Below are 288,358 nucleotides of genomic sequence, written 5' to 3' on the forward strand. Positions count from 1 at the left end.
GATTTACCCCTATGTAACGCTTCCCTATTTCTTTTGGTAGAGAAAAATGTTAGATACAAAATCTGGGCATTAGAGGCATTCCACATGGGCACTGGTGGTGGGCATCAATATGCTGTCACTCATATAGCATTCAGTCAGTGACAGAGGAGAGAAATGGTTAACTTGAAGAGTTCATAGTAGTAGCTATACTTTAACCTCAGAGTTCCTCAACTACCCTTCTCAACTTTAAATATTTCCAATCTGCGTTACCAACTGTCTGCTCAGATCGCATCTCACACCCTCATTCAAAACTGCCCATTGTGTCTCACATTTCTTGTAGTTCATACTTATGAAATAAATATGCTTAAAATGCTTAATACTTCTCATTAATCCTCTGGTCTTTGGAGTGTGTAAGAGTCATGTCACATCTGTCTTGGCAAAGGCGATGTCCATCTAATGTTATTTAATAACCCTCCCATCCTCTAAGTTGGTAGATAATTATTTTCTGTGATGACAGAGAGACTTAATCCATCATGGACGCTTTCCTGAATGAGCTAGATGGGCACATCGGGATTGAAATGGCCGCTCTTGTCTCTGAGCTCTTATAGGTAAGTTTATTCTTCACTTCTGTATAGAACGAATTCCTCAAATCTGCGTCCCTTATTAACTGGTAATTCATTTTGTTTTTCTCTGATATGATTACCAGAATGTTGCTGCAGTGATAGGATGTTATACAATCTCTCTTTTATGCTAAATTTGCTGTGTTAGCAATCCCTATAGCATGGCGTATCAGACCAGTTGAGAATCTAGGAGATAGAAACCCCTGGAAAAAGAGCTATTTGGAAAACAACAACAACAACAATAACAACAACAACAGCATCATTTCAAACTGACTGGGGAACTCTCCCAGATAGCTGGCTTTCATAGTAAATGGGAGGTGTTATGCAGGCTGCTGGGAGAAAAAAGGATATCAATGGTGTTATCCTGTGACAGACCCTTCATGCTATGATACCTGCAAGATGTGCTCACTGGTGTGACACTGCCAACACCATTCAGGGAGCTGGAGTAACTGATATTTCTCTTGATTAATTTTAAGATAATTTCTCATTACTTCATAGCAGTTAAGTGGCAAAACCACTAACTAGGTATATCTGGTGGTGGTGGTTTTAGAGAACCGTTATCCCAAAGCCACAGCCTTCACGTGTTCCTATGTAATTTTTCTTTGGTGGAACTCGGACATTGACTTTTGAAAGAGAAAATAGTCCTTTGAGAGTCGGTATAATATGTTTTGATGATCTTCAACCCCCTCCCCTAATTCTTCTCAGATCCACCCACTTCTCTACACACCCAACTTTGAGTCTTTTTAAAAGTCCTTCAAAACTGGTGCTTGCTGCTCAAATGCTCTTAGACCTGTGTTCTTCCCCTGGAGAATGGTAGCTTATCTGGTGCTGCAGTCTTAGAAAAGTTCTCTCTCCCTCTCTCAGCAGCTAAGATTTCCCCAGCAACTCCAGAGTTAAGTGGGACACTGTGTGCTAAATCCCCTTCTCCATGGTTGGATTTGGTCTGGCTTTGGCTTGCCCAGGGTTTGTACATCTGTTGTGACCACTGTGAATTCATGTGCGCATTGCCTGCTGTGCCCAGATGTTTCCTTATAGCCACCCACTACCTCTGGCTCTTACACCCTTTCCTATTCTGCAATGATTCTTGGGCCTTGGGAGTTTGGGCCATGGCATATGAAGATCGATAGTTTAAGTCTCCAGCATCCATATATCATCTAGTAAACTGTGATAGTCAAACAAAGTACAAGGTCGAATGTTTTTTTTACATGTTATGATAGCACCTGAAGTCTTTTTACAAAAGATTTTATTTCTATTTTTTAAATCGTGTGTCTCTGTGTATGAGTATGGGTTTGTGCACATGAGTGCAGATGCCAATGGAGTCCAGAAGAGGGCGTCAGATCCCCCCACTGTGGCTGGAGTTGCAGAGCATTGTGAGCTGTCTGATGTGGGTGCTGGGAAGGGAACTGCAGTCCTCATCAAGAGCAGCACATGCTGAGCCATCTCTCCATTCCCTTCTTCCAAAGTCTTTTTCTGCCAATTCCATCCTGCATGGACTAGCTCTGATGACATCTGTAGCCATGGGCTTGCAACTCAGCACTTGGTGCTTTCCCTCTGAGGGCTCTTCCTGAAGGCTTGGGATTTTTTCTTAATATTATTAAGAAAAAAATCCAAGGGGATCCAGTGTGCTCAGTGTGTAAACATAACCTAAATTCTAAATTTTAAGCATAGGTGAAGAAAAAATCACCCTTTCCCCTTTAGGTTATTAGCCTTGCTTCCAAAAAACAAATGAGAGTAGTTTGGCTACCAAGTCCTTATAGGAAGGGTGCTGAGCTGGGAGTTTGTGACTGTCACTCGCAGAGAGACCTGGAGTACTTGGAGAAGTCTAAGCTGCAGTGGGAGCAACTGTCCATCGTCCAAGTCTAGGCATCTTTGGATTAAAGATGAAAAGACAAAATGCCAGCCCCAAACCTACAGGAGACAATGCAGTTCTGATGATCATCCCTAGGCTTCTGCAGGGACCTGCACGCAATAGCCTGCCATGTCTTTCAGATGGACAAATCTAGCCTCCCAAGTTCCGAGTACCTCTCCTGTCTTCTATAGCCTCTGTGTATATGTGTGTGTGTGTGTGTGTGTGTGTGTGTGCATTGCATTGCATATATATGTGTGGTGAGTGTATATGTGTGTGAGTACATGTGTGCAGTGTGTGTGTGTATGTGTGTGTGTATTGTATTGTATTACATGCATGTGTTTAGTGAGTGTATATGTGTGTAAGCACATGTGTGCAATGTGTGTATGTGTGGGTATAATTGTGTGATTTGTGTGTGGTGTGTGCATATGTGATTTGTGTGTGTTTTCATGTACGCATGTGTATGTGATTTGTTTATGTGGTGTGTTTTTAAGTGTATGTATGTGGTGTTTGTGTATATGTATGGTTTGTGTGTGTGTATATGCATGGTGTATGTATGTGTATGTGTTTGTGTGTATAGTGTGTGTATGTGTGTATATGAGAATATGTGTGTGTATGTGTGTGTGGCTTGTGTATGTTTACATGCATGTGCATGTGTATGTGATTTGTGTGTTTTTGGCATGTTTTTAAGTGTATGTGTGTGGTTTTTGTGTATGTGTATGGTTTTTATGTGTGTGTGTATATGTATGGTATATGTATGTGTATGTGGTTTATGTGTGTGTATGTGTGTATGTGGTGTGTATGGAATGTGTGTGTGAGTGTATATGTGTATGTTGTATATCTGTGTATCTGTGGTGTGTGTGTGCCTGTGTGTGTGTGTGTGTGTGTGTGTGTGTGTAGGCAGAGAATAACCTCAGATATAATTCATCAATTACTTTTTTATTTTATTTTTTCTGAGACTAGTCCTTCACTGGTCTAGAACTAACCAAGTAAACTAGGCTGGCTGGCTAGAAATCCCCATGAGACTGCCTGCCTCTGCCTCCCAGTGTTCATAAGAACATTCCACCCTGCCCTGGTATTCTTCTCAAATAGATAGGCTCTGTGGATCAGACCCAATCTTCATGTTTGCAAAGCAGTCACTTCATGGACTGAGCTACTTTCCTAAGGCCTTGCTTCTCTCTCTCTCTCTCTCTCTCTCTCTCTCTCTCTCTCTCTCTCTCTCTACTCTAGCTTATTTTATTAAGTCAGCTTGTGAAAGAAAAGTACAATCTTCATGACCTTATAACAAATTTATAACTTAAGCGAATGCTGTCAATGAAGTATGTAGGCATCCAGATTCCTTGATGTCGCCTCTCCGTGTCCCTCAGACCTGTTACCGAGTGTCTCCCAGCTTCACTTGCCTTAGATGCTACTTTTCTCTTTCTTTGCAAGAAGCAACTGAAGAGAGAAAGGATTTGTTTTGTCTCACAGGTGAAAGGGGGACAGTCCAGCGTGGAGAAGAGAGATTACTACTGGCCCTCAGTTCACTTTCTTATTCTCCCCTTTGGTCTGAGCCCCAATCCCATGAGATGGGGCCAGTTGGCTTGGTAATCAAAAACATCCATCCATTACAAAAGGATATGAGAAAGTCCTTCATGGGATAAACACTCAGTGTCACCAGATTACAAACAGACATATTTGTTTATATGTTGGGGTGTGTGTGTGTGTGTATGTTGTAGTAGTGTACTAATATGAACACATTATTGTGAACAATATAAATATGTTCAGGCAGACAATTGGCATTAGGATATCTCTCTCAATCACATCTCCATCTTCATCTTTGAAATGGAGTATCTTCACTCCATCCAATACCCCATGATATAAAGAGAGAAGGTGGACCCTGGGATTCATCTGTCTCTGTCTCTCAAGTGTGTGCCACTGAGCCTGGCTTTCCTGTGAGTACTGGGGCATCTGGTCTTACACTTTTGTGCAAAGTACATTATCTACTGGGCCATCCTCCCAGTCCCCATCCTATAGTGTTCTTGAGAGGTGTGGTAGTTGACTGTGCCAACTTGATTAGTTTGAAAGATGCCAGGCACAAGTATAGATATGTCTGTTAGCTAAGATATTAGTTAAGGTGTGAGGAGCTGTGAATAAGCAGCCACATCCCAAAGACTGGGGTCCAGATGGAAAGACGAGGAAAATGGAAGCTGTCTGGCATGTCTAAGACAATGCTGCTGCTGTTCCCATGGCTGTCGGCCTGTTTCTTTAGCCCTTCAATGTGAGTCATGGCAGCTTCCTCCAACGATGGGCAGGATCTATATCAACTGTGTTCCTCATTCTGAGGCTACCAACCTCTTGGGCTAAGTAATTCCCGGAGTTTTCTTCTCCAGTGCCTGTTCTCTAATCATACAAGCTAAATTAATAAACCTTCTTTTGAAATTCTATGCACTTGTTTGTTTCCATTGCTCTACACCTTACTCATATACAGGGCGCCAGGATGCTGAGCATAAAATGGTCAGCCAGGCCAATAACCATTTTTAACAAATGGAGCTTTGGGTCTCCTGGCACAAAAGATGCTAATGATAATGAGAACACGTCACAGCGCCTGGGAATACAACATACAGGAAGGAAGTGCAATGACAGCGTGGAATGAGCGCGGAATGAACCATTTTCCAGCTCATCCATTTGCTTCCAAATTAAACAGGAAGTTGTTATGGCCTCTGGTCATTCCAGTGGAATTTGCTTCAAGAAATCAAAAGAGAAAAGCACCATGCATTTCAAGGCAAAGTGGCATATTGCAACATCTTGCCATCACTTCATTGTGCCTCTGGCCGTTTGTAACAGCAACAATCCCAACGTGATTGACAAGCTCACCCACCCAGTGTGCTTTGCCCATGCCCTCCACCCCTCTTGGCCCGCCCCTGCTGCCTTGTGGTCTTTTGAAGGTGAACCCATGAGAAACAATCTGCCTCAGATCTCCAGGGGTTACAGCAGCCAAGATGAGTCACTTCACAAATATAGTGTACTTCCCCCCAGGGAGTGGTGGTGGGTGGAGGCATTTGTAGAATTCACTTGGCTTTAATAGATCATTTAGAACGTGTCACACACATCAAAGAGTCAAAAGACACTAACTAGGCACTGGCTTCCTACTTGAGTCTGTCTCACACGTTGGTGGTGGCTGGCAGGGGCCTGCTCACTGGCCCTCCTGCTCTACTCCATGGTCCCTGCACGCCTATCCAACCAACCTCCTTCCTTGCTCTAGTTTGCCTCACTCCCTCTCCTTGCTCCAAGTCCTTTCTCTCTACATCCCCCCCTCCTCCTTCTTTCTTCTTTTCCTCCCTTTCTCTCCTTCTTCTAAATCTCCCTCCACCAGGATTCTTCTTCCTGTGATCCTTACACCCTCTGTCCTTCCACTCGCCTGCCCCTCCTCTCTCCTCTCTGCCTCATCTGTGCGCCATCACTCTGACTTGACTCTACTTCCTGGTCCACATCTCGCATTGCCATTTCCCTCCTCCTCCGAAGTCACACCAGTGTGGGGGAGAGGCACACTAAAGCAGGTTCTTCACACCCCTGTATGTCTATACGTATGTACGTAGCCTGCAGAAATCCTTTGGCCAGGACCTTGAAGAATCCTGTCACCCTCCCCTCCTTCACCATAGTGGCCTTGCTCTTTCTTTCAGCCTCCAACTTCTGCGTGCCAAACTGCAGCCTACGGAATCCAGCTTGGGGCCCAATGTATGGACAATCCTGGCAGCCCATGTTTGGGAGTTGAGGCCTGCCATTTAGTAAACACACACACACACACACACACACACACACACACTCACAGACACGCAGAGAGCACCCACTTTCAGGGTGGTATGGGTTTGTGAGGACTATTCTGGAAACCACCCCCAGGGAAACCACAAAAGAGCTAGGGAAAGTCTGTCTCTCCACAGGACCCGCCCTCCGCCTCTCAGGGGTTGAGCTTCTGTTCCCTTCTCATGGGCCTGGGAGGGGGCAGCTAAGAGCACAATTCTCAGGGGATGGAGAACAGCTTGGGCCCTGCTCTGGTTGCCTGCGATGTGCAGGAAGAGGAGAAAGTATGGAACCCAAAGAAGGAGTAACTCAGCTCAATCCAAGGACCCACACTCCGGGCCCCAGGTCCAGTCTCAGCTCTCAGGTCGCAGGCGTGTATTGCTTAGTGCTAGGGTGGCTCCCGAGGACTGTGTCACTAGGCAAGCCCATCACTGAGTGAGCATAGTAGCATGCATTTACACAAACCTGGATGGTCTGACATGGCCTCTCGATGCCATCAAGGGATGTGATAAAAGAAATGGATTAGGCCACTGCCACCATAACTCAGAACACTGATTTCCATAAACTGTTTTATAAGTAGAGGGAGGACCTGGTAAAACCGTGATTCAAGTGATGCACAGTAAATATGAAGGCAGACACGGCCATTTATTATAATTATCAAGTGTTGTACACTGTAGATCACTCTGGGAACTAAGCCTATACTTGACAGGCAGTATTACACTGTTCACACTGTTGTCACCACACGCGTGTGAGGGATACAGGCTTCACTGTGATCCCGGCTCCAGATCTCTGTTGGTCTCACTTTGTGCCTGGTCCACACTTAGTGGGGCTCATCCCCACGCAACTCATGACTATGAGAACAGGCAGGAAAAGGTTCTCACACCCTTCTTCCAGATGCAGCATTATTGTCAAGACTAGAGACCTTCCCTAGAAGAAAGGAGCAGAATTTGTGGTTGGAATGCATAAGACCCTGAGCTGGGCACCTTCCCGGTGTCATCCCATTTCGTTCTTCCAGAAATATGTAGGCGTCAAGTTAGATGCTCTGCTCTGATGCAGGTGAGGGTGCTGAAGTTAAGAGAAGCTACGGGGTTAACCAAGAGCACACAGCACAAAGTCTGAGGGGTCTGCCCGTCTGGCTTGCTTTAGTCCTCCAGGGCTTTGTGTGCGAGCAGCAGGTAGCCTGTGGCCCTGACACATTAGAGGCAGAGCCAACTTCCTTACTTCAATACAAATACACTCATCCAACCCTTGGCCCCCCAGACCTGCGTGTACTCAGTGACTGAGTGAACTTCCAATGTTGCTCTGCCGTGTGAGTTTCTATAGCTCCCCCTGCCAACTTCCACCACCATTTGTTCGGCCAAGCCCCTGAGTGTGCTTCTGGGACACCACTTCTTGTAAGAAGGTTGGAGGGTGGGTTTCCACCTTTCATTCCTGCTCAAAAGTTGAGCAGTGCACAGACTGACTCTCTTTGTGGCGAGTGTGTGCTTTGAGTGGAGTGACAGAGAGCTAGAGGTGATATCAGGTGGCCGATCTGCCCCGCGGAAGTGCAGCTGGCAAGCTCCTGCTGCCAAGACATCTTAACTGTCCTGGCAGCGTCTGGATTTGATTGCTATGCATTTTCTGATCGTGAGTAACACCCCCCCCACACACACACATACACTCAAATCCTTCTATCATTTCTAGACTCAATTTCTGTTGCTTGCAATTAAAAAAAATTAAATAAGCCCAAATCAGCTACTACTTGCTGCAGCTGCACCGGATTTTCTTGCAGAGTTCTGAGTGGGCCACACTGGGCCACCCAGCACCCTTGGATTAGAAGGTTTACTAACATATCTAAGCCCCCACTGATGAGCATTTGAAAATGGTCAGATGAGCTCTAGTTTAGAAGTAAAGTATCAGTCACTGTGACCGTCATGCATCTCTGGCTGGGGAGGATGGTGTTATTGAACTCAGGAAAGGCTTCCAGGAGGAGGTGTACCAGAATGTGCAGAATCCAGGACCACCAAAGGGTTTGGTTCAGGGTGTGTAAAGGTTTGCTAAGTGTGGGTTGGGGGTAAGAGTGCATCCGTGTGGGCAGGCAAAGCCTTTAAAAACAGACATCGTCGGACCCTGCAGTCCACTAAAGACTTCCCATGCCCCTCTGTGGACAGTGCATGGAGGAGCAGAGCCAGCATGGCTGTGGGAAGACCCACACTCACGGTGGCTTAGCAGGAGAATCTCACTAGCAACGAGAAGAGCCCTGAGTCTGCTCCCATGGACCTGTAGGGCACTGGTGTGGCCAGATGGAAGATTGATCTCAAAGCTCCAGCGCAGTGATTGAGCAGACCGGGAGCTGAGGAACATAAGAAGTGGGTGAAGCAGGGGCATCCATCACCTCAGCAGTGCCCTCGACAACAGATGAGAATGTCTGCCGGAAACGGCAGGGATCCCCTGTGAGACAGAGGAGGGCAGGACCATGTGTCTATGATCAGAAAAAGAATGAGGCTGTCTGGTGGCTGCTGGGATCTAGTCAGAGCGTGGTAGGGGTGGCCATCCTGGGCTAATGGCTGCCCTAAGGACAAAGGCCCCAAGATGCTAGATCCTCTTCTCCTCTCCATCTTGTCCTGCCCAGCTTTTCAGTCCTAATATTCCCCCCAAGGGTAATTCTGAGCAGACCTCTAAACAAAACAATCCGTTATGTGGGGCAGGAATCTTAGATCCAGAGTTGTGCTTGCTTCTGAAGCACGACTCTCTTGGGAATTATTTGGGAAGTAGACAGGCTCAACCATGGAGGAAGGTGCTGGAAGCTGGAGCCCAGAACCAGACCTAGCCTCTAGCCTCAGGGAGTCAGCTTGTCTACTGGGGTTCATCAGAACCATGGGAGGTTCGGGGTCTCCATTCCGCCTGTGTCACAACTGTGCCCCTGAGATGTATGCAGCATTCCAGGAGCGTGGGCCGGGCAGTCACACAGCAGACTAGTTTCATGCTTTGAGAGCCTTTGGCCGGTTGCAGAGGAGTTCACCTGCCCCTCCCCTCTCTGGTAGAGAGAGTGAAGAAGGAAAAGTTTTCTTCAACCACCTTTGGGCCAACGCTAACAAGTTCAGGTTTTTTCTTCACACTTGGCATTTCCCAAGCATCTGCTGATCAATTCCTTGCTGTGACTGTTTGAGGCAGGTGACAGGCCATTCTTCTACTCTGGGGACAGAACATTTGGCAGTTGTTAAAAACCTCTAAATTGATACCTCTGGGAAGCCTTAAGTAGGTAGTACTCCAAGACTGTGGTTGGGCTTCTCTGTTTTCAATCTTCAACTGCAAAGTGAAGACTTCTAAGCAAAGTCCCACCCATGTAGAAGGTATTTGTCCAAAGGCTTTGTAGGGCATCCAAAGCCAGGCCATGGTCTTGACCCGGCGGATGCACTCAGTCACTTCTTTTCTGAGCATTCTCCTTTTATGGAGGTAAAGGGAGCGAGGAATCAGGCAGCAACAGGGGTCCTTTTGTGTACATAAAGACATACATGCATCTTAACTGATGTTGGTTGCACAAGTCCACAGGACGACAGTTCAGAACTATATGAACAGCCAAGTGGGAACCAGCAACATTGAGGAAAGCTGAGCCAGGCATGTGGTTGGTACCAATGGCAGGTCCTGATGTGAGTATTTAACCATAGTATCTAAGAAGCCACCAGTCACCAGCATTGCCTTTCGGTCTTTGGTCCTTTCTAAATAAAAATGCTATTTAGAAAACTCCTTGGGGCTTCCCATTGCTCCCAAGAATGAGATTCCCAACCCTGCCCTGAGGACCTTAGACTCTAAGCCTACTGACCTCTCTGCCTCCTCTGGACATTGTGGTCCTGGTCATTACATTTCTGAGTACTTTATGCCCACTTCTTCACATTGCCAAGTTGGGGGATCTGTGCTCCCCTAATTCACTGCCAAGTTCATGCATCCCAAATACTGTACTTGAAAGAAAGTCTTGTCCTCTTCATAATTCAGACTCCTGGGCTCCAGGAAGCAGAAAAAAATGTCAGGGCTGATCATGGGTATGTGCTGGTGCCAGCAACAGAAACAGACACAAGCAGGTGTGTGGGTGTGTATCTTGTGGATAGCAATCAATAGTGAGTGAATGAATGTGTAAGGAAATGAATGAATGAATGAATGAATGAATACATTGCACAATGAAAGATGACATTCCCACAGAGGTCAAAAAGTTGCCTGGTGCAAATTCTCAGCCAGGATATATGCTTCTGGTTATATGTGGAAACCTCCCTCATCAATAACACCCCTTGGGCTCTGTCATGATCTGTGTCTTTCTCCTTGAAGTACCCTTCCCTCGCTTACCCTAGGAAAACACTCCCCTAGCAAAACATTTTTGCTAATCACTAATCTGGGCATTCTGGCTCAATACTGGGCTATTTATGCTCTAGCCTAAATTCCGTATTAGTGCCAACTTTCTCACTAATAACAAAGTCAATCAGGGAAAGAAGGAACATTTTGGGACAGAAGCCTTTTCTGTTTCTTTCATGGCGCTGTGCCTCACAGAAAGTGAAGAGCAAATTTAGTCCAGCTCTAGAGGGAAAGTCATGGGAGCGAAAATGTCTCTATGCTCTAAATTATGCCAGAGTCTTCCGAGATCCTCAAGTATAGTCTCAGGTCTATTTCTCCTTCTGCTGATTTCAGAGCATTTGTACAACATGACAGACCCAATCCCTTTAGCACTGGGGGCAATAGCTCCATGAGAGACCTTGTTTGCCAAAGAGAAAAAATAAACTCTCTCTCTCTCCGTGTCTCTCTTTGTCTCTCTCTCCATTCCCCCCCCCATTGCTTTGAGCCGGCCATCTCATCATATCAGTTAGAAAAGTAACCAGTACAGAAAACAATATGAGGGAAGTGTTGTGGGACCGACCGTTGCTGTGATAAACCTGACTGTGTAGTTTTTGGGAAATATTTTGTGGCTGAAATGTGTATGTGTTTGGTACTTAGGTTAGCATGTTGGAAGCAGAGCTTAAAGGGCCATTCTCTCGGGGCTTAGCATACAGAAATGATGAAAGAAACGTGGAAAATAGAGGCGTGGATCACGAGGTTTGAGGTGGGAGCAAGGGCGGCATTGGGAAGAGGGTTCAGGACCATTTGCCGGATGCTTTAGGAATTGCATATATTGGCTACATTCTGTCCATGCTCTGAGAGCTTGCATGAGGTTGAAGCTAAAGACCAGTTAATTTGTTTGCTGAAGGAAACTTCAAGGCGGGGAAACGTTCAGACTGGGATACGGCTTCTGTTTACTGCACTTATTCAAGTCTATAGTGAAAAGAGCATAAAGTTTGGCACATTAAAAATGTGCCGTTTGTTGAGGATAAGAGTTTGCACAAGTTAAAAATTACAGCCATGAGAGCTGCAAAGGAAGTTGTAATGGTTAAAGAGCGATATCCTGCCCTGACTTGGGATAGTAGGTGTGAGTGTGGGTGTGTGGGTGTAAGATCCCACCCATGAAGGGCTCTAACTTTTAAAAAAAGTTACTTGAAAGGAGAGGGTTTGAACAGAGAATTCGGCTGAAGGGGTGGGGTCCTCTGCTCCTTGAAAGGAGATGCCTTGGGAAGGGTTTTCCTGTGATCAGAGCACAAAGCTACTACGCAGTGCTTCCATGGGATCAGGCCCCACCCATCACCTTCCCCTCTGCACCAATCCCTGTTCTTCACACTCCTGGGAGCTTGGCAGAACTTGGTAGCATCACCCATATGATGGTTTTACCAGCTGGGTTTTGGTGTTGGTTTGGTCTAACCATCCTTTGCTATATTCTGTTTGAGAATGTGAATGTTTACTCTGTGCCATTGAATAGTTGAAATTATATAACTTGTTTTTTTCTTTTACTGTGCAGGGGCTCAGAGTTAAGGGATTACTTGCATCTCAGAAGAGACTACATTTATACATTGAAACAATGCTAATTGTTAAATACTCTAGGAGGTTTTGAAGTTGGGCTGAAATTCATTTTGCATTATGAGATGGGCATGAACCTATGGGGACAAAGCATGAAGCATTATGATTTTTAAAGTGATATATTTGGGCATCAAGTTGACAAGGGCTAGACTTATGGGATTTTCTACTGATATCAGCTTGACAGGATCTACTAATCAACTGGGAAATAAAATATGGGCATACTTGTGAAAGATTTTCCTGCTTAGGTAAATTGAGATAGAATGACCCAACCTAAATGTAGGAAGCAACATTTCACAGGCTGCGTCCTGGACTGAATAAAAATGGACTCAAAATTGACAGCATTCATCCCTCTGCTTCCTGACAACTGCAATGTGACCAGCTGCCTCTCGCTCCTACTAACATGATTGGGTGGTACTAAGAGACCAAATAAAACTGTTCACCCTTAAGTTGCTTTTGCTGTGATATTGTACAGCAATAGTAAACGGGAAAAGACAGTGTGCTGCCACAGAACCAGAGCACAGTAACCCTTTTGTCTTCATACACTGATTTTCTCAGGGATGGTTGTTACAGAAAGCTGGCTAACACAGGTTGCCTACAGAAGCTAGGAGGGTCCCATCTCCAGGGCTTTAGGAGGATCCAGCTTCTGGCTGACTCAGCCCCCATCTCAATCATGAATCACGGGCTTTGTGAAGCCACTCATGATGTCTGTATCAGTGTTCTCCAGCTGTAGTTTGGGGAAATGTTGCCTGGCCCAGCAGGCTCTTTCTATGAGCTTAAACAGGCAGACTCCTTTGGTTCTGGGGAAAGGGGAGGGGGTCCACAAATAAAATCATCTGTTGACAATGGCCTTTAGTTGGCAAATTCTTACTGCCTCTCAAGGCTCAAGTCAAACATCTTTTTGAAAGAGCCGTGTCTGGTCCATTTGTCCTCTCAGGTCTTCTTTCCTAAATTAAACTTTATGTCTCTTCCCTAAGCTAATGTGGCTCTTACCTATCTCTGTCTTCAAATGATCTTCAAGACTTGTGACAACTTACCTCTTTCTCTGCATCTTTGGTGTCATCCCAGGACACGTGAGGTCAAGCAGGGCCCCAAGTTGACTAGGTTGCTGGGGGAAGAGCAGTCAGTCAGGAGGCCATACATCACAGGTGGCAGATCCTACGGACACTGGGAGCGTGGGGCACTCCTTGTAGGGATCTGACCTTAGGTCTTTTGTCTTCCTTGGGTCCTCTCACTTGATATCACTGGCTCTTCACAAACTCTCTCCCTCTTTTTTAAATTAAATATAATCTTCATTAATATTTCAAATGCTAAAACCTTTCCCAGTTCCCCCCTCCCCCAAAACTCCCAACCCCTGTCTACATTGCACATCGGCCTGAATGTGGGGCTCATCTGCCTAGCATCCCCCATCTGGAGCAGCCCCATGCTGTGAGCGTGAATTCTAATGCACCATGAAGATTCCAGACCAGGAACGAGCTCTGGACTATCAATGAGCAACCTTAGCACCAGAATGAACCCAAGACATTCAGATGTTGTGGGTCAGCTCAGTGCAAGACAGGACAACAGAAACCAGAAATGAGCAACCGTTGCCAAGGCTGTTTGTTCTGTGGGAACAAGGCTGCCCCCTCTCTCCATATCTTTTCAATATAGTTCTTGAAGTCCTAGCTAGAGCAATTAGACAACAGAAGGAAGTCAAAGGGATACAAATTGGAAAGGAAGAAGTCAAATTATCACTATTTGCGGATGATATGATCGTATACTTAAGTGACCCTAAAAACTCTACTAGAGAACTCCTACAGCTGATAAACAACTTCAGCAAAGTGGCTGGCTACAAAATCAACGCAAGCAAATCAGTAGCCTTTATATATTCAAAGGATAAGCATACTGAGGAAGAAATTAGGGAAATGACCCCCTTCACAATAGCTACAAACAACATAATGGAAGGGAAACTTTACGTAAAGTACACAGAGGGGAGAACCAGCTTGAACTCCCATGCCTTTTACCCTCTCTCTCAGCTCCTGGGGGGAAAGGGTGGTCTTCTCAGGAAGGCAGGTAGCAATTGCTGCTGGACTGTCACTGCTGCTGGAGCTGCTGCCTCTCCCCACCCCAACCCAGTTCCTCCTCCCACTCCCCTGCCCTTGGATGCTCTGAGCTATGTGCATGGGTTCTGTGTTGTCATCCAAGACAAAAGCTTTCCCTGGCTGCCCTTCTGTGGTGCAGGGTAACCACTCTGGAGTACGGGAGTGCATATCTTCGGTCACCCCACTTCATGCTGCCACTCTTTCCTCCCTTTTTCTCTCTGTCTCCTTGTTCCTCTCCGGCTTCTCATCCGCGAGGAGAAGCGTTTGGGCCTTGAAGTCAGAAGAGCTGAGGTCAGAGACTGACACTATAGGTCATGTCAGGTTTGTGTCTGGGGAGGGGAGGAGATGCCATCGCCAATCTGTGCCTCAGTTTACCAATCTATGACATGGAGAAGAGAGCATTACCTGCCACAGGGACACTGCTGGAATCTCTGTATCCACAGCTTCCTGAGGTGTGCCAGCAATGTGGCTCTGTCTATTTCACAAGTGGCTGAACTTTAATTTCTGTTCCAAGTTCCCATTTCTCTCAGTGATAAGAGAAATAGTTAGTTTAAAATGTCCAATGCCCAACGTCGTCTCAACATTTGGAGTAGGCTTACAGTACACTGCAGTGGAGGTAGGCTTCACCTCAGGAACACAGCCCCAGACAGCTCCACCTTATGCCCAATCTGATCAGTGTCCCATTGGGTCACAGCTGGGGCCTCTCAGCCTAGACCAGACATTTGCTAGCTCCCTGTGATGTCTGAGCCAGCTGCTCTCTAGCTTGGGGACATGATTGTTCTAGCCAGAAGGAATAGATCAGGACTCTCTTTCTCAGTGTAGGCATGAGGCCTGCAGCCATATAACATTCCTACACAGAAAGGAGCCATTTCCATCACTCTAGCCATATCCAGCCTATGCAGTTCTCTCAGCATCCACACCCTACTGGAGACTGTGCTTCCAATGTGCTAAACAGATACCAACCCCCAAGTTCCTCCTGCAATTGTCAAGGCCGACATCTCCCTCAGCTACCCTCTTACTGACAATAGTAGACTGCTCCAGGCTTTTTATTGTATGCTAAACCTCCATAAGCCAAAACCGAAGAAAATAACCCACTGTTTCTATATCATGTAGCCCAAGCAGGAGAGTCCACAGGTCTCAAATGTGGAGCTGGGTATGTGCTCACAGGAAATAACAAATTCCGTGACGATTCCCCCAGCTTGATACTCCCCTGTCTCAGCAGACCTTGTCCCAGGGTCAGCCCTCAGCACAATGGTGATAGGAGTCCTTCAATCCCTCACTCTGCCCTGGGGCTGCCTCACTCCCAGACAGCTGCATGCACTCGGTACTGGATCATACGGACAGGTTCAGTGCTGCTGTGTGGTGCTGGGTGCATCCATCCACTTATAGCTGACATTATTACTGTTCATCAGGTCCTCTGTCTGCCTTTCCCTCCTCCTTCCCTAATCTCTTCCCCCAACCCCGGGTCTTCCTGTGGAAGGAAAACAGATCCTGCACATGCCCTAGCCAGCTGTGGCTGCAACCCCAGAGCACTGGGGGACCCTGAGACTTAGACTTGTCATCCTGAGGCTCCAGGACCCTGCGGTCCCCCCCTCACTTGGCTTCTGTCCTTCGCTCTGAGAAAATGCAGCATATCTGCTGGTCCTCTGTGTGCTTCTGTCTCCCCAGAGGTGAAGTCAGTTGCCAGGGTGGCAAGAGGGGAAATTGGGAACTCCAGAAGCACAGGGACCAAGCTGCAGGCCAGCTCCGCCACTCACGTTCTATGTGACATCAGACAGGCTAGCACCCTCTCTGCGCGCTGTAGGTGCCTCATATACTAATTGAGAGCTAATGAAAGTGCCGGCCACATGAGGCTATTGAAATGATTAACTGAGGCTCGGCATGTGACCGGAACATGGTAAGAACACCGAGGAGAATGGCTGCCCTCGTTAACGCAATGATTACATAACCAGAGAAGAGTGATGCCGGGGAATGAACGCACTTGCCCAAGGAGGGGAGAGGGAGGCACGTTCCACACACACACTTAACAAACACAAGATTCTGAGTGAATTTCACTTGATCTTAGCCAAAAGGCCGAGAAGCGATCTGAGTGAATTTCACAGTGACTGTCTGCCACGAAGTTCAATGCCACAGGGAGACAAGGGATGGTGACGTACAGTCTCCCTCACCTTTGCCCGTCCCTGCTCAGACCCTCATCCCTGACATTCCACATCCTCTGACTCTCACCCTTTGTGTGTGGCTCCTCTCCTATGACTGTCACCTTCCTAAGCTGACCTAGACCTCTGACTTTGGTGTTCTCAATTTTTACTTATCCTAGGATTTTGGCCGGGGCTGGCCAGTGACTAGAGTCAAGCCTGGTATTCCGGATGGCACACGTGGAGAGGGGATTCTGATGGCTGGCGTGTGACAGTTTCTTTGTCAGATTTTCATCCCCTGAGACTGTGAGCAGCACAGTAAGCACAGACCTGTCATCCCCAAGGCAGGCTCGGCTGTGACAAGCAAAAGGCGCTCACTCAGCACCTTGCCTTGGTGTGACTGCATGAAGGTTAGCATCAATGCGACAATGACCTTGAGCCTCGCCTCGTAGCCCTCCAAACCACCCACGGAAACCCTTACACGCTGCCCTCAGTTAACCCTAGATGCTACCATGCCAATCTTATAGATGTGCATATCTGGCCTTATAAAGCTGAAGTCACAGAGCTCAGAGGCAAACAGGTCATGCCCCTCCCTTTTTCCTTCCTCCACAGGTGGAGTTTCCTAACCAGATGTCCACAAATGCGCTTTGTGGGAGAGCCATAGATTCTTGTATAGTCTAAGCGCATGCATGCGCATGCGCATGCAGTTGCTCTAGGAGGAAAGGTGTCTCCTGATACTCGACTGTTTAAACAGATCTGAATCCACCCATCTTCCCGCACCCACCCCTGGAGAGCCACTCGATCAAGGTGCATGAAGTGTCTGCCCTGTTCCTAGTGTAGTGTGGGCACCAAGCCTGTGGGCTCCAGGAATTCCCCTCCTCCGCAGGATCTAGGCGACTTAGCGCTCCACTGGCAGCATCTCAGCTGTGTGGGAGGATGCCCTCTGCCTGAGCTCACCCGGCCCTGGCAATGCCTGCGCCAGTGCTAGAGTAGGAAGCGCGATCCCTTGGGGCAGTGCAGCCACTCAGGGCACACGTGGCATAGCCTGTGTGTTTGGGTGTCCCCAGACCCCTCCTCCCTTCCCCTGAAGCTCACATTAGTTCTGCTCCCAAGAGAACATGATCGGCTTCGACAGATGAAGCCATGCTTGGGGCACAGGAACACAGCCTGAGAGGATGCTCCTCTTGAGCCCAAGTCCCCTTCAAAGTTCTCGTTCTCTTTCCTGGGGAGACAGAGGAAATGTAAGCAAAAGGGGCCAGCAGGGAAAATCGAGGCACACAGTAAAGTTTTCTAAGTCAGGACTGCCATCCAGCTCTGGGGCCCCTTCTCCCCACTAGGTACTTTGATCATTATAATCACTTTCAGCTTCATCCTGTTCTTGTTATAGATGTCATAGATGGTCTCCGCATGGTTGGGGAAGGCGGGTGGGGAGGGGGAGCTTTCTCAACAGTCAGATATTTTATCCAAGGTCACATAGTCAGTCTGGGACTCACAACCTGATTTGAAAGTTGTCTTCACACCCCTGGCCTGCGAAGCTTCACCGCGTTTGTAGCATCCGTCTGCACAAATGTGTGCTGTGAGGATCCTCTGATTCCCCGACGCCCCGACCTCTCCAGCGTCATTCTTTCCTTCCATGAGCCGAGACTGTGAGGGACCGGCCTGATGTGTGGACAATCTGCAGCCACAACTAGCAGCAACCTGAGCTCGGGAATTCTTGCTTTCTCTCATCCAGTGTGAACTTGCGTGATCCGGATATAGCCTGACTTAGCTATGTGACGTTTAGCGAGCATGTGTAGAATCGCTGCTGGATTGCTCACTGAGTCCCCAGGTAAATGACACCACACAGGCCAGGTGCTTTGGCGAAGGTGCCAATGTCCTTTCTCTTTTTGGTCTTGCCCAGTCCTCGTGCCAATCCATGAAGTAGCGATGCTCATGTGTCAGACGAGGAAGCAGACAGAGACACAGTCACTAGAAGGGATTTAACCTCGGGAGCTAAGTGGTGAAGTTGCCTTTACATCTTGACTGGTGTCAGGTCGACTCTCTGTGGGCCCTGAGGGGGATCTGGAGCTCCTTCCTGGGTGGGGGATGGGGCGAAGTGGAGTGGGTATGTATGCAAAGCAGGAACCCCTGCCTTTGCTTTCTAAAGCTTCCTGTCTATTTGAGGAGGCCGACTTATGCATGCGGAACATTTGGGAAATGGCACGAGGAGCAGTGAGTGAGCATAGCGCTGAACTGCACATGATCAGGTGCCAACCGCATTCTCTGCTTTCGCTAATCTCGATCTTTTAATACCAGATGGGGACCCCGAGAATAGATTTCCTACCCAACAGATGAAAAAGATGGAAGCCACGGGGAAAGACTGAGGCTTACTGGGTTCTGTACCCATTAATGCAACACCAGGCCTGGTCCACAGTAGCGGGTGCGGCAGGTGGCCGCCCTCGATCGCAGGCTTATCAATGTATTGGGTACATAGTGAGGGCTTTGCAAGAAGTGTCTCACCAACCTCCCAGCAGCAGGCTGAGAGAAATGTCCATACAATGGCCCAAAATGAAAGTAGGGATCAGAGAAATCGCTCATCATGCTCAACATCACACAGCAAGCGGGTAGAGTGGATCTGAACTCAGTGCTATCAGTTTCCGAACTCCAGGCACCTTGTTACTTCTGTTTGTGGTGGGAGGAACTGCCATTGCCCTGATGGATGGGAAGATGTGAGATTGAGGGGAGGATAAATAGGAAGGAAAAGAAGAGGGGACTAAGAAACGTGAAAAGTGGACAAGAAAAGAATGAAGTTAGGGGAGAAAGAAAGGAGAGAGAGAGCAGGAGAGTGGCCAGGGGAGTGGGCAAAAACAGCCTTTATGTTAAAACTGCTCAGATTTTCCCCAGGATCCCTATAGACCTCTGACCACCCCACCCCTCTCCCCTGAACAGGCTCAGAGGCATGCTCTAAAAGAGTACTATGTAGAAGCTCATGCCTTGCTTATCGTGCATTCTGAGGGTGGAGACTGAGCACTGTACCCTATAGTCAAGGTGACCCAGGCAATAGGGACCTGTCTCCAGCAGTCCCAGACTGAGAAAGTTGACAGCTAAAAGCTGAAGTCATTGATCAATGGCCACAGAATCCCAGTATACACACCCATCTTTGTGCACATAGGGCCCATGGAGTGGATCTGGTACTTTTTATTTTCTTTAAGAGAGAGACGGAGTCTAGAAAACCAGAGTGCTACCCTTAACCTGGAGACCCAGTCTGTGAATGCAGCCATGCTAGGCCGTTACAGTCTTAATGTAACAAATTTGGGGCACCCAAAGTTTGGTTCACAGTAGGACAGATGAGGTAGGAGTCAGAGCTAGAACAGGACACAAAAGGACACAGAGGGACACGGAGCTCTGAAGCTCAGGCAGGACCAGGTAGGATGAGTCTCTCCTGGTAGCCAGCACTTCCTGAAGCACAAGAAAGTCCTGCAGCCAGGGAGACTGACGGTGTGCTCCTCGAGCAGTCCCCCCCACCCCCCTAACCCCCAACCCCCAGCCCCCACCCCCACCTCCAACTCCCCAACCCCCCACCTCTCAACCCCCCACTCCCCCAACCCCCCAAAGCCCATCCCACCTCATCCCCCCACCCCATCCCCCCATCCCCCCAACACCCCCCACCGCCCCCCCACATACCATGCCTGCCTGCCTGCATTCTCTCTCCCCACACAGTAGGCTGCTTTTGTGCAAGTTCCCAAGAGGCAGGAGAGGGGCTGTGTTTGCCTCCCTTGCCTCTTCTTCTTGGTGTTCTTCTCCAATTATTCCTCAGACTTTGTGAATGTCTCTCACATGAAGTAGGCTCTTGTGTGGTGTGTGTGGTGTGTGTGGTGTGTGTGTGTGGTGTTTATTTGTCAATAATACCTACCCCTTAGAGTAAAATCAAGAATAAATGGACTATTTTGAGTGTAGCTATTTGGTTGAGGGTGGGCAGCTATGTCACAAACAGTTGTTGAATGAATGAGGGAGTGAATGAATCTTTGCTTGAGACAGGGTGCTTCTTACATGGTCAAGAATAATCTAGCAGTCATCAATTTTTAGTAGTGAACTGGTCACCAAGCATGATGGTTTGAAGGAAAATGGCCCCTATAGGCTCATATATTTGGATTTTTGGTCCCTAGTTGGGGGGACTGTAAAAGTTTAGGAGGTGTGGTCTTGTTGGAGGAGGTGTGTTCCTGGGGTTGGGTTTGAGGTTTCAAAAGTCCATGGCATTTCCAGTTAGCTGTCTCTGTCTATGCTTGTGCAGAAGGCTGTAAGCTTTCATCTAGTACTCCAGCCATGCCTGCCTGCCTGCCTGCCTGCCTGCCTGCTGCCATGCTCCCTGACAGAAGGACATGGACTCTCCCTTGGAAACTGTAAGCAAGTCCCCAGGAACCTCTTTCTTCTACTAGTTGCCTTGGACATGGTATCTCATCACAGTTAAAAGAAAGTAACTAAGATCCTAGCCAAAAACAAACCCACCAACAGCAAGCTCTCATTTTCCTTCCTCCCTCCCTCCCACATAGAGTGACTACATCTGTGTCAGCCTAGCAGCTGAACAGATAGCACAGCACTATAGTAGCACGTAGGGAAAGCCAAATAGGCAAAAAGACAATGAAATCGAAGGTTATAAGGTGGGAAAAAGAAGCCTCAAGTGCTTCTCTTTGGAAACTCCAAAGGAGGCACTGGCTGGGCACCCGGAGAGGTTCCTGGTGGGCATGAGATGTGAAAAAGATTTAAGCTGGGCAGAGGGTTACCAGAGAGAAGGGGGATGTGGGATACTCTAGGCAGAGGATACACAGGGGCCCTGAAGGAGGGCCCTAGAGGGCACCTCTGGGCAATAGGGAGGGTTTGTGTGGCTAGATCCCCCAAAGGCTGACCAACAGTCAGGAAGAATTGGTAGACGAAGCAAGGCTACAAAACGTTCAGCAACTAGAACTTCATATTGATAACTTCATGATATTCCCATGGCTCGATCTTCTAGAGGTCTAGAAGAACTTCGTCATGTCTGGTCCATCAAGCAGAGGGTTTCCCCTGTAGGCTGCTTCTTCAGAGGATTGTAGCAAGAAAACAAGAACGGCATTCTGGCCATTGGTAACCTCTCAAATGCTGCCCTGCTTCTGAGGATTCAAATCATGTGGCTAGCAGAGCCAGTGGGGGCAGTTTGGTACTTCTCCATGTGATATACTGGAGGAACTTGTGAAGAGGTCTGGGGCAGCCCTGTGTTCTCCTTATCAAAGCCCGCCTCTGTTCCTTGAATCACACTACACTAGTTTTCTTCTGGGAACCCCAACTTTCCTACCTTTACCAGAGGACACGAAAGAGATAGGAACCGCCTCCTCTGTCCATCACCATCCAGCACTCCAGGGGAAAAGACTCGGGCAAGCCTGAGACACCTGTAGACTTTGAAGCTAAGGTTTTGAACCGGGTGGGATTCCGAGCAGGCCTTTTCCCCTAGTGCTCTCAGTTGCCAACATAAATGACCCTGGGAGATTATGACAGAGCCCTGGATAATAAATTCTAGGCCCAAGTCCTGACTGGACAACTTCAGACAAGTTTCTAATTCTGAACAAGCCTCAGTTTCTCTCCATGCTGATGGCAGGCCTGAAGCAACTAGCCTCTGGGACTTTTGTGGTGTCTCATGGGGAATGTGATCCCACGGCGATGGGCAATGCAGGTGACAGGCACATGTAATACTGAGTGCCCCGTCCCGGCTGCACAAAACAGGACTCACGCTGGGATCTGAGCAAGGGTTAAGTCCCTGAGCCAAGGTGCAGGTCACCTGTGGCCCTGAAGGACAGCTAATACAGGCTGGGTAGCTCCTCACCGGTCCTATACGCCTGGAGTCAGACCGCACTCCTGTATGTGTAAGTTTATGTGTGTGAGAAAGCTGATGGCTCTTTGTGCCATGAGCACATATGAGGGTCTTGACTGGGGTCTTACAGATGCACACACACACACACACCCTTGTGTGTATTATGGGTTTGGAGTCTGTGGGCAGCAGCTCAGTGTCTGTGTGGGCTTGAGGGACCTGTACCCATATGTTCACGGTAGCATATATGTGTGCGTGTTTATGAAGCCATATGTTGAGGGATGCTGTGAGCTCCAAACACTGCATGTGTCTGTGTGCTGCAGAGGAAATGACTGGACAGGGAGTCTGGGAACAGCGTGGGGGTCGGGCATTCTCAGTGAAAGTCCAGGCAGACAGGGCAGACAGGCAGCTAGGCTGGGAAGAGGAAATTCTGTAGCTTTCTAGGGAGACCCCTGTCATCCGCTGCCACCAGGAGGTGAGGCCACAGGTCCCCAATCGTTGCCTTTTCAGTGGAAAGCTGAAGTGAGGCTTGAGGGTCCTTGTCACCTGAAGGGAAGGTCATGGAAGGGAGATTGCTTTCTAAATTCAAGGGTTACTCCCTGGGTCCCTAACTCAAGTACCACCTCCACAGATGACTGATCTGCACGTGAGAGTGCAAACACACACACACACACACACACAGAGGGGGGGGAGCTAAGGGGGCCTGCAGCTACTTCCCTTTCCCCACTTTCCCTACTTCCTGTCACTAGAAATGAGCCCTGGTCCTGGGGGGATTCTTCAGGTCCCCAACACCTCCTACAGAGTTCAAAGGAGCCCTTCGTCCTGATGACAACTCTCTTTGGGTAGGGCAGGATTTCCCCCACCCCAGAATTGCAGGCACTAGTTAAATGATTCTCTCTGAAGTCAAATGAAATCTTAACTCCCACTGTGTCACACACACACATACAGGCACAAGCACGCACACACACACACTCACACACACACACACTCACACACACACACACTCACACTCACACTCACACTCACACTCACATATTCACGTTCATCCTGGGCTTCACCTGCTGCCTCCTTCCCAAGCTGCACCCACCAGCCTGACCGCATCTTGTCTGCCCAGGAGAACATCCCCGGTGTCCTGCACAGCCAAGAGTAGAGCAATATAGACAGCGGAGCCAGGTCCCCACCCCGCCCCTCCGCGGTCCCCGCAGAGACCTCCGCCACTCCTCCCACCCTATCACCCCCACCCACCCCGCACCCGGTTCTCCACTCGGCACCAGTCCCTGGCGCTGTTCATTCATGATTGGTACTCGGCCCCCTGAGATCCAGCCCGAGCGCGGGGCGGAGCGGCCGGGTGGCAGCAGGGGCGGGCGGGCAGGCAGGCGGAGCGCAGCTCCCGCACCGCACGCGGCGCGGGCTCGGCAGCCTCGGCCGGGCGGGCACGCCGGCCCCGTGTCCAACATCAGGCAGGCTTTGGGTCTCCGGGCTCGGCCCTCGGAGAGGCCAGTGGCCCAACTGGGTGTCCGCACCGGGGGACGTCTGTGAAGGTTCCCGCGAGCCGCTGGCCCTGGGAGTCAGTGCATGTGCCTGGCTGAAGAAGGCGGCAGCCACAAGCTCCAGGCTCCCGGCCCCACGCTTTCTGAATACCAAGCTGCAGGCGAGCTGCCCGGGGCTTTTTTGCTTTCTTGCTTTTCTTCTCCTCCAATTCAAAGTGGGCAATCCACACCGATTTCTTTTCAGGGGAGGGAAGAGACAGGGCCTGGGGTCCCAAGTCGCACACAAGTCTTCGCTGCCATGGGGGCCGTCATGGGCACCTTCTCGTCCCTGCAGACCAAACAAAGGCGACCCTCTAAAGGTAAGCACTGTGCCCTCCATATGCTCCCCTGGATAGGTTTGGGGGCACTGGGTGTTGTGTTGGGATGAAACGTCTGTCTCTCTTAGTTCTGAACCCACCGTCCATGAGGGTTTTGGACAGATTCATGTATCCAAGGAATTAAGAACCTCGTGGGAGGGTTGGTGTGAACACCCAGGGGCAGCAGCCAGAGTGGACACTGGCCCCCAGCAGGGGTATGTGTACCCTTCTCTTCTAGGGAATGTATGGGGGCAAGATGAGGCAGATTCACAGGTGGAGAAAACTGCGTTCTCTGGGGTGGGCAAAAATGTTGGGAGGCTCTTCCCGCTCCCATGAGGGCTGACGTTGGTGCAACCTCGAGCATCCAGCGAGGGTGCTTACACTCAATGCATGTCTCCTTGGGAATGGCCATGCCTCCGGGTGCTGACCGGGAGGGCTAACTATGACAGAAACTGTGATTTACTGGTCCATCCTTAAAACCTCTGCAAGCCAAAAGGAATCAGCTACGTCTAGGCGGTAGAACCCCCAGGCTGGTCCTGGGACACAAGATGTCTGTAGGAAAGAACAACTAACACAGGTCTGCTGCTAGGGTGGTCTGAGGACTTCAGAGGAATGTGCAAACTGTAAAAAAGATGGCTGGGGTGCCAAGCTGGCATATCCTGGGATGTCCCTGTCAGGAGCCTACTCCACAGCTGCCTTTCCCCAGCTGTGGCATGTCCAGTTATTAGATGTCCACGTGGAGTCTGGTGACCTTGTTGGACCAAAAGCACACCATGCAGGCCTCGTTTTCAACAGGCAGAAAGTTGCTCATAGGAACAAGGAGACTGGAAAGAAATCGGGGGAAAAATAATGACAGCCTTGGTTTGCTTAATGCTCAAAAGCCCTTTGCAGACAACAGAAGGGTTCCAAACAGTTTCACACTTAAATATCCAAGTTCTGATGTTAAACATGTTCTGGCTACAGGTCGGGGCACAACACGGGCCTTATGCTGCCTGGTGACCTGAGGTGTGTTGGGGTGATAGTGGGACCTGTTTCGTCTCATCTGTGTTGGGATCATACACAGAGATACCCAGGAAGAAAGGGTCAGGCAGTCCAGTCCTCAGAGACAAATTGAGTGAGGACTATAGAAAGATATCTTCAGGGGAAGAAGCCAGGTGATAAGACCTGGCTTGCATGACAGACTGGAAACAGAAAGGGCTTCTGCTCATCTGTTAGGTTCTTTGCCCTGCAGAGAAGGCACTGCAACCTTTCAGTAGCCCAAAGAAAGGTCTGAAAATCTCATCACTGGGTCTTGGTACTCTGAGCTCTGCCTCTCCTGGATCCTGAAGCACTGCTTAACTGAGCTGAACCACAAGTATTCAACACCAAGTCTGAGCCAGCTTCCCAAGCACCCTTCTTAACAACATGAGGTCCCACTGGCCATGGAGGGGACTGTAGGGCACAGTTAACTTGGGTTTCTTTAAAATCACCTACAATGTCTGTATCTCCTTCAGAGGCAGCGAGGCATCCCAGAGAGCTCTATCTGTGGCTCTATAATCCAGTGGAGTGCAGATGGGACTCTCATCCCTATCACTTCAGTCTTGGACCTTGGGCAAATATCTCTCTCCCTATATGTCTCAATTGCCGTATGCATTGAACGGATGAGGATGCTACCTTTTATGAAAGCTGGCAAATATGGAGGGCGGGATACCGCATCTCATTCACTGGGTTTTCTGAGGCCACTAGAAGAGGGTGTTTGAGCAAATGGAGGGATGACTGCTGAGCATGGAGATGCTTCGAGCTGTGGGGCTCAGAGGTCACCATCTGCCATTCCAGTCTCTCATTCCTAAATCCAGATCACCTGGGGACAGTTCCCACAGTATTCCAGAGGCCACAGAACCGTTTTCCCTCCCCTAGGAACTTAAGAAAGAGGAGAGGGTATCGCCACGCACTGTGTGATGCCTGGCATAGTGCTTGATCTGAATATTCTCATTTGATCTTTATAAGAGTGTTCAGGGGTCACTGGCAGTGGCCCCTACCTAACTCCTGTTCAGAGCAGTAGACTTTAGCCTGAACTCTCCACAAGTGCAGCTGAATATTTTCCCTATGCATTTGCCCCCAGAAGAGAGTCCAGCCTCACTGTCTTGCCCATCAGAATGCTAATCAATAAAGGACTCTCCTGAGGGGAGAAGTTTAGGGCTATGAACAGGGCGGCTCACACTCAGGAATGCTAGCCTGTGGCCACTTTCTCCCTTAGTGATTTAATGTCTGTACAGGGGAGGCATCCCACTGGACATTTTTTTTTGAGGTTCCATTTGGTCCTCAGATTCTAAAGGTTTTACTGTTGGCACTGTCACAGGAACCACTGTTCTCAGCTCTGAGATGTCAGGCTGAGACCTAATTAGATGGAGTCAGAAGAAGGTGGTGGGAAATTTCAACAGAAGAATCTGTCTCCCTGCTGAGTTCAAATCCAGGCTCTACCACACTAGCTGTATGACTAAGCCTTATTTTCTTCCACTGCAAATCAGGGACAGTAGTAGTTATCATCTTAAAATAGCTGTTGTGCTGTGTGCATTTCAGAGATGATGGAGGGCAAGCACTTTGCACAGACCCTGTACATGATTAATGATTAGCAACTTTTAGGTCCTACTAAGTGTGTGGCAACACTGCTTAGGCTATCTGAATGGCCTGAATTGGGCTATCCTGCAAGTAGGCAATACTATTGAGAGTCGTTGTACAGTGCCATCCAAGCCCTGTACAGGCAAGTTGGACCAAACACCAGGCACTGGGATGCTGAGACTTTGCTGCAGCCCACTGACCCTCTGCACTGTGACAGAACCTGGAAACATCACAGCTGACTCAGCTCAGACTCCAAGAGCTTAAAAAGTGCAACTTGGAAATACATGCACGTCTTTAAAACAGGGCAGCAATCCCATGTGATTAGTGCTGGGGAAAGAATGCACCTAGCCCTACCTCCAGCTCAGGAAGCACTCCCTGAAGACAGCAGAAATCTAATGTAATTTAAGAGTTTTGCCATAGAACAAAAGCACAGAGATCACTCTCTGTCCTCTGTTTGGAAGCTTGGTGTGTCTTTAATTGAAAATAGGAAAAACCTTGCCTCGGGGTTTTAGGCACTGTCCCCAATCCTAGGTAGAGTTTCTTTTGCAGGCAGTTTCATGTGTGCTTTTTCTTCCATAGACTCTGCTCTCGGGTTTGAATGGGGGAGTAAGGACGGCTTATGGCCAAGCAGAGAAGGAGCATGCAGGTTCATTTGCAGCCTCCATGGGAATCAGGAGACTTCAGGGCAGCACTAGTCCAGCCCCGTCTACCGGAGACTTTGCTTGTAAGCAAAAAGCCCCATGTGGCTCAGGTGGCTGAGTTCCGATTCCTCCATGATCAAGTTCAGCACTCAGAACTTTGAAAGTCTGCTCTCCCCAGTGCCCACTGAGCCACTGAGAAAAGCAACCATGGGCTATCAGAGGGTTTTATCAGGTCACGTGGCAAGACAGAGTCAAATATGAGGCTGGTCTTGTGGATCCTAAATTGGAGAGCCTTTTGGAGCATTGTAGGGGCATTGAATGCCCCATGAGTCTGGCCTTGAAGTTGATCGATGAGGTAGTATGTTAATCCTCAAGAGCGTTGGGAGGCATGTGATGGGCAGGCAGTAATGAAGAAGCACGGTCCCAAATCATACCAGCCTGGGTTTAAAGATAACTCACAAGTCATCCTGATTTGGAAATACCCTGTTCTTCATCTGTGAAGGGGAAGTATCAAGCAATAGACATGTGTGTGCTGTGGGCTTTTCCCACCTCAGTATCTCTGTCCATCATTTAAGCTTTCTAAGTCTCTCCCCGCCCCAAGTCCCCATTTCATCAACTAATTCAAATTCTACCCACATTCCAAGAGCTCACTCAGCTGTTTCCGTATTCGAGAAGCCTTCTCCAAGCCCCAAAGAGAAGTGACTTCTCCCATTGGAATTTATAACATTTTTAAGGCATATGCTCTCCTGACTCACCACTCGTGCTTGGGATCAGACAGTCAATGGAAGTGTTAGCCCTCTCTCTATCACTATAGTCTGTGATTCTCGGAGCCAAGCACGTGTCTGAGTCATTCTTCACAGTCCCTGGCTTGGTTCTTTGCACACAGTAGGTACTTAGTGACTACTTTTCAATGGAAACTATAAACAATGAGATGGTTGGTCTCTCATCATTATTCCTAAGAACTGCAGACCCCACAGGAAAAGTTCGCTCACCACTGACTGAAAGGTCAATTACCAGCCCCTCTGCCTGAATGAGTTCTCTTTTTTGATCTGTTGGCTTTGAATCGGCTTGGTCTGTGAAGTGCACTGAGTCTGTTTGCCATTTTGAAGGAAGGACTGAGAACCATGTTTCCACTCCACAGTTCCTGATCTTCACAGGATCAGGGTAAAGGGGCGTGCTGCCTAAAAGCAGAGGTGCTTTCAGACTGGTTCCAGGAACAGGACCGAGAGACCCCTTTGTCTACCTAGAAGGGCTTTGCTCAGTCAGTTCTGTGTGTGTTGGGGGGGGGGGGGTTATGTGCATTCCTTAGCAGACAGCGAGTGATGGATGACTGCACGAATAAGAGAATCAATAAACAAGAAAAATGAATGAAGGAGCAAGTGGATAATCAAATGAATGGCAGAGGATGATTGAGTGAGTATGCGATTAAAATACTGTATCCATGAATGAATGAATGCATGCATGCATGAATGACTGACTGAATGATGAAGTCCTGGAAAAAAAAGACTATTTTTTATAAAAAATAATAGCAACGATCGTGTTTCCTGGTTCCTGTTCCTAAGCATTTGTCTCAGTTCGTGGCTGCTGCTAACAACACAAGACCACAGATGAGTGAATTAGAGAGTAATGAAACTTGAGTGGTCCCAGGTGAAAGCAGGCCATGTGGGGACTGGTAGCCTTCTTGCTGGCAGAGTCCTGAGACACGCAGGGCATCCCGGGGTAAGGGGTACCCTACAGAGTTCCTCTTTTCTTTAAACCTTCCAACACTCAATGATGACTCCACTCGAAAGACCTTATTGAATTCTAATCACTCACCTTCCAAAGACTCTAATCTCTAATCTCTATAATCTACATTTCCACCCCCTTAGTATCCCACGACAGAAATCAAGCTCTAACATGAGCTTCAGAGGGGACAAACCATAACAACACCACAGGGAAATGTGGAGGAAGCAAAGACACAGGAAACTTTGGTGCAGCAAGTTAATAGCAAAACATAGGAAGTACCTTCTGGAACACAGTTTAGAAGGTCCTGGGAAGTTTGGGCTACCAGTAGACATGTAGTGTCTATAGGGAAAGCAGAGAGAGAGGGTAGCCTATCTCTTGGCTTCACACTTTTGTTGGGCCAAAGGCTAGTTTTGCGATACAACATCACCTCTTGTTTTCCATGTTCACTGTTACCTGGTCTTCATGTCCACCCCTTCATTTGTTCACTTGGCCAGTCCCATAATTATGATCTAACGTGGCTCCCTGGTATCATTTCTGCCCAAATCAACTCCAGCTCCTGTGCCTCCTTCCATCTCTATCCCCTACCGCACCCCAGTCATCTGGTGAACTCCTACATATGCTTCAAAGCCCCACCCAGCATCATCTCACACTCCTACAGACAGAGCACATCTCCCCTTCTCTGGTCCCCCATGACTGTTGATGCCACACCACACCATCACACATTGAGATTTTGTCTACACGAGGCTATCATTATGAGTTTACACAATTATCCCTGTGCCTGGCTCTCGAGGGCTGATTCTTATTCCAGAGCCACTGTCAAGCCTGACACCTGGTCTCGTCTTGATGGATGTTGGCTGTGTGGAGGAAGAAATGGATGGGTTGGGGGAGGAGAAGCATGCTTCATTGCAGAGGAGAAATCCAAGCTCCAAGTCTGCACCTGGGAAGAAACCTGCAACTTCCTGCATAATGGCCCTGGAGCCAGTGCTCCCATTCATCAGCCAGGGAAGGAACATAATTAGAAAGGGAGGAGAGGGAGAAAGAAAGGTCCTGGGGCTTTCAGAGAATCTAGTTTCAGCTCCTCCACTCCCTCCAGGTGCTATTTTAAGTAGGTCACCTTCTAGAAGTAGCCGTAGTCAGGTGGGATATTGCTCTTTCCCCATGTGCTAGCCATGATGGGAATACTCTGGATTAATTCTTATTATCCCAGGCCATATTAATAATAGCCTGATCTGGAGTAAGAATGAGACCTCATTAAAATCAGGGTGCATAATGGTTAGGACCACTGGGTCAAGGTTACCGAGCACAGTTACCAAGACTTACCTCCTGTGTCATGCTATTTGTAAGGATGTTTTATCCCTTTCAGCTATGGCATTTGATTCTGTGCCTTGGAGACCCAGAGCTATTATAGCCTGGTCTCTGAAATTTTGAGCCATTTCATAGCCATTTCCACCTATGGGACATTGTCAGGCTCAGTTGCTAACAGAAATTCCCAACCATGAGATATGCAAGCATAGGTCAGCTTCCAATACTAATACCAATACTACCTAAAATTGACCAAGTCTCTGTGTGAATCCAGGCACCTTGTTCTTCCAATTCCTGGATTGCTTTACCTCAACGCTGCAGGACAAGATGCTGTGCTAATTCTCATTTTATTAGCTAGGGAAACTGAGGCTCTAAGAAGGGAAGTGCTTTGCTGGGGCCTGGAAGCCAGAAGACAGCAGAGTCTGCTTCATCAATGGCAGAGCCCAAGCTTTGAAGACTCATGTGAGCCTCCTCCCTCCTGGCCTCATACCAGTAGCCTGGGGGACTCGGGGGCCAGTCAGAATGGGGCTGTGGATATGAAAAGTCATATTCAAGGAGAGACTGAAGCTCTTCATTAGCCATACCGAGCAGTGAGCTGCCTGCAAACTCCAAGAAAAACACTCTTAGCCTGTCTACAAACCACCCCTGGGTCTGCTTTCATTCCGTCTGACACTGGGAAAGCTGGCATTTGAAATGATTGGGGGCAGAAGGCCAATTAGCAAATTCATTAATAGGATTAAACCTCTCTTCTCTAATCATTTATGTGAACTAGATTTCTCTCCCTTTGTTGCAGCCATCATGGTCTGTCGGGGAAGGATCAAGCAACTATTTAAGCATCTTCAAGTCTGTTAGACTCTCAGAGCTCCAGTGTTAGGCAGCCAGCTCAGGGGTTCATGTGGTCAGGAGGGCATGGGCAGGAGGGCCCAAGCAGTTTCTCTGTGATATCCACTCAAGATAGCCAGATGCAAGAGACGGCTATACATCCGCAAATACACAGCAGACTTCTCTTTCCTTCTATCCTGTCCTTTGTCGGGCATCCTTAGCTCAAGTCATGTGTATGGGGCACAGTCACCATGAGGACATACTCAAGGCTAGACAGGCCTAATTCTCCTCAATGTACTAGCTTCATGACCTTGGCTGGGTCACCCTGCCTATATAAGCTTTAATCTAGAAAACTGGGACAATGATAGGAATGCCTTCAATATTGTTATAAGAATTACGTGCAGCAATATATTCAAGGTGTGGTCAGAACACAGAAAGCAATCAATCGAAGTAAACCATTGCTCTCTCTCATTGTGCTGGTTCAAAGCATGGTCTCAGATGAGCAACTACATCTTAGCTTGGAACTTGGTAGGAATGCAGAGTCTCGGGCCCCAACACAGCCGTAGAAAATCCTAAACTGTGTGTTAACAAGATTCCAAGGTGGTTTGTATGCCCAATGAGCTTTGAGAAGCAGTAGACCAGAACGTGTATTCTAGAAATATATAGGTTACATGACCTAAGGTGATGCGTCAAGTTGGTAGGGGCCTCTGGAATCCTCTGGCTTGAGCCTCTTATTATGGATAATAAAAATGAAGAAGGAAAGTGCATTGCCGGATCTTGATCATCAGCCTGGCTGACCGCCCTGGGTCTGCCTGTCCTCGTGTGAATTATTTCATTCCAGAGTCCCAAGGTTAGCATTTCCACAATTGAGATTTCCTTTCTTTTTAATGAAATGGAAGTGCTGGACTAGTGATACTCATTAATTTTTAGGAATTTATCTTTGCATATATGTGTAAGCCTGCATGAGTTCATGTGCTCTGTGTACAGATAGGCAGCTGGGGAGACCAGAAGAAGAACTGGAGTTACAGTCATAAGCTACCATGTGGGTTCTGGGAACTGAACCTGTTAGTCCAGCCAACTGAGAGACTCAATCTTGATTCTACCAACTATGTTCTCTGCTACCTGAAGATATGAAGAGAAAAGAATGAAGGCCTCTATCCTTCTTTCTAAGACAGAAACTACAACAGAGTCTAGTGGCTTGCAACTAGACACTTTCCAGAACAGGAGGTAGTGTTGAGAATACCCAGATCCTCCAAGCAGGCTGGCAGCCTAGATGTATACAGAAAGCCTTGGAGTTGGGATGTGAAGCCAGAAAACTTAATAGAAGTTAGTAGAATCTGATCAGATAAAGAAATGTCCTGAGGCATGAAAGTCCCCTTTGTGGGCCTTTGAACAGGTACTCTGTGGGGTAGGTGCTATAATCTCATTCCACATTTACGCTGGCTTCTACTCCCATACTGTTATTCTTCATAGAGTAGGAAACAAGGGGTTTGGAGAGGGGGTTGTTCTAATTGGCTAGATATTAGACAGTGAGTCACCATTCACCAGGTCTCATACCAGGGCAACATCTTCTAGCCTCTAATCCCTAAGGAGAGGCTAACATGTGTTGCCAGCTTTGGGTTCCTGGGAACCCAAAAGTGTCAGCCATCAGCCTCTTCTTAGCCCGTCAAGTCCTCACTGTGCTGACCTTGACCTGCTGAGAGGAAGGTTCTAAGAGAAACCATGCAGCTTCATTTACCAAGTGAAAGCCAGTGCAGTTACACTCATGCACAGAAGGCTTGAAGTTAGCCTCGCAGGACTCTCCAATAGGCCATGTTGCATCTCACAAGGCATCTCTCAGAGTGGTTTCAAGGGGGCTCTTCACCCTCCTTCTCTTCTTGATGGGAACTAGACCGGATTAAGCCTCCAAGCCCCACAGACCCCAATGCTAAAATAATCTCATCTCTAAACTTTCCACTGATAGCTATTTAGACAATTCAAGACAGAACAGTTAAGAAAAAAACCTAAGAATACTTGAATTTCTTCCTATGATGACTACACTGGCAACAAATTTTGAATACAATATGTTGTCAAAACACATTTATTCAGTATCTTCTTGCAGATGCTTTCCTGGTGCTGTAGGAACATCTTGAATGAGATTTTTGACGCCTCAGCATTGGAATCAGAGAAGACAATAAGAAGAAAGGTGCTTTGGAGACCCACTGTGTGCCAGAGGCTGGGCAAAGGGTCAACAAAATAACAACAAAATAAAAAATATGAAAGAGTAGAAAGCAGAGGAGTCAGGCAAAATGTTTACCTGGCTCATTGTGCCCAGTACTCTACTAAACACTTCTGATGCAGTGAACTGCTTTAACCCTTATAGCAACCCAAGGAGAGGAGTACTTTGTACAGATGCAATCTCATAAACTGCAGGAAGTAGGTGCTAAGAGATGAGGAAAGGAAGCCTGTGGAAGAAGCGAGTTGCTCAATTTCCCTCCAGGCGCTGGCGGGAAGACTAGGGATTGGCATCAGACCGGAATGGCTCTAAAGCCATTGTCCTTGAGGTTTTTCACTCTGGCAATGACTAAGAGGAAAGAAGGTCTGTAGATTATCCACCTAACAACCCAGCAGTTTGTTTCTCTTTCAGCCTTGAAGTATGCAAGGATGTAAACACTATTTCCAGGCAAGGAAAGGGGAGGATGAAGGGCATGGGTGGATAAGCTATCCCTCCATATCTGTGAGCCCATGTCTTCAGATCCAGCCAATTCATATGGAAAATATTCAAAAACAAAAGTTCCAGAACACTTAAAAGGTAAAACTTGAGGGCTGGAGAGATGGCTCAGTGATAAAGTGCTCTCCTTACAAACACTTAAAGCCCCGGAACCCACACCGAGCAGCAGGCCAAAGTACCAAATACATTTAGTGATGTCTTGGCATTTTCTGAGGTAGTAGTAGTCACTGAGAAACAATTTCAGGTACATGGGAGATGTGTAGAGGCTACATTAAAAAATACTACATATTTTATTAAAGAGATGTAAGCATTCTCAGTTTGTTTGTTTGTTTTTTTAATCAGTGGGTCCTGGAATCATTCCTCCAATATGTGAAGAAACAAGGGTATTCGATTCACGCATTTCTCATGGATGGTTGAGCTGGAATTTGGACAAAATGGTTTCACTCACGTACCTGGATGCTTAATCACAGGGCTGGGCTGTATCTGGCATCTCACTCTGCTGCACTACAGAATGTACAACACTATACAGGTTCAGGGAGGGAGCTTTTTTTTTTTAATGTGAAAGGTAGAACATCAAGAACCAGGAAAGATGCCTGAAGGAGGTGGTAAGAAAGTTGAACACAGGAGCTAGGATTCAGCCCAGAAGGAAGGTTAGGGAAGCTCTGAGAAGGAACAGTGAGAACAAAGCTGTTGAAGGAGGAACAGAGTAAAAAGGGAATTGAATCCGAGCTACATAGCTTGTATTTGGGGGACCTGGAGGATGAGTGACCATCAGAAACAGGTGGGAAGAGGATGGGAGTCAAAACCAGAGTCAAGGTTCTCCTCCTCAAGAAGGCGGATCCTGGGAGGGAGCAGCGAGCAAGTGCTTTGGGAGGAAGGAGTGGGGCTGTGTCCTTTCACCTACATAATTTCCCAAGACGTTCCCCATGATTGTTCCCAATCACATTTTCTGTCATCATTGTTGTCATCATCTTTGTCATTGCAGTCCTCCTTGTCCTTGTTGTTGTCCTCCATTTCACCCTCCACTCCTCCAAGGCCATTTACTTATTGGCTATTTCCTTGACTTAGCCATTGTTTACGCTGAACTGTTGTATAACCATTCCTGTGAAATATGCTTGCCTCTCTAATGGCAGCATCCTTTCTTCAAACATCTAGGCCTTTCTTTCTGTCATTCTGAGCTTTTCTAAGCCTAACATAGTTCTAGGCACAGAGTTGACACTTAATGAACATGAAGTCATATCCCATAGTGATACACAATTCCCAATTGCAACTATATGGTGAAGACATTTGGCATCACTTTGAGTCCCCACAGCATATACATAGATATAGGCATCATAGATCATTGTCTAGGGCAGTAGTTTCTACCATCTAGAGCAAACATCCTTATTCTGTGACCCTTTAATACAGTTCCTCCTGGTATGATAAACCCAACCATAATATTATGTCCATTGCTACTTCCTAACTGTAATTTTGATACTGTTATGAATTATAATGTAAATATCTGTGTTTTCTGTTGATATTATGCAACCCCTGTGAAAGGTTCAATAGACCCCAAGGTTGAAAAACACTGCTTTGGAGCAAAATAGCATATTGGAGGCCACTCTATATAGATGAGAGTTGATGGAGAAAAAAGTTACAGCATGCTGGGCAAGGCAACACTGAAGGCCCGTCCTTGTAAGCTGTGACTTAATTGAGATCTTGGAATCTTCTTTGAACATCAGCCTCTTCATCTGTTAAATGACAGTCATCATGGGACTAACTCACTAGCTTGTTACACAGACTGAGATTACAGAAGTGTTTGTGAAGCTGTAGGACAGTGGTGGCTGTTATCAGATTAACTGTCATAGCGGCAGGATTGATTTTTTTATGATGGTCATGATGTTTGTGATTGATGGTCATTGATTAAAAAAATGGTAGTAATGGAGAGAGTGATGGGGGTGGTGATAGAGGTGGATATTATCAAAGGCAGTGATGAGCACTGCAGAGGTAATGTTATTGCCGATGATGTAAATGTTGGTGACAATAATAGCAGTGGCATTAATGGAACTAATTATGAGATGTGTGCTGCTTACCCTGATGTAGGATAACAATGTTAATAGTAATGGTGGCAACCAGTAGGGCTGATGCTGTTGATAATAGAAGTGGTGGTAGTGATGGTAGTGACTGGTGGTTACAGAGACAGGTGATGAGGGTACTAAGCATTGATAAGTATCCGTGTTGTTCGAAGGGTGATGTTAGCAGTGATCGAGGCCCTGGTAGATTCAGGACAATCATTACCTTTGTATTAACTAACTGCCTTAGGCTTCACGGATTTCTGACTCCCACTACTTAAGTTCCCCCACCTCCAAGACGTATTTGTCAGAGAGAGAAAAGAGTAAGACAAATACCCGATGCCTTCCAGTTTCTTTGCTTATATAGTTGGGACTTTCAGGATAACTGTAATCTAAGCTGTCTTCTTGACACTTGCATTCCAACACATAGAGCAGTGTTGGGCCCAGTATTGTTTGCAATAGATGTCTGTGCACTGACAGAAGACACTTTAGAAGAACACAGCCATCTTGGATGTCCTCATCAGAGTCAAGTGTCCCATCTCCGAGGACCACACAGGGGAAGTTTGATATCAGTTCTCCATCACTTCCAAAGACACTTGCATTAACACTAAGCAGTTGTGAGCTCTGCAGCTACTCTTTTCTGGCAAATTTGGAAAGCTCTGCCCTGGGAACAACTAGGTATTAGCCTCGACTGAACTCCTTGTACCACCACCACCACCACCACCACCACCACCACCACCACCACCACTCTGTCCCCAAGGCTATGTCTACTCAGTTCTAGTTCTGTGCTAGCTTATTACAAGAACCCATAGAGAGATGGCAACCCACACCAGCCACTTCTGAGATATCTTGGGTTCCCTTCTTGTACCCTTGTTGTGAAACAGAAACAAGATGGATACACTGGCCAGAGATGTTCTTATTAGCATTTAGTCCATACCTATCGATGCTGCAGAAGTGACTTCAAGTGCCAGTGGCTCCACAGCCCACCCTCTCAATATGTTAGAGATACCTGTAAACCCTCCACTGTGTGTAGAAAAGGAAACAGGTCCTTCAGCTCATGATAGGGCTATGCCCTGACAACCTGTCTTAAACTGACAATGTTAAATACATCAAAAATGTATTGAATCAACCCAGCCTGCCAAATATCTTTGTAGCTCACAGCAGAGAGCTGGTGGTTTCTTCCCATGATCTGGGGCTGGCTGGGAAGATCTTGCAAGAGTATGATTCTATATCTCACTGGCTCAGGAAAGATCCAAACTCAAAATATGGTTATGATTGAATGTGTATCACATTCATCCCATAAGCAAGCTGACAAATCACTGAGTCAAGCTGCTATGATCTGGGGTCTGTCTACAATCACATGCTCACAGTCCAGCATCTGCATAGCCTTTTGAAACATAGCAAAGGCACAGTAAAGTGTGGCCCTTACAAATACTGAGATTTGTTCTATTCCTGCTGGAGAGATGAGACACCAAATGGCCAATCAAGCTAAACTTCTGTGTCTCTGGTGCAAGAAGCATGGCTGTCATTTGTCTTGGATCCCAGACCCAATAGTTCTGATCCTAAGGGACCCTTTGAATAGATCACATGTTATTGAGAAAGATAAGAATATACCTAGATCTTTGACCAAGGGCCATTTTGCTCAGTAAGGAATAGAATTTGGATACTAACCGGTCTTAGATTTAAACACTGCAGTTTCCTTCTCTGCCTGCTTGACCTCAGCTCACTCCTTCCATCAGGCCTTGGATTCTTCATGAGTCCCACGAGGGATTCACGCTGATCACATGGGCTCCTTGGGAAGAGTATGGAAAATGAAGTGTAAATGGAGCGAGGGTGAGAATCCATCTCTCAGGCATCTCAGAACGGGAGAAAAGGGAAAGACCCAGGTGGTTTTGGGATTTCAGCTGCCTGCAGCCTTTATGTGTCTCTGGAATTGATTTATCGTTCCCCTAAAATCCTGGAACAAAATCAAGAAAGAGAGGAAGAAAAGGTGGGTGCAGGGAGGGTGGGAGTCTGGAAGGAAATGTAAACCAGGGGGAGTACGAGTAGCCAATGGCCACCCAAAGAAGCAGTCCACACAGGGAGAATTACTCCCTTCCTGTTGTTGTATGTTGTGGATGTACATGTTAAAAGAGATAGAAGAAGGGGGCTGGGTAGGAAGAACTCTCTTAAGGGAGAACAGAAGACACATGGGCAGGTCACAAGGTGCATTCTGCACAAAAGGCATTCTGGGAGAGGTAATTGAGGCAAGGTAAACATCCACACTTTCAAAACCACATGGGGGTTCCATGTGTCAAAGAGTAGGTGTTTCTTAAGGGGCGTTTGGTATGTGTACATGGGTGGAAGAAGAATCCGTGTTGCTGCATATGTAATATCGGACAGCGTGCTGGGCACTTCCCCTACTACGTTATTTCGTCTAATTACCTTACTACCTTGGAAGCAGAGTGCCATCTGATCCACATCTCAGAAGAAAATAGAATCTCAGAGTAGAGGTGGGAGGGAACGTGGCTGGGAAGGGAGGAGCTGTGTCTTAGGTCTGAGGTTCTGCGCCTACCACCAAATATCTGAGAGTTGGGGAAGTGGAGGCTCGGGAATGGTGTTTTCCTATACTTGCACAGCCAAGCTGTAGGACCAGGAGACCAAATCAACAGCTCTGACTGCCCAATGTCCTATTCCTTCCCCTTCCCCCGGCCCTCACCCCTCTCTTCCTCTTCTTTGTCCTCTTCTTCATCCTCCTCCTCCTAATTTTTTTTTTTTGGCTGACTTCACAATCTTTTGGAGGAGCACTAAACCAATAAGCCAGTTCAAAAGCTAAAAGCTTCACAATCTCCATCCCTAAGCCTGGCGTCTACATTCTGTCTCCGCCACCGTCCTTCTTTACCATTGCTCTACTACGTGTGCACAGACGCTGCATTCTGGGTTGCCACTATGGTCCCTCTCCTCCTGATTCAGAAGACTGTCCATGTAATGACACACATAGACTTAGAAGCCAGGAAGCCTCTATTGAGTGCACGATCTTGGATAAATGCCTACTGTATTTGAGTCTCAGATTCATCATCTGTAAGATAAGGATATGATCTCCCTCCGTGGAGTGCTGCGATGGAAAGTCAGATTCCTCTACAATCACAAGTCTAACGACTGTAACAGATATGACAATTCCTGGCTTAGGCTGTCACCCCCTCATCCATTACTTCTGAAAGATATTGATCACCCATCACAGAGCCTTTTTCTTCTGCATACAGTGTGACCTCGGGATCTTTCTCGACAGCACTCTAAGCAGAAGCTACCAGGGCAAAGTTATCTGTGTTCCAGTTCTGAGCAAATGCACATTTCCAATTCCTTTTGCTCTGCACAGGCTAGCCTGATGCTCTCTCCAGCCTGTTTGTGTGTGTGTGTGTGTGTGTGTGTGTGTGTGTGTGTGTGTGTGTGTGTGCACGCGCCTGCATATGTGAAACTATTCTTCCATGCTGAAAAATCACTCTAGTCATTTGTGTATTGATTTATTTGTACAAATTCTCCAGCCTTTTAGAATTCCACCAGCCATATCTTATCTGTCAGACTCAGGATCTGCAAGTAACATCAGTTCACATCTGGGAGAGGAATCCAAGCGGGGAAGAAATTCCCCACCCAGTGCACACCCCTTGACCACCTTTGGGAGTCATACAAGAGGTGGTGTGTGAATGGGAATTTGAATTCATTCAAAATATTTAATTCTAAAATTGGCTGACAACTCTACTCTCAAGAGGAAGGCTCAGAATAACTTATACATTAGACTAAGCAGCCCAAGCTGCCTTAACAAATAAACTCCAATGTTTCAGCAGCTTAATTAACAGAATTTCACTGACCATTCCATAGGATGAGACAATGTATGTCTTTCTGATGCGAGCAGCTTTTTTTCTACATGGTACCCAGAAATCTAGCACCCTTCTACTTTGTAACTCCATCAGCCCAGGGCTGGTCTAGGAAAAGGTAGGGAAATGGCACCCCAATTTTTGGCCCCTTTTGCCTAACAGTGGCAAACATTAGGCTTGGGGGTCTGCACTTTGAAGCTTTATCTAGTTACAATGAGGAAGAAGTCTGATCCCTGCCCTGGAAATTCCCATCTTGGAGAAGTACACAATAGAAGACATAGGGAGGATCACACATCCAGGTCTGCCACAGACAATAGTTGAGGGATGGCACTAATTCAGCTGGGTGCCATTTGGGCTCTGGAAATCTGAGTCCAGATACCAATTGGTCACCCTAGGAATCTCAGGAAGCAGAAGTCAACAGAAAAAGGTTCACACCGAACCCTTGATGGGAAAGGCCTATGTGATCTTGCTATTGAATGCCTCCCAACCCCCAGAAGGGGAGGCAGCAGATGGCTAGAGCCCAATGCCATTAAGTACCCCAGTGGTTCACCCAGCATCCCTGTGAGTTTAAGACTGCACACTGCCTCATAGAGAAGTGATGCTGGTCCTGGCAGCTTTGGCATCCTGGTTCTGTACGTTGTGTTTTCTAGCATGGTCTCATGATCTGAGTTAACAGGAGTATTCTCCTAACAGATGGGACCCTGTTGGGTGTGCCAGCAAAATCAAGCTTCCGAATCTCCCGGCTGTCTGCCAGAGGCTGGGGAATTCGCCAAGGTAAATGCCACCTTGCAAGGTCTCTGGGAAGCATCCAGCAGCCTCTACTGTGCAATGCTCCTGTCCCTCCTGGGGCTTTTCTGGCCTGACAAAAGCACTAGGGAGCCACATCCGTGGCTTTACTCTGCTTCCAGCTGCAAGGGGAGCTTTCTGACAGCTTTGGAAGGAAGAAAACAGGAATGAGAGGAAGCGAGAGAAACAGCCCAACCTTGGAGTTTCCCCTCCAAAGCATATCTCGTGAGAGCCTCCCTCTACAAGACCTGGAACAAAGGCATGCTGGCGCTTTGATTATCGTATCCGCAGCAGTTGTTGAAATACCTCTGACACTCGCCAGCGCCTTAGTAAGAATTATAATTACATTGGAAGACCCCAGGCAACCAAGTAAACTGATTAGCTGCTTATGCAGAGTTGATGGATTTTTTTTCCCTCCCTCTGGGTCACAAGTAGGGCCTTGGGAAATGTGGGAGTCCTGTGGGTGGGAGTCATCCAGAATGGGGTTGTCTATATCCAAGAAGTCAAACCTGTACTGACAGGTTCCCTTGGAGCCTCTGTCGGACAGGTGCCCACTTGCCCCCAGCACAGCCTGCCTGGGCTCCTTGTTCGTTGATCCTGAGCAGATCAAGAGCTAGGCAGAACAGGCTGGTGGTGGCTGGAAAGCCCTCCCCCAGGAAAGCCGAAGCGTTCTGCCAGGCATAATTATTGTATGGATAATTACACAATTCGGAGCCTGCTGGAAAACCCTGGGCTGGAGCCAGAGCAGAGAGGCAGTGTTCTGGGACTGTGGCCGCTTGCTGCTTCTCAGAGTTGAGTTTAAAAGAGGATAACCCCTCCCCCTCCTAGAACTCCAATGCCCTTGCTGATGGCCTGCAAAGTAGAGAGACAGAGTTGGTGAGTTCCCTCTTCCTCTGCCCATACGTTTACCAGAGAAGGTCCCAGATCTGCACCCCAACCCTCAATCTCTTTTTAGGCACCCTCTCCCTGGGATGTTTCACCTCCCCTGCCTAGATGCTAACAATGCCAAGTGCTTGAGCACCACTCTTGATTTTTGGGCTTCAGTCACACACCATCTGATGCTGAAGGTCTCAAGCTCATCAGGCTCATGTCTGCCCTCTCTCCATCTTCTCAGCCAGCAGCAGCATCCTCCCAGAATCCCAGTTAGGACTCAAGCGTCTTTGTTACCTTCTCTTGCTCTGCTGCCACTTGCAGGCCACATAAGCAAGGCCACTTTATCTCTGTATCAAGATAGATAGGTAGATAGATAGATAGATAGATAGATAGATAGATAGATAGATAGATAGATAGATCAATTGATGGATAGATGGATGGATGGATGGATGGATGGATGGATGGATGGATGGATGGATGGATTGGTGGGTGGGTGGATGGATGGATAGATAGATTGATAATATATTACTCTATATCACTATATATGACATAGTCATACTATATACAATATTATTTATATTACATTATATATGTTTTCCATTATATATGATATCTACATGACTCTGGTCTATATCTACATATCATACTCTACCTCCTCCTGCTCTATCCACAAGGCTACATTCAGTTTTCTTGGACATCCACGGCTTTCTAGAAGTTGCCTCTTCATTTTGTGCATACCTTCTTAGAAATCAGCCTCCCAATGCCTCCAGATCTATCTTGCTAAATGCAAATCTGCTTGTCTCTTCCTGTGCCTGGCTTTCTTTATCACCTTCAGCACCTGCTTTACCCTTTAGGCTATGCTCAAGGCCCTTCCCAATCTGCCTATGCACCAGCCCAGCTGCTACACTCATTTCAACTCCCTCTATTGGGTGCTACTTACCCCAGATTCTCAGTAATGTTTTTGCAGTGCCTGAAAATTCAAAGATGGAATAAAACCCCTCTAGGCTCTGGAGGCGGTCTAAGGGTGGTTGGATTTCACTGTAGACCATTGCTACCCTTGTGGACCTTGACCACCTGAACTTCTTTCTTGTCTTTTGTCATATGGAAATTGCAGCACTGAGAAACCCTATGGGAAGCTTCAATAACATAACTCATGCCAAGCATTCAGAACATAATGAGTACATGGTAGCTACATCAAGTGCTTTCCTGAGTAGATACTTAAGAAATGTCAAGCCTAGCAGAAAACAGAAATTACTTTCCAGCACATCTGCTTTTCAGGGGAGACAGTGAGATTTGAGATGGGAAGAGACTCCTCTTCATGGCCATCCTGGGGTGTAACACTCCATCCTAGTCTGCTGTTAGCTACCTGAGGCCTGGTTGACCTGGTATAGAGAGAACTGCTTCCTCCAGAGGGCCCCACTCTCTGAACTTGCCAAAACTGGCAGGGATTCCTCTCCTACATAACCTCTGACTCAGAGAAGTGGGTCACAGAAAGGGGAAAGTCTACACCTTAGCTTGGTTTATATTATACTAATAAAGGTTTTTCTGGTGGCAAGAGTGACTGAGCTAGCTTCTGTCCGTGCTTTCTCCTGGACACTGGGGACCTGTGCTGGGTCTGAGGTGCCTAACATGCTAGCTCCCCACTGTGTGTGCAAGATTGGGTTGACAATCCAAGCTCACCTACGAGTCAGGTTGTTGTGCTTTGGAAGTGGCTTCCAGTCTCTGAGGGCCGCAGGCAGAGGTTCTAAGAGTCTACAGTCTGGTAAATTGCCTATTGCTAATCCCAGATCCATCACTAATGGTGACTCTGAGCAAGTGCCTTAATCTTAACCTTGCTGAAGCTGTTTCCTCTTCTGTAAAATGGAGAGATTTGTAAGACCCTGCCCTAATGATCGCTTGCAAAAAGGTACTGTGATAGTGCCTACAGTTTAGCAAAGGTTTTATGAACTTCTGGGATGTGTAGTACTATATGTTGGGGGCCCAGTCTTTGAGCATAATATGTATGTGCTCCCTACCTCAAATGCAGAGAAAGGAAGAAGGACCTCCCTGCAAATTCCAAGTGTATCTTTGCTGATTGGCAGTTTTTCCTCGAGTTAATTTGGGAGCCTGTGACCTTTCCTGTCGTGTGCGTCTCTGACTCAGACTGCAATATTGCAGTGCTAGCCAAACATGTGACAAGCCCCTTCTCCTCAGTTGCCTGAGGAGAAGTAGTGTTCTGAAAGCCGGAGACAGCCATCTGACTCCACGGGGTCTGTTGTGGTAGTAATTCTAAAATGTACTGCGTCTCTCTCAGCCAGGGGAAAGGGGGATAATTCAGGCCATATGGGCCAGGCCTCCCTCCCGTGTCCCTGGCTTAGAAACCACAACCCTGAACCCTGCTTCTGTGTAAGAGAAACAGGGAAACAGGATGGCTGAGAAGTCAGAGCCAATTGGGGGTGATCCTCTGGGGGTAATGCATTCTACAACCATGCTTGGTGGTCTCCCGTGGACCAGGTCTAGGAGGCTCCGTCTGCAGAGCCTCCAAGGAATGGCCCCGTGATGGTGTAGATCTTAGCCACAGCTGGGGAAAATGCTGGCAGTGTAATACAGGAGTTCTGGGACAACTTTCTAGGGACCTGGTGTCCTCATTTGTTAGTCTCAGTGACTGGAAAGTGGGGGAACACCTTCAGGACTGAGAACAGGGCGTAGCCATACTCACTTGGTCACTGGAAACCACTGTCACTAGCCACCCTCCCTAGGAGCACAAACAGGCATGCGCTGGAACCAGGAAGGTATACAGACAGAGCGGGTTCCCACTCCGCCTGAGAGGTTTAGGCCTGGCTTTCTGGTCTTTCTAGGCTCTATGGAGCTGGCTGGCCTGGAAGGTTGAACATTTCCCTCCAGGGCACCTATGAATCCCCCTTAGGGTATATACATCTTGAATTAGAAATCTGGTATGCTGGGCCAGATTTGGAAAATGTATAATAAAACCTGGAGAACGACATCTTGGAATAAAGACTAAGCTATTGTTAGCTGTTTCTTACGCTTCTGACATTCTTCGCCTGCTCCCACTGTTTGGAAGACCTGTGTCCAGCCCAACTGCCTTATGCTTCAGGACACACAGCACAGGCAGATCCCTCCTTCCTCCCAGAGCCAGCTCAGGTGAGCTTTCTCCTTGTCCAAACTCCCTCACAAGCAGTCAGATACAGAGTTCTTAGCCATGAAGCATTGAGATCAGAGGCCAGGCCTCTGCAGCACAGTGTCTGGTGTAGAACAAGAGATGAAGTTACACACATTCATCCCCGCTTGAAAGTCATTTTGCTTTGTTATAAAAAGAGACCCAAGGGCAGCAAGAAAGCTCAGCTGGAAAACACGCTCACCACCAAGCCTGCCGACCTGAGTTCAATGCCCGGGACCCCTGTGGTAGAAGAGAATCAACTCCTGCAGATTGTCCCCCTACCAACACACATGTGCAGCAGCACACAACTGCCTTCCCCAAATCTATAAATGATTTTTTAAAAGTTAAATGGAGAAGACACAAGGCATTGAATGGGTGAGGTAGTATTTACACAGCTGAAGTAAACTGAGTCCACCCAGGCTGCCAGCCCAGAGAAAACATGGACCCAAGCATCAGGAAGACACGGATAAGCATTCTGACACTGAGCCCCGTGCCTTAGTGAAGCTTTGATAGAATATCTGCCGTTGCAAAAACCTCTGTTAGCCCACGGCAGGGTGAGAAAGCATGAAGGCAGCGGTCCTTGTGAGGACCGTGTGTGAAATAGCCACGTGCCATCAGTTGCTCAGAGGCATGGCAGAACCAGGCAGCTGTGTTGACATTCGCATTTTAAACTATTCAGGGATGATCTGTAGCCACAGCAGGCGGCCACTGTTACTGTACCAGGGTACCTGCTCAGAGGGCGTTCCCTGGATATCTGGTGTGTGAGAGTCACTAAGCTGTAAGTTCACATAACCCAGACACACTCACAAGCTTACTTACCCCCAGCACGCACACCTCAGGACATCCGTATTTCCCCTCTCTTTGACCTTGGGTTCCTAGTAACTGTAAAGGTATATTTAAAAACAAAGCAAATGCTTTTTAAGAGTCGTGATGTAATCTAATGTCACGTAGCACTTATTTTGGGGAGACAAAGTTTATATTAATAGATTTTTAAATGTGAATCACCTTGCAATTATTTATGTGAACATTCTAAAAGGGTCACTTTATTCCGTAGTCACCCTTCCTTGCACATCAGGAGGGTCAGGGCATGCTGCAGTGATCTTTGTGAGCTGGGAAATTTGGGATGGTTTGAGAGTCCTCTGGGAGCTGCAGGGCTTGGCTACCAGAACTATTTGATTTTGCCTAAGAACGGCCCTGGGGGACCCCGGCATTCCATTAGCCATCACCCTGAGCTAGCTCTGACAATCAAGGTTCAGGACCTCCATGCTCTCTTCTCCATCTATTCTTCCCAGCCTCCCATTGGTGCTCTTTAAGCAGCGGGCTCAAGGACTAAGCTTCACGTGTCAACAGCTTCTCCAGGAAGTTGGATAGTGTTTTGGAAAGCCTGTAAGAGCCTCGTAGCATCCCCCAGCACCAACTAGATTGGAGCGAGGTGCTGCTGGCCCTACCGCAGCTCAGCTGAAGCCTCCTCTATCTGGAGTAATGAGCTATCCTGCATGTCTTGATTGAGCAGTAAATAAGACGAGTCGTGTTCAGCGCTGGGGCACAATGTAGGCTCAGGAAAACTAACTCCTCCCAGAACGGCTCCAGAAAGGTGACTCCAAAGAAATAGTGAAGTGGCCGACGGAGCTTGTGCCGGGCTGTGGAGAGGCAAGGCCTCCCGCCAGAAGCATAATGGTTGCCATGCCAGCAGAAACTCAACATGCTGCTGCCTTCTTCAAAGACACGGGGTTTCTCCAACCAGAGTAAATTTCCATTCACGTGGTGGCACCTGCTTCTATCACCAGTGCACCGCCTCTGGGAACCCCTGAGACTCATTCAGCAACTATCCTCATCGCGCAGTGACACACACAGTAGATTAACATGCTGTCCAATGACACAGCTTGTAAGTGGTAGTTATGAGATTTAAACATACCGTTAGGACTCTAGAATGGAGACTCTTAGTCACCAAGCCATGTAAGCTTGCACATCACCTCTTTGTTCCTTTGTTCATCTGGACTCTCAGCTTTAAGCATCCTTGACTCCACCCTTGGTCACGGTCATTAAGCAAACTCTTCTTCCAATGGTTCTCCCAGGACTTCTGCTGGGCAAGACCTATCTTTCCATCACCCGTATCTCAGCTCATTTTGCAGTGCTGTAGTTACACTGGAGTTTGGACTGGGACCTAGTACCCTGCATTCCCATCAAAGCCTTCTCTCGACTCACTCTGGTTTTCTGATAACCATGGGATGAAGACCACCTAAGGTGGTGAGGTTCCCGGGATGCTCATGCCTCCGGCAAAGCTTGGCAAGTCTCAGAAATGCCAGCTTCAATTTCATGACATAATGAGACCAAATTGTCCCCTGGCAAGTCTGCCAGTGACAATTATTCCTGTCTTTGGAGAGCCAGTCCTAAGGCAATGAGAGCTTCAGAACTCACAATCAGCACACTTTGTGATGCCGGCATCCTCCAAACGGGACATTTTAATCATTTGCTTTGTGAAGAAGCAGGATCAATTCCATTACCCTGTGGAGCAGGATGACAGGCGTGTAGCTTGCTATCTGTGACCACAGCTCAGCCGGGGAGAACCAACAAGCCATGGTGCCCTTGCTCCCTAACCCCAGTTCTCATGGTGGAAGCAAGCCCTTGAAGTAGATTCATCTTTCAGAACCTCACCAGGTACGAGCAACCCCACACTGGCCCTGGCTCTCTCTAATTCCAACTCATACCACTGGACACAGCCTCCTGGCCCCAGTCCACTCTCCAATGTCTTGCTGCCAAGCCTGCATAGGCAGTGCTCCACCCTGGAACACCTGTGCCACCTCCACCCTTGCCCAGCTCTGCCATGGCTTCAGGACTGAGGTCCTGGGTGCATGCTTTGATCTTCCTTTTTCCGATCCTTAAGTGACCTATATCATGGAGATTAGTGTCTCATTTTTCTTTGCTTATGGCCTGACACACACTCAGACCTGGGTGTATACACAATTCTCTTTTCTTTTTTGTTCTACTGCTGAACTTGATTTCAACATCAAGTGTGCGTTCTTGTCAAAACACAAATGGAATCATCCTAGTTAACTCAGGAACCCTTCCTTCTTCTCTGGGGCTATACTTCCAGATGAGACAATATCTTGCCATCTCAGACACAGACAAAACATGGTGCATGCATGTGTTGGCATCTCTGGAGATAGCCTTGACCCATCTCATCATGGGGAAGTGTCTTATCTCAACTCAAAACCCTGTCAATAAATCTCTTTATATCCCTCATATCAAGACCCTCTTGGACTTCAGGAGACTCTGAGCTTCTGCAAGACAGCCATCTGATACCCCACAGACCCACTGGCATGGGTTCCTCTATAGACACTTCAATGCTGTTGTGTGTGGCCCTTTGTTCTCAGACCCACCATCCTGCGTCGCGTCACCATAGAGGTTGTCTTCACTGCCCTGTCATGAGGACATAGCTGGGGTGGGGGTGAAGTCACAGCCACTTTACCAGTGACTCCCAATATACACATAACCTTCCTTTCTCCCAGTGACACCCCAATAAACACATAACCTTCCTTTCTCTCCTTCTGACCCTATCCTCTTTTTCCATCTCCTATTCCTCCTTCTCTTCCCTTCTCCATTCCTTCCCCTTTCCCTTCCTCCTCTTTTTCTTTTTCCCTTCTCTCTTTCCTTTCCCTTCTTCTTCCTCCCCTTTCCAACCCAAGCACATTTTCATTGCCTATCGGGGAGGGGAAGTTTCTTCCACTGCAATGCTTTCTAGAATCTGTTTGTTTTTTTTTTTTAATACAAGTCCTTTAAAACCTGGGCTTTAGAATGCAGAGAACACAGAAAGTCAAAAGCCTTCTCTCTGCAGCTGTGGTCTAGGCCTGCAGTTGTACACGTCTGTTCAGAAAGTGATGGGCACCTTCTGTGCTCTCTACTTTCTGAAGGTGGTCCATGCGGAACTTCCGTGCCGTAGTCCAGTACCAGGCTGGGTGATGGGTACCCAAGGAGAACAGTCACGTTCAAGCAGGAGGGGCTCCAGTGCTGATGGCAGTCTGGTCCTACCTTATTACATTACACACTCAGAATAGGGCCTAGACAACATAAGATAGCAATGCATCGTCTTGTGTGGCAGTGGGTCAGTCACAAAGTCACAAGACGGCTAAGCCTAGAGTCCCTCATCTCTAAAGTGGGAGTTCTGTAAAGTGTAGCCCTTTATCGAAGTCGACGATCTGGAGACACTGAGTCTAAGCTCGTTGTCTGAAAGAGCTCAGAGTTTGAACCCGAAGCCCGTGACTGTTAGGAAGCAAGTTCACATTCCAGCTGCCAGTCTTGAGACACCATGCTGCCCTCTCTAAAGCCAGGCTCTCCGCCTATAACAGGACACACCCATGAAAGAGTAAGTAACTGTGGCTCCAGCAGAGAGTTGGTGTGGGAGGCCATTGACTAAACTGGATAGACTGAGTTTCATACCCTTGAGTGTTTTCCTGTGTAGCTGCTTCTATGTTGGTGTGGAAGCATCAGGAGGAACCTAGCCCTGTCACACATCAGTGCCTTATAGGGGGTATGGAGATGAGATAGGACAGACTTGAGCCTACAGGGTGAGCTAGGACTTTCTGTGTGTCAGGTCTCAGGTGGCATCCTCCCACTAGCCTGGGCTGCTATCCCAGAGCCCAGCAGCACCTGTGTAAGACAACGGATTGCCTCAAGTCTCTGCAGTCTGATAAATGTGTTTCTCCCCTCAGGCAGAGGCTGCTTCGTTTGTTTGCTCTAGTTTCTCTTCCTCATTAGCTGCCAAATCATCTGGTGGCTCAGCCAGCAGGGGCTGCAAAGACTGCAGTCCCAGAGCAGTCCCAGTGCAGTCCCAGAGCAGTCACAGATACTTGGCAGGGGTCAGGAGCAAAGGGTCAGCTCTGCCTAGGAAGATGTCTCCACACAACACCCCAGACCAGGCTTGCCTACTGCAATAGGCCATTTGGGATTCCTGTAATGGAATATTTGAAGCAGGGATACTTTATATGCAAAAGAGATCTTTTAGCTCAAAGTTCTGGACATGGCCTGCTTGCTGATAGAGTGCTAAAGTGGCACATAGTGAGAGACACAGAGTGTGTGTGTGTGTACATGTGTGTGTATGATTGTGTGTACATGAGTGTGTATGTGTATGAATATGTATGAGTGTGTATGCATGACTGTGTTATATGTATGTGTGTCTGAGAGTGTGCGTGAGTATGTATGAGTGTGTATTCATGAGTTTATATATGTGTGTGAGTATGTGTATAAGTGTATGTGTGTATAAGTGAGTGTGTCCTCTGGTCTCTTTCTCATTTTATTCAACCATGAAGCTCTGTCTTGGTGACTTATCTAGTCTCAATTTCCCACAAAGGCCCCACAGCTGAATACCACCATCAGAGTAATTGTCCACTCTCCTAATGTTTCATAATGGCGATCAAACTCAAGTAGGAGTTTCAGAGGGAACAGACCACATTGCAAACTTTACACCCATCTTCTCCAGGGACCGCTAAAGGGGAGAGTGTGTTAGTAAAGAAAAGCACAAACCTCTATTCTGGGGAACAAAGAGAGCCCTACTATTTCCTGTCCAGGTTATGACGACAGCCTTTCCTCTGTTCCTCGGGCTGGGTGCTTGGAACCTGGCCCTGCCCCCACTCTGTGACCGTCATCCTCTAAGAGCCCACAGGGCACACTAGCACCCCACCCCTCCCTTGCCCCTTGCACTTGCAGAGGTCTTTCTCAAAGCGAACACCTGCTTTCCACATTTATTCAAGAAGTGAGAATTAATACCATGCAAACTCTAACTCAAACATAATTAAGAAGGTAAATCTATTTTTGAGGGGAGAAAAATCTCATCGCTTATCTGCAGACCAAATAAATAAAATTCCAACCCTCCAAGATCTGCTGCTCTTGCAGAAGATTGACCACCAGGCTGAGAGGGGACCCAAGGAATCATCTCATCCCCTTCCCTCCAATATCCCATGTAGGGATGACACTCAATATTGTCCTGTGTGAAATGACATTAGTAACAGAGACCTCATGTGTTGTCTCAGGCTTGCTCACAGCCCAAAATATGAACCGCACAAGGACAGAATCCCACTCGCTACCTGCGGCATCTCCATGCCTCACACGTTAGACAGGATAGAAACTAAGGCTTTAGAGAGGATGCTGTAAGCCAGAGAGTGGCCGGCCGTGGCTTTTTTAGGGTCACACAGCAAGCCATAGCCAAGCCTTGACTCAAAATGAGGATTCCTGGGATCTAATTTGCATGCCCCTTCTCCCAGCCACTGGCAGGGAGTGTGGACTGGCCACCTCATTCTACCAACATCTGTGAACTACTTGGCTTTGGATATGGCCTTAGTTCCCCTGCCTCAGTTTTCCCAGCAGCAGGGTGGATATGTTATTAGAGAAAAGGCCAAAGCTCTACCATTGGGAACAAACAGAGCCCTATTCCATATTCTCACAAGAACAGCCCCAGCTCCTGCTCTACCAAGGAATCAACGAACTTAAGCATGGCCCTGTTGCTCGCCCAGGGCCTCCAACCCCAGCCAAGCTGAACTGAAGAGAGGAACCAGCATAGTGGCCCCTCCTGCCCTGCCTGCTTGCTGAGACCCTGAGCCGTGCTCTGCCCTGTGGTCTGGTCTGTGAATTAACTCTCCTCTCCTTCTCACCTGCAGTGCGCCGAGTTAAAAATGACCTTGGCAAGTAGTCTTGTATATCATCTGTCTAGAGCAGAGAGCAGTCAGAGAAAACCCACTCTGGAGTCTGAACGGCTGCTGGGGTGGGGAGGGCGGCAAAGGAGGGGGAGGGAGCAGGGATGTGTCTCCAGGGCGATCAGCAGGATGGATTAAGGAAAGCCACACCACGAAACCCTGCCGTGGAAAAATCATTGCCCGAGGAGACTGCACCACACACTCTCCCTTGAAGGTGGCTTTGCAAATTGAGATGAGAGTTCATTCTGAGGCCAGTGCTGCCAGGGAAGACGCACCCCCAGGGCCACCTGTGTGCCACATGCCACCTCACTTCCATTTACCCAGAGATGGCACCTCTAGGTGTAATTTGCATGTATTTCTGTCCTAAGAAAGCAGAACAGTGCTGAGAGATAGAGACAGCCTGGTGATGGGGGCACCTGGCCTGGTGCCTAGAGTGCTGGTTCTGGTTCTGTCAGGTGTGTGTGTGTGTGTGTGTGTGTGTGAGAGAGAGAGAGAGAGAGAGAGAGAGAGAGAGAGAGAGAGGCAGACAGACAGACAGACAGACAGAGACCTTGAATGGGTCATGTTACCTTCCTGCGTATGTAATACATGGACAATAAAATGAAGAAAATGACACCTAACTGAGGTGTAGCTTAGGGGGTGAATGCTGGCTAGGGAGTCAAGCCAGGAAGCCCTACCTGGTCACCCAATGTGGCCCCTCTGGGCCCCATTTCTCTCTGTGTCACATAGCCATGCTTTAAGCGGCCGTTTTCCCCTCTCCCCGCAGCCCTCCACCCCCTGGCTTCCCTGTCATGCTGAGCATTCTCTTCTTGTCCTTGGAATCTGTTCTGTGATCACCTTTCTACAAGCTGAGCTTGGGAGGACCCTGGCTAGGAACCCTCTGCCTCCTCTATATGTTTACTAAACAAAAGCACAGGCAGGAGTCAGAAGGCAGGAGTGGGCGCTGTCAGCTCCTCTGAGAGCTCCAGTGGGCTGCGCATGTTGTGGGGCTCTTTTGGTTCACCCTCTCTTGCTGGTTTTTTGTGGATAGCCTCCCACTATTGCTCAGATTGGGGTTCTCAGGCACCCCTCTTTCCATCCCAGGGTGACTGCACTCTTTCTGTGCTTGGTACACATGCCCCATCTCCACAGTCTCTTCCTTAGACTGCCCTCAAATTGTTCACTGTGAGTGGGCCGTTGTGTCTTGCTGAGACCCTAACAGAAGCAGCTGTGGCTCTGGCCATAAACTGAGCACCACTTAAAGCAAGAATATCTAACAGTTTTGAGTCCGGGCCTGTGATCACCTCTGGCCCTTCCCATTTTTCAGATGAAGAAGCCTAGGTTTGAGAATAATTCTCAGTCGAAGGGGGATTGCTAAGCCTACAGGCTGCAATGACTCTCCTCAGAGCCTCTCCAGGGGGAGTGGAGAAGCTACCAAGACTGCATGCTTGACATCCCTCCCCATGGCATGGACTTTCACTTCCAAGTGGTTGACCTTCCCACAACCATTGCGAGGCACTGGACAGTCTAGAGCTTGATCAGATAAATAAACAAGGGTAATTGATAATCACCACATAGCTTGACATAGAAGTGGGTGACATATTGATTCCTTTTCTGTTACTGTGACATAATTCTTGAGGCTGGAAAACTTACATATAAAAAACAAATTAACAGTACAGTACTGACACTGAGGGGTCCTCCGCTGTGTCACCTCATGGTAAGTGGCATCATGGCAGGGAGAGGAAAGGAGAGAGAGAGAGAGGAGAGGAGAGAGAGAGAAGAGGGGGGGGGAGAAAGCTTAGTGGTCAGGACTATGCTAATTCCTTGTAAAGACATGCCCTCAATGACCAGTCTCACCACTTAAAGGTGCCATCACTCTGGGGACAAAGCTTTGAACCCATGATTCCTGGAGGAAACAAGCAGATGGCTTCATTGATTCTGAACTTATGAAGGCCTCTCCAGCTTTTGTTCTTCCTGCTCCAGTTCAGGGATGCTTTAGAGTCTTCCGGGTTGAGAGTCATAGAAGCTCTGCCCCTACGGAGGCTCAGCACTCCTCAGCACAAAGCCTTTCAATAAATATAATCCACACCCCATCTCTTCATGTCCCCTCTACCCTTACCCATACCCAACCCAGAAGACCAGTTTGCACCAAACTATGACCTATGTGCTTACCTGGGATTCTCTGAGTCCATGTAGGAGTCAGGTTTGAAGCAGTTGGCCACAGGATGCTCAGTACTCCCCAAGACAGGTATCCTCCCTTCTTCCTCCTCCCTCCTGCCTCCTCCTTCTTCCTCTTTTCTCTTTCTCCCTCCTCCCTCCTTCATTCTTCCTTCTTCCCTTCTTCCTCCTCCCTCCTCTTTCATTCTTCCTCTTTTCTCCTTCCTCCCTCCTTCTTCTTCCCTCCTCCTTCCTCTTTCCCTTCCCTCCTTTCTCCTTCCACCTTCTAAAAAGAAGACTTATTTACATTCCTCCACAAAGGCCCATGTTCCTTTATTCGCTCATTTATTTCATTGGTGTTAATGAATCAGTATTCAAACACTTTTTCTCACTCTCCTTTCTGAGATTCTCAACCACTGCTTCCCACTGAATGGTACCCAGCTCCTAGGCTCTGGGCTGCCCTCCTGTCCTCTCCCTCTGTGAATTTACCCACTGTCTCTGCCTCAAGTGTTACATGTAGACAATTTACTGATCCTGTGGACCTGACCTCCAACCTGTCCCTTGTCCCCCCTCCCTCTATTTCTCCCACCCCTCAACTCTGTTCTAGATGACAAGCAGTGGTTTCTAAAGCATCTTCTTGCTACCAACTTTGCTTTCTACAAATCACATCAATTATGTGCCAGGGATCACTCCAAAGCCTTTCAATAGGTATAATCTATACCCCAGCCCTCAAGGCCACACCTGCTCAGGACCCCTTGCCCTCCCTTCGCCCACCTCCTGCCTGTAGTAGTAACCTCCTTACCCTACCGCAGACAGCAGGATGTTTCCTACTCTCAGCCTGTTGATCCCCTCCACCCCCATAGCCAACCTTCCTTCTCACTATTTAGAGAAAATGTTCCTTCCTCCAGGAAGTCTTCCCTGACTACTCCCCATGAGTCAGGGAAGCATCCCCAGGGTGTGCCTCTTATCATCACCCCGATTTATTCCCACCACAGCACTTACCCCAAATTAAGCACCAACTGGGTCTGCTGGCTTGCTTATCAACTGCCTGACACCCCATTAGTCTTCAAGCCCTTCAAGAAAATGCTTTATCATCCTTGTTCCCAAAATGTCTCTAGCACAGCTTCAGTTCCTAGCAAATAACTTAATGGAGGATGGGGACATCTTGGTCCATTTTCTATTGCAATAACAATATAACCAAGAGTCAGTATTTTATAAACAATAGTAGTTTGGAAGTTTATGGAGCCCCCAGGTCTGGAGGATAACACAGGATCGAGCAGACTTACTGGAATCAGCCTTTTTGTCTTACAAAGAGGCTGATTGGCAGAGAACCTATCCACATGACCTCACTTACTCTTAATAACTCTTTGAAGACCCACCTTAAAATACCATGAGCCTGTGAATTGGGAGGTTAAGTTTCTAACACATGGATTCTGGGAGGATACAGTCAAGCTATAGCAAGAAGCAGGTCCCCAGCATTAGCAGGATGAATTAGGCTCTCTGTCTTGTGGTCTAGTCTTTGACAGAACTTTCAGGATATCTTCCTAGCCTGGCTTTGTGTGTTCTTGGGGCTCTTGAGTGCTAGCAGGCTGGGCCAACAGAAACATTGCCCTTGATGGGCCCTAGCACCCAAGCTGTAAGGAGAGTTCACAGAAATAAAGGATTGCCCACTAGCCTGGGTACTAGCCTCAAAGGCACCATCTTCTGATGTGTAGGACAGATCTGCTCACTTTCAAATGCTTCACTACTGTCTCAAGGAACCTCACCCCCCAATTCAAATGTAAGACGACCAACATTTCCCAATGGCTCCACTCTCTTTTGCTAAAGAGAGGAGGCTTACTTTGCTTCTGGAAGCTAGGAGGCATGGTACCAACATGTAATCCACTTCTGTTGGGGGTCTTGATCTGCTTCCCAGTATTATGGAGAAGCAGGAAAGATGGGAGGCCACGTGTGTGTTCTTGAAGAGAAAATTGCTAAAGTTCCCATTCCCATAAAAGAGGAATTAATGGGGATCCACCCTCAGGACCCACATGCCTCATAAAGGACCCATGACTTGTCAATACTGTCCCACTGGGGCCAGCCTCAGCATGGGTTCAACCATATTGAAATCAGAGGCCTGAGAAGCTTGATTGTCACGTGGTTCTCACAGCTTACACACTGCAGAGCATGTGCTGAGCTTCCTGGATAGCGTAGAGTCTGTTCTCTGAGGTACAGTTGGAAGCTGAGGGAGCTTGGGCATAGTCCCAGCCCCCACTGCCAAACAGTCCAGGAATCCCTCCTCACACAGCGTCCCGAAGCGACCACCCAGCTCTGCTGCATGCCTCTCAGGACTGTAATTTACCCACAATCCCACTGCAATGGGGATGCTCTTCAGATAATAACAGATGGAGAATTCTAAGAGGTGAACAAAACAGCTCCTTCCATTTATTATGAATGGGGCCTGCCCTTGGGCATCCAGAAGATCAAAAGCCCCTTCCCCACCCCTACCCCCAGCCCCACTGTGTTCCAATCCCACCATACTTCACAGCAGCTTTTTCCTCCAAACCAGCCCCTCCCTCAACCAAAAAAGGCAATGGAGTCTCAGAAAAGCCAAACTGGGCTAGCAGAACAAAAGTATGAACTGTGTGGTCATTAAGATAACAAGAGCCCAGTCCTTTTCACCCCTGGTAAGGGAGGTGTCTTAGTCAACATTTTATTGCAGTGACAAAACAGCATGATCAAAAAGCAAGTTGGCCCTTTCACTTGCATTCCTAGCAGAGGAAGACCCGAGATCCCCTTGCAATCTTGTTCTCATTCTAGGAATGAAACACAGGGCCTTGAACCTGTAGACAAGAGTTCAACTATGAGGTGCAAGGGAAATCTTTTACACTTCGCAGTCTTTTATTGGAGGAAGTCAGGACAGGAACTCAGGTAGGGCAGGAACCTGGAGGCAGGAGCTGATGCAGAGGCCATGGAGGGGTGCTGCTTACTGGCTTGCTCCCCATGACTTGCTCAGCCTGCTTTCTTATAGAACCCAAAACCAAGAGTCCAGGAATGGCACTGCCCACAATGGGCTGGGTCCTCCCCCATTGATCATTCAGTGAAAACATGCCTTACAGTTGGATCTCATGGAGCCATTTTCTTAACTGAAACTCCTTCCTCTCTGGTGACTCTAGCTTGTGTCAAGTTGACACACAAAACCAGCCAGTACAGGAAGGCTTAGTGGTAACAACACAAAAGAGGTGGAAGCTAACAGGTTTAATTCGGCTTGCTGAGCCATTTTTGTGTCTGCTTTGAAACGCTTCCTCTTTGGGCTTTTTTTTTCCTCAGTGACCCCATCTATACAATGGGCTGTGGGCCTAGCTAATGTAACAGGTAACCGTAGGCAAATTTCTTGTTTCTGACCTCCAGCTTCTTCAGCATGATTCTTTGTTTGTGTGACTTTGGATAAGTCCTTGTCCCTCTCAGAGTCTGGGTTTCTCTCTCTGTTCAACCGGCTAGTGGTAAACCCAGGAACAAACTGCTTATGAATTCCTTTTCTATTGCTCTAAGTGATCTAGCTTGCATGTGACCTAATGCTCTATGTGACCCATGTCCTCTTCTGGTGTGCCCAGACTGAAGCTTTCTTCTCAGGCTGGTCACTTCGTGCCCTGTCCTCCTGGATGGACTCTGTCTCAATCATTTCTCCTGCCTTCTGACTCTAAGGCTTCCATCTGAAGTCAAGATAAGCTTTTAGTCAGCCCCAGACAGTCATTACTATCATCTCCTTCAATCCCCTGGGAGGGATTCATCATTCTCAGCCAGATGAGTGAGACTCAGCATTGCCTGGGGGTGGAGGATGGGCTACTCTGTGTCTGTCACCAGAGAGTTCTCCGCCTGGGCTTTCACACCACAGCCAGGCAGGTGATTGACTGACTCTGTCATCTTCTCAGAGCAGTGGCAGTGTTCCCTGGTGAAGCCCCTCCCACGCTGCCGCTGTCTGAGATCTTCTTTGTCACCACAGTGATGAAGTGACAGTGGGGCTCGCAGCTGGATGCTCTGACAGGCCCTGCCATTTCGGGCTCATTGGCCTTGGGTGGCCCTCACGTCTCTGAGGTTCACTTTGTTCATCACCCCACAGTGAGAGGACGTTGCTTCTGCAGAGTTCTAGGAGATGCAGCTGATGGGCCAGGCAGTGGGGGCAATCTAATGTCCCCTGAATCCCTTCCAGTCCCCCCTGCCCCCACCCTGCTTGGGGATATTGACTACAGAGCAGGGTATGAAGAACAATTGGAAGAGGTGTCACCATTGCAGACTGATAGCAGCTGGGCTCCTTGACACACACCCAAAGTCAGGCTAAACAATGATAATATAATCTAGCCATATCACACTGATGGAACCAAGGGCTGATTTCAGGCCACAGTTCATGCCTGCTGGCATTAATTAAGCACCTACTATGTGGTAGGCTCCGGCATGACCTTATAGAGAGAAAAATAAATTATAATGTGTGGCATTGAATTTTCAAGCTCCTTTGGAAATCCAGCCCATGTGGGTTGCAAAAGCTGGACTGAGTCACAAAAACCCCCTGTGAGACACCAGAAAAACTCATCACGTGAACTTTCTAGACCTCTGCTTCTCTAAATGTCTCATAGAGTTGCTGGGAAGGGTGGACTTCCCTAAATGCCTAGCTCACGGCTGTCAAGTGTCAAGGTTTAGTTTTGCAAGAAAATAGATATAAGCAGTCTTAGTTCACTCATATTGCTATAACAAAATACCGTCGAGCAGGTGATTTATAAAGTGTAGGTGTCTGATGCTCGTGGTGCTGAGGCTGGAAAATCCAGAATCAAGGTACTGGCAATGTCTGGTGAGGGTCTGGCCTTTAGAGCAATGGAGTCTCTTGTACCTCCTTTATAAGGGACACTAATCCCATTTGTGAGGGCGCCACCCTGCCACATGACCACCTCTCAGGTGCCCCACCTCACAACACCACCCGAGCATTGATTTCAATGTGTGCACGGGAGGATATAAACCTTCAGACTACAGTGCATTCTTGTATTCCAAGTTAAGAAAAGAAAAAAGAAGCCAGGCGGTATTCATCATTCTCGGGACAACTGATGGCAGGAGATGCCATGGAGGGCTGAGGAGATGTTCAGTGATAAGGCATTTGCCTCACAAGCGTGAGGAACTGAGCTCAACTCCCAGAGCCTACATAATAAGCCAGGTATGGCTGCATGCACGAGTTATCCCAGGGAGGGAGTGATGGGAGATGGAGACAGAAGGATCCGTGGAGTTCACTGCACAGCCAGCCTAGCCTCCTTGGTGAAGATCTGGGCCAATAAGATGCCCTGTGCCAAACAAAAAAATGTAAGGTGCCTGAGGAACGACACCGGAAATTGCCCTCTGACGGCCAACTGCACACATGTGCATGAACACACATATACACCCTGTAAACGAACGAAAGACCTCTTAAAGATTCATCTTAAAACAGGAGTTAAACATTCATTCTGAAGCAGCATGGGGGAAAGGTCTGAATCAAGCCGTCGCTCATCGTGCTTGACTTCCACATCATGATGGATGAGGTCACCAGAACAGGTGTTTCAGAGCTTTGCCAGTGCTCCCTGCACATCCTCTCATCACTAAATGATAACATAATCAAAATAATCTTTTGCAGAGTTAGGGGTCCTTGTTATCCTCTTCTTTTGTTAACTACCTCAGCATGGCCAGCTTCTCACTTGTCTGTGGTTTAATGTGAGTGAAGAAGCCATTCAATGGCACATGGCTGACCCCAAAGGATGGGGCAGGTCTGTAGCACAGTGGTTCTCAACCTGTGGGTCGCGACCTCTGGATCACCAAATGGGTTTTTCGCAGAGGTCGCTTAAAACCACTAGAAAACACAGCTGTCCACATTACAATTCCTAACAGCAGCAAGATTATGATGGTGAAGTAGCAAGGAAAATAATCTTATGGTTGGAGGTCACGACATGAGGAAGATTGAGAGGCCCTGCTCTAGTGGGACACACCTTCTTCCATCAATTGCTTCTGAATCCCCCACTGTTTCCTCAAATGGTTCCAGCAGCCAACAAGGAAAAGAAACATAAAAAAGCTGTAGGGGAGATGAATAGGGATAGAAGCTGGTGTCAGCAGGCGCTACGTGCTTACCTGGCCAGCTTCGTGAATCGTCCTAACTCTAAGGAGCTTTTTCTTGCCCTGTAAACCTTATAGCTTCAGACATGAAAAAATGGTACTGTCAGGTTCAGGGTGAGTGACCAGCCTTGATGCGTGTACTCATGAGCGCTTGACATATAGATCTCATCAGTAGCTTCATCCTTCTCTTGAATGATAATCAATATTTGGACAGTGATTACCTCCTTCTTCATGCACACACTATTTACTGTTTGTTGGTTTGACTTTTATCTTATTATTTTTAGTCCACTTCTATGTTCACTGGTGTTATTGGGTTTAATCCCACTGCTGTGGTATATTTTGCTTTCATTGTGCTGGGAATAAAGCCCAGAGCTTTGCCCCTGTAGACAAGAGCTCGGCTGTGAAGCCACACCCCAGCAACAACTGAGTAACAACGGCAATCATTTGTAGTGCTGGGACTTGAACCCAGAGCCTTGAACATTTAGGCAACCTACTAAGCCACATTGCCACTTGCCATCTGTTTTGTGTTTGTACTGCCTTTCCTCCCACTGTCTCTCCTTTCATATCTTTAAATTTAATTAACCAGACATTTATTACTATTATTATGTTTCTCCCCCATTAGCTTTTTGCTCACATTCTTGAATTACTTTCAGAGGTGAGCCTGGGGACTTGGAATGTATGCCTTTAGCTCATTGTGATCCTCTCTTTTAAATTCTGAGACTCGGTCATGCATGGTTCAGCCTGACATAGAACCCATGATGCCCCTGCCTCAGCTCCTGAATGTTGGATGTAGACCATAGTTAAGCTAGCTTTGTTGCTTCCTCCCGAGCAATGCAAGAACCTCCAGCAGCTGAATGTCAGCACTCCCCTTTTGATTTCTGAGCTATTGTTAAACACTTAGCCTCTGCTGAGAATCTCCTAAGGACCAGCACTGTCGTTTTGAATAATCAATGTTCTGTTATTATTTACCTTCTGCCCTTCTTCCCCTCCCTTCTTGAGGTCTTCTGCTCTGGCTGGAACCCCTCTTTCTCCCTCATCCTGGAGACTCCCCACTAAATTCTCTCCTTCTGCTACCATGATAACATTTGGATTTTTTTTTTTTTGAGTTTTCAGCTTCATTGTCTGACACTGTTATTTTGTAGACTATTTCATTGTATAAGTAACATGGAAAGGAGACACTTTTTCAGTTTAAGCATTTCAGACTGCTTTATAGATCCCATCCTGGTTTGTTGGAAAGCCAGCCGATGATGGCCTTGGACCCTCTTTGAAGTACTTTGTTTTTCTCCATATGATTTTTTAAAAATTATTCTTTGTCTTTGGTTTCGGGCTTCTTGTCTGGGGAGTGTTTGGTGGTGATCTTCTTTGGGCTTACCTTTGGGAAGAGTTCACTAGGCATTCTGAATTGGCAAGTTGGTATCTTTCACTAGTTCAGAAACTCCTAATGGTGATTTTTTTTCCAATGTCACCTGTGCCTGGCTCCTCTGTCTGCTCAGAGGATGTCAGTCCTGAGCACATCAGTCCCTTGCTGTGTCCCCGGTGAGGCTCGCACTGTGCATTTTAGCATTTCCTCCTCTTCCCTCTCTGGTTTAGTTTGCTGTCTGTTGCTCTGACTCTAAATCACTTGTGCTTCATATTTTTGCAGAGTCCAGTTTGCTCTCAAACCCATCCAATACGTTCATACTTTTCTCCAGATTGGGAATAACTGCTGACAGTTGAGCAGAAGGCTCTGTTTTCACTCACTTTGTCTATTTTTTGTGTCTCTCTGACACAGGAATCATAGCCTGAAGTCCTCTTTCAGTGATTATAATTAGGAGATAACCTGTGCGTCCACTTTAATGTTTACTTCCTTTTCTCTTCCCCTTCCTGTCTTTTTGAGGCCTGGGAACTGTGGCAGCAAGCTAGATCTGTGTTCAGATGAACTTCCTGGACTTCTCTGCAATCCTCCAGGGGATCTCTGGGCTTTCCTCTGCTAGGAATGCAAATGAAAAGCCAATCACTGCTGACTAGGCTGCAAAGGAGTTGGGCAGCAGTTCTAGAGAGACAGAGGCTAACCCTGCCGGTTTGTGGCTCTTCGAGATCTTTCATGGAAAGCCTTGCTAATCTATTTCCTTAGTCTAACAAGACAGAAGGTTCCGTTCTCCCTGCTGTCTGCCAGCCTTTCATCTCTATAATGAAAGACCAGAGATAATTAAGTTATAAATAGTGGTGGTTTGCTGTGACTTGGTTTTGGATATATTCTAGTGTATGCTGGATCAACCCTCTCATTTGGGGTTGTGATGCAGTAGCACATATGGCAAAAGCTTGTGGTGGAACGAAACCACATCTCCAGCCAGGGAGTTAAGAAGGGCCGATGGGCTAGGTTGCACCGCCAATGACCTAAAGACCTCCCATCTGGCTCCATTTCCCCAAAGCCCCACTGCTTCTCACTAGTGCCAGGCTGGGAACCAACATAAGCTGCTGGAGACTGTTCAGGACCCATCGACAAAGTGGCCTTGTGACACTTTGAGCTTTGACTGTTTCAAGGTCTGTCAAATGTCTTAAGAGACAAAGTCAAGTCAATACGTCTACTGAGGTTCTTTGTCCCACAGAATCAGAAGAGACCATTGCAGCCCTCCCCTCTCCAGGATCCCAGCAACCTGTGCTACCTCATTGCCCAGCTCTGGACTTCGGTTCCAGCCTCCATTGCCCAGCCCTCTATTTTGCCTCCCTAGTTCCCAGTGCATTTGCCAGCCCTGCCCAGCTACCAAAAGTTCCATTCTCATCTTCCAATAGGCAATCTCTGCCAGGGCCAGCATCAGCCTTCAGAAAATATCTCTAGAGAAATATTTTGCTAGCTATCAGAATTGAGAGGATGTGTCTGATGCTGTGGCCCTTCCACTGTCTCCCCAAACTTCTGTTCTTACAGATTTTCTTCTTATTTTATTTATAGTAGTCGCTATGGGGAAGTTGGCCAGCCAACACCTACTGAATCACACGTGAACTCAATTCCTTATCTTGTTTTTAATTCCAAACTTTTGATTTTAGCATCATTAATTTCTGCAGTGAGGTCAAGTTACATCAACATGTATATTAATCATACATTTGACTTCTGAACACCAAACCTGTCTGGGTTATTTTTCTTCCAGAGTAGGTTACATCTTTAAGAATTTTCTTTGTTGAAAGCCTGTTGGTGGTCAGCCTTCAGTTGCGTTCATTTTTTGTGTAAAAATGTTTTTAGTTTATTCTTACATTTGAGTTCTCACTTCACTAGTATACCTTTACTGGTGGTCAACAATTTTCTCTTGACACATGGACAAACCTTCCCAGCTTCTGGCCTCTGTTGTTATCATCCAGCTGACAGATGTTAGCATAACTGTTGTTTCTTTTAGCTAGTTTGAAGTTCTTCTCTGTCACAGACTCTGGGGCTTCTTGGGCCTTCGGAGCTGTGCCGTGTGCTATCTAAAGAGCTGTGAGCCTGGCTGGGCGATAGTCTTCTCAGCCAGCCTCCATGTCTTATGACCCTCCATGCTTTTCTCTCTGCCTCTCCTGCCTGCTTTCTGAACAATTTACTCCTGGCTCGCTTCTTCTTTGTAAATTTATTCCTTAGTTGTAACAAATTCGCTCTTTTCTTCAATACCCATGGGCTACAACGTAAAATGTTTAATTTTTTTCTAGATACTGACCTTTTTGAAACCTGATCATTTTTCTAATATCTTTACTACTCAATCAGATTTCCATATCTCTTTTACTTCTTTGAACAAATAGATATTACCATTTTCTCATCTGCGTCTCATGAGTTCCTAACATCTGAAGCTTCGCAGATTTAACTCTCTAGCTGTTGGACCTGCCAGCTCACTCTCACAGTGTGCTGTCCCCTTGTATATGAGAACTTTAGACCAAGAATGATGCCTGGAACCCTATCCTTAAGAATTACTTAAAGGCTGAGTTAAATTTCCACTTCTCCATAAAGGATTATGTTTGGATTTTTTTTCCAATAGTTTGACTTGGATTTGAGATACCCACTCAAATATATTTTCAATTATTTTTCATTTTTGATTCCTTTGAAAACAAACCCAAGGGATCACTTGCTTCTAGTTACAAATTCTCAGGGAACTCAAATCCCCTCCCTTCTTCATATATCTTATTTCCAGATAGTTCAGGATCAGAGGCCTGAGCCCTGGCAGTCCTAAAGAGCCAGGCCTGTCTACCCATCCTCAGTTAGCCAACAAAAGAGACAAATGGGTGGTAAAAAGCAGACAAAGTAAATTTACTAATATAGGAAGAGAGACCAAGAGGCCCAGCCAGCTCCTCTCCATGTCCGTCTTCAGGGGTCCTGACATGACATTTTTGTTTAAGTAGGAGGCCAGAGATATGTGTAGCTAAGCAGCCCAGGTCAAGATGTCACCTCAGTACCTCAGATACAGCATCGTTTCTGCTTTAGTCTCTCCCTCCATGGTAGTCTGACAAGTTGTCAGCACTGTGTGAAACTTCTTGAAAAACAAGACTCCTTTCTGTCTGGTACCAGGCTTGAGCTGTCTCCTTCTCCCAGAACAATATTCCTGGGAGGAAATTCCAGTTTCTTGGGGACCATTATTTCAGTGGTCTGATAGCCAAAGGGAGGATCATACACATCTCTTTAGAGAATTCTTGATTCTCCAGGATGTTACAGAGTCAAAGCCAGGGCAGGCAGGTTTTCTGTGATACTTCATGTACCTTTCCTCTTTATACCAAAGGTACAATTGCCCATCCACCTTAAGCATAGCGATCTAGCATGCCGAGATCTTGGTGGAGCAAGGTAGGGGGACTATATACATTCTAGGGCATAGCTATCACTTCCATAGCTATCAATAATCCTTGAGGTTAAACATGTCCAGGTCATGGGTCTACTTCCCACGCTCCAGAGTTACTGATCAGCCTGCAAAGGAGAACCTTCAATGCTGGTGGTTCTAGCACAGCAGCTGGGGCTAGAGAAGCAAGCAGTGCACCGAGGGACTCACTCTCCTGGGAATGGGCCCTTCTGCCTACATTCCAATTCTTTGAGAGCCAGGAATCCTGTCCTTGTCAGTTCTATTCAGCCTAATGAAAAGAAATCTCACATGGGCTTTAAAAGCAGATGCCACATAGCGGCCCGATTCACCTAAACTTTCATGCTCATTTCAAAGACTGGATCCCTTGGTTCTTTTGCAGTGAGGTGGTTTTTAGACCTTGCATTAGACCATTTCCCTTGCTAAAGTTCAGAGAAAACCTCTAATGAACTATATGTGAAGCTGTTTGATAAAAATCATTATCTACCTCCTCTACAGTAAGAATATATTCAAGGGTTAGGCCTGGTAACCCAGGCCTGTAATCCCAGCTAATCAGAAGGCTGATGAAGCAGAATCACTCATTTATAGACTGCTTGGATTATGGAGCAAAATCAAGGGCAGCCTGGCCACTTAATGAGATCCTATAGAAAAGAAAAAAAGAAAAAGTAAAAGAAAAGAGAAAGGTTGCCCAGCATCTAAGAGACCTTGGATTCAAGCCCTGGTACTGGGAAAGAAAAAAACAACCGTCTACTGTAGACAGAATCACTGAACATTCAATTAACTGTAGCACTCCTGGAAGAGTACGTAAAACCACTGAGCTATGAAGAGGGTCTTCATGCTTAAAGATGCTTAGGGAATGTTATTGTCTTGAAGTGTCTCTTGGAAGATAAGAACTTCACAAAGTATATTACATATCAATGGTACAGAGGCACCTTGCAATAGAGAAAGTCTATTTACCTTCTGACATGGTGCTTCTAAACCATCTGTGGTCACAGAGACACGAGCCCTCAGCACACCAATCACCCAATGTTGGTTTTATAATCTGCACATACCTGGAAGCGCTTTATAGCTAAGGCATCATTTATTCAGCAAATATCTATGGAAATCCCAGTGTGTGACCAATTGTGGGTGTCTATTGAGAGGTAAGGTAGATGTGGGTCCTGTCTCATTAAGACTGTAGGATCCCTGGGCTTCCATGGCAGGACCTAAGAAGTAGTTAGAATCCAGCTCCTCACGGTTTTGGGCCATAGTCAAGGAACAGGGCCACAATCTGGGGACTGGCTACTTTGTCTCTCAGGGTGAATGTATTGAGGTGAGTGTGCCCATTCTCAAGAACCATAAGGAAGACTAAGCAGAACCACCCTTGGTTATGGAATTAGAAGAGAGGGTTTCTCTAGGAAAGGCAATCTGAGAAAGATGCTTAGGTAAGCTGTGATTGGAATGAGAGTGCTTCTCATAGGCACATTTATTTGAATGCCTAATGGAAGTATCTAGGAAGGATTAGGAGGCGTGGCCTTGTGGAGGAGGTATGTCTTAGGGTGGGCTTTAAGGTTTCAAAAGCCCATGCTGGACCCAGTCTTACTGTCTTTGCTTCCATCTTGTGGATCAGACGTAAGCTCTCTGCTAGTTCTCCAATTCCATGCATGCCCGCTGCCATGCTCCCTGGCATGCTGATAATGGACTAAACCTCTGAAACTGTAAGCCAGCCCCCAATTAAATGACTTCTTTCATGAGTTCTTTTGGTCATTGTCTTAGTTAGGGTTTCATTGTTGTGAAGAGACACCATGACCAAGGCAACACTTATAAAGGAAATCATTTAATTTGGGCTAGCCTAGAGTTTCAGAGGTTCAGTCCATTATCATCATGGCAGGAAGCATGGCCAGCATAAAGACAGACATGGTGCTGGAGAAGGAGCTCAGAGTTCTACATCTCAGGCAGCAGAAGGATAGATTGTGTGCCATACTGGGGGTAGCTTGAATATATATGACCTCGAAGTCTGCCCCCATAATGACACATTTCCTCCAACAAGACCACACCTCCTAACAGTGCCACTCCCTTTGGGCCAAGCATTCAAACGCATGAGACTATGGGAACTATGCCTATTCAAACCACCACAGCCACGGTATTTCTTCACAGCAATAGAACAGTAACTATGACATAGCAAATAGGTGGTTTTTAAGGCTTACTGAATCTTGTGGATCTGAGGATTCTTCCTCAAACGATCGCTATGTAACCGTTTCTGAGATGGTCCAAGTCTGATAAACATCATCTGGGATGATGTAATGCTGATGTGATCACTGTGGTGGTGATGTTGAAGATGGTGATAGTGATCATGACAGTGATGATGATGATGGTGGCAATGATGCTGAAGATGGTGATCATGATGATGGTGGTGATAATGGTGGTGATGGTGACAATCGTGACGCTGATGGTGATGGTTATGATGACAGTGGTGGTGACGGTTGGGGTCATGATGCTGAGTGCAATGACAGTGATAATAATCTATCATGTTTTTCTTTTCCCTACTTATCCCTACTTGCCTTTTCTCTTTGTTGGCTTTTAGCAGAATGTGTACACCCTTACCCTGTAGGGCTCATTTGTCTGAGCCTCTCTGGGGCTTTGACTAGTTTCTTCCCTGGGATGGATTCTGCAGTGCTTTCCGCATCTGTCTGTATGAACTTCACCGCACTCAAGGTCTTATTACCATCTATGTCTACATTGAGAGGTACTCCTGAAATGGACATACTGTCCTGTTCCTAACCCCCTTCCAGAATAGACACCACAGACACTTGGGTAACTATTGCAAACATACAGGGTAAATCTCCCCCCTCTAAAATGTGATTCTCAGCATCCACCTTGACCTTCATCCTCCAGCAATCTCTGGTCAGGACTCAGTTCACCAGCTCTGCAATCCAGCAGAGCCCGAGGCCAGATTCCACTGTCTTTTCCTTCATCTATCCACATACTCTCTCGTGCTTGGAAAAGGAATTGTATGTGCGCATGTGCATGTGCTCCTGATGGCCATGATGGGCTGGAGAGTGGCCCAGGCCTCTGCTGTATTGAGCAAGGACATTGCCTTTTCTCTGCCTTTAGGAAGTTAGTAAAATTAGAACCATTTGTCAAAAGAAGTCTGTGCAGCATCGGGCCTGGGCGGGACCAGCCTGCAGCTCTTGGCATCTGAAAGAAATGAGTCCATTAATTCACATATTGATTCCTAAAATATTTATTGAGAGTTTGTTGGGTGCCAGGCACTGTGCTGGCAGCTGGGATTTAGATCTGAAGCACAACTGAGGAAAATCAAGCTCTCGTTTCCATGGGATTAATACTCTACTGCGGTAATAGTTGGGGGAGGGCAGGCGACAGCTAAGTAAACAGTCAGATAATTCCAGGCAATGACAACCTATGTGCAGGAAGTAAAACCAGAGGACACAGGAGAGGATTACAAGCAGAGCAAGGAGATGCTTTGAGTGTGGAAATCCTGGAGGACTTCTCAGAGGAAGTGGCGTTTGTATTCAGATTTCAGTAACAGGGAAGACCAGGAATATAGCACGTCTGAGAGAGGCTAGGCAGGAGAAAGAGAAAGGAGGCTCCGGCAGTGCTTGGGCCTCAGAAAATGAGGAGTGGGTGTCAGAAGAAACAAATCTTGTGGGGCCTCCTGGAGTGGGAGGGTGGGGTTCCTGAGTGTAACGGGAACCTGGTAGAAGATGCTGAGCATGGATACAAAGCTCTGGTTGCTGCTTTACACAGCTCAGCTGTGTGGGGAGGGACCGAGATGCTGTAGTAAGGCAATCAGGAGCTGCGCAGGTCAGGGCAATGCTGGCCAAAAAGAGGGCCAGTGCTCAGACGTACTGAGACTGTGGACACTCAGCCCCGTTGGCCTTGGCGGGCTCCCAAGAATGATGTCATCCTCAGATCTGGGATGCTTGATATGCAGGGGATTCCTCTCAAGGATACGCAGAGGCCAAATGCCTCAGCATGACGCTGTCGGCCTAGAGGGTAGGGAAAGAAGTTCAGATGAACTCACCATGGTCCAGATGCTAAACTCTGTCCCATGAGGAACACCTTAGCTGCCTTGTCAAGTCCGGAACAGAGACCCAGAGGCTGCACACCTCTGCCTCACACTGACTTTCTAATAGCATCCTCACAATGCTTACTGTGCTCAGACACCTAAACAAGTATCGATGCTCTTTATCCAGTGGAAATAATCGCTGGGGCCCAGAGCTCCTGAGTCACTTGTCCTAGGTCATAGTGAACCAGGGTTTAAGCCCAGGCCAACCTAGAAGGGCTGTCGTTTCATGTTGCTTCATGGCCTGTCCCTCTACTGTCCGTGAGCCAGCAAGCTAGAATGTTCTCTGGGTCTTCCAGGAGCAGGATGAGGCACATGCATGGACTTTGTTGTAGGATATGCTAAGCACCACACACCTCCTCGGACATGGTGTAATCAGACATTCTCAGTGAGTGACGAAGCCTGTGGGGAAGGGTTGGGCCCAGTGGACATCCTCTTGGTGCTTGTCAAGGGAACTCTGGGCCAGGTAGATGGAGGAATATGAGTTGACTTGCCAAAAGAAAGTCCAGGCAAAGATTTTTTCCATTAGATCCAACATCTACTTCAGTACGAGAAGGCAGCCCCATGGCCCTTGCTCTCACATTCTAGTGTCTGAACTTGTGGGACAATGTCAGATGCTATCAAGAGCATGTGTTGACTAAAAGAAGAGGCTCCATTAATCATACCTATGGGAATGCCACCCGCTGGGACCAGGTCCTCTGATTGTTCATGAACACCCAGATGTGCAGACATCATTCAGAGTTTCTCGCTCTTTGTAAGGCTGTATATCCTCCCCACCTGGAAAAAATTATATCTAAAACATGGGCCAAGTCTACAGGCCAATAGTCTGAGAACATCAGTCTAGCTAGAATGAGAAGGGAAGGGGGCAGGGGCCAGCACTGGCCCTGGGCTGGGAAACACTATATCCTATGAAGACTGTGAAAGTCCCAGGAGCCTCCAAAAGGAAATTGCATTTGTATACCAGCTTATCTGGATTGGAGATGTGCTCGCTGTGTATTTTGTGGTTGTCACCCCAGGATTTTAGTTAAGTCTTGTCTAATGTTGCAGCCAGGCTCACCATTCTGTTAGGGGGATTAAAGGACGTGTCTTGTGTACAAAGCCAAATGATAGTAGTGAAGAGGGAGCCCTGAGAGTGGAGGGGGCCTGGAGTCTCTCAAGCATCCAGGGAACATCAGCTCAAAGGCCATGGCTGCAAGGTTCAGCTTCCTTCCCCTCAAAGAGATTTACCACCCGTGGCCAATTGTAAGGATGTGAGTTTGGTTTTTCTTAATCAAGACAGAAATTTTCTTTGCAGGCAGGCTTCCCAGTTGGGGAATTCTTTTTATGTCTTGCCTAATTCCTTCTGCTGCAGACAGAGCCTCATTTGACTCTGTTTGTTTCTTCCTGGTGTTTATCATCTTTCTCCCTCCCTCACCCCTCTCCCCTCTCTCCTCTCTCCTCTCCTTTCACCCAGCTCTTCCTTTATACCACCCCACAGAGCTTGTGATCAGGGCTGTTTAGGATGGACTTCTAATCCAGGCATGTTGCCCACACCCAGCGCTGAGCCGCATTTGCACCAGGTATTTAATTAAAGCAGGAATTCCCAGGGGATCTGAGAAGCTGGCTGGCGAGAAGAAGGCTCCATCTCCACGTCTTATTTTGACAAGCCCTGTAATTATCCTTCAGCTCTGGCAGGCAGAGACAGAATCCCTTTCCTTCCCGTCACCACCTTCAGTGAACAAGAATCCTGGGTTTCCTTGTGGTTGTACCTGTAAGTGACTTGTGCTCCTAGACTGACTGGCCAGGTGGGACAGAGCCCCGTGCAGGACTTAGCCCAATATACTCGTGCCTTGCCTGGTGACCAGCAGTATCTCTGCCCCTCATTTTATACCTGAGCCAAGCAACTTCCCAGCAGAATCTTCAGTCCAGAATGGAGTCAGGTTTTCCCAACCCGTAAAACTGTCCTTTCTCTTCCAGTATATGTGGCACCTACTGTATGCCTGTTGAGCATTGAACTTAACCTGTTCAATAACTTGGCATTATCAGCCTATGTTATCAATAGGGAAAAGGAGACCCTGGCAGAGGAAGCCTTGGGGTCATTTGGGGTGGCTTTGGCATTCTTAACCAAGGGAAAGCTGGGTTACTCTGCAGATTCTGTTGTCTTTACTCTGTAGAATCATTTCCCAGAAAGTCCACACACCTGTTCTGCCTCTGTCCCAGATGTCCTAAGTGGATTCTAGAAAGTTCTGGCCATATCAGAGCACATCTCATTCTGTTGTGCCGCTCATGTGACTGTGGTGAAGCTGTCCTCATCTGTCACAGGCCACCTGCCTCTCTGGCAGCACCTCATCGAGGGAGAGAGTATGTCCGCAAGTCCTAGACAGCCAAGGCAGCTGCAGCACTGTGAAGTGTTGGGTCAGAGACTGTCCCGTCAGTCTGCAGGAAAATGAGGGCCTCAGGGATATGCGCCAGGAGAGGACAAAGCTGAGGAGAGCAACAGATGGCAGGGACCCGGCTCCAGCCCAGCCTCGTTACAAGGTTCCTTCTCAGCAGCTTCCTGGTCTACCATGAGGGAAAGCTTGTACAGACACCACCCTGTCAGAACAAGCACGGCTTGACTGTGGAATGCATACCAGATACAGCGTGGTGCACACTGTAACTTTCAAGAGCCTGTGAAGAAGGCAGTATTATCCCCATTTGACAGGAAAACAAAGTGGACCTCACCAGACCATGTTCTCTAAGCCAAACAGCAAACACAGGACCCCCAAAACGGGTGGCCGAGACACTGTCTGAACCCGTGGTCCTCAACTTTCCTAATGCTGCAACCCTTTAATACAGTTCCTCATGGTGTGGTGACCCCCAGCCACAGTTATTTTCTTTGCTACTGTAATATTGCTACTATTATGAATTGGAATATAAACATCTGACTGATATGCAGATGGTCTTAGGCGACCTCTGTGAAAACGTCTTTCCACCCCACAAAGGGATTGCAGCCCATGGGTTGAGAACCACTGGTCTCAACCATTCAAAGCTTTCCTCTACACTGCTTCTGTTCACCGACCTCAATTCCATTTTTCACAAAGATTTAAGGTAGTTACGTGGGGTGTGGTTGACCTCTACCTCCCATGCTTTCAGGCCCTGCACCTTCTAGGTGGACTTTCCTGTGCACAAGCAGGAACAGAGGGATGGGACAAGGTTAGCAGAGTGAGAGCATGGCAGAGAGGTGGAGCAGACAGACAGACCTCACCGGCTTCCCAGTCTGGCAGCTTAAACCATCTTCATCTGTCGCCATTTAGTCCCATCTGTGGAAGAAATGGCTTGTGAATGAAGACTTGCGTGGTTTTTGTTCTGAGATTTGTTTGTTTGTTTTGTTTTACATGAAATTCTTCTCCACCGTTAGGAAAGGCAGGCATGGTTATGGTGGCCCCTCCCTCAATGTCTAGACTATTTCTAGGTGCCCTGTCTCACAGCGAACTGTAAAAGATTCTTCCTAGTTTGGGGCCCAGATTCTAGATGCTGGTATTTCCCATTCAAACATTCGCCTGAAGTTTTCAGATGTCATCTGTCTGACCTGGAACAGGTCCTCTCAACTCTCCTGAGAAACAGCAGGTCCTAAAGTTTAGCAGCAAAACCCAGAATCAGCTGCAGGCCAGCTCAGCATCTGCTGGCTGAGTGACCTTGACCAAATAGCTGTGGACCCCGGGGCCTCTCTCCCCTGCTATAAACTCAGGCTGCCACAGTGATCCATCATATAAGGCTGACAGAGCAGAGCAAATTCATTCATTTCATGACTAGGCTCTCACTAAAATGCTCAGACACATTAGCTGTTGTTAGGGCACATGGCCGTTTTCAAGCAGGTAGACTCCTGTCGTCAAACTTTATTCCCCCCCCCCCTGCAAAGATGCATCCCCTGTGAGGTTAGCTTGAGGAGGAAGTGGCCTTTCTCCTTTCCCAGTTCTTTTGATTCTCAATGGCATCCTTCCTGAGCCTCGTGCTGTGAGCATTGTCTAAACTGCCTGCTGAAAGGTTTTAGGTTTGGAATTTAGGAGGGACACTGAGGTGGGTTGTTCTTTGGTACAAAATTGGTGACATAAACAGACAGACAAACAGCAGTGTGGTGTGGAGTCTTAGGAGGGTTCAGGCCCACGTGGTTGATGGAAGGTCCCTTTCATAGGTTTTAGAGGAAGCAGAAAGGTTCTGTGGTTGATGAAGGACCCACAGTTCTCATCCCAAGGGGTGCAACAGTTCTCATCTGTAAATACCCAAGCTGGTCTTTAAGGACCTTGTGAAAGGTCCAAGCAACTTCTCCCACTTCCTGCTTCAAAACCCTCTACTAAACTTACTGTTAAAGATGTAGATCGCATCAGGGAGTGGCAGCTCACACCTATAACCCCAACACATGGGTGTCAGGAAGATCCCTGTGAGTTTGTGGCTAGCCTGGTCTACACAGTGAAACCGTGTCTTTCAAATATAATGACTGACAAACCAACAAACAAGTAGAAAGGCACTCGAGTCCTTCATCACTACCAGGCTGTCTCTGATCCTGGAGGCAGAGAAGAAGAAAGGAGTCTGTAAGTCTGGGGCCCGCGTACAGAATCAGCTACAAGGATTGGAGGTGATATACTTGCAGATTGGTATAACCTGGGCAGTGGCTGGTGTGGGAGCAAATGCCTGCTCTGTGCCAAGCCTTAAGCTATGGGTTAGGTACCCAACAATGAATGAGAGCAGCAAGGGCCCCATCTTCTCAAAGACGGGGCATGGGCCCCAGTTGTTCCTCAGAATCCACTAGGATGGTGACATACTGCCACGTGGGAATCAGAGGTTTCTTTGAGGACATAGTTTGATGGTCAGTGGGAAGTACATTTCTAAGCTGAAGCAAAGCGTGTGCAAAGACCCTGAGGTGAAAGCAGGGTTAGGGATAGGAAATGGTGGAAAGATGGTAGAGAAGTAGCCAGGGATCCAGTTACTGAGGGCTTGGAACCATGGCGAGACCTTTGGGGTAAACTAAGTATTTAGCATAGGGCTCTAATGAAGATTGAAAGAAGAGATCTCTTTGACCAGACAGTGTTTAAAGTAGACCTTGTGTGTGGATGGGCCTCAGAAGATGTCTAGCCTTTACCATAGCCACCTCTATCCTTCCACACTCAGTTCTGGGTCCTTTAGGAAGGTCGCAGACTTTTTGACATAGGAGGGGAGATATCTTCAAGTTAGAAAGACTTGGGTATCAAGCCTCAATTCCACCCCTCATTGACTGTGTGGTCTATTGGTTACCTTCCTTCTCTGCATTTCTACAGAGTAGCTGCAACACACCCCAGGCCACTGTGAGGGTGGAGATGAAGCTCAGTGGTTAGGTTCTTATTATCTAAAGTGTTCTTGCCAGTCAAGGAAGGATGGAGTCTTGGGAATTCTAGTAGAAAATCCCTTCCTGCCTCTTTACTGTACAGGTACATAACCAGACCCACTTGTAAAGAAAGGTTTGGATGCAAAACAACTCCAACTCCATCTAAGGTCTAGAGGACTCAAAGTTTCAGGGCTGTTTAGAAAGCTGCACCCAGAGGCTGGAGAGATGGCTCTGTGGTAAAGAACACTGGCTGCTGTTTCAGAAGGCCTGAATTCATTTCCCAGCAACCACATGGTGGCTCATAACCATCTATAATGTAATCTGATGCCCTCTTCTGGCATGCAGATAGAGCACTCATACAATAAATAAATAAATAAATAAATAAATAAATAAATAAATAAATAAATAAATAATTCTAGAGGAGGAGGAGGTGGGAGATGAAGGAGAAGGAGAAGGAGGAGAAGGAGGAGGAGGAGGAAGAGGAGGAGGATGAAAAAGAAGAGGAAGAAGAAGAAGAAGAGGAAGAGGAAGAAGAAGAGGAAGAAGAGGAAGAAGAAGAAGAAGAGGAAGAAGAGGAAGAAGAGGAAGAAGAGGAAGAAGAGGAAGAAGAGGAGGAGGAGGAAGAAGAGGAAGAAGAGGAAGAAAAGGAAGAAGAGGAAGAAGAAGAGGAGGAGGAAGAAGAAGAAGAGGAAGAAGAAGAAGAGGAAGAAGAAGAGGAAGAAGAGGAAGAGGAAGAAGGAGGAGGAGGAGGAGGCTGTATCTACCACCCCACAGCCTCTGGGGTCAGAAGGGAGTAGCAGAGCTTCCATCCAGCCTACCTGCACATCTTTGAGAACAGGCATCTGAGTGCTCACTCAGGGAGCTGAAACCCAAATGCTCCCAAGCCTGTGGTTATGTTTTAATGAGCTGGAAAAGTACAAACAGAGATCCTTGGGGGCATCACCCATGACATGCAACTCTAATAAAATAAAACAAAATGTTTATAAACCTAGAAGTTGCTTAAAACTCAAGAAATGCAGACTAGCATAATAGGCTGCATCTCATCAGCCCCTAGAAACTGTGATCAAGAAAGACTTTCCATCTTCTCCCAGGCTTTGGGTTTCTCTATCTACAGAATAACTAGGTTTATAGAATTATCTTGGATTGAGGAGATGGCTCAGTGAATAAGAGCACTGAGTTCGAAACCCAGCATCCATGAAAAAAGCCAGCCTGGCTGCACATGCTGTAAGCCCAACATGTAGACAGGGGAGAAGACAGGTGGATCCAAAGAGCTTGCTGGCACCCAGCCTGGTGAAATGCTGGGCTCTCGTTCAATGAGATTCTCTGCCTATACACAGTAAGCACAGAGAGATAGAGGAAGACACCCAGTCTCCTCCCTTGGCCTCTACATACATGTACCTGTCTACTCACAGTCATATGCATGTACCACACTCAGGAAGGAAGGAAAGATGGAAGGAAGGAAAGAAAGGAAAGAAGGAAGGAAGGAAAGGACAGAAGGAAGGAAGGAAAGAAGGAAGGAAGGAAGGACAGAAGGAAGAAAAGATGGAAGGGAGGGAGGAAGGAAGGAAGGAAGGAAGGAAGGAAGGAAGGAAGGAAGGAAGGAAGGAAGGAAGGAAGAAAAGTATTTTCCATTTTCATCTGTCCTGACAGGATTGACTCTCAATTTTTCCTATCTGGGTCTGCCCTGGGTAGCGTTGCATTGCTTGGAATCTTAGAGATCATATCTGCGAACCTTCTTCATGGGTCCAGTTTAAGAACCGCCTCGCATTGTAGCATCTACCTTCCCTCTAGACTGAGTTAATTCCCCTCTTTCTTACCTCAGATCATCCTGTAAATTTGACAGTGGTGTAGGAAAAAAAAAGCCTTCCATTCCGGAACCCCACTTCTCTAGTCCTATACTGCTGTTTCTGTCTAGATGCCACTGAGGTTTGCTTCCTTCCCAAATCCTAGCACTGAAATTATTCTTAAATATGCTTTAATTTCTTAAACCTAATACTTTTGTGAATTCTCTACAAATGACTCCACTCTGCCCTTTGTCATCAGACTACTTTCTTGAAGACTCCAAAATTTCACCTTCCATTATACATTACCTCTTCTAGGCTCAACGAGGTGTACTTTGTTGGCAGAGCTCTTCTCTTGGGTCCTTCAATCAGCTTCTGGGCTTCCAGTAAACACAAGAGAATACTTTGCCCATCTACCACAGGCCAGCCCAGCAAGATGCCCATTGCCCCAGAAGTGCTACATCTGGAATAGAAGCACCTAGGGGCAGGCTGTAGACCAACACAGGAAGATGAACAGGGATGCTGGTTAGGGGTGTGGACAGTGACTGGTAGGCAGTGATCTGTAAAAGCATTTAAGTATGATCATCTTCTGTCTCCTTCTGCCCTCCTCTGTCTGCCATCTTGAGGCCTCTTCCCTGCATTCCTGTCTCTAGCCCCTCTGGCCATCTGTATGTGCTTCTTCTCCTCTACCCCCTCCATCTCTCCTTTCTCTCTTCCTCTCTATTCTTTCTTCTGCCTCTCCCTCCCCTGGGGCCTTCCCTTCTTGTTATCCACCCTTCTCCTTTCTGGGTTCCTTTCTGGAACCCAGTGGCTGAAGCGCTGGGTGAGATGGCCACACGTCCACCCTGTAGGCAGGACCCAGCCTCCTGGCCAGAGTGCAGCCCTGCAGTGGGTGTATTTCCACTTACCAAAGGGCATCTGTAATGAATGTGGGCAGTGATTAAGGAGTGGGAGATGTGTTTATGCTCCTCGAGGGCTGAAATGAAACACCCATAACATTTAATGTGGCGTGTTGACATTTAAATGTCAATTAAAAAGTCCCCGTTCTGCATGGTTGGCCCCTAGATCCTTGGATGAGTATTGTCCGCTGCCTGCCTTGCCAGCGGACACCGGGGACTTTTGGCAAGCGGATGACACAATAGCCCTTGGCGACTGTGACACAGAAATGGGCAAAGTCAGAGCTGGCTGATGTGTTGTGAGAATCTAGGCAAGAACCAAACGGCACAAAGCAGCACCAGGGGAGTGTGGGGAGCTGGCTAGAGTCCGTGGGAGCGTGGAGGCAGCGGTGGTTTGGGGACCTTCCTGCAGCCCTCCAGAGCTGTAGCTAAGGCTCACTTGTGACCTTCTTGTGGTGTTTAATCTCCACTGCCAAATCAACGGGATTTAAAATTACCTTGGTGCAACAAACTTCCAGGTGTGTCTGTGTGTTTCCAGAAAGGTTTAACTGAGAGCATGCACCCAGTGTGTGAGCAGCACGGGTCTGTGGGATGCAGTCCTGCACCGGATAAGAAGACCATGAACAGAGCCATCTCTGGGCCCTGACTACAGAACAGTGACTCGCTGCCTCACACTCCTAGCATCCTGCCCTCTGTGACAGACTGTACCCTCAAACTATGATCTCTCCAACCCCCCTTCTTCTATAAGCTGTTTTTTTTTTCTGGTTCATCATGACAAGGAGAATGGTATATACTTACTGTCAATATCCAGGACCAGTAAGTGTGTGTGTGTGTGTGTGTGTGTGTGTGTGTGTGTGTGTGTGTATGTGTGTGGTGGGAGGGGGCCTGGCTGGAGCCCATGACAGATGAGTTTGAAGGCAGCAATGTCCTTCAAGCCCTCTTCCCACAGCCCAGACTGTCCCAGTCCATTCTCTGTTGCCAGGGACACAATACAGCAGAGCAATTAAGCTACAGAGAGAAACAACTTACTTTGGCTTGTGGTCTGAGTCCAAGGTTGAAGGTCTGTATTTGGCAATAACCTTCTTGCTAATACAGTCCCAGAGTGACTCCAGGTCTTACACGGTATACTGGCTTCTTTCACGTCAACTTGTCACAAGCTAGAGTGATCTGAGAGGAGAGAAACTCGATTGAAAAAAATATGCCTCCATAAGACCAAGCTACAGGCAATCCTGTACATGATTTTCTTAATTAATGATGGATAGGGGAGGGCCCAGCCCATTGTGGGTGGAGCCATCTCTGGTTAGGTGGTCCTGGGCTCTATAAGAAAGCAAGCCAAGCAAGTCATGAGGAGCAAGCCAGTAAGCAGCATCCTCTGCATCAGTGTTTGCCTCAGGCTACTGCCTGTTTGAGTTCCTGTCCCAGATTCCTTCAGTGATGAACAGGAATGTGGAAATGTAAACCAAATAAACCCTTTGCCCCAAGTTGTTTTTGGTCATGGTGTTTCATCACAACAATGATAATCCTAGGACACATAGAGAAGAACAGTATCATGAGAGAGATCTAGCACAACTGGCTTCCACACTAAACTCTCTCTTGGAGTGATCCCGTTAATTGACAATATCTACTCGTCATAGATGAATAAACTCCTAAGGGCAGGAGCCTTAATCGCCTGCAAAAGGCCAAGCTTCTTCCTGCATATCATAACAAAAATTAAATGTCCCTGTGGTATGTGTGGGGGAACAGAATACACTCACCCTTTAAGTGTTGTGTCTGTGCTGATCATTCCCCCCATTAGACTGGAGGTTTTCTGAGGTTCACTCGACCTCTGTAACCATCCATGTATCTGGTATCTAGCACATACCAGAAACCCAGAAATGGTACAATATTCACTTGCATTCAATACGTAGATAGATGTTGATAAAGTGCCTGGGTGTGCCAGGATGATCCCAGAAACAGGCTGGAAAATAGTGAAGATGCTCCGAGACTAACAGAAAAACAGATCTGTTGGCTAAGCTAGATATAAGCAAAGAGGAGAAGCAGTGGCTCCTGCCCAGCTTCTGGGGCAGCATCCTTGGGGGATGGGGGAGGGGTTAAATTGAAACTGAGATGTCCCCAAGATGAATATGCATTTTTGAGGCAGAAAAGAGGCTGAGACATTTCTAGACAGACTCACCAGTGTGGAGGAAGGAGTGAGCCTTGGTGGAAGAAGGGATAGGCGGAGTGAGTCCTGAGCGTAGTGGCTCCATTGTGAAAGCTTTGCCCAAGCACCCCATGGCCACACAAGGTTCTGCAGCCAGTTCAGGAGCTCTGTGCAGGTCACAGCTTCTCTGTCCTATACTGTGTTGTTCTAAGGCTTAGATCTGCTTGAAGTATGTAAGTCACTTGGTAAACATTTGTCCAGTAAGTACATGGATTATCTCTTATCTGGCCTCATTCTCTTTTGCCAAAGTCTAGGATTCCCTGCAAGGGGTCTTTTTTAGCAAGCTTCTTCCCCAGTGCCTGACATCCTATGAGTGCCCTGCATCTCAGTTCCCTGTACACCATCTTCCAGTCCCTGTACCAGTCTCAGGTCTGAACACATGCTTCATTTCCTTATAAAAAAAAATCCCTTTCATCCAGGGGCACATTTGCATTACAACTTTCCTGGAACTGTAGTACAGAGAAATCTGTCTTCCAGAGCCCAGGGCTGTAAGCTGCAGCTGGAGAGATAAACCCCAGCAAGTGGGGCACTGTCTCAGAATGGGGTTCAGGCTTTATAGGAGCACATGGGTCCCAGATCTTTGAGGCTTCCTGCCATCCCAAACCACAACAGCAAAGAGATAGTCACTTCCCCATGAGTGCCTGGGCAGCAAGTCTGATATCCAGAGTCTCTCTCTCTCTCTCTCTCTCTCTCTCTCTCTCTCTCTCTCTCTGTGTGTGTGTGTGTGTGTGTGTGTGTGTCTGTCTGTCTGTCTGTCTGTCTGTCTGTCTGTCTGTCTGTCTGTCTTACACACATACACACACACACACACACACACATTTTCTAGTCTTAAACACGTGGGGGGACCTGCCAGGATGACAGGAAAACCAGAGCCTCCCCATCCCCCATCTACCATTCAATCACATCCTTAACCCTACTCTGATGAGGATCCTCCCTGAGAGTACATCTCACAGATTGATTTAGCAGACACTTCTCTTCTTCACCTGAGTTGGGGCACAGTTTATAACACCCATTCCCACAAGCTCAGAAGGATGTGGAGGAGGCTTGTGATTATTCTGACTTTGAATCAATCCATTGCTCAGTTGGTTGGAATTACAGCCCAGAGACTGCTATTGATAGAACTGCATGCTCTGGTACCCAGGCCCTGCTGGACTCAAGCTCACCACACTTATCCCAGCTTTACAGAAGGAGCATCTTCTTCTATACAGGGCTCTGTCTTGCCCTGCTCCACACCTTGTGCTCAAATTCAAGGCTTCGTGGTGGGGATTCCTACTAGGCATTTCCAATGAAAGATGTGTGGAAATGTATCTTGGTTTCTTGCTTATTTGTTTGTTGTGTTTTTAGTACTGTGGATAAACCCAGGGTCTCATACCTGCTGGATTAGGACTCTCCCTCTGAGTCATGCTTACAGCTTCTCTATTCCCCTTATCTTTCTTCTATAGAAAAAGCAAAGGCAGATGCACACACCTTGGGAAGGGATATGTGTGCTGTTTCTAGCATTTCATGGTTCAGACATACTCATGAGAGTCCTATACCATATATGTGCCTGCCGTGCATACTTGTGCATGCACAGACATCCCTGACTCCTCTGCTGGACTTTGCAGATTCAGGAAGACACCATTTGGCTGCCTAGCAACAATTTTTTATTTTATAATTTTAAATTTGTGTTGTTATGAATGTATCACAAGATACAGTATATCTCATATATAACAAGTATGTAGGAAGTATTTAAAAATTGTAGCCCCACACACCTGGTTATTTAACAAATGCACTTGAAATGTTTCCAGATGGCTGGGAAGGTAAACTTGGCCAAAACCCACTTGTCTGAACAGTACCCTTCCTGTGATACCCTCCAATCAATCTTCCTTTTCTTTTTTACTTTCTTTTTTTTATTCGATGTATTCTTTATTTACATATCAAATTATTTCCCCTTTTCTGGGTCCCCATTCCCCACAAGTCCCATAAGCCCTCTTCCCTCCCCCTGTTTCTCCATCTATTCCTTCCCACTTCCCTGTTCTGGTATTCCCCTATACTAATGCACTGAGTTTTTCCAGAACTAGGGGTCACTCCTCCATTCTTTTTGGACATCATTTAATATGTGGATTATTACTTGGGTATTCCAAGTTTCTAGGTTAATATCCACTTATCAGTGACTGCATACCATGAGTGTTCTTTTGAGACTGGGTTACCTCACTTAGTATGATGTTCTCAATCTTCCTTTTTATCACAGAAAAATGTTGCCTATAAAGAACGGAACCGTGGCGCTGACCATGGTCCTGAACCAGAGCAATTTTGTTTGGAATTATCCCAGACTCAAAGAAAACCTCTGATACCTGGATCCTGCCTGGCCTCCAGACTTTAAGCCACACTCTTTTCAAAAATGTAGCCTGTGGATCTGGATTCTAAAGAGCATCCTGACACCCCAGACCCCACCCAGGCATGGGCATTAGTCTTCTAGTACACCATGCTGCTTCTTAAAAAAAAATAGATATATTCTTTATTTAAATCTCAATGTTGTGCCCTTTCCTAGTTCCCCCCTCAAAAATCCCCTAACCCATCCCCCCTCCCCTGCTCACCAATTCACCCACCCCCACTTCCCTGTCCTTGCATAACCCTATATTAGAGCATCGAGCCTTCTCAGGACCAAGGACCTCACCTCCCTTTGATGTCCAACAAGGCCATCCTCTGCTACATATGCAGCTGCAGCCATGGGTCTCTTCATGCTCCTTGGGTCCTTTCTCTTGTTCCTCCATTGGGGACCCTGTGATCAATTCAGTGGTTGACTAAGAGTGTCCCCTTCTGTATTTGTCACACACTGGCAGAGCCTCTCAGGAGACAGCTATATCAAGCTCCTGTCAGCAAGCACTTCTTGGCATCCAAAATAGTATCTGGGATTGGTTACTGTATATGGGATAGATCCCCAGGTGGGGCAGTCTCTGGATGGTCTTTCCTTCAGCCTCTGCTCCACACTTTGTCTCTGTATCTCCTCCTGGGTGTATTTTGTTCCCCCTTCTAAGAAAGACCAGAGTATCCATACTTTGGTCTTCCTTCTTTTTGAGCTTCATTTGGTCTGTGAATTGTATCTTGGGTATTCCAAGCTTCTGGGCTAATATCCACTTATCAGTGAGTGCATACCATGTGTGTTCTTTTGTGATTGGGATACCTCACTCAGGATGATATTTTCTAGTTCCATCCATTTGCTTAACAGTTTCATGAATTCATTGTTTTTAATAGTGGAGTGGTATTCCAGTGTGTAAATGTACCACATTTTCTGTATCCATTCCTCTTTTGAGGAACATTTGGATTCTTTCCAGCTTCTGGCTATTATAAATAAGGCTGCTGTGAACACAGTGGAGCATGTGTCCTTATTACATGTTGAAGAATCCTCTGGGTCTATGCCCAGGATTGGTATAGCAGGGTCCTCCAGTAGTACTAGGTCCAGTTTTTTGAGGAACCACCAGACTGATTTCCAGAGTGGTTGTACCAGCTTGCAATCCCACCAGCAGTGGAAGAGTTTTCCTCTTTCTCCACATCCTCACCAGCATCTGCTGTCACCTAAGCTTCTGTAAGGCAAAGAACAGTGTCAGTAGGACAAAATGGTAACCAACAATTTGGGAAAAGATCTTTATCAACCCTATATCCAATAGAGGGCTAATATCTAATATATACAAAGAACTCAAGAAGATAGACTCCAGAGAACCCAATAACCCTATTAAAAATGGGGTACAGAGCTAAACAAAGAGTTTTCAACTGAGGAATATAGGATGGCCAAGAAGCACCTAAAGAAATTTTCAGCATTCTTAGTCATCAGGGAAATGCAAATCAAAACAACGCTGAAATTCCACCTTACACCAGTCAGAATGGCTAAGATCAAAAACCATGCTGCTTCTTAAAGGAGGTGGATCCTGTCCAAACCTCTCCAGTAACCTGGGTGTAATTTGTCAGGATCTGCATTTTAGGACAACTTTGATATCTGCTCATGCCCTTACAGAACAGACAATTTTCATAACTATTGCTGTGTCCTTTTGAAAAAAGCTACTAGGCTTCCCCAATTTATTCAACAAATATTTGTACCAGTTGCATTTATCATGCAATTTTAACTTAACAGACATTGAAACTGGGGCCAAGAAGGCTGAGATTTGTTTCTGTTTTAGCTGGTAAGAGAGAGATTTGGGAACTTGCTCCAAGTTACCAGCTTCCAAATACCATGTCCTTCAGTTTTACTTTAGGACATGCTCATGGAATGACCACAAATGTGCATACAAGTGTATGGGGAAAGAACATAGGATGGGGCTTCTAATTATATACAAAGTGTAGACCATCAGAGCTCTGCATGTGGTGTCTATTGTCCCTCAGCCTGTTCCTTCTCTGGTTCTCTCCCTGGCCCCCAAGTTCAGGCTGATGAAGAGATTAACATTCAAGGTACATTCAGCTCCTTTCTGATTCCCATAGAGAGAACACAGCCTCTGCCTGCCAATTAGTGACGTTTGGATCTCTATTAGAGATGGGGACAGCTCGTTCCAGATACACAAATGTCCTTGTCTGAGAGCAACCACGGGCCAAAGCACCAGCCCCTTCTCCCCCCAGAGTCACTGTGGAGGTGTGTTGCTGGAACTAATATCTGAATCAATAGCTATTTATTAAACTGTGTTCCTAGTCCTTCTTGAAGCTCATGGACAGACATTACTTCAGCTTAAAGGAAATTAGATCCCAGTAGAGAGTGGCTGGAAATAGGGAAGGAACTTCCCAAACATAGCTCTTTTCTAAGCACTTTAAATGTGTTTACCCGTCCCCAATAGGAAAGGGACTAATATCTGATAAGCACCTAGTGTGCCAAGTGCTAGTGGGCCAGATCTGCCTTACTACATCCGTTACCATCTAAGTATCATTATATTCAAGTCTGTTAGTTTCATATGAGGATCAATGTGGTATGCAAGACAAGCATTTTTTTTCTTTTTTTTTTATTGTTATTTTTTTTATTCGATATAATTTATTTACATTTCAAATGATTTCCCCTTTTCTAGCCCCCCACTCCCCGAAAGTCCTGTAAGCCCCCTTCTCTTCCCCTGTCCTCCCTCCCACCCCTTCCCACTTCCCCGTTCTGGTTTTGCCGAATACTGTTTCACTGAGTCTTTCCAGAACCAGGGGCCACTCCTCCTTTCTTCTTGTACCTCATTTGATGTGTGGATTATGTTTTGGGTATTCCAGTTTTCTAGGTTAATATTCACTTATTAGTGAGTGCATACCATGATTCACCTTTTGAGTCTGGGTTACCTCACTTAGTATGATGTTCTCTAGCTCCATCCATTTGCCTAAGAATTTCATGAATTCATTGTTTCTAATGGCTGAATAGTACTCCATTGTGTATATATACCACATTTTTTGCATCCACTCTTCTGTTGAGGGATACCTGGGTTCTTTCCAGCATCTGGCAATTATAAATAGGGCTGCTATGAACATAGTAGAGCATGTATCCTTATTACATGGTGGGGAATCCTCTGGGTATATGCCCAGGAGTGGTATAGCAGGATCTTCTGGAAGTGAGGTGCCCAGTTTTCGGAGGAACCGCCAGACTGCTTTCCAGAGTGGTTGTACCAATTTGCAACCCCACCAGCAGTGGAGGAGTGTTCCTCTTTCTCCGCACCCTCTCCAACACCTGCTGCAAGACAAGCATTTTAAATAGAGATAACTAAAATCTAAAATCTAACCTTACGTCTTTCTCCTGGTGGGATTTTGCGACCATCTGGAAAATAGAAAGAAATCATATCTGTGCTTGTGTCAGAAGTCATTAGATAAGGTACTTAAACCCACTGTGTAGGACAGGGTGAAGTGTGACAGTGTTTACTATGAAAGGAAATGAGAAATAATGAGACAAATGCAGAGTGTAGTAAGCACAGGGGAGGGGCACAGAAGATGGCCGTTCAGGGGAAGCCCTCCACCCCCACGAGCACCCCAAAGACATTCAGTGGCTTCTCAAAGGTCCCATCATAAGGAGCAGGCCACTTACAGGGCTGAAGCTCTGTGTTTGCAATGCCCTGGGAGACCTCCCTTGAAACAAACAACAGTATTGGTTTCTCTTGGAGACCGAACCGTGAGAGAGGTTTAAATTGAAGCAGAAACGAGGCATGGGGGTGGGGGGGCAGAGGTTAACAGGTCCCTGATTGTCAAGGCCAAAACTCTTAATGAGAGTGGAGCACCGTGAAATTAATGACACCCCCCCCCCACGAGCACGTAAGAAATTGAACTGGTCATTAAAATGCACAATCATAAACTAGAAGAAGGATGAAAACAAACAGGAAGAATTGGAAAGAAGCGAGACACAGCGTGGAGAACCAAGGACAGAAAGCCAGCAGCTGTGTGTGAGAGAAGAATCTGACCCAGGGCTCGCAGGTCAGGGCTTTGTGGCTTAGGGACTGTGAATAGCTGGTGCCTAGATCTGGAAACAGAAGTGCCTGTGTCCCAGTGGCCCCTGAGAATGGGATCTAGTCACACTTCCTGCACATACAATGAGGTCATATCTGGAGATGCATTCATTGTCATGGCTAGCCTTTCACAGCTACTACTTAGGTCCCTGAGATATTGCTAACAACCCACCAGGAATGGAAATTTTAATTAATTAATAAAATGCAAAGTGTCCCGTGTCGCTTTGTAGCAGCCCTGGTTTAGGGATAAATAGAGACTCGAGTACAGCTTTACTCATAGCACCTGGGCGACTGATACAGGAGGATCTTGAGTTTGAGCCCAATCTGGTTTACATGGTTCCAGGCTTGGCTGACTGCAACAGTGAAAAACCAGAACCCAAACCAACTAACATCAACAAAAAGAACATTCAAGAGGAGAGATACAGGAAGTGAGAAGGTCAGAGGCCAGGGCAAACATCCAATGGGAAGTCAGGAGGAAACAGGGTCACAGGGAAGTGTAGCAGTTAACCACAAAATTAAACAGTCCTAATGAGATGCAGAAGGTAGAAAGAAACAAACACCATGCTTAGCTAAAAGGTCAGAATACTGTCCCTAAGGAGTGAAGCCCCAGATGCAATGGAGAAGGACAGCTGGACCCACAGCCAGGAAGAAAGGCTTCCTATGAGGAGCTTGGGTGGAGAACATCTGTAGCAGATGTGGTTCAAGATGATGCTGTTCTGGGCTGAAGTTTGGATAAATCTGTGGGTGCTTTGCTACAGAGGCTTTCAAACTTTCACCACAGGTTCTAAGGGTCAGGGCAGGGTGCTGAGTAATGGTCCTCCTATAATGGCTGAGAGCTCCCAGAAAGGGAAAAAACAAAAGAGGAAGAGAATTCTCTTAAGATAGCAGGGATATGACCTATCACTGCCATGCAGGAAAGAGTAACCCTTGCAGGCAAACTGACTGTGTAGACCACTGCTCACTGCGCAGTTCCTGAGCTTGCCCTAACCATACCCACACTGTAAACCCAGAGGCCAGTAGAAGACCCCAGCCCTCAACAAAGTGGGGCGCTGGCAGCCATGGTTGGGTTGGTCTTGGTGTGTGGGTCATGAGTCACAGAGTTAATTCATGACATTATAGATCCACAGTTCACAGCAGTTGCACCTTTTATAGGCCACTGACTCCGTGTCCTCACCTATAAACTGAGAGTGTTAGGGGCTGGAGAGATGACACAGAATAAGAGCCCTTGTTGCTTTGCAGACCTGGATTCTATCCCCAGCTCACACATGGTGGCTCATGAATGTCTTTATTACAGTCTCAGAGGAATCAACACCTCTTCTTAGCTCCACAGACTCCTGCGTACACACATACACATACGCATGCACATACACATACTACATATACAAAATACATATACACATACACATACATACTATATACATATACACATACACATACACATACATATACATACTGTATACATATGCATATACATACTATATATACACAAAAAATAAATATTCGAAATGGAAGCAATAGAGCTCACCTTGGTGCATCATTTAAATCCTAGAGGATTTGGCAACTCGCCATTATCCCTGTTAGAACACTACTGTGAGTCTGCGCGGGAGAATCTTGACCCTTTCGTTCATCCAACAGTATTGGGGGCGGGCATCTAGTACATTGCAAACAACATACCGAATAGAGATGATTCTTTGTTTACTGAGCTCCTGGGGGCGGTGAAAGAGATATTGAAACTTAAACACTTATTCTGGCATCTAAGTACATTTCCTGTTGGTACCAGGGCTCCTGCACTTCCAGTGGCCCTAAGCTCAACACATCTGGAGACACAGCTGGCTTAACAGACCACTAGACCAGGAGACAGTAGACACATACCTGTGTTAAACTAACAGCTTCTTGCTCCTCTCTCTCTCTCTCTTTCTCTCTCCCTCCCTCCCTCTCTCTCTCCCTCTCCCTCTCCCTCTCCCTCTCCCTCTCCCTCTCTCTCTCCCTCCCCCTCTCCCTCTCTCTCTCTCCCTCCCCCCTTCTCTCTCTCTCATCATCTAAGCTTGCTCACTTTCTCCCCCACCCCATGGGGATTTGCAATGCCATATCTCCCACCCCCTCCCTTTCTTCTATCAGGATAGAGTTTTAGTCCCAGCATGCCTGGGTGAGTCTTCTCAACTGTGATACATCTCTTCTCTTCCAAGTAGGAAGAGGCAAACTGCTACCCCTATCCCCATCCCTATCCCCATGACATTCGGGTTCTTTAGGGGACCTGATTGACCCCAGGAAGATAGAGACAGCTCTTCAGCAGTGACTTGGGATCAAGCCTTACCTTCCTGAGATCAAGAGAACAAAGCTCTTCAGGCAGACCCAAGTGGATAAGCTGCCTGGACTCTGAGGTCAGCGTACAGCAGGCGACGGCTGTCCTCTGCTCTCTCGAACATGTCTAGATTTCAGGGTACATGATGTGCCCGGCTCGTTGCTTCTGGCATGCAGGAGATATTAAAACAAACTTCCCCAAATGTCTGAGTCCTGGTCTCCTCAGGGGACAAATAGATGATGAAGGTACTGGTCTCAGGGGGTTGTTAGGCAAAGCCAGGACAGTACCGGAGGCAAGGGGTGGGAAAGAGGATGGGCTAACATTGCCGAGTACTTAGTAAGCTCTAGTGTAGCTTTGCCAGGATTCATACTGTCCTTGTGGATTGTAGGCTCCTGAAAGATGCTAGAGATTGGAGATTCGAAATTAGCAGGAAGAGAGAAGAACCATCAAGGGAGTAAAACACCAGGGCATTGCAATGGTGGGAGGTGTTGGCTCCTGGGAAAACCACTGTGGGCGGCATGCCCCACCTCTCCGTTTCCAGTGTACACCTTGACGCTCTGTTCTGCTGTGTGAGGGATGGTGGGGCTGGACTTGAGCTTTCCTTGCGACTGACTGAATGATAGCTACATGCACTTTACCTCTCTGAGCCTCTCCAGAGTCTGAGAAAAAAAAAAATGAACGTGCTTCTATGGCTGCTGTGCAAGAAAAATCAAAGAAGATATATTCCTAACACTCATGCCAAGCAAGTTCTCAGTCCCTGACAATTGACTGCTATTATAGTTTTCTTATTATTATTTCCAAAATAGCAATTTTAATTATTGTTGGAATTTAAATCCACCCACAGCTTGGAAGAATAAGGCTCTCCCTTCCTTTCTGGGATTTTCTCCTGCAGAGAAAAGAATTTCTTCTCTTCCTTCTTCCCTCTCTCCTTCCTTCCTCCCCTGTCCTTTTCCCTCCCCTCTTCCCTCCCTTCCCTCTCTCTCTCTCTTCTATGCCCTCCCCCACCCTCCCTCCTCCATTCCCTCCTCTCTCTCCCTCCCTTCCTCCCTTTCCTTCCCTCTCTCCCTCTCTCCCTCTCCCTCTACCTCTCTCTCCCTGTCTCTCTCCCTCTCTCCCTCTCTGTCTCTCTCTGTCTCTCTTTCTCTCTCTTTCTCTCTCTGTCTCTGTTTCTCTGTCTCTCCCTCTCTCTGTCTCTCTCTGTGTCTCTCTCCCTTTCTCTGCCTCTCTCTCCCTTTCTGTCTCTGTCTCTCTGTCTCTCCCTCTCTCTGTCTCTCTCTGTCTCTCTGTCTCTCCCTCTCTCTGTCTCTCTCTGGCTCTCTGTCTCTCCCTCTCTCTGTCTCTCTGTCTCTCCCTCTCTCTGTCTCTGTCTCTCTATCTCTCCCTCTCTCTGTCTCTCTCTCTCCTCTCTTTCTCTCTCCCTCTCTCCTTCCTCACCCACCCTGTTTCCCCGTTTCGAGTGTCCCCATAGGTTATAGACCCAGCTGCAGCTGAGACTGCAAACCTCCAGACCTCCTGCCTTGCACTCATCCTTCACTCCCTCCCAAATCTTATCAAATATTAAAAGCTGTGAAAGAGGAGGCCGGTTTTAAATCATTTTAATCACAGCATTCCTCAGCCTTCTCAAAAGGGCTCGGAGGAATCGATTCAGAAGTGGTAATTATGACTGCAGCCCTGTGCCAAGCGGCAGGTCGGCACTGGAATGCCAGCGACAGATGGTGGGCAGCGACTAGGGAGGTCTCCTCCCAACGGAAACTCAAGCAGGAGGTGCCTCATGGGAGGAAATGAAGCTAAGTCGTCCCAGGCTGGTGTCAAGTTTGGAACTGCACACCTGAATCTGCTGAAAATTAGCTTACTCTTATTAAGTTCTCCCCTGTGTGGGAGCTTTACTCTGACTCTAACCTTGTAGCTTCTCTGAGAGGCATCTGTCGTTATTCTGATTATAAACGAGGGAACCGAAGCTGGAGAGGGTCCAGTGGTGTCCTGAAGCCAGGCGCCAGCTCTATCCTGCTTGGAAGCCTTTTAATTTGTTTCCTGAGACTTAGCAAGCCTCAGATTCGAAGGTCTCCTGCCACTGCCAAAGGGCCACTGCCCTCAAAGCCATGCATCCCTCGTCACCGCAATCCCTGAGTGTGTACGTGCTTCTGTGAATGCATGTTTGCACGTGTGTACGTGTGTCCACACGCACGTCTGTGCATGCGTGTCTGAAGGCTAGGAGTCCATTTCAGGTGGCTTTCTCTATTTCTCTCAAACTTTGGAGATAGCCCCTGGAAGCTACCTGTCTCCATCCAATCCCCTCTCAGCATGACGGTCACAGGTACGTACGTACGTACGTGCTGCTATGTCCTACTGAGAATTCAGACCCAGGTCCTCCTACAGGGCAGCAGGAACATAAGCTGAACACTCCACACAGCCCTGGCTTCCTCCAGTTCCTCAGCCCCTCATGCTGTTCGCCCCAGCCCCCTGCTTTGACCCAGCTTTCCTCATCTGGAACAGCTGGCACAGCTCCACAGAGACAGCACTTCTCTTTGGAAAGACTGCCAGCTCCCGATTATCTACCCCATTCTCCACGCCCACCCCTCCCTCCGCTCCACCAATTCACACCCTATGGCTGTGGCTTTCAGTCAATAGCCTAGGAAAAGCTGATTTAAACTGTTGGAATTCCTTATGCTGGCCAGGCTGGAGGAGGACTGAGAAGGTACCCGAGCCGCTCACCTGAGTTGGAGCCCCGGTACATAGCACAAAGCAGGACCTCAGCCAATAGTGGCTGTGTGAGCTCTACCATGTCTGTGCCCCCACGTGGAGGTATGTGGAAGCTTGGGGGAACAGGGCAGAGTCTGCAGTTCTTAGTCACATGATGCAAGAGAGCCAAGGCGGCCATTTGCTTATAAAATAACCGAGAGTATTATTCAATATCACACGAAAATGTGTGCTCCATGATTTTTCTTGAAAAATGTACCCCTCTCGATCTATCCTTCATTTCCCCACATTTAATGGAGATGTGATTACAGAGTGTGTGTCTCTACTCCAAGACAAATTGACCCTGAGCACCGTGATAAATGGCAAGCAAACTGGGGCTGGGCCTGCCCGACAGAGGCAAGGGGTAGAGGTGAGGCCGCTGAGGCTCACAGACTCTCCACAGGAGCGCCTGCTGCCCCTCCCCGGCCCGTGTGCCTTGGGGAGTGTGGGGTCATGCGGCCAGATTTCCCATTTTCAAGCGAAGCTAGAAACAAACCATATATATAATGTTCCAAATTTTAGAGGCGTTGCCTTCATTAAGCACACACACACACACGTAAAAATCAAATGCACAATCAAACATCTGTGCAGGGGTTTGGTTTCTTAGATTACGACTTCTACAAGAATCTTCCCAAGGAGAAGAAAAATTTCTCCTTGCAGTTGAATTCAGGAGGGACTCCTGACTCCCAGAATCCACCGGGTTCTGAGTGCTCCTTTGAACCTCAAGACCTCCTTTCTCAGACTCCCAGTGCCTTCCTGAAGCCTCAACAAACCCCCCACACCAAAGGAGAACCATTCCTAAGCCCAACAAACAGCACTTAAAAGATCACAGAGAGCCGAACTCCCTGGCAAGTCGTTCCTTTTTTCCTCTCTGCTGAGGGATCAAATGCTTCCCGTTCCAGTGATTAATCGCCGCCCGGTTTCCACCACAAGTTGTACAACGTTATTGATTGAACAGATATATTCATTGTGCATCTTTGCTGCTGGAACATGCAAGCTCTGGGGTGAAGCGATTCTTGCCGGAGGCTTGCAAGCTGCACATTATTTCTGTGCTGCCCAATTCAGCCCACCCCAGACGGCTTCAGCCTCCGATGGGGCTAATGGGACTCAGCTATCCAACAACTGCCAGTATGGCTTCTTTAGTGGCTATCCTGCTGGAAGCTCTACGTAGCATTATTATACCAAGCACACCACACACACACACACACACACACACACACACACACGCACACACAGCTGTCTCTTGCTACCCAAAAATTACTTTCAGAATCCTCAAGGGTACCAAATTCTGCAGATGCTCAAAATCCCTGTCAAAAAAAAAAAAGTACATTTTCTGCACATCCTCCTGGGTATTTTACATCATCTCTAGATGACTTCTAATTCATACTCTCCATGCAAATGCTATGTAAATAGTAGTTACATTGTATTGTTTAAGGAATAAGGACAAGAAAAAGTCCATCTGTGCTCAGGACATATGCAATTTCTTTCTGGTTTTTTGTTTGTTTGTTTGTTTTGTTTTGTTTTTTCAATCAGCAGTGGTTGGATCCGAGGTCTTGGAACCAGCAGTTACTAAGGCTATTTGCACCTGTTCTGTTAGAGCTCTAGCCCCCATTGGCTTATTTGGACAGTTCCAATCTTGGCTCCCATTGGTGATGGACTGTCATCTCTAAGCCAAATAAACCCTTTCTACCTCAAGATGTGTTTTGTCATGATGTCTATCAGAGCAGCAAAAGCCAAACTAGATAGCAAGCAATGGGGTTTGCTTCTTCATTTTTTTTTTTTTTTAGAAACTTATGTTACTATAATCTTCCATGGACAGTCTGGGATTCTGCTGCTGCTGCTGGTGGTGTGTGTGTGTGTGTGTGTGTGTGTGTGTGTGTGTGTGTTTACAGTACCCTCATCCTTTTGTGCTTATGTAGAAATAGAGGTTGACTTTAGGCATCTTCCTCTACCTCTCTCCACCTTATATTTTGAGACAGAGTCTCTCTCTAAACCTCAAGCTTGGTGTTTTAGCTAGGCTGAATGACAGGAGAGTTCCCGGAGACCTCCCTATCTCCCTTGAATGAGCGCAAGGGTTGTGGGTGTGTGCCACCATGCCTGACTGTGACAGCTAGGAATCTGAATTCGTGTCCTCATGCATGTGCCACTGAGCCCTTTATCTAGTGCCCATTGGTGTTTTCCTAATGTGTGGCTTCTCCTGGAGTTGGGCCAGAAGATTCAGTGCCCCTCTAAAGCCATATGCCCCTTTCTGGAGCCTTCAACTATTCTTCTGGAGTCCAGTTGAACACTCTGCTCCCTGGGCTGTCTCCGTAGTGTGCTGCTGACTCTCAAATCCTTAGAGAGATTCCCTGAGTCTGTAAATCCTCCAGAGTGACTGCCACCTTTAATTTAAACCGTTCAGTGATATAACAGTTTACAGCAACTCTTAATAGTGCTCTCTTCTTAGCTGTCCCTATCTGCGGTCTGCCAACTCCAGGCTGCATGCAGGTTGTTCAACAAGTCCCCCTGTGTTGTTTTACGTTCTACACACAGGGAATTGTTTTACAATTTAAACCATTGAGATTTAAAAAGAATCAAAAGAAGAGTGTTTCAGGACCCTTCAAATGTTCACACAAGTTAATTTCCTGAGTCTGCAAAGTCATAACCCAGCAACCTCCTTCACCCAGGGCAGCTGGCCCTCTACACTGAAGGATCCAAGTGCACAATTCAGCTGACCTTTACTGAACACGAGGATTAAACTTTTCCATCACCACCCCTCTTTACCAAAGAAAATTTTACGGGACCTGGGCATATGAAATAGATGCACAAATTAAACATTTAGTGATAACAAATGATAAATCAATATGTTTTGAAAACAATTAGTTGGTGGATATGTTATCACTTACTCAGTATGGAAGTATACTTACATACTAATGACATGGATATACTTGTTTATTTTTACATGAAAGTTGTATTCTTGGCTGAATATGGCCTGAATGTGGAGCATCTTCCAGTTTTCAAAACTGATCAGCTTTTCGATTTCATAACCATCACACTGAGAATGACACTTCACATAAAAGAGTGGTACAGAATGCAGAAGTACATTTAGAGACATTTCAAAATTGATAAAAATTCTGTCCTAATCGCAACCCGAAATTCCCTGAGTATTTTTTTTTTATGAAACTCAGGCAGCAACTCAAACAGCAATTTTTAAAACCAAACACTCCAGGGCAATCCAATCCAAAGACATATTGACAAGACTTACCTGCCAACGAATGACAGAAGGAATACATTAAAAATATTTGTTTCCCATAATTCACTCATTACATTTCTGTAAGAGAAGACAACTCCATATGTACAGCAGAAAGAAAAAAAAAAAACATGTCCATGTAGTTGGGCAGGGCTCATGACGTTACATGCTGTGGCAACATACACTATGAACAGTGCGGTGTGTGTGTGTGTGTGTGTGTGTGTGTGTGTGTGTGTGTGTTTCAGAACCCTGGTTTTGGTGAAGTTGCACACTAAAGCATAGGCGACTGCTGCCAGACACACACCAAATCCATTAGACATTTGATTAGAGCACACACACACACACACACACACACTACAGTTTCACAGGTATTTACGCAGTGCTTTCAGGGTATAAGTCATCGAGAGATGATCAAAGCAGACTCAAGAATGTGCATAGCTGGAAAGCACACGCTGTGGCATTTGTAAGGAGGATCTGCTTGAGCGGCCACAGATGCTGGTCTCTGCAGCTCCCCCTCAAACCAGTGCTCTGTAGATATCTCCATATCTACATGCGTATGTCACACCTGAAGCTGCTTACACAAATACAACAGTAGAGTTGAGTAGCTGCAGCAGAGACTGCATGGCCCACAAGTTGAAAATGTTTACTCTTTCTTTGGCGTTCCACAAACTTTGCTGAGCACTACCCTATGGGATGTAATTTTTAGCATCCCTCATTTATGCTTCTGGTGGAATGAGACCAGATGTCTTTTTTTATAGTTATGTTTAGTGCCATTGGGGCCAATAAGACAAAAGAGAGAAAGAGGAAGACAGATGGGACAGGATAGGAAGGGAAGGGAAGGGAAGGGAAAGAGAGGGAGAGAGGGAGAGAGGAGGGAGGGAGGAAGATTCCAGTATGAGAGTGTATGTAGGAGAAGGGATGTAACTCTCTGAGACCTCGCAGAGTCCAGCAGAGGGTCTCATGGGCAATCTGAAATAGGATATAAAACCATGAACCCCACACTTCAGACACATTGCAAGTTGTAGTCCAACAACCAGCCTTTTATTAAACTAATGTTGTTAATTTGAAGTTTATTGGTTCTACAGTCTTATTGGTATTTAATTTAGAAATTTGTTTCAGTTTTATAGCTGAATGGTGCTACAAGCATAAGGATTTTATATCTAAGTTTTATGTTTGTACATATTAAGCAACATTAAGATAAAAAAATCACTTAAATCAATGCTTAGTGAAATTGTCCCCTTTCATAAAGCATATGTTGCTTACATTTAAGGAGGAAAAATAGGTATAAGAGGCTTTTGGATGGTGAGGGGAGTGAATCAAACAAAATGTAGGCCAGGGGACTGTTAGATCTGGTGGCAGAATCCACCAGAATCTGCCACCGGAATATTTCTAACATAGAATAGTTGATAAGTTTAAGATGATAGATTCCGTGGCCAATGATTGTGGCATCTGTGGATTCTAAACTAAGATTGTCTGGTGTTTTCCTTCCACAGTGACTCAGGTATGGGCCTTGAATTCCTGATCTCTCCGAGACTTTTAACATGAAGGGGTGATGGATTTTTATCAAAGGCTTTTTCAGCATCTAATGAGATAGATGACCATGTGGAGTTCTTCTTTAAGTTTATTTATGTAGTGGATTTCATTGATTAATTTTCATACAATGAACCATCCCTGCATCCCTGGGATGAAACCTACTTGATCACAGTGAATGATGTTTTTGATGTATTCTTGGGTTCAGTTTGTAACAATTTTTTGAGTATTTTTGAGTTAATGTTCACAACATAAAACCAGATACACTGAATCCAATAGAAGAGAAAGTAGAAAATAGCCTTGAACACATTGGCATAGGAGAAAATTTCCTGAACAGAACACCAATATACATAGAATATACACCAATATACATAGAATAATAGAATGGATACAGAAAATATGGTTCATTTAAACAATGGAATACTAGTCAGCTATTAAAAACAAGTACATCATGAATTTTACAGGCAAATGGATGGAACTAGAAAATATCATCCTGAGTGTGGTAACCCAGACTCAAAAAGACATGCATGGTATGTACTCACTGATAAGTGGATATTAGCCAAAAAGTACAGAAAGCCCAAAATATATTCCACAGACCCAAAGAAGTTAAACAAGAAGGAAGACCCAAGGAAGGATGTTTAAATCCTACTTAGAGGAGGGAACAAAATAGTCACGGGAGGCAGAGGGAGGGGAGCCTAAGTCAGAGGACAGGGAGGGCAATAGGGAGACAAGATTGAGTGTGGGGTGAGACATCCTGATGTGCATGTGGTAAAAAAAAAGGTCCACTTTCAGGATGAATGGTGACATATTTAAGCTGAAGAGCATGTGACTAGAATTCACAAGGCTCTGAACTTCTGATGCTACATGCCCAGCTTTCATCAAAATCTTGGTTTCCAGTCTGCCTGAGCATCCCCATGCTCTCTTTATTTTGAACTCCACAGTTTAAAGCAATCTCACATCAACCGAACTTCTTACACAGTAGCTGTAGTTATAATAACATAGTTAGTAATTCCAGGAAGCAAAGTCAGATCCCTAGTACCTTTGGTGACCCAGCCTCAGAAGCCACACAGTGTGCCTCCTGTCCGAGTGCATTTCTGTTGCTAAAACAAAGTACTGAGGGCTGGATGCTGCACAAGGTTCTAGAGGTCCAAGAGCATGATGCTGAGGCTGCATCCCTCGGCTCTGGCAAGGGCTTCCTAACAGAAAGCACATTTGAAAATGAACAATGCACCAAGGATAATCTCACTCGTAACATCCTGCTCTTGTAATTAATCCAGGTCCAGGAACTCTAATCCTGTCTTGAGAGGCATAACCTAGTCTCTCTGGGAAGTCTTTACCTGGGTACCCAAAGCCAAAGCTCCTCAGTGTCAGCTCTTACTGAGTAACAATACCCCAGACATAATACCTTAGAACAGCAAGAATCATTTCTTTTGCTCACAAGTCTATAATTCATGTAGGGTGGTTTTTCTGATTGGTCTTTCAAAGTCTAGGATCCCTTTTGTAGGGAGTAGCCCAGCTGGGGTCCCTGGGGACCAGGGTCAGGAGGGAAGCAGACCTCCCTCTGCTGAGGTTGATTGAAATGAAAGAGGCACCATATGTCTTACCCAGAAGGGCGAGTGACTTCTTGTGTCCATCCCAGGTTCCCTGAGAGTTTCCTGAAAGCCCTTCCGGCTAGCCCAGTTGGGAGTGTTAACGCATCGGATCCCTTGCTTTAGTGAAAAATGTAAACACAGACCTGATTTTTCATTTTAAATGAAGCCAAGCATATTGCTCCCAGCAGATGCCGAGTGACTCAATCTGTCCTCTCGGCTTTGAAGAGAACTGAAGAACAACATGGTAAAATAAAGCAAACAGCACATTTATTGGTTGATAAAATGCTGTTTTAGTCTACCCTGGCATTATATGGTGATTGCTATGCAGCGAACATCTGTTATTAAATCCAGGCTTCTGTTGCCTAGATACATCAAGTCAAAAGCTGGCGCCTATGAGAAATCCATTTATGTGTCTGTTGCATGTACGTGTCAGAGCTCATATGATGCTTTTGTCTTCATTCGAACAGAATCTTTTAATATGGCATGTCTCACTTGTTAATTCTCCACTCCAGGGCAGTACTGTTTTTGTTTGATTAAAATGGGTTAAAGAAACAAACACACTAAAACCCCAGTGTTATCAAAGGGACTTGAAATAATCTGCTTATAAATTTGGGGATATAGGTTTGTGAATTTGGAAAGAAGAGGACTTTTTTAAAAAAAGAGTTAATATTAAATAACACAGCAATTCAACTCCTAGGGTCCTATACTAAAGACACAGCAGAAATAAATACACATACAAGAAGTAGGGTGTCTGACACAGTGTCATTTGTAGACAACACAAAAAGCAAAATATTGACAGTTACCTGAACACATCCAAATCAACAGCCCCAAAGGCCACCCGATTTCATAGAGCATCTTGGTCCATCTCTTTTCTTAATTGACACTCTATAACCATACATATTTATGAGGTAATTAATGCATATATGCAGTGCATAATGATCTATTAGATTGGGAAAATTATCATTTCCATCCCCCCATACATTCATCATCTTTTGATGTCTAGAACTTTCAAACTCCTTCCTTCTTGTTTGTGTAAGACATACAATAAAGTCGTAGCTGTCTTCCGACCTGGCACGGGACAGTAAGATCTATAGTTCTAAATAACCATGTTGGGATACCTGTTATCTGACCTCCCTCTATTTCCTTTTCTCTGTCTCTTTTCTAGCCTATAATGGCCACTATTCTGTTCTCCGTGTCTCAAAAAAAAAAATCAACTTTTTGAGCTTCCATATTTGAGTAGCAACACCTAGCACCTGTCTTTCTGTGCCTGGCTTATTTCTCTTAACATAATGTCCTCTTGTCCCAAGTACTTCACCATACATACCAGGACTTTACTGTGTTTATGGCCGAAAATCTTCCACTGTATCTCTCTACCACATTGTCTTTATCTAATATCTTTTTGATTGATTTTAAATTATTTACAATGTTATCCTATCCTGGAAATGCTTCAGTGAACAACTTTGCTGGAGTCTGAATTCCTCTTTCCAATAAACTAGGCACGAAATCATTGGGGCTCAGCATGGGGTACACTTATTCACTGCATCACAAATGTGGCCCGGGGGCTCACCACATGCCAGGAGGAAACATCTCTAAATACTGGGAGCCTTGTGGTTGATAAAGGGTTCTCAGCTTTACAGAATGGTCGGGGGGGGGGGGGGGAACTAGAGGAGTTGAGCAGATGTCAGTGGTCGGGAGGAGATTGTAGACACGGGAGTCTCCAGGCACTGTAGTGCTGACAGCACTGATTGAGGTGGAACTCAAGAAACAGATTGACAGGAGGGGACAGATGGCTCTTGAGGGACAGAAGTGGAAGGCAGGAATCATAAGAACTGGCTGGCTGAGTACCTTTTAGAGCAAGCCAAAGCCATCTTTGTATGAAGGCTACCCATGACCTTAGACTGTGAGCTGTCCCTGAACTGTGATCAAGCATGCTATGCCCATTAGGAGCTGTATGAAAGGCAAAGGTTCCTTGAGGGACAGTCATGAAAAATAAGGGTTCATCAGGAAATACAGAAAGACAGAGCCAACTGTCCGGCTCTGTCCAAGCACTGACGGCCTGAACGCGAACAAACTCAATGAAGGATCTTAAAGTAGAAGTGGATGGACCGTGAGCTGATGAACACTAGACAATATGCAAATATTGGGTCACCAGAAACAGTAGCCCAAGAATAAGCAAGAAGGACCTCAAAGGGAAGGAGGCTTAGCTGAGATGTGAATACTGAGGCTAGTGGGCAGTTTTGAAAAGAACCTAGATGTTACTCCACAGAGGAATGGATACAGTGGTATATATACACAATGGAGTACTATTCAGCCATTAAAAACAATGAATTCATGAAATTCTCAGACAAATGGATGGAACTGGAGAATATCATCCTAAGTGAGGTAACCCAATCACAAAAGAACACTCATAGTATGCACTCAGTGACAAGCGGATATTAGCCTAGAAGCTTGGAATACCTAAGACACAATTCACATATCAAATGATGCTCAAGAAGAAGGAGAGGCCTCTAGTCCTGGAAAGGCTCAGTGCAGCAGTGTAGGGGAATACCAGGACAGGGAAGTGGGAAGGGGTGGATTGGGAAACAGGGGAGGGAAGAGGGCTTATGGGACTTTCAGGGAGTGGGGATCCAGGAAAGGGGAAATCATTTGAAATGTAAAAAAAGAATATATCGAATTAAAACAAAACAAACAAACAAACAAAAAAAACCAGCCAGAGTCAGGATAACAACACTTGGTATGCTGAGTAGTAAGTCGTCACCAGCGAGCGTGAGAATAGCTGAGTGGACACTAGAGCCAGGTGTGTTGTCTCTTAGCCCTGCCCTCGTCCTTCTCACATTCTCATCCATGTCACCTCCTCACATGCAGCTTATCTTAAAGTGACAGCCACCTCAGAACAGAACATGTAATGTTCTGGACTCAAAGCTCATGAGCCTTGTCACCTTGAGAAGCTCTTGGGGCTGCCCCTGGACACTAGTGACTCGGGGCACCAGTGGGGAGTGGCCTGCATCCTAAATGCTCACTCAAGTAGCCACATAGAGAGTAGTTTGCAGACGATCCTTGGAGACATGACAATGGAACATTTGCCGCGGACAGCCCCAGGTAGACCAGATAACGGCCACATGTCTTTCCATTCAGCACGTGCCAGTGTTGCCAAAGCCTTGGACACTTTTAGTAGAATGCTCATCGGTTCAAGGTAACACGACTGAAAAAGCCATGAGTTAACCTCATCTCCTGCCTGTGACGTGCTTCCCCTGAGAACCTACTCCCCACCGAGAGCTACTAAAGTCCAAGCAATGTGGAGCAAAGGCAGAGATTCTTCAAAGAGCCCTGCAGGGTCCCTTGGGACCCAAACCTCCTTATCCCCCCAGCTCAGAGCTGATTGACTTTGCTCTGAGGCAGAAAGGCCTGCTGGGCTGGAGCTTAGAGTGGCTCAGAAGGAATCAAAGCTAGCCTTCCCCACCTTTCTCCCATAACCCTGCGTGCATCTTCTCTGATCCCTGCCTGAGAAGGAGGACGCATTCCGAAAGCTCAGTATTGGCTTATAGACCTAGCCCCAAATCAGCACTTAAACACCCTGGGACGAACAGCCCTAAATGGGAAAGAATAAAAAAATAAATAAATAAAAATAACGACCTTTCTTGCAAGTTCATAGATGTGCCTGGTGCATTTTGCCAGGCTAGGATTTAGCCTTTTCTGCTCTAAATTTGATCCTCTGAGTCTTTATGAAGAAGAAGAAGAAAACTTCAGTCTCCCAGCCATTAATCACTTGGAAGTCCTATTTCCTTCCGCCTCTGCCCTCTGCCTCCACCCAGTCTTCCCTGTCCCACTGTAGATAACATATAGCTGCTCCCAGGGTCCATGCCTTCTTAGAAACTCTGCTGCAAAGGTGTTTCTTCAGACCCATTAACAGTATCGCCATCTCCAGCAAGTCTGGGTGATAAGAGCTCGCATTAATTAGACACTGCCTGGATGCACTCTGAAGCTTAAATTAATTGGGCACAGCCTAGATGCACTTTAAACATTATCTCTCATCCTAAGCCTTTTTAACAGCCTCATGAGTCAGGGACTGTTAATGGCTCTGATTTCCAGGTGAAGCCACAGCATGTTTACACAGAGTTGAGATCCAAGCCATTGGATTCTGGGAGCTAAAGTCAACCAGTCCGACGATGAGCTACACTGAGCAGACCAGAATTCAATCTCTCTGTTGAGGTTGGATGTTGACACAGATAGCCCTAGGATTAGCCGAGGTATGGAGACCTAGGGTCATATCATGTAAGGTCTGGTTGAGCTGTCTTAAGAAAAAGGAGAGAAATAGCAGGAGTCAAGCAACAAGAGAGAGGCATAAGACATTGACATCAATTTCCTATACCTGAAGCTCTATTGAGAGGCAAAAAATATTAGCTGCACCTCTTGAGTCCAAGAATTTAAAATCCAATGAGATAAATTCATATCAATCTATGAGAGAAAGCTTTTACTTAGAGATGCCCAAGTAAGGGGAGCCACGCCTTGCGAAGTAGAAATCTCCCTGGAGATATTCAAGTAGAAGTTTGGCGTCTTCTTGTGAAGGTAGAGTGGAGAGGGCCCCAAGTGTGAGATACAGATAAACCCTTTGACCCTGAGAACAGGCAATTCCTTTGTGATTCATTTGAGTTTCTGGCTCAGATAGCTCTGTACATGGGCACAAAAATGTCTGAAGTTGTGTCTCCCTGATAACTCTCAAATTCAGCCCTGTGACTCCAGGATGATGTTTCTTTGGTACCAAGACACAGAACTCAAGGGAACAAGTGGTCGTCAGTTTTCGGTCACTGTAGCACTTGCCAAGATCATCAGCTCGTTCAGTGGTAAGGTTTATTTTGGCCTACAGCTAGAACAGTTTTAGCTTGTCATCAGTTGGCCCTGCTGCTCTGGATGGGGTAGCCTCTCATGGAAGGAGAGGGAGCAGGGAGGCCTGCGATCTCAAACCCTTTTTAAGGGCATTGCCCAGTGATCTAACCAGCCCCCACCCTTTGCCCTTAAGCCTCACATCCCCCAGTTGTGTACAATGGGGCCAAACCTTCAACCCAAGAGCCTGCCCTCAAAGAGTGTCAAACAAAATTATTCCTTCGTGGATGTCTTTCCATCCAGGCAAGGATTCATGTCATATGCTGGCTATTAATTCTTAGTTGTGTTTCTGTCTCTTTCTGTGTGTCTATTCTATTTGTGTGTCTCTCCCTCCCTTCCTCTCTTTCTCCCTCTTTCCCCTCCCCCGTCTCTTGATGTAGGGTCTCACCGTGCTGCCCAGGCCAGCCTCTATCATGCAATTCTTTTGAATCAGCTTTCTTAGTAGCTAGGATTATAGATCTGTGAAACCACGGGCCCTAGGTTTCATTCCTCTCCTCTCCTTTCTCTTGTTGACATTGGGCATTGCTCTGTCATTGCCACCTTGAACTCAAGCTTGCTACTCCTACTCTGTCTTCTGCGTCCAAGACTGTGATTGCAGGTGTGCTCTGCCATGCTCTGCCTGGTTACATTTTCTACGGGATACTTATCAAACAGGCTGTGAGACACATCTGGACCCAGTGGAAATGAGTTCTGTGACTCACTTATGAGTCACCAGTGTGGAAAGACTCATCCTCTGTGAGGTAGTCAGTGACTTTCCGGATGTACATGTCTACTAGAGCACTGTAGGCATGGCATTAATATTACTGAAAAGACCCTGATATGCAATCAGATCTAAGCCATCTCTGTTATTGAAAGAAAAAAACAAACCCTCAAGGATACATGCGTGATAAGTACATACGCCCACCAATGGGATGAGATATGTGGCGTGTAGATGAATTGAATGGCTGGCAATGAGAATAGCAGATGGTTTTCCTGCTCATTTGCATAGTGGTCATGAGTGGCTGCTTCTCTGGGGTCCTTTGCTAGTCTCTAAATTGAGAGAAAAGCCTTCCCTGCAAAGGCGGCCATGAGAAGTAAAACAAAACCCAAGCAAGCTAAAACTCAGCATCCCTCAGTAAGCTGTATCTGCTCCTTTCTCCACATGCTGGAACTGTTTCCAAGATGCCCAAAGGTTATTGGCAATAGCTACATGAAGGGACAGCTCTAGAACACTGCTCTTCAACTCTAGACTACTGGGATGTGGCTGACTGTAGGAATCCTGCCCTCAAAAAGACCAGCTTTGAAGCTGACAAGGGGAGAAGGCCCCAGGAGGAAAGCCAGCAGCTGAGAGCAGCCTCCTTCACCTTCTGAGCCTTGATCGTGTAGTTACAGAGGCGCAGACTGCCTCCCAGGCCTGCTATGCCCCAGTTTATCAAAGAACAAAACAGCCTTTAAAGACCATTTAGTAAACAGCAGCAAATGTATTTGACAACTGAGTTGAAGAGCTGTCAGTTCATATGTCTTCATAACCTGCACGGTGCACATGAAGGTTCTCTGAGTGTGGATGGAGGACTTCATGGCCTGCATGGGGAAGGAAAAGCAGAGAGCAGGCTGGAGGCTGGCCACAGCTGTCTCCATGGGCTTCCCTGCACTTCCCACACGTGCTACACACAGAGAAACACAAGAAACTAGTTACTCATCTTACACACTCATCTCCAAGCTATTTACACACACACACATGACTGACAGCATCCAAATCCTCTCCCTGTCTACCAAATGATTTAAGGAGGATTTATCTGACCTATGAGCTTTGAAATCTATTGTTCGAGTCACAAAATGATCTTCTGAGATTAGGATCTTGAGGCTCAATAACTTGAACATCTTTGATCACCTTTCCTGAGTCTCCCATCATCCTGAGGTGGGGAATGCTGCTGAGCTGCTGGGGGGGGAGGGCAGCAGAAAACCCCACATACTACTCTGCTGTGCTCATTAGCTCTAATCCCTCAGCCCTGTGTGCTAAAGATAAGTGTCTTTATTTTAATCTGGGGCATGAGTACTCAGAATGAATGTGCACATCCTTTAAGATCGCAACGGGCCACAGTGATGATGCTAGAACTCCCATCCCCATCTTCCCAAAGACACAGAAATAACTGAGCCAACCTAATGGGTATAGAGAGGCTGCCTGAGAAATGACTTTGGGGTAATTTGGAGGAATATCTGGAATTGGAGAGAAAAGGAGTTCTGTGATATATTAATGCTGTCTGCCACAGCATTGGAACAAGGGCCCATCTATGGGCCATCGATGTGTGTCACACTCCTGAGACACTGTGCTCTTTAGAAATTGGGTGGTCATTTGCTGAATAGATAAATCAATAAATGAGTGAAATGTTACCGTTGTTATTTTGAGAGATGAGGTATCACTCTGTAAACCAGGCTGGTCTGGAACTTCCTATATAACCCATGATGGCCTCAAACTCACAGGGATCCTCCTGCCTCAACCTCCCAAAAGTGTTGGGATTAAGGGCACAAGCCCCCACTCTCCACTGTGAACTGTTTCTCTAAAGTTGAGCTTAGAGAAAGGTTTGAAGTAGGAAATGAGAGAAGTTGCTTGCCCCTTTAACAGGGATCTTGAAGGCCAGCTTAGACAGTCAGAAATAAGGTCTGTGGGGGACCCTGGGACCAGAAACATTTACAACAGCTAACTCACTTGGAAGACCATGAGTCAGGAGAGTCTAGGAGTCTAGGAACAATGGTAAAGACGTCTACATTTGACATTAATAACCTGCATATGGAGCATTAATACTCTGTATGGAACAGCGGAGCTGAGAACATCAGCTTGAAGAGTCTGTGGGAGGCATGGTGGAGCCACCCAGGTCATAGGGTAAGGACGATGAGCCATAGAGTCGGTTCCCAGGCTGCAGTGGCTGGCAGAGGGTCTCTTCCCATGACTCATGAGCTCCCTCCATTCCAGCTGACTTTCAGGTTTATTTTCAGCTCTAATCAGCGAGACTAGGAAAGCCAGGTGCTGCCTTCTTTTGCTCCGCCAGCCTCTGGAATTGCACAGAGACAGACATTCCTCCCCTCCTGGGAAGAGCTGACACCCACAGCAGAGCAGTCTCCTGTTTGTGGCCATTGTCACCATGGCTGTCTTTGCCCAGTTCTCTCAAGGTCCAGCACCAACCTCATCCTTGACTGGCACGAGCCTCTTAATAGCCCTACAAGGTTGGTGTCAGTGGTTCCCATAGTACAGGGAAGGAAACGGGTTCTGAACCAGTCAGTTGCAAATCCAGGATTCTAAATCAGCTAAAGAACAACCTGAGTTCAATTCTTGCTGTTTTAACTATGTGCCTATTCTAAAGAACCCATATTATTTCAATGCCGTGTGTGTGTGTGTGTGTGTGTGTGTGTGTGTGTGTGTGTGTGTGTGTTGTCATTTGAGATAGGCTCTCTCACTGAACCCAAAGCTCACTCAGTGGCTAGGCTGGCTGTCCAGCAAACCTCAGAGATCTGTCTGTCTCTGCCCTGAATGCTGCACCCATCTTGTATATAGGAGCTGTGGAACTGAACTCTTGTCTGCATCCTTGTTTGGCAAGCACCTTACCAATCAATCATCTCCCCAACCCTGACTCTTTCAGTTTTCAGTGAGCTAGAGAGAGAAGCCCATGGTCCACCCAAGGTGAGCAGTGTTAGCGGATGAGCTGTGTGAGAGATTGACAGTTTCCTGCACATCCCCTGATCTTGTCCCCTGTTCATATCCCCTGGTGCAGGAATTCCTCCGCATTCCTGCTACTAGGCATGCTTAGGCCTGTCCTGATCCTTGCACCTCCTCAGTCAGGTCACACTAAGGACTAAATCTGTGACTGTGACACACCCCTATCATCCCAGCTCATCCCCACCTTGGTTGGAGCTGCGTAGCTTGGTTTGCTGTCTTCCTCTCGCTTGTCCCTTATCAAACCCGCCAGGACACCTGTGAGCCTCCTAGCCCATCCCTTAACCCCGACGCAAAGATGATTCTGTCATTACAGAGGCAATCAGTATCCCCAGTGGCTTCCAGAACTCAGCTCGTGATAGCATAGTGAACAGAGGGAATTTAGAACTTAATTCATTCACCATGCCTATCCTTCCAGGCAGACAAGGCCATTCTCCAGGCATGTGGCGGAAGCTCACACAGGCACATCCCCTAACATATCCAACCCCCGCCCCCAGTATATCGTGGCTATTTCTCAGCTTGGCCGTGCATCAGAGAGCTCTACACTCCAGCCCTCCCAAAGCCAGAAGGAGTTAGTACTTTCAGATAGCTCTTACAGCTTCTCTTAAACACCTGGCTCTTAGAGAAGCTAAGGAGCTGAGGGATGCTTAATTATACAGTCTTTGATATCAGGTATGTCTGCCTCAGATTGGCCTCTCCCCTCACCATTGAGCGAGCTGTGCAACATGTGAGGGCATTTGTACCCTCATCTCTAAAGTGAAGATAATAAACCCTAGAGGATGGCCCTGAGAATATTTCTGTGGATTTAAATGTAGCATGGTGCCAGGTTCACAGCAAGCATTTAGTAAGTGGTGGGCATTCTCATTCATTCCTCTCTGCAACTTGCTACGGCATAGCCCACCTCCTGAAACTCATCTACCAAGACTTCAAGAAGGCATGCTCCTAGTAGCCTGTAGGGGGCCTTGTTAGATGTTGAAGGAGGACGCCATGATGGTGACGGTGGTGCTAACGGTAGTGATGGTGATGGTGGTGGTGATAGAGAGGAAGAGGAAAGGGAGAACAGGTAAACTTCAGCGTCCCTAGTGGGTCTTGGTAGTCACAGAGTGGCAGTTTGTTCACTGAGTTAACCTTAGAGCCCAGAGAGTAGACCCATCCTCTGATGGTGAGCTTCATCCCTCTAGGTCTGGACCACAGCACCTCATTGTGTTCAAGACCATTGTAGAGAGTCCTCCATCATTAGAGCCCAACCCTCTACCTTTGCTCTGCCATCATGTCTCCCCAACTCTGGTCCTCTACCTCTCTCTCCTGAAGGCCTGGAGTTTACATTAGTCCAACTGCATGCAAGCTACAACCAGAGACCTTCTTGGAAGCACATCTGCAGTCCTCTAACTACATATGGTACTTCGTCTGGAGGTCCCAGGGCTTACCCTCTGGTCATCCATGGGAGTAGGGATGGGGGTGGGGGAGGCAAGAAGTCTTGCACTCACCAAACTCATCAGTTAAAGTATCAGAGGTTGGGAGAGACACAGACAGAAAAAACACTAACCTGGCAAAGTGGTCAAGCCTTGATGTGGGCTCCAGTGCACTCCGGGAACCTGTTTCTTTGCGCATCAATGTGATGTCAATTGTCAGGGGTCACACTGGGAAGGAGTTAAACATTCTGGGGTCATATAATACAGGAGTGAGTGCCATTAAGCCAAAAGCCAGGAAGGACCTGAGAAAGCGACCACATAGTGAGCCCTGACTGAGAATATTTTTATCTGATACACAATAGTCCTTTCACAGATGAGGCACAGAGAGGGGCTATATGCACTCACACACCCAATGCAGGACAGATTTGCCATCTGCAGGGCCAGCATACTTATGCTCACTATATGATTCATAAACCCACCCCTGGGGCCGCTCAGCCTATCCTCATGGGAGACTCCCATTCCCACGAGGGATAGAGTCCACAATTTGTAGTCATGCAAGATTTCACAAGAAGCAAGTATCGTCTTGTATGTGTGCCTGTGGGAGGCTGTGCTGTTGCTTACTGTGATGGAGTGAGAGGCCAGGCAGCCAAGTTATTCAGGTATCACTGGGATTCTGATGCGAGTTTCCCTGATGGGGTTAATGATAGTGAGACTCCTCGTATTCACCGGCTATGTTTGTATCTCTCAGGACAATGGCTTTCCAGCGCCTCTCACTTCCTCATTGGTATCATTCTTAACCCTGGAACAGTCCCATTGAGATGAAGCATCAGCTCATTTTATAGTAATGTAAACTGAGGCCTAAAACAAAACAAGTTAAGTCTCTGAAACCATGCACCAAGAAGGCAATAGAGTTTGTTTTAAACATCAGACTTCCTCCTTTTGAACACTAAGGTTCACCTTATCATGCTGTCGTGCTTACCCACACTCTCCCTGCCATTACTCCATGCATAAATTTAAGTGCTCTGAGAGCAGAGACCGTGTCCTGGTGGCTGGCAGACACATGACTCTGTTAAGTCTTGAATATACAGCAGCAGGGCCAAGATTACCCCCAAAAGGCACCCGCATCAGTGACCAGGAACACTTGCTCCATACTAGCCCACCTGGACTGCCTCATCTATGAAATAGGATGAGAAATAGACTCCTCGTTGGGTTGTACGGAAGATTTGAATGGAGATTCTACAGACTGTTATGCATGTGTCTGGCAGGAGACTGTGTTGCAGAATTATTAATGCCATGTTCTATGAGCTATGGGCCAACACGAGAGAAGCTTCCAACATAATTCATGCCTTCTGCTTGCTTCCCTCCGATTTGGGGAGATAAAATACACCAGTGAGAACTAAAGCAGAAAACTGAAGGCAATGTGGACTACAAATAAACTGTGTGTGTGTGGCAATCATCTCCAGGCCGATTCAGGAGAATCTGGACATGCGGGTTGCTTTGGAGAAGGAGACCTGGGGTCAGGAAGGTCAAGAAAACTGTTGCATTCACTACAAGTGATTTAATTTGGCCCCCACACACTTTGGCACACTGGAATGTGTCACGCATTTCTTTTACTTTTTAAACACAGTGTCAAGCCACATCAGTGTGGATGGGAGAGTTGTCCCACATGTAAGCTGGGGACAAGAGGGACCTGCCAGAGACATCTGGAGCCTGCCTTCCAACTCATCATATCCTGGAGATGCCACGCTTCTGAGAGTGAAGCAGACACTCTCTCGGGGTCTCACTTCATCCCGTCTCAGAAATGTTTCCCGTAAAACCTGCCATAGGTTTCCTGTGTTTCCAACACCTAATGGGCTTATCGTGAAGAAGGGACTCTTTTTAATTTACCCTGGGGAGTGTGGAGGCCGGGAAACACCACCCTTCCATCTCAGTGACAACAAACTCATTCTTCACTATAATTAAAATGTCACTTTGATAAATAATTCCATCAGCCCCCTTCCACCTATGAATAGCTTCCTGCTATAATTGTTCACATTCTGCTGAATCAGAAGTATTCAACAGAGAATTTAAGAGGTATTTAGGCAACAGAGATAAATCGGGTGTGTTCTCCACCCTCCCACAGTCCCTCATTAAGTGAGACTTCATTCCTGGTTGGGGTCTCCCTCCTCCCTGAGCAGAGAGTGATGGGGAATGCTGTAGAAGTGTGGACCTCTGGAAAGGGCAAGGATTTGTGAATGCATAAGCAAGGCTTTCCCTTCCCATGCATCTCCACAACAATCATGGACATGGCATGTGGAACATCTCTGGAGTCCCAGATACAGAAGAGCCTGGGGCAGGAAGTTTGCAAGGTCAAAGCCTGCCTGAGCTGTAGAGTGAATCCAAGGCTAGCAGGGACATCGTCATCAAGCCTAGTACTAAAGTAAAAGCCAAAAGAGGGCTGGGGACCTAGATGCTTGCCTAGGTGGTGAACGCCTATTGGTCTTTCTAGACCTCAGATGCATAACAGAAAGCAAGGTGGTCCTTGGAGAGCTTGAGTCAAAGTGTAATTTCTGACCAATAGGAGACATGTAACATTGCTTGAGAGAGACTACCCATCTTGTGGATCGGGGATCCAAGACACCTCAGAATGAAGATAACATAGCTTCGATGGCATAGCCAAGAACCCTTGAATACTCACTAGTGCCCAGCATGATTTGAGGCATACAGTAGGAGCCCATGTATGCCTTGCTTTATTCTTCCTGGTTCTTCGCCTTTCTAAAATCTTTCACCTGTTTGGTTTCCACAAAATGTACAGAGCAGATCACAGTGTGCTTAGTACCCCAGGAAGGGTCACGGTCTAGTCTCTGAGTCAGGGAGAAAAAGCTGGCATTTAACCCTTTCCTCTCTGAGGCAAGGGAAGAGCCAAACAGTTAAAACAGGAACACTTCACAGTCAGAAAGTTGTAGTTCAAAGACAGCTTGCTCCTCGGACATCATGACTGTCACCGTGACTACACGGGCTAACCCTTAGCTACTGTTCACATCGGGCATGTCCTGAAGCGTGTGGAGAGGACCATCAGGTACCACACCACCATGGGTTTTTGACCTACATGTATACCTGGTTTAGTCTAACTTAGCCAGCCCTCTTCTTCAGCTGTTCCTTCAAAATATATATGAGTCAAGGGGATACTTGAAAGACTCCAAAGTCCAACCAAACATATCCCTAGGCCGATCTCTTCCAAAAGGCCCCGAGTTCCAGGTGTTCATGATGGTGACCAATGGCGGGCTGGGATAGGGCTGAGAACTACAGGACTGGGGAACCAGGGGATCCATGAGGATGGAAGGGAGGCAATCCACAGAGGAGGGAGATGTATTAGAAACATCAGAAGTCCAGTGCACGGGAGGCTCCCCCACAGATCGCGTGGCCTGTGACCAACTGGAGTGTATAGGTTTTAGAACTGAGAAGGATGATGTCTGTGGTGCAGTAGGATTAGCCACTCCATTACTGCAACAGTCCCACGGGACCATTTGTATCCCAATTTGCAGAAGGGCAACCTGAGGCTTACAGATAGAAGAGAAGGCTGTCAAGATGACACTGCAAACACATCACTGGGTTGAAACAAGATCTTTCATCCCAAAAGGACCAATCTCTTCACAGCAGTTCCACTGCTTGCTGGTGCTTCCTATACATTTTACAAGTTTGCATCGTGAAATTAGACAATCTATCTGACACGCAGACTTGTCCCCTGACCTTAAAGAAGGCATGGTCCTGAGGTGAGTGGAAGGGGGTTACTGCCGTGGTCGATTGCATCTGGATTCTTTCGACCTGCCTGAGTACCTGGGCTGCATACCGAGCAAATGCCAAACTACTCCAGGCTCCCTTCCAATACCGGAATGAACTGACCCAAAAGGCTGCTCCTGAGGTCCCAGAGCTCTGTGCACAGGATAAGGAAGCAGCGTGCAAAGGTGTTATTCATTCTCTCATGCACAACAAAGAGCCAGTAGTCCACATAATTTGTCAATCCTCTGACCTACTTCAGGTCATCTGTGCATCTGAATGTCTAAACACGCCAGCATGTATCTGAGGCTTACAGATAAGAGAAGGCTGCCAAGACGACACTGCAAACACATCACTGGGTTGGAACAAGTGTATAGTTGGACTTGCCATGTCTTGCCTAAGCACACTAATTGCAAGGAGTTGTCATGGGGAGAGGTCCTGTTGCAGTTTGCAACTGCCTGCTGGACCAAGGACCGGGGGAGAAACCCCTGTGTTAGAAACTCAAGTCAAACTGAGCACTGCTTAAGGGGCACAGGGTCTGTAGTGTTTTGAATGGGCATGGATCCTATAGACTCATGTGTTTCATTGCTTGGCCCATAGGGAGTGGTACCCTTAGGAGGTGTGGCCTTATTGGAGGAAGTATGTCACTGTGGGGGAGGGGACTTTGAGGTCTTGCATCTGCTCAAGCTATGCCCAGGGTCAACACAGTCTCCTCCTTGCTGTCTGAGGATCAGGATGTAGAACTCTCAGCTCCATCTCCAGCATCATGTCTGCCGGCACATTGTCACGCTTCCTCCATGATGACAATGGACTTACACCTCTGAAACTGTAAGCCAGCCCCAACGAAATGTTTTCCTTTGTAAGAGTTGCCTTGGTCATGGTGCCCTTCACAGCAAAGAAACCCTAATTAAGACAGGGTTTGATGCAGTAGTCTACGATCAAAGTATATCCCCAACCAACCTGGACTCCAGCCTGAGCCCCATTCAAGGGTGGGGAGGAGCTGGGGGTATTGTCTTCCTACTATAGGGTAATCCCTTCAAGAGCCTTGACCAATGGCAAAGCCACAGTGGGACAACCGCCCAGGGAGCACTCCTCCTGCCTCAGGACCCTGCAGCACAGAGCCTGACTAGCCAGTGACGTTCTTGGAGATGGGGTAGAGCTGAAGATGAGATCAGGTCTAAAATGAATACAGGAGATACCTTGCTAATAGCAAATGGGGGCCTCCCCAAAGAACTCTTCAGCCAGTGAGAGTGGATGGCGACATCAAAGTCGACGATCTTCAGAGAAGCAAGTGGCCAGGCAGGAGAAAGGGAGAGTAGGTAGTGACCTCACACTGCTGGACGCTCGCTGTGTACCCGTGTTGAATATGCATCCAATTCTTTCAGCTATGCAAGTTTCAAGAGAAAACCAGGGTCTGGAGGATTGAAGAAGCATAACGCTCATACAGTGTCTGAAAGAAAAAGCCAGGCTTTGAGCCCAGCTGAGCCGGCACTAACACTGGTCAGCCCTGCCTCTGTTGAGGATCAGTCCAAGGTTATCATTTGCCCCCCCCCCCAAAGTGGAGTGACTTGTTCAGTCCTATTTAAAGGCTAGGTGCAGAACAGTCCCTTGCAGCAGCAATACTCCAGGCTCAAACCAAGGCAGTGTGACCTATGGGGACAGTGACTCTCTGATGGTGGTCTCCTGGAGAGAGAGGGCAGCAGTCCCTACTGCAGGTTGACCCTTGACCCAGTCAAACCTGCCTAATTGAAATGCTGCTAAGCGGTGTCCCCCAAGTGAGTTCCTTTCATCATCGTCTACAGAAAGCCTTCCCCCTGACACCAGCCCACCCCCCCCCCCACCCCTCTCGCAGGAAAGACAATCACGGATTTTCTGAAATGAGAACAATCTGGAAGATAAATGTATTCATGAGCCCATAAATGGGCCATGAATCACCGGCCCCAATTAACTGCCTTCACTCCTGACAGGATGAAATCCCCCTAGCACATTCTTCCTGTCAGGAAGATGCGGGAGGCAAGGGCTCAGGCCACAGATAACATCATTATTCCACAGCAGGCTGCTTTCCTTGTTCCCAAGCCGCTTCTGCTTCATTTACAGCCCACTCCTAATGCTGGAGACAGGCTGGGGCCGGGAGAGCTAAAGAGAAAAGGAAGTGAGATGGAGGAAAAACCAGAAACTTTTATGCCAAGAAGTAAAGAAACAAGATAAACACACTGAATCCGATTTCAAAAGAAAAAAAAAAAAACTATTTGAAAACTCTGTCCAGAATCACCTGGGATAGCCTGGCATCCACACGAATCTATCATCATCAACACCGGCCCACGCCGCTGCGCGCGCACCCGCTCCTGCCTCCCGGAGACTTGTTTAGAAGTACTTCAAATCGGAACAAATCACGGCCGAACTACAGCCTCCCTCTCTCTAGCCCTTCAATCACTCCTAATCAGACCGTGTATTTTAGCAACAGAATCTTCCCTGGCTGACGAGCTCATTCATCTGCCTTCTGCCAGCTCGACGCCCTCTGCATGGGAGATGAGGGGAAGCCACCTGCTTCTGAGGCAGCCCCAGGAAAGCTGAGAGGAGGGCAGAGCTGCAGCCCTCCCCTGCCCAATATAGTGCCTGGCACTAACAGGAGGGAATCCAGAGGCTGCGGAGAGGATACATGTTGTGGGTCACTGCTGCGTACCGCAATTGATGGACACCTGTCTGGCCTAGGTGCCGACCCACACAGTCTCTGAGTTCAGATTCTCTCCGTCACTTTCTAGACACGTGACCCCAGATGATTGACCCGGCCTTGGGAGTTCAAGCGCATGCCCTCCAAAAATGAGCAGATGGAAGATGTAAGGACCAGGACATGGGGACGCCTGGCTGGGAGCTTTCACTGCAGCCCATATGGACGGATTACATCACCTTTCCCAAGCCTCATTTTTTTTTCTAAGCTTTAAAATGGGAATAAGAGTACCTGCAAATATGACCTCTATCACGGGACTGTATAAGGATCAAAAGAATAAGAAAGGGGGACATACCTAGATTTTACACCCAGGACTTACATGTCATTTCAACATTGGCAATTTTCTGTAACTGTACCCAGCATTCTATAGATCACTCACACAAACCTGGTGCATACTCAGGCTGTGGCCACCACCTGCTACTGTCCCCCAAGTCCCGCCCATGATCAAAGACACCTGTGAAGAGGACAAGCTCAAGAGACTTGAAGTAAAGACTCAAGAGGAACTGCTTGCTGAAGTGGAGATTCTGCTCCAGCGAAGAGAACCTAGAGACGCCCCAGGAGGCCCTCACCTCCCCAGGGCTGTCTCAGAATAGGGAGCCACCAGGCTCTGCCTGGGGTCACTGGACACAGTCGCTCTGCCAGACTTTGCTGGAGGAGGAGCTTCTTGCAGGCTAAAACTGGAGGAGGGAGGGTAACAACCCTAAGGAGCACCATCGGGGTGCTCCCCATTACCCTCCCTCCCTGTGAGCATGTGAGGCAAAAGTCAAGGAGAGACAGGTGGAGATCAGAAAGATGAACCGCCAGCCGTGCATAGGCTGTCTGCAGTTCCCAAGGAGGCCCAGGCTCTGAGGGCCACCAGTGTCTCTTAACTATAGCCAGAGGTGAAGAAGACCCCTGATCAGGAGTCAGGCAGGGCTGGGTCCCTTCCTTTCCCTATCACATTTCTGTTCTGGATACTTGCTAAACATTCAGAGATAGCTAGAAAGACTATTGAAAACAAACATGGGCAAGAACCAGTCATACAGCAAGTATTCAATTATTGCTAGCAGGCATGTTCCCTAGAACTTCTTAAATCCGTTTTTTACACTAGCTTTTTACCCAGATGCTAAACAGACCCTTTCTCCCCAGCAATGCCTTGCACTGCCAGGGGTACACTGATTTGCTTTTTCTACATCTAAAAGGAAATCAAGGCAACTGGTTTACCACTGCCCACGCTTTTGCCTTAAGCCTCATTGGAAGCAACGAAGTAGAGCCTTCCTGATCATGGGTAAGAGAGAAGGGCAAGGGCAGCTCAGGGCGCCCCTCCAGCAGATTCTGTGCTGCTTTCCCAGCTGTGGAGTGGACACGTGGTGGTTTGGGAAGATGAGGGCACTGGGAAGTCCCTCTGAGAGGGCACAGGAGAAGCTGGAGGACCAAGGAAGCCGGGCAGCTGAACCCATCATCCTCTCCATCCCAGCCTGAATGAGAGCACAGGGGATTTGATCAAACACGGACTTACCATATGGACACACGTCAGCTCATGCCTGTCTTAGGAGCCAGCTACCCTTCCCACTGCCCACTCTGTGCAGGAGAAAAATGAAAGCTCTTTAGCTCAGTTCTCTGGTCCTCAGGAACCCTGGGCTAACCTTCACTAAGAGTATATTATGTGTCATGGATGTTACAGGCTCCAGATCTTGCCACCCTTACAAAACCACCCTACAAAGTACATTGTCACCACTGTGGACGAAGAGACTGAGGCCCAGAGAGGTCAGTTAGCATGCTTGGGGCCACACAATTAGCTAGTGTTAGAAGGAGGACTTGAGCCAGGCGGTGGTGGCGCATGCCTTTAATCCCAGGACTTGAGAGGCACAGGCAGGTGGGTTTCCTGAGCTCGAGGCCAACTTGTTCTACTGAGTGAGTTCCAGGATAGCCAGGGCTATACAGAGAAACCTTGCCTCGAAAAAACAAACAAACAACAACAACAACAAAATGAACTAGGACTTGAAGTCGGGATCACAGACTTCATTTTTCTTGGTCCCGAATGAGGCCTCTCCACCCACACCTTACGCTGCTCACCTTCTGAAATTTGAGGGCAAATCCTGTAAAGAATGACTTGTGTTTCCTCGAATGCATTGAATGCTGGGTTTTGTCCAGGGCCTTGCCACATACTGTTCCTTCTTCTTTCTCCTTTTTTTTTAGATCTTGGGACTTATTTGGTTAGTTGATTTGTTAATTTTTCCAGCCCAAATCCTTTTTAAAAAATCAAGCTGAATTTCCCCTACCTTTGGAAAACCTTTAGCACCCCCAACTCAATAGACCAAGTTAGCAACTCACCCATGATGCACCCGGCTCCCAGCACCTGGACAGACGTCTAGGTGAGGCCCAGCACACTGCACTGGAACCCCACCACACCATACTTCTCTCTTATGTCACAATCACTGCAGTCTGCCAAGGGCCCAGCTTGGTGTTTTGCATTCAATAGACACTTATTCTTCCCAGGAGAGGGTCAGAAAATAGGTAGAGCCTACACTTGGAATCTCAAAGGGCCCAGATTCAGGTCTCATCCCAGCCATTTGGTAGCTATGAGAGCCTGAGACGTTGGTCTGCAGTTCCAAGCTCTCCTTCCTTTCACACATTGCAAAATTCTTATTAAACAGTACATGCTCAGGGCCACTGTTGGCTGACGGAGACAGAAACTGCATTGATGAGTGGCCCAGGATGCGGCAGGCAGCCAGTCAATGCTGGAAACAGGTTCCCTCAGAATCTGGCTCTTGATGAGACGATTTCAATCCCAGCTCACCATTTGCTGTCGCCCCATCTCTCAGCTCAATCTGTACAAAACAGGTTTGCCATGTTCTTACCTTCAGTTAGAAAGCAAAACAATGGGTTTTGTTATATTAAGAAATTTTCATACATGTGTGCACATCGCTTGTATTTATCCAGTCCTTAGCCTCTCTCTCTCTCTCATGCCTCTCCCTCTCCTGCTGGGCCTCTTCCTCTCCACAGATAGTTCTCCTTCTCTTATGCAAGATTGATTTATTGATAGATAGATAGATAGATAGATAGATAGATAGATAGATAGATAGATATGGATGAATAGATGATAGATAGATAGATAGATAGATAGATAGATAGATAGATAGATAGATAGATAGATAGATAGATAGATAGATGGATAGATATATAGATGGATGGATGGATGGATGGATGGATGGATGGATGGATGGATGGATAGGTGGATGGATAGATGGACAGATGGACAGACAGACGGGTGGGTGGACGGATAGATAGATAGATAGATAGATAGATAGATAGATAGATAGATAGATAGATAGATATGATAGGTAGGTAAGTAGATAGATAGATAGATAGATAGATACATACATACATACATACATACATACATACATACATATGATAGATAGGTAGATAGATGATAGGTGAATGTCCAGATAGATAGATATCGTTAACTTCCAGATGAGTAAACATTCCACAGTCCACAGTTGCCTTCCCTATTCCCACTACCTTCTCTTGTTTCTCTCTCTCTCTCTCTCTCTCTCTCTCTCTCTCTCTCTCTCTCTCTCTCTCTCTTTCTCTCTTTCTCTCTCTTTTGCACATAGTCCACTGATCTACTTTCATGTCCTATGCATACATTTGTCTTACTGTTTTGAAGATAATAGAGATGTATGGAAGTTGTGAGAATAGACTTTAATTACCCTCACCACACACAACGTGCAGACTGTGGATCATGTACATTAACCAAGCTGGTTTGGCATGCATACATTTAAGTGGTGTGATGGCTGCTATAATATATGCACTCATTATCTGCCAATCAAAGATCATTCTAAAAGGTTACAAGGATTTTAAAGAGCACAGTGCTGATCAATTCCAGACACGCTGTAGGTGCTGTGTAAAAGCACTGCAGACGGGCCTGTCCACGTGCCTAGGCTGACTCCGGCCGCACTGTCTTCCAAACACACCAGCTTTCGATCCTGGGCTAATGGGGCGCATGGCGGCGACGGCTGGAAGTCGCAGCCGTGTGGAGGAGAATATGGCTTCATGAAAATAACATTTGGAAGTAATTATGGGTGCAGTGGATCAGAACCATGGTCAGCTGCCAGGCCTCCCAGGAGACAGTAGCGGGGGAGGGGGGAGGCCAAGGGGGACTTTGTCTGGAAGCCAGCCTGAAATAGCCTCAAAATGCTGTTCCCACAGTCAGGACCGACACTCTTGGGGCCTGTCTTCAGACAGGGCACTTTGTCTGCGCTGGGCTTCTAGAGGTTTCACTGCTGGTAGGACGCTGCTCATATTAAAACGGCAAATGAGAAGGAAGGAGAAGGAATGAAATCTGAGGGCAGATGGGGGCAGAAAATATAAATACTTGAGGAGAAAGCAGAGTAAGGACCATCTGCTCCCCCTTTCCCTGTTCTCTTAGACAGAGATGGGGGACCTGCACAAGAATCTCCCTGACTGTAGGACAAGGCTGCTGGGATGTGAGGGAAGGAAAGGAGGTGTCAGGGAGGCCTGAGGTCACAGGCAGAGGAGTGCCCCATCTGGAGTCTGACCTGGGATTTGTCCCTGGCAGAGGGCAATGGAGTTGGCAGCAGAGGATGGCAGCTGCCACCAAGCCTCGGGTGGTACCTAGAGGACTGAGCTGAGTCCCAAACAGGGGAATCACCAGGTCCACCTGACCTCTTACAGGAGGCAGGATACAGGAGGCTGCCTGTGTACTCATCACAGCGGCTGCCTGTGCGTGTACCACAAAGAGCCCCGGACCCCAGGAGCCCCATTATCACCACATGCAGATGCTCTCCTGGTGCCTTTGGTTTATACGGCCATGTGAGCAGAAGACCTGGCATCAGGAAAAGGACCAAGTGCCTAGGCACTGATCCAGGCTCACAGCAGCCGTCCGCCCCCCAACAATGCCCCTCGGCAGCAAGAGGACTTTCAGACTAGCATGCCTGTCCTCAGGCCATGGAGGGAGGACAGGCAAACCCCAGGGTTCGGGCAGGATCATGATGAATGCTGGATACTGATGGACCCGGGCTGGGTTCCTGGAGGTAGCTGACACCCACTAAGCAGGGAGGTCTGTTTCTGGGAGGGGTCTTTTAAGTTGAGCATCCACCCATCTGCTCTCTGGGCTCTGATGTTTGGAATGAGAGATAGGACTCTTTCAAAGGGCCACAGCAGCGATGCGGGCTTCTCTTATTCCCATCTGGTGACTCCCACACATTGCTAAGAGAAAGCCTGCCAACCAAGGCCATGTTGTCTCTAAACCCAGGGTGGCATCATTCCTGGAGTGCCCAGTGACTACAGCCACACATGCACTGCTCCCCGGTGAGAGGCCATACCACAGAGTCCTTGTTGTCCTTACCACCCTGCAGCCAACAAATGGGTCCTACCATGACCCGGACCAGAGGAAAAGCCAACCGACCAAGGGAAAGGACTCTCTAGGCGTGGAGCTGGATGCTGGTTCTAGAGTGTGGGTTCTAGTTTTCCTTATCCCCAAACCAGTGACCCTAAATTCTACACTAAGTCCTAGGACCAATGAGCCCATGATCTGCAGTCCCGTAGTGAGCCAGTCAGATGGCATCCGAGTGTGGCATATCCAGTACTCCATAGTCAACTGTTTTCACCGCCACGGGTCAGCTCCAGACTGAAGCTAGTAGAAGAGGGGATGATGCTAAAGAAGTCTGATTCTTCCTATGCCAGATCTGCTCTAGGACACTCTTCTATTGAGTCACGTGCAGATGGGGCTCTTTGATAGGGACCAAATCCCCTCTTGTTGCTTGGCAACATGGCTTACAAGTCATAGCAGGGAAGTAATTTACAGGGATTCAAAGCATCACTGGAGGTTCTGCTGAGCAGCATTGGTGCAAAAAGAAGCCCCCACGGGCCACATCGCACCTCTGGTGGCGAGGGGTGCTGAAGGAACAGCTCCCACTTGCTGTGCCTGGGAGTTGGAGGTGGGGCTTGAGTTCGGGCTCAGTGGTGGTGTCCTGTCATTTATTAACTCGGGTCACATGGAGACTCGACTATGGAACAAGCCCTGTGATAGGAGCCAGAGACACAATGATACGTCAAACAGGTGGCAACTCAGGGCACACCGACCTCACATGGACAGGTACCGCATAGGGTCCTAACAGGACAGGATGTTCCCCGGGGCTGAGTTGACATCAGGGGAGAGATGTGCCTGAGGCCCGTTGAGGGCAGAGGTCAAGTAGGTGATGATTAGCCAGACAGAAGGGAAAGGCAGGTATCAGGAGAGGAGCAACTAGGGAAAACTTGTTGGGAACACCACTGTGCTTTTGGAGGGGACGTCGGCAGAGATGGGAACAAGAAGTCAGTTGGAAAACTATTAAAGAGACCTATTAAAGGAAGAGATGATGGGGCTGGAAGAGAGATTGGGAGACAAGGTCACATTCATCAGGGCTCAGTGATGTGTCAGAATGAGGGCAGGTAAGGGTGCAGGTGTCTGCTGTGACCAACAGGGGGCACCATCTGCTCAGATAGGGACGTAGGAAGGGCAAGTCCAAGTCTCGAAGGACTTCCTGCCAGTGATAGAAGCCCACCTCTACAGAGTTTGTGGGGTGGATTCATTCGTGGCATTTAGTGAAAATGGACTTGGGCTCACCTTAGCCTGAGCTAATGACAAAGCCCATAATGTACTATCGCACGGGCCAGAGTATAATGTTCACGGAGGGGATCAGGAAAGCGAGGGCACCGGATGCAGGGAAGCCAAGCAGACAATGAAGACCCATGCCCAGAGCCGTTTGAGCTGCATTGTGCCCATCTTACTTACACTTGTAAGGAGAAGACGGAGAACAGTTGTGAATGGCAAGGCTTTGCGTGATGGTGATCTATTGGTGCCATTTTGTCTGCCAAAAACCCAACAAATAAGGATCATCAGCCTCCTGGTACCTCAGGGATGCTGAAGCTATTCTGGGAGGCTTAGCACCCCCTTACCCCAACATGCAAACGTTCCCAGCTGCCCACCTGTGGGACTTGGCTCCACAGCGCCACCTAGATAGAAGGAAGGGAATTGCACACAGCACTAGTTCGGCCCCTCTGGTCTCAGAGCCACCACTCTGAAGAAGTCCTTGGTAAGCAAGGAACACTTAAAGAAAAGAAACTGCTTCCTTGTCCTCCGGCAGCCTCGTTTTCCCTGCGCCGTACCCCTGGTCTTCAGCCCCACCCCCCCACCCCTTGCTCACCAGTTAGTTCTTCTCTGCCTTTTCTCCAGCCCTGGGTTCTGTTTAGTCAAACCCACATATCGTCAAATGACAGCTGGCACAGAAGGCTTCTTGAGTCTACCCTTCTCCAGGAGCATTCAGCCTCTGCCCCCCACCTCATCACATTTGCCAGTTGCAGCTTCTATGAGAGGCAGAGACACACTACACACTACACTCCCAGCACACCATGATGTCCTATTGTGATAAAATACACAGGACCAAATGAGCTCATCTCATACTGCAGGTCCGTGATTTACAGCCGTGTGTCTTCTGCGTGTCTGACTGTGATGCGGGAAAGCGGAACCTCTCTGTCATCTCCTTGGGACATGCCTTAGAGCAGTATCTCTGCTGCTCCTCGGGTCTCAACACTTGAAGAGAAAGTAGGTTCTGTGCTGGAGGGTTTTGCACCACTGTAGGCTAGTGTAAGGGTTCTCGGTAGGTTTAGGGAGGCTGGGCTAGGCAAGGACACTTGGGGAGTCGAGTGTATTGAATGTATTTTCAACCTGTGATTTTTCCATCTGCAATGGTTTATTGAGCTGCCGTCTTACTATAAATCAAAGGACATGTGTGGTTTAAATGTCAGTTGCAGTGGCGTTAATGGCATCCAGTGTCCTCTAATCATTATCATGACCCACTTCCAGGACTTCATCACCTTGAAAGAAAGCTCTGTCCCTAGGAAGCAGTCAGTCCCTTCCTTCCCCGCCTCTGCTGTCTGTCTTTATGAATTTACCTGCTCTTGAGAGTTCATGGAACCAAATGTCATGTTATTCCGGGCCCAGTTCTTTTCACTTATCATAATGTGTTCACAGTTGCCCCATTGTGTGGCACGTGAATGAATGAATGAATGAATGACACCCCAATGTCTGGACATGTATGTTTCCTATCCCTCAATTAATGGGCATTTGAATTGCTTTTATCGTTTGTACCTAATTCTGCTATAAATACTTATAGTCGTGTTTTTGTTTAATATATCTGCGGTTCTTTTGGGTGAAAACCTAGAAATGGAATTGCTGACCATATGGCAATCCTGTGTCTAACTTAATGAGGACCTGTTAGACTGTTTTCCACAATAGCTGGGCTGTCTTGGATTCCCAGCAGGAGAACAGAAGAGTCCCTCCATAGCAAAAATGCTTGGGTTTTCATAGCCACTGTAGGTGATGTGACACACAGCTCTTTCTTGTTTGACATCCCCAGGTAGCGATCTCCTGATAATCTGTAAAATAAAATGATTGACAGCTTTACTTGACCAATCAGTTTGGCTAGAGAACAGGAGAGTGGGAGGAGCCTATAGTTCCACATCCCAGAACTTAGCCGTTTCAATGTTCCCCTTGTTCTGGGGCTACAGGCTGGGCAGAGAGAGCAGACAGGGCTTTACAAGCCATGTGGCATGTCTCGTATACACACATGGCCTCACTTAGCCCTCATAACAGCACTTAAGGAAATTAATAGTTTCTCCTGCCAGCCAGCAGTGAGGCCACATTTGCTGCGGCAGCGCCAGCCTCCCTGGCTCATCTGCCCACCTCTTTGCGGCACTCAGCCATGAATGCTGTCGTGTCAGCTGTTTCTACTTCCTGCGACTCCCACTTCCCTCCACAGAAGCGTGACTGTCCAAGAAACTGCTCCTTCCCTCAACACAAGTACCTGGACTGGGCCAGGTGCCCACAGCAGCCATATGCTGCCACAGCCTGGGCTCAGATTCTCCCCTTCCCAGCTGCTCTTATGATCTCCCTCCACCCACCCACCAGAAACAGCCCGGGATCTTCCCGCCAAGGCTCCTGAAGGAACCACGTGGGCTCCGTAGCATATCCAATCCGACCAACCCCCCCCCCAAGAAACTCCAAGGATCCTCTGTGTTCCACATCTCCATTGGTCCCCATTGGCAAGGGGAGCTGGGCTCTGTGCAGGGTCCATTTATCAGTCATGCCTGCTCAGCTTACAATCAGCTGTGTGCCCCAGCTTTCTGAAGCTGGAATGGGAGTGTGTTCACAGTTTCCATGCCGTAGGTTAGCCAGAAGATACTCCTTTACTCAGTATAAGCTTGTTCACCTCAGCAACACATCTAATATGGTCATTTATGGATGACAAGTAGCCAACTAGGGATAGTCAGTAGCCGACTAGGGATGCTCAGTAGCCCAACCTGTCTTGGCATGGATTTCCATCCTACATCAGTGAGGAACAGTGTCTAGAGATGAGGCTGGATTTATTTGAATCTAACATTCATTTTCATTTTACTCAAGGTAAAGTCTTCTTTACCTTGGTAAAGCCAGCCTCTGACTGGCTCCAAGCCAAAGGAGTGCTTTTGTTTGCCAAGTAGACTGTTTAACTTACGATGACCACATAGGAACTGACCAAGGACCTATATAGTTGGAAAGAGGACATGAGGAGGGAAAATGGGGGTCTCCAGAGAAGGCTTCTAGCTATGCGCCATCAGCAAGGGCATCCACCCTCCCCTCCCCAAGGAGCTGTGTCTCCGCTTGCCCAGGCTCTTAGAAAGGAGGGTGCTCGTGTCTGCATTCACCTCTTCTGATGCCTAGAACCAGTTACCACTGAGCCGACGTGTTTAAGACAACAGTTCACCCAGCTGTCCCCACAGCTGCAAGTCCTCATGGGTGTCACTGGACTGAAGTCTCAGCAGCTGCAGATTTTCAGTTCGTCTCGAGGCCACCAGCTGCTGGGGACTTGCGTCCTGGCTTCTTCCAGTGTCTGATGTCTGCCAGCATCCCTTGACTTGTGGCCAGGCCACAGTGATGGTCCCTGTTCCTATGGTCATGGGGACTTCTCTCTGTCTCCATCTCCCTCTGACCAGGACCCTTCTTCTCACCTGTACAGATCATCCAAACAATCTAAAATAAGCTCTCATCTTAATCCCATCTGCAAAGTCCTCACTACTTAATGTTGTTAGGCAGCTCTGCTAAAGGACCTGGAACTTTTCGGGCCATGGTTTAGCCCATTTTAGGGGAGATTTAATGAAGAGAGGAGAAGTGGGCATAGAGACCAGGCTATCCAGAGGGCTGTCTCAGGCTCAGGCCACACTCAGTATCATACCAGTACAGCAAAGAGCAAAGCTAGGACAGCCCTGGCCTCTTGGTGCAGGCTAGAGCTCCCTCCACAATAACACACACTCCAGCCTGCTTTCTTGACCTACTGGGGTAGTGGCCTACGTTGTAAAGTAACTTGTCTAGCTCTTTCACCTGGATACTTCTGGGGACTTTTACCCCAAGGCTTGTGGCGTGATGAGTAAAATGTTTTAGTCTAATGTGTGTTGCTATGACAGAGTATCTGATATGGAGTGATGTATTAAGGAGGTAGGGCTCCTGGTCCAGTAACATATCTGTATATAAATATTACACAAGGAAGCATTACCAAGTGGCAGGGGACCCTGGCTGCTGCCACATGGTAGATGACAACACATGGGGGCATATGTACCAGAGATCACATGATAGAAGAAGCAAGAGAAACCAAGAAAGCCAAGCATCTTGGGGGAATGAACTAGGTCTCTATGGTGTCTTATGATCTCCCTCCACTGGTCCAGTGTTGGGAAGCCTAACCCAGACTGAGGAGGTGGAATTAATCTCTTCTGCAGGTACCGCCCACTAGGCCTACCTCTTCACACTGTCCCACTGAGAAGGGCCAGCATGAGTCTTCTGGGGTGGGGGTGGGGGGGACAAACTAAATCTGACCCACAGTAAGATGTAAGGAGGAAGATTGATAGGAGCTAGGAAGAAGTAAGTGTCATGGGTCCCTCTGAAGGGACACGTCACCTCCAGACTGAAGATCTGCTAGGTGTCACTGAGTAATGCTGTAAACAGGGTCATGAAGTCCATTAGCATAGTTGTGTGACCTCAGAAACATACTGTGCTTTTCTGAGCCTCAGTTTACCCATCCATAAGATGGAAAGAACTGTTCCCCTGCTTCACTGACAATGAGATGGGATCAGAATACAGAAGAAATTGGTACGGGGGAAATGTTTGCTCTGAGAAATGGTGGCTTCAGTCATGCTGTTCATGCCTGCACCTGACCTAAACTTGCCCCGCTGAAGGTAGCTAATATACTCAAGATATGTGTCATCCTGGGTAGAGGCAGGGAAATTGCTCTGTCTGCCTGAATTTCATATTTAACGTCCCTATCCATATGGAAGATGACCGTCTCCACCTGTGCAGTGGAAGTGTAATGGGGTGTCCTGATGCTCCCCACAATGCCACACTCTGGGCAGGAGAAAGGTTGTTCACCGTAGTGTATGCTGTTCGCACATCACCTGTGGAATCTGATACAGCACGATCACAGAGAGAGCTGTCTTCCCCACCGTGGCTTCTCAGCACAGACGGTGAGAAAGGGCGTTCTCTCCTCCAATCGCGTGGTGAATCAACAAGCAGCAGAAACAGTGAGACTGTCTGTTTACTCTCCGCCTAGTAATGGCTCAAACTTGCTCACATGACTTGAGCGGCCTGTCGCAGACACAGGGCAGGCATGTCACTGAACGGCTATCTAAACAAACCTCAGAGGGCTGCAGAGCAGACATTGGCCCTTCGGGTTGGCCTTAGTCCTCACCTATGCAGAGTGGTTAGATTGGTACCCTGTGTCATCGTCATCAGAATTAAGGCACTCAGCTACTTCCTGGACTTCAAGTCCTTCCTGTGCAGTCTCACGGATGTGGGGATGACGTGTTTGCTTTTAAGTCATAGCTTCTTTGTATTTAAATGAGAAAATTCTGACAGCCAAAAGAAATCATGCTGTGAGCTCTCACTGCAGTGGCCTCTTATGTGCAACTTCATAGCAGCCCTGGCCAAGGAGCACACAGATCTGCAAGGCAAATCTCTGCAGCAGTGCTCCTCTAGGTTGTGCTCCCCAGTAGCTCCTCAGGAGATTCACAGTGCTCCACTAAAGAATCCGGGTGTGTGACACCTGTGCTTAATAAACCCCGCAGGTGACCCTGGCTCCTTACCCTTCGTTTGGGTAAAACAAACAAACGACAAAACCCAGCCATTTCCTGGGATCCCTGTCTGAGACAGAACCCTGCTGCTGTGTACGGCAGTTGTCATTTGGGCCACGCACCTAATGTTAACATGCTCATGAATTCCAGATGCTGCTTCTGGAGTTTGTCCTCAGCATAGACCTGCATGACCCATCGAGGCACCATTTACTGAAAGTCGCTCCGGGGAGGCCAGACAGCATCCTCCAAGCATACAGTGTGCGTGGCCCAAATAGCAATGAGGCTGCAGAGTATTCTTACATAGCCACTGGGAGCCAAGCTTTGCAGAGCCCATCAGACATTAATCAGTGGCCTGTGGTTATAAGCTGGGTATTGATGGCTGCAGACAAATACCAAGCCCCGTCCATCTTTCCTGAGGGATTATACCCAAGGGATAAATTCCAAGCTCATGGGTAGGGTTCTTTACCAAACATCACTTCTCTTCTCCACAGTTTTGCCCATTGCTAGTGGTGCTTGTCTCCTGTGTCCACCCCCACTTCTCTGAAGCCATCCTGCCCCAAGAAATAAATGAGAGAGGCCCACGAAATAAGCCACAGAGTTGAATGTGCTTCCAGGTTTTCTGCCTTGGCAACTCCACGCAGTTTTACCAACCATGACATGAAGGTCTTTGAAGTACTTTTTACAATGGCAATGCTTCTGGGAGAGGAGTGACTCCCATACTTACTAGCAGAGATGGGGTGATAGAAGAGTCAGTGGGGGGAGGGGAGAGCCAGTTTTTGGAACAGTAACACCCAGACTTAGCGCATGGCAGTCCAGATTCCAAGATAGTTATGCCATCCAGGCTAACTCACTGCTGTTCATTCTGTGCCCAAGTCCTAGGGCACTAGTGAAACGTGAGGCTAATCTCCATAGGAAGCCCAGAGTGTGGAGACACTGGGCGGGTCAGAAAGTTTGGGTCCAGCTGCTCAGGGCGGGAAAGGTCAAAGGGTAGGAATCCTACGTGTAGCCCTTTCAAGAAGGTATTGTGATACATTCAATGTCAGTGACATCGAAGGCCTAGAGCTGGCAAACTCCCTTCTTTTCTGGAGTCTGTAGCCAAGACTGTCTCCTCTAAACCTGGCCCACATGATCCCTCTAGGTGTTACTCCTCCGTGACCAGCAGCCGTCTAAGAAAAAGCTGTGACTTTGAAGCTTGGCCTGGCTTCTCTACTCTATTGGCCAAAGTTAAGTCATGTGACCAAGAACAAATTCATTGAGGCTTGCAAGGAGCAAGAGGAAGCAATATGCCCCATTTCAGGGTTATTAGGAAGGGTGATTCATTGAACATGTATTTGTGGGGCACAAACCAGTTGCTGCCCAGCTGCTATGTGGCTGAGAAAGGCAGACCGATTGAGTCCCTTAGAGGGGTCAGTCCATAGAACTAGAAAACTCTGAAGTAGCCACAGGCCCTGGCAGAACAGCCACTTTGGCAGTATACTACTTTGTCAAGTACAGAGACAAAAGTCTCTACTCTCAAGGTCAGGCAGTCAGGCAGATGTGGGATCAGGGCATGGATGGACAGGGAGGGAGGAAGTTTGGAATACAGACTGTCCCTGGAAAGTATCTCATAGAGCATGCCCCCACACCGCAACACCCCTACCTCTTTCCCCTTTCCCAATCTCCTACTCATCTGCAAACTCAGGCCTTGAGTGGCCTGAGGCAGCCAGCTCTGCTGAATACCCAGCGAGCTCTCAGCAGGCTCCTGCTGGGCACAGCACAGAGAAATTAAGTGCAATTAGCAGATCGCAGCCATCACCGGCCAGAAGCACCGTGCTCCCAGCCGGCTGCATTTCTGACACTAATGGGGAGCTAGAAGGAAGATGTGCATAGCAGGCTTGACTCACACATCCCAGACTGCAGAACTGGGAGCGGGGACAACAAATGTATCTTTCCACAGAGCTGAAGATGTGCAGCTCCCCCAGGAAACCCGAGGTCAGGGATGGGCCAGGTCTCTGTAGAGCTCACTCCCATTTCGCTGAGTCTGAGAAGATGGAGACAATTGGTTTAATGGAGTGGAGTGTCGTTGTCATGGTGGCAGGAGAGGAGCAGATGAGTCCCCAGCCCCAGCCTAACAATGTCAGCTTTAGCTCGTATTGAATGTGCCCTGTGTCATAACCCGATTTGACTCTCACTGCCTCTTCTTTCAGAGGATGGTTGTGAGTTGTGCCCAGACGGCTGCAAATCTATGGTTAAACACCTCTTCCTCCAAGGTTAACTGAACTGCAGGACCTGCCAAACCTCTCCTGCAGATTGCTGAAGGAGCACTGGCCTCCTCAGGGCTGCCCTCCTCCTGGCCTGAGTTTGGGTCCATCCACTCTACAAACTCCACACAGTCATGTCTCTCCCCTACTGAAGACATCTTCAGAGCCACTCCAATTTTTCACTTTGCTGTGACAATGGGTCTGGTCCCTTCCGCTCTCCCCATACCTGGAAAGTCCCTGGCCCACCCTGTGTCCCCCTTGCTCCAAGCCAGCTCCCATTACCTCCTTATTCCCACCCCAATTCGTGTCTCAGACTGGGGGCGTGAAAACCTTTTAGTTCATTTTTGAATCTCTTCTACGGAGTCATAATATTCTAGCTAATAATTAGACAAAACACTAATTATGCATTTATTTTATGTCAGGTGTGATTCGAGGACTCTCTGTGTGCTAATTTGTTTAATATCTCAACATCCCCATTAAGTAGATACTATTATTGTCCCCCCACTTCAGACAAGAGAGGCGGGAAGGGAAGAAACAAACAGAGCTGACCAGCTGTGAGAGCCCAGCCTTGAACCCACGGAGACAGGGATGGGGTGGGGGTGGGGGGATGGAAGACTTGGGGGTAGAAGGAAGGAACAGGGCTAGAGATGACCCTTTGCTGCTCTGGGTCATTGACGTTAAGGGCTTGTTTCCTACAGCAAACCCCAGCATACAAAAAATAACAAAATGTGTGCGGTAGCCCATAGATATGTGGCAAGAAGGTCTTGTGAGAGTAAGAAAGAACCAGGAAGGAGATGGGAGATGGCTCTGTGGGCAAAGAACTCGTTCTGCAAGTATGAGGTTTTGCATTTGAAGCCCCAGCACTCGCATACATACTAGGCATGACAGCGTGTATCTTTAGACCCCATGCCTACAAGGCAGAGACAAGCAGACAGGGCCCAGCTGGCCAGCCAATCTATCCCAGTCAGTGAGCTCTTGTCTTAAAAACATAAGGTGGAGAACAATACAGAAAGATACCCAGCATTGACCTCTGGCCTTTACATATGCAGACATAAGGCAGAACACACACACACACACACACACACGCACACGCACACGCACGCACACGCACACGTACACGTGTGCGCGCACACACGAACACACACTCAAGGGCGCGAGGGCGTGAACACAGAGAGATGCCACACACACAGACAGATGTGTACTCCCAGGCATACACACACATGCAAACAGATACATATACCAACACACAACCAGATGCATACCCCACATACAAACATGTTTATCCACACACACAGATACATACTCCACATACAAACAGGCTTATCCTCACACAGAATCAGATGCATTCCTCACATACAAACATGCTTATCCCCACACACAGATACATATCCCACATACAAACATGCTTATCCCCCACATATAAACAGATGCACATCCCACAGGCAAGCATGCTTATCCCGCACATACATACAGAGGCACACTCCACCACACACAGGCATACAAATAAAGGGAGGAGCAGAAGAAGAAAGGTTACAGATAAGTTCTGTATAGGATTCTGAGGAGGGTTGAGAGATAAGACTCGTCAGCCCTTCGTGGGTCCACCAATCATCGCTGCTGGCTCTTGGTGGCCCTGGGAAGACAATAAACTCAATACCTGACCAGGACATGTTCAGGACCATGGCCTCCTCCCACCCACCAGACAGATGAGCTGTCGGCTTTCTAAGCAATCATCAATCCCTAGACAGCATGCTGGGGAGTGTGTCCCCATAGGAAGCATAATTCATCTGGCAGGGTCACCACAGATGGTGGCAGGTGACTGGGAAAGGCCCCAGTCACCTGGGAATTGCCCCCAGCCAAAAGGAAGGTTGGGACCTTGCAGATGGGGGCTCCAGACCTCACGCGCATGCGCTGTAGAGAGGCGCTGGGAACTGGACTCCAGGGGCCGGCAGCGAGACTGTCGGACCTTGACTCCTTTTTCACTCAGCGTCTGACCTGCCAGAATGTCACCTCTTGTAACTGGACGTCAGACCAGTCAAGTGCATGGCTCAGACTCAGACTGTAAACCTTGTGCTCATTACTGCCTTTCGATATATCCTCTACTTACACCCTGTGGCCTATGTGTGCATACACAGATGAAGACTGACACTTTCACACTCTCACTCCAGAAAGGATCAGTGTCTCCCCCCACCAGGAGGCTCTTGTCCCCACTGACTATGATGGTGGACACCGAGCCTTCAGAGAGCCGACTTCTTCAGTCATCTGCCCTATCAGATTGTAGGGGACGAAGTGACTCATCAAGGGGAAAGGTCTTTTGCGACCTCCTCCTCCAAGAAGCCTTCCACGCATCATCAACCAGAGCTTGTCTTTCCGACTCCATTGCATGAGCTGTTCTGCTACTCAGGTCCGGGTCATATGTGGTCTCTCTGGAAGTTTCTAAGCTTCTCCATGGCAGGGCTTTGGTCTCTGTTGGCTGTGTCTCCTTTCAGTGCCTCATGTAGTAGGTGCTTCCCAATGGAAAGCCTTTGGGCCCCAGCCTGGGCACAAAGACCGGTGAGTTGCCCTTGCTGGCAGGACACACGCCAGGCCTCATCTGTTCAGAGAACACTAAACGGTTGCGTTCCAGCACGGCTCCTCGGCACAAGCACACGGGGCTTCGTTGACAAGCCTATAATGACATTTTAATGGCCTGAGCTCAATTCCTAATAAATTACTTAAGTTTCTGCGATTGTGGAGCCGGCGTTTTTCATTAATACTCCTGATTAATTGCCTGTCCTAAAAAAGACCCATTGCTGTCCCAGCCGGGATCGTGTGTGATCCTAGCACGGAGAATCCCAGCGGCCTGGGGTTTTCCAGCACCTTATATGGCATGCATGGCAAAAGGAGACTTTCCTGTCACCTGGTGCCCTCTGTCTGCTGTGACAAGGGAGATCAGGCTCCAAGCCCCAAAGGGCCATCCTTGAATCCAGACCTTGCCGACACACTGAGGACCTTGAGCTACTCAGCCTGCCTGGGGGCCTGAGAGCTGGTCTGTAGCTATGGCTTGCTTGCTGAGCTCCGAGTTTGCATGAGCCCTGCCACACTGCTGTACAGAGGAAGTGCCTGCTGTGCTGCATGCTCCCTGGGCATGTTGCATTATTATTTTTAATTCCAAAAGCTCTAAGAGCTTCCTCAGGCCTAACAGAGACTGAGGTATTTGAGGACAGGGACGGAGGTACTGGGAGTCAGCAGCAATGGGGGCAAGACCCTGCCTCCACAAAGCTGAGCCCCGCCTCCACAAAGCTGAGCCCCGCCTCCACAGAACTGAGCCCCGCCTCCACAGAGCTGAGCCCCGCCTCCACAGAACTGAGCTTTGTAATGGTTCCAGCTGGCAGGGACAGGGTGGAGATATGACAGGTATGGAGTGTTAATCAGAAGGAGTACAGGACATGATGCAGGTTGCTAGAGGGGCCAGATCTTCACAGGGTGCCATTGGTGTATTGAGTGGTCAGACCAAAGAGACAGAGTAGGCCAGGTAACAGTGATGGAGGAGCCCTGGCACAGGAATGGCAGAGGCAAGTCGCTAGCTATAGAGTGCTCCCACCATTGTGCTCCCACCACTGTGCTCCCACCACTGTGCTCCCACAGCTGTGTTCCCACCACTGTCCTGGTATTCCCCTACACTGCTGCACTGAGCCTTTCCAGGACCAGGGGCCACTCCTTCCTTCTTCTTGGGCATCATTTGATATGTGAATCGTTTCTTGAGTATTCCAAGCTTCTAGGCTAATATCCACTTATCAGTGAGTGCATACCATGTGTGTTCTTTTGAGATTGGGTTACCTCACTTAGGATGATATTTTCCAGTTCCACCCATTTGCCTAAGAATTTCATGAGTTCATTTTTTTTAATAGCTGAGTAGTATTCCATAGTGTAAATATACCACGTTTTCTGTATCCATTCCTCCGTTGAGGGACATCTGGGTTCTTTCCAGCTTCTGGCTATTATAAATATGGCTGTTATGAACATAGTGGAGCATGTGTCCTTATTACATGCTGGGTATATACCCAGGTGTGGTATAGCAGGGTCCTCCGGAAGTGTCATGCCCAGTTTTCTGAGGAACCACCAGCTGATTTCCAGAGTGATTGTACCAGCTCGCAGCCCCACCAGCAGTGGAGGAGTGTTCCTCTTTCTCCACATCCTTGCCAGCACCTGCTGTCTCCTGAGTTTTTGACCTTAGCCATTCTGACTGGTGTGAGGTGGAATCTCAGGGCTGTGTGGATACTCTTAGACTCCCCCTTCTCAGGTGTCTCATGCTGGCCAAACACCCTGACTCTGGCCATCCTCTTCTACAGTGAGTTGTAGCTGTGAATCTCTTTTCTTTCCCTCTCTCTCTCTCTCTCTCTCTCTCTCTCTCTCTCTCTCTCTCTCTCTTTCTCTCTCTCTCTCTCTCTCTCTCTCTCTCTCTCTCTCTCTCTCTCTCTCAGACTAGGTCTCATGTAGCCCAATCTGGTCTTAGACTCCTGGTTCTCTTACCTCCTGTTACGGAGTGCTGTCTCTACACCACATTCCTGGCACTGCAGCTGACTGCTATCTTTCGTCTCCAGTAAGAACACAATCCTTCTGGTCTCTAAGAAGGCCCTAGGTCTGTGTGGGTCACAGACAGAAGACAAGCCAAACTAATGGCTTCTAAGAATCAATCCTGCCTGGACCACTGTTGCCACAAGAGTGTCCAAGGAGTAAGGGTACCCCAGGCAGAAAGATGACACAGCCAGAGCCACACAGTAGGCCTTCATGTGTTGGTCCTTCTGAGGTCAGCAGGTCAGGGAGAATGGAAAATAAGACCAAGATGAGATGCTGGCACCCCAGGCCTCCTGAACATCTTGACCCTCAAGGTGCCATATATCTCCTGGGTGCTCACTTCCTGTTCAGGGACCGGGATCCTCCACAGCCTGAAAACTATATCAGTCTGCCGCCAACCTAGATTGTGTGAGCCAGCGGGGCTCCTAACCCTTCCGGAGACAGTGCTCAGTCTGACTTCTCCAAGGCTGGACGAGCTTCTGTAGAAGACCCCGTTTCCATGGGCCTGTAAGCCACAGAGCTGTAGGCTCATTAGCCTATCCCAGACTCCTGACAGAAAGCTGTGCTAACCTTCGTGCCCCGCCCCCCCCCAAGCTTAACCAAGCAAAGAATCCTTGCTTTGATTCGCTGTGCAACTTGGAGGTACACTCCAGGGAATGAGGAGTGAATCTGTTTTCTGGGCAGGGAACGGCAGGAGGAGAGGGTCTCTGGAATATAAAGTTCTTCCTTCTCGGTGTGGGCCCTAGGGAGAAAGGAAAAAGAAAGCAAAGATGCACTTGGGCGGGCGAGCATCTCCGCTGGTTTCATTTACATAAGTGTCCTTGGCAATTTGTCCCAATTTGTCTCATTACAAAGAGATGTAAACATCCGGCGTAATCACAGACAAAACAGGACCATTCAATGCTGCCTGGTCGTGAGCCACAAGGCTGCAGGGACACACGCATGCAAGCCCTTTCCCCAAGGACCCCAATCCCTGAGAGCAGGAGGGCCTCAGGTCCCACACAGTGTCCCCATGATCCCACCACACTATGTAATCATCGAAGAGTGAGCTGTCTGCTGTGTGTTGAAGAAAGGAAAAGAAAGAAGATGGTGATGGGCTGGTGACAGCCTCTCCCTTATGCCTCCTTGGCCTCCAGGGCAATGCGGCCCAGAACTGGCAGTTGAAGTTCTAATTCTAGTAATGTCGCTCAATTTGTGTGATCTCAGCCCTGTGCTGTCTTTTGGCTGAGCCTGTTCCCCCACCCCTGTCTGTCTGATATGATGTCTGCCCTACTTCATACTAACTGAGACATTACAAAGCAGTTTTACCAGGAGAGAAAAACTGTTCTTTCCCTCTTTGCAGCCTCAGTACCGAGCACATAGTAGGTGCTCAATCAATAGCTGCTGACAACAAGGACAGATGACAAATTTAATGAGTGATTCCATGGGCAGCAATGGTTACCTGAATCTACTCTGTCTGCAAGGACACTCAAAGCTCATCCTTCAAAGTAGAAGGCAGAGCCTCCGCTGCAAATCCTGTCCCAGTGCCCTGACCAGGAGCAGCATCCCAGGGACAGGCTGCTGGAGGTGTTTACTGCCTGGCTCTGAACATGGACCATGTGACCTAGCCAGGTAGCCAAATGCTCAAAGCGTCAGCTCCCCCATCAGAGTCCCAGCCCTACGACTCATCCAGGGCCACTAGGTTGAAAGAGCCGAGGACTCCCGGAGCCTGCAGGTCAGCCAAATATCAGGACACCTGTTAGACAAAATGCAATGAGATTCTGAAAAGAACAACCAAGCTCCCAGCCAATCGTGAGGTTGGGGGGGGGGGGGCGGCCAAGGCTGGTTCTACCTGAGACCCCAGCTGAAGGCCCTGGGGCTGAGCACAGAAAACACAGGGCACAGCCAGCACACCTCCCGGGCTCGAAGAGACTGTGAGATCATGTTACCTGTGAGTCCCTTGCTCCTCCCCGGCTGTTCACCCTGAAGTACACACCATGCATCGGTGAGTTGGCTGAGGGATCTCTGCGAAGAGTGTTGGCTGTGGCATTGACAATATGAGAGACGCTTTTAGCAACACAGCGTTAATATTGGCTTCTGCCCTCTTTTTACTTGTACGTCTTCAAACGGCTATGTCAGCGTCCTTATTTTATGGTCTTGTAGGGAGGAGGAGGGAGGAGTCTGAGGAGGAGGAGGAGGACCATGGAACCAGAAATACATCTGCAGAAGGCACAGTAGCCAAGCAGCCAACCTTTTCCACAGCTTCGGCAAGGTGTCTCTGGGGTTCAGTGTATTCCTCTCTCAGATGGAGCTGACACACCCACATTTACAAGGGATCGGTTTCTTAGCCTGCACTTGAAGGCTACGAGCTCTCTTGGCATGGTATCTTCTGATGCCCAGGCTGCCTTTCCCCTTCCTACAGGAGCTGTTATGGGTGGCCCTGCCCACGGCACCATGTGTAGGCCCTGGACTCTGGTGGACTGCTCTCCCTTGATACCGATGATTACTGCAGAGAAGACACATCATCAAAAGGGATTCAATGACACTTAAGCTCCAAAATCTGGCTCGTTCTTTATAGAAAAATCTTTCTCCTCTCTTGGAAGGTGTCTGTGGAAAAATAATGAGAGATAGACCTGCTAAGAGCAGGTCGCTGTCCCGTGGATTACGGTGGGAAAAAAAAATACTCATGGCAGAAGAGTGCCAAGGTCCTGATCAAACTGCCCTGGAGCCTGATCTATGCCCAAACTGCATAGTTCGTGAGCCAATGGATTCTCTCTTATCATACCCAAAGCAAATAGAATGGCCAGAGAAATAAAACAAACAATCCTAACTAATACTAACATCGTCAAGAATTCGACCTCCTGAGCCCACTCCCTCCTGAGCCCACTCCCATGGGCACTGGGAGTTTGCCACAACCTTCCGAGGATACAGTTAGACATGCAAATCCCATTGCGTTTCCGGGCTCTCCAAGGAGTGTCTCTAACCCTCTCAAGTCATTTAAAACTCAGAGGTTCAGGAGCATGAGCATACACCCAGAGGAGCAGCCACCGGCACACTCTACTTCCTGGATCCTTCTGCTCTGCCCGCCTGTACCGAGTGAACTGCAGTGGTGCTGGGGGACAGACGGAGATGGACTGCTGCCTGGCGTGGTTTAAGGAGGCCATCAGCCACCTAGCCAGCAGCCGTGGGTTCAGCATGTTGACCAGTGACACTTACCCCTCCTGCCTTGTCATGAATTTCGGAGATCACTGGACACACACTAGGCTCCCGATACACACTCAAGGGGAAAGACAAACAAGATGGCGGCTCCTGTCCATACTCTGTTCCTACACCAGAGGCTTCAGGGTTCGAGTCCTAACTCCCATCCCGGGACCCTGCCAAGCAGCCACATGATTCTCCTCCAGATACGGAATCTCTCTGAGAAAAAAAAAAATTGGACCCAAGGTTGCTCCCCACTTGTCTGCTAGGGCATGATGGGAACAGGGAGCCCTCAAATCATGTCCACTCGGAACCACAAAATGTAACCCTGTTGGGAAGCAGAGTGTTGCAAATGTGATTGATTTAGAATCTCAGGATGCGCCCATGCTGGATGGACGTGAGCCCCGATCTGGTGAGTGGCAATTGTGCAAGAAGAGAGCATGGGGGGCCGTGGGGAGGATGGGTGCAGGGACTGAAGGGAAGACAGCACCGAGCCAAGAATTACTTGAGGCTCCCAACTGGACAAGACAAGCATGGTCCCCACCCCCACCCCCACCCCCCCACTCCCAGTCATCAGAGGGAATATCGCCCACCCTGACAGCATTCTGGCTTCAGACTCCTGATCCCCAAGACTGGGAGTCAATGGATTTGTCAAATCGCATTTTTTTTAACTGATGTTGATTTGGGATTGTTGATTGTTTGTTTGTTTTATTGGTGATGCTGAGAATTAAACCCAGGCCTCCATGCTTTGCCAAGGAGCCACACCTTCCAAGCCCAAATGTCTGCTGTTTGAAGGCTTATGGTACTTCATTTCAGCCTTGGAATCCAACCCCCTCTCCTGGCCCTCTCCTCAAATACAGAAGAAAGACTGAACCTTGAAACTGCTCTGAAGCCGGAGGAAGAAGGGCTGAACTCTGGACCAAGCGGCAACTATCTTCCGAACAGGGATGAGAGCGCCACCTTCTGGTGACTTCTGGATTGACACACATGAAATGCCATAGGTTCTTGGCATTAGAAAGACTCCCATCAAGGGCCCTGAGCCTGCTTTCAGCTCTCCTGGATCTCAAGACTGAGGCCTATCCAGCTTTCACTATACACCAGACTCAAGGGACTGACTCCTTGAAGCATGTGCCTGCCTCCATGACCCAGGTTCTAGGAACAGCGGCTCAGTCCAAAGATCATCCAACATTGTGCTGGGTCATCAGTCCTTTGGTCCCTCTTGCTTTACCAAGTCTAATGCAGCATTCAAATACTATGTAATAATCAAACAACTTAATAAAAACATATATCGTACCTATTGATGACCGATCTTAGGCTGATATTACTTTCTTTCATACATTCAAAATATACTCGCTATCTGAGGCAAGTTCTAGGTGCTGGGCACCCTGAAAACGCTTGCGGCAGAAAGTCCCTGATTTTGTGGCACTGAGAGCCCAGGGCAAGCCAGGGTAGCTGGAAACCAATAGCACATGTGTGAAGCAGAAGGATGCCCACCTACCAACTGGACAATGATGGCTTCATGTCCCCCTCCCTTCATGATATCCCTTCCCCTCTGTTTTATGACCATTTCAAAGTCTCCCTGGGTTTTCGGTATCTGCAGCTGTCATTCCAAAACTAGTTTGCATTTTCCAATAATGCTTTCAGTTTCAGCTTCAGCTTCATCTATACTTATAACGTGCACCCCGCCATGAACTCTGCCCTGGCTCTGTTCCCAGCTCCTGGGGAAGAAGGGACGACAGGGTAGGACAAGAGATGTCTCGCTCTCCCTCACTGACCCGCAGAGGATGGCAGTTGGCAAAGTAGGCACAAGTTTTGGCTTGGTTGGCACTGTGGCAGCTGCCTTTGGCTAGATCAGGCTGCCCGCAATGTTGTCCAGCACAGCACACGCCATCTGAGTGCTGGTCCCCGGAGCACAGCAGAGGCCCTTCTGGGATGCAGACGGACACTCTGGCTTTCGTAAACATCTCTGCTCCCCTACGCAGCACCCTTTGCCCTCTTTTCCACTGGCCCTCAGCTGCTTTCCTGGCTGGGTGGGAAGAACTTCGCCCCCAAACTCCTCAGGCCTGTTCCCCTTCTTCAGCGTGTACCTGGTCCCAGGAGACTGAGGACCCCTTACATTATAGATCAGAAGTTCAGGAGGCACGGGCTCAGCCCTGACACTAGTCGGCAGTCACCCGGGGCTCCTCAGTACCTCCCTAGCTAGCTACTGAACAGGATGCAGGCTCCATCCACACAGTCACTCATACCACAAGACTCAGGTACATGCAGGCTCTTGTGTCCAAGCTTCAGGCCCATGGCCACACTGCATTTGGGCACCTCTGGCTCCCTGGATGTAGTGTGAGGTATCTGTCTCCCCTTCAGGGGCATGCTATTCATGGACTCCCAGCCCCGGGGCTGTGACCTGGGGAAGCACTTTCCATGCAAGGAAAATGAAACGTCCAGTGTTCTCCATTCCTCCCACTGAGATTCCTCTGTTCTCACCTGACATGTCTAGCTTTAACCTACGGACCTGGGACAGGGTGATGCGCATACATACATACATACACACACACATACATACACACACATACATACACACATACACACATACATACACACATACACATACATGCATACATACACACATACACACATACATACATACATACACACGCACATACATACACACACATACATACACACACATACATACACACATACACACATACATACACATATACACATACATGCATACATACACACATACACACATACATACACACATGCATACATACACACATACACACATACATGCATACATACACACATACATATGTACATACAATACATACATACATACACACATATGTACATACATTGGATCCCACTTTTAGTCAGCATTCCAACATGCACACAGCCACTCTGCTTAGAAAGCAAGGCTGGAGCTGGGAGCGGAACTCAAAGGCAGAGCACAAGTCTGCTGTGAACAAAACCCTGGGTCCTACACATGGCGCCTCAAACAGAATATAAATCTATTATTCCCCCCACACCCCTAGATCCCAAACTTTAGCTCAAACCCCAAAGTAATTGAGTGTCTGGATCTGTCCTCAATTACTACGGCTTCAGAGATCGCCCAGGGTTTGGAAGGCAGTGAGACAGGGTGACGCACTGGAGCACACTAGCTGGGAGCTGAGCCACAGGAATGATACTAAGGCGCGGTACCCAAGCTGCTGTGGTGGCAGACACAGCCCCCGCACTGTGATACACATGAGCTCTGCTCCCAAAAGCAGCCTAGGGTGGGGACAGACATTGCGAGCTCTGCAAACAAAGCATCCCGGGTGTGTGAGTGCTGCCTTAGTGGCATCCAGAGCTGGGGCAGTCCCTCCGGGACCTTGAGGCTGTGGTAAAGACCTTGGAGGGCACAGGAATGTGTGGGCAGGGGTGGAGTGCGGCGGCTCTGTGACTCCTGAAGAAATGGCCACATGCACAGCTGCCAGGCTTAGCACGCCCCCATCCAGGACCTCCTGTAAGCTCTGCCTCTGCAAAGTGGGAAACTGAGTCTCATGGCATCATCCTCTGTCCAAGACTCCAGGGATCCTTGATTCAAGGATTGTTTGCAGTCCCATACCCTTGGCTTTCCGTGTCCTTGCCTTTCTGACACTATGCTAGCTTCCCAATGGGATGGCTGGAAGCTAGTCCATCTTCATTCCACAGCGGCCTGGGTAACCAACATCACTGCTCTAGACAGGCACTCTCGCCATCAGATAACTCTCTAAGCTGAGCTGTTATGGGGCATGATTGGGTGAGCTAACTATTTCAAGATGCACGTTACAACAATAAATTCCACGCTCCCCAGATGCAGGGGCATTACCTCTGATTGGGCAAATCCCCACTTTGGTCATCTATACCTGCTGTAATGGAGTCCCACCTCCTGGTATTTGTACTTATGGAAGTACATTTGGCTTGTGGTTCTGAAAGTTGGGGCGTCCGAGAGCATGGTGCTGGATCTGGCAGGGAACTCTTGGTGCTTCTTAAGCTCGGAAGGCATCACATTTCCTGTTCTCACCCAGCTTCTCTTGTCATGGGAACCCCACCTTAATGACTTTACCTGGCCCTAATTCTCCTCAAAGGTCCTGCCTCCCAGCACCTTCAACATATGGATTTGGGAATTACATTGCCAACATGTGAGATTTGAGAGACACATCTAAACTCTAGAATGTCCTTGTCCCTAAAGCACCAGGGAAATTATCCTGTAGCTTCAGTTCCCAGCTGTTGTCCAGGAAGGAGGAAATGTTGGGTCTAGATAGCCATGGACTGAGAGGTCTGGGTGGGCACTGCAGTAAGGAAGACACAAATATTGTATATAGTGACATTTATGTTTGAAAGGTACTCCAGTGACTACTGCAGAACACATGCCTGGCCTTCTGACTATAGATGGGAATGGGCTCTCCTGCCTCTTGAGCAGCCTAGCCTAGGAGGCCAGGTATTTTTCACCAGCCTCCCTTGCAGGCCATCATTCTTTTCCAGCCTCCCTTGCAGCTAGGATGTTAGAGTATGTCTGAGACACGAGAGCTTAGGAGCTGGTGGCATAGGATGGCATGAACAGGGAAATGGTATCCACATCCTCCCTGGGTGTGATATGGGCTGTGGTCCTGTCTCTGTGCGTTGTTTCTTGTTTTATCTGGTTAGCAAGAACAGGAACTAAGTCTCTGTCACTTACCCACCCTCCATGTGTCATTCATTCAGTGATTTCCAAAGAAGGTACTTGGGACACAGCTGTCATTGTCCCTGAACAAAATGTTTCATCACTGAGCAAGCTCCTTTGCTGGATTCCCTCCATCCAAGAACATTTAGACAACAGCAGAGACTCTATAGAAGCAGATGACCCCACCTCATACAGTCACTCCAGTACTTGGAACTGCTCCTCCTGACAGGGATGGAGCCAAGGGTGGGGTTTCCAAAAGCTCATGGTTTTGGATGTTGCCCTGTCTGTGCCCAGGAAGGGGCTGAGAGCCAGGAGCCAGGGTAGCTGGTATTCTATACAAAGACCTTGAAAGAGTCCATGGGACTCTGGCAGGTTGCCAGATTTAGGGAACAGGAATACTTTAGGCAATGTCACCTCCTTATAGGAAACTCTTCATCGTAGACAAAAGGCTTGCAAGAAGGGTCTGTCCAGTAACTGCTTGACTAGAGGGACTTGATGGGTGTGTGGACAGGTGTTGACCAGATAGGTAGAGGATACATGGATAGAGGCTGTGTGGAGGAATGAATGGATGAAAGGATAGACAAATGTTGCGTAGATGGGTAAAGTATGGATGGAGAGGGTGAATAAAGAATGGGTAGGTGGATGGATGGATGGATGGATGGATGGATGGATGGATGGATAGATGTGAAGGATGGATGATGGATGGATGGATGGACAGATGGATGAGTGGATGGATAGATGTGAAGGATGGATGATGGATGGATGGATGGATGGATGGATGAATGGATGGATGAATGGATGGATAGATGGATGGATGAATGGATGGATGGATGGATGGATGGATGGACAGATGAGTGTCATGCGTGCTCATCAATATGTTCTTATTCTCCTCTTAAGTGCAGTACATAAGATTGTTTATGGACTAGATTTATGGCCCCAGAACCTCCACTCAGCCCAGGTCAGGGAAGCAGGGAAGACTCAGTAAGGCAGAGACACTTAGAGTAGGTCTTTCAAAGAGGAGTTCACAACAGTACACAAAGGAGAGGACCACATGCCAGAGTGCAAGAGCAGAAGCAGAGAGAGGCTGGTGGAAGTCTGGAGTGTAAGTTCATGACTGGAACTGAGAGACCACTAGGACTTAGGAGAGGTGGATGAAAATTGCCCTGATGACTAGCTTGGAGGCACTGTCAGTTTTGAAACAGAGATGAGATGTGGTCTAGAAAGAGACAAGAGGGTTCTAATTAGAGGGGCAAGCATGGGGTCTGAATAGACTCATGGGAGAAGAAAGGCACGTCCCAAGGGCAAGGGGACTATTGTAAGGAACACCTGTTCTCTGAAGGGGTGAACACAGCTTTGTGGTATGGAAGGGGGTATGGTGAGGAGGGGGTGGAGAGTGAAAGACTTTAAGACTGTCTTAAAATGTCATTCCTAAGTCCAGCTTCACCCCCATTTCACAGGTCCAGAAATGGAGGCTTGGAGGAAGCCATTCTAGTTGGTACTAGGGTCAGCCAAGAGCATCTCTCAAGACTGCCTCCTTTCCCTGTTCATGCTGGGGCACAATCAATAGATAGCAGCTTAACAGTACAAGTTAGAGGATGAGACATTGTGTTAGGCTCAAACTCAAACATGGATGGAAGGATGGATGGATGGATGGATGGATGGATGGATGGATGGACGGATGGATGAGTGGATGGATAGATGTGAAGGATGGATGGATGATGGATGAATGGATGGATGTGAAGGGTGGATGGATGGACGAGTGGATGGATGGATGGATAGATGGATGGATGGATGGATGGACGAATGGACGGATGGACGGATGGATGAGCAGATGGATAGATGTGAAGGATGGATGGATGATGGATGGATGAGTGGATGGATAGATGTGAAGGATGGATGATGGATGGATGGATGTGAAGGATAGATGGATGGATGGATGGATGGATGGATGGATGGATGGATGGATGGATGGACAGATGGATGGATGGATGGATGAGTGGATGGATGGATGTGAAGGATGGATGGATGGATGGATGGATGGATGGATGGATGGATGGATGGATGGATGTGATGGGTGGATATGATGTATGGATATAATGGATGAACAAATGGATGGATGGAGGTTGAATAGCTTGTCGGTGGCCACTGTGTGACTATGGTCAGATAGCTCCGTCTGTTAGCTTCTCTTCTATGAGAAAAGCAGATACTCAGCTTGATGTGAAAGCACCACAGTCTGCAGCAGGCTCCAGTCCTAGCAGACCAGCAAACTGGCTAAGCAGCTTCCTCATGTGCAGCGAGGTTGGAGCTCCCAGGAGAGAGGACAAGAACATCTGTGGGAGCTCAAGTCCCTACCACACAGTACGCACTCAGGAGATGCTGAGGGTGAGGCTGCTGTTCTCATGCAGAACCCCATGACCAGTGGTCATCAGACCTTGGGGACTGACCTCTGGAATTCCCTTCTTCAAAGCTTTTAATAAAACTATCTTTGGATAGCATGTATTGATGGCAAGTATCATGATTACTCAGGGTGGTGCTTCAGTACGTGGATATGCGGTCCAGTTAGCCCTCTGTTCGTGTACCTGTTCCTGCCTTCAGTAATCACTCCTCTCCATTCAGGTAGATCGGCCTCCTCGTTTTGGTCTGCACAGGTGAGCGAAGGCACACAGCATTCTTACTTCAACCTGTGCAGGCTAACGGCAGCAACAGCAGAGACTCTGCAGTAGACCTCACCTTCAGTTCTACCCACTGTGCTCCAGTGAAATAATTTCATGTCTGTCTATGGCTGAGGAATATGTCATTACATACATGTACCATGCTGTATTTACCACCCAAGTGTTGGCAGGCACCTGGGCTGGCACCAGGTCTTAGTTCCTGTAGAGTGGGCATGAGCATGGTCATCCTTCACAAGTGTTTGGCACTGTAGCTGACTTTCCTCGGGGCATATCTTGTAGGGGGGTGTCACCTTTAGGTCCTGACGGAGCCTTCATGTACTTCTCCGTGATGGCTGTGTCCACCTGTATTTCTTTTGACAGTGTGTGAGGCTTCTCAGAAGCACCCTCAGATCCAAAGAGAAGACGGCTGAGGAGACGCAGGGCCTCCCAGATAGAGCAAACAGAATCATCCCTCATAGATGACATCATCTTCCTGCGCTCCAGGCTCGGGCTGAGCTTCGTGATCTCTGATTACACAGGGTAGACGGGTAGCAAGGAGCAGGCTCTCGGTGCTGAGACCCCCCCCATCTCCCTGCAGTGATGTTTCACACTCTCTGCTGCAGGGCATCGCCCCCAGGGCCAATAGACCACGCCCCTCCATCAGCTGGGCATGTGCAGATGGTGGCAAAGGCTAGTGCGGGAACCTGCCCTTACCACCTAGTCGCCTTACCTGTGTTCTACTCGTTATCTTCTGGGACAGTCCAACAGATCACACAGTGAACCTCCCCTTCCCAGCCCACCCTGACAGCCCGGGATAGTCAGAAGTGTGGCACGGCAGAGGCGGCCAGTCCTACGCCGCTGGTGTCTGGCCCAGCTCAGAGTCCCCTCCTGCCTCACATTGAGAGCACACAATAAACATCAGCACCAGAGGTCCTGGAGCCTATGTGTGCTTCTCGAAGGGGAATACACCCACAGGGTGCATACCCACATGGCCCCGCAAAGCCTCTGGACTGCAGACTGCCGGTGCCAGAATACTCCCCTCCTTCGATGGCTCCCTTGAGCCCTAGTCTGAAGAGGGTCCGGGTTCAGGGCCGCCTTCCCTCTAGATGGTCGCTGGGGCAGACACCTGGGTGCAGAGGATGAAATCGAGCAGGCCCGTGTTAGAATGCCATCTCTGCAGTGCAGTTCTGTAACTCAGGCAGGCCTTTCTGAGCCTCCTTGTCTACAAATGGGAACTGAACGACTGATGTCACACAGCAGTGATACGGATTCAGTGGGTCACCGAACGAAGCAGCCACACCACGGATTCCTGCACAGTACAGCCCTCCACGGTGTCCCTGGCATGGTTTGGGAGCTGCTCGAGGACAGTGCTCGGATCCAATCTGGAGGAACCTATTCTGTTCCCCCTTCCTCCGTGAACTCTGTGGAGCCGTTTCCAAGTCGGGTCAGGAAAGACACCATCTCCGAGGGGAGTTAGTGACAGTTCAGGCCTCCCCTGGACTGTTTCTAGCGAGATGATGGACGCTATGAACCTGGGGCGGTGTAGGGCGCCACCTCGTGGCCAAAGAGGACATGGCAGAGCTGAGTAGAATAATTCTAGACTGAAAAGAGCCACTTCTGCCCCAGGGAAAGAACACTCTACTAGCCTCACAGATACTATGTAGCCAAGGAAATGAGAGTGTAGCTGAGTCTGTCAGGAAATCCCAAAGACGCCAGGCTCCATAGTCAGGTCTCCAGGAGTGAGCGTTTGGATCTCGGGGAGTGATTCAGGTAGATCAGCCAGTGCAGAGGCTGGAGCCGTGTCACCATCTCGTAAACAATCCAGTATGATGATCGCTGATAGAGCATGTCTGTTCTATCCTGAGTGACAAGTAACCTAGGTCAGGCGTGAACACCGTGCCATGACTACCATGGGTACTGAAGGAAAACCTGCGTGCGTGCGTGTGTGTGTGTGTGTGTGTGTGTTGGACATGTAATAGCTCATAGCATCCTCAGACATCTCTGTTAGAACTTCAGCATTGGCCTGTCATTTGTAAGCCACAAACCCGATCGTCAGATCACCTGCTTGTGATTCCAGCTTTATAATGTGCTGTGAGGCTTTAAACATGTTGCTTCACCTTTCTAAGCTGCTGCTGCTATAGCTGCAGCTGTTTCTTCTTCTTCTTCTTCTTCTTCTTCTTCTTCTTCTTCTTCTTCTTCTTCTTCTTCTTCTTCTTCTTCTTCTTCTTCTTCTTCTTCCTCCTCCTCCTCCTCTTCCTCTTCCTCCCCCTCCCCCTCCTCTTCCTCTTCTTCCTCTTCTTCCTCCTCTTCCTCCTCTTCCTCCTCTTCCTCCTCTCTCTCCCCCTCTTCCTCCTCCTCCTCCTCCTCCTCCTCCTCCTCCTCCTCCTCCTCCTCCTCCTCCTCCTCCTCCTCCTCCTCCTCCTCCTCCTCCTCCTCTTCTTCTTCTTCTTCTTCTTCTTCTTCTTCTTCTTCTTCTTCTTCTTCTTCTTCTTCTTCTTCTTCTTCCATAAGTGGATCTGGAAGACTTATTAACATTGATATTTCAAGATTCCTAGCTACAAATATCTTTGATATCTTCAACATTGCCTCTTCAGAAGTGGCCCCTTACCCCCTGTCCACACAGGTCATGTCCTTATCAGCACTGGAACCATCCCTAAGCTCAACCATCTGCTTCCTTGTAGTCTGAGCCCTCCCAGAGCTGGAAGGGGCACCCCAGCTTCTCAGCCTAGAAGAAGGACTGTCCCCAACACTTCCTTGATATGGTCATGGCTCCTCTGCAATGGTTACTGGGTCATGATGACATGGTTACATCCACACCCCAGATACTCAAGCAGATGCTTTCCATCTTAGAAATATCCCCATTTGTTAGGGAAGGTAAACTGCTGCTCCTCCCAGGTTCTTTAGCTAGCCAGAGCTTGGTCAAGAGGGGAGAGCATTTTAGGGGGCAGACAGTGGGGTGTGTTTTCCCAGAGCCTTAACTGTTCTGCACACATTCTTGACCCCACCCCCATCACTTCATTTTGTCCATAGACTCACAGATGTGCAGCCACTCATCTGAAGTCATGGCTTAAAGAGACAGAGCCAGGGTGGTACATCAGGCTGTCCCAGCCGTAAGCCCTCCATGTGGGCAGTGGGCAGCTGCCCACATCCAACCACCACATATACACACAGTGATAGGGGCAATTACTAAGACCCCGTGAGCCAGAACCCTCTAAAGTAAAGGGCACGTGCACGGCCATACTGGTCACGCCTTACACACTTCCCAGCTACATCCTGTGCACACGTACTTAGTGCAGAGAGGCACTGTTCTCTCAGGAAGCACCGGCCCAGCTGTGACATTCAAGAGCTGTCTCTTCCTCTCAGGTCTTCAGCTTCCGGCAAGGTTTCCCACCCAGACCAGTTGCTCTGATGCACACACCCACTGGCTTTCTCCCTGCATTCTTGAAGGAGCCCCTCGCACTCCCTCTCCCCTGCACCCAATCCCACTCTCTTTCTGTCTGGAGGTTCTTGGCTTTTTTTAAATTATGTCAAGTGTGACTCTCTTCACCCAAGGTTTCCACAATCACACTATAAAATCACTTACTGGCAATTATAAATTTCTTTTAAAACAATTCACTGGTATAAATTTCACTTTACTGCTTATTAAAAAGAAAATCAAGTTTTCATATTCATGAGGTGTGTGTGCTTATTTATTTTTACCTAGAGAACTGGATCGTGGCTGAATAGTTAATAGCACAGGACACAGAGCCTCTTAGAGATTTGACAGGTATTTCTTATTCTATAACATGAGTCCCGAGAACACAACTTAGCATAGACATGTATATAGTGGAAGAGGTATATTTATGGCCATTTCAGAAACTGTTGGAAATTCTCCCCTAAGCTTAAGCCAAAATTCACTAAATAATTTTTTTATGATACTCAAGTCAGCTACTCAAAGAGCAAGTTTTAAAATCAAGTGTTCTAAAGCAGTACAATCCAAAGATATACTAATTTGAAACTTATATGCTGAGGAATGACAGTAAGAAAACATGAAGTCTTTTTCCCTGTAATTAAACAATTATGTTTCTATGCAGCAGAAACTGTGTATGAAAAAAACTACAGTTCACATAAGGCAATAGTCACGAGAGGTATGCACAGCACACGCCTGTGTTTAGAACAGAGGCTTCTGCAGAGTTTCCTCCTGCAGCGTGCATGGGCAAAGCCCATTGGAAACAGCGCTATCCACTGTGTGTTGGCTTTTGAGCTGATCTTCAGTCATTATGTGCTCAGAAACTTGTATACATTGGCAACTTGCTCATGACTCTGTCAGTCACCCACCGGTAAGATTCCGCAGAGGACGGTGGTCCACGGTTTTAAGAAGCTTGATTGTAGTCTAACTTCAGCCAGTAGACAAAGGCAAGGCTGACTATGCACACCTCTGCTGCTTTCTCTCCGTGCTGTCCACAGCACCCACATTCCCTAGCACCTCCTCTCTATGGCTCACTCTGTTTTTCTCTGTCCACCATGGCCTCTTCGACAGCTGGTAAATGTTATCTCCTTATCTTTTTCTTGGGACCTTTGCACATGCTAGACCCTCCACCAGTACAGCCTTCACACAGGTGGACTCCTCACCCCGCCATCCCTGCATTCTTACTGCCCCCCATCTCCACACTATTTAACGTTATATTTCCTCCCCTGTTGGTATAGTTCCCTTCAGCCCTCTACCTGCCCTTTTCTAGATGAACAGAAGCTTTGCCAAAACCGACCAGATCGCCAGCTTTGTCCTCCTGACTGTCAGCCTGGATGCTGGGCTCAGAACAGGCATTCCATAAGTATATTGATTCTAGGACTCTGGAAAGGGAGCTCTCTGTTCTCTCACATCTTGGTCAAAGCAGGGAGATGCACCCAAGAGATGAAGAAATCTCAAGGGAGAAGTAGTTCCCAGGAAGGAGAAGGCTGGGCTCAGAGCCCTCCCGGATTATAGTGATCGCTTCAGAGACAGACAACCACTAATAGCTCTCAAAGACCAAGGCTACCTCTCCTATGGGAAGCAGCGCATAGGTGGACTTCAAGTCAGGAGCAGTAGATAGGCGAGTTTTGGCATCCCTGGTCTGCTGATGGCTTTGTACAATCCTGGTGCTGATGTTGGAATACGCCTCAGCCCACCTACCTGGGGTCCTGGAGTCCTCACATTCACAGATGCCAGAGGAAGTACCCCAGATTCATACCAGAAAATCGATCCCTCAAGAAGTAGCAGGAAGCTACTCCTGCCAAGGTCACACATGTGGTGTCAGAGGCACAGACCCATCCAGATAGTTTGACTTGACAGATGGGAAGGAAGTCATTTTGTCATTCTGAGCAGCAGATTCTGAAGACATTATTAGTGGCCATTGCTCTGGGTATAGAGGCTGAGGTTAAAGCTGATAATGAAGTGTTCTGGGCACCTCGCGTAGACCTTCCTCCTCCTCCCTTTGTTCTACCCTCCTTCCAGTTTCTTCCTCTTCATCCTGGTCCTGGCACCTAGATCAGTAGTTCCTGGAGTCAGACCATACATAAAGTAGTCTCTTCCTTCGTCCCCTGACAACACACGAAACTGTTCCTCATGCTACGACGTCAGGAGCTGAAAGAGCCAAGCCTCCTAAGAAGGCATCCAGACAGCCCCCAAGAACCCTGTCTCTGCTCTGCTAGATGCGCAATTCCAGTAATGACCAGCAGAGGGCAGCAGCAGCCTGGAGAACGCTCAGAGGCCCTAGCACAGAGAATCACTTCAGGACCAAGCCAGGTTTCTCTGGGGTCCAACCCCTTTGCTGCACTAGAAGGGTTCCACCTACATTCTATTTCGTCAAAAGATTTCATCCAAGATTCTCTTGGGCTAAGGTCTGTGTCTTCCTCTCTTTCTGTGGCTGATGCTGCCACCGACACAAGGCAGCATGAGAATGCAGAGTGACAGTCAACTGCGTCTCAGGAGCAGCGACTGGTGGTGGACCTTGAGGGTCCGCTCGCTCGGAGGACCTCATCCACACCACGTGGACCAGAAACAGACTTAAGAGTTGGCCTGATTAGGATTTCGACCTTGTAAATGAGAATTAGCTTGTCAATAGAATTAGCACTTCATAAAATCATTGTTACATTGTTACATGTAAAACATTCGATCTGTTAGTCCTTTGAAAATATGTTACTGTTATTAGTGAGGGGGGGACTGTTGCTTTGGTACTCACACAGACGCCAGAACATCGATTTTTGACAGACTTTGCTCTCCTTCCACGCTGAGTTCTGGGGCTTAAACTCAGGTTATCAGGTGTTCTCAGCAAGCACGTTTACTGCCTCAGTCATCTCCCAGACCCCAAAAGGGGGAAATATATACATATATAAAGCTTCCAGGGTGTTAGCAATTGAGGGTGGGACTCTGGATCCAGACTTCTTCCTAGGTTTGAATGCGCCACTCTCTAAGCTGCTATCTTAGTCCATGTTCTAGTCCTGTGAAGAGACACCACAACCACGGCAACTCTTTAAAAAGAATGCATTTAACCGGGGCTGGCTTACAGTTTCAGAAGTTCAGTCATTATCCTCATGGTGGGAAGCATGGCAGCGTGCAGGCAGACACGGTGCTGGAGCAGGAGCTGCGAGTTCCACATCTGAATCCACAGGCAGCAGGAACAGACACTAGGACTGGCTTGGGCTTTGGAAGCCCCTAAGCTCTGCCCTATTGACACACTTCCTCCAACAAAGCCACGCCTCCTCATCCTTCTCAGTAGTACCACTTCCTGATAACCAAGCATTCGAATTTACGGGAGCCTATGGGGGACATTCTTATTCAAGCCATCACAGCTGCCTTGGCCAGTGACTGCACCTCTCTCTGGTGGATGGACAGTGTCTGTGTGATCGGCATGGTGCTAACTGCTGCACCACTTGAGGCTCCAAGGTCCCGCCTCCCCCTGGTTCAGTCTCACCTGTGGCGCTTTCCATCCTTTCTGTCTCAGGCCTTGAGTCACATTAGTCAAGACACCAGTGGGCTCCTATTTGTGGTTCAGGTCCCCTTCTTGCCTACGTAACTCAGGTGGCTAAAGCTTAGCTATGCATAGTCAAACCAACCCTTGTTTGACAAAATTGTCTAGAGGCATTCAGAAGCTGGTCGCTCTCACCCATAAGAAGTCACCAAGGCAGTTGGCACAGAACTGGTGAAGTAGCTTCCCGAGAGCCAGAGGGACCCGGGCTTCTTCCATCTTCTGGCATCATCCGTGGCTATATTTTGTGGTCTGAGATGATTACTGGGCAACCATTTTCACAGTTGGGAGTTGGTGTAAGCTGCAGTCCATTCCAGACCAGAAATAGGAGCAATGGGACTTGCTGATGGATTTGCTAGGGATCTGGGGAACAGAGCGGCTCCAAAAGAGACTCATGTGTAGCCAGTATGAGAACTGGCTAGATACTGATTCACAAAGGCCCAAAGGAAATGGTGAAGATAGAATCATAGAGCATATTAGCGTCTGTCTTAGGGTTTTACTGCTGGGAACAGACACCGTGACCAAGACAAGTCTTATAAAGAACAACATTTAATTGGGACTGGCTTACAGGTTCAGAGGCTCAGTCCATTAGCAACAAGGTGGGAGCATGGCAGCTTCTAGGCAGGCAGAGCTGAGAGTTCTACCTCTTATTTGAAGGCTGCTAGCAGACTACTGGCTCCCAAGCAGCTTAGGGAGGGTCTTAAAGCCCCCACCCACAGTGACACACCTACTCCAACAAGGCCACACCTCCTAATAGTGCCACTCCCTGGGCCAAGCATATACAAACTATCACAGTTTATGTAAGGAGGAGGCATTCAGGAAAGAACACTGCCCAAGCCAGGGTGTTGTAAGGAAAGACATCAGCAGGGCATGGGAGAGTGATTAAATCAAGGTGACTGTCCACCAGAGCCACCTGCTGGAATTGAGGACATTTGTCTTGACTCTGTCCCTGAATGATAGGTGGTATTCTCAAACTGCAGGTCGATATATTGACTTAAAATGAGTCGTGGTCACTCTCGATGACAACACACAAGCACACATACATACAAGCACACACAAGCACAACTATAACAGAAGGGATACGATACAGTTTGCTAAAGTCTCCCAGTATGCACCAGGCATGTTTGTATACTGGGGAAGGATGTCATTATGGAGAATTCCCAGCACTGTCTTGTGTCGCATCCTGACACACTCTCTGAGCTGGAGAGGTGTGAAGTCCAGGTCAGGACCCTTAAGCAAGGTTCCCACAAGAATCACATAGAAAAAGGTAAGCCTGGCACAGAAGACCTGAGACTGCCTCCTGTTCAAGTGAACAGTGGGCAAGGGTTGTCTTACAACAGAAAACAGAATTCTACCTAGCGTTGTTCATTCCTTCTGGCTTGCAGTTATGCAGAGGATTTTTAAAACTCACCAATGGCCTATTAATATATATATATATATATATATATATATATATATATATATATATATATATATATCTTGATCAATGATATTTCCTCCCAGCAAAGAATCAAACCAGAGGCCATCCTACCTCTTATCTCTCCAGAAACACCTTTCTGCTATAGTGTTTGCTCTAGTCAATGGCTGTTGCCCTCTATTCCTGGGGAGAGCCTCTTCTCCGACCTTGCCTCCGCGTCTTGTGACATTTTTCATGGGCGTTTGGTCAAGATTTAGAGAAACATGTCGCACGCAGTCCCTGCATGGCCCCTGCCCTGACTGGAGAGAGCTCTGTTGGACCCCAGTTAGCTTGGATTCAAGGGGTTGCACCAACTCAACTCCAGGGGCTGTCCTGTCCCCAGGGGAATGTGGCGGCCACTCTTCTGTGTTCTCTCTTGCAGGTAAGTCAGTTTCGAGCAGTCGAGGGGACTGTGTGATGACACCTTTGGAGGTATAGGAGCAAAGGTCGCCACAGTAAGACACCATGGCTTCATAGTATTTCAACTTTGTTGGGGCGGGCGACAGGCTGGGCTTTCTGTCCCATGGGAGATTTCTCTGGATCTGGAAGGTGATGCTGAGCCTAGGGGTCCCACTGAGGGCCCCTTGCCTTGGCTGGGGGAGACAGAGGGTTGATTGGTGGCCTCTAGTACCTGGCCCCAATGTCTGTGCATGTGGCTTGCACTGGGCTGCCTGCTCCATTGGGGGTACGGCATCTACCCACAATCCACCACATTGACGCTGAGGAGCTTCTCTGGGCAGCTTCGGATGGCTGAGACCTCCTGGCATGGATGGAGGGGACAGGACATTTGCCAAGGCCTCATCAGCCCTGCTCTGGAAGGCCCTCATCCTCAATGGCATGCGGCCTGTTTCCAAACTCATGGCATCCCACCAGCCACATCACCCACTCCAGGTTCTCCCTCCCTCTCCATCGTCTTTCCCACCCATCACCTCGCGCCAAGGGTCCAACCAGTGGGAACAAGTTGTAGGCTCCTGTTGCCGGTGAGGAATGGGGAAAGGATGTTGAACTATAGCATTTTTTGTAGGACCAGGTTCCAAGTGACATTTGACTGTTAACATTGAAATGTCAAAGGCTTATGATGATGCACCTTCTAGGAGCACATTGGGCATCCAGAGGTGTCTGCGTGACCCAGACTTTCTCCAGCTTTCCAGAAGTGGGGATAATCCATCGTTCGACCTATGTTCTCTCTGAAAACAGGTCCATGACCCTGGGTGTGGACCGGAGGCAGAGTAGAGCTGTATCTTGCATAGAACGGAGTGGGAGCTGGGCAAATTCTTTTCCTCGTGTTTTAAGGGGATAGAACATGCCCATCGTCTCATCGCTGTTCCCGGGGGCGCTCTAAGGCTCTCAGCTTGGGGCTTTTTATCCTTAAGCCTTAAGCAGGTCTTCAGGAAACTGAATGATTATAGTCTTATAGGACCCAGTGCTGAGGCAGGGAGACCTCAGAAGTGAACGGAGGTCCCCATGCCCTAACTAGGTTCTGGCCACAAAGGCCTGAGTCAAGCCCAGGTCCTTCTGCGTAGCTCCCTGGGAAGAAGCATGGTCACCTTTACTGCTGCAAGACCCATTGCGACTTCTATGTTTGACCCAAGGCTTCTGTCATTGTCTCTGGCAATGTGAAGCCATGGATCAGCATTTTCCAAAGTGTGGGCTTTATACTGTCAAACGTTAGAGCCCTGGCTGCCCCTGGGGCGTCCATAGTTCTGAGTATGCTAGGAAGGATCTCTCCATCACCAGGTCACAAGTTTGTCTCAACCAGGCTTTGGGAGCAGATTTAAAGAGGACAAAGGTGTGGGATGAACCCCACTAATGGCAACACAAGAAATCAGGGGTGGTTAGTGAAGATTCCAGACCAAGCGGGATGCTATTGGGGATAAAAAGAGTGTTTCACATTGATAAAGGCTCAGTATCCAAGAAGACACAGACAGATGGTCATTAGGGAGTGTGTGCCTAACAACACAGCATCAAAATACGTGGCAGACAAACACCACCAGCAACAAACCATGATTGAACTTGGAAGCTTTAGCATCCACCTCCCACAGATGCCCAGATCCCTCCGGAGAAGCCCATGAGAACACAGTCAGATTTAAAGGCGCTGGTGCTGTCCTCCAGCTGGGAACAATGGACTGCTACGGACCAGTCATCCCACATGAACAGATTTCAAACTCTTCCCACTCACAGGAAACAGGCACAAGGTCACATTTGAGGCCTTTCAGACAAATCTTGACACATCTAAAAGAGTATAAATCATATCGTGTCTGTTCCCAAACCAGTCCAGAATTAAACTAAAAATCAATAACAGAGAGATCCCAGAAGATCCCTAAATGCTTGGAGATTAAACAACACTTTGCTGAATAACACACTGGTCCAAAATGAAGCCTCAAGAGAAATTTACAACCGTTTTGAGGAAAAGAGAGATGGAGACACAAGACAAAATGCTTACGGCACAGCAGGGAGGATGAGGTGAAGCACATTTATAACACTGAATGTGGCTTAGAAAAAATAATTAACTATCAATCATCTAAAAACAGAAAGAAATGGGTAATAAAAAATTAGATCATATATCTGTTAAATTGGAAACAGGAAGTCAACATGAGAAAATTAATAAAACCCAAAGCTGGTTCTTTGCAAAGGTAAAATCAGTAGGAATATATCTGGATAAGAAAGGAAAACGGAAGACACAAGTTAGTAAGATCAGAAAAGATCACATTGTAGACTATAAATGAAAATACTGTAAACAGCTCTGTGCCCACAGATTCCATAAACTATACAAAATGCACTGATTCTTTAAAGGATACAATGAGTTAAAAGTATGTACAAGGAATTACACAGCATTAATTACCCTTTATCTGTCAAGAAATTAAATAAAAACATCAGCTTGCAAAACAAAAAACCATCCAGCCTAGATGGGTTCACTGGCTAATTCCACTATTTAAGAAAGAAATGTATCTCCTCTGGTTCTTTTTAGAATATGAAACTAAAGGAAAAATATTTCTTACTGTCTAATAGCAAAACCAAACAAGGACATTATCAGAAAAGAAAGCCACAGTCCAGTATCTCTCATGCACATAGATAACAAAATATTAATAAGCTGAATCTAACAACCCATAAGAAATATGTGCTTCAATAAAATGACTTACTCCTGACATGTAAGGCTGATTTAACTGTCAAAAATCATTAATACACTCCAGCACATCAACTTAATAAAAAATATACCAATAGGTGTGGGGAAAGCATTTGACAAATATTCAACATCTATTAATGATAAACAAAGACGTCTCTCAGAAAACTGGGAACAGAAGAGGGTTTTCTTGCTCTGATAAAGAAAACCTACTTTTTAAAATAATAATAATAATAAATCACAGTTAACATCTTATTCATTTTGAGAGGGTTTCCTGTGAAGGTCAGGAGCAACCTACCAATGTCCTGTCACGTGTGTGTGTGTGTGTGTGTGTGTGTGTGTGTGTGTGTATGTGTGTGTGTGTGTAAGAGAGAGTGTGTATGTGAGTGTGTGAGTGTGTGTGTGTGTGTGAGAGTGTGTGTGTGAGTGTGTGTAAGTGTGTGAGTGAGTGTGTATGTGTGTGCAAGTGTGTGTGAGTGTGTTGTGAGAGTGTGTGTGAGTGTGTGTGTGAGTGGGTGTGAGTGGGTGGGTGTGCAAGTGGGTGTGAGTGGGTGTGAGTGGGTGTGTGTGCGAGTGTGTGCGAGTGTGTGTGTGACTGTGTGCAAGTGTGTGTGAGTGGGTGTGTGAGTGGGTGTGAGTGGGTGTGAGTGGGTGTGTGAGTGTGAGTGTGTGCATGTGTGTATGTGTGAGTGTGTGTGTTTGAGTGTGTGTGAGTGTGTGAGTGTATGAGAGAGTGCGTGTGTGTGAGTGTGTGTGTGTGAGAGTGTGTGTGTGAGAGTGTGTGTGAGTGTGTGTGTGAGTGTGTGTGAGAGTGTGTGAGTGTGTGTGAGAGTGTGTGTGAGAGTGTGTGTGAGTGTGTGTGTGAGTGTGTGTGTGTGAGTGTGTGTGTGTGAGTGTGAGTGTGTGTGTGTGTGTGTGTGTGTGTGTGTGTGTGTGTGTGTACTGGAAGCCTAGATCAAGTAAAGGGAGGTAAGAAAAGGAATGAGAAGTGGAAAAGGGAAATCAAAGCCACCATAGCTCACAGACAACATGATTTCTTTGGAACAGAATCTGAAGGAAGAAACAGAAATAATGGTGATAAGGCTGTGAGTCAAAAGACTAATGCCCAGAAAGCCCATTGCTTGTCTGTGCACCAAGAACAAACACACGGGACATGAGATCAAAACCCATCACCACCCACGGCAGCAGCCTAAGCTGAAAGTGTAAGTTGGACAAAGTATACACTAGGGAAATTCAAACACTGGTGAAAATATAGAAGAATGAAAAAATATGAAGGGATGCTCCATGGTTACAAACGAGAAGATGTTAATTCCCCACAGCTGGATGAGTGGACTCTCTACAACCCCAGCAAGCTACTCTGTGTACACACAGACTCCTGAAGATTCTGTGGAAAATTAAAGACCTAGAGTACCCAACTCAAGCTTAAAGAAGAACAGAATTGGAGGCTGGCCCGATAAGCGTTCAGCACTTACTACAAGGCTACAATAATAAAGACACTATGATAATGGTGAGAAGAAAATATTAGAAATAGCTCAATGAACAGAAAAGAACATCAAGAAGAACTGCATAGATGTCATTGGAGCAACGACAAAACACCAGTCGTTTCCACAAATAATGCAATGGAACGTCATATACAGGGGGAAAACATCTAGACACAGATTTCACTCACTGTACAACAATTAACTTAAAATAGACCACAGTCTTAGAGACCTAAATGTAAAGTTCAAACCAAGATCTTCTAGACTGTAACGTAAGAGAAAACATAGATCACCTTGAGCAAGGCGGTGACGTTCTAGATACAGTAGCAGAGCAAAAACTAAGGGAAAAAGACTTTGTAAGTGGGATGCCGTTAAAACTGGAAAACTGAGAAAATACAAGAAGACCAAGCATAGATCAGGAGGAGACATATGTAGAAAACATATCTAATAAAGAGCTATTATCCAACACACACAACAACACATCTAATAAAGAGCTATTATCCAACACACACAAAGAACTCTTTAAGTTCACCAACATCAGAAAGAGTCGCTTCCTTCAAATGTCAACAGAAGAGCTGGCCAGCTCACCAGAGAAGATGTGCAGATGGAGAGAAATCATGTGCTATCCGTTTCAATCTCCCACATCACTGAGGAGTTCACTGAGGCAGCCGGGGTGCCACCACAGTTCTTACAAAGCCATATCCACCGACAGTGTCAAGGTCTGAGGAGACTGTGGGCTGACCGCAAGTCCCATTCACTGACAGAGATGCAGAGGAGCACAGCTACTTCAGGAGGCAGCTTCCAGTTCCCTACAAAGTTCAACACCCCCTTCCCATGTATCCCAGCAACCCAGCTCCTAGATGTTTACCCCAGTGAACTGAAAACATTTAATGCTGCCTCCACCATGAACAAAACCTACATGTAGCCACTTATGGTACCTTTATACATAACTAGAAACCTTTGAAAGCACCCAGACGTCCTTCTGTGGGCAAGTGGACTATCAGTGAGCCAGACAGGGGAATATTCATTCAGACATAGGAATATTCGATGCAAAGGGGTGTGAGCTGTCTAGAGGACACTTAATTGTACACTGTGAGTGAAGGAAACCTGTCTAGAAAAGCCACACCCTCTTTGATCCAGCTATAACTCCATGACGTTCTGAAGGAAAAAACAAAACAAAACGGAGACACTGGAAAGACCTAGAAACTGTCAGGGGTTAACAGGAAGGAGGATGGATAGGCAGAGAGGGAGAGACGTAGAGGACAGAGGACATCACAGTGTGTCATCACAATGGCTGTCCAGAGGGTGCGCCCCACTGAGAGAGAGAAAGCCACCTGTCACTTTCTGCTCAGCAGAACTACAAACCTACAATTACTCTAAAATATTCATTAAATAGAGTGAGTCACAATTTTACAGCCACCCTATCGACAAGAGCTAAGAAATTTAATGAAGAATCACTAAGAATATGGGACAACAAGAACACACAAATACATACATATTTATTTAAATGGAATTATTTCCATATAGTTATATGTATATGTTGATGTGTATAATTATATGGAAAGTAGACTGATAAGTACCTTTTGTCAAATAGTTTAACAATGCCAAGAACAGTTGACCGTGACCCAAGGTGAACCGGCAATGTCACTGTTGAGGATTTATCCTTAGGGAAATGCCTGAGTGCAGCCCTTAAGCCTTGGTGGGCTGGGGTGTGGTTTGGCGGTAGAGTGCTTGGCTGGTGTGAGGCCAGGGTTCAGAGGGGGGAAGAGGAGCAGAGGGCAAGGGGGTGGAGAGGAGAAGGAGACCTTGGCACCAGAGCATCCACACCATGACACTTACCAGGTCTGTGGAAGCTATTCTTTGCTTAGAACACACCCGGCCATCCCGGTGGGATCCTGTCATAACTGGCAGGTACGTCTGCTTTTTAGGAAGCAGGGAAATCAGAGACCCAAGAGGAGGGAGGGGGGGAGGGGGAGCTCTCTAGATCTGGAAAGGGGTGGGTGAGATGAAGGAAAGTGGAAAAGAATCCAGATACACAGTTAATCTTAAGGGTAAGGAGGAGCTGTCTGTCGGCTTCACGAAGGTATGACTATCAGTTGATACATAGAGGTCACTCAAAATGGCTCCCTGCCTACATTCCTAAGACATGCTGGGCAGAAATGGCCTCTCTGATTAGTCCATTGTAAAGTGAGTTGAACTTCAAAATACACAAATGATGACAGGATAGGGATGGTGGTGGTGGAGATGATGGTGGTGATGGTGGTGATGATGGTGGGGGAGGTGGTGGTGGTGGTGATAGTGATGATGATGATAAGGTGGTGGTGGTGGTAGTGATGATGGTGGTGGTGGTGATAGTGATGATGATGATGAAGTGGTGGTGGTGGTGATGATGGTGGTGGTGGTGATAGTGATGATGATGATGAGGTAGGTGGTGGCGGCAGTGCTGGTGGTGACTGGAGGAAATGAGAGTGAGAGGAAGGAGCTAAAAGGCCCAGAGGCTGAGAATTTGGAGCATGCTTTCTGGCTCACAGCTGGAAATGGAAGAAAATCAAAAGAGAGAAAATGGGATTTTAAGAGCTGCTAAGAGTTATAAATTGAAGAGCCCTTCCTGTGAGATTGAAATCCCTAGGGCTGCAGAGTGGCCTAGGGATTGAGAGCACTCGCTGCTCTATCCGAGGACTGGAATCACCTACCTGCTCCACAACCCCCACTCCATACCCCTGCTACACACACACACACACACACACACACACACACACACACCGCCCCGCTCCACACAGAGGCTCTCGGATGACTTTACCTCCAAGGTGCCCAACACACTCTCTGGCCTCCACGGACATCCACACACACGTGCACTGGTGCAAATACCCCCAGACATACACATGCACATGAATAAGAAAAAGCCCAACATTAAAAAAAATAATATTCCTTTTAAAAGAGAAATATAGGATATCTAATTGAAGTGTTTTAAAACGGTACTTATTAAAGCATACAATCTTATTCACTTTGACACAAGGCAAAATCCATGATCTGAAAACAGTTAATCCCCCCCCCAAAGTTTCTCCCTGCCCCTTTCTCCCCCTTCTCTAACCCTCCCACCCACCAGCCCCACCACAGGTGCATAAATGTCGCCCTGCTTTTGTGCGGTAGAACCTGGCGATCTCTAGTTTATGTGTCTCAGCTGCTCAGCGTTCAGCCTTCTGGCCGGCTAACTGATTGACACGTTCTGGGTTCCGTCTTCCATGTGACTACTTCCTGCAGTGTCCTGTTGTGTGGACACACCACGGCTTCTCTGCCCATCCACCTCACCATGGACAGGAGGCTGGACCATTTTGGACATCCACAGATAAAGGTACCTTGTGCATGAGGCATCCATGTCTATCCACGGAGAGGCACATTTTTTACTCCTCTCAGACAGATGCTCTGGAGTTCAGTGCATGAACCACATACTCAGAGGGGGCTAGCTTAAAAAAAAAGTCAACACATTTTTTAAGTAGTTGCTCCCTTTTTACAGTCTACTAATTCTACTCAATAATTAGAATTTATTTCAACTTTAAACTTGGCCTCCCAAAACATTACTAATGAAAATAAAAGCCCCAGAGACTCGGGAGATGGCTCAGTCAATGAAGTTCTGGTCATGTAAGCCCAAGGCCCTGAGCTGGGGGGACCCACAGTCCCTATGGAAAAAGCTGGGTGCAGCTGCATGCCCCCGAGTTCCTCTTGCTGGAGAGGCAGAAACTGGAGAATCCCTAGCTGAATCCAACTGAATTCAGGAGCTCCAGGGTTAGTGAGAGGCCCCCTCTCAAAAATAATGTTAAGTGACAGAGAAACACACCTGGTATCCATCACTGACCTGAACATATATTTGTAAACATACAAGCACATGCACATATGAGTACACACAAGCACAGAGACAGACAGACAGACAGACAGACAGACAGACAAATAGAGACACCGAGGAACAGAGACAGAGAGGGATACAGAGACAGATATCAACAGACAGCAGAGACAGAGACAGAGCAGAGTGTGTATCTAATTTTTTTAAAATGTGAAGCGGAAATACGCAAAGAAAAAAGCAATCGCATCTCCCACTAAGGTAAACATGACTGAGCTTGTAGGATGGTTTTGAATGGAAATTTACATCATCCGTGATGTAGAGACGAGAAGAGCTGAGTTAGATTCCATCTAATGTACAGAAGGGCTGGAGGACAGGACAGTCTAACGGTCTGGACTGTGGAGACAGAAGAGAGTCACCTGCAGAGGCAGTAAATGCCTCTTACAGAGAGGAATGCATTTTTAATTCTAATCTTGTCCTGACACCCTCAAAGATCCATTTCCCCCAGAGGAAGGATGTGGGTCCTAGAACATTATAAATATATTCCTGGAGGGTCTTTCTTTCTCCAACTGCATAGACAGCTGGGCCCAGGTAAAGCACAGATGATATCAACCCAGCCGGAATCCTTGGGGCTTAGTTGCTCTCTCCCTTTAACCTCCCCCCTCCCCCCCCCCCCCCCGCACCTCCTTAGCAAATGGCTAACATTTGTGAATGTTACAGCTGTCTCGGAGCCTTTGCCATCTATAATCTTCTACTCCCCCCTGCTGATTTTTTTCTGTTTATGTCTCCTTCCTGGACATTACTTATTCTTTACTTTTAAATATTTGTATCCGTAAAAAAACAAATGAACGCCGGGGACAGATTTATAAAGAACGTTCCTGGAGAGGCGGTGGATTAATTATTCAGCACCCTCTCCCTTTGTAACTATTTATTGTCTCATATGCATTTATATGACACCTATCACTGCACCCTCCCTCCATCCCAGAGACATAATTCCCAGGGAGTGACTACTTGTCTAAGATGCATATGTGCTTTTTTATTCCTGACTGTAACGGCACATGCCATTGCTGGGTAATTGTGTTCATGTTTTTAAATGTGAAAAATAATCAAATATAACTCGGAAGAGATTGTACAGTAATTCAAGGGGATATTAAACCACCGGGAAGTTAGCCGGCAAATAAATAGGCGTTTGTGGCTGTCAGGGTGAGCTATGGCAGAGGGGGCTGCCAGTGGGGGAGGAAGGGCGGAAGCAAGACACAAAGAGTAGGGTGAAGCTTCCACAGTTCACTGGTGAGCTGATTGCGCTGGGGGGAGGGGAACTTCGGGGGCAAAGGGTGCGAAGCAGAAGAGCAGTGGGTTTTATCTGAGGTAGCCAGACATGGGGAAAGCAACATTGCCCACCGAGCATGAGCAGCCCGTGGTTGAACAGGAGGTCAAAGGTCATCACGTGTGCTGACCTTTGATGTCGGACTCAAGGGGGCCCTGCTGGTACAATGAGAGATTAGCATCTCTCACACACCTATGGCTGCCTGGTTTGTGGTACTTCCTTTGTGTACCTCATCTCTGCTCCCGCCCCTAAAATACCCCGTGATAAAAAAAAAAAATCAATACGGCTGTCCCATTTTACAGATGAGGGAACAGGAGTCCTGAGCGGTTATGCAAAGGCTGGGTGCCCTCCCTGACACCACACTGCACCTTTCCGCCTCACCCCTGCACAACTAGCTGTTGTGTTTATAAAAAAGAAAAAGAGGGGGCGATATGTTCTATGGAGGTGTGGTGAGGTGTTGGGGAAGGGGGCGTCTCAGCGGACCTATAGTGTAGTGTAGAATAGAGTTGATTAAGGGCTTGGGAGAAAAGTCATGAGGGTAGTAGGGGCAGAGAAAGGCAGGGAGGGAGAAAGGAGAGAAGTAGAGGCCGGGCATGCGCACGTGGAGAGAGAGGGGGATGGGAATGGGAAGGGGGGAGGGAAAGCAAGAGCTAGAGAAATCGAGAGAGTGATGAGGGGGCAAGCAGCCCCCTTTTATAGTGAGCCAGGCCTACCTGGCTATTGCTAGGTAACTGTGGGGCGGAGCAAAGCTGGCTGTTGCCAGGGAACTGTGGGGCGGAGCTTAGACAGAATGCTAACACTAGCAGGAGTTCAAGAAGGCAGACCCTGACTTCCTAGAGCTTCAGGACATGGGGGTGAGCGGGTTCTGGGATTCAAGGTCACTCAGCTGAGGCAATGAAGGCCTGAAGAGTGAGGCCAGCCCCATGGAGGAGACTACTCATAGGAGTGCAGAGGCGGACTAAGAATTTGTCATCCTGTCATCTCCTCCAGCTGTGCGCACTCAGGGACCTCAGCAGCTAACAGGAAGTCAGATTTCAAATGCTCCTTCGTCTTTTATTATTCTTCTTTAATCCTTTTTTTTTTTTTTACAGTCCGGTCTTTTTCCCCCCTCTCAGTCTGTCCTCTGACTGTTCCTCATCCCATACCCCCTTCCCCCACCAGTTCCCCCTCCAAGAGGGTGTCCCCACTCCCTACTCCCACCCCACCAGACCTCCCCACTCCCTGAGGCCTCAAGTCTCTCAAGGGTTAATTGCCACTTCTCCCACTGAGGCCAGACCAGGCAGTCCTCTGCTGTATTTGTGCCAGGCCTTCTATCAGCTGGTGTATGCTGCCTGGCTGGTGGCTCGGTGTCTGAGAGATCTTGGGGGTCCAGGTCAGTTGAGACTGCTGCTCTTTCTATGGGGTCACCCTCCTCTCCAGTAGAAAGACAGGACAACAAATGGAGGGATGGGGTTGCCACCCCAGTCAAAAACTCAGACCCAGAATTGCTCTTGTCTAAAAGAACTGCAGGGACAAAAGTGGAGACGAGTCTGAGGGAAAGGAGGTCCAGTGACAGGCCCAAATTAGGATCCAGCTCACGAGGAGGCCCCAAGGCCTAACACTGTTACTGATGCTATGTTGTGCTTACAGACAGGAGCCTAGCATGGCTGCCCTCTGAGAGGCCCAACAAGTAGCTGAAAGAATCAGATGCAGATACTAATACTCAAAAAACGTGTACCTTCTTTATTGCCTGCTCCAGAATCATGGTGTGAGGATCTGCGTGGCATCAGAACTGGATTCTGAATAATAGAGTATGAAGCCCCTTGTACCTCGTGTAGCCCCATGTTACAAACACATATGAAACTCTGTAGGCTGTGCCAGGTGAGCGAAACCAGTTCTACATATCTAAGCCCAGAGCATCCCTGTGGAGAGCAAGAGGACTTCATGGGGATGTAGGGTCCAGCGTGTGACCCAGCATCCCCAAGAACATCCCATTCTCTCCTTTCCACCCCCGCTATTATACCTATGGATGTACGTCAATTTCCCATGCCATCTGAACTTTCTAATCTAAAGTGCAAATTCTTCAAACTTCAAAACTCTGATGATACCAAAGGTGGAAATTCCGCACCAGCAAACGGTTTCACGTGCAAAACGTTTAAAATTACATCATGGAATTATTCTGAGGCTCTTTGTATAAGATGCACGGGAAGCAGATTTTACAGTTAGGAGAGGTGCCATGCCTAGGCAAAAATCTCCTAGTGTCGGTGCAAATATCCCAAATTCTATACGGAAAAAAAAAAATCAAAGCCCATTTTTGGTGAAGGAGTACTGCCTGCATACTCGCTGGAATGCCATTCTCGCCGACAAACAGATCTCCAGAGCGGCCACACAGACAGCTGCCAGATACCCGTGTCTCTGCTTCACCAGTTCTCATAAGAGCTGCATGGTTCTAGTCTGGACCCCATGCGCTGGTCAGGGAGCAGCACATTCTGTAAGAATATCACCATTTTACTAAAAGCATTTGAGGGGGCAGTGAGAAAAGGCTGTATTCATCGGAGAAGATCACAGGGGTCCCTCCCACTCAGCAATGCCTCCTTTGAAGAGGCTACACAGCCCCCTCACTTTCCTACCTCTGCACACCTGCCTACACCTACCTCCCTTTGGCCACCTCTTTAATGCCCTCTGCACACCACGTCCCCAGCGTGGAGTTTGTCTCAGTCTCGCCTCGTCCAGAAGGCCAGCCTGGGCTCCATGGTCACTGTGACCTGACGGGTCTGTGCTCTTCTGCCGGGCATCACCTGAGCAGCGTCACCCCACGTGTTGACTGTTGCTGAGAGTCAACCATATGCCAGATTCTGTGATTCATGTCTGTGGTGACACCTCAGAGAACATAAGACAGGAAAGATGCAGAAGGATCTCACCCCACACTCACAAAGAGGAAATACGTTCATAAGCTGTACATAGCACTACTAAAGCAGGGATGTTCATTGATGATGAGTATCAATTAGGAAAGGGAGGCTTAGTTGAATCTGGGTCATTACAGAAGGAAATTTATATGTATATAATCCATTTCTCATGAATATTAATGCATTTAATGAGGGTAAAACATATTACTTAAAACAAAGTATTCTTTTCCAGTTGCTGCTGGATTTCCTCATTATTTTTGCCTCTGCACATCTTGTCCACAATTTTCCTGTATGTCAAGGGTCTGGGCTTGACTCAAGTCCGCCCGTGGTCAAGCTTGCTTAGCCCTTCACTGGCAGAGACTGTACTGGCAACTAAACTGCCTGGTGATCTGAGAGTCTCTGCTTTCACATTTTGGTCCACGGCTTGTATTAAAAAAAAAATACCTGGTTAATGGTGTGAAAAGAACCTTTCCTTGTGTTCGTTTTTCAGAATACAGTAAGAAGGCGCCCATTTGATAAAGTCGTGACCACCTGCTTTGGAACGGGTTACAGTGTGCTCCTAAAGCCGTGTCTCCAGAGCAGGCTCATCGGAAGCTCGGGACAATTTAAAAATGAGCTGAGATCAACTTGGCTATTCCCCAAAATAAAAATCTTTACATTAGCTGGGGGGAAAAAAAAGATTATTAAGTAATGAGCTTGGTAACGGCAGTCAACACATAAAAATTGAGTATGGTGGAAATTACTCTCATTATCTTTTAAATCAGCCTTAAAATATGATATATGTAAATAAACCAACTCGAAATACACCCAACCAAACCATTTCTTTTCCTCCAGTACACACACACACACACACACATAAGCTGATGCTAGGTTTTCTTTGGGACAGTACCATAGAGAAACATCGTGTGTCTGGTACACGTTGGTGCTGATATACAGGTCACACTGAGCCTGTCAGTGCTCAAGGCAGAAAAGGCAGAAGCCCAGCAAGGCAGGCAGCACCTCCCTCAGGAGCCTGGTGTCAAAAGCCCAGCCAGCCTCTCCCCTGCTCCCATTGCACTCCGGTTAAAGTCACATGTGTTTAATCAACACCAAACAGGTCCAGAGCCCTCTGAAGTAGTTCTTCTGTCCCCCTGCAGGAGAGCAGGTCCTACAGGAAATGACGGGCCATCAGGAGCATAGAAAGCTCTGCAGATGGTTTCTCTCCATGCCCAGCCTGTCAGAGTAGAAGGAAGGCGTGGCTTTCCGAGCTGGGAGAGTGAGCACAGGGCATGCCTGGCACTGGGACCTTATTCCCTCCACTATTGATCGCGCTGTGCTCTGAGCACTGACAGTCTGTTTGGGGAAACTCTGTTCTCCCAGCTATAACAAAGTTTAATCACCACCTTCCTGCTGTGGGGGGAAATCTGATTCTAGAAACATCTCTCAGAGACCCGTCAGTCATCCTCGTGGGCCGATGGTTCCACCACAGGGCAGGGAAGTTTAAAAAGATCTGTCCTTGGGGGGAAGCTTCTAGACTGTTGCCACAGCCACTCTGGAAAAGACATGGAGGCAAGACCGGTGGGAGTAAGGTCTGGTGTAAGAGACAGGAAGAAGAGGGGAAACAAGTCTGACACTAATGCCCTTCACTCAAGGGTGAGACCTCAGCCACCATGCCTCCTCCCTGACTGGCATGACCATCCCAGGTCATCCAGTTACCAGGTGTTACAGACCGCGTGGGGGTCTGCCACGGGGGTAACCAGGGTTCCTTGGTCCAGGAAGACACAGGTCCGGCAGAAAGATGACAAATGACATGACCACAGAGGTGGTTTAAAATTTGAGTGTATTTCTCAGGTATCTCTCAAAATCTAGTCCAGTCAACATCTCGAATTAAGCATTATATACATTTGTAAAAGGCTAGTTAGGCTTTCTCGGGCAATACAGGGTGTTTACCCCAAGTCCAGGGTCCATGTGGCTAAACTGCTTCTTCATCTTGGTCTTTGTTGCGCCAGCTCAGGAGCTGAAGAAAGATGGTTTTCATGCCTAGCCTCCTGGCGTTCTCGTGCCTAGCCTCCTGGCGAAAATGGTGACATTGTAGAACTTGAGAAGCTGTCTTGCTTGTGCTGTCTTTTAAGAGTCCTTTTGCCTAGTCTGCCAGTTGCATTCTTCTCTGTGTCATGCTTGGAGCCATCGTAGGCCCCGAGCCTAGGGCCATCATGGGCCTTGGGCGATCAGCTCTAATGGTTAGCTCTGGTAGCAGCCTCTAGCCTCCAGCCAGGTAAAGCTAACTGGCTGTAGCTTGATGAATTAGCTAACTCGTTTCTCCTCCGAGTGACTGTCTCTCAGGTAGAGAGAATCTGTTGTCTCTCTCTAAATCAAAAGTATCTGCTGTCTCTCTGTCTGCCTCTCTGACATTCTCTGTCTCTCTGTCTCTCTGTCTCTCTGTCTCTCTGTCTCTCTCTCTCTCTCTCTCTCTCTTTCTGTCTCTGACTCAATTTAGTCTCTTTGAGTAAGTAAGTATAAACTGTATCCTGAATCTTTGAATCACATCTGGCCCTGCGTGAGGCCTGTAACACAAAAGGCCAATTCCGCAGAAAGCTTCCCTTGCTATTCAGGTGGGCCTGAGATAGCCTGTGTGTAAGCAAAATCAAGAGTCAACAGGCAGAACTAGATTAACTTGTGGGGGGAGGTAGCTAGGGACCAACTCAAATGTAAATTTTTACCTTGCCCAAATACTCATCTTTCTGGCAGGGACCTTGTAAGATTATTCAGATGTAAATATCCTTAGCCTAGGCTATTGTTTGGAAACTATCTGCCCTGAAAGGTAGTAGCTAGAACCTGTGACTGGAATTTCTGGAATGCCTTCTTTACCATAATAACATAAATGGTTGAAGCAAAGCAGAATTTTTTGTTATATGATGGATTCTAACATATCTATATTTGCTTGGTTCGGCCATGTCTCAGCTATAAGAAAATAAGAGAGTTTAAGAAATTGCCACGTGAGATTTATCTGCTTCTAAATATATGGGGAGGTCCATTATTCCCAGGAGACATTTTTTCCGCCTCTGTCTGTAAACTATCATATCTACAGACTTCACTGGGCTACTGTGGCATCAGGAACCTAGTCATGGGCAACTCTAGTGGATGGCGTTCCTGTGTAAGGAACATCTTGTCCACTTTCCCAGAAGGGACGTCAGTGCATGCACAATGTATGCAAGAAATAAACCAGAAGCTGGGCAGCATGTGCCTATGTGCTTAGTGCTTAGGAGATTGTGTGCTCCAAGCCAGCATGGGCTAGGTAAGGAAAGCCATTTTAATCTCTCCCCGACTCACCCCCAAGACAGGGTAGAACCGAGTCTATCTTGAGTGTTTGTGATTCCGTGGGCCGTTCCGACAGCCAACATTTCCCATCTTCTCTCCCAGCTGATGTCTGCCCAGGTACCACCCATGGGAGAGTCTCTGTCCCTTGTCACCGTAAGCTTAACTGCCTTTGAGGGACATGTGTCGCACTGATGGGTCAGAACTCTGGGCAAAGCACTGCTGAGTGCTATCTCTGTTCTGTGTCACACCACTGGCATCAGGCGGTGAAGAACCGTTGGACCTCGCGTGGTCTCACGTCCAAGACCTTGTCAGGGACACCTAAGAAGCCACACTGTCAAGGCCCTCTCCCTGAGAAGAGACCCAAGGAATTTCCTCAGTTTTACAGACTGGCTTTCTATATAACAATTCAAGACTCCAGGACGCCAGCCACCCTTAAATGGCCAAACTGAGAGCCAGTGTGTTACTTTTCTCACTGCTACAAATGCATGACAAGTTGAGAGAGGAAGGAATATTTTGACACATGGCCACTGGGATTGGGAAGGAGAGGGAGTACACACAGGAAGCAGCTGCTCACTCGTGTTTCCAATCAGGATGCAGAGCGCGAGAGAGCTGTATGCTAGGGCTCTGCTTATGCTCTTCCCTGGTGTCCTTATTCAGACCAAGATCTTAGCCTAGAGACTGGTGTTGCCCACACTCAGGGTTGGTTGTCCCTCCTAGTTAAATGGCTCTGGATACATGTGCATATACATACACACTCAACAGCGAGCCTCCTGGGAGATTCTAAATCCATTTAAGTGGTAAATGAAGATGTCACAGATGCCAATGCACTATGTCACCATATCCTGTTGTCCAAGCCAGCCATAGCAGCCCAGATCCAAGAGAGGCAAAGGCTTAGGCTTGAAGTCTGTGACACCATGGGGTCTTGGTAGCAAGTTGGAAGAAGGACCCGAGGTAGAGTCCCTCTTTTCTTCCTGGAGCAGCAGGGGTCCCTCAGTAGAGGTGTCCCTCGGCTCTAGAGTTCTTCAGCGTGGACATGACCACAGCTTCCTCAGAGCCACTCTGATACCCAGTTTGGGGGGAAACCCCACAAGGTTCTTGGAAGCTCCCATAAGACTGAGCCACTTGGGAACTCATCCAACTCTGAGTCACCTATCCCACACCTTCTCTGTTGAGAAGCTTACCAATCTCTAAGCATAGCCATTCCTGAATGACTGCTGTGTTCCCCACTGACCCATCTGGAAAGCTTGAAATCTGAGGTTGCCCTGCCTCACCAAGCCACCCAACATTCTATGTTGCCATTTTCTACCGGAGATCTTCCCAGCTCTCTCAGAATGCGGATAAACCCAAGAGCGCCACCTTGGCTTTAGTTCTCATTCCCTTTCCTCAGTGATCCTTTTTTTTTTCAAGAGAAATGATGAGCAAGCCCCCCACCTTCCTGTGCCTGGACTTGAGGTATTTTATCTTGGCTTCATATCCTTCCCCGTTCTGGGTTCTGAATTTGAAAACAAATCCAGGTTAACTTGCTAGTGTTTGTTCACTCTCCCTGTCACAGCCCCACCCTGTCACAGTCCCTCTCTGTCATAGCCCCACCCTGTCACAGCCCCACCCTGTCACAGCCCCACCCTGTCACAGTCCCTCCCTGTCATAGCCCCTCCCTGTCACAGCCCCTCCCTGTCACAGCCCCTCCCTGTCACAGCCCCACCCTGTCATAGCTCCTCCCTGTCACAGCCCCTCCCTGTCACAGCCCCTCCCTGTCACAGCCCCACCCTGTCACAGCCCTTCCCTGTCACAGACCCTCCCTACTACAGCCTCATCCTGTCACAGCCCCTCCCTGCCACAGCCCCTCTCTGTCATAGCCCCTCCCTGTCACAGCCCCACCCTGTCACAGCCCCTCCCTGTCACAGCCCTACCCTGTCACAGCCCCACCCTGTCACAGCCCCACCCTGTCACAGCCCCTCTCTGTCATAGCCCCACCCTGTCACAGCCCCTCTCTGTCATAGCCCCTCCCTGTCACAGCCCCTCTCTGTCATAGCCCCTCCCTGTCACAGCCCCTCCCTGTCACAGCCCCACCCTGTCACAGTCCTACCCTATCATAGCCCCTTCCTGTCATAGCCCTCCCTGTTACACACACAATCCCTCCCTGTCACACACAGTCCCTCCCTGTCACAGCTCCTCCTTGTCACAGCCCCACCCTGTCACAGCCCCTCCCTGTCACAGCCCCTCCCTGTCACAGCCCCACCCTGCCACAGCCCCACCCTGTCACAGCCCCTCTCTGTCACAGCCTCTCCCTGTCATAGCCCTCCCTTCCACAGCCCCTCCCTGTCACAGCCCCTCCCCGTCATAGCTCCTCCCTGAGGCACTCTGCATTTTGAAGTGGACCAAGTGAGAAGGGGAAATAAAGATAGCAAAAATGCTAGTGGCCAGGGTCCGAGAACAATGCTAAATAAACAGCAGCTGTTTCCTCATAGTGCTGTGCATGTAGGTATGGTAAAGGTTTAGAGACACAGGGAGAGAGGACAGGATGTTTCAAGAGGACTCTGACTGTCATCCTGAAACTGAAGGGCAGAACCCAGAGAGTCATGCTACTGCAGGCCAGTGCTGCCCAGCAGACCCGAGGCCTTCAGTAGAGCCCTGTTGTTTATTACCTGTACCCGAACAGGGAGGGAGCCAGAGGGGACTGGTCTTGCCAGATCTTGCCAGAGCTTCCCCGAGACTATGTCCCCTTAGGTTTTCAACCTTCCTAATGCTAATACAGTTCCTCCTGTTGTGGTGGCCTCGGCCATAAAATGATTTCATTGCTACTTTATAACTATAATTTTGCTGGTGTTATGAATAGAAATGTAGACATTTGATATGCAGGATATCTGATATGTGACCCCTGTGAAAGGATCGTTTGACCTTCAAAGGGGTCATGACCTACAGGTTGAGAGTGACTTTCTTAGAATCAGAGGTCACAGAGCCAAGAAACTCACACATTTCCCAGAATTCTAAGGCCTAGCAAAAGCTGAGAAGAAAGTTTAAACTGCAGATCCCAAAGCTTTGAGGCCTCCACTTTCTGCGTGTTGCCGTAGGCGGGCTCAGGATCACAGCACTGAGACAGGAATTGCAGTGTTAGCATCACTCACGGACAAAGCTGCAGTTCTCACAGACACACATTTAACACCTCTCAAATACAGGCAGGCATCTGTCCCCATTCACTTTTTAACCCAAAGAAGAACCACCTGGTAAGGCGCATCCTCTCAAGGGGGCTTCCCAGTGCTGTTCTCCTTTATTGTCTCCATGGTAACAACAACCTGTGTATGTCAAGTACCTCTCAGGATCCTGACAAGAAACAGACAGGATCCAACGTGATATAACTTAAGGTGATTCTGGACAAAGATGTGGGGGATTGTGGGGGAACACAGGGGAGAGTGCAGGGCCTGGGCCTTACGTGAACACCATGTGCAGTCACCAGGGCAATGAGGGTCAAAGGACAAAAATCCTGTTGCACAGGAGACTGGGAAAGTCTCTCTCTCTCTCTCTCTCTCTCTCTCTCTCTCTCTCTCTCTCTCTCTCTCTCTCTCTCTTTCTCCCAGTTTCTGTAGCAAGAGACCTCCTGAAAACTTCCAGAAGTCCTAGTTGTTTAAAATTTCAAAACTTTATTAAGGTGAGAGCAGGGAACATTTTGCCTTTTATGCAGAACTGACTGTGAACAGACTTCTTACTGTTCCTGTCCTGTGCTCGGAGCTTTGATCCTGAGAGAAAACTTGTCCTGTTACATCACTTGCATCTTGTCTTTCTTCATCTCCTAAGCACATCCTGGACTTTTTCTTTGCCTCTTGGGGCTTCCAAGTTTAAATAATCACAGCTTCTCTCTCTCTCTCTCTCTCTCTCTCTCTCTCTCCATATGTGTGTGTGTGTGTGTGTGTGTGTATTTCTGTCTGTGTATCTGTCTCTGTCTGCTTGTCTGTCTCTGTCTCTCTCCTCTGTCCTCCTCCCCTCTCTGCTCTCCTCTGTCTCTCCCCTCTCCTCTGTCTCTCACTGTCTGTCTGTCTGTCTACCTCTCTCTCTCCCTCTCTCTCTCTGTTCAGCTGTTTACTGTTTACTCAAGCTAAATTCACTCATTCCTTACCATGAGTCACAGAAGTGGTTGCAAGAAAATAAAAAAATATATATATGCTCATGTCAAGATGTCTCTGCCCTCAAAAAGGTGTGCTCATCTCTGACATGAATGAATACTGGATTCTATTGGCTTAAGGAGTCAGTGAGTATCATGGGGAGAGATAAGTACAGCCTTCAGAATTCCGGACACAGTCCAAAACCACCGGCTGTAACACCATGTTTCTGAAACTTGATCATGTTTCTCATTGATTTCCATCCTGAAATTGGAAGTCTTTGCCCTCAAGACATAATAAAAGCCACAGGAAAGAAAGTAGGAAAGCCCCACCCCCTTAATATTTAAAGGAGAATGATTTTTATACAAAATACTCATTTGTCTGCTTAAAAGTAAATTACATTGTGGTGCCAGTTGGGGTTGAGACCGGAACACTTTTGATTTATGGCTTCTGGAAGGAGAGGCCCAGCTAATGAGATTTGCTCTTCTCTTCAGCCTAGACTAGCGGGGTGGCAGCTAAAGACCCCAGGCCAGAGGAGCACGTTGCTGGTGTTTGCCTCATGCCCCTGCTCTAGTGCTAATGTCTGTCCTGCACATACCCAGATTTCAGACCCATGTCTGCTGTCTGTCTATAGACAGGAGAAACCAAGGAAGGGGGATAGAGGGTAGGGGGATGGTTCTGGTCCCATTTTTTCCTCGTGTGGTCCACAGAACCTGGCCACGATACAACTCTCTGCTCTCGATCAGCCCTCCACCCCGCCCAGCAGCTCCCTGCCTTCAGTCTCCTGCCCACCCCCAGCCAAGGACTGTGCTCAGTTTGGGACCTGGACACGGGTCCAGCCAGCGATGCTCGCAGGCCATGCACTTAGCATAAGAACCAAGTGAGATCCACATGGAGCGCCCTGGGGCTCATCTCAGAATCTGGTCCAATGGAGGGTTCCCATGGCAACTAGGAGGTAGAGGAACGAAAAGAGCCAGCGCCGGACATAACGTCGTTGGCTCTGGGATGGAGATCAGCTAAGGCTTGAGTCACACATGTGGGAGTCACCCGTGATATGAAGCACACTGTACGCCACATACGGGTCTTGTGTATGATGTGTGGTTGCACTTGAATCATCCTGCAGTTAAAGGTGAGAATCTCCCCATCTGAAACCTTCCTCCATTTCACACCCTAACCTAACTGAAGATATCCCTGAGTTCTCAGATCAGCAAGGGTCGGAAGCAAAAGACCACACTAGTCATTGCTTACTGGGCGCCACGGTCCACACTTTAACTCTTTGCAATTTGACATAAAGATATGTACTTCACAGCCACTCACCTCACGCTTTGATTAAGAACCTAAAAATGGAAAAAATTAAAAGCCAAATTTAATTGGTGGCACATGTCTTTAATGTCAGCACTTGGGGGGCAGAGGCAGGCAGATCTCTGAGTTGAAAGCCAGCCTGCTCTACCAAGTGAGTTCAGGACAGCCAGGGCTACACAGAAAAACATTATCTCAAAACATTAATTAATTAATTAATTAAAACCTAAAAACGTGATAGATACTATGCTGAACCGGTGGGTTGATCTTACGGCCCCCAGAGAAGCTCAGCCCTTCTTAACCTTTGTTTCCGCTTCCTGGGTCTCCTCTCAACATGCGAGACATGACAAAGAGCATCCCTTGCTAAGAGGAAGCACAGTAGCAGCAGAGTCCTTGTCTCTGGAAACGGTTGCAGACACCAGCAGAGGCTCTTACTGCCACCTGAAGTCTAGTCAGGAGAAGACACAAATCTACCATCAAATGACAATAGTCAGCAGTCATATTGTAGATCATGGGTCAGATTTCAGGCCACTGACACCTCCTACCTCACCCCGCCCACCATCTCACCAGCCTGTACCCTATGCATCCAGTAGGGAACCTTAACCCATCTCTGCTGTTTCTCCTACATAGGGCAAGACATTGGAAAGATTCTCAGAATCAGAAGCCCAGTAAGAACTTTGTAGCTCCCACATTATGCTGGAGATGACTCCTTAGGCAACACATGACAGCCATATCTCCTGACTTCAGGTCACCTTCCAAGTCAGTTTCTTTTCCAAGTGTCCCCAGCTGTGATGAACTGCTCCACTGAGATACTGGTACCCAAAGTATCCATGAGTTCTCCTGATGTTGCTCTAACCTTGTGTACAACCAGCCGGTTAAGAAACCCTGTCTAGTCTGCCTTTCAAGACTTTGAGGCAACCTTCTTCTCCTTTCCCTTCCATCCTTCCAGGTCCTGTTGTGTCACTGTCAAACCTGCCCAGGTCACTGAGCTGATTCCCTCTTGCTCTTCCCTATCCTGTCTCTACATCCTCCCGAGACCTTTCTCAGCTCTCGTCCAATCCTGTCTACATCTCTTCCCAAGACCTCAGGGTTACAGTCAAGCCTCCCTCACTTTTCTAGTCTAGTACCTAGCAACCCCCTCACATGCCTTCATTCAGAAGCCTTTGGTAAGCATCTCAGATGGTGAAGGAAAGCAAAGCATTGGCCAGAGAGCAGGAGCATGTGATTCTCCTACACAAGACAGTCCATGGATCTCTCTAAGGAGGCGTCACTTTAGCAGTGTCTAGAACACTTAGTGGGTCCTCAGTAATATTTACTTAACTCATTCACTACAGGAGTCATATCTGAACGACTGCAATGAAATATATGAGACAAGTCACTTGTAAGGATAGAAGGGGCTTTGGACTCAAAGGTCTGCGTGTCCCAATCCTAGATTAAGTGGTCCTTATATGGGGAACCTCTGGCTGGGACCACACATCACAGGTGTGTGACAGAAGAGAGTGACAGAATAAATCATTTACACTCAAAACAGGAGGCAAGAAGGAAGACTAAGAGTCCGCAGCCACAGATCACTTCAAGGACACTTCTCCAATGACTTAGGGACCTGCCATTAGACCCCACCTCTCAAAGACCCCCCACCTCTCAGTAATGCTCCCTAAGGACCAAACCCTAACATATGGGACTGTGGTGCTTTCATCCAACTATTGAAAGTCTCACTAAAAGGAATCCCTGACCATCTCCTAGAAATCTTTCCTTACAGTTAATCTTGTTCCTGGTCTTGGTGTGTGGTGTGAGAGAGTGAGAGAAAGAGTGAGAGAGAGAGAGAGAGAGAGAGAGAGAGAGAGAGAGAGAGAGAGAGAGAGAGAGAGAGAGAGAGCACGTGTTTTAATTAACCTGTGCAGCAAAGGGGACTGAAGCTCCAAACCCCAGAAGCCCTTTCTGCAAAAGGTTCTGGGCTCAGATAATAAAATGGTGCTTTCATTCTCATTAATGGGCAATTGATTTAAGGACCAGACCCGGTGGGTTATTGATCAGTGTTAATCATTAGAAAATGCCAAGTTAATGAATCTAACTGCCAGGAGACCCCGGTGGGACTTGGAGAAAGCCAGTTAGACACAATAACCTTGTCCTCTTCCAGTTATGCAAAAATGTGGAATTTTCTCAGGGAGGCAGGCAGTGAGTAGGAACAGGCTGAGCAGGCCTGACAGACTACCGTTAGCCTTTGAAGTGTGCCTCAGCTTCTCCTGTAAGACTCAAAATAAAGTTCACTTGAAAATGTTTTCTATTTACAGGAAATCTGCAGGCCTTCATGCCATACCTAGATTAGGCTTGACACGGTAATGGACTAATTGTTATACTGGCATTATTAACTGAAGTTCATGTTTAATTTAGATTGCCTTCGGTTTCACTCACTGTCCTTTCTCTGTTCCCGGGCACCACCTCACATCTAGTGGTTAAGTCTCCTCAGACTTCTGGTTGAATTTCTTCTCCTTCCTTCATTTTTATGATGCTGACTACTTTCTCCTTTTCTTTTTAATCTGTAAGGATATTTTACCTGCATGTGTGTCAATGCCTGTGCCTGTGCCTCACACACACAGAAGCCAGAAGAAGACATTAGATCCCCTGGAAAAGTGGTTACAGATGGTTGTGAGCTGACATATAGGAAGTGAAAGTTAACCCCCTGGTCCCCTGGAAGAGCAGACAGTGCTTTTAACCACTGAGCCACCTCTCCACTCCTGACTTTGACAGTTTCTTTTTAAATGTATCATTTTTGAAAGGAGGGATTCATTTTATTTTATGTGTATGAGTGCTCTATCTGCATGTACACGCATGCCAGAAGATGGCATCAGATCTGTTTATAGATGGTAGTGAGCCACCATGTTGCTGGGAATTGAACTCAGGACCTCAGAAAGAGCAGTCGGTGTTCTTAATAGCTGAGCCATCTCTCCAGTCCCACTTTGACAATTTTAAGGAGGTATTCTGTAGATACTTGGCTTTTGTTGTTTGCTCATCTCAAAGTACATTCCTTGTGGTGTCCAGGGATCTGTTTTTTTTTAAATGTAGCCATGTATATATTAATGGTATTCACACTGTTTCAATGTACACTACAGTGTTAAATCAAATCTATCCTCCCTCTATCGACCTTAACTCCCTGACACTTTCTCAACCTCGTGTCACCTCTGTTCCACACCCAGTTCAGTGCTTTAGCTACATAGGCTAGACAGACGTCAGATACAGATACAGATGTCAGATACAGGCAGATAGAGACATCGAACACAAACATATATTGACATCATATACAGATAGATACAAACATCATATAAGACATCATATACAGACAGGTACAGACATCATACACAGGCATTTACAGACATCATACATAGATACAAACATCACATACAGACATTATATGCAGATACAGACATCATATACAGACATATGCAGACATATATTGACATCATATACAGGCAGATACAAAAATCATATAAGACATCATATACAGACAGGTACAGACATCATACACAGACATTTACAGACATCATACATAGATACAAACATCAAATACAGATGGATACAAATATCAAATACAGGTGGATACAAATATCATATACAGACATTCTATGCAGACAGATACAGACATCGTATATGGACACAGACAAGGACACATGATTCTCATTTTTCTATGTCTGACTCATTTAACTTCACATGGTGTCCTCTAGTTCCATCCATGTTGCTACAAGTGCCAGTTATTGTTTTGTTTAGTTTTTCTAGATAGGGTTTCTCTGTGTAGCTCAGCTGTTCTGGAACTCACTCTGTAAACCAGGCTGGTCTCAAACTCACAAAGATCTGCCTGCTGTTGCTTCTTGAGTGCTGAGATTAAAGTGTGAGCAACCATCACCTTAATTTCTATTTTTCTTAATGGCTGAATATACCTGTGGTGGTGGTGGTGGTGGTAGTGTATGTGTGTGTGTGTGTGTGTGTGTGTGTGTGTGTGTATGTGTGTGTGTATGTGTGCATGTATGTGTGTGTGTATGTGTGTGTGTGTGTGTGTGTTACATCTTCCTTACCCACCTCCCTCTCTGATGCACCTTCAGAATGATCCCATATTATGATTAAGCAGTAAGCATGTGCAAGCAGGGATCTCTCTGCACTTCATTCCCTTAGTATGTGTACCCAGGGGGGATTCTGTGGATGTTTTGCAGAATGTCCCCACTAGTCTCATATGAAACCCCCATCTTGATTAATCTGAGCTTTTGGAATGAAGAACACAGAGGCAAGTACCATCATTTCACAGGATTTGAAAGGTGCACACTCTTCATATTGACTCACTACGCTGACCATGACCTCGGTCCCCTGCTAAGGTGGTATGTTCTGGTAATTCTCCCTCCCCGTGTGTGCAGATCTCTCAGGGAGGAAGTCATTCTGCACACCTCACAGGGCAGGAGTGAGGTTTCATTACCCACCTCACTATGGGTGTCTACCCAAGGTGACGGACTTCTATACAGACAACTGGCTTACGTTGCTGTGGGTTCATGGATGTCTACGTTAATGTCTACATCAACACATTAGATGATAATCTAATACTGTTTCTTATTTTTGTGTGAATCATCTCACTGTAGGCTAGAGGGAGCTCTTTAGTTTGCACTTATGTCCCTTTGTGTGACTTTGCCACTGAGGAGTGTGTATGTGTGTGCGCGCGCACGCTTTCTTTCACTACACAATCACACAATGCTCTGGGCCCCTCTTGGATATTTTCTACCAAATCCCAGGAGTCAGCCGTTTCTCCGAGGAACCCGATCCTGCATTAGTTTTCATCATGGGTGGCCATTTGTTTTGTTTCTTTTATTAAGTAAGAAACTAAGCCATATTCACTGTGAAAAATTTCTGCGAGTATTTGGAGGAACAAAGATGAAAACAAATATTCCTCATAACACAAGGGCAGAGAAATTCCTCATTGGCACTTGGGTACTTCCCCCAGGTCCTTCTGCCAGAGGCTTTCCATCCCCTTTTCGTTATGTGTACGAATGTTTTGACTGCATGTATGCAATGTATGTAAGTGCACTATATGTATGCCTGGTACCTGCAGAGGCCAGAAGGGGCCACTGGGATACCCTGGAACTGGAGTTACAAAGGTAGGGAGCTGCCGTGTGGTACTGAGAACTGAACCCAGGGTCTCTACAAGAGCAACAAGTGAGCGTAACCACTGAGCCATCTCTCCAGCCCCTCAGTACTGGTTCTTGAGAAGTTCTTCCCATGGTTTTCTACTTGATCTCTCACAGGTCTGAGTGCATCCCCAGGGATGCCTTCTGTGCCAGTAACTGACTGGGGCAGAGGAGTCATGTGGATCTTTCTGGACCTTTTTGTTCTCTGGGTTATTTTGGACTCCTCCCTCACAGGCCCAAGAGGCCAAGAGTCAGGAAATGTCCATCTGACTCTGAAGAGGTGGTCATACTTCCTTATGAATCACAGTTGGCCTGACTTTCCAGGTCTCCAAAGATTACGATGATGTATATAAAGGGTGGAAAGAGGGCCTGGCAAGTAAAAGCTGTTCTTATTATAATATTGTTATTAACACCCCAAAGGTGTAAGCACATAATAAATACAGGCCTCTGTGTGGTAATCTCTGGAGTGTCCTACAGACTCTCACTAGGAAAAGGAAACAGCACTAGATTAGAGCCAAGAATTTTGGCCCCGAGTGATGACTCTACTGTCTGGTACAGAACATATAGCTTGCCTGTGTCTGTCCTTGTCTTTCAGAGAGTTGTTATATAAGCACCTAGTCAGCCAGCCCCAAAAATCTCCTCATTCTTGGGCATATCAGAAATCATGACTTTCCTCTAACAGCAAGACTGGAGGCTGGGGGAGTGCAGGAGAGGAACCTGGTGCAAGGTTCCTGCTTGGCTTGGGAACCTACAAAGGGGAGGAAGAGACTACAAACACACAGCAGTATCAGTCAATGGTGCACAGCCTAAGAGCTGTCTTTGCCATGCTGTGTGGGCAGGGTGTCCAAGTAATTTCCAGAGTTTATCTGGATGGGTCCTGCTGATGGGCCCTTGTGACTAGGTGGCCAGACATGAAATTATTTCTCCTCTCCCTCTTAGGAGAATTCTCCCTGTGTCCCCAAGCTGGGTCATGTGACCCCAGAATCACAGCTCCACAACCACTTTGTTTCCTTTTCTCAGAATCTGCTATACCATCCAACTGACCAGGCCACTCCTCTGAAGCTGTGAACAGGGAAGTTAAGCTCTCCCCAGACCTTAGTGCGGGCCCTAGTGATCTGCCTTTATTGAATGAATAAATTCAGGTAAACCAGAAGAATCTTCCCACATCAGTGCTATGAAAGAGATAAACATGGAATCAATATGATTTGAGTTAAATTACCTAATCTCTCTGAGTCTCAGTTTCACTTCCTGTAATATAGGTACATTAAGAATTCCCCCTCACATCAGAGGATTAAATGTGTTGAGAAAGATAATATATATACCACCACTCTCTAGCCCTACTTGAATGTCCCTATGTTCTGGTGTTGTATTAGACTGTATATAATACATCTAAACTGGTGTATACAGCAACACTTAACAAATATTGCTTTCATTCTCCCAGAACTAATTTAAAGCTTATTTGTTAAAAAGATGGGTGGATGGGTAGATGGGCGGGTGACAGATGATGGATGGATAGTGGATAGATAATGGGTGGACAATGGATAGACAAAGGCTCGATAGAGCATCTTTCCAGTAGCAGGGGATAGCATAAGTGTGGAGATCCCACTGGCAGAGCAGAAGGTTGTGCCACTTTGGGATAACTATCCTGGACTTCAGAGAGCTCCTGGGCATGAAGGTTTGGCTTTAATTAAAGTCTCAGCACAGTGTTAAATGCCATTTTATTTCAGTTCATAATTAACACTAATGAGACGAGCAGATCACAAACCGCACACATTTTGAGAAAGTGAAAAACAGCATCTGAGCTCAGTGGTTTCCGTGTCTGCTCACCCCCGCCCCCCTGCGTGCTGTGTTCAATTAAAAGTTTTGAGAAAATATTGCAACTATGCTCCTTGTCTTTGTGGTAATGAAGCATATTAATTTGAGTGTGATGAATACAATATTCCACTGACTTTTTATTCCCTTATCTACAAAAGTTTGAAATAATGGGCCAATTAAATCTGGGGGAAAAGAATGCAGGGTTTGCCTAGGGCTCCAATTCAGCAACCCAACAACTGAAGGACCAACAACTGTGAGGCTGCATATGAGCCTAATTCTACCCTCACCACAGTGGACAGACACTGACTCATATGGACAGATGTAGACCAGGACAAAATACCATGTCGGGGATCAACAAGCTGGTTCTAGGCTACCATCCAGTAATGTTTTCTCTGAATAGTGATTGCATGGGTGGATGGATGGATGGATGGTTGGACAGATAAATGTGGTAGATCTGATGGATGCATGGATGGATAGATGGATGGATGGATGCATGGAAGCATGCATGGACGCATGGATGCATGGATGCATGGATGGATGCATGGATGGATAAATGTAATGAATGTGATGCATGGATGGATCTGATGGATATATCTGATGAGTGGATGGATGGATGGATGGATGGATGGATGGATGAATCTGATGGATGAATGGATCTGATGGATGGATCTGATGAGTGGATGGATGGATGGATGGACGGATGGATGGATGGATGGATGCATGTAATGGATGTGATGGATGGATGGATGTGATGGATGGATGGATGTGATGGATGGATGGATGGATGGATGGATGGATGCATGCATGTAATGGATGTGATGGATGGATGGATGTGATGGATGGATGGATGGATGGATGGATGGATGCATGCATGTAATGGATGTGATGGATGGATGGATGTGATGGATGGATGGATGGATGGATGGATGGATGGATTCATGGATTCATGGATTCATGGATGGATAATTGAAGAGGAACCAGATGACTTTCCAAGTTCCCAATCTTTTCCCAAAGTAGTAAATCAAGTCTTCTATGAAGCTCATCTGACTCTTCCAAAATATAGAAGCTATTAAAAAAATGTACAGGTCATTCCCTGACCCTAGAAGTTCGAAGCAGCGTTTTCAGAGCAGGGCTGGTTCTCTGGCTCTTCATTCTATAGCAACATCTATTTGTTACAGAGCCAGCCTGAGCTTAGCTACTGTCCGTGGCCCTTCCCTCTCTGAAGCAGAGGCTTACTGAATGCAACTGGCTTCTGGATATGCAGAGCCTTCCTTCACACATCACACTGGAAGTGGGTATCTTGGAACAGGTCTCCGACCCGGGCACATAGCTCAGGTATCTGCCTGATGACCTCTGAAGGCTACCCACTCCTAAACACCTAAACTCGACTTCAACCCCACCTTCCTCGGGTCCCTTACATGTGCTTTTAGTTGAATGTTCTTGCCTCAATTCTCATCTAGTTAATGTTTATTTATCCACCACTCTTAACTCAACGCATCACTTTAAGGAAGACATCTGGAAAAAGGCATCTTTAAAACACCATCAATTCTAGTTCTAGGGCATTGAACAACCTCTTCAGACCTCCACAGACACCTATACACATGTTCACATATACAGACACACACAGACACACACATACATACATACACACAAACACAGATACGTTTTTAAAATAAATTTAATTTTTAAAAAGAGCTTTACTCGTCCTGCTTCACTGTACTGTGTTGAGTTTTGGACTTCTTCATTCTCTAAACACCTATTTTGTGCTCTGCTTTGTGTTGGAAACTTGAACAGCTTTACTCTATCTTGCTCTCCATCCTCTGACTATGTAACAAGGGGCATGTGACGACTCACCAACAGCACAGTGTGTCATGTTCCATGGTGGCCATAATCATGGGGCTTCCTGGAATCAGGAGGAAACCTCTGACTCCTCACTGGGGAGACTCTGCAAAGAGCATAACCCCTAAGTTAAACCTAAAAGAAAAAGATGTTAGCTCAGAAAATCCTGGCAGACTCAGGGCATCAGCTGACAGACCCCATGTTGGAAACTTTGAGGATGGGGACCAATGCTTGAAGAAAGGCTGCTTGAGGAGGAGGGGCTGGACAGGAGAAGGGAGGCTGGGAGACAGGGAGGAGCCTTGCATAGAGAACCATCAGCAGCAGCTAAAGATGGCAGCCATAGAGACTGAGCAGACGGGCCTGGCTGTGAGACCTCAAATTTGAGGAAGTCTCTTGGGGGACACTGTAGAGAAGAGTCTTCATGTTTCAAGTGAGGGACTCCAGCTCTGGAGAGACCAAGGTGGACTGATAACTTCTCCACAGAACCTAAGTTGTCTTCTCCTCAGGGGGCTCAATATGGCCGACCTTGCTCATTCATTGTGGGGGAGAATTCATTTCAGGGTGGGAAATTTTTTAAAAAGTACAAGATTAAGCAGTGTAATCAGCTGCTGCTGAGAATTGGAAACGCAATAAATAATAATAGCGTTGAGAGCTGTTTTTAATAACTCACCAGTGTAATTTAGCCTCTGCTTCTTGGAGCATATGTAAAATATGTCAGAATGGGTGTACTGGTAAATGCCTCATTGCCAACCTCTGAAGACAAATGTCTTCCCAGGAGGGAGGGGGATGGAGGGGAACTCGGGGGACTCTCTTGAAAATGAGATGCAGAGAGGCAGGCATTGTTCATTTGGACTCTGCTAATTCCACACTGCAACCTTTTGCCCATGTTGCAGGTCTCACTGGGTTGTCTAATAAGGTGGACAGGTTGACAGCAATAGCCCTAGAGGAGGGAACTTCTAATCCAAGGGACAATGAGTTGTTTGTGGACTATAAAATCATGGCATGCATGCAGTTGGTGTTCTGACTAACAGACATCTGGTTTGTCTAGTACAGCAGGTCCCTGAGGACAGGATACCACAGCAGTATTTTTTTTTTTTTTGCATGACTGGATACTTCTGCAACCACTGAAACTTGTTGTTCTTACTGTCTGAATGAATTCTAACTGCTAGCAGGGACTGCCTTGCTCCCTCGGGACCAGATGGTCATAATGGAACTAGGAGTCTTAGATCTTAGGGAAACAACTTGAAGCCCTCGAAATGAAAAGATCATTACTGTCAGACAGACAATGTTCCACCAAGAAATTGACTGCAAAACCTTATCCTTACAGTCACCTGTCACTTTATCTGCATCACAGCACTGTGATGTGGCTCATCCAGGACTTCGTCCTGTAGATGAGGAAACTGGAACCTAGCTATCTATTCTAAAGCAAGAGATGGTAAATTATTGTCCTTGGGGCCTGCTGTCAGTTCCATCTGACTTTAGAGCTTATGCCATCACGCTGCAAAGCCCTCTGCTGCCAATGTGTCCAGTTAGGAGATTCCAGAAGTTTCCAGCAAACAATAAAAACTGGCAAATGCCCCTAACTGAAAGACATGATTTCTCTTCCTGTGCTGAGTCCTCTCTGGGGAGATATAACATCTGTGTCTTTGTCAAAGCTTTATTAGTGCCCTGTCACTGGCCATCCTCGTCTGGGTCCTTCTAAGCTCCTTTGGAGCCTCTGGTTACTAACCGAAGTGTCCATTAGGGAAATGGAGGGTGATGAGCAGCATTTAGTGAATCAGAAGACACAGCTATGAGGCAGCCATCTTCCCGGTGCTCTCTGGAAGGCAGGTTCTCTCACCCCTGTACACGTTGGGAGGTGTTCGTCGTTATTCTGTGGGGCTGCTGTACGGACCTTGAAACTGCAACCTCCCAGGCGATTTCTTCCTGTGGAGAAAGAAATGAAGGAGAGGGAAGAAATGTGAGAAGAGAGGAGACAGAGGAGAGGAGCAGGCGCAGTTAATTAGCTTTAGCCAGATCGTTATGCTGGGTTACAAATGAATGCAGGGCCTTGGAATGTCTGCTGAAATTCTGACAGAGCCCAGAGCTCTCTGGAGAAAGTGGAAGAGGAAATATGGAACCGAGCCAGAGCTATCTAAATGCTGTCACTCGCTGCTCTTATTTCAACTGACAACAGCCAAATGTTGCTCACACTCGCATGAAGGACCACGGGTGATCCACACAAGTGCTGGGTGCTCGCGGATGCTTGCACTCAGAGCCTTCCACTGTTGGCGGAGGCAGAGCTCTGCTCTCTGATCTGTTTCAAGCCAGAACCTGCAGCTTTGCTCCTGGGCCTGGAGCCAAGGAAGGAGAGGCAGATGTTCAAGACAGGGAGAAGGCACACTGCAAGCTAAAAGTTTGGAGAACTGGTTCCTGACTGTCCACTCCAAAGGACGTGAGAGCATGAAAGCAGGGCCCAGGGAAGGCCAAATTCACTTCTCCAAATGCCTGCAATGAGATTCCCTCTGGGTTTTCCCAAACTCCAAGGGCAGAAACCGGCATATTTCTCTAAATAGCCACCAGTTCCTCTCCCTGGACACCATGGGACCAATTATCAAATAAGATCCTGGTTGAGAATTGACTACTAAAGGCTGGAATGGGAATAGAGGTAGATGTGAGTTTGTGGGAGAGTAGGAGAAGAAATGGGAGACAGGATGGGAGTGGAAAGCTAGCCCAGCCTGAGTCAGGGAAAGCTGCCCAAAGCAAGATGGCTCCTCTCAGAGACAGGATTCTGCTAGCCCGGTGCACCTTTCAGCCTCTGTCTAAAACTGCACAGTTAAGTCGACACCAATGAAAACCACCTTAATTGCTGCAGTAATTAAGACAAAGGAGGAATCCAGAATAGAGCTGAGCGTGACACCTGCTGCATGAAAGCCATGCACAGCTAGCCCCTCGCCCTTGCTTTCTTAGGTGAACAACAGACCACGTTGCATCCTAACTAAAAGGCTAATTAGGAACCCTGGCACAATATGTTCTCAACAAGGGTTTATTGGAAAGCAGAAATATAAAAAGAGTTTTAAAGAGTCAAATAGCAATTTGCAAATATAAAGATAATGGGGCTTTCTAGACATTGTGGAATTTCTGGTGAATATAAGGCTTTTCTTTTGGTCAATTTACCATATAAGACTTGTTCTATTCACCGTGTAGAACTCGGAGGACAGGGAACAACAGAGATTGGGAAGAAATAAGGGAGGAGGGAAGACAAGGAGACAGGAAGAAAGGGAGATATCATTACTATATTATTACACGATTACCATCATCATTAGAAAACTAATTGAAACAAGCCCTGCCTGTGCCCCCAAAAGGGCAGCAAACAAGGAGGTGGGCTCAAGAACACAGAAATAGTTCTCTTATTCTGACTGGTGATGGGAATAATAATGATTTTTCTCTCTGAACCATAACCATTTTGCAGTTAAATAATTTGCTTTCAGCCTGGATCAGGAGCTCTGAGGTGATGCTCGAAGGGATTCTTTCATTTCTTTTGCACTTCTAAAGGAAAGAAAACTCCAGGTGCAATTATTGGCATTATATTTACACCAACTGCAACAGAACATTCCAGAAATGAGGCTCCTACTAAATTAGTTTATCCAAACGAAGTTTGCACAGTAGCTTAGCAGGGAGGGAGGGGGTCAACTGAACAACTCGTCTCAGTGGCTCAAGAGCTGGAGAAGCACTCAGAGAAGCCACAAGCTAGCAGCAAGCCTTGTTGAGTCAAGACCGTCTAAATGGAGTATTGTATATGTTTTCAGTTCGCCAAATGGATGGCTTCCTCCTGTGGGTCACTGAACCATAGGGTCCCTACATTAGCTTCAAATTACAGAGCAGCAAGCTAGCTGGGGGTACAGATGTAAGAAGCTAAAATAGAATTTGATTTCATGACTGCTCTGGGCAGACTCTCAGGCAGAGTTTTAGCAACAACAAATTATTCTCAGCTGAGAACATCTGCCTGGAAGAAGGAGTTGTAGCTGAAGATCATAAGTTCAAGAACCTAGGATGTTTCAGAGGAAGTCTAAAATATACCCCTTCCATCCCCCAGATCACAAGTGTGACTTGTCAATTCTCTTTCAAAGATGAGAAGGCTCAGAGACCAACATGGAGGTAGAGAATACATAATTCAATCAGCCTGGCTTACTCTATGTTACGCTGTAGCAGGGACTTTGCTGAGCATTCCTCGGCACTGCCTTGTTTGGTTGTTGCATTAAGACCATTGGGAGCATAGCCCAGTGGTACAGTGTGCATCTAGACTGTGCAAGCCACAGGATTGATCCATAAAGAAGATGAGAGATTAAAGCAACTTGACTCAGGTCACCCATCTACAAGGTAGCAGTGAAAATTCAAACCCAGGGACTCTTCGATGATTTGGCAGAACTTCACCATCTTGAATTCCAGGATTCCTGAGAGACCTCACAAAGCATGGCAGGCCCCACCCACCTGTGAGAGCATGAGACCTATGTCAGAACCCAGCCTTTTATGAGTTAGAGTCAGAACAAGAGTCAGAAGTTCAGTACCAGCAACCGATAGTCACCCAGGGAGTCTCACAGATCAAGTCTTTGTTTCTTATGGCCAATGCCTGCTGATTGAAGGTCAGCAAGGTGAAAATTCTTCACCAAAGATAGTAATTTGGGAAAAATTAACGAGAAAATCATCAAGTTCCATGCAGGCTTAGATTACCAGCATAAACAGATTTACCTTATAATCCACCGGAAACAAGAAATTACGATTTGTAAAATGAATTTAACAAATGGTCCAATGAGAGCAAAATTTTCTCATCAAGTAAAAGATGGGATTTTAAAAGGGAGGATGTGGGTAGGGGGAGCTCTGCACAGAGGCTGTGATGTGAGCGGGCCTTCCTAGAGTCCCTGAATTAGGAAGTTTTCACAAATGTCAAGCCACAGATGCAGCTCTGATCAGCTGGATGTCAGGATGCTGCAGTCTTGGGCTCAGGTGGGAGGGGCACTCTCCAGGAGACCTGAGTTTCCCTCTGATCTTCCTGGAATCAAAGGAAAGTGCTGCTGGCATCCTGCAGTTTCTTGGAAGTAGTAGTTTTATGTTTATGATAGTCCTAAAATATAGGGTTATGAGACAATCAGAGGGAAATCATTTGTAGCCTTTATGCTATGGCGTTTGAGCAGAAAGTGGAGCCACTGTGCGCCCTTTGCACTGCTCATTCCCAGAGGAATCAGATCTGGTTTCCTGCATCTTACAGAATACCTGGGGGTAGCAGGAAGTAGAAATGTGTGTGGTGTCAAATGAGGAAATGAGTGGAAGTGAGGGCAGGGCAGACGCCCAGGAAGGGAGCTAAGATGGAGGGAGCCATCTGCCCGAGGCTGTCATCTGAAGCAGTAAGCAAACATGCATGTGTTTGCAATGATGAAGAAGGCAGAGGCAGGAGGAACCAGAACAGCACAGTCTTAGGAAGTCAAAGGTTACTAGAGAGGTAATAATAAAGGGAGGGGAAGGGACGGATGCAGCCAAGGCTCAGGCTAGAGAAGTCAGAACGAAGGGCTGACTTGCCGAAAACTTGGGGGTCTCCTGCAACTGTCATGCTACTGGGGTCACTGATGCTAGCCCACAGAGGGTAGAAAAGATGCTCGATCAAAAAGGCTCTGCACGGGAGGGTTGGTCAGGTTTCCTTCTGGATAGGTCTGGATGGACTCTGGAAGGTCACCATGGTATCTTGACAACCAGGAGTAGTGGGGAGATAAAAGAGTGCTCATACATTTGCCTACTTCTGGAGTAGAAATGTTTCTGCCATGCTACCTTTTTAATTTTGAAAACCTGATATCTTTATAAGCTGGCACGGGCTGACTCCAGGAGCTGTGGCTCGATATGGTTTAGCTCCTAGAGATTCAGCCTCCGAAGGCTTGGTCCCCAGCAGTGGAATCTTTAAGAGTTAGGGTCTAGGATGCAGCAATTAGGCCACAGGGGCTTCCCCTGTTGAATGAATTAATGCTGTCTGAAGAGAATGAGGTGACTCTGTCATAAAGGGTTCTGAAACAACTTATTATATTAAGAGTAATCCTGGCTGCTCAGTCTCTCCCCTCAGGTCTTGCCATGAGAACTTTCTAGTTTCCATACACTCTCTTCAATTGCGATGCTGTCTGCTCTGGTACCCTCACCATTGTCAAAGAGATGCAAATAGAAAGAACTGTGAGCTGAGCAAACTTTTTATTTATAAAGTGCTCCGCTTATTCTGTTAGCGCAACAGAAAATTGAATAATACTCCGGGATACCATTGTCTAGACATGAGTGAGATTGAACAAGGACACATAAAACTGAGGCATGTAGACTATTCTCCCTTTAAAAACAAGAAAGAAACGATTTGTTCACATTTAGTTATTACTATTATTTTAAATTCATTCTGCAGATATGTGAGGAAAACCTCAATAATGGGGTCACTCTCTAATGCACTCCCTTAGTTCTCTTCTGAGGCACCCAGATTTGTCGATGATCATTATATCCATGTAGAAATATTGCCTGTATATACCAGGAACTGCCTATCTCTTTTTAATGTTAAGATGGTGAGATTAAAACAAATTGGTTTTCCATATAATAATATATTTTTAGAGCCAGCACCCAAAGATTCAGAGATGTTCACTATTGTTTTAATGGCTACTCGGTATTCTTTTTCCTGATGCCTTATTGATTAGCCATCGCCTCAGTGATAATCATGGAAGATTTTTCAGCCCCCCCTTTTTTTGCTATAAATCAGTGAGCAAAGACTATCTGTCCATATTGGTACACATAGGTGTGCATCCCTCCCTGTAAGTGACATCTCCGGGAACAAAAGAAATGGCCCAATATTTGCATTCCTGCTGGAAATCCCAGAGAGTGCTCATCCCCACACAGTTGCCAACACAATTTCTCCAAGATGTGGTCCAGATGTAACTTATTACTTACTGCAAGCTCTGCCCTCACTCTGTCCTCTCAGTGGAGGTCAGCTGATCCACAGAAGTGGAGACTAGGCTCCCTGGAGGTGCAGGATCCTGCAGGAGGTCAGGTGTCCTCTAGGTCTCCAGTCTTTTGCACTGACTACTTTCCCCCAACAAGCTTGCTGCTGGTATAAACAGTCTGAAGTCTGCACAGAGCCTTCAGAACATTTTTTTTTTCTTTTCCATATTACTTCTGGATTGACTCTTTCAACTCAGTCCTGGGATCACATGCTCAGCCTGACCACCAACTTAACTCCTGACACTGTTAGGGGATTACCAGAAGATAGATATAACTGTGGGTGTGTCCGGTTTGTGATAACTTTCTTGGTGATCATTTCCAGGGCCACTTCACGATGTCAACGCTAGAATCCACTGTATTCCCGTACCAGCTTGTCTGATTTTTCCTCTAGGAGAGTAAAAACAAATTGTTAAGGGGAGGGGGGAACTTTCATTTTCATCTCTGGTTTTGGTATCTGAAGCAATCAATGTCTTTTGTCTTTAAAACGGTATACACTGGCACACAACCCCCTGAATCCTTCAGAGAATATGCCGTGAGCTATTGCCAATTATTATTTCTCTCGGCTAGCAGATGTTTAGGGGCTGGTTAAACCTTTGGAGAAATCACCTTAGGAAACGGGGAAATAAAAGCAAAGATTACCATGAAGCCTAGTGATTGCAAGGTAGGAGGAGAGAGGAGGAGGGAGGAGTAGACAGGAGGGAGGGAGAAAGTGAGAGAATCTAGGCTGGTGGAAAGAACCCTGCGCTCTGAACAGCGGCAAAGAAGCGCGATTTTCCTGCTTTAAATGACTGCCCGCGTCCTGCTTGCCTCCGCGGGAACGGAGATGTTGACACAGGGCGAGTCGGAAGGGCTCCAGACCTTGGGGATAGTAGTGGTCCTGTGTTCCTCTCTGAAACTATTGCACTACCTCGGGCTGATCGACTTGTCGGACGGTAAGAAAGCCCCAGAGCTTCCCCGTTTTATACGAACGTGTTTTCCGGCTTAGATTGTTGTGAAAGTAGTTTAGGGGGGGAAATGTACGCGAAGACCAGCACAGGATTCCTGAAGATTTGGCAGTGCCGCCTGCACTAGCAAGACGTCCTGGCGCTGTCCGTGGTACTGAACTGTGCTAGCGAAGCGCACTGGGGTCCGAGTGTTGTTGTTTGTTGAGTGAGAGAAGCTAAGTGCATACTCCTTCTCCTTCTCCTGGAAGGTGTCTGATAAATATGCATATTTTGGTAGAAGCCAAAGACCTTTTAAAGTCATTATGATGTTGATTAACTTGCAGCAGCTGAAAAGATTATGGGGAAGAAAAATGCTAATCACAGTGCCTAACAATTAGAAAGCATTTAAGAAACTCTGGCTCCTTTCCCTAACCCTCAGCCCTCATAAAGACCCTTGTTGTAAAACCACTTCATCAGCCGTGACTTTAACTTGCAGTTCTTAATGAGAATGTAGCTATAAATATGAGTCACCAGCATTGTTTATGATTGCGAAATTAGTACTGGTTTGGAGCATTTGAGTTCCTCTCTTCTGGGTATACATAAAATACATGACAGTTATTTTTCAAAATGTGCTCTCCTGCACTGCTCTGTAAAACACAAGAGCTTGATACTTATGTGTGACCTTAGAACAATGACAAAAAGGTAAAAATGTTGATTACCCTGATGCCTCTGGATACGTGTATGGGGGATGCATAATACTATATATGCATCAGGCTACAATTCTTAGACATGTGTAATTACTATGCTCAAATCAAAATGTTTTCATGTTGAAGATGGTAGAATTTTTAACTACCAGATTTGATTATCATACACTACAAAGACATACCGTATAGTCACATGATGTCTTACACACTTGTACACTTGAATTAAATTGTTTTGAAAACAAAAAAAAAACCTTAAAAGCACATTAAAAAAAAGTTAGTAGCAAGTTTCTCAAACTTAAAGGAACTCTTATCAATTTTTCTTCCTTCTTGTGATATGCTGTTCCCAATATAATTTCTCTATTTGATTATTGTCCCATAAAATTAGGCCCCTGGAAAGATTTGAGATTTGATGGGTAGTGCCAGCCTTCAACAATTACAGTCAATGCATATACAAATTATATGCAAGTGTATTCAATATGCATCCTCTCATAACTGCAGAGTGTAGGCAGAAGTTCCTCTCCAACAGGCATTGTATGGCTAAATTCTACATAATAATAAAATATGGTTTGTATATCAATAACTAGCTAAAATACCAGTCAAAGCTGAGGTAAATCAAGAGTGGACTGTAAGAGTGCTTGGTTGATCGAGCACCTACCTGAACAAGAGTCAAGAGTCTAGCTCAAGTTCATCTTGGTTAAGCTGGTCTTTAAGAATCTCAGTCTCCTTCTTCAGCTGGATGTGGTGACATGTGCCTTTGATCCCAGCATTCCAGAGGCAGGTGCAGATGGATCTCTGTGGGTTTGAGGCCATCCTGCTCTACATTATGAATTTCAAACCAGCCGGGGCTGTAGAGTGAGACTCTATCTCAAAAAAACAAACAAACACAATCTTTGTCTTGAATTTTTCTGTCTGGAGTGTTTTAATCTTCCCTCCAAGGAATTTTAGAGCTAATTTTCCAATTGAGTTCTGTGGGTTGGGTAGTAACTGATCTCTAAATCCCTCGCTTCTACTTCAGCCAGCCCAGTTAACCGGGCTGTATTTAGGAGCTGATTTAGCTTTAGCAAAAATGTAGTGAATTAACGGTTTTATAACCCTTGAAAGCTGAAGCACATTTAGAAAAAAAAAATCACCTGAAATTTAAAAGTCTGTAACAATAGTTCAACATGCACAGAGATCTGGTCTCTTAAGTGTACTCCATCCGAGATCTAAGCTCAGCTGACCCATCTGTAACAGTCACATAATGTCTCTGTCATTCAATGGATTCCAGTAGAACATGTGTCAGTCCTGTTCAGAGCTTCAGAGTAACCACTGACACTGTAAGTGAGTGTATACGCTGCCCATTTGCCCATGAGGCTATGGATGACATAGGAGTGTCCGGTTCTTCCTTCTGGCATCCGAAAGCATTCAACTCCCCACCCCCACTGGTACTTCTAAAGATTGCACCTTTCCGTTTTGCTGACAGAGAGGAAGCCAGTCATTCACCTAATTAAGGAATGGGGAGGGGTAAAGTTAAAAAGTAAGGACATACATTTAATGCTATTGCTGGGAGCCCTACATGAAGGAGAAGGAGGTGGTGAGCATGTATTCAGCACCAGGATAGTTAAGTGCTTTTATACTCGGGAAAGAGTGAAGCCTGCAGAGTAGCACTCCAAGGAAAAGAAATAAATAAGTCTGGAAAGTAGAAGCCATTATTCCTTTTAAATAAAGAAGACAGACTGAGAAAAGTTAAAAAGTTCCAAAGATGCAATTGCATGGTGGAAGTGCTTGCCTCTAGAGTTCCATGTTCTACTTTATATACCATCAGCAAGTTACCTGGGCCAGATGAAGTTGTCCATCTGTCATTAAGCCTATAGCACAGATGAGCTCCAAGTCTAGAAACATCACAATCACATGACATTACAAGCTCATTAACCTACTGGAGCGCAGGCTGAGGAGAAAGTCCACCTCCGGGAAAGGGTTCTGGAATCCGTGTGGCATAATCACTCTAAGGAGAGTAGAACACCCTTATGAAACTATCAGTAGTCTCTCTTAGGATCTTAGTCTCATTCTTGATATAATCTCTTAGGGGAATCCTTAGAGTGATGTAGAGATTTTGGGTACAGTGTCCAGAAGAGATGAGATCCTGTTCTGGGTGCTCTCTGCATTCTTTGTGAGTTTCAGCAAGTCCTGTCTTCTCTCTTTCATTTTATTCATTTGTAAGAAAGAAGTTAATACAATCATTCTATTGCTTTCCTAGGGTGCTTCATACCAGATTACTACATATTAGGTGTTTGAAAATAATAGATGAGTACTCTTTCATGGTTCTGGAGTCCAGACATACAAAATTGAGGTGTTGGAATTTGGAATTTGGGGCATCTTTGGGAAGGCCCTTGCTGGCCTCTTCTACCTTACGGTAGACACTCCAGGCAGACTTTGGTTTCTGGCAGCACGACCCCAACCTCAGCACCCACCGAGGCTCCTCTCCCTCTGAGCATCTGTCTCCACACAGTGATTTTCTCTTTTTATAAGGACAGCAGTCACATTGTGTCATGGGCCCTCTCTAATCTCATCTTAACTTCGTTACATCTGCGAAGACTTTATTTTCAAATAAGGGCTGAGGTTAGAACTTCAATAAGCCTTTTGGGAAGATGCAATTCAATTTATAACAATCGGGGGTGTGTAATTCAATTCATAACAGCAGCAGTCATGCCCCTATCGCTGCATACAGAATTCAATGAACGACACGTGGGGCAGGGCCAACCTTCCCACTTATGCCTGTGCTTCCTCTGTGCGTCACACTTCTTGGACCAGAAAGCATTCCAATAAACAAAATGTAGTATTCATTAGGAAAAGTCAGGCATTGCTATGGCTATGTCCTTGGGCAATGTAATTCTTTCCCTCAGATTTGACAGGAAAGAATTGGTAGAGCAGTTAGTATAGAAGTTTCCCAAATAAGAATCCTAGAAATACCTTGTTCCTGCACGCTGTGTCAGCATACATACTCGGCTTTCACTGCAGTGCCAGTGACCAACTGAACTCATTACCACTCCCACCTAATGGAGGATAGCAAGTGCTTCTGGGGTGGGGTAAGGGCTGGTGAGCAGATTCTAGAAGATCAGAAAGCTTAACCAGTTCATGAGTTGTCTCTCTTCTTGCCTGCCGCTTGGTGGGCCAGCCTTACCAGTACCTCATCTCCACCACGTAAGATCATTGTTTTCCCAGAGAGTCACGTCTAGCCATGTCTGTGAGTTCTGCATAGCAACTTCAGAAGGCATTCGCTACTCCAGGTCAGCTTACTGAGTAAGACAGCAAGGCATACATCCGTGTCTACTGTGGCCATATCCTACATCTGTCTAAGGAAAGGATGATTCTAGTGTATCCCTATAATCCATTCATGAAATTGATAATAACACAAGCTATATAAGAGCTTCAGCCAAAAATAGTAGCAGCAACAAGAATTAAAAGTCTTGGGGAAAATAATGAGAATCCATGTTTTTGGGGGCTCTTGAATCAACTTTCTGTGCATTCTGTATTAGCGGAAACATGTACTAACACTGTTACTCTGGAGACTTGCTAAACCCACATGGGAGTGAAAAAGATAGTTCTTAAGAAGCCCACTATCATATGGGCCTGGACTCAACCATTATTTATAGGCGTATCACTTGTCTAACACTTCATACACTACTCATACAGTTTTTTTATTCAATATATTCTTTATTTACATTTCAAATGATTTCCCCTTTTCTGGCTCCCCACTCCACAAAAGTCCCATAAGCCCTCCTCCCTCCCTCTGTTCCCCCATCTACCCCTTCCCACTTCCCTGTTCTGGTATTCCCCTGTACTGCTGCACTGAGTCTTTCCAGAACCAGGGGCCACTCCTCCATTCTTCTTGGACATCATTTAATATGTGGGTTATGTCTTGGGTATTCAAAGTTTCTAGGCTAATATCCACTTATCAGTGAGTGCATACCATGATTGATCTTTTGAGACTGGGTTACCTCACTTAGTATGATGTTCTCCAGCTTCATCCATTTGTCTAAGAATTTCATGAATTCGTTATTTCTAATGGCTGAATAGTACTCCATTGTGTAAATATACATTTTTGTATCCATTCCTCCGTTGAGGGACACCTAGGTTCTTTCCAGTTTGCTGGTTACTACAAATAGGGCTGCTATGAACATAGTGGAGCATGTGTCCTTATTGCATGCTGGGGAATCCTCTGGGGATATGCCCAGGAGTGGTATAGCAGGGTCCTCTGGAAGTGTCATGCCCAGATATCTGAGGAACCGCCAGACTGATTTCCAAAGTGGTTGCACCATCTTGCAATCCCACCAGCAGTGGAGGAGTGTTCCTCTTTCTCCACATCCTTGCCAACACCTGCTGTTTTGACCTTAGCCATTCTGACTGGTGTGAGGTGAAATCTTAGGGTTGTTTTGATTTGCATTTCCCTAATGATTAATGATGTTGAACATTTCTTAAGGTGTTTCTCAGTCATCTGAAGTTCTTCATGTGAAAATTCTTTGTTTAGCTCTATACCCCACTTTTTAATAGGGTTATTTGGTTCTCTGGGTTCTACCTTCTTGAGTTCTTTGTATATATTAGATATGAGCCCTCTGTTGGATTTAGGGTTGGTGAGGATCCTTTCCCAATCTGTTGGTTGACGTTTTGTCCTTTTAACAGTATCCTTTGCCTTACAGAAACATTGTAGTTTTATGAGGTCCCATCTGTCAATTCTTGATCTTAGCGCATAAGCTATTGGTGTTCTGTTCAGGAACTTTCCCCCTGTGCCCATGTCCTCAAGGCTCTTCCCCAGTTTCTTTTCTATTTGTTTCAGTGTGTCAGGTTTTATGTGGAGGTCCTTGATCCACTTGGAGTTGAGCTTAGTACAAGGAGATAAGAATGGATCGATTTGCATTCTTCTGCATGCTGACCTCCAGTTGAACCAGCACCATTTGTTGAAAAAGCTATCTTTTTTCCACTGGATGCTTTCAACTCCTTTGTTGAAGATCAAGTGACCATAGGTGTGTGAGTTCATTTCTGGGTCTTCAATCCTATTCCATTGATCCACTTGCCTGACATTGTACCAATACCATGCAGTTTTTATCACTAGTGCGCTGTAGTAATGTTTGAGGTCTGGGATACTGATTCCCCCAGAATTTCTTTTACTGTTGAGAATAGTTTTAGCTATCCTGGGTTTTTTGTTATTCCAGATGAATTTGAGAATTGCTCTTTCTAGCTCTATGAAGAACTGAGTTGGGATTTTGATGGGGATTGCATTGAATCTGTAGATTGCTTTTGGCAAGATAACCATTTTAACTATATTAATCCTGCCAATCCATGAGCATGGAAGATTTTTTCCATTTTCTGAGGTCTTCGATTTCCTTCTTCAGAGATCTGAAGTTCTTGTCATATAGGTCTTTTACTTGTTTGGTTAGAGTCACCCCAAAATACTTTATGCTGTTTGTGGCTACTGTGAAGGGTGTCATTTCCCTAATTTCTTTCTCAGTCTGCTTATTTGAGTATAGAAAGGCTACTGATTTGCTTGAGTTGATTTTGTAACCAGCCACTTTGCTGAAGTTGTTTATCAGCTGTAGGAGTTCTCTGGTAGAGTTTTTTGGGTCACTTAAGTATACTATCATATCATCTGCAAATAGTGATAGTTTGACTTCTTCCTTTCCAATTTGTATCCCTTCCCATACAGTTTTTGACTTGAATGTCAGAACAGTTCTACAATGTGAACAAAAACTACATATTGGTGATGAATCAAATTTATAGGTCTCAATTTAAACATTGAGACTTGAGTTCCCCTCTTCATACAGAATGACCACAAAGTAAGCAAATAATTCAAGGTTTATTTCAGGACTTATGTTTCTTCTGTCTAAATGCAGACATTCTTATGCTTAAATTGTGCCTGGAAGACGCCGAGTATTGCTAATTCATTCAGTGAGCACTGAGGCTATTTCTCTTGGCAAAATCCTCATGACCTGATCCTGCAGCCAGGTTTGTAGAAAGATGAATAATGCCTGCCTAAGAAGACCAGTTGTGAGCCCCTGGAATGTGTATCAGTTACATTAAAAGAAAAGGTTCTTTACAGATGGGACAAAGTTAAAGGGCCTGAGATGAGATTATCCTGGATTCCTTAGGTGAGTCCCCGATGCCAGTACAAATGTCCTGATAGGAGGATAGAGTTGGGACACAGACAGGAGAAAGACAGAAAGATGGCTTGAAGTGATGTGTTGTTAAGTCAAGGATGCTGCCAGTCCCCTGTGCCCAAAGCTGGAGGAGACGAGAACTAATTCCCCTGGAGACCCTCGAAGCTGTGGCCCTGCCAATTTCTTCATTTCAACATAAGATGTTGAACTTCTGGCCTCTTGTGTTGAGCACAAGTTCCTACTAGTTTAGCTATCAGCTGGTAGTAATTTGTTGTGACAGCCTTAGGAAAACAATGCATAAGTCTTTTAAGGCATTTCTTCATTTGCTATAATAGAATATGAAATAAAATGCACACACTTAAAAGCTCAGAAATGGATAGACTTATTGATCCAGGATGCTAGTAATATAAGGATTCAGGTTACACTTTCTCAGCATTAGAGGAAAGCTGAGGAGGAGCCAGCCTGACCTCCTGTCAGCACCAACGTGAGGGACTGTGGAGATGTATCCTAAGGATGATGGGCAACAATAAGACAGCATATCCAGTGTATGCAGAGCTGAACTCCTCAGAGTCAAAGCATACCCCTTTCCCTGGACTGGAGAGATGGACTCAGTGGTGTATAAAGTGTATAGTGTTAAAGTGTATAGTGTCCTTGCAAAGGACCTGCGTCTGGTTCTCAGAACATACACCAGGCAGTTCACAACTGCCTATAACTGCAGCTTCTGGGGATCCAACACCCTCTTCTGGACTCTGCTGGCACATACACTCACATGGGCACATACCCCACACACAGACACATGCATAAACAGGTCATTTTTAAAAAAATAAATCTATTTTTTAAAAAAATACTCTTAATGAACAAAGTAGCACAGGTGTGTTTCTCCTCTGTAGCCACAAACCTGCCTCTTGTCTCTTCTTCCTTTTGCCCATTTTTTAGGGCGTCTGAAGATGTAGCCATATTGTAAACATGTTTAGCCCTGGATGCTGTCTGCTTGCTTTAAGCAGTGTCTATGACCCAGCTTCTCCGGGATATGAGAAAGCAAGGTCACCTTCCCTTCCTTCTCCTTTCCCCATCCTGACTGCCAAGTGCATGCATTACGATGTCATTTCACATTGTCAGCATTTTGATGCACCCCCCAAACGTCCTCATTCCAAGGCTAATAAGAAGCTCTTCCTGCATCTCATTCAGCTTGAGGCCAACTCCAGCTCTTATTTTCGGTGGTGCCAACTTCTCTACTTGTATGAGCAGGAGGCACCTCCTCTTCTCCTTCACCAGCAGAATGTCCTGTTTTCCGAAGTCATCCCAGCTCTTCCCATCTCCAGAAGACATGGGAATTCCCCATGCCTAGGCCTTCTAGCCTCCATTCAGCTTGAAGATACCCAATCTGACCAACTGCTGTGTCTCTGCTTGCCCTCATAGTTACTCTGCAGCTGAGAATCTCCTAAAACCAGGGCAAATGGCACTGGGGTTTGAGGACCAGGATAAGTAGTACTTTGCAGTATACGCTAGCAAACATGATAGAGTGCTGTGGATTTTAATTTGTTGTCAAAGGTCGTAAATCCTGATGGGGGGAAAAATAGAAATATATATGCAAGAGGAAGGAACTGCATTGAACCAGACTGACTTTGTCCAAAGAAATAGAAACAATTCATTCAGTTTATCTGCTTTAAGTTTTCCATCTGTACTTATATCTAATTGCACAAGGAATTCATAAGGAATCTTTCAGGAACCCCTTACCATACAAAGTGAGATATCCACTGTTCTGTGCCTCTGCTTCCTCTCTGTTTCCAGCTCCAGAGTGCCAAGTCTGTATGCCCATCCTATCATGATCCTCGGGACAATATGATGTTAGGATGCTTGAGTTCAAATGCTAGAAATCATGGGGCAGTTTGCTGCTGACAAGGGGTAAGCACTTGACTCTTACATTGGGAAGAACTAATGTAAATATAGTAAAGGAAGAAAAAAAGAGCTGCCAAGTATGTTCATAACATCTCCAGTTAGAGAGAGAAAGAGAGAGAAACAGAGAGACAGAGAGAGACGGAGAGACAGAGTGACACACACAGAGAGAGAGACAGAGAGACAGAGAGAAGAAACATAGAAGTAAGATAGGAAGGTGAGAGATACAAGGCGCATAGAGACAAAACAAGAAAACAAGGCAGGGGTGGAAGAGATGGGTAATGGCGAGAGGAATGGAGAGAGGTTAACAGGAGAGCCTCCCAATCCTCAGGTAAGCACAGTGCTCTCTGGTTTACTTAATGTATAAGTAATTCTCTGTAATCATCTCCCATTGGGAATTCACTTAGCCCTCATTCTCCAGGAACTCCTCACAGCAATCCAGAGTCCTAGCAGCCCTCCCCGTGCTTGAGTTGTATCCAGGATACAATTCCCAGACAAACCAGAGCTTTAGCTGAACCAGATGTGCACCATGGCTGGGAGCTCTGTCCTCAGTAGACTGGAGCAGGTTGCTGGAGCCTTCCACTTGTTTAGTGCGTTCAGTGCTGTTCTCCATTGATCTGCTCTCCTTGGCAACCAGTGAATTACACTGTTTTTTACTTCCCTCGAGGGAACACACAAAGGAGAGTGTTAGGCTGTGCATAGGTTGTTCCTCTCGACCTCCACCACACCTCTCTGTATCTGTCTTCTTCTCGGTCTCCAGACCCAAGATCTCAAGCCTCTACCCTGCCTCTCAGGGCGCCCTACTGTGATGGACCCTGGAGCTGGCCTCTTCTCCTTGGCTTTTGCTTTTGGTCTGTTAGCATCAATAATTGCCCAGCCTGTGTCTCCCTTTTCCTTCTCTTGAGTTTTACACACACACACACACATACACACACACACACACCTTCTGAGGCAACTGTCTTAGTTTGGATAATCGAGACCCATGTTTGGCTGAGCTACAGAGGACTATTACTTCATTTGACCCTTGAAAAATGTCCCACCTCTTCCTCCCATCTATGAGGCACTAAGAATTGGAGCCACTGGCTTAGCACTGCACAATGAAGGGGGAAAAGGCTAGGTCTCAGGTTGTGTTGCAAAGCTCAGCCTTTCTCAAGAGAAGTACAATGATTGGCCTAACAAAAACCTAGTTGCCACCTCAGGGCAGAAATGAAAGTTAGGAACCCTCAGTGGAATACAGTGGAGCTAGGGCTGAGCTGTCGCAGAACCTTGCTGTGGGACCTTCGCATTATTTCACATCACTCTCTGTTCTGCTCCATGGCTATGTCAGACTTGAAGGAAACCTGCAAGCCTTCTTTATCCTGTAGACAGGGGGAGCCGGTAGCTGTGAAGAAGTATCATGGGTACAACCCAACATATAGTGGACAGTCTGGAAGTGCTGAACAAATGAATGAATGAATGAATGAATGAATGAATGAAGAGTTGTTAGACTGGGTGGAGGTTTCTCACCAATATTTTTTATACCTTTGGGTGCATTTGGTGGCCCACAACAAATGCTTACAAATTCACCAATAAAGACTCCAATACCCATACCACACACATACCTCTTGCTCTTGAATACCAGGTTTTGGCTTTCCTCCTTTGTTACCAACCCTCAGGCACTTAGAGATCACTTTACAGCTGTGCAATAAGCAGTGTGAGCTAAATCAGTGGTGTCCAGGTTGATCATCAGACACTCCTTTAGGACCAGATTATAAGATTTGAGGAAGAAATGTTTCCAATATCCCACTTTAACCCTGCCATCTGTCAGTCACACACACACTGAGCTCCCATGCATAATCTTCTTCCATTAAAGAATTTTGACCTTTATGCAAGTTTGAAAAGCAACAGATGAAATGTGAGGTGAGCCCAACCCTGAAGTCTCATGATACCATAATTTTCCTTCATTAATCTAAGAAGGCACATGACATCCTTGCTTTCAATTAGTCATGTGACCCAGGGGCATAGCCTTTCTATACAGCACCATTATAATCACAAACAACAGCTAGGGTGCTTTTGTGGGTATATCCTAGGGTTCATACACTAAGACCAGGTCTTAACCTCCATAATATAGGAGTTAGAAGCAGCCACAAAATGCAAAACTAATGAGGAAGACTTCTTCCTCATTATAGGGTTTTATAGTCTAAATAGGTTGAAGAGGTACTAAAAACCCAAAATGAGGTCCTCAAGCTTCTTGTGTGGACAGGGTATGGTTCAGAGAATGCTAGGCCCCACAAGACCTTGACAAGTGTAGAAATTATGTGATCTTACAGAAATAATCCTAGAATGAGAATTTAAGAATAAAACATGTTCAGATGGAGCTCTGCCATCTGCTCCCTAGTGACTCTCCTATAAATGGAATAATAGCATGTTGGAACGTTTAATTGAAATACACTGAATAAGACCTTGACTCAGCCTTAAAGCTGTCTACAATACTTTACGAGGACACAAAGAGGGATGACTTGCCCACACCACTTTCAAGCAATCTCCCAGTGGCCATTGCTATCACATGGCCCATGGACAGTCCGTGGGCACAACCAGACTGATTCAGCATCGCCAGGGTCTAAAAGGCCCCTGGCACCTGAAAAGCCAGTCCCTCTGACCCCCAGTCTCTTCTTCATCTCCCCAAACTGGCCCCCAGGTGCTAGTGTGCAGGGGCGAGGCCCTGGAGGGGGCGCTGGAACGTCACAAGACCTTGCTCTCAGGAATTCAATATAGAAAACACATTAAGACCTGTTTACATGGAACTGCTGTTTATAATTATTGTTCCCTATGGGATATTCCCCCACTGCTTCCTCCAATCCTGCTTTAAACTGCTCAACTAATAGAGCTTTTCTGGCTTCCCCAGGGAGACATTCACAGATGCTAATAGAGCCATAATTCAAAAATTGCTTGATATACATGCCCTCAATTTTCCCCAAGAACCACCTAAGTGAAGAGCCCCAAGCATGCAGCTTGCTCATTGGCCAGGGGCAAATAAACATGCCTGGCATTAAATATACAGCCTGCTGTTCATCCGGGTCGCCACCAAGCCACAACCGTTACCATGCTTCATCCTACAAGATCCCTCTGCCACAAGAGCGCCCAGCCAGCTGCTGGGTGGGACCTCCAGAGGCCTCCGGAGTCTGCAAACCTCTTCCAATATATTTCAGATAAAGCAAGGGGGTCAGTGTGAACACCCTCCAGGCCCCAGTGAAACCCCAAATGCTTAGCAGCTCCAGACAGAATGACTTCATCTTACTGATGGCTAAAGAGGAGGGCAGGAAGAGCAGCACATCTCAATGTTACATTGGGACATCACCACATTGCACGAGCCACACCACCATGGCAGAATTACCGGAAGTGTAATCTGCCTTCAGTCACAAGGGTGAATAATGACTCTGGTGACTCTCTGCTTCGCTTCAGCTTTCTGAGAGTACTGGAGTATTAAATGGCGAAATGGGGGTACCACATTACTGCACGAGATTATCGGGGCAGTGGAGAGAGAGTAGGAAGCACAAATCTAATTTATCTTTACAGGCAGCCGTTCAATCAGTGGCCCTCTGTCTTTTCTGCTAACATCTGAATATGGCAGGAACGGATGCTTTGACGGGCTTGTTAAACAAGTGGGAGTGCTGAGCAGTTTTTGGTGCTGAAATTAGGTGATTAAGAGAAGTAAATTAGGACTGATTAAAATAACGTTGACTTCCACAAAATGAATATGCTTAATGAAACTCACTATCTAGAGAGAAAAATTCATAGAAATTGAAAATAGCATAGGTTCAAATGACTTTAGAGACCGTACTCAAGACAGGATTCATAACTGATTAATAAACTAAAAATAAAGAGAACCAACTGATGGTGGTAATGTAGAAACCCGGTGTCCTTCTGGGGTTTGTAGCAGAAAGTAATGAAGACCAAGAAAATGGAAGTCCCTATGCCAGAACTGGGGGCTTGGGGGTCTGGGCCCAGGTTTCCCATCCTGCTCCTCCTGGACAGTGTTCTTTATAATTTTGACATTCTTGGAGCCAGGACAGCAGACATACACATTGTATCTTGTTGATGGAGGCAGACTGGCACCTGGGCAACGTGACCACAAACTTCTACCTGGTCTAGTGTCCCGCCTTTATTTACACATAGGCAGACTAGACGGACAGGAAAATGCACCACAACATACCACCCAACCCTCTGCATATTGTGGAAACAAGTACCCTGTTTCTTAGATCCTTAGTATCCCCTGGAAGGCCCTGAGAAAGGTCCTTCATGATGAGGCAACGACTCCAGAGAAGGGAACCACACAGGAAGTATGTGACAGACGTAGGATTAAGATCATCCCAGTCCCTGGGCTCGGCAGCTGCCTCGTCTCGTTTCTCCATCTCTCGGGAGGCAAAAAAATATCTCAACAGGAGAGGCTCAATCATTGTGAACACACACACACTGACATAAATGAGCCTCCACTGACATTTAAGTGAACGCTCCATTGTAAATACACAGAAAGACCCTTTAAGCTCCCCTTCTATCGCTACATGACTGTGACAGCCACTTTTCTATTTGGATGAAGGATTAACACACATTTAGAAAGGTCAGAAAGGTCTCGGGAGGAGTGGTTCTCAACCTTCCTAATGCTGTGACCCTTTAATACAGCACCTCGTGCTGTGATGACCCCCAGCCATAAAACTATTCCACTACTACTCCATAACTGTAAATGTGTCTCTGCTATGAGTTGTAATGTAAATATCTGATAGCCAATATGCAACCCCAATAGGATTGTGACCCACAGGTTGAGAACTACTCACCTAGAGGAAACCGGGAAGATGCAGGCTTACAAGAAACACAAAGTAAGATGTTCAACCTCACATCTTTCATCCCTGTGCTTTTTGCACACGGCCCTTGCAGGAATCACAAATACCCCAGCCTACTGTAAAGTACCTCCACCCTGCTGCTGTAAAGGATCCCAGTCCTCTGTAAAGTACCCCAACCCACTGTAAAGTACCCTAACCTACTATGAAGTACCCCAGCCTACTGCTAAGTACCCCCAGCCTACTGTACAGTACTGCAGCTTGCTGTGAAGTAGTACCCTGACTGACTGCTGAACCTCAGACTCCTTAGGCAGATCAGGAACAAATGGGAATCTGCTTGGCCCTCCAGGATGACAGATGCTGTTGTTGGAAGATGGGGAGAAGGCTGAAGTGCTCTCAACCGAAGACTTCGATTTATCTTCTGGACCACTTTAATCAGCAGTCTCACGTCACAGCTGCACACTTTTTCCAGGAGTAATTAGAGTGCTAATCTGTAAGAAAGATGTCTATTAAGAATAAATTAATAATAGCGAGTGCATTTTGGCTGGCAATCTTGAATGATATGGCCATCCTATAAAAATTCATGTGTTTTTAATGAGCCTGAGACATGTTTTCCAATGAACCACAGATGGTTTGTCTCCACTATCTGATTGAGCGAGTTTGTTTCTTTGATGCTGTGAAGGGGTTTATTTTGCTTACAAGTTACAGCTCTGCACTGAGAGAAGCCAAGGCAAGTGCTCAATGCAGGCACTAAAGCAGAGACCATGGCAGAGCCCTGCTTCCTGGCTTACTAGCTACCTTTCTTACAGAGCCCAGGACAACCTGCCCAGGAATGGAACCACCCACAGTGGGCCAGGGTCCTCCTGCATCAATTACTAATTAGAAGAAAATGCCTTACAAACATGCCAAAAGCCAATCTGATGGAGGAATTTTTGTGTTTTAATTGGTTTTAATGCATCTTCCTGGATGCCTCAAGTTGACTAGAGCTAACAATAATACCTATATGAAGACATTATGAACAGGTACATTTTAAATGGCAAAACAGAACTAGATCAGGTCTTGCTTGGAGAAACTCCAAGCTCCCTCCAATCTTCAAAGTTCACCCCATCATCACAGGAAAGAAACTGAGGTGATAGTACCACTGTTCTCCAGCATCCAAATGAACCCCACAGTTTATCCCTGGACTGACAGAAACAAGGGTGCATAAACCTGACAATTAATAGCCAAACCTTCATGAGAGAGGAAGTGGGAATTACAAAATAATCCTTATAAGTTTGGTGAATTTAGGGTATGAAGTGCATATGACACAAAAGCTTTCCACTGAGAAATTCCTTTGAGATTTATTTCCCTTCCTCTTCACACTCAGAACCATGAAGAACATTTGAAGTGCTTCCAATATAGGTCTGTGCACATACTATAGCACTGCAAGACTAAAGGAAGTACCATTCAACTGTGGTCTCTGTCCGTGGAGCTCTGGAGGTGTGGGATACAACGGGAAAGACCCAGAGACCTGGGAACAACTCAGTGGAGAAGGAAAGCAAGCAGGCATGAGAGGGAGGCAGGAGCATGTGTGTGTGCAAGTGCCAACCAGGGAGTCAGAGTGTGCAAGTATCAAGCATTGGGTCAGAGTGTGGAAGTGTCAATCCTTGAGTCAGAGTGTGCAGAGGTCAACCAGGGAGTCAAACCAGAGAAGCAATAGCACAGACGGGGGAGGAAGAAGAGCAGAAAGGTGACATGAGTAGGAGAAAGTCAAGCAGGTTGTAAAGGAGCTTGGATGTTGTTCAAAAGCACAGCCTCATCCCCTCAGGCAGTGGGAGCCATAGAAGGCTTTAGAGTAAAGATGTGATCATATACACCCCCCTTGAATGCATCTTATTTCCTTCTGCTCCCATGCATCTGCAGAGGAGGCTCCTGAAAGTCTCTCTTATCTTCCCTCCACACACAGAATCCTCCTGCCCTGTCATACGTGCACTAGCGCGTGCACACACACACACACACACACACATTCCCACTTACTAAGTTCCATTTCTTTGAATTTCCTCCCCATCATTACTTCCTAGGGGAAGCATCCCCTACATGCCTGCACTTCCCTGAGCCCAGCTACTCCCTCCACAGTGCCAACACACCCTCTCCCAATGTTTCCCACCTGCGATTCTTGACTTCACTCCCTCATGTACCAAGTCTTAGTCTCTGGGAAAGAGAGCATGTGCGTCTTGACTCACCAATGCCTATCAATGAGATGGGCACTTGCTAGATGCTCCACAGTTGTCTGTTCTTCATTGTCTCCAAAAGATCTTTCGACACATTCACACAGGGAGCCTATCTGTCATCAGGGTCCAATCTACAGACTGGAGGCTGGTACACTCCAGAAGTAAATCTTAGGGAGAGATGCCAGGCCCTTAGAATCAAATCTTTAAAAGGCTAATTCCCAGTGTTGCAGTTAGGAAATGACAAAGGAGATTTTTTGAGCCTGTCTATCTGGCGGCTGAGTCTATTGTTCTAACGCATGCAGGAATCCCAACCTCAGGGTTGCAACTGTCCCATAACCACCCTTCTAATCCTCATGGCTCCTGATGTGGCAGTTGACACTCAGAAGGCACCCTGTGAGTGCAATTAGAGAGTGAACACGGAGCTCCCGGAGTCCTGGTCTCCAGAGAATCTACTTCGGTGCACACAGCAGGCCCGGGCGAGGAGCAGGCCCAGGCGAGGAGCTTCTCCCACTGCCTCAGGACCAACCAGTTTTTACAAATTATCAACATCTCCCCATTAGCTGTTGCAATATTAAATTGTGTGACTGGAAATGAATGAATGATCCCACGGGCAAGTGAGAAAGACCAAGCAGCAGGATTTAATAACAAGTCCTGCCCTCTCTCCAAGCAGAAGGTCTCTCTAATTAAATATTAAAAATCTATCCACACAGCCAGAGCCAAAAAAAATTGCTTTTTCAGCAGCGTGGCTTGGAGTCACTGCCTCAAAAAGCCCAGGTACTGTAAGAATGACCTCTCAGGGACCAGCCAGGCACCAAGGACATCTGCATGGTGAACAGACATTGATGTTGCTCAGGTTGTTCTATCTTTGCATGTTTCATCCGTCTGAGGGCTATGAGCCATGGATAGTCACATCGCATACACTTCACAAGAAAACTGAGGCTTCGAGGGAGCAGTGACTACCACAAGGCCATATTGCATCTAGTGAAAACGTTTGGATTTAAATCATGTTCTATAATTAGGCAACTTGCTCAGTGATTGCAGCAGTTAACGATGTGGACTTGGACATCAAGCTGGCTTGGATTTGAATCCAGATCTACGGATTGCTACATGGCCTTGAGCAGGTCACCCTGTATCCCTAGGTCATGGGTTCTTCTTGGTAGTATGTACCTCACAGGGTTTCGGGATGGTGACAAGAGGTAACACATGACAAACACTACATGACACACACTACTGAAATGTTAGTTGCTGTAGTGATGAGAAACCTCCCTATCAGTACTCCAACTGCAATCGCCACTGTCTCAGGAAGTCCCTGCCGAGCACTGCTCCCAGCCAGGCTGCATTCTCAAGGCAGTGAGGTATTAGTAGCTGGGTTACACTCACTAACCAAACACACTATGCCTGTGGCTCTCCTCTTATTATTTCATTTCAATATCACAAGAGTTTGACAACATGTCATTGTCATACCCTCTCCCAGATGTTGAAGCACAGGCTGAGAAATGACACAGGTGGCTGGGGCGGCATTGGAGAGGATATCTAAGCCAGAAGCTCTGCCCTTAACTGCCTGGTTTCCCCGGCCTGCATTGCAGTGATGTACCTCAAGCCCAAGGCTTTACCCCTCCAGGGTTCCTTGGGGCTGAGAAACTCTCTCCACATTTGCCTTTGAAGTTCCTAAGCAAAGGCTCTTGTGGATTTCTTCATATTAGAAACTCAAAGGCAGAAAACTTAGAAAACACACCTACGTAAGAGGGAAGGAAACAGTCATGTGTAATCCTACCCCTCAGTGAGAACCACTCCCCCAACATGCCTGTATATCTTAACAAGAAGGAATAGAGCTATGATGCAAGACTTGTGATGTAGTATATGATATATATGATGTGATATGTGTTATATGTTATATGACTTGCGTTGTGTGATATGTATGATATATGATATGTTTTATGTGATGTGTAATATGATATATGGTATTCTGTGATATGATGTGATGTGATATGTGACATATGATGTGATATGTGTTATGTGATATATGTGATATGTAACATGTGATATATGTGGTATGATGTGATATGATTTGATGTGATATTTGATAGATGTGATATAAGATGTGATATGTGTTATGTGATATGATGTGTGTTATGTGATATGTGGCATGTGTTATATGTGGTATGCTGTGATATGCTGTGATGTGATATATGCTATGATATAATGTGATATGTGATGATATGATGTGATATATATGACATGTGATATGATATGTGGTATGCTCTGATATGATGTGATGTGATATGTAATATGATATGATGTGATATGATTTATGTGATATAGTATGTGGTATGTGATATGATATGTCAAGATGTGATATATGTGGAGGGAGGCACATGTTTCCTGTTTCATGACATTTGCAAAGCACTGCCAGCATCTCTGGACCTGGTTTCCTCATGTCATACTTTCTTCCAGTTTGCTTCAATAAAAATCACATCTTTTCCTCGAGCTTAATCTTTCCCTTTTAATTACAACTATGGAGACCTGTTTCCCTGCAGGGTCATGTGGCACCTAAAGTGAGAGTAAAGGAGGAAGTTACTGATTAGCTAGAAAAAGATTTCAGTCCTGGGAGATTTTTTTTCCAGCCTTCTAATATTCAGTGCCATGGAGTCAGGTCTCCAGCCGAGGTTGGAACAGGGGTTCTCCAGCCCTTTGCTCTCCTAGCTGAAACCTCAACTACCTCAGACTGTAGCTTTTATTAACTGAGAAGAGGAGATGGATGTTCTTTCCCTTGCCCTCACTTTCAGAGAACTGGGACCTAGTGGAGGGCCTCAGACCTGTGTGCTTCATCAGGGCCTCTGCTGCAATAACCCAGCCAAGCAAAGCCCTCAGGCAGAGAGACAGCCTGGAAAAGCCACCTCTGCAAAGTTCCAGTCAATGGGGCAGGGCGGTGCAGATCGCAGTTCTCCTGTGACTGACATCAGACCTCACAGGGTGATTAATACTGTAATTCACGGCTCTCTGTGGTCTTCTCAAAGCACATGTAAACCAACTCTGGACTTGCTTTGCTGTTTGCTGCTACTAGAGCTTCTAACATGGCTCCGAGGTCCAAGACAAGAGGGGGCAAGGCTTCTTTACTCTCCTCCGGAACTCGTGCCACCTGACTCCATCCCTGACGCACTAGCTGTCTCTCATCAGCCTGTCTGTCCTCCCTTTCCTCCTTCTCCTCCTCCCTCTCCTCCTCTCCTCTTCTTCCTCCTCAAGTTCTTATAAAGGCTGTTCTCTCTACCCACAATGCCATTCTTTATTCCTCACCTGTCCTTCCCCCTCCTCAGTATCCTACAGAGTATCTGCTTCCACCAGGAAACTGAGTCAGAAGGGGCAAGAAGTATATGGAGGAGAAGACACAAAAGCTGATGGTGATAGGCAGCGGTGACAACAGTGTCATATTTTATTCAATAAAAACATCATAAACCAGAAGTGCCATGGAATTTATCTATTATCCCCTCACAAGAGAGATACACAGAGAGACAGACAGACAGACAAACAGACACACACACATACACACAGACAGACACAGACACATACACAGACACACAAGAGAGAAAGGAAGAAATTCTCAATGCAATTTATATCTGTGCAATTTATTAAAAAGAAAAAAAAGAAAAAAAGTTAAACAGGGACAACCCATAACTTGATGACAAACCTTATGACCTGAGTTTTGATCCCTGGAACCCACTTAGTGGAAAGAGAACTGACTCCCCAATGCTGTCCTCCAACTTTCATACATACACTGTGGAATGCAGGCAGGTGTGTGTGTGTGTGTGTGTGTGTGTGTGTGTGAAAGTACAAGCAAACACACACACAGACACACAGACACAGACACACACACACACACCAAACTGAAGGGAAAGACATATTCCACCCCAGTCACAGAATCCTCCAAGATGTGGTCTTCCTGCAAAAGGGCTTTGGAACTTGAAGTGCAGGTGCAGGCTGCAAACATTAGAAAGGTGTCATGCTGAGCATGGCATGAAGCTGTCTTTGCATGTGAGGCTTACTTTTAAAGATTCTTTAATCCCAAATGAAGCTTTATAGTAAGCTTCCCTGAGGCCTAAATGCTAAGAGGCCCTGCTACCTCCCTCCCTGTGAGGCATTCAGAAGGATTGAAAACTTGAAGGCAGAACTCCCATCTGGAAGGTTCCATTAAAGCATCATGCCAGGATCAGCAGTGACTACTACCGACCACTAGGCAGATTAAACAGCCTCAGCACCCTGTGACCTGCTAATGGATTCACAGCTTCACATGGCTAATTAATCAGGGGCTCATCCGCCCTCAAGAACTACAAAAGGCTTCCAGCCGGCCCCTCCTGCTTGACTGCTTGATCCCTGATTACTCTTGTTGGTGAGCTTCCCTAGGTCTCACCCAACTCACAACCCAGCAAAGACATCAGCAGAAAGCTAAGCCCCCATCGGCCCCCCTCCAGGCTTTGCCTCCAAGTCGGGAGGACACTAGAGCAGTGCCTGCTAGAAGCCACACCTTTCTCTGCAGAGGTCCCCTTGACCTTCACAGACTGGGAGACCAAGGTCCCTGTGATCTGTCCGCTGCTGCACCCTCTGAATTTGGGAAGCCAGAAGTGACTGCTCAGGTTCTGCTGTGCTGAGATTCAAGCACCACAATATCTAACCACAAAGTTCCTCTCTTTCTCTTCTTGCTCAAGGCCACCCAACTGCCACCCTGCCTTCTATGGCTACCCTGTATACAACAGTGCCCCCACAACCTGTTTCTCTCCAGTCTTATAACCCCATTTATTTTCAATCAGAGCTCCAACACCACATTTTGCGCCTGGTGGCCACTGCTCTTATTTAATAATGTCTAGATGACATCTGCTAGGGACTTGGAAATTATTCTGTGAATGGATGAGCACATGGTGAATTAATGATGTTCTCCTTCTCAACACTGAATTGCTGAAACGATGTATCTAAGTTTCATCTTTGTGCCAGAGAGTCAGTGTATGACCTTGGGCAAATCCAGATTCCTTCCAGGACCCCCCCCCCAGCTTGCAAATATAGAAGGCAGAATAAAAGGCCCTCTGCATGGTTAGAACGCCCTGGGTCATAGATACATTAACTGAAGTGAAGACTGACAGGATGTTCAGAAAATAGAAGCAAAGGTAGCAATCTAGAAAGATGGCAGGGGCGAGGGACAGAGGAAGGCAGGGGAAATGGACTCCCGCAGCTATTAGAGAACTCCCTTCCTAATACTTCAGACTGGGCTCTTCAAATCCACAAGAGTAGAGAGGCTTGAGTAAAGAAATCCGATCCACAACTTGTGTGAGACAGACACAACCACAGCTGCAGGAGAATGAATGCAGCAGCAACTCTCTGGATGGCAGCAGAGCGTCTGACATCTAGTGGGCTGGTTCTGAGACTGATCTCTGCTCTCCGCTTATGACCTTCGGGATGTTTCTGACCCTGTTGTCTCCAGACGAAATGGGGATGAAAACTCATATCTTATAATAAACTATCAATGAACATGCAATAATGATATTGAAAAGCTGCAGGGAATTGAATGAAATGATGCAAATGAAACTCCCAGGACACTCGGTGTATAAATAGTCTCTTTCCTCTCGAGCCTCAGTTTCCTCCTCTGTAAAATGGAATTAATGGAATGTATTCCTCATAGGAGCTAAGCCAAGCGGAACAGTCTAAAACATAAAGCTAGCCCATACTGAGGCCAGGACCCACAGGTCTGTCCTGGTTTTGATGCATGGGACATAAGCAGACAGAAGCACATATCTAAGGTCATGTCATGAGTCTATCCAGGACATCCTGAATCTTCTGTGTTGGTTAGGACCTCAGATGACCTTTGATCATGTTTCTAGACTGCTACAAACATCTAGAAGTTAGTTGGGAAAATATAGTATAGAGCAGAGGAGACACTCTGCTAGGTAGGGATTGTAGCTTTGCACGGGAAGTATGAATGAGTCATAGTGAATAAATGCTCCCTGCACTTCCTGTCAAAGGGGTAATGTGAGTGGTGGGGATTGGAGCTTCTAGAGAGTGTGTGTTCTGGCAAAACCAGGCCGCTGCCCTCCTGCTGCCAGGGTTCCCACATAGGAATAGAGGCCCAGCATTGCTGCCATTTCTAGAGAAGCCAACATTCCAAATGTTTATGTGAGATAAATGGTGAAATTCAGGGTAAAAAGAAGTAATACTCTGGGATACTATTACAAATTACAGAATTGGCTATTTGAGTAACACAGCACTCTTAGTCTATTTCCTGCTACATTCCTGTAATGCTGTTCACTTAACACATATTGAGTGCTTACTAAGTACTCCAGTAGTATTGGTCACTTAACACATATTGAGTGCTTACTAAGTACTCCAGTGGTGCTGTTCACTTAACACATATTGAGAGCTTACTAAGTACTCTAGTAGTATTACTCACTTAACACATATTGAGTGCTTACTAAGTACACCAGTAGTGCTGCTCACTTAACACCTATTGAGTGCTTACTAAATACTCCAGTAGTGCTGTTCACTTAACACATTGAGTGCTTACTAAGTACTAAGTACTCCAGTAGTGCTGATCACTTAACACATATATTGAGTGCTTACTAAGTACTCCAATCAGGTTTCAAGAATGGGTGGAAATGGTGTCAGCCGGTGGCAGCACACTCTAATAGAAACAATGTTTGCATGTGATTAGATTCTAAAACTGTTGCAGAGGATCCCCGAGAGATATGTGTGTGGAGTGGGAGAGGGGTGTTGTGAAGAATCACACTCAAAGGTAAACAGGGCCTCAATGTAGATCTTTCTATGTCAGAGTGAATCTGGGCTTTGCCTGAAGTTACCTCAGCAGACAAGTAGTGTGCGTAGTGCAGAACCTCACAGAAAGGGACACCCCATCTTCCTCCAGGACCATCTGGGAACCAGTCCCAGCTGTCCCCCACTTCAAGCCACTCCCCATCCCTTGGGTTCTATTTCAGTCCACACACTCTATTTTTATTCAAAGTAGATTTAAGTGGGACAGGACCCTCCCCGATACCGCCCCCCATCGTCTGGGCTTCGTTGGTAGGGGTGCCTTTGTGGTAACGATCTGATCTGGGTCCTGAAACAATTTCGGAAGACAGCAGGGCTTTGAAACCGGCTGTATTTCCTCTTTTTATGATGGTTCATTTTACATTTTTATTGGTTCTCCGCTGATTGCTCCCGGCTCTCTGACAATATGTGAGATGCGCTGACATTTCTGGAGATCAATATATTAATAAATCACGAAGTTCATAATGTCTGATTTGCTTCTAAATGAGACAGAACTATTATCACCATAAAGTTGCACATAAAATATGCCCAATTGTGATGTATTGTGTAGTCTAAGCAGAGGCATTGAGTGAATAACCTTTCCCCAAAAGAAGGAAACAATCAAAGCTGAATAACTTCATTAATAATTCAAGGTGTGTCTGCCAAGGCTTCATTTATTAAGTGCACAGTTAAGAGGCTTCCACACGGAGTCCTGGAAAGGAAGATGCTACCTTGACACTGCCTCCTGCCTCTGGGCAGGCACGCGCATTCTCCTACAAACTGACTGACTGCGGTCCTCACATTTGGCAGTTCCTGTGCCAGCCGAGGGTAATGTCCAGTGGCCTTCTCCAGCTAAGAAACAGACCAAAACAATACACACAACGACCATCTGGATTATTAAGGGCAGAGGACATGAAGTCATGTGATAACTCCAGGGAGAAAAAGGAGGGACATCTCCTCCATGGCTGTCAGTTATTATGTCTGCTAATGCTCCGGGCACTGTTTCTGGACTCATTACCCATAGATCCCTTACCCTGTTCCATGACCGCCTTCAGTCTTGATGCTCTCTCATCCAGAGTCTTTGGGTCTGCTAAAAGCCATTACAGTTAATAAAGATGATAATGGGAGTGTTAGCCAGTCAGTGTCCAACCTGAACTGACAATTGAGTGCCCTTTTAACAGAGCAAATCGCAGAACAAGAAAACTCTCCCGTATGGGAAAGAAGTCCATTTAATTAACTAGATCCATCAGGAAATGTGCATAACCAGGACCTGCACAGTGTCTAACTACCTGACCATTGGATTCAGCTGCTGAGAACGCCTTTCAAATCGCCATCATGATACAAGCAAGAATTGAATTATGTATTTCGGCACCTATTGTGCACACAGACATGGTTACGGACCTTATCTCACCTAGATTTACAGCTACAAGGCACATATGATTATAACTCATATTAGTCTAATAACTGTATACCTCCTAGGGACAGTGAGATGATCAGATCAATTCTAAAATTATTACTATGCGCTCTGAACCCACTAAGCAAGGCACTTGATACAGCAGACGCTCTCTCGGCTCCCATTACCTCGCTGCTTGAGACATCCCACATGATGTGCGGGAGCTGATGTTAGCAGGAGCAGCGCGAGGAAGGCTTCCTTCTTATCTTAGATTACAAGCACTAGACTGACTGGATGAAATTGACTTTTGACTCTTCAGCACAGTGATTTGAGATAGTTAAACATGGCTCACGCGTCCTTAAAACAGCAATGGCAGCATGCTGGGGCCCAGATATCCCGGGGGACCATCTTCTCCATTTCTCTTCATTTCACATTGATAGTCTGAACGGGGCCATGGTGGAAATATTGACAGTTAGGACATTAATAAATGGTATCTTCTTCCCTCCCAAGAGCAGCTCTTAGATGTTTAAAAATCCACCACAGCCAAAGCTCTACTTGGAGACCGTCTTTACCAAGCAAGTTGTCCAACTGCATAGCTTGTCAGGCCTCACCAAGTCAGTGAGTTTCCATCTTGAATAAATGCTACACTCCCCTGAGATGAATCCTCTCGGACTCTGAGTCTGAGCAATTTTTTCCCCATTTCTCTTTACTTCTTCTTGTCTCCATCTTAAACTGGAAAAAAAAAACCAAACCACCACCCTTCCTTCCTGGAGACTTTTCATTTATAATGAATCACTGCTTCTTACTCAAGAGGAGTGATAAAAAGAAATAAAAAACCCACCCATGTTTTCCTGTTATTTCCTGCAGAGCTAGCCTGGGTTTTGAGATTGCTCTCCCCTCCCCTAGGCCTGATGCTCATTAACACGCCAGCTCCACAGGCTGGAAGATCAGGGTCACTGTCCTGCTGAGTCCAAAGGACAGCCCGGAGGGGCTTCCCCACTGCCAGCTGAATGCTGGCTGGTGGTAGGATTTGGACTTTGTTTGACTAATTGCCCCCTAGAGCCGCAGAGACTGCTGGAGCGACTAAGTAAACTGTCAAAAATGCCATCTCAGGCACTTTCTCTAGACAAAATGGTCCACTTAAAGTATCATCTAGACACTTCTGCTTGTGGCTGATGAGCTCCAGGGAGGCCGAGAGGTCTCCGTAGCCGCGTCGCCAAAGGTTCAGCTGCAGAAGATGTTGCTTGGAGACAAGAAGACATGACAAACACTGCCAGATCCTTGCCAGAAGCACCTTATAGGGTTCCTGCTTCCCCTAAACTGACATCTAGGTAAATCTTTTCCTTTGCTTTTCAAACTTGGTCAAAATTTAAATGTATGTGGCATACTCCTGTAACAAACAGAACTTGGATGTCATGATGTGTACAGTGACTGTGTGGACTTCTAATTTAGGCTGTGTTGAACTTCCGAAAGGAAATTTCTTGCAGTAAGCGCCACCTGCTCAGAGGCTGCAGGGGACATTTGACAAGTTCTTCCTCACACATTCAGTGTCCTGTGGATCAAATGATCAAATGTGCCTTGGCATTGGGCGAAAGGGCAATGCGCCCAAATGGGCTCTGCACTGAAGACCTTTGAGGTCATCACTCCTCAGCTGCCATCTAACCGACGTAGAAAGTAAAGATGTTTCCACGGGACTGGTTCTTAAGACCATTTTCAGGACAGAGGTGTAAATGAATGAGAAATGTGTAAATTCAATTTTGCTTAAAAAGGGCAGAAGGGGTTTCAAGATTAAGAGAACAAACGCTTGAAGCAAAACATGATTTGAGTTTTATTGAACCAAGAAGACTGGGAAAAATATCTGGAACACTCAGAAAATCTTTATCAGGCCCAGCTGGGGCACTCACGGGACTTGTTAAGTATATAAAAATCAGAGCTGACACACTGTGGGTAGATGTTGCACTCATTTCAGAGTCTCAGCTGTGAGAATCTAAGCCTTAAGGCTTCAAAATCAGACTGGACATCCCCCCCTGCTGTGTGCAAGTATAGGAAAGGATTTTTATCCATGATTGTTGGGAGAAGTCATTGATCAAAAATTACTGCTGACCGCACCCAGAACAAAGCACTCGTATGGGAAGGGATAGGGAAACATTTTGAATGCCAACATATGATCACATGTGATTGCTAATGTGGCTTCTATTGTGCCCAGCATAATTTGGGGAATACTGAACCAGTGGAAATAAGATTTTAAGAGAGACTATGGTGCTCTGTACTGTTTGTATAGTTGTCATATAAATCAGTTTTTAAAACCTCTTTTTGAGGGGCTGGAGAGATGGTTCAGGGGTTAAGAGCAGGGGTCATAGTTCAATTCCCAGCAACATGGTGGCTCACAACCATCTGTAATTGGATCCAATGCCATCCTCTGGTGTGTCAGTTACAGTGTGCTCACATACATAAAATGAATAAATAAATCTTTTTTAAAAACTCATTTTTTGAACCTCGCTTCAACAACAGCCCACACATGTTTTAACACTTCCTGTTATCGTACTTTAGTGAAAAATAGTATGAGTGTTTCTGAGACATGAGTGACTTAGAAATTAGTATGTGATAAATTCGGGAAATGAGGAATTATCCAGGACTCCATGCTGAGGACATTTTAGAGCTCTGGCTTATTAGTGACACGATGCTTCATTTCTGTCTACAAAATACGTCCTTCTTCAGATGTCATGGAGACCAGCTCAGGGGCCATATGACTGGCTCCAGGTCCCCGGGAAAGGTCGGTATGGGTAAATGTTCTTCGTGCACTGAAAAAGAATGTTCTGTATTGGTGACAGTTGGGTAGAAACTGTATCAATGAAGCTGAGTTCACAAGCTGTGTGAATCAGATCTCCTGTGCTAATTCTGTTGTATTAGGCTGTTTAGATTTGTGAGTGTGTGTATGTGATATTTTTATTTACTCTTTCATATATGCATACAACATATTTCTATAATATTCATACCCTCAGCTCTCCCCCTCAAGCTCCTCCCAGATTCTCTCTCACACACACACACACACACACACACACTCCTCTTTTAAAAAAAATCCACCGTGTCTAATTAATGATGCCCACATGTGCATGACTTTAGAATCGTGACTGGAACCATAGAGTTCAACTTTTGGGTCATAATCCCTTTGGCAAATCTCTGGCTCCAAACATATCTACATCACAATTCCTAACTGAAACAAAATTACAGTTATAGAGTAGCAACAAAAATAGTTTTATGCCTGGGGGATCACCACAACATGGGGAACAGTATTAAAGGGTCTCAGCCTTTGGAAAGCTGAGAGGTACTGTACTGAAGTACGGCCACACTTGTGGCCCCTGACAAGGATTGGTTCTTCCTTCCCCAGCCTCTGTCAACTGATTCTGAGAGGAGACCTTTTCAATCCCCGGTTACGATGGTCAGTGAGTTATTTTTATTTTTAGCTCAGCCTTTGCTTTAAGTATACTTGAAATGATATTGTTAATTCATACTGACTTAGAGGTGGTCCACCCTCCTAGATGACCAACGTTCTCCCCCTGTGAAACTCCCTTTTATCTTTCCCGAAGCTTCTCACCTTAGCCTCTACTGTGCCTGATGGAACTGAGCCACCGCAGGATTCCTTAACGTGTTCACTTGCAACGCCCTTCAGGCAACATCGGCTTAGGCACCATTTTCATTTATTTAACGATTAGATTCTTGCATTGGGATTTTATGCTTCTGTTTGTTTTTGAGCAGTTTTACTCTGGGGTTTTCCATGTGGTTTTCTTTGCATTTACATTGCTTGGGGATTGTGAAGCTTTCTGAGTCTGTGGCTTCTTATGTTTCTCCCATCTTCAAAGGTCCTCAGTAGCTCTGCAAATATTGCTTTATCAGCATTATTTATCTCATTCCTTTGGGGGAGTTTTAATCATAGATATGTATATACACCTATAAACACACACACATATATATGTATTATATACCTATTATATATATATATATATATATATATATATTCTGCATTCTCTTCCTCCACTCCTCCCTTCTTCCCTCTCTCTCTTTCCTTCTATCTTGCCTGTTCTGTCCACCAAGTAGTCGATTTCCATTTCACCCGTTTTGAAATAAGTCTGGTGAGCTGATGATCTGGGGTAATATATTCTCAATTCTACAATTCTTGATTAACATTTTGTTTACATTCTGGTTCTCTGATAGAATTCTCCAGGTCTTAGTTCTTGAGCATATATCTACTGTTGCTTTTAATGGTGCATCTGATCTAATATCCAAACCACCTACGTGTCTGCTGCTGTATTCATCTATTTCCCCTACATCCTGTCTTTAATATGCCTTACAAATTCTCATTAAATGGTGAACATAACTTTTCTAACATGGAAGACATTTGGCTCAGTCTTCAAGTTCAGGAAGGTAATAAAGAAGGAAAAGCTTGATCTAGATGGGGTTGGGGGGGGGCTCCGCTTTCAGGCAGGCTCCCCTCTTAGCTCTCTAACACCTTCCAAAGAGGAGACATTTTAAACTCTCTGCCCCAGTTGTTCTCTGTAGGAGACTAGCACAGCTACAAAATAACCCCATTATCAGAGCTTCTAGCTTCTGTGTTTTCAGAACTGCTGACCCCTCTGTCCCTGTTTTCTGTAAGACTCAACTAAATCATTCTCTCTCTGGAGCCTTCTCTGACATTTCTCCCATCTGGTCCTGTACCTTTAGGAGGTGGCATTAATTAGTCACTTATTCCCTTCAGATCCCTGTTCTTAGCCACAGCCCTGCTGCTCTGGAATGGGTTGCTAATGGAAGAGCTTGAGGCCAGCAGCTCACACAGCTTCCTGCCTGCAGCCATGTCTATACTGGGACATGTTACATGTTCTAAAGCTTAAATGCATTGGCCGCATCCAAGAATTGGGGAACATGCATCTTTTATTCATGGTTTCTCTCGACAAATCTGAATGTCGGAACTCAGTGCATGAAACGTGGCTGAGCGTGTCCCACACTCTTTCACCAGGCAGTGAAGAGCTCTCCAATTCTCATGCCTGGCATGCCTATCACACCTGTCTCCTGTGTTCATCCAGACTGATCACCAATGATCCTTCACACCTCGCTTGCAGCCTCTAGTCTGCTCATGTGCCCCCGCACCAACGTGACTATTGTAGACAGACGTCGTATCTTGTCATTCCTTTCCGGACCTATCACATTTCTGGCAGGCCAGAGAAGATCAATTCATATTTGTACACAGATAGGCAAGGAAGTATTTGATGTGCATTTGTCAAAGCACTATGATTTAAATCTAATATGAATAATGGACTTCCATTCTTGCTAATATCAGCTCCTCAATCATTATTAGTCCTTCAACTTTAACAAATATGCTACACCAGCACTGGATGTTAACAGGAAAACTTCTCAGTGATTTCTAGGCAACATTTCTACAAATCTAATACTGCTCTAAAAATGCAGCCCATGGGCCCAGAGCTGACTCAGCAGTCAGTCCCACCTGCTGCTCCATCGTGGGGACTGGAATCCTGCACTCCGGCCAGAGAGCTCACAAATGCCTGTAACTCCAACTCCAAGGAATATGATGCTCTCTTCTGACCTCCCAAGGCACATGCGTATAACCACAGACATACACAGAGAAAGAGACAGAGAGACAGAGACAAAGAAGCAGACAGAGACGGAAACAGAGAGATGGGGATTGCAATATCAAATACAGCCCATTAGAGCTAACGAAAGAGCTCAAGGAGTAAAGCTATTTATCACCAAACTTGACCTGAGTTTGATCTCCAGGACCCATGTGCTGAAAGGAGAAAACCAGCTCCCATATGTTGTCCTCTCTCTTTCACATATGTGCTCTCTCTCTCTCTCTCTCTCTCTCTCTCTCTCTCTCTCTCTCTCTCTCTTTACACACACACACACACACACACACACACACAAATGCCACTCACTAGACTGATCAAGAGGGCAACTAAATCCAGTAAAATAAATTTCTCCCGTGGACACAATAGATACCCAGCAGTTTGTACTACCACTCTTAGGAGCTGTGTAGACAGAAACCATTCCAACCCCTGGGCTTGTGGGGCTGGGGGAACTAAAGCACACAGAGGATGCTGTGTGGACTGTCTGACACTTTCAGTCAAGGGTGCTAGCAAGATAGGAGGAAACTGAAGAAAAGAAAGGACTGACATGCGCGCAGACCTGAAAGGCCCGCAGGAAAATATTGAGCAAAGATCTCTAGGAACATAGACTCACCCAGCTCACCCGAAATGGTGGGGTGGAGGATGTAGGGTGGTTCCAGGACTGGTTTTTCTCCTTTGCTTCTTCCGTGGCACAGTAAAAGAATTAACCTGCGTCTACTCTGTCACACAGCCCACTATGCCAATTCTGACCACCAACAGCACTTTTTCTCTACTCCACCTGGGTTGCTCATCACACTTAACAGGGAGGAGAGAGGCCAGACTGTGTAGCCTGTAAGCTCCGTGAGAGAGCAGGAAACAGATGGTTTACACGTCGTGAACAATAAACACACGCATTGTTGATAGTTGTTGATGAAAATGATCCATAGCTTAATCGCAGACAAGAGAGGGGTAATGGGGCCCTTCTCGTGGTGCCGGGTGTCCTCAAAGCCACTCTGCAATGACAGCTGTGGGTATAGCCCAGAAGCCATCCACATCCACATCCTCCGCCACGCACCACCTCATCTCTCTTCAGGCTGCATGGCTGCATGGCTCGGAGCATGCTGGATAAGCCCTGCTGGCAGCGTGGGCACTGGGAGGTGGCCCAGTGCTGGTGCCTGTTCTGACTGCGGGGAAGGGCTGGGAAAGCCAGGCTCTGCTCTGCTGATGAGAGGCCTCTCGCGTATGTCAGGCTGGGTGATGCCCAGGGCTTCCTCAGAGTGCCTCTCCAATGATAAGAAAAGTGTGTTGTGCTTTTGAAATGAATAGATTTGGTAAAATGTTTTCTTACTTTTTCCTAGACATCGCCTGGTGGTATTACCAGTATCAGAGAGGTAAAAAGAACAAAACAAAACAAAACACTATCTCGACTCTCTCGGTCACATTACTTGGAAAGGAAGAACTTCCCAATCAAGAATATATTCTGCAATTAGTTTTCTCATTCACCAGATTTTTTGTGCCCCTTGTTAACAAACTCAAGTCTATGTAGAAATAGCTAGAGGTATTTCTCTTTGGACTGAGGTTTAAGGAAAGCTTGGCTCCTCCTAAGAGACTCATATTTTTTTTCCTTCCATGCTAATTGGACAACTATAAGATAAAGCTCAGAGCATTCACTGACATGGAGGTTAAGTAAATTAACTGTTCAGAACAAATGACCAAAATATCTCTGTTCTCCTCCTCTCCCCCAAGGAGGTCCGGACCTCCAATCACATCAGCATTTTCTGAAGCCTGTTTTTCCTTTTCTGTTTCTATTCTATTATTTAGTTCCTATGATCCATGTCACATTCTTTGTGAGACAGAGTGGAAACTTTAAATAGGCAGACTGTGAGAGAACAGGCTGTGTGGATGAGACAGGGGGTGGGGAGACAAAGGGGGTTTGCATGATGACCCACATTCAATGGCCCCCAAACCAGAAGACAGCTTATATGTGTTAAAAGAGCCCAAAGAGAAGCCAGGCGTGGTGGTGCACACTTTTAATCCCAGCACTAAGGGCGCAGAGGCAGGTATTTCTGTGAGTTCAGAGCCAACCTAGCCTACAGACTGGACTACAAGGAATACATAGAGATACACTGTCTCAGAAAGAGGGAGGCCCTAATGACTCTAGCTCCACAGAATATCAAGCCCCTGCTCAGTTCTAGCAGATGATGCCCTGGTGGGAATTTGAGACTCAAGATTTTCCAAGAGAAATATGAAATACAAACTTGGTTGTGGATTTCTTTTCTATAAACATTGGCAACTAGTTTAAAATTATTTTATTTGTTTCATATAAAATAGGAGCTTCTATGTATTTCTTACAAAACCTCTCTTTGGAGGATCTCAAGTTCGCAACCTCAAAATGGAATAGATGGCTGGGTGGGTGGGTGGGTGTGTATAAAGTACAGCCCAGATCCTGCCTCTGCCCAACAGGAATGAGTTTACATGTGTATGTGCACTCACACACACACACACACACACACACACACATGCACACACACACACACACACACACACACACACACACACAAGAGAAACTGTTTTTTAAGCCAGGGAGATGGTCATAGTTTTGGGTCATGGCTTTTGTCACAGATACTTCCATGGCATGTACCCCCAGATGCGGGTCCTTACTAATCACAATCTGTGGACCTGACTTGTACACAGGCATGATGCTTCTTAGGAGCAGACGTGCCTCAAGGCTTGTCACAAACCAGCTTACCATCTGTGCTCCAATGCAGCCACCATGGGGATACAGGGAAGCCGAGTTTGACAGAACACCCTTGGACTGGCTGGAATTAAGGTCCAGCCAGTCACTGTTGGCCTTATGTGACCCAAGCCTCAGATAAAAGCAGTTAGTGGCAGAGCTTGGGTAAGAATGACAACAGAAGATATTCGCATGGACTCTGTTCAAAAGATACAGAACTAACTGGCACTATAGGGGGCTTGATACAGAATGATTTTTCTAAGAGGGTCTAAAGTTTTCATCCATCCTATAACATAAATAACCTGAAACCCTAAAGTGTTTTTTAAAAATTATTCTGAATCATGCATGGTTTTATCTGGGACTCTCCGCTGTATTATCCTGTATAATTTCTCTTTCTGGCTCACATTCTCCTCTAGTGGTAGACATTCATCACCCTGCGAGTCACTTGTAGTTGGAAAATTACCTTTTCTATTAAGGCAACTGACTTCTAAATATCAAGTGGGGAGGGCACCAGACCCCTCACCCCCACCATCCACAGAGTCACATGAAAGCAGTTCTAAAAGAACATTACAAAGAGAAAGTAATCTCATTGATTGTTATCCCACAGAACTTCCCATAGCATTAACCTTAAGGTTAGCTTTGATCCAAACTCTGTCTGACTTAATAGTTAGTTCATCATTATCTTTAATAATGAAAATAATAGCAGCAAGCAGCATTTGACATTGAAAACTCACAAGAACAGAACAGGAGGAAGCCCCCACCGTTTGAAGACTGAGGCAGGTGGGGGAAGGGTCCTCTAGCCTGAAGAGGACACAGTCTAGGGCAAAGGAGGCCGCTGCCCTGTGGTTCAAGGGTCTCTCTCTCTCTCTCTCTTTACTGTAACATCCCCGTCTAAGATAGTCTGCACAATCTCTTTAACCTGGAACTCAATCCTGACTCCCAGATAGCAAGTCTATCTCTAGCTAGTAAGAAGTGACTCCTCGTCTATATAAAGTTTAATAGTTAGTGTCGAGCTAATTAGTACTTTTTAAACCAGGTGATGGGAAGTGAATGCTGGTTCCAAATTGAAAAAAAAATTACTTTAAACTTCTGCAAAGAAAGTTTATAATTCCCTGAGCTTACAAGGAATCAAGCACAGGAAATTAAGAAATAGCACCACACCACACACTTAACACACACACATAAAAACATCTTTTTTTTTCTTCTGGGTCAGATAAATATTTGTAGGTAGAGCCCTTCAAAAGCAAATCATCTCTTTCCAAAATATAGTTTTCCATTTCCTTATTTATAGTTTAATAATTATATTCTAACTCTTCTTCCTTTACTAGGGCTACCTGGCCATTCCCCAGTGGATCCTTGGGGAGGGGGATATGCGGGGTATATTATAAGCCTCTACAGCCCCTCTCAAGTTTCTTCAGAATATACACAGTTAAAGACGCATGCATCTTTGTGCTGAGACTAACCAGCAACTGATTTCTTAGGATGAGTTTGAGATCCCATGAGACACTGTGAGCTTCCCGCATTATACCTATGTGCACCTCCCCCCCCTTTGCTTTTCTTTCTGGAAACTGACCCTTTGATTTACACAGAAACCGGCTGCATTTAGGTAATTGGTACTTAACTCATTAGCTACAAACCTAACAACAAATAAAATCTTTGTAAGAGTTGTGAGGAAATTGGCCACTTGCCACAATGTAACATAAACAGACCATCTTATTTATATTGAATCATTAGATCATTGAATCATCCCAGAAGGATTAGGTGATGTGTCCTACCCAGCAAGCAAGAAAGATAACAATTAGGCTTGGCTGCCGCATTATTGAGGCTTTACTGTAACATCCATTACCATTGGGATTCTGCTCAAGATATAAATTTTGATGCATTTGTTTTGAGTTGGGATTTAAGTGTCATGGTAGCAGAGGAAATCTGGTTCAAAGAGCCCAACCCCACCTACAGAATGCCTACAGTCTCTCTGCACCTGTTCACCTGGTTCTGTGATGCAAACCCAGCCTGCCTCCTCTCTGACTTCCCATGGTGCCCTGTGGTTCTCGTGTTCCCAGCAGCCTGCTCAGCTCGCCCTGGTTTTCACAAGGCGGAAGTTGGAATCATTCAATAAATGGATTTGCTGATGTCTGTGTGACAACAAGGCAGAGTAGGGTAGATGGTAAACGATCCTTGCCTGGAATAGATTTACAGAAAGTATTCTGGCAGGGCCCACAGAAAGTGCGTACTCACTTTATCCCTGTGTGGGGCTAAGATCCTGGAAGCACCACTGATGGATGAACTTTGAGTTGCTTCGAAGGAAGATAAGTAGATCCAGCTGACAGCCACTTTGCAAACAAACGGTGTACCATTAGACACCATTTCAGCACACTCGGGAGGTTGAAGCCCTGCTCTCTATGACTGTTTACAGAGCCTTTCAAATGCCCTGGAAATCTTTATGTGAAGATGCTCACATTGAAGTCACTTCCCTAGTACTTACGGAGACCTAGCAGATATTATAGAACAATACTGTGTAAAATATATTCAGATTCTTTAAAGTCATATTTAACATAGCATAATCTGAACTTCCTACTAAGTCTCCCTAGTGTCTCCCTTGCTAGCCCACATGGTGAAATGTCACCCTTTTTTGATAATAGTTACAATTTCTTCCCTTTACTATTTGGAAGGTCTTGTCCTGCTCAGTTACCTGTGTCTCTGCATAGAGAGAAGTGTCAGTGAGCATCAGTTTGAATATGCAAAGGTCACTTGAAAGAGATGGTTTTTGTGTGGCTGTATTCTGAACACTTCTACTCTCAGCTCCCTATTTGAGAGGCTCACGGCCCCTCCCCTTTGCTGTCTGGCACATCTAGAGTAACACAGCGGACAGATTGTGAAACAGACTGAGTGAGCAGGGGAGTGGGGTTCAAGGCCCAGGGCCACCTGCAGTGTGACCCAATCCAAACCCAAAGTCCTGGTTCCCAGCGTCACTCTATGAACAGCTCAGACTATATGGTCCAACCGAGGCCAAGGAGGTCGCGTTCTGATGCCATCCCCTCTGCTTCCAGACAAGATCGAGGATGAGCTAGAGATGACCATGGTTTGCCATCGGCCTGAGGGACTGGAGCAGCTTGAGGCACAGACGAACTTCACCAAGAGAGAACTGCAAGTTCTTTACCGGGGATTCAAAAATGTAAGACTCGCCCCCCACCCCCACCCCACCCCCGATGCTCAGAAACCCGCTGTGATTTCTGCCACTTGAGTAAGCTTTTCCCATGCCAAGGAGGTTCCCAGAGTGCAGAGATTCAGGAAGGTCACTGCTATGAACCCGCAGTGACTGATGAGGAAGTAAGCTGACAGGAAGCAAGGCTTCAGCAGTCAGGAGCTTCACCCACTGCAGGGAAATGCCACACCTCTGTCTGGTGTCCAAAGAGCATTGGGATTGAGCTATACTGATTCTTGCTAATGAGGCCTGCAAAGACTGGCATATAAACCCAAAAGTCACTGTGTTCATTCCTCCGGGCAGTTAGGACAGTGGGACCAACGTTCCTGTCCTACTGCTGTGACCTTCTTTTTCTGTGTGCAAAGGAGTGTGGAAGGAAGGGAGTTCAAAACTGACACATACCTGAGGCCACCGCTGTCTTCTTGGATGCTTTGAGAGCTCTCATAGCCCAGCCTGGATATGGAGTGTGGGTTTCAAACTTCAAACATTCATATTCCCAAATCACTGTGTGGGGTTGAGCAGAAGAGCTGTTCTGGCTACCTCCCTCCGGCACAGCCTCCAGGGGAGCTTGGTCAGTTGTCCTGCAGCTTGGCTATGTCAGCCACGTGTCTGATGGGTGTTCTTCTTTCCTTTTTTTTTTTTTTTTTTTTTTTTTTTTTTTGATTTGGTTTTTCCAAGACAGGGTTTCTCTGTGTAGCCCTGGCTGTCCTGGAACTCACTCTGTAGACCAGGCTGGCCTCAAACTCAGAAATCTGCCTGCCTCTGCCTCCCAAGTGCTGGGATTACAGGCATGCGCCACCACCGCCCGGCAGGTGTTCTTCTTTCTAACGCTGAAGAGACCATGTTAGCAGTGGCCAGCTGAGCTGGACCAAGGCCCTGGGAGGTTGTTGCCCAATTGGGCACTTGGCTGAGAGGGGACCAGAAAATAGAAGAAATTCTACTTGTTATCTTGACATCTACCATAGTCTCATGACCACCTAAGATCGAGGGAACTGTAAACCACATTCCACGGGTAAGTGTGTTCAAGATCACAGGCCACCTTGGACAAAGTCAAAAACCTTACAGCAGGCTTCACCAGGATCCAAACCCAGACCTTTCTAGCCCTAAAGCCAAGGCTCTCCCAGCCCAGTCCCTATTCTGTGATGACTCCCCCTCTCTTGCAAACCAGCTTTTCATGATAGGGTTACCTCAAAGCCCCCCTGAAGATACCCAGTACAGAAGTGTCTCCCACAAGTTCTGTGCCCAGGAGAGGGCATGAGGAACCTGCTCAGTCTTTGCCTCTGGTACAGGCTCCCAGACACTTCTCTCTCTCTCTCTCTCTCTCTCTCTCTCTCTCTCTCTCTCTCTCTCTCTCTCTCTCTCTCCATATACAGGAGTGCCCCAGTGGTGTGGTCAATGAAGAGACATTCAAACAGATCTACGCTCAGTTTTTCCCTCATGGGGGTGAGTATATCCTTGGAAAAATACCCTCCCAGCGTCCTCTCAAGTGGTCAGCCTTCCCTTCCTCAACCCCTCTGTTCTTTATCTTTGTCTTCTTTGGGGTCAGAGGAGAATTAATGGCAAGAGTTTTTTTTCCTTACTAAAAATACAAATCTCCTTGACAAACAAAACTGGACCCACTCTAGGGGAGAATGGATATTGCAGTATCAGAAAGTCTCATAACAGCTTTAGGAAGCAGGCATCAAGACCCCAGAAGGAACAATTGAGTTTCAGAAACATTAAGCAATTTACTAACGACCACGCAACTTGAATGTGGCAGCCCAGGAATAGAAAAGCATGTGGGACAAACACTCTGTCACCTTGGTTCCTTAAAAGCTAAGACAGGTTGAAAATTGGGAAACAACATTAGTAAATACTACAGATCATAAAAATCACTGAACAAAATAAACGTTGGGCAGCATAAAGTTGTACTTATTTACAAAGTCAGGTTAATGAGGGCACCGGACCCCCACCAGCTGCCCAGTTAGGAGAAGCTTCACATATCAGGGTATCCTTCCTCCTGTGGCCTTCTTGTGTCACCTGTCCACAGATGTCACCTGGACAGTGCAGAATACCTCTTCTGGGTCCTAACAAAATAAAGACTCAAGCGTCCCACCTCCTTCTTGGGCCCTATCTATTGTGGGCCTTTACAGCAGTGCACGGGCATCGATCTCCCTGGTGTGGGATCCAGTGTAGAACTTCTCTGTGTTGGGAAGAAGTAGCTTCATTTCATGCTAGCACCTGACTCCCAGTTTATGAACACCTCAGAAACAGTTTTCACCGTGTGGCAGGGAAGGCTCCAGATTGACATCTTTCTCCACGTGTTTCAAGAGTCAGGTCTTGCTACATCCTACTCTGCAGAGATGAGGAATGGACGCTCTAAGGTGTTGCGTTAGATGTCTATAGACACAGTTATATGGAAACAGCTTTCACCCAAGTTCAGGTCTCTCCTCACGAGTGAGTACCCATGCCATGGCAAGGAGCCCTGCTCAGGACATCTCAATTCAGTTACACACACACACACACACACCCAGAGGAGCAAGTCACACAGAGAAACAGGGCAGGGGACACCGTGGAGAGGGAGACATGAACCTATCTAACCTTTTGCTAGAACTAACTTCTCACCTAAACTCCAGGGGCTGAGCAAATAGGTCCCAGTCCGTCCTCCCTCTCCTCTCTCTGGCCCCAACCCTGCTGCCTCTGCCCTCTGTGGAACCTTGCCCAGTCACCCCCACTCACCTGCTCTCCCCTCTACTTTGCAGATGCCAGCACGTATGCGCATTACCTCTTCAATGCCTTCGACACCACCCAGACAGGCTCTGTAAAGTTCGAGGTATGGTATTGTGGGTCCAGTCTGCGGGGTCCCCTGGTTCCACACTGCCTCTCCTTCCAAATATGAAGGTCCTGACGAAAAGAGTTAATTATCAAATGTCTTCAGTTAAGACAAGAAACTTGATTCATTTAACAAACAGCACCTGAAGTCAGAGAAGACACTTTCCTTGTCATCTAGACCCTGGGCGTGGGGGTGGTAGAGACAGAGGGCCTCAGACCTGCCCTGTGCTCCCTATGCTGAAGGGTAACCTCTGGACCTAGCAGTCTGTATTTGTTAATCTACTTAACTTTTGTAGTGGTGCTCACAGGGCATGGTCGGATTATTATTTATTATCATTTTACAAAAGGAGAAAGTGAGGCAGAGACTGCACAGCTTATCCAAGAGAGAGAGAGAGAGAGAGAGAGAGAGAGAGAGAGAGAGAGAGAGAGAGAGAGAGAGAGAGAGAGGCCGGGGAGGGCTTGAACACAGGCAGCATGTTTCCTCAGCCTGTGCGCCTATCCCCTGGAATGTGCTGGCCCTCAGATGTGAGCAACCGTGGCAGCCACGGGTTAGGATCAGCCAGGAAGGCTGAATTGATGCCGAGAGGTGTCCACACGCCCAGAGCTCAAGTCGTCCTCAGCGGGCATCAGAAACTGCGACAGTGTGGGTATAGGGAGTGGAAGATAGGACTGGGCCTCTCCCAGACGGGGACTGGCCATTTCCATCTGGCTAACAAGAGCATGTGGGAGGTGCCATTTTGTAAATGTATCACTGTGCAGCCTGGAATCCAGGCTTCTCTCCAGCCACGCAAGGATTAACGTGAGGCCCTCCTTCTCCACTTCTTAGGACTTTGTGACTGCTCTGTCGATATTACTAAGAGGGACGGTCCATGAAAAACTAAGGTGGACATTTAATTTGTATGACATCAATAAAGACGGCTACATAAACAAAGAGGTAAGTGGGCTGAGAGCAGGAAACATGAGACGAACACAGTGGAAGCTCTGCAATCAAAAGCAACCCCAGACCTGGGAAAACATTGTCAGAGTGAGAGCAAGTCCATCCCTAGCTAAGTGAAGATCCCACTGCTGCTGTCCCCTGCCCTGCCCTGCCCTGCCCTGCCCTGCCCTGCCCTGCTGTCCCCCGCCCAGCCCCACCCTAAGACTCAGGAAGCTGTTAAGTCATTCCTCACAAGCTCACACAGGTGGGATGGGCTGAGATTGTCTTGCTTCCGGGTAAAGAGTCTTCTTCTCAGGGAACCTGCATTTCCCCTGAGTAGCAGCCCCACACTAAAGCCTGGAAATCTGAGCCTGGAAGGCTGAAAGGAATGCCCAGAAGAGAGCAGAGAGCTCTTTAAGACAGAGGTGACACCTGTCAGATCCCATTCCCCACAGTCCATTCTGTCTAATAAAACCAAAGAAGGGGAAAATGTGGGGTGGTGGGCAGGTGCCTCAGAAAGCAACCACCACAACCACAAAACAAAACAAAATGAAAAAAAAAAACAAATGAAAAGAAACCCAGAATATCAGAATCTTCACCGCTTCACTCAGAGCCTTTGTGCATGTGTGCAGCCAGTGTTATCATCATGCATGGGCTGTCAATCAAATCACCTGGGTGTCTGCTGTGTGCACCATAGGGCTTGGTGAAAACATTTGAGGTATCATCTTGCTGAGCTCTTGTATCTCAGGAATGGTGCCCGGAGCTCTGAAGATCACCTCTGACCTTCACCTCAATATTGCAAGGTTCTCCTCACATCAAGGGAGCACTCACACTCAGAGTGTATACACACTCATGTTCCCTATTCAGCCAGACGCAACTGTTCAATGCAGATTTGAGAATTCATTCCATTTCCTGGTCACTGGAGACAAAATGGGGAACAATCAGCCTACGTCTGACTGTCATGGGGCAGTGGAGTGGGATGGGCAATCACAGCAAAATGTAAAATGGTAGGGAGATGTTCTGGTAAGAGTCAGCAAGGGGCTATCTCAGGCAGTATTGTCATACCAGGGGAAAGTCGCCCCCAAAGTCAGGAAAAGTGACCCAGAAGGAAGGGACAGCCACCAGAGGGGTTCTCAAGGAAGACGGGGTTCCAAATGCCCTCCAAACAAAGAGGCTTGCTGGTGGCTGCAGGCTAGGTATAGAAGAAAAGATGAAAGGCTTCTGCCTGAAAGTTTGTTGGGTTTAGATGGCGGAAGACTAGGGTAGAGAGTCCACTCTGCCTCCTGGGAGCTGGAGTATACAGCAGAGTTTTCAGGAAACACTAACTACTGAAGGTGGTTCAAAGACAGCAGGCAAATTTGAGTAGCTCTTTGTCACTAAGAGAAATAAAATTCACATTAAAAATTCCAGAAAAATTCCAGCTCCTCAGATGATTTTCTGATGACTTCTAAATACAAACCTACAAAGCTGAGGCACAAGGAACTCCCCCCCTTTTTTTGTAAATCCAACCATACCCCATTACGAAACTTGAAGTCAAAAAAAGGTCTTATGGAGAAGACAATCACTGTTATTTCTCATAATGACATATGCAAAAAGCCCGTCAAAACAAATCCATCAATACAGTAAAAAATACAGTGTAGTGTAACCAAGCAAAGTTTATTCCAGGAATGCAAGGTTGGTTTAACACGAAAGCATCCATGTCATTCACTGTATTTACACAACAAAAAGAAAAACTATATAGACTCAATAAATGCAGAAAAAGCACTTGATAAAATCACTACCCACTCACAGTAAAGTTTTTAACAAATGAAGAATAGGAGATCCTTTTCTCAGCCTAGTATCTGATAACTAGTTTTAAGAATCCTACAGCTAATATCTGCTTAATAGTGAATACTGTGTACTCTCCCTCAAGGTCAAGAATGAAACAGGGAAACTGAGGTAAGAAAAAATAAAGTTTTATCTGTAATAAGCTTAAATTCATAGAAAACAATTCATAGAAATCTCAAAGAATCTACAAAGGAATACCAAAAACACCTACTAGAAAGAATCATGAACTTATTTATCAAGGTAACCAGATGTAAATTCTATATATATATATTTTAAATTTATTTACTTTTTTACACTCCATATTTTATTCCCACCCCCAGCCACCCTCTGACTGTTCCACATCTCATACCTCCTCCCCACCCCCCTGTCTCCACAGGATGTCCCTACCCCCCATCCCACCTGACCCTTAAACTCCCTGGGGCCTCCAGTCTCTTGAGGGTTAGGTGCATCATCTCTGAAAGAACACAGACCCGGCAGTCCTCTGCTGCATGCAGAAAAACAATGTGTGTGTGTGTGTGTGTGTGTGTGTGTGTGTGTGTGTGTGTGTATACGCACGTGCACACGCACTTGCTATATTTAAAACAATTCTATTCATGATAGTGTCCATATGCACAAAATTTTTTGATAAATTCAACAAAATTGATATGACTTATACATACAAAACCACAAATCTTTGATGGAAATTAAGACCTAAGTAAACATGAGAGCCATGCTCCTCTGTGTGACTGACCAACAATGTTAGAATGGAGATTCTCAAAAAATCAGCTTGTAGATTCAGTGTAGTCTCAACCAAAATACACAACAGACCTTTATAGAATCTGACAAATTGATCTAAAATGTAAATGCAAATGCAAGAACCACAACAACCAAGATGAACAAGGCAGAGGCCCGAAGCTACCTCATCCCAAGAGTGATGTGAACGTGTAGTGATGACTGCTGTGGAGACTTGGCGTTGTGGTAAGCACACAGCTTACCAGATCAAGATGGATGGTCCAAAGGGGGCCTGGGCCTGTGGCTCAGCTGCACAGCACTTGCCTAGCAAGTGTAAGACCCTAGGTTTGATCCCCTTCCATAAATAGACTTGTCCATATTGTCATCTCAAAAAAGATAACTGAAACCAAAGAGAATACAGCAATGTCTTGAACAATTGTTCTGAGCCAACTCTATATGAAAACAAACAAGTATCTTCACCTTTACTTCATGGCAAAGGCAAACATTAGCATGAAGCTGATATACATGCACACCCAAGAGCAAAGGCCATTGTAGTAAAGAGTGCGTGGAAGAGACATCCTCACCAGTACAGAGTAGGAAAGAATATCTTAGGGCAAGGAAGAAGAGATCATGAAGGAAAATCTCATGTTTTTCTTCATCAAGGTTACAATTTTCTGTTCTCAAAAGAAAAGGGAAATGAGAGCCATGGATTGGAGAAATGTCTTGTAAATTATTATTATATGACAGAAGACTGAGGCCCAAATACGTAAGAAATGTTGATAATTTTATAAGAAAATAACAAGTCCGCTAAAAGTAGGTAGTAAGGGGCCACCAAGATTGCTCGGTCGGTAAAGGCACATGCTGCCAAGTCTGATGACCTGAACCTACATGCTAGTAGGAAACCACTGACCCCTGACTGACCCCTGACTGACCCCTGACTGACTCCTGACTGACCCGACTGACCCCTGACCTCTGCCTTCTACTCATGTACTGTGACACACACGTCCCAACGCACAAAATAAATGTTTGCAAAAACAATAATGCAACAAAATCTTTAAATAGATTTTTTAAAGTTAAATAGATAATTCAGAAAATATTAGTAAGTGGACAATAGATGGGGGAAATGACTCCATGTGCATAATGTTCAAGGAAGTACAGACTTTTAAGCTATAACACACAATAATTATGAATGTACTACAGTGGTCACAAATGAAAAGGCCAACAATTCCAACTCTAAGCAAGGATGCAGAACAGTTAGAGAAACTCTTACACACTGCTCATGGGAAACAGTGTAATCCTCACTGCTTAGGAAACATTTTAGCATCTTAAATAAGGTTAGCATTCAACTAAGGTATGGCCCAGAAATCCCAGCCCTACACATTTACCTAAGAGAAATGAAAATATGTCAATTCATAAATACCTACATGAGACTTGCATAGTACCTTTATCTGAATAGCCCCCAGATTGCAAGCAACCCGAATGTCTTTAAAGAGGACAGCAGACAAGCATATGCTATCCTGGAGCTGGAGTTACAGGCAATTGTGAGCCACCCAACATGGAGCTGGGAACAGAACCCCGTAAGAGCAGAACATGTTCTTAACTACTGAGGCATCTTCACAGCCCAGATTTCAAAAAACTCATTAAATAGAAGGTGACCACTTAAAACCACAGAAGATTAACAAGAGTGTATAATGTCATGTATTTAAAATCACTTTATAGCTGGTGGTGCACCCCTTAAATCCCAGCACTCAGGAAGCAAAGGCAGGTAGATCTTGAGGCCAACCTGGGCTACAGAGCAAATTCCAGGACAACCAGAGCTACACAGAGGAACACTGGCTCAAACAAAACAAAGCAAAACAAAATAAAACAAAAAATCAATTTATAAAGCACTATCATAGCATTCCACCAATTTTATAGACAGCTAAGTTCGTAGATCCATGCTTACACATATGATATTCTAAATTAAAATACTCAAATACTACTTTACGAAACATCTACAGAAGGGCCTCAGATGGGATTTGTGCCTCCTTGTCTTCAGCCTTGATTCAGTATATATTTTTTTTTTATCACACCATTGAATAATCTTACTAACGACTCCCTTTTTATAATGGGCAACATAGACCGAATTATCCCCATTCATATCTATCAGACATCTTTAGATAGCAGAATTAATGGGGGATGCATTACTGTGAGTAAGTAGTTTTCTAAGACCTCTTCCTAGCTATCATTCTGGGACTTTTTAAATCAAACTTGCAGACAGTGAGAACCCCAAGCATTCAACATTATTTTTCTGTCTGGTCTTGAATAAAATGTTCTCAAGCAGAAAGGTGCTCAATGGCCACACGGGTGTGAAAGGCTAGCCAAGTGGCAGCTTCTGAATTATCTGGATGCAAGGCCATTTCCTAGTTCTATGTGTTGGGAGTGTCCTGGAGAAATGACCCTCACTGGCATACAGACCCTACTTTCTCCAGTTAAAAAAAATAAAAATAAATAAATAAAAAAGGAGCCAGTCTTCTTAGAGAGTTGTTAGTCTTGGGACCGGGAAAGGAGAAATAGAAAATGAACCTGAATCCTGGTTGGGGCAAGTCAAACAGCCACAGGCATCAGCCTAGAGGAGTTTTAATTCATCAAAGCTAGAACAATTCAATCAACAAAATAAAACAACAAAATATAATAGATATCCACAAGTCCAAAGAACATAGATAAATGAAGAGAAAGCACCTCTTGCTTAGAGAAGTAGTCTGGTGGTGCATCTACAATTATTAATGATCTACTTAAAGAAAGCCTCAAGTACCCTGTGTATGTTGGCTATTGGCTTCCTTCTCCTAATTGGGAACAGCAAACAGAATCTGAGAGGATTTTTTAATCTCTAATCAAAGAGATTAACTTTTTAAAAGGAATATAGAATTTTCATTAAACAAATAGCATAGTGATCCGTTCTCTGTCAAGCTGTGTTGATTGACAATTCGGAGAGCTGACAGGCAACTCCTTGCACTAGTTTTTTTTTCTTAACTTAAAATGCCAATAGAGCCTATGTGGGTGTTTTTAAGGCTAGTCTAAAACATTCATTTACCTCTAAGTCAGAAGAATGCTTCATTATCTCAAACTGCAAATGGGGAATCCAATGCTATCCCTCCCTGAGGACAGAGCAAGAAGAGGCAGCCTGCCCAAGATGTCTGAAGGCAGAGTGGATGCCCTCCCTTTTCTTGGGGAGGGAGTTTCATCTTGTCCCTCAACTCAACTTCCATTCATCTGCTTCAAAGCGTCCTCATAACCCCTGTGTCTAACAAGAGGAACCCTAAGCAAATCCTAAATTCTGTCACCTAAGGAGATAATGACCTCACAGTCCCAACAGTATGTACCTCCGTGTCCCCTTCCAGGAGATGATGGACATAGTCAAAGCCATCTATGACATGATGGGGAAATACACCTATCCCGTGCTCAAAGAGGACACCCCCAGGCAGCACGTGGACGTCTTCTTCCAGGTATGTATACACCTGTGAGCGGGCTTATCCTGATTGGCCAGGAGATGGTCCTGAGAAGCAGGCCAGGGTTACAGAAGAGAACAGGGGTGTGTTCTGTTATTAACTACAATGGTAAATATCATAAAAATCTTTTCATGGGCTGAGTGCAAAGAGAAGAACTATCCATTGCATCTGTGTACTGATTGAGCAAGTTTGTCTGGGCTGCAAAGGGGAATACAATTGGAAACCTGGGTAAAGTCAGACTGCAAGATCCTTAAGTGGGAGAGTTCAGCCTTGATCTAGTAGTGGATGGGTGGATGCTGTTGATGACTGCGTGCAGACGTGGTACCCTCATAGCTGCACTTAATCTAAACACAAACAAAACAAAATGTCTAGCAATAGAGAGTACCAAAGAATGTCAGAGTTCACTCCAACCCAAGCCTCCCACTTTACAGCTTGGAAAACAGAGATCTCTCTGATAGCTTGAAAGTTTGTACAGAAAATCTGCACAGAGGTGGACCAGAACCTGTTGTTCCTGATGTTCTTTCTGCCAGGTAAAGGCCAGCAGAAAGTGTGCAGAACACATGTGTTAGGGTCTGGAAATGGTTTGGGTGTTTGAAGCCTGTTCCTCCGTGTGGTGATGTTTAAGGTCAGGGAACCCTCAATGGTGGGGCCTGAGGGGAGGTGACTAGGTCCTGTGGAACACTGCCTCAAAGACGTTACTGCTGTCATTGCCGTGCGCCTGAGTTAAATGAGCAAGTCTGGCCCTTCCTCATTCTCTGGCTTCCTGTTTCACTGTGTGACCTCTTCCACATGTGCCCACTGTGAAGATGCCATCCCCCATGAGGCCCTCACTAGAGAGAAACTGGTGTTGTGTTCTTGGAGACAACAGTGGTTATCAACCTGTGTGTCGTGACCCCATTGGCAAACCTCTATTGCCGAAATATTTACATTACAATTTATAACAGTAACAGAATTAAAGTTATAAAGTAGCAACAAAAATGACTTTATGGTTGGGGTCATAGCAACATGAGGAACTGCATTAAAGGGTTGCAGGCTTAGGAAGATTGAGAACCACTGCTGTAGAACAATAAGATAAATAAACCTCTTTTCTTTATACAACCCCTAGCCTCAGTTATTTTGTTATAATAACGGAAACAGACTACTATGTGTTGTGATGTCTGCATAATAATAATGTAGCAATGATGTAAGTGTTCTGACCAACCTTTTGATGTAAGGAAGCCCATGAGGACCATAATACTATAACCAGGAACCAACTGACTAGCAAAAGACAATCCTAATTCTGGGGTTAACACAGAGAAAGTTCTGAAATGTGAAATACCAGGTTCTTTAAAGACCTCTCTATTGTGTCTTTCAGAAAATGGATAAAAATAAAGATGGCATTGTAACGTTAGACGAATTTCTTGAATCCTGTCAGGAGGTAAGGAGAGATCTCAGGACACAATAGTTCTAGGGAAGGGAATCTGGGGGTTGAGAGTATAGAGGGGAGGCTCTGAAATCTGCACACACCTACAAGCCCTGGACTCAGAGGCCTAGCATCTCCGTGGCTCTACCTGACCTCTCAGTGCAGAACTGAACAGATAGCAGAAGCACGGGTTTGGAAGATGTGAAGGCCCAGCAGAGTCGTTGTCATCAGATAGGCTTGCTGGATAGGTGGATCTGTCCCATTCGCTTCCGCTGTGCTCATTCCTCAGACACAGAGGAATAACGGAAGGCCTTCAGCAAGATTCTCAATCCAGTGAGCATAAACCTGCCTGAAGTTCCCCCAAATGTGTGTTTTCAAACAGCAATCCCAGATACTCTAGAGGAGTCTAGAAATTGTCATAATTCAAATGCCCAGGACCACGGTAGCTAGAACTTACTTATGCAAACCAGACTCCTTGAAGCTCTGGTTAAAATACAGGCAGGGCCTGCCGAGGTCCAAGGATTGCTTTGTGCATACTCTTTGGGGACTCTGCTGTTCCTTGGATCAAGCTTTGGTTAAATCTCATGAATAAACAGGCACTGGTGCCCTGCCAAGCACGGAACTGGAAATCTACTCCATCTACTTAAAAGGTTTCTGCTCCACCTCAATCCACAAAAGCACAGTCTAAGCTCCCCCAAAACCTGCAGTGCTGGGGAGTAGGAGAGACTGTATTAGCACAGGAAGAGCTTCAGCCACATGAAAACCCTCCAAGCAGATGTCTCACACGACAGTGTTCCAGATAATTAACAATTAGGACGAGTCCCGTTCTGACCCCTGTTAACTGGCTTTTCGCCACTGTCCTAGGGTGCCCCAGCTGAGCTTAATGCTCTCCCAGTTGCTGACAGATCTTTGGGTAGTCTGAGAATACCAAGTAAGCTCCTAGGAAGCCAGAAGGAAGGATCTGGAGGGTAAACTTGAGTCAGCAGCTTTGCCAGTGGAGTGAGAAATATTTTAATATTTAGTCATTGTGGACAGGCTAGGCAGCTATGTCTGTCATGCCCATTTCAGGAAGAGAAAACTGAGGCACTGCAGTGCTAAGAGGTGTGGTTAATGCTGCGATGAGTGACAGAGGTGGATTTTAAACTCCATCATGCTAATGTCCCACATCATACGCAATGGAAGCAACCTTTCTTGGCTCTCCCATGAGAGAGGTTTTCAGGTCGCCTTCCACAGCTATTCCTTCCAAAGCTGAGCTTCTTTATCACACCACCTCACAACAGGTGGATGTTAAACTCAGCCCCACTTTATACACATGAAAACTGAGGCATAGCAAGGATTAGTAACAGACAGGAAGTAAGAAGCCTGGGCTTGAGCACAAGCTACCCAACTCCAGAACACACAGCAACTTACAAAACCTCAGATCCTCACAATGAACAATGTCTCTCTTGATTTTCTCTATCAAACGTCTGTTTTCTTAACATTAAACTCAGTGGAACACGCACACACACACACACACCGTCCATTTCCTTGAATATCACTTTAACACGTTTTCATATTTTCACTATATTTTAATACTTCATTCTACTTCAGAATGTAGAAGTATGGTACTTGGTATTTAAAATCTTAAAAACTTTGCACCTTCTATATTTTTTATACATCAGAAAGTCATGTGTGATGCTATATGCCTTTAATCACAGCACTCAGGAGACAGAGGCAGGCAGATCTTTTAAGTTCCAGGCTAGCCTTGGTCTACAGAGTGAGTTCTAGGATAGCCATGGCTACACAGAAAAACTCTGTCTCAAATACACTTTAAAGAGTATGTGATAGAAAATATAAAACACAGATAAACACTAATATGAGCAAAACCAAGAGATCTCTTTGAGGAAGATTAATAAAATTGATATGTGCTTACCAAGACAGTAAAGAAGAGAAAAAGCATTAAGTCCTCAAATTGCTGATATCATAAGTAAAAATAATAATATCTACTATCAGTTTTACTAATATTAAAAGATTATTCTTCAATAAATTTAACAATTCATGTTAAGATGTACAAATTCCCTACAAAACACAGCTTATTAAAACAAATGCACAGAGAAACAAAAATGTTAGTCCTATGTCTCAAAGGCTTTGAATTGTAATTTAAATCTTTGTCCCAGAGAAAATAACAAGCTTAAATAGCTTCTGTGGTGCATTGTTCCAAACATGTAAGGGAGAAACAATGCTAATCTCAAGGAATAGAGACTAAGAGAGGACTTTTCTCAGCTTGATTGATCAGTCTATCATAGCCCTAGGATGGGAAATTTCAAGGTTGGTTTAATATCCAAGAATTAGTCAGTGTAATTAGTCACAGTAATAAAATAAACAGGAAGAATTGTGACCAATCCACACAGATGTTGGAAATCATTTCATATAGCCCATTAATGGAGCATCTTAAAAAGAAGCAGCCCACTGTTCCATGGGGCGATTTTTCTCCCCTAAATGCTAGCACAGTGCCTCTGGCCCTGAGATGGTGGCCAGCCAGACCCCTGGCCCTTGTTCCTGGTTTGTTGCTGCTGCAGATTTCCTTTAGCAGAGGAACCCCACTCTTGAGATTTTCTCAGAGTTACTGAGCTCTCCGGCAGGGGCCTCACATGGCTCTAACCCTCTTCTCTCCCATTCCTCTCTTCCCAGGATGACAACATCATGAGATCTCTACAGCTGTTCCAAAATGTCATGTAACTGAGGACACTGGCCATCCTGCTCTCAGAGACACTGACAAGCACCTTAATGCCCTGATCTGCCCTTGTTCCAATTTTACACACCAACTCTTGGGACAGAAATACCTTTTACACTTTGGAAGAATTCGCTGTTGAAGACTTTCTACAAAACCTGGCACCACATGGCTCTGTCTCTGATTGTCCAACTCTTCCTCCTTCCTCTTGAGAGGGACGAGCTGAAATCCGAGTTTGTTTTGGAAGCATGCCCATCTCTTCATGCTGCTGCCCTGTGGAAGGCCCCTCTGCTGAAGCTTAAACAATAGTGCACAGTTTTATGCTTAATACATATCCCCTACATATACTCATTGCCTACAAGTCAGGCAGACCCCGATGAATCTGAGCCAAATGTGAACCATCCTCTGGTGGCCTCCCAAGCCAATGTGCCTGCTTCTCTTCCTCTGATGGGAAGAAAGAGCGTTCAACGGAACAATTAGAGCTTACTATGAAACGATTGGGAGAGGCAGCACCTAACTCATGTAGAATAGGACTGAATTACTAAGCATGGTGATATCAGATGATGCAAATTGCCCATATCATTCTTTTTTTTTCAGAGGTAGGGACTAATGATTCTCCCACACTAGAACCTATGGTCATAGAGCAAGTCTCTTAACATGCCCAGAAGGGAAACCACTGTCCAGTGGTCTATCCCTCCTCTCCATCCCCTGCTCAAGTCCAGCACTGCATGTCCCTCCCAGAAGGTCCAGAATGCCTGCGAAATGCTGTACTTTTATACCCTGTTACAATCAATAAACAGAACTATTTCGTACACTCTCAATTGCTTATTCTACGACTCCATGGCTCAGGAGAGGCAAGTCGTGACGAGAGGTGGTTAGTCAGCCCATTTGGCCTTGGGTTACTAATACTTTCTTGGGGGCCACACGACTTTACCTTAAACCATCCTCAGTAACATCCAGTTCAAATGCAGGCACTGAACATGTGCAACTTCGAGACACCACCTTTCACAACACCAATGGGATTCCTTCTCCCAAGACTCCACCATAAAAATCCCAGCATCCCTTATGATACAGCTAGAGATACCGAGCTGAAAACGTCCAGGCCTCTCTGCTGATGGTGTAGAGTCCAAAGATTGATCAAGTAGTTCCATTTTATAACCATAAAATGATTACTTGGGCCCAACACCACATATCTTAGTTTTCCCAGTGTTATCACATTATATATTTCCTAACACATTTTTAAGAAATGTTCTATCAAGAGCCTCCTTGAAAAGGTTTATGGAAGTGCTATTATCTGTCAAGGACTGCATTACAAGTTTCACAAACATTCTCTAATTGCATGCTCATGGTAGAACATTCCAGAAGGTAGATTCTTGGTTTTACTTATGAGGACCGTGAAGCCCAGAGGGGTAAAGGAATCTCAGCCATGTAGAACCTCTCTGTGAGAGAATTCCCCTTGATCTAAAAAACTGAGAGCACTACCCACAAATCTCAATCACATGTAGTCAGTTAAGAGAGATGCAGTGTTCTCATTTCTTCTCTGTCTGTAGGTCCCTGAGATTCAAGCTACTTTATAGCTCTCCAAGCGACACCAGTGTGCACCTAAGGTTGAGAAGCTAGCACTTTTATCCCTATATTATCCAGACCACAGCAAGAAGCTCAAATGAGCCCTGAACCCCCTCAGGATGTTCAGACAAAAATGAGAATGGGAAGATTTAAAACATTCTTCAGATTAGTAATCAAACTAAAGGAAGAGGCTGTCCCGGGTTGGCGACATGTTGTGACACCAAGGACATTGGCCCTGTCTCTTCTCTTCCTGAATCACCCAAAATAGTCACCATTTGCCAGTCAACTGTGGAGTAGATGCTATGACTGCCTTAGGCATATTCGCATCCCTTAACACTCACCATCACCGTGCAAGTAGGTTCAGCTGCTACCAACTGCAAGTACCAAGTCTTTGGCGGCGGGGTCTCTGGCACAGAGTTACTCTGGTCACGAAAGTCCCACTCTGCCTGTGGTCAGTACAGGGTGGAAGAAGTAGGTCATCAGAGTATCTGTAATAAGAGGACCTAACCCCATGACCACTGGAAGGTAGTTGGTTAATACCCCACATTCTTCCCCTCTCAGTAAAGGATTTTGGAGGTTTCCTCTGTCTCCTAGCATCATGCACAACACTGCCCTCAATTTCCCACAGTAGTAACCTACCATCAGTCAGACAGATATGTGTCCTGCTTTCATGAGCCTTATACTCTAGTGGGAGGAAATGAATAACAAAATTATTTTCAATGAGAATAATATGGGTGTGTCATGATAGAAGTAAGGCTGGATACTTTACACAAGGTAGTAAATGATACACCTCTGAAGAGTAGATAGCCCAGCTTAATGTTACCTCCAGCTAAGGAATTCTCTCTGCATATATTTTAAGTCTTGCTATGGCTTGAACATATCCTGAATGGACTCCAACACACACCAGATAATCCTGTGCTGGGACTGTGGTCTTGTTACTGAAATCCGGGATGGTGTTAGAGCCTTTAGGATGGAGAATTGGTACAAGGCAACTAGGCATTAGTTGTGCTGTCCTTGGAAGGAATGTATGTGCTTCTCATAGGACCTTAGTTAGTTCTCAAGACTGGTTTGTTATAAAAGAGCAAACTTGTCTGCTCTCCTGTACGCTGGCTTCTTACTATGGGATCTTTGTCTTACTACATATTCCTATGTCTCACTATGTGATCGTTCTCATCAAGATGTCATCTGCCATTGGAGGCTCACTTCAGAAAGTGAACCAAAGGGGCTATCCAACTTGGTATTTACAGCCTTCAAAAGTGTAACCTAAAAGACCTCTTTTCTATAAGAAGGAGCTAGCCTCCAAGATTTTGTTACAGTGACAGAAGCGTGCCGACACAAGCTCCTTAGCAGCCCTGTTGTCCTAGGAATCTGTTTTAGAGATGAAAAGATGGTTCCCAGAAACATTGCGGTATCTGCTAACATAACTGGAAGCAGGCTTAGCCAACCTCCAATATCCGTACCAGTTTTATTTCTGGGAGAGACTGAAGCCCAGTCCTGGCTTTAATGGCCCACAAACACCAGAAGGAGTTAGAAAGCAACTACCATGAAAGCTACAAGGAAAACAGCCATGAAAAGGTCCATGAGTCCTAACCAAATCACTCTTTCTCTACGGGAAATAAAGCCAAGAATCAGAGTGCTAAGACAGCCATATGGTTTCTTGGAGAAGTTCAAGTGAGAGGCCCTTCCACATCAAAACAAGGATCAACTCAATGACAGATCAAAACAAGCTCTGTGCTCTAGTCTAAAACTCAAAGTCGAGGACACTCTGAAGGCAGCCAACCCCACTGGGTGGGACTTTGAAGACCCATAAAATGCTGGAGAGATGACTACACTCCAGATCTATGGATGAAGCACATGGAAGTATGCCAGGCCAACCAACCATTACCTCCCATTCCCCTGGCTTCAAGGATTGGCTTGGGAATAGACTTAAAACAGGAACCAATTTCAATACCAACAGTGTTAAGACTTTTGAGCACAATAATGCAATGAAGTTGTTTATTTTTCTGCTGAACCATGTAAAATATACAATCCACACTTAACTATTTTATAATCTACAAGGTCAACATATGATGCAGACATAAAGGCAAAGAAATGAAGAGAAGTGGACTCTTTGTTTGTTTTATATTTGAGACAGGGTCTCACTGTGTCCTCTGGCTAGCCCAGAACTTGCTATGTAGTCCAGTCTGGCCTCAGACTTAGAGAGATCCACCTGCCTCTGCCTCCCACATGCAGAATGAGCGGCCACACTCTGTGAGGAGTTGACTCTTGATGTCACTAAATTGCTACCTCTATCTTCATCTGAAGCTACACGCAGCTCTAGTGTTTGGGGAACATGCATCAACAAATACCAATAACTTCCTTTTTCATTGCTTCAGGAAGTTTACTTGGATCTTCTGTAATCTACGTCTTGTCATATGCCACATGTAATGGTTAATTTTAACTTCCAATGAGATACAATCTAGGATGACCTGAAAAAGAATCTCAGTGAGTTAATGTGTTTGGTCTATGGGGGGCATATGATTACACTGAGATGGAAAAACTGCTCACTATGGGCAGTGTCATTTGCTAAGCAGGCAATCTTGAACTGCGTACGAGTGGAGACGGGGAGATGAATGAAAGTTTGCATAGGTTCTTTGCTCTCAGATCATGGATGTGATCTGACCAGCTCCCTCGAACTTCTGCTGCTATGCCTTCCCTGCTACGATGGATTATAAGCTGATTTCAGTTTTACCTTTTACATTTAAATTTTATTAACCTATAAATTGATGTTGTGTGTTTGAAATAAGGACTTGGTTTGATTATTTTGAATGACTACATGTTTTCCCAATGGTTTTCCCTGAACAGTTCAGATACCACTGTACCTTATTGGAACTTTAGTTAAAGATCAACCAGCCATAAACTCAGTCAGTAGAGGAAGAAGGAACAAACCTTGTTTTAGAATGCATAGAGCTTCAGTCTTTACAGTGAAAAACGTTCTGGAAGATGGTAGAATAACTCTGTGAATGTACTTAACACTATTGGACTATGCCCTTAAAAATGGTTAAGACCTTTAATCCCAGCACTTGGGAGGCAGAGGCAGGTGGATTTCTGAGTTGAGGGCAGCCTGGTCTACAAAGTGAGTTCCAGGACAGCTAAGACCACACAGAGAAACCCTGTCTCAAAAAAAAAATGGTTACAATAATAAGGGCCCAGTGTGGTGGCATATACCTGTGTGGGAACTACCTAGGAAGGTGAGGCAGGAGGACATCTTAAACCTGAATACAAAGCCAGTCAGCATAGCAAGACTCCATCTGAAGCAAGGTCAATGGGTAACGTGATGACTGCATATTTCACCACACTTAAAAATTACAAACAATAGAACAAATTGACCAAATGGGGAAAAATGCTCCAGGTTCATATGACTTCATTGGAGAATTCCATCCAATATTTAAAGAAAAATAAGATGAACCCATCATCAATTGTTTCCTGAAAAAGAAGATGAAAGACTACAGTCCCAACTATTTTAGAAGGCCGGCATTTGCCTGATGCAGACATACAGTAGCGTGGACATGTTTAATTGAAGACTTAAATCTCTCATAAACATAGGCAAAATTACGTCCAGATCAAACACAGTAATATTAAAAATACAATGACATATTTTAACTAAGTAGAGTTTACTTCAAGAACACGAGGCTGATTTAACATCTTCTGAAAACGTTTAGCACGTTATCAGAAGAAAAAATAATAATATAGCCACCCCAACAGATATAAAAAAATAATTTGAAATTTATTCTTCAGTGATCAGAACTGAAGAGATATCCCATAATATAATAAAGTCCACCTATCAAAACAATCTAGCGTCAGCATCACGTTTACAGTTAAAGGCTGGGTGCTTTGCCCCTAGAATAGTGGTTCTCAGGTTGTAGTCCATGACCTCTTTGGGAGTTGTATATCAGATATCCTGCATATCAGATATTCACATTATGACTCAGAACAGTAGCAAAATTACAGCTATACATTAGCAAGGAAATAATTTTATGATTGGGGGTCACCACAACGTAAGGCGCTGTATTAAGGAGCCGCAGCATCAGGAGGGCCGAGAGGCACCGAGCTAGACTGCAGAACTCTGCAGCACTCACTCTTGCCACTCATACTTTGTTTTGCACTGGAGGCTCTGGCCTGCACACTAAGGCAAGGAAGAAAACAAAGGCATGGAGATAAGGATGAAAAGGGGTGAAGTACAAGTTTATTCCCTCGGATGACATGAAAATGCTTTCAGAAAACCCAGTGAAAACTACAAACAAATATATACATACATATATATATGTACCTACACATATACATACACACACATGCATACATACATACAAACACACACATACATACACATAAATACATATATACACACATACATACACACATACACATGCATACAAACATACATACATACAAAAATACATACATATACCATACATACATACATACATATGCAAATACATACATACACCATACATGCATACATACATACATACAAACATTCATACACACATACATACTCACATATATATATACACACATACACATATACACCCACATACATACTCACATACATATACACACATATATACACATACACACATATGCATACACATACATACATACATACATACACACATACATACACCATACATACATTCATACACATATACATACACACATACATATATACACATACACACATATGCATACACATACATACATACATACACCACACATACATTTATACATATATACATACACACATACATATATACTCACATACATATATACACACACACATACACCCACATACATACTCACATACATATACACATACATACACATACATATGCACACACATACACCCACATACATACATATACACACATACATACACAAATACATATATACACACACATACACACATACATACATACTGTAGCTAATAATTGTGTTCAGTAAGAAGATGGAATTTGTGATCTGTACACAAAACTTAATTACAGTAGAAACAATCATAAATTAAAATTATAAAAACATTACCGATCATAATGCTGACACAAATAACAAATATTAACAAAATCACTAAAATCTGAACAATTAACACAGTTAAAGTTCTGCTCCATGGAAGTTTAAAACAATCAAATGGAAAAAGTGAAAGTGTTTGGGGTTGAAGGACTGAGTGTCAGGGGTGTCTCCCCAAATCCACCCATAGATTCAATTCCGACTAAAATCCAAGCGGGCTTTTAACTCTCAGAATTGATAAAATTATTCCACACTTACTATGGAAGTTAAAGGACTTACCTAAGCTATCCCAAACTATTTTTTTTTAGCAACAACAAAATGAATGGCCTAGCATTCCTTAATTTCTAGTTTTATTATTAAGCTGCAATAAACAAGACACAGAGAGAATAGTTAAAAACAGAAACCGCACTGGGGAAATCGGAAGTCTATGTATGAAGAAAAGATACTGTGAGCTACTTCTCTGTTGCCGGGGTAAAGCCCCAGGAAGTTTATTGTCTTATGGCACCGAAGGGAGAGCCCATGATGGAGCCTGAGATGTGGCGGCCAGTGGCCAACTCAGGGAGCTGAGAAGGCCCGAGTGTGAACCGGAAGTGAGGTAAGACTATGAACCGGAAGTGAAGTAAGACTATAAACTCTCAAGACCCATCCCCAGCAATGTGCTTCCTCCAACAAGGCTGCACCTGCCCTAAGGTCCCTAAACAGCATTGTCAGCTGTTCAAACACTGGAACCTATGGTAACATTCTCATTCAAACAAAAACACAGGTACCTTACCTTATACAAGAATTAGCTCAACGAGGGGGGGGGGCGCTGTCCCGACTCTGTGGCCTCCCTTTGGATCCGTTCCCTGTAGCCGGCTGCATTGTCTGGCCTCAGTGGGAGAGGATGTGCCTAGTTCTATTGCAACTTGATGTGCCAGGATAGGTTAGTGCCCATGGTGAGCCTCCCCTTCTCTGAGAAAAGTAAGGGGAAACGGGGATGGGGGTGTAACGGTGGGCCTGGGAGGAGAGGGAGGAGATGGGGCTGAGATCAGGATGGAAAGTGAATGAATGAATTAATTAATGAAAAAATAATTAGCGCAAATGAATGATAAGCTTAAAACTCAAGTGTGTGTGTATGTATACATGCAAACGTAAATCTACACTTTAAAGTGTAGGAGAAAGTCTATAATGTTACTTAGACAAACATTTCTCACACAGGACAATCACAGACGTGCAAGATGACAAAATGAACTCTATCAGAATGAAAAACGCTTGCTCTTTATTTTTTTTTGTTTTTATTTTAATTTTTCTTTTTAATTGACATGTCACACGTGCATATATTTAAGGAGTACAGTGTAATTTTTAATGTGTGCGTACAATGTATCCTGATTAAATCGGGGCAATTAGCATTCTTAGCTCCTCTCATTTCTTCTCTTTTAGAACTTTTGAGTTCTTCAGAACATCTGCTGTTTAAACATCTCCACGAGGAAACTGGAGGGACAAGCTAAATAGTGAGAAAATATCTGCACAGCACGTGTTTCATTTAGAACTCAGATCCACGATTTACAAAGAATTCTTGCAGCTCAATAAGAAAAAAAAAAAAAACCCTCCTTTTAATAGATTAAAGAAATCGAAAGGTTACTTCACCCAAGCAGAAGCGAGGTTGAGCATGAAGGGCAATCTTTATTAGCATTAGGGAACACACGTTAAAAACGTGAACCTCCATACACTAGCCAAACTAGCTACGGTTCAGACTGGTCACATGTGGTGCTGGCCGAGGGCGTGGAGGAATTCCAACTTACTCTCTGCTGGTGGGAATGTGTTTAAAACCACTGTTTTAAAGAAACAGCAGAGGAAATCTAAAGTGTTTTAATAATCACCATGGAAACACATCTCTGGATGTTCCCATGAGGATGTTTATAGGAAAGATTAAAGGAGAAGAGAAATCTCACCCCTTCTTTAAGACAGTGGTTCTCAACCTTTTCACGGGGGTCACATAGCAGACAGATATCCTGCATATCAGACATTTACCTTACAATTCATAACAGTAGCAAAATCACAGTTATGAAGCAGCAATGAAATAACTTTATGGTTACGGTCACTATACAAAGAACTGTATTAATTAAAGAGTTTCAGCTTTAGGTAGGTTAACAACCACTGCTTTAAAAGTTTAATGTGTACCTACCCAATTATCACCCATTTCCCTCCTCCATATTTAAGTGGAATGGAAGCACATATATTCACAAAAGTTAACAATAGCTTTTTCTAACAAATAGATAACTAAAAAATAACTCAAATGTCTGACAATGGGCGATGCATAGACAACGCAATGGAATATTACTTGGCGATGAAAATGAATAAACTATTGGCACACAAAATAGATGCTTCTAAAATCAATTATGCTTCTGATAACAATTTCTTTTTGTTACCACCTGGGGGTCTTCGTTCACCCCCAGCTCATATTGAGATTACAGTTGGAGACTACACTACTCTGTGGAGATGGCAAAAGGAACAAGTGGGTGAAGTGCTCACTGTGCAAATGGGGGGACCTACCTTTGCATACCCAAAATCTATGAGCAAAGCCAGGGTGGCAGCATGTGCCAGGAACCTCAGAGCTGGGGAGGCAAAGACAGGAGAAACTTTGGGCCTTACTGGCCAGCTGGTTTAATCAATCAGTGAGCTCTAGATTCAGTGAGAAAGCCCATTTCAATGATGATGACGATGATGGTGATGATGGTGGTGGTGGTGATGGTGATGGTGATGGTGATGATGATAAGTAAATCAGAGGAAGATATCTGACATAGACCTCCAGCCTTCACACGCACACACACACACACACACACACACACACACACACACCACATAATATCCAGAAAAGATCTTTTGTAATTACTGAGTCTCAAGAGCTTTCCAAGACAGGAATTTCTCTGGATCCTCACAAATCTACCTCTCAGAGTGGTTAGGTGTAGTTAGAGGTGACAAAAATTACATGGTGTACTTATTTAACCAAGAAGTAAGACTGTCTACCAGGGTCATTTGCATCCAGACATATTGTACAAGACAACGAGAGCTATAAGACTGAATGAACGTCCTAACGAGGTGGAAGGAGATGGAAGAGAGGGCCGTTTGCTATGCTGGGGTTAGTGTTTCTAGACCCAGTGAGGACCAGTTGTACATGAAATCATGGAGCTACAGAGGAGTGGCCTGTGGAATCCCCAGGAGAACTTCTTTGAACACCGTGGAATAACACCACTCATTTGCATAGGCTGAGAATGCCAGCGATACAGAACAACCGTTCCTACAGGGACCATCCAGCGAGGGTAAAGGTCACTGTGTCACTGTGTCACTGTGTCACTGTACAGGAAGGGCCAAGCTCTTCAGGTACTGTTAGGTCATCAGAGAAAGTCGTGCTAGATGGTTCACTTCCCAAGGTGGAAATGCTCCTCGGTGACATCAAACACGTTGGCAAAGCTACCAGTGTGGGCAATGAGGTAGAAAGAAGCACAGGGTCTCTGTAAGATGCCCTGTACCGAGCGCAGCAGCTCCGGACTTTAGCAGATGTGAGCGAGCATCCTGGGTCATGCCTGGGAGGTGTTAGCATAAATGGTGGAAGAAAACTTAATCTGACTTAGTGATTTCAACTCCATCATTCATGGAGTAAAGAACCTGAGAACAGGACGGTGCCTGGGCAGTCTCCCGGCTCTCCGGGCACTTCCACAGCATCCGGACCTCAGTTTGCAAGGCCACTGTGTCTAATGACACCAGCCTCGGCACAGGAGGTGGCCATCTCCTCCATTTCTCTCCACATTTATAGTCTTTTCCCCCTAAGAGTATCCCATCAGCCCCTTGAGGGTCTTCAGCTGCAGTCCCCGTCCTCAGACCTACAGAAGCCAGTGCTGCGCATGCTCCACTTTCGTTCTTCCTCCGCGAAAGCATTCTTCGCACTCTGCAGAAGAAATCGCTACATACAGAAAGATACAAGTGATTTTACAAGCACGGTATCTTTAGTTGGAATAATTTTGACTTCTGAGCAGATAGGATTTTATGAAAGTCGACGGATGTTTTGAAAAAAATTTTTTAGTACTGTGACTAGCTAGGAATATGATGGTAACCTGTTTATCTTCAAACCTGATAAAATCATTATGATGAAAAAAAAACCCACCAAATTTCTAAAGTAGTATGTCTCAATCTGTAGGTCACAACCCCTTTAGGGCCACATATCAGATACTTACATTATGATTCATAACAGTAGCAAAATTACAGTTATGAAGTGGCAATGAAGTAATTTTATGGTTGGAGGTCACCACTACATAAGGAACTGTATAAACAGATCGCAGCATTATCAAGTCTGTGAACCACTGGGCTATTTGGAGATGAACACATCACCCGTTAGTAAAAATTGCCTAGCTGTGTCTCTGCAGGGGAAAATTACTCACAAGTGAAATTATGCTTCTTGAAAAGTAAGCTCAGCCTCCTTGGTAGTAATCAGGAGATGTTCTCCCTCCATTTATAATTCTCCTAAGGGACAATGATACTCCCTTCTTATGGGTGAGGGTGTGTTTAAATAGACCCTGGCCATGTAGAACCTGGTTTGTGCTCTGTGTGGATAGGTTTAGCACTGCTGAGCTAAGAGAAAACGGAAGGGAAAACACGTCTGAATTCATAATGTATTTTTTTAATTGCGTGATTTTTTTTTAATTTATAAAAACAGGTTCTTTGTTTAAGCAATCATTCGGGTCTTGCAATGATAAAAGTTGGCTTTCCTTCATCTGTCATTGTAACTTCAAAATCCACAAAATTCTGAAACCAGGATTTTTCATAAGCTTGGCAGAACTAATTTGCTCTCAAGTCTCATATGAACAGAAACAATCTTCTCACTAGTTGTGTTTGTGAGGGAACAGAATGCTGTCACAGACCTTTGCTGGTTAATGTAGCATCTCCTTTTTAAAATATGGAAGGAAAAAAAGGTTAAAATTCTGAAATACTTAGTTGGAAGGTTTTCAGGTAAAAGAATGTTGATCTCTATCGAAGATATATATTTGTTTTAAAATGTAAATTTTTATATTCTAATTTTTCACTTGACGTAAAAATCAGGAAAAGACTGGGCCAAAGAACTAGTGAAAGGGAGGGACCTGGACATCCTAGAGGATAATGGGAAAGATATGGTCACTTACTGCGGATAAGAAATAGACAGGGGTAACTCTGCCTGCATGTCCACCTAAAACGCGAGATGCTGGTGCTGTTCTCCCTTTTGCCGCTAGATGGAGCAATCTCCCTGCCGAAAGGATCGTATACGCCTCTAGCTCTCACCGGTGGGTGGGCCAGGCAGCCAAAAGTAGGTCCTGAGCCACACCCAGCTCTCAACTCAGGTGACTGTGGGGACTTTGTGCCCGCAGGATCCCTGACTGACACGGCTCGAGGTTTGTTTTTATTGACACTTGGAGTGACTTGTGAACAAAGGAACCATGCCACTGTTCAGGTTGGCCTGCAAATTACAAAATCAGTCCTGTCTAGGACTTGGGGTTTTGAGCAATTGCACTTTGAGCAATTGCACCGCTGTGCTGATAACTATCTTAAAGATCAAGAAAGTGAGGCATGTTGAAAAACCTAGCCAGGACCAAGTGCTGGTCACGGAGAACGCTGGGCCCAAAGCTATTCCTGTGATCTTGCCTACCCAAGAGACTATCTTGCACAGGCGGCCCCCAGAATGCAGACTAAGGCCTCTGACCACTTGAGCCCTCCTCTAGGCCCTACCGTATCTAGGGTAGCTCAAGGTCAGGAGAATCCGAATTTCTGCATGGGGCTCCTGTCCCCTAAAGGATGGGCTGAAGCTGACAGGCAGCAAGGCTGCTCCATTTCTTCTGAGGACTGAAAAGTCCTAGAAGCGTGGAGATGAGGCAGCCACTCCGGGGCCAACGTTCATGTTTGTTCAGACTCTGTTACAAGTGTGGAGCACAGACAAGCCGGTCAGAAAGAAGTACCTGCTGCGCTGCGCTGTTGGGGAAGAAAGCAGCTAGCTGCCTTTCCGGCACACCCCTCTGGCCAGCTGCATGCCCCACCCCACCCACACCCACACCTACCCCCACCCTGAAAAGACACCTTCCAGGGCCTGGCTTCCATCAAAAATGAACAAAGGATCAAATTCACGGGGTGGCTGCAAAGATTAAATGCACTGCACACAGGTCTAGCAAATACTCCAGGACTTACTTTTGGGTTTCATCACAAAAGCAGACAGTCAGGTTGTCTGCTCTGGAATGTCCCCTCAGGGGATGAAAGCAGGTGGGTGAAGAAGTCAGAGGTCTCCAGAGAGGGAAAAACTAGTTGCTGAGCTAGGGATCTGGGAGAAATGTGGTCCAACTGGACAGACCAGTCATAGAGGTGCTAACTGCTGGTCCAGAGAGGGGAGTGCAGGGGAGCCACAGGGAAGAGAACAGCAAAATAAATAAATAGATGAATGATTGATAGATAGATAGATAGATAGATAGATAGATAGATGCATACATACATACATGCATACATCATAGATGCATGATCTATAGATAGATACATACATACATGCATACATCATAGATACATGATCTATAGATAGATACATACATACATGTATGCATACATCATAGATACATGATCTATAGATAGATACATGCATACATGTATGCATATATCATAGATACATGCATGCATGCATACATAGATCATATACATACATATATACATACATACGTGGGTGGGTGGGTGGGTGGATGGACAGATGGACGTATAAAGGCTTCTTGTACCGCCTCCACTGGTGGAGTCAGACAGGTCTGGGCTGGTCACACAGCCTTCTCTCCTCAGCATCCCCAGAGGCTAGCAGGGATCACCATCCCACTTTATAAATAAGTGGTTTGCTCAAGGTCAAGAGGATCTCACAAGTTGACCCAGCCTCCCGTGTTTGTCTTGGCATGCATTCTGACACTAGAGTGGGTTTTTATGCCCAGGGCTTGGAAGAACAAGATAAGAAAAGCGGGACACGCCCTCCTTGTTTCTCCCTCGCTGTGACCCACACACCGCAAGTGGCCCTGGAAATCACAGGGCTGGATGACCACGGGTTTCCCTCATCCTTGGGCCTCACTCTCCTCAGAGATGAACCAGGATGGAAGGTTGTCCTTGAGGAGTGAGAGAGGTCGGGGTGCCAACCCAGTGCTGCATGGATCTGCTGTGTTCCCAGGGAAGGAACTCCACTCCTCTGAGCCTGTCATCCATAAAACAGGATGATGGTAGGGTAGTTAGCTCACAGGGTGAGAAAGGGAGAAAGCCTGCGAGCTCTTCAGTCAGCCACTCAAGTAGGCCCGGACTCCTAATCTGTTTGCATTGCTCTTTCTTTAGGCCTCAGTTTCCCCATCTGAATAGAAGGGATAAAAGACCTGCCTAAGGTAACAACTCCATATGCTCCTCCCTGGAGAGGAGCCTGGGCTTGGTTTCATCTGCCTTTTGTTACAGAGGCTATCCTAGGAGCAAGGCTGTCTTCCACTTGGACCCCAGGATTCTGAACTTCACCCTAAGTCCTAGGCAGATCTGGTGCCACCAAGTCGCCCCCCATCCCCCCCACCCCCGTAAAGCATTCTTGCTTCCTCTAGGAAGGAAACATGACACTCAGAATGGAGAGTAACATTCACCAGGGCCACCCAAAGTGGAAAGGCTAAGTCAGTTGAAATGAGGGTCTTCATGACAAACCTTGCATGTTTTGTGATCAGAGCCTTCGAAGAGCTCATTTATATCACACACACACACACACACACACACACACACACACACACAGAGCACACCACAGCATAGCACAACAACCTGCCCTTGAAACAGTGCGTAAACACCAACCTCAGAGGCAAGTTATTTCAGAATGGCTGAGATTAGAGACACCGGCCTCCTCCCTGGGCTCCATGCTGCCCCACACTAGGTGAACGGCAGGCCCCACAAGACCTTTGAGCAGGCACCCCAATCCAAACCCAGCTAGTTATTATCGTCCTGGGCCTCAGTTTCCCCATCTGTAAGACTGGGCTAACAAAGGCACTCGTGACAGAGTGACATGAGAGCACTCAAGTCCCCAGACACACAGCAAGCACTCAGGGACAGGACAGCAGAGTGACCGTTGTGAACAGTGAAGAGACTGTCTCGGAAACATGGCTGAAGGCAACTTAGAAGTTGTGTGAGCCTCACAGATTGTCCCCTCGTGAACCTGGATGATATCAGTTGACCGCTCTGCTGTGTGTGGCCTCCTGAGGCCGAGGCTGCCCCGGTCACACACGGGACACTGTTTTACAATGGCTTTTATACAAGGTGAGGAAGCTTTAAAGGGTGATTAACCGCATTGGGCAGTAATGCACAAGGCAGTCGTCATCGAGCCCTGTGCAGCGTACATAGTACATAGGACTCGCCAGCTCCATACACATGCACGAGGAAGGCCTTGCACTGCGACATCACTACGACGGGACTGTCCCAGCAGGGTGTAGTGCTCCGGGTGTTCAGGGGGAAATCCGTGTGCTCAGGATATTCACTACTGTGAAGCCCATCCTCCTTCCTGCCGCTCCCCTCCCCCCTTCTACTTCTCTCCTCGGATTCCTAACTCACACAGCTGGACCATCCTAGTGACAGCTCCCCTCGCGTCATGCCACGGCACCATTGCCTCTCTTTAGAACAGACCTCAACCTCGCCCACGGACAGACCTGAGATAGGTCTTCAGGACCCTCGCAATTGTCACTGATCGTGAGAAATGCTCACAGCCTTCCTTCTCCTTCCATAGCATCCTCGTGTGGGGACTTTGGCCCCAAGCACCTGCTCCCCTGCCCCCCATGTCAAGATCCCCTTGAGGCCCAGGCCTGTCTTCTCTTCTCCCAGAACAGACACAGTGGTGTTCGCAGCCTCTGTATACAGTAGGCACTCTAGAGTGTTGTTTCGAATGGCCACCTCTTTCCTAGCCTCCACAAGGTCCCAGTTACACTGATGGGCACACCAACCTCGGCAAAACTATGGAGCTAACCTGATGCCACTTCTAAATAGCTCATCTATTCCTAGAGGTCAGTAACTAGAATTTGCTGGGAGCCAGCTTTCTTCCTGAGCTTTAGTACATACATGCAGGGAACAGGACATGGAGACGTTCCATTTTCCTTGAGCTAGAGCCCCAGGTCATATAAGGGGTCTCTCAGTGACAAGTAGAAGCTTCTGGATGCTACTTGATGCTACTGTTCCCTGTCTAGAGATGAGCCCAAAGGTGGGCTTCCATCACTCAACAAGTGGCTGGTTGAGCCTCAACTCTGTGTCAGCAACTTGACCTACAAGCTTCCTGGGCAGGTTGGGGTTAGCGACAGAGAAGAAGCGAGTCTTCCAGTATAAACAATCTGTTTCCTGAGCAGAGCAGCCAGGCCCTGAGTCACTGGGGCAAGATACTGGATTATTAATGTTAATGTTAACCAAGTTTCTGTTAGGACTGATGGGAGTTCTAGACCCAGACAGTGATGATGGCTGTACAACCCAGTAAATGAACTTAATGTCACTTCTATAATCATTTTAGTGGTAAGTTTTATGTGTATTTGGTTACGATGCAAAGCAATAAAATCACATAATATAATAAAAATCACAAAATAACCACAGGTTATTACACAATAGCCTCTCTCCTTACGCTTGGGCTATCTCCCTATCTCCTGGGCTTCCATTTACCCGACTTTCACACTGAGGGCTGTCGGGTGCCCAAACCTATTGGCCAGCCATTCATGAACCTTCTGGGAGATTGGCTTCTAGGTGCATTGATTTCTAGGTGGTTTGTAATGTGAAGGATAGCAAAAGGTAATCCCACCCCACCCCACCCCACCCCACCTCTTTGTAAAAGTAAAACTTGTTAATGCAAAGTAGTTACCACTCTAGAGTCAGCCACGAGTCTTGTTGCCTTGACTATGTCCATAAGTGATGGTCATGGACAGCCAAATCCCCAGGACATGTGCCTGGTTGAGCCTCAGCTCCGTGTCAGCAATTTGACCTACAAGCTTCCCGGGCAGGTTGGGGTTTGGCAAGGGAGAGCCTAGGTTTTAGTCTTTATAGTCTACCAAGCGGTTACCTAGGGCAGCTTAGAAAATGTGTCTTGATAAAGATGAAATGGCTAAGTCTGAAATGTCGGTTCCCTCTGTTTAAGACCCGGATGATAGAAAGATACTAGGGAATCATGGGCTTTTCATACAGACCTGATGCTGATCCCGGATTCATTCATTCGTGCTGGCTGAGACCCGGACAAGGTCGGTATCTCCCCTAACCTGTCTCCTTCAGTGTGATGTGAAAGCAGGTGTCTGACCCACACGTCTCAGCCAGATAAAGAATGATATCGGGTGAGCAGGCAGGAAGAAAACTATCACCCAGGATCAGCAAGAAGTGTCCTCTCTTCCTCCCTCCTACCGCCGCCGTCCGTCTTCCGTCTTCCGGATCTACAAGGAGAGCATGCCGCCTTAACCTTGCCTGAGTCCAGATGGTTTCTGGTAAACCAAGAGGAACAGAGGACTCAGAGCTAGGGAGGCCTTCCCTCCCTCTTGTGTGTCCCTCAGGTGTGCTCTTCCTGAGTCCTCCCCATGGGTGTCATTGTCCTCCCCTGTGGCCCTGCGCGGCTAGGTAAACTGAGAGCTGAATCTCTTATGAACAGTGAAACAAAGGCAGGGAGGGTAGAGATACCTGCCCTGGGTTACAGTAGCATGGGCGGCTAGGGGTGAAGCTGCCACTCAGACCCAAAGCAGGTGGGGCTGGAGGGGGCGGGGCTGGAGGGGGCGGGGCTGGAGGGGCGGGGCTGGAGGGGCGGGGCTGGCCTTCCCAGCTGCAGGAGCAATATACAGCCTGCAGCCTTTAGTACGAAGAAGACTGTACGTGCACTGGCTGGTTTTGTGTGTCAACTTGACACAGGCTCGTGTTACCACAGAGAAAGGAGCTTCACTTGGGGGAAGTGCCTCCTTGAGATCCAGCTGTGGGGCATTTTCTCAATTAGTGATCAAGGTGGTGCCATCCCTGGGCTGGTAGTCCTGGGTTCTATAAGAAAGCAAGCTGAGCAAGCCAGGGGAAGCAAGCCAGTAAGAAACATCCCTCTATGGCCTCTGTATCAGCTCCTGCTTCCTGACCTGCTTGAGTTCCAGTCCTGACTTCCTTTGGTGATCAACAGCAGTGTGGAAGTGTAAGCTGAATAAACCCCTTTCCTCCCCAACTTACTTCTTGGTCATGATGTTTGTGCAGAAATAGAAACCCTGAGTAAGACAGCACCTGAGAAGCCTGCTTCTCAGGGAGATTACTGAGGGTCATTAGCATAAAGCTTGGGGTCCCCTATGACTCAGACGCAATAACCAGTGCGACAATTGCAGAGGAGTGTCCCAGGAAAGGGCTCCAAGACACTCAGCTTCCCTCCATAAAGCTGCTCACTCTGCTTATTAGCTTCATTGCGTGAGGTGGGATTTTTGCCAGGTAGCCCTCGCTGGCTTCAAACACGGAATCCAGCCTTCTGAGTGCTGGGGCTTCCGATGTCTGCACCACACCCCACTCCACATTTAGCCATTCTTTTTACAGAGGTTGATGATAATATAATTATCAAAGAGTAAGTATTTACATATGCTATATTTTATCTGGGTTCCTCTCTGTGCCTCTTCTCAGTTAAGCCTCAACACAACTGACCAAGATCGGTAGTAAAGCGCCCCTGTAAAAACAAGATGGGGACTCCCCGGAGCAAAAGGATTTGTCTGCCTAAGTTCACGTGGCCATTTGTGGCTGGGCGCTCCGATCCCAGCTCTGCTCCGCTCTGTCGACAGAACCCTGTCAGCCAGCAGATATCTCCTGCGCCCACCCTTCCCCTCCACCCCCACTCGCCCCAGCCAGGAACTTGCAAGTCATAGTCCTGACCCCAAGGAGTAGGGTTCACCCACGAGGTCAGGTTACTGCTGGAAATTCCTTCTAGAGAGATGAAGTACGGGGGAGGTGGACAGACATCTGCAGGGTCACCTTCACAGACAGACATTGCCTGGGGGAAGCCTCATGCCTTACCTCCTAGCTCATCCATCTGGTGGGAGCAGACACAGACAGATGCTGTCACGATCGAGTTCCAGAGGCCCCGGGGGGCTGGCAGACCCCGTCAACATCTGCTTCAGCACAGCCCATCTGGAGCACTCTGCTTGCTGCAAACGTAGCCCTTCCGAGGACCCTCAGGGCCAAATGGGTGTCATATCCTGAGTGAAAGCAATGCCCAAAAGGGGAGGGTCCCTCCATGGACGCTAGGTGGAGCCACTCTGAAGCCCACTTTTCCTACTGCAGGGCAATGCTGGGAAAGTGAGGGCCCAAGAGTCTGAAAGAAGCCATGAGCCTCTAGGCTTTAGAAACAATGGAGAGACACACCCAAACACCCACCATAAACACACACAAGAGCAAGACAAGATGCTCTGCGAGTCTCTGTGGCCTAGACGAAGGGCCAGAGAGTGTCCCTTCATAGCCTGTGTAAGGTTCTGAGAAGAGGACAAAGCCTCAGGGCCTCAGGCCACAGTGGGCATGCAAGCTGTCCGCCCAGCTTCTCCCACATTCCCAGGAAGGGAACAAAAGGGAACAAAAGGCTCACACAACTTGGACCAGATACCTCTGATCCGAGGCCATTCATGAACTGCCCCTCCTCGAGCAGCCTGGGGCCACTGGCTTGTGTGAGAAAAAAGCATGTCTGCTTCTCCAAGAGAAGTGGCCTGGCCAGCCTGCTCATGGAGAGACCCCAGAGAGCAAAGCTGTTGGGACTGGAAGGAGGGGGCCGTCTGAGGCCGCTGCTCTAGAGGCCTCCACAGGCAGGACTGCAGAGGCTACACTGGTCTTGGACTGCCAGCTACCACTACAGCAAAGATGGCTCCCATTGCTGGAGCCTGCCCTATTGCCAAGATGGCTTCCCCCTCTCTCTGGAAACCCTTCTCAGTCCTGGTCCAGCCGTGGAACATGTCAACCAGGTGTGTGAGCCTGTGGTCCCTATCTGTGAGTGACCTTCCTCCTTTCTTTCCTGCTCAGTGCAGAATCCATTGCCCTCTTCACGATCGGCCTCTGGGACCTGGACCAGAGTACATGGACTGCTCTGAAGTGCTGCTTCTTTGTCTGTAAAATGGGGAGATGAAAGCTACTAACATAAAAAAGATTATGATGCGTATCCATAACACACACATCCACAGAGGCTAGGAGTGGATTCCCACAGTTGTCAAGTGTGGGGGTGAGGGAGGGGGAGGGGGAGGGGGAGGAGCTAGAGAATTGCTAATGCGTAAAGGGTTTCTGTTAGGCGTGATGGGAAAGTTCTAGAAGTAGATATCAGGAGCTTAATGTCTCTTCAAAATGCATAAAATGTAAGATAGTTTCCACTGAAAAAAATTATTTTTTAAAAAAGATTTATTTATTTATTTATTTTATGTATATGAATACACTGTAGCTGTACAGATGGTTGTGAGCCTTCATGTGGTTGTTGGGGATTGAATTTAGGACATCTGCTCGCTCCGGTCAACTCTGCCCTCGGCCCCACTCGCTCCAGTTAACCTTGCTCACGCAGTCCCTGCTCTCACTGGCCCAAAGATTTATTTATTATTATATATAAGTACACTGTAGCTGTCTTCAGACACTCTAGAAGAGAGCATCAGATCTCATTACGGATGGTTATGAGCCACCATGTGGTTGCTGGAATTTGAACTCAGGACCTTCAGGAGAGCTGTCAGTGCTCTTACCCGCTGAGCCATCTCACCAGCCCCCAGGCAAATTTTATATCATGCATCTTTTGTCACAGTGAAAATAAAATGAGTTCGTATATTAAATGAAATGAGGGTTGTGGAAATGTTGATCAGAGATTTGTTCAAAAAGATCCGCTACGGATTTCCATTTCCTTCCTTCCCTCAGACCATCATGTTGAATTGGAGGTGGCACGCTTCCCTGCCGATCCCTGCCACCTTGTCACCCCAGGGTGACTGTCCTGTAACACGCCTGCTCCGAGACACGTGGGTGTTCACACTATTGGATGGATCTGGGTACCATCATCTGCCCTTCTAGCTACCGCTATACCCTGGCTCGGGGTAGTTTTCCCCCCAGACTGTATTCTTTATAAAGCAAAGAGAAGAATGCCTTGGGACAGGTCCCATGGCACACTGAATGCTGGCATCCTCAGCATTTGGGAGACTGAGGCAGGAGGACCACCAATCCCAAGGTTATGGAGAGACCTCTACATACATGTCTTGATGACTACGATGATGGTGATGATGGTGACGGTGATGATGATGATGAGGAGGAGGAGGAGGAGGAGGAGGACTCAGGCACCTAGTATCTTTTCACTGTTTCCACAAACATTGTCATCTCAGATGATAATCTGGTAATTGTTGGGAAGCATTTTCTTCCTGTGAGTTGTAGAAACAGAAGCACTGCCTCTTTTCTTTACTTACAAATGATCTATTTAAGAATGTATATGGAGCTGGGCAGTGGTGGCATATGTCTTTAATCCCAGCACTTGGGAGGCAGAGGCAGGCAGATTTCTGAGTTCAAGGACAGTCTGCTCTACAGAGTGAGTTCCAGGATAGCCAGGGCTACACAGAAAAACCCTGTCTCAAAAAAAAAAAAAATACCAAAAAAGAAAAAAAGAGAAAAAAGGATGTCTGTAGAACATATCACCTCAGGAGACATATGGACTCTGTGTCCTTCCAAAGCAAGAAGCAGGCAGGCTCACTGTTCATCATGAAACAATGTCTCCAAACTCCTGCAATGCAATCCACAGCATGGATGAGAGATACCTGGCCCTATGTGGGTGCAGAGGCCCGTCGGAGGTCACAAAGAATGGATTACACAGCAAGACTTAATATCTGTAGGTGTTACCACTTACCTGTCGTTCTCCCTACCTAGCCGTAAGCTCCACTAAGCTAGGCAGCATTTCCTATGTGCTTTTGTATTTAAAAAGCCAGGAACGATTGCCAATCTCACCCAGCTACAGATCCTCAGAGCTCTAACCTACCTGCAAAATATGTCCACTGATTCAATAGGCTTGGATGTTGTAGAAGTAGCCACCCGCCTCTTTACTTGATTTCAGACGTGGAGCCTTATAGCTCCCATGAGACGGAGCCTGTATCTGACACCATTAATGAAGCCAAGAACCTGAGACTAGATAGATCAAGACCTGAAGGGGAAAAAAACCTGCTACTATTTTTCTGCTAAATGAATACAGCAATAAAATGATTCCTAATGACATATTTCTATGCCCACAGATCCACATATCAGCTCTCATCTCAGCTCTCACCCCTTCTTGCAGTAGATAGTAACGCAAAGGTCCACACTGACAATGGGTGGCAAGTGACCGATTTTGGAATACTCATTACTAAAGGGAGTGTCTGTATCACAGCACTCCGGCAAGTCTTCTGGACACCTGTGGAAGAGGAAGCAGGAAGAGCAAGGGTGGCAGACGGTAGAGAAATCTGAAGAAACACAACAGGCGTGATGCATATATGAACTCACAGAGACTATGACAACATGCCCAACATCTGGACCAGTCCAAGCCCAAGCCCAGCAGGGTCCCAGCACTTAGAGGGAAAGTGGGAGCAATGTCCAATCCCTAACAGAGAAGCTATTTGTACTGTCACCTTCTGGACCAAAGAGTCAGTTGTCTTCTGTGGTGTGCTGCTGGATGTATCAACCACGTTCCAGGGCAGGCCTCATGCTCGTGAGTAGCTGGCCAACACAGAGTGGACTTCATGTTTTTGGTTTCTTGTCAGGGCGTGTGTGTGTGTGTGTGTGTGTGTGTGTGTGTGTGTGTGTGTGTGTCTGTGCCTGTGCATTTGATTCTGTGTGTGTGTCTATGTGTGTGTGTCTGTGTGTGTGTGCCTGTGTGTGTGTGTGCCTGTGTGTGTGTTCATGTATGTGCTGCTTATGTCTGTATGTTTGTCTGTGTGTTTGTCTGTGTGTGTGCCTGTGTGTGTCTGTGTGTGTAATTGTCTGTGTGCCTGTGTGTCTTTTTGTGTGTATGTTTGTATGTCTGTGTGTATGCCTGTGTGTGTGTCTGAGTATGTGTCTGTTTGTATGTCTGTGTGTGCCTGCGTGTGTGCCTGTGTGTGTCTGTGTGTATGCCTGTGTGTGTCTGTGTGTGCCTGCGTGTGTGCCTGTGTGTGTCTGTGTGTGTGCCTGTGTGTGTCTGTGTGTCTGTGTGTGTGCCTGTGTGTGTATCTGTGTGTGTGCCTGTGTGTGTCTGTGTATGTGTTTGTGTGCCTGTGTGTCTGTGTGTGTTTGTGTGTGTGTCTCTGTATTTGTGTCTATGTGTGTGCCTGTGCAATTGTTTCTGTATGTGTACCTGTCTGTGTGCCTGTGTGTGTGCCTGTGTGTGTGTCTGTGTGTGTGCCTGTGTGTGTCTGTGTGTGCCTGTGTGTATCTGTGTGTGTCTCTGTGTGTGTGTCTGTGTGTGTGCCTGTGTGTGTCTCTGTGTGCCTGTGTGTGTCTCTGTGTGCCTGTATGTGTGTCTGTGTGTGTGCCTGTGTGTGTGTATGTGTGTATGCCTGTGTGTGTGTCTGTGTGTCTGTGTATGTGTCTGCACATGTGTCTGTGTATGTGCCTGTGTATGTGCCTGTGTGCCTGTGTGTGTGTCTGTGTGTGTCTGTGTGTGTGCCTGTGTGTGTGTCTGTGTGTGTTCCTGTGTGTGTGTACCTGTACCTGTCTGTGTGTGTGTGTCTGTGTGTGTCTGTGTGTGTGCCTGTGTGTGTGTGCCTGTGTGTGTGTGTCTGTGTGTGTGCCTGTGTGTGTGTGCCTGTATGTGTCTGTACCTGTGTGTGTGTGTGTGTGTGTGTGTGTGTGTGTATTGGGGGATCCTGTATCCTTGCCTGGGTCTGGGTATCTCTGCCTCCACTCTTCCCAACCTTGTCTCACACAGCTCCACTCTCCTCCTTAAGACCCAGTGGCAATTGTTCAAACACATCAATATTTGTCCCGGGTACCAAACCACACATTTTTAGTCACCAGTAGACTAAGCAAGCTAGGAACTTATTCTTGTTGAGCTGGAAGGGAATCAGTATCAGGCACTTCTCAGTCTCTCAGTTAATATGTCTTTAATGAATGATGAACAATCAAATTAATTACTCCCTTTTTAAAGTCAGCGGTCCTGAACAATTTAGTTGGGGGAGGGGTAGGTAACCTGAACTAACAGGCCTAGACATTCCTTTTGACTCAGCATCCACACGGCAAACACAGTCTTCAGTCTGGAGCAGTGACAGTGTTTGAAGTGACTGCCCTCACCTGGAATAAGAGTCCCTGCCTGTATACACACATACAATGTGCGGGAGGATTATAGAAGAGTCCCTCCTCTGTAGAGCTGGTGGCTGCAGACAGCCTCAGCTCTTCTCCAGAGGTACAGGTTGCTCAGTGGCATCTTGCTGGGAGAAGCCAGCGGGAACAGATGCTCAGTGCAAAGGGTTTGAGGGAGAAGTTTTCAGCTCATTGAAAGAAAGAAGCATGGGTCTGGATCCTTCCATGGGACCAGTGCTCTCTCTTTCCTGTCTCCCCTCACCTTATTTCTCTTAAAGGGGACACAGCTTTTTTTCCCTCTATGAATAGCACTTATCTGGATACTATGTGCTGTTAGCCACCTAGTTTTCAAGGATGCTTTTGTTTGTTCACACCCTTCACGGCAACAGTTTCTTGGCCGCCTATAAGAATGCACACAGGATGGTTGAGAGGCTGTGAGGGGCACACAGCTTAGTGGCAAGCTTGGAATCTGAGCTTAAATGCCCAACACTCACAACAGACAGACAGACAGACAGACAGACAGACAGACAGACAGACAAATAATAAATAAAGAAATAGAAGCTGGCTGTGGCTCTGTTCACCTGCAACCCCAGTGCTGTGGGGACAGGGACAGTAATGCCACTGGGGCTTGCTGATGGTCTCAAAGGAACCATGCAGAGATGGAGAATGATGGAGCTGGCTCTTGCTGTCTCACACACACACACACATACACACACACACACACACACACACACACATGCATTCTAGGCTTTGGCTCCCAAGCATTCCAAGTCAGCAACCTGGTTTGGCCATCACAGTGGTCACATTCTAGGCCTTTCCAAGTCAGGAACCTGGTTTGGCCATTTCTCTGAGAGCTGATGAGCCTTTGAGAAAATTGACTCATACCAAACCAAACCCACCAGAGGCTTTTATAGGAACAAGGATTAAGCCACAGAGTTGCAACAAGGACAAAGAGGAGGAGGGGGACAGAGGGAGGGAGGGAGGGAGGGAGGGAGGGAGGGAGGGAGGGAGGGAGGGAAGGAAGGAAAGGGGAGAGAAAGGGGAAGGGGAAGGGAAGGTTCCAGGAGTTAGAGGAGGGAGAGAGGAAGGAAAACTGTCTTCTGCTGATGTCTCTATCACTTCCCAGTCTGAAATCAAAGTCTGGGAGGATGTGTGTCTGGAGGAGAGGCCCAGCACCTTGCTCTTCACAACTCTGAGCCTCCAGAGACCTACCCTTCTCCCATCTGAAAACCCATCTGCTCAGCCCCAGCCTTGTCTCCCCCAGAAGGCCCTCATAACATCCCCCAGTCCTCTAAGGTTTTCTTTCTTTTTGTGGCTTCCAGGTGACTGACCCCTCTGGAAAACTACTGGTCCTCAGAGCCCTCGGGATTCCAGGGGTTTCCATTGCAAGCCTTCCCACCCACCTCCTGGATCAGCTCCATTCTGGGGCTTTCCAAGGAGAGCCTTTCAGACTATGTTTATAGGTGGTTTCTTCTGTGTGCCTTATTTAAATACTATCCTGTAACTCTTAAGGGGTTAACTTTATTCTAAATTATAGGGGTGAGGAGTGGCCTCTCTCTGGCTGGCCCGGATTGTTTATTTACTGGCTCATTCAGTAAATTGCTGTTTATGGAGCAGAGTCTGGGCCCTGGCCTCCAGCAGGTGTTTTCCAGTTTAATTACACATTAACCATAATGGTTACAGACACCAAAAGAACCCGTGAAAAGTGCAGGTATTGACGGTGCAGAGCCCCAAGCACCGGCAAGTGGGTGGCTCAGATTCTCAGAAATCTGACGCATCTGTTCAAAAGGAGAGTGTGTGTACGGGGGCAAACATTGCTCATGGTTAATCATCAAGAAATACCGATATTTGGATCCAATTTCTCACAGTCTTCCTGAAAGGCAGACATCAGGACTCCCCAGATACACGTATATTTTGATCCATTGTTTTAACCAATTGAAGCAGAGAGAGCAGCCCCACACAAACAAGTGTAAGTGATTGCTCTCTGGTCAGAGAACAAAACGGATGTGGGGCCATTTTCCCTCGGGCTTGTGCTAGGAGCCTAACGGAAACCCATCTGAATTTAAATTTTGGACAAATGTCAAAGGATGTGATATTTGGAGCATGGCTCCAAATATTGATCATTATTCTGAAGTTCAGACTTACCTGGATATTCTGTGTTTGTATTTGTTAAGTCTGGCAGCCTCCGTGGGAATGACAGAAAAAATATATACTCATCCTTCAGGGTGAGTTACAGATAAATCTTACTGCAATTGCATGTGGTATCTGAATAAAAGCTTGTCAAGCTAAGCCCTCTGCAGGCTCTTGCTGCTTCCTTGACAACGTGCGCATGCTCCTGTGTTCTCCTGAAGCACCTACCCATGTCCCCATGCTACCGTCTTCATCTCAGGGTTTTTCTGCGACACACTCTTGCCCTCTGGTCTCCTACATAAGGCTGTCTTGCTCACCCTTCAAGAACCACTTCAGTTTCTGCCTACCCGAGCCTTTCCAGAATCCCCAGAAAATTCTATACACAAAACCTTCTCTCCTTTCCCTCGTCAGCTCCTTCCTCTACAATGGCTTGCCTGGGTTTGGATGTGGTTTTAGTGTGTCCCCATGGGATCATGTGCTGGGAACTCAGTTCCCAGTGTGACACTGTTGAGGGGTGATGTGACCTCTTCTGAGCAGGGCCCAGAGGACAGACCTCTCCTCCAGAGTCTAGCCTCCTGTACTGTCTGGTGCTCCTCTCTTCCACTGGTGTTCCTGTCTGTGGGCTGTCACTACAATGAGGAGATGCAGACAGGCAGCCCTAAAGATCCAGCACCATGCTATATGTATCAATTGCAGCCTCCCAACTTGTGACCTAATCAAGCCCCTGAGTACCCAGCCTCTGGCATTATGTTACAGTAACAACAGCAACAAAAACTGGATTAGTAAGTAGCAGTTCCCCCCACCCCAATCACAAATTCATGTCTACACCCTTTTCTCTTATCTAATTGAGAACTGACCAAGAGATATCTTTTTCACCATAAGTGTACATCTTTGGGTCCCAAGCACTGAGAACAATGGCATAAACTTGGCCCAGAGTAGATACAAGTCAATGTTGGACTAATGAAAAGAAACACATGTCAATCGAAGAATATTTCTCCAGCTTATAAATTATGTGATCAAGACCATTCACAAACTGTGAGAGAGCCACACACCATCAGATGGGACAGGGCAGTCTCTGTGGAGGGGTCGGTACGGAACAATGTTAACATTCTCTCCGTGGGAGCAGGTCTCAGGTAGGCACCTGCTTCAGGAGGCATCCCAGACCCTCACCCTCAGACCTGGCTGCAGGCTGTCTAAGTCAACAATGCTAAAGTCTTCCTAGAGGTAAACTGGGAAGGGGGTAAGGTGAAGTCGACCTGGGCCCCAGTTTGGAATTTCCCTTGCACCGTCAGAAGGAGGTAGGAAGGGACTGCTACTTTCTGCTCAGGGGACTGACCTAGCCTCCTGGCCTCATGCCAGCTCCCAGATGAATCACTTTCCCTGAAACCAGAGCTGAAACCAAAGATGTAGACAAATAGAGGTCGCTTCGGTGTGGGGGATGTGGCCCAAGTGGTTATATCCCAAGCACAGGGGCCAGAAGAGGTGGAAAAAGGCCTACTCCAAATGATATGTTGGGGACATTAGGCTCAGCAACCTAGAGCATCATGTTGAACAAGGCTCTGTTTACACTCCTCAGAGTCACACACAACACCCAGCACTCTCTCTCTCTCTCTTTCTCTCTCTCTCTCTCTCTCTCTCTCTCTCTCTCTCTCTCACACACACACACACACACACATACACACACACACACACACACACACACACACACACACACATACACACACACACACACACACACACACACACACACACACACCAATACAGCAACCTTTTCTCTCTGACCTGGGGTTCTAGTTTTAGGGACCACACATTGATGGTGATTCCCACCTGCTGTCTCCAGCCTTTACGATGAGTGACTCTCATCCCCACCCCTGCCCATCTTCCTGAGTAGAGTAACTCTCTGTAGACATAAAGCAGAGGGAGCCTATGCAGATACCTACCATTCCCCAAGGTCAACATACCTCCTCCAGACCCTTCCCACGTCTCCTGACCCATCTGTTCTTAGCCTACTGACACTGATTCTTTGCTTCTCTGACTTTAAACAGACTCCTAAACCCTCAATGAGGCCCTTCAGTGAAATTCCTTCTAAACTCCAGTTTCAACAGGAAGCACCCAGCCTTGACACCAGATCACCCTGGATATCTGTGGCTCTTCACTTTCCAACATGCCACAGATGATGTCTGCTCACCCTGGCTTGGCTCCAGCTAAAATCCTGTCAGGTTGGTTTTTCCAGAATGTTTCTTACTCCTGATGTTATCCATTGGCCATTTTACATTCTCGAACTTTCTTGTCATTATTTTGCATTCCTGAACCTTCATCCTGCCCCATGGCTAGAGACAACTGTTTGCCCATACAGTATTGGGAGTTGAACCCTATCTAGCTCCTTCATTACAAACAGCCCATTGCCACGGTCTCTGAATAAAACTAGCTTTAACTTTCCTCTAGTGATCAGCCCCGAATAATTGCTTCTTTAACATTAAGGCCCTTCTGCCTGGAACTGGATTGAGTCTGTAGTCACAGCATTCCCAAATGTATTTACACCTTCAGAAACTACATTTCTCCCACAAGGCCACCCACCTCTCAGCCACAGCACAGACTTCAGTGAGGGCCACTCACCTCGGTCACTAAATAAATGAGTTCAAGTTAGAGACCACTGACCCACCTTACATGGGGATAATATCCCCTCATAGTGAGTCAGTGTGGACTAGGAATATCATCAGCATGAATTCCTTTTCATTTCCTCGGAGCAAGTCACCTGGCTGCTTTTTGTCTTTCTAATTTCCTGACCCAGGGTCTGTAGGGGGAACAGGGAATGAGCAGAGTGGGGGAGAGGTGACTTAGGCCCAGGTTTTTATGGCTATTGAACACCTATCAGCAAGAAGCCTCCAATATTAAAACACTGCACCCTGAGAAACAGAGGGGTGCCAGACCTGGTTTTCAGCTTCTACCTTTAATAACTCTCTCCATCCACACTTCCTCTCCTGACCCCTTCCTTCCTCAATTACACCCAGAGGGTGGGAGGTACCGGCTTTACCCAAGGAGGGGCAGTGACCAATTAAAAACACCTCTATCCTTCAATATATTGAACCCATGGTCAGGACTTGACTCTGAGGACTCGGGGATGATATGAAGAGCCCCTGACTTCTTGGTGTCTCGCCTGGTGGCTTCCTATACAGGTAAGGATATCATGTGAGAGAGACATTGTAACATAATATAGTCAGAGAAACTGGATAGACACCAGGTAGTACACACAAGTTCAAAATACTACATGAACCCAGAAGACAGATGCCAGCAGGGGAGGTGACAGGGCTCCCACCAAGAGGACTAGAGTCTAAACTGTGAGTGACTACTCACCAGGGAGGAACAGATAAACCCAAGGAGCTCAGCTGGACTGAGGGACTTCTTTCACAGAAATGGTCACTGCATTTGGACCTCAAGGCTGAGCCTCGGGGTAAGGAACTGGGCAGACGCGAGAGACGTGTGTGGTATAGTACAGGACCCATGAGCCCAGCACAGAGCGGCCCTTGAACTCTGATGCAGAGCCACCTCTTAGGGCAATGACACCTGGGCCACAGACCTCAATCATCTGAGCTTCAGCAATTGTATGTCCCAGAAATGTTTATCATGTGAATGAGCAGATAAGCCAAGAGGTGTTCACATCTGTAAAATGGACAGATGGTATATCCCCCCCACCCCCCCACCCCCGCTCTCCTATGGCATTGTGGGAAAGGTAAGTTGAGACCACAGAAATGGAAGAGCTCCGCTGGCTGTAATATAGTATGCTGAGGACTACTGTGTCGGCTGATTCTGTTTGTTGCCAAGACAAAGGCCAGCTGAAGAGGCAGCTGGTGATTGGCCATAGCGAAGGTGCTATCTTAGAGGAATCACATCAGAACAATGTCACATTACTATGATGATTGTGGGGAAAGTCTGGTGTCGTGCTATCTTGTTATACTCATCCAAACATCACGATTTCCTTCACTTAAAAAAAAAAAGGAAAAGAAACTACAATGGAACTCTATGTACACAGTAGCAGCAAACTAAGGACTGCAGTGCAGTGGCATCTTTCTCCATGAGTACCACTCTATCTTAAAGAGAAAGGAACAGGCTCAGAGAGTCTGGGGTCAAGATGCCCATCTGAATCAATGAGTATTCCAGCAGCCCACGCCATAGCATGTCCATTTGGTCCACACAACCAGCCTATGAGATGGGTGCTACCGTCATCTCTGCTTTACAGATGAGAAAATCAGACACACAAACAAGCCACAAAGTTTGTCTGGTCTAACACAGGTAGTTAAGTGAAGGTTGTGATTGGCACTTCTCTGTTGTCAAGGTAACCAGAAGTGTTTAACCTATCTTGGTAGGATGTCATAGGTTGTTCTATTTGAAAATGGGAAAGTGGCTGAAATAAAGATGACCACTGATATTGAACATGGAATACAAGAGACCAATAATGATATCCCTCATCTGGAAGAGGAAGAAGATTCAAGGACTCCTCACGCCAGGCCCTGGAGAAAGGCATTCAGTTAGGGTTGCCATGACTCCCAAGTACTCCCCTCCCTCGCCCATTAGTTGACACCATCAATTGAAGGTTAATGCACGCCAGGACTGGGAGCTAATTATTCTACCATTTAGACATTAATTTCCTCTGGAGAACAGCTAAAGATGAAGGCTAGAGGAAAGAGAAGAGAGAAGCTAGGCGGGGAGGGGCAGAGGCCACCTGACTCATACAAATGAGATAAGAACACGACAGCCTCTGGGATCAGCTCCCACCCCCCGGAGCAGACTCTGCAGCACATTCATTGTCTTTCTGGATAAGTCTCCGAGCTGAGCACCCAGCCACACAGCATTTGCCTGGATTTCTAGGGCCTCCGTGTCCATGTACCAGGCATGGAGGTTTCTAAAAGAACCTGCAGAAAAACCTATGTTTTCTACAACATATTTACTCCTTAGTCTCTACCAAGCACAGCCATGCATGGAAAGGGAACAGATGAACAAATCACCCACAGCCCCTGACTTCAGTGAGCATCTGATACTGGGAAGAGAAGCATCCAGTTGATGGAGCACGTGGCTAAGCGATTAAACAGAAGCATCATTTGAGGAAGAAGAGGAGGAGGAGGAGGAAGAGGAGGAGGAAGAACTGCCAGGGCTCATTAGAACCCCTCTTACCCTCAGTTGTTCACTGGGTGCCTGACACCATTCTAGGGACTGGGGTCCAGAGAGGAATTTTAGTAAAAGAATGAAAGTCAGGAAGCAAATAGAGCATGACACACAACAGGGCCTGCTTAAGGAGCGCTCTGTCCCTGTTCTCCGGAGCATGGAGAAGGGCGACCAGCTGCTGTGTGATCAGAGAGGACATGAGGGGTTGTGGAGGAGTCAGTAGGTATGACAATAGAGGGCAGGGGAGTTTCCATGTACACATAGATGGGAGGGTTTAGAGGACATACAGGTATGTGTGCATGTATGAGGAAGATGGCCTAGAAGATGGAGTCACACACGTGCTCACCCTCCATCCCAGTGTGAGGATGCAGAAGGAGGGCATGTATCTACAAACAAGAAGGGCCTTCATCAGGTTCCAAATCACCCAGAATCCTGATCTTGGGATGAAAAGAAGTGTCTGTTAGTTAACCCATATTGTCTATGATATATTTTGTATTTTGTAATAGCAGCCACACTTGGCAAGATCATGGCTTGTATTACAACGGCTTCTCAAATCAAAAAAAACCAAAATCATAAAAGACAAACTGAGAAACTGAGAAGTAGCAGAAAGAACATTGTGTGGGAATCCACAAAGCTAATGAAGTGTAGAGCATTGATGTGCTAGCACCTTCTTAGATGACTGCAGATTGGCTAGTGATTTTCAAAGTCCTAAGGATATGTGAGGACGTCCAAGGGAGAGCCTGGGAGATATGGGCCTCCCCCACACCCCACTTCAACTGAGCAAGCTCTGTGCTTATCCATCTCACTTGCCAAGATTTACTCTTGGAGATTAAAACATAGAGGAGAGCAAAATGACTTCATTCTGACATCTACCCAACAGAATTGGAACCAAAACAGAGTAGGATATTTTGTTTAGCTTAAACCAATCAAGACTCGTCCCCAAAACAGGTGTAGAAGCAAAACCCATTCACATCAAGAACTGAAGAGGAAATGGTCACACTCAACAAAGTCCAACTACAGATGTTCCAAGGATGAATGAGGAACTCAGAATGCAGAAACAAGCACTGCCTGGTGTATTATTAACCATGATGCTCAGGACTGACCATGCATTAGATGTGCACAATACGCCTGTGAAACCAACGGACTTAGCCAGCCGTCGCTTTCTAAAGAAGGCAAATGAAAGCCCAGAAAGCTAGAGTTGTACTGGGAACCATAGTTTCTAACTCCTAGTCCAGTTCTCACCCTAGTAAGTGTATAGACATGTAGTGATATTGCTTCTTATTTACGGGAAGCTTAGGGGAGATATATGAACTGGTCTCAGAGGCTAATGAGCTTCTAATACGTACGTCATGGAACACCAAGGAGAAGTTACAGAGATATCTATGTACTGGTGTTCAGATATTCCTCACAAAGAGATATCTGTGTGCTGATGTCCAGATATTCCTCACAATAGCCAAAAATAGAAAAACCCAGGAGCCATCTGTATGCAAATAGATAAAGAGAATACAAAGTACACATGCAAGGGATTATCATCCAGCCTTAAAAAGGAAGGTTGCTGAAAACAAGCTACCATGTAGAAAGAAAGAAAGAAGACACAAAAGGACAAATGTATGACTTCACTAGTAGAATGTACCCACAAGGGTCAGATTCCTAGAGATAGAAAGTCGCATGGTGGTTGCCAGGCATTGGGGAGGAGGAGGAACAGAGAGCCGCTGTTTAAAGATCTCACTCGAGAAGATAAGAAGGCCCTGGAGATGGACAGTGCTGAGTATTGCGTGAGGGAATGTCCTTCACGACACTGGATTTTGCACTTAAAATGGTGGAAGGTGGTAAATTTTATGTTATGCAATTGCCCCCCCCCCCAGGCCCCGACCCTGTGTCTGCTAGTTTTATGTCAGCAGGGGGAGACAAGCTAGAGTCATCTGAAAGGAGGAGACCTCATTTAAGAAAAATTGGGCTATAAGCATACAAGCCTATAGGGCAAGCATTTCTTTGCCCGTTGTGGGTGGTGCTACCCCTAGGCTGCTGGTCCTGGGTTCTATAAGAAAGCAGACTGGGCAAGCTATGAAGAACAAGCCAGTGAGCAGAATTACTCCATGGTCACTGCTTCAGCTCCTCTCTCTGGGGTCCTGTCTTGTTTGAGTTCCTGCCCTGAGTTCCCTCGGTGATGAACTGTGACCTGGAAGTATAAGCAGAATACCCTTTTCCTTCTCAGTTTCCCTTTGGTCATTATGTTTCATCGGAACAATAGTAACCCTAACTAAGACAGCCCACCTCTCTGTCTCTGTCTCTGTCTGTCTGTCTGTCTGTCTGTCTGTCTCTCTGTGTGTCTGTCTCTGTGTCTCTATCACACACACACACACACACACACACACACACACACACACACACACACACACACAAGCCTAGCTCAGCAGACCAAGTAAGGGAGGGTCTCTTCAGCGTGTATGGGTTCCAGCAACGGACCCTGAGAACAATGTTGATCTTAGTACATCAAACAAATCAGTGTACAAAATGGTGGGTTTCATAATGGCATCTTGGCCTAGTATGTCACATACTCTGACCTATTTTCCCCATCACCCTCTCCTGTTCCTCCTCCAATCTCACTCACTCCTTTCTCTTCCCAAATATCTTCCACTTTCATGTCATACACATGCATGTACTAGGTATGTATAACCTAGCTTCTACACATAATAGGAAATGTGTGATATTTGTCTGAACATGGTTTATCTCTCTCAATACAATGATCAACAGTTCCATCCATTTTCCTGCCAACAGCATAATTGTCTTCTTTATGCCTGAATAAAACTCTGTTGTGTCTATATGCCACACTTCCATTCGCCTGTTTAAGGACACCCAGATTGATTCTATGACCTGCCTATTGTGGATCAAGATTCAATAAACATGGAGGTGCAAGACTCTCCTGTGCTGACTTTCAACCCTTTGTGTACAGTCCCAGCTGGGTCAGATGGCAGTTCAAGTTCAGAGTTTTTGAAGAACTTCCACCCTTATTTCCACAGTAGTTGAACTAGTTTGCGTTCCCACCATCTGTCTTAGTTAAGGTTTCATTGCTGTGAAGAGGCACCATGGCCACGGTAACTCTTATAAGGGCAAACATTGAATTGGGGCTGGCTTACAGGTTCAGTTCAGTTTATTATCATCATAGCAAGAAACATGACAGAGTGAAGGCAGACCTGGTGCTAAAGGAGCCAAAAGTTCTACATCTTGATCCAGGGTCAGCCAGGAAGAAACTGTTGTTTCATATTGAGTGTTACTAAAGCATAGGAAACCTCAAAGCCCGCCCTCGCAGTGACACACTTCCTCCAACGAGACCACACCTACTCCAACAAGGCCACACCTCCTAATAATGCCACTCCTTTGGCCAGGCATTCAACCACATGAATCGATGGGGGCCAAACCTATTCAAACCACCACACCATCTTTGCCAGCATGTGTTGTCTATTGTTGATTTGCATTTCTCTGGTGGCTATGGATATTCTACCAGTAATTTTGTTTCCATATATTAATTGGTCATTTCAACTTCATTCTGGAGAAGGTTCAGTTCATTTCATTTGCCCACTTTTTAATGAGAGGGAGCTAATGTTTAAATGTTTTAGTATTTTAGTATATGTAGATACTAACCCCATTAGATATATAGCTGACAAGGACATTCTCCCATACTGTAGACTGTTTCTTCATTCTGATGTTTTCCTTGATGGGATGAATGTTAGAATTGGTCTCAAATGTTCAGGATTGAGTTGTAGGATCAGGATTTTTTCCTCTACAGAGAGAGAGAGAAAGAGAGAGAGAGAGAGAGAGAGAGAGAGAGAGAGAGAGAGACAGAGACAGAGACAGAGACAGAGACACAGAGACAGATAGATAGAATTAGACTTACCAGAGCTGGTGTTGAATTGCAATGGCAGACAAAACAGGAAGAGAAAACCCTTTTTCTCGAGTTTGTGTTACATGCCAAACAAGAAACACACCCACACATGGAAACCAACACCCTAAAATTTCCTGCCTGAGGTTTATGTCCTATTAATACCTTGATGAATAAGCACGGTGGGAATTGACTTGTTTCCTCCATCTTGACCTCAGCTTCACATTGCCCTCCCCCCCAGAGTCTTTTGATCTTTGGGAAAGGTGACCCCCCCCCCTTGGGAAAAGCAAACAAGCTTTAGTGATTGTCTAACTCAGCCCTTCCTGTTGTTCATATAAGGGACACGTGGAGGAAGTGACAGGCCCAAGACCATATCCCTTAGCTCAGGCTACAAGAACTTGTATAGAACAATGTCCTGTAGTTACACAACTGACCCTTCTTCTCTCCACTTCTCTGATAAAAATCATTCTCTTAAGGATTCCATCTAGTCTTGACAGAATTAAGTGACCCTCTCTTCAGTGTGTCCTGGTGACTTCAGTTCTACTGTTCAGATGTCCAGGATTCTCCATTGCTCATGGAAGGGTAAAGTGGCCTCATTTTTTCATAGCCTCTCTTCTCCTGGGCTCACATCCACAGAATTGCAGCTCTTAACCCACAGAAGGATGAAGGGGTTGCGGATATGTAACAGTCATAGCTGACAAACTGTGGCCAATGGACCATGCCTGCCCACTGCCTGCTTCTGTAAATAGGGTGTGATTAGCATACATCCTTGCCCATGGCTTTGTGTACCATCTGTGACTGTTTCTACAGTTCAATGGCAGAGTTGAGAAACTGCAAGACTGTGAGACGCACAAAGCTGACAACACCATCCGACCCTTGTCAGAGAAGGCTTGTTGAGCTGGACGTTCAGGGGGGTGCGGGTCACATCTGCTTTATACTTAGACCTCAAGAGGCACCTGTGAAATACTTCTGAATGAAGGAGGAGGAGGAGAAAGGGAAGGAGGGGAGATAAATGTTCCTCTCGCAGAAAAGAACTTTATAACCGGGGTAAGAATGATAAGCAGAGCTCTGAGTCTGGGTTTCCAGGAAAACTCGGCGAGAATCGTAAGCACAAGAAGCAAGGGTGGAGGCCATGATCAGCCCCAAGATACAGCCCAGTCTCTGATGCTTGCCTGGTTTGATAACCTTCTAGTCAACATGACTAGATTTGGAGCTCACCCAGGAAGCCCATGCCTGGGTATGTTTTTGAGGGTGCTTCTAGAGAGGTTTAACTGAGGAAGGAACACCCCAATAGTGCCCTTCTCACATGCTGGAGTCCAGCCCTGAATAAAAAGGAGAAAGGCTGTTGTGTGCCAGCATTCACCTTTCTCTGCCTGTTGATCTGCCCAGATGTGAACAGGCTCTTCTTGTCATGGCTGCTGCCCACAACTGCCAACAAGCCTATACCACCACCATGATGGTACCCTCCAAGCCCAACGTTCAGAATATACCCTTCCTCTCTTAAGTTTCACTTTCTCAGATATCTGGCCAAAGGACAGAAGTCACCACATCTGGCCTCAAAGGGGAACCATGTCTCCCAAAGCAGATGTGGAAAAACAATCAATTTGGAGTGGAAAGGGGAATAGAAGCTAACCTGTCTGTAGCCCAGCCCTGTGCATGTTTGTCTGCATAGGTTTGAACCCAAGCCAAGTCTTGAATATTCCCAGACACCGAGAAAGCTGTTTAGGTTGCACCTTGAAAACGCCAAGAGGTTAACCACATTGCTACACACATCACATCGAAACCAACCCCTGCCCTGAGCCAAATTCCTGAGTCTCTCAGAAAGGCATGCCCCACCCCACTGCTGTAGACATAGCAAAGGAGAAAAATCTCCTTTGTCTTTCTATCACAAGAGTCACTGCAAGACTCTAACTGTGTGGTCCCCTTATGAGTGCTTTGGGTTCATCTCCCTGGCCTTGGTGCGTCTTTCTTGGGTAACCCAACTGGTCCCTTTCAGGAATTCCCCTGCCACTGCCACCAATTTGGGGGGGCTGGGCAATGGGGAGATGGAATATAATGGCCTCTAACTAGGATGACATTGATAAGGTTCTTATAGTGGGGAACCCTGCTAGGAGTCAGCCAATGACTGCAGGAGAAAATGCATGTTTGAGGCTATCTATCCATTTGTTAATCTATCATATATAAGAATATATATATATATATATGAATAGTATATTACATATATAAGAATAGTATATTGCATATGCTATGGAAACAAAAGGAAGACGTGGGTCTTTATTTGACATGAGGAGTTACAGAAGCCTACCCACGTTCAAAGCCCTGATGCTGGAAGACCGAAGTGGCTCTAGGCACATGCTCAGGTCTGCGAGACATTAAGTCTGTAGCAGAGGTCAGGAAACTACAGGTATGAAGTAAAGACTGCCTGAGGCCTGGCTTTACAAATAAAATTTAATGTAACAGTCTCACCTATTCACTTGCCCATTATCTGCACCTATGTGCCTGCTATAACAGAGAGACCAGATGGCCACAAACCCTAAACTATTTTCTCTGCCTCTTTTTTTTACATTTTTAATTAGATATATTCTTTATTTACATTTCAAATGTTGTCCCCTTTCCTGGTTTCCTCCATTCCCGAAAATCTCATAACCCATCTCTCCTCCCCCTGTTCCCCAATCAACCCCCTCCTGCCTTCCTGTCCTGGTAGTCCCCTCCACTGTGGCATCGAGCCTTCCCAGGACCAAGGGCTTCTCCTCCCTTTGATGTCCAACAAGGCCATCCTCTGCTGCATATGCATCTGGAGCCATGGGTCCCTCCATGTGTACTCTTTGGTTGATGGTTTTGTCCCTGGGAGCTCTGGGAGTACTGGGTGGTTCATATTGTTGTTCCTCCTATGGCGCCCTTCAGCTCCTTGGGTCCTTTCTCTAGCTCCTCCATTCTCTCTGCCTCTTAACAGCAAACATTACTGGAACTTGATTTAGACAGGCCAAGTCTGACCTAAGCTAAATGTGTCCTGAGTGACAGAAAGCATCTGAATAAATAGTCTCTGAGTTCCAAGCATGACCAGGTTATGCTGGAGATCCAGCCTCCAGGTTTCAGGCAAGGTGGTAAATCAAGCAATATAAGTCAACAAATTCAAGTTTAATAGAGTCAAGCCATGTACTTTAGACAACATCTAGGAAACTCCAAGGCCATGTCTGGACCTATAGGACCTGGGGTCATATATAGTAAGTGTAGTGAGGTCAGCTTCACTGACTTATTGGATGGCCAACTAGGAGCTGCAGCCAGTATCAAGTTGGGGACCTCAGAGAGATGTCTAGGCTACTAAGAGAAAGGTCTGGATCAGCTGGGAGAGGTTTGAACAAGAAGGCATCTGTGTGGCCTCTGCTGTGAAGGAATGTTGGAAAAGGTAACAGTGGTCATGCAACAGAAAAAAAGAGAGTTGACCCAGTAAGGAAACTCAAGAAGGCAGTAAGGTGACCGGATCTTGGAAGGAGTTGTAGAAGTCTGATTTTCTCACTTGTAAGATGAGCCATGTTGAACAGGGCTCAGTAAGGTGACAGAGAACAAAGAGGAACCAGCTTTTCCATTATTCATCAATCCACTCAGCACTGTGTATGTAGGTCTGTCCTATGCATTAAGGAAGGGCACAGCAACTTTCCAAAAAAAAAAAAAGGCTCATAATCTGGTGTGGGGGCTGTCTTATGGTTTATGGTATGACAGATGTCAACATGGTATGTGTGTGTGGTGGGGGACAGCATTGGAGGGATCCTAAGAGTCCTGCTGGAGTCCTGGCAGAAGAACAATGTGTTTGAAACAGGCGGTGGAGACAAAGAACTAGAAGGGAGTCTGGAGAGCAAGGCATTCAGCAAATGTCCACGGCTACTGGCTCCAACACACACTGTTTGTGAGTGTGTGTGTGTGTGTGTGTGTGTGTGTGTGTGTGTGTCTGTCTGTCTGTCTGTCTGTGTGTGTTTATCTGTGTCACTGTGTGTGTCTGTGTCTCTCCATGTGTGTTTGTTTCTCTGTCTCTGTCTCTCTCTCCTCTCTTCTCTTTTTCTCTCTCTCCTCTCTGGTTCTCTGTCTCTCATCTCTCAGACTCTCTCTCCCTCTCCCTCTCCCCCCCCTCTCTCCAGGAAAGAAGAAAACTTATCATCAAAGGATGTTAGGCAGGAGGAGTGTTTCTAACAGCGATCCACTAGAAGAGTTTCAGAAAGCTTGCTGACCAGAGGAGAATGAGGCTGACCAGAGGAAAATGAGCTGGAAGAGGCAGACAACAGCAGGACCCGCCCCTTTCTGCAGCCTCGCCATGACTCCACATCTTCACAGAAACTTTCTGATATCCACTTCTCTAAGGTAAGCCCCGCTCCCCCACCCTTCCTCAGCTTAGCATGGCTGCACAGGGTTCCTTCCTCCCAAACATTGCCCTATGGGTGCATTGTTTATGTCCCATTTGTCTGCACTCACCAAAAACTGCTTTGATCCTGCTGTGACCTTAATGCCCAGAAGAATATCTGACTTGCAGACAAAAATTAATTAAATAATTAGAAAATATAAATAGCAAACAACACTCTACTGCTGCCCACGTTCATTTGCATGGCTTGATTGCTTTTTTCACTGGACTTACAGGCTCTGCAGACTTGGTGGTTGGTTGGTTGGTTGGTTGGTTGGTTGGTTGGTTGGTTGGTTGGTGCCACTGGGAATTGAGCCCAGAGCCTCGATATGCAAGTGTTCCTCCACTAAGACACATGCCCAGTTTTAGCTCTCTAGACTTCTTAAGGACTCACATATGGCCAAGGGGCTGACCTCAGTATTGAAGACATACCAGTTAGTAAGACCTGACCTCAAACAGCATTTAGCTTAGGAACAGAGATGAGCAAGTGACAAGTGCCCGAGAGGGCAAATCGATGGCCGTTGACTTCCACAAGTGCTGGGAAGAGCAATGGGTACATTAATAAAGCAGTTGACTCAATTCCTAAGACTAAGTTCCAGACTGCTGGCTGGCTCTACCATTCCTTAGCTAGGTGACTGTGATCTACAAAATGGGGATAGAGACATAAGCTGGGGCTGCTGAGATGGCTAAGTGGGTAAAGGCAATTGCCGCCAAGCGTGATGACCTGAGTTTGATCCCTGGAACCTGCCAGGTGGAAAGAAATTGTCCTCTCACCTCTACATGTAAACTGTAACACACAAGGCACCTTTCCCCCCACCCACCCACACACACACACAAAACACACACACAAAACTAATTAAAATGTGATTTAAAAGAAGGAAACAAGACCCATTTGCCTCACAACACTATTCAAGGAAGATGATGTGTGCACAGTAAAAATCTAAACCTTGAGACTAGCAGTGCTCCATCTAAAAGCACAGCATTGGGCATTGGGGTGACTTATCCAGGTCCCAAATGCACGCTCACATGGGACCAGGTACTAGGTTCACATGGTACAGGCTGACTCACTCTGCCCTTTGTTTTTCTGGGACACATTTAAGGAGGGTGTGTGGCCTCGAGGAATGGGAGGTGGGTGCTGAGAGGTGTAACCTGTGAGTGGTCTGTCTGCATAGCTGGACATCCTGAAATACCACTGACCTCAAGCATCCTAAGACTGAAGACCACAGTTGGAACTAGGTGGCTGCCAGGACTGCTAGAGACTCAGGAGTAAGGCTGCCCTGGACCATAGAAAATCAATGTAATTTCCCTGCCAGCTCCACCCATTTCTCCTGTCAGTTTAAGAGATCCAAGGTAATGCTGGCACTACACTAAAGCATTTCTGAATCAAAGATTGGATTTTTATCTTATCACACTCACTTTAGTAACTTCAAATATGACTTGTAGTGGACTAGAGAGATGGCTCAGCTGTTAAGGGCACTGACTGATCTTCCAGAAGTCCTGAGTTGAATTCCCAGCAACCACGTGGTGGTTCACAACTATCTACAAAGGGATCGGATGCCCTGACAGTGCACTCATATACATACAATAAATAAAAATCTTTTAAAATAATCTGACTTTTCTCAGCTCTCAGATGGAAATCAGTTCATTAGTATACATGCTGGCAACTTGCATAGATACACACTACAAATCTAAGCATTGGAAACATCAACAATCTGATTGGAAGATTAGTCATTAGATAGATGATGAGCAGATAGGTAGCTTATAAATGATTAGATATAGATAATATGAAAATGCCAAAAATATATACTCAGGTATCTGCATATACATACACTCATGCACAGCAACACACATGACACATGGGTAGGCATACACTTGAATGGATAGCAAGTACTAAGCAGATTAGAGTTTATTGTTGTACTGGCTGGTTTTGCATGTCAGCTTGACACAGAGACACGTGAACCTAGTACCTGGTCCCAGCTTCAGTTGGGGAAGTGCCTCCATGAGATCCAGCTGTGAGGCATTTTCTCAGTTAGTGATCAAGGGTGAGGGCCCTTTGTGGGTGGTGCCATCCCTGGGCTGGTAGTCTTGGGTTCTATAAGAGAGCAGGCTGAGCAAGCCAGGGGAAGCAAGTCAGTAAGTAACATCCCTCCATGGCCTCAGCATCAGCTCCTGCTTCCTGACCTGCTTGAGTTCCAGTCCTGACTTCCTATGGTGATGAACAGCTCTGAGGAAGTGTAAGCTGAATAAACCCTTTTCTCCCCAACTTGCTTCTTGGTCATGATGTTTGTTCAGGAATAGAAACCCTGACTAAGACAATTGTCAACTTGCTAGAATATGGAGTCACCTGGAAAGAGAAAAACATCAATTGAGGGATTTTACAGACTAGGTATCTGTGAGGAACTGGTTTTATTATTGACTGATGTGAGAGGGCCCAGCCCACGCCTGGGTGGATCTATCTTCAGGAAGGTGGTCCTGGGCTATTAAAAAAAAAAAATCCAGAGACTAGACAGCAAGCTAGTAAGCTTTGTTTCTCTCTGGTCTGTGCTCCAGGTTCCTGCCTTGGCTTACCTCTGGGATGGACTGAAACATGTAAGCTGAAACAAACCCTTTCCTCCCAAGCTGGCTTTGGTTGAGGTGTTTATCACAGCAGAAGAAAAGCAAACTGAAAAGATACAATGAGAGAAGACCAGTTGACCGAGTACCTCATGCGCAGCGTCTTCAAAGATGTTGAGATACAGCGCTACCCCTGTGAACGAGGAGTTCTTTCGGTAACCCTGCTTGAGGGTAGACACTAGCCAGACAAGTTGCTTCATCAAAACCCTTGCTCCAAGTTCCCCCTCCCACAAAGCTCTCAGTTGTCTTTGTGATTCTTGGGTCTCTCTGTTTGTGTGAGAACTTCTTAGAAATTCTGAGAATTAGCCCCAAAGCATGGGCATTCGGGTAGAACTTGAAAAGGCTCTTCAGTCATTCCTGTTCTGGCTACCTTCGGGCTGCCAGGTGAAAGTGGGGTCACTCGGGTGATGTGAAAGGGCTTTCTCTTCAGCATCCACTCCCTCCCCGCAAGCACAGAGATGCTTGGGGGGGAGGGGGCGGAAGGGGGCGGGACTGGCCAGGCTCCAGAGGCACACTAAGCAAGTTGGTCTAGGGCCAGACACATCTATAGTACATTGTACCTAAGATCCTCCCCTCCTGCCCACTTCCTTCTGCTTCCTCTTGCTCCCAGTGGAGGCCCCTCCCTCTCTCTGTTTATTCTACCTCCCAGCTCCATGCTGGGAAGGGTCTGCACAGGAGCTTGGCCCAGGGTGGCCTTGACATTGCCAAGAAGGAAGAAGGTGCCTCTGGGCATCCCGCCCTAACCTCTGCTCTCTCCCTGTCCCTCCCTCTGGCTCCCAGCCCTCTCAGGGTACGAGACCGACTTCCAGAGGCTTCTACCCTTGACCACTGGTTACAATATAGAGACTGTGTGTGTGTGTGTGTGTGTGTGTGTGTGTGTGTGTGTGTGTGTGTGTGTGTGTGTGAAAGCATGCATATCAGAAGCTCGGCTGGCTTCGGAACAAAAAAGCCTCACTCTGTCTCTGGAAGTTCCCTGAAGGAATTTGCTTGAGACTTAAAGGATGCTCTCTCTAGGGATCTGGGATTCAGCAAAGGAGACCAGAAAAAGCCCCACAATCACCCCCACCTCTTCTGAGCACCACTTTCCTAATCCTTAGGATTTTCTGTGTCTTTGCAACTGAACAGTCTGAATTGCTTCTATCAACACAGAACTGACTGTTGATCCCAGACAAACTCAGCCAAGACAAAGCCAGGACTGAGGCTCCCAGAAACAAATTAGGATGTTTTGTGGATCCGAATCTGATGATTAGGCGAACTCGAATCCTTTTGCATTCTGTTGGAGGCGTGTCCCCTGAAAGCAGAGTTTATCAGAGTGGCTGGAGGCACTCACTGAACCCTCCAGCCATCTTGGATAGCAGACTTCTCTTGTGGCTGAGCTTTGGGAGTATGGCTGACTCGGGAGCCCAGAATCAAAGCAGAGATAAGCAAGATAACCAAAGCAGAGCAAGAGCCTGCCGGCTGATCCTCACAAACAACCCAGGACCAGCCAGCATTCCACTAAGGGAGGAGCTGGAGGAGGCCCCGCCCACCTATACCTGGTTCAGCAGCTCCACCTTCTCCGGAGAGGGAGAGAGAGCCACTCCATCAGAGTGGTTGCATGCGTACATCCAAGGGGCCAGGACTGAGATGGAAAGGACCCTGGGGGACCCAAAGGAGTTGTGGGAGAGTCCTGCCTGACATCCGGAAGCACCTGCCTTAACAGCCGCCTGGTAAGGGAACTGCTGGCATCCCTGGTGCCTGGAGAGAGGGCACGAAGCTCCAGATGTGAGCCCTGCTGGGTGGGTGGGAGGGAAGGCAGGCAGGCCTGGAATTTGCTGAGCCCTAATTCTGCCTCAGGTCTTAGAGTATAGTGCGATGCCCTCTGTCAGAGTGGAGGAACGGAGACATTGTGAAGAGTAAAGCCACCAAGAATAAATGAGAGGCCCAGGTTGGCACTCCACCGCCTGGCACCCGGGCTGTCACTGTTTGCCTCTTTGCTGCCAGGTTAGACCAACAGGCATGAGGTACACCTTCATTGCCAGGCTAGACCAACAGGCACAAGGCACACCTTCACGATTTTCTTGGGGAGGACCCAGGGCACTGAGACCTTTCCTCAATTCATGCCCGCCTGCCCACATGACTCCAGTCACGCACGCTGAAGTGACAGGACAAGGGAACAGAGGTGAGTGGGAAAGAGGCTAGGCCATAGCGCACTTGGCTTCCAGGCATTTCTGTGATGGAGTGGAGGTGGGAATCCCCATCAGAATCACCTCAGTTTCTCAGAGCCACCGCCTCCCAGGTGACACTCAAGTCCTGTGTCTGACCTGTTCTTCCTGAGTGGTACCAGCCAGGCATGAGAGGAAGAGCTTCAGGTTGGCATTGTTTTTGAGCCAGTGGCACTGCTAAATCCCCCAATGGAAGACATGGAACATAGAAGCGAATGAGAAATACGATTTATTGTTTGTGTTTATTCCCATTTGTCAAGTGGGAAGACCGAGGCTGAGGTTAACTATGACTCAGTTTGGTCTAACTCCAAAACCCAGGCTCTCCTCTACAAACAGATGAGATTTTTAGCCAAGTGTAAGATTTTATACTCTAGGGTAAGAGTGAAGAGGCTGCCCCAACTCTACAAACTACCCCCAACCTCTCGTGTCTAACTGCTAAAGGCTGGGGACTGGGGGTGGGCAGTTCTAGTTGGAATCTCCAGCTACCCTCTATGATCAGCACTAAGCACTGGCTCTGATGTCTGTATCCAAAAGAGAGGTCTGAGCCTACACCAAGAGCAGTAGATATATAAACAGTGACTTGAAGATTGGCTCGTGAGCCACATGGTTGGTGGCTCCAGCTGGACATCCAGCACCCCACCCCCAATGTGGATTTGACATGAGGAGCAGAGTCACGTGTGATCCCATTCAGTCTGGGAGACCGGAGACTTTGTCATAAAGTGTGCCCGAACCTATCACACCCCAGCCTCCTTCCAAGTCACTGCTGCTTTCTGTGTGCGGTATGTTCTGAGTTCTCCATGTCAGGCTGAAGTGAGGAAAGGTGTTAGCAGTGTGGGCCCTGTCAGAGAAGACCCTGCTAGTAAACTTGTGCCAGATGTGACCTCTATACAGATCAAGGACGTGGGAAATACTGCTCAGACAGTGGCCACTTAACTAACCTGTGAGCTAAGTGGAACCTATCACATCTGAGGTTCCTCTCCTGAACCAGACAGCTAGGGTGACCGTAGGCTTACCCACTGCTCTTCCACGCTGCACTGAGGCATGCTCTGCCCCTAGTGGAGCCAGCAGAGATTGCAGCCACACTCCAGAGCCTATGAGCCCTTGGAGAAGTTTTGGAGGCCCCTGATGTCAATATTGTCTTCCTAATATGGACTGGTCACCAGGAAATACCTATTTCACAGCAAGCCTGAAGAGAAAGACTAAATGGTTCCCCAAATGTGCTTGATCAAAGGCAGATTCTTACAGAAGGTGGGAACACTGAGGAGTCACCCTAAATGAGGATAGGGCCTGTTTGGGCCCCACTGGGAAAAATTTGCAGATACCAGGGACTTAAGGGAAAGGCTAAGTGGTTTCCAGTGGCCATGGGCAAGCCTACATTTTTAAAAAAAGATTTATTTATGTATTTTATGGATATGAATACACTGTTGCTGGCTTCAGACACACCAGAATCCCATTATAAATGGTTGTGAGCCACCATGTGGTTGCTGGGAATTGAACTCAGGACCTCTAGAAGAGCAGTAAGAAACCACTGAACCATCTCTCCAACTCTGTAAGCATCCATTTTTATCCACTTCTAGAGGTGTCAGCCTCCTACATCCAACTGGCCAAGTTGTAACACACTCTTCTGGAATCAAATTGACATGAACATCTCTGCAATCCCCAGCCTGGCCCTGTAGCATCCTCCTGAGGACAGCTGGCGGCTCACTTTCTCATTACATCAAACATCAAGCTGCCTGGGCTCCCGATGCAGGGGAGTGACAGGATGTGGGGTGCATGCCTTGCTCCCCTCTGAAAGAGCTCGGACCTTTCTGCTCACATACCTCTGTCCTCACCAGACAGGACGTCTGTTGGCCATACACCTGGGTTATAAGAGAAGCTCACTTAACCTTTAAAATGTTAAAGAAATGGCACACAAGCCGTTCCACGGACCCGCTTAAGTTGTATGCTGGGGGCAAGGAGAGGAATAGGGACCACGGAGAGCCATGAAAGGGGGAAAACATAAATGCTGTGTTTGCGCTGGTGTTTGTGATGAGTGGTTTCCAGTGGCCACGTGCAAGCCTCCATTTCTTTATCAGCCTTTACAGCCCCGCCCCAGTCACCATCCCTCCCCCGTCCCCCGTGAAAAGGAACAGAATAGAGTATATAGAATTTTCATAGCTTCTGAATACCCAAGACACAACTCACATATCAAATGATTCCCAAGAAGAAGGAAGGAGAGGGCCCTGGTCCTGGAAAGGCTTGATCCAGCATTGTAGGGGATTGCCAGGACAGAGAAGTAGGAGGGGGTTGATTGGAGAATGGGTGGAGAGAAGAGGGCTTATGGGACTTATGGGGAGGGGGAGAACTGGGAAAGGGGAAATTATTTGGAATGTAAACAAAGAATATAGAAAAAAAAATTTCATGCCAAGATGGTCAGTGCTGACTTTATAAAAGTAAAATCTTTGAAAATAATTGGTATTCATAAGTAGGGCACGTGGCATGCAAGTGTTTGCACGTTCGTGGTAGGAGACATCTTGCAGTCTTAAGGACTAGGGAGGCAGATCTCTAGAAGTTGACGAAGTTGCGGCTGCCATAGACAAGAGCATGCCTCTGGCTGCCGGGGGTTAAGGGAAAGACTTGGGTCTGCTACTTACAGGAGCTGCCCCTTACCTGCTGTGTAACCCTGGGGACATCACTTCCTCTCAAAGCCTCAGCTCTCTCCTTTGTAAATGAGAATCATCTTAGTGAGGTCAAAGGTCTGTGAAGATTAGGGAAGGGACTTAGCTCAGGAAGTGAGTACTACAGAGTTCTCAGGAAACACCAGCTGTCCCATTTATGTGGGGGAAAGGACCAGGCAAGGACAAAAGCAACAACTTCCCTTCGTAATTTTTATGCAGAAATGTGTGTATTTGTTAATATACACTAATAACAAAGGGCAAAACACCCCAAGTTCCCTTTTTAAATTTTGTATGCAGAAATGTGTATATTAGTAAATGCGGGCATATGTTGGGATAAAATCATTGTTAACAAAGGCAGCACCTGAGGTATGAGGCTGAAGAGATAACAGAGGGACTGAGCATTCCTTTCTTTTTGAGACATGTCTTTTTAAATCAATTTTTTAAAGCAGTTTTAGGAATACACTAAGATTAAGCCCCCTACACAAGTACAACTGTCCCGACTCTCAGCATCCTATATCATAGGGACAGGTTTGTTCCCATCTGTAAATATGCCCTGGTGCTAGAGCGATGGCTCGGTGGTTAAGAGCACTGACTGCTCTTCCGGAGGACCAGGGTTCATATCCCAGCACACACTAACAGCCATCTGTAACTCCAGTTCCAAGAAAATTCTATGTCCTCTCTGGCCTTCATGGGCACTGCATGTATATGGTGCACAGACACACATGCTGGCAAAACCACCCATATACATAAAATAAAAATAAATCTCATCGGGGCTGGAGAGAGCTGGTAGTTAAGAGCACTGACTTCCAGAGGTCCTGAGTTCAATTCCCAACAACCACATGGTGGCTCACAGCCATCTGTAATGGGATCTGATGCCCTCTTCTGGTGTGTCTGAAGACAGTGACAATGTACTCATTAAAATAAATCTTTAAAAAAATTAAATCTCATAAGACTATGCATCTGCCCTGGCATATACTGCAATATACACTTCTGTCTTAATGAACTTCTGTTCATTTTTTATTTCTATAATGAGCAGGTATTGGTTTTGTTAATTGCATGTTATTTAATAAATAAGTGGTTCGATATGACCCAAAGCTCTAGATCTCATAGATTCTAGAGAGTGGGAAGACTCACCAGGGCTAGCACAGGGAAGTTGGAACCCAGAGTGGAATACCTGGGAAGGGGCCTGGACTTGAGGCCACTGCCCTGCCATGTCACCTGCTAGCAGGTCCAAGACTGCTCTGTTAGCTGTCCCTGCTCTCTGAGGGATGTCTGACTGTAGATCCCACCCCTGAGGGAGCCAGGCCTCTGGTGCATGTTGTCCAACCAACCTCTTGTGCACACTGGCACATAGCAGTTGAATGGTGTCAGTATTCCTTCGATCAGGGATAGATTATGAGGATGCTGAGAATCTTCAGGCCAAGCATAGGCTGTGGCTGATCCTGGAGGAAACAGGCAGGGCAGCCAGCTCCAGAGTCAAACTCACCTCTGGCATTTGCGGGTTGTATGTTCTTTCCCTGAACTTGTTTTCTCGATATAACACGGGCATGGACCTGCCTGCTGTGCATGGGGAAGGTTAGGTAAGGATACAGCCTGCTTGGAAGGCCTGGATGCTGAACTAAATGGGACAATGTCCGGTCTGGTGGGTGAGAATGTAGAGCTGGAGATATTGACATTAGAACAAGGACACAGTAAGGACAGTGTGGGGCTCCTCAAATACACAGACAAATATGTACATGGACTGGCTCTGGGTGCTAGTTCTGATGAACCATTGTATACACTCCACCTATATCTGCGATGGGTAAAAGAATTAGCCTCCCAAATGATGGTGTACCTGGGTGACACATGGGGCCAGGTGCGAAACTAAAAAGTTGCAAAGAGGCTGCTTCCCATGCATGCTGGGAAAATACTGTGCCTGGAGGCCCATGGAGACGGCAGGGCTGGAGGTAGGTGAGCCTGTGGACTGTCCCCCTCACCTTGCCCCATTTTGTCTCCCTAGGAGATTCTTCCTTCAACCTATTTGTGTGTGAATCGGCTCCTTCAACATGAGCGATAGTCTCTTTTTGGTTTTCGTGTGTCTGAGTCTCCTCACTCAAAGGTGAGCGGTGCTATCTCAGGACGGCCCAGAGTGAACTGCTCTGGTGTGACCATGTGGCAGAAAGGCTTGCAAGCATTTCCCACTTAGCTTATGGCAAGCCAAAACGCTAGCCCCTTCATTTCCCTGAAGCACCAGAACAACCAAATCCCTGTGGTTCATTCTGTTTTAGAGAACAAGTTTCTAAAACACTCACAGGTAGATGCACTTGTGTTTTTTTCATAAGGCCCTTGGCGAAAGGAAGTAGGAGAGATGGCTAAGTGGTTAAGGATGCTTACTGTGTAATCAAGAGGGCTAGAGCCCAGATTCTGGTGCCCATGTAACAAGCCTGGCAATCGCAAATGCCAGTTAACTTTAGGGCTGCAGGGTCAGCAGAAGACAAGAGGATCTCTGGGGGATTCTGTCTTCCTGTCTGGCCAAGAAAATTTGGGTCCCAGGTTCAGGGAGAGAGAGACCCTACTTCAAAGAAATAAGTAGAGAGAACTAGAGAAAGACATTTATGATATGCATGTACAGGTACCTGTGCATACACATACATACACAATCAATCAGTCAATCAAAAAAAAGATACTTGGAGGGTTTGCCAATTATCATGACAGTTTTCTCTATAGCAAGCGAGTAAGAAAATGGAAATACTCACTAACTAGAAAACATGAGATTTCTACTTAGAAAGGTTACTATGTGAACACACACAGGTATATGCACATACACATATATGTACACGCATGAGCACACATGCATGCACACACACACAAACACACATTCATGTGCACACACACATGAGGGAGGGCCAATTAAGCTCATTTCTATGCATTTTTATCAATATTTGAACAAAATAGGCATCAAACGCCATTCTCTTTTCCAGGACGTGCATCCAGGGGAACCAGTTCAATGTGGAGGTCAGCAGAAGTGACAAGCTTTCCTTGCCTGGCTTTGAGAACCTCACTGCAGGATATAACAAATTTCTCAGGCCCAATTTTGGTGGTAGGTTATCCTTGGTGACCATGACATCAGGTCACACAGCGAGAAAATGCAACAGAGGGCTTCCACCCTGACTCCCCCTGCTCAGCAGCTGTTTTAGGAATGGGGAAGGATAGATAAAAAACATCCTCCTGTGGGTTTTCCTGCTACTGTCACAAAAAGCACTCTGCCCCTCCGCTTGCAAGACAGAGATGTGTTCTCCACCATCGTGGTGCATGCAGGAGCCTCTGGCCATCTGTGCCACTCTCTCTTCCTTCCCCCTACTTCCATGGTCCCGGTTCCAGGAACTCACCACGGACCACTAGCATTACCTCACATGGCCTTCCTGCCT

The 288,358-nt window shown here is 46.6% G+C and overlaps 2 protein-coding genes across 2 annotated transcripts in view; both read left to right on the top strand.

Moving 5' to 3' along the window:
- The first annotated feature begins 23,590 nt into the window (after window positions 1–23,590).
- Kcnip1 (potassium voltage-gated channel interacting protein 1) lies at window positions 23,591–238,847 on the top strand. The gene is made up of 8 exons (XM_052196684.1): window positions 23,591–24,012; window positions 224,051–224,175; window positions 225,579–225,648; window positions 226,947–227,017; window positions 227,843–227,950; window positions 233,851–233,955; window positions 235,313–235,375; window positions 238,031–238,847. The coding sequence occupies exons 1-8, from the start codon at window positions 23,739–23,741 to the stop codon at window positions 238,076–238,078; spliced, it is 864 nt and encodes a 287-aa protein (XP_052052644.1). The 5' UTR covers window positions 23,591–23,738; the 3' UTR covers window positions 238,079–238,847.
- A 48,149-nt stretch (window positions 238,848–286,996) lies between these two features.
- Window positions 286,997–288,358, top strand: part of Gabrp (gamma-aminobutyric acid type A receptor subunit pi) — a 19,574-nt gene continuing 18,212 nt past the window's right edge. The window contains exons 1-2 of the mRNA XM_052197326.1: window positions 286,997–287,049; window positions 287,912–288,030. Of these exons, the coding sequence (XP_052053286.1) occupies window positions 286,997–287,049; window positions 287,912–288,030 (172 nt within the window). The remainder of the gene's footprint in view (window positions 287,050–287,911; window positions 288,031–288,358) is intronic.

This window comes from Apodemus sylvaticus, chromosome 10 (genome assembly GCF_947179515.1).
Source record: "Apodemus sylvaticus chromosome 10, mApoSyl1.1, whole genome shotgun sequence".
NCBI classification, from domain to species: domain Eukaryota; kingdom Metazoa; phylum Chordata; class Mammalia; order Rodentia; family Muridae; genus Apodemus; species Apodemus sylvaticus.

Coding starts and splice junctions, on each gene's coding strand:
- Kcnip1 (XM_052196684.1), top strand. CDS start 23,739: ATGTGCCTGGCTGAAGAAGGCGGCAGCCACAAGCTCCAGGCTCCCGGC. Junction 24,013..224,050: donor ACAAAGGCGACCCTCTAAAG/GTAAGCACTGTG, acceptor CTCTGCTTCCAG/ACAAGATCGAGGATGAGCTA. Junction 227,018..227,842: donor CAGGCTCTGTAAAGTTCGAG/GTATGGTATTGT, acceptor TCCACTTCTTAG/GACTTTGTGACTGCTCTGTC.